The sequence below is a fragment of the Anguilla rostrata genome, chromosome 6, assembly GCF_018555375.3.
Source record: "Anguilla rostrata isolate EN2019 chromosome 6, ASM1855537v3, whole genome shotgun sequence".
In the NCBI taxonomy this organism is placed as follows: Eukaryota; Metazoa; Chordata; class Actinopteri; order Anguilliformes; family Anguillidae; genus Anguilla; species Anguilla rostrata.
The window spans coordinates 13037963-13326320 of NC_057938.1; the positions used below are offsets into that span (position 1 = coordinate 13037963).

Consider the following 288358-nt stretch of genomic DNA (forward strand, 5'->3'; position numbering starts at 1 on the left):
TTTGCTGTATTTCAAAGAGGATATAAACTTTTGGTGTCTTTGGTAACATTACCACCATACCAAAGTCAAGCAGATGTTGGCTTGGTTAGTACTCGGATGGGAGACCTCCTGGGAAAACTGCTGGAAGTGGTGTTGGTGGACCAGTAGGGATTGATCTACCCTCTGGTCAAATAAACCGCAAAGCGGACAGTGTGCTGTTTGAGATGGCGTTCGGATGAGACATTAAACCGAGGTCCTGACTCACTGTGGTAATTAAAGATCCCATGGCACTCAGTGCAAAGAGTAGGGGGGTTCCCGGTGTCCTGGCCGAATTCCCAACCTGGCTCCCTCAACCTGCCACCTAATCGTCGCTTAGTTTCATTGGCTCAGAAATCGTTCTCACTCTCTCCACCTGAACGGATGTGCAGTGCAAATTCTGGTGCAAAATGGCTTCCATGCATCACCTAGGTGAGTGCTACACATTGGTGGTGGTTGAGGAGAGTTTCCCCCTCATCACTGTAAAGTGCTTTGAGTGTGAGAAAAGAGCTATGCAAGGCATTATTATTATTATTATTGTTGTTTTTATAAAAAGTTCATCACTATTACTTCTGTCATTAATGTTCTAGTATATCAAACAGCTTTCCTTGTCGGCTTTGTTTGTGAAGACATTGATAGAATGTGCAAAGGAAGCACAGACTTTTGGCCACCGTGCCTTTTTCCTGCCTGTTGTCACTCTCCCATGGCCTTGCTGTCAGCCAACGGAGATACAGATCGGTCAGAAATGCTAAGCTTCCGAAGTATGGATGATAACTGGCTGTTAAGCATGGCAGCCGCACCAAGGGACGTGCCTGAAACGGGGTTGTATGTTGCTAAGCAGGCTTAGAAATAAGCATACAGTTAAATTATGGGATGCCCCTTAGCTCCGTTCCATACAATATCAATAAGAATGAAAACAAAAATAGTAAGACTGAATTTGTTTTGCATCATAATTTTAAGCCTAGCCTTTTTTCAATTAGGGAACAAAGCCAAGGGAGATCCCATAATTTCTTTGCATGCTATTTATACAAAGTGATTTTTGTCAGTTATTCTCTTGTTATATTTCTATATTGCAGATAAAACCATTTTGCTTTTTTATTTATAAGAAAATGTTTCATTTAAAGAAACCCTCAAGGGGCGAGGGGTAAGGACAATTTCCATTAAAACAATTTCCATTAAAACATACAAATATTTTGTACAACATTTTTCGATGCCAGTACATGTAAGTCTTGCTGATAGTCTTCCTGCAGGTGTCCCTTTTCAGCAGACAGTATGATATTGTCTCCTGTGACTGGAATAGCAATGGGTTTTACATTCACTGTCCATGTCCCTTGAATAGTCAGAATCATTACTTAGATATGCTGTAATAATGCCTATATTTGCCTTCTAGATGTCAAAATAATTTTCCCTTTTGTGACAGATTGAAACCAACGTGCTCAGCTTGGAGAGCCACCATTTATGAAGGTAAGATGACCAGAATGCTATGACCATTTTGCATTTTAATATGACCTTGCTGTCCCCAAAGTATACCTCACCTGAGAACAATCACATACAAATTATCACTGGCCAACAAGAACATAAAAAATCTTAGCCCAAGGCAACTGAATAAGACTCAGCAGTGAGGCTAATAAAAAGACTGTAAGACTACAACTCTTCTGTTTGTTCAGTTCAATGAAGTGAACTCTGCGATGTGCATGAAGTGACACAGGGCAGTTTTTTCCACCATGGTTGAGACTTTCCAGTTCTAAGAGATTGGAAAAGTTTGTTATAGAAACACGGCGAGGTTATGTGAACTATGGGATGCTGACGTCAAAGCCACGGTTAGGAGCCCAAATTAAAACCATCCCTGGAATGGAAATGTGTAAACCATAAATGCACGGGTTCTGGATCACACCAACATGGGGGCAGCCAGAGCTGTCCTGTCTCTTCCTCCTGAAATGTATTCACCAACCACAAATTTGATCATGGCTTGGCATGTAAATGCTGAAGTGAGCCAGATGTGCAAATGATAATTACATTAAAAATGTATCCAAGGAATAAAGGGATGTCATTTGGCATACCTCAGGACTGAGTGAGGGCTGTATGAGCCTTGTAATTTTAAGCAGTAAATCAAATCACATGATCCTGAGACAGGCCTAGGTTTTGCCCCTGGTCTATTTGACAGTAGTTTAGAGAGGTTGCTGATGGCCTGAGGTTCATTTAATGGTTGATGCAAGGGTGCTTCCTATTATTTTATATTTATGGCTGCAGGGCTATGCTGTGGACACATTCTGTTCAATTCAACCATATTTGTGTAATGTTTTTTCACAGAGACGTTGTCACAAAGGAAAAATCAGAAAGACTTAAGACCTGACACGCTCAATACTGATACTCCTCAATGGGAAGAAACAAACGCTTAAACAGTGGCAAAAAAAAAATGCAGTGGGAGGTAATCTCAGAAGGACTCTGCATTAGAGAGAGAACAGGTTTACTGTAGTGTCAATGACTAAGCTTGATCTAAACCCCAGCATTATTCAATTTAAAACACCATAACTTGCTCATACGCTGTGTTGATAAACAGTAACTCTCAAAATTCCCAGAAATGATTGCTTCTTGGAAATGACTGCTATTATCAGCTACTGTAACTAATGTTAACTAATGGAATTTTTGGAAACCAGTTATTTGAGTGCTTAGAATGGTCTGATAGAACCGATGAAGGACAGCTCCGGTGTCCCAGTTCTCAGAAAGGGACATTTGAGCACCTTGTCAGCCCTGACAGCTTCTGAGTGGGTTTAATTCAGGTCATGGCATTGCTACAAAGCATGGCTGCGACAGAATGTTTTTTGCTGATGTAATGCCACTGTCAACCTGCATCAGAACCTGCTAACACATGCAGTCTTTCTTGGACAATATTCCTGAGAGTGGCTGTTTTTGTCATGCACATGGAGTCTCCTTTGATTTTGTAACAAATGGCTAAATTTTCAGTGAAAGAAATTTGCTCCAACCGACTAAACTGTCAGCAAAGACAAGGACCGTGAATGCTCTTGCAGGGGGAATCGGCTGCCTTCTGTGAGTTTGCCTTAAATAGTGAAATGCACGATGATGTAGGCTACAGTACAATGTACGATGCCACCAAATAAAGATAATTGAGAGCATTAAGTGGGAGGAGTCATAAAGGTTGTTTGTGGGCGCACAATTTATGGATATTTGTGATTTATAAATGAAATGTGCTTATGTGTGATTTTCATTCGTACGCACATTTTATTAATTGTGTATGCACAATTTTTAAGTGGTCTTGCCATAAAATGTAGGATGAAATCCATGCTAATTCTATGAATGAGGCCCCTGGTTCCTTCATGGATCATTCCTCAATGCTGCCACCACTTTCATTTCTCTTTTCAACTCTTTTAGTAACTTGCTTTCGATCACTCAGATGGGAGGTCCTTGGAGGGCATGCCCAAGTGGATCAATGCTGTAGTTGGCTCATGGCTACTACAGGGCCCAGTGCTGAAAATGGTTAAATAGGAGTATCTGCAGCAGCTTCAGGTAAGTTCACAACTTACTGAGAGCTGAACCAAATGAATGAATCGCTACATGGAGGTGAGTCAGTTCCTTTCAAAAAGATTTGTTCAAAAAGAATGAATCGTTCACGAACGATCAAGTCATTTTGAAACTGAATTTCAACAAAATTTTTACAAGATGAATTTTGTTTTGATTGAATTTGACGGATTGGAAAAATTAATTGAATTCACAGTTTAAAATTCTATATATATATATAAATTCTAATATATAAAAAATTTAAATCCGCTAAATTCAGTGTAATTTAAATTCTTCTTGAACGTTATTTCCTTCCAAGTTCTGTCATCTTCCTGTCAATTTTTACGATCACATAACGTGTGAGTTGAGACGTTGCTTGCATGTTGACTGTTGCTGATCTCAAGATCTTTGTTTGTCCGTCGACGTGGAAGACAAAATTGGACTGCTAAAACGGACCCTCTACTGGTAGACTTTGTAACATTAGTTTGGGGTAAGTATTACCTCGTCTACTGCTCGAAATCGAGCTGTTTGCAAAATAAGTTAATGTTAGCACACAAAACCCAAACTACAGCTAAAATAGTTAACCAGCTAACTAGTAGCAACCTGCTAACGTTTACCTCTCTCCAATAAATCTGTCAGCACTATTAGTAGCGCTAGCTATAAGCTACATTAGGCTACATTACATGCCATCTAGATACAGCTACTGCTGCAATAACAAACGGACAGCATAAACTAATGTTTGGCGTGTAGTTATAAATAAACAGAAAGAGAGAGAGAGGGGAGAGACTGTAGTCTAGCTGTACCTATTGTGTTTGCTTACATTTCACTTGTTACCTAACTAACTTTCTAAAATTCGTGATAATGATAGCAGGTATAATCTAGTGCTCAGCAGGTGCAAAGGTAGGTGTGTATGTACTGTAAGGCTGTTGTTTTTTTTTTGAGGGCACCATGGGAATAAAGATTTGGACTTTAACCAACTGGTTTAGGGAAAGCGCCTACGTGTATGACGCTTGTGTTAATTGAGTGGGTGTCAACAACAATGCAAATCTCAAAGGGTCATACAAGAAACTGAAGGAATGTTGAATGCTGTACTAACACAATACTTTTGTGTCTGATTGTGTCTCTCTGATTCCTTCATGAAACCATTTTTAGGCTTATCTTGTTGACAAAAAATGTAGAAAGAAAAATTCAACATTATGATTGTGAGTTGTGAGTTTTGTATTAGTATTTGAACTGTAAAGAAAATAGAAATGCAATGGAAACATGCTAATGAATGGTAGAAATACCTATAGAATACTCCCCTCTGCACTAAAAAAATGTTTTTTTATAATTATACATTCATCTTGGTTAGGGCCAACTGTGCTGAGGCAAGTGATTGTATTGTTTGTTGCTGTACAGACCCAGTGCAGATGTCATAGTGGCATGAGTCACGACTAAAAGAGAATCAGTGAACTGGATCCGTCACATACTTCAAAGAAGAGATTTGACGTCCTGTGAGGTGAATGACATTTTGGTCTATGATTTAGAAGATTGTTTCAGCGTCATGTTTTTGTTAACTTAATGTAGCTGAGGTGGTTAGAGTTACAGTGACGAAACGAATACTTTCAGGGCTGTGGCGAGACTTAAGCTTTGTATTGGTTCAGTTTAATAACACACGAGTGGAAGGCATGGATGAAACTATTGAAGGAGGTGAGGTATCTGACTGTCTGTTCCAGGAGAAATAAAGTTAACTTGAGATTTTGTTGCTCTCTTGCTGAGTTTAAAATAATTCATCAAATTTTCTTAAAATTGCGTGCACATTTGGAGTGCCATTATTATATTTTACTGCGCAGAGTTTAATTAAAATTTGAATAAAATTTCACAAAAATAATTGCTTTCTCGAGCATCATGGTTATGGTTCCATGTTGATCTCTAACATTTTTTTTACAGAAGACATTGCTTATTAACAGGCCTTGTTCCCCAAATGGGAGCTTGATGAATTTTCTTTCCTTGCCTTGAGCTTGTGAACTAAATGACCTCTACCTCCTGAAATAATCTTGAGAGGCAAAGGATGTACCACTGAGAAGCCTTCTACCATATCCACCACCAACTAATGCCCTCCAGGCTTTATGCTCTTATCACTGCACACACTTAACTGTTCCTTTTTTCTATATGTAATTTATGCATATACTAGTAATGAGTAGGTGTAATGAATCTAATTTCAGGAGTCTACATCTAATCCTGAAACTTTTGGTCTGAATCTTACCGATTGTTAGGAGCAATGCATGAGAGGTTTTTGTTTTTGAAAAACAGTGCACTTGTATCAGAACTTAACACTGTGCTTTTGCTTGTTCTTGTTCTCCCATTAAATAGAAACAAGTAGGCAATTTAGGGGAATTGGATTTTATTTTGAACATTGTTCTTGAAAAATCTAAATTTTGTTGCGTAGGCTAATTAGATCTAGATGTGTGGATATCGGAATAGTAATGACTCATGATGACTAGGTGATTATGAACCGTGTTCCAGGCAATGTTGCTGCCTCTGATACACAGTCAGCATGAGAAGGTGGTGGGAGTTACCATTTAAAGTTTAAACTTGATATACAAGTTGATACATCTATAAGCTGGCTTCTGCCCTATCTTTACAATGTCAGTAACTATCTGCAAATGTATTCCAATGACCTTTTGAAGGCATTACCAGGCAGAGAAGTCAGCATCTGATTCTGAGCATGCTGGAGTATTATTGCTGAGGCCCAGTTGAGTAGTCCAGAAAAAAGGCAGAAAGAAGGCTTTAAAAGGCAAGTGAAGTTCAATGAGCAAATGCACCACACACAAGATGGTGAGTAGGGAAAAACACCTGTGGGGAATTCACAGGACTGCAGTCTGATTGACTAGGCTATATGCACATGGTAAAAACATTCTCTCAAAAATTCTAGTGAAGATAGGCAATACAGGGGAGTGGTTATGTGACTGTTAAAACTATTGCCCAAGTTATTTTATGTGTAATTTACTTTTTTAAAATGAACTCAAAAATGAAAGTGTCTCTGTGTTTGAGTGTCTGCTAAGCAAATATGAAATGCACTGTGAATGCCTGTCCTGGTGTATTTAAAGTGATTTGATCATGGATGCTGGTATGTTTCAAGATGTTGGGTAGATGGTCAACCAGTAAAATTCCTTCTGGGAACACTGTCTTACTTGTTTATAGATCTCTATCCAGTTTCGAATGTTAAACCTTGGTCACATTACAAAATACCTTGAGTGCAGTTTTGGATCATTGTATTCATACAGTATCCTCTAAAACTCAGTTTGGTCTATGGTCTCTAAAAAGTTGACGTAAATCATGACCCCTTCCTCCTACATAATGTAGCACTATAATAATGTAGCTAGTAACAGCACAGATTCAGTAAAACAGTTTCATAAGAAACAGATGGTAATCTGTCTTTCGCCATCTAAAAGATTGGCTGCCTCCTTTCTGTATAGTTTAGACAGTACATACATTTCACCCCTCTTCTATCATAACAAGAGTAGAAATAATGTATTAACTAACATGTATAATGTTTGCTTGATCTCTGTGCAATGTTTGACATGTCCTTAAAGCTCATGAGTTATTTTCTTGGTTTTACTGCAAAGCGTGGTCTGGAAGAGCCTTCTTGGCGCTAGTTCTTTGGGATCTGACAGAGGGCACATGGTGCATATGTATTTTAGTTATAACAGAATAGAGAGCAACATATTGAAATTAGCCACTGTTAAATGTTGAAAAGTTTTAAAAGAACATGATTTCATCTGGACGTAAACAAAGCCATAGGATGGAAGGATATTCACTTAAACTGATTCTGTAGCTGAAGCTCATTTAGAAGGTGTATACTGTACAGTAAATTGATTTAGAAAAAGTACCGCGGGGAACCAGTTTGGTATTAAGGAGTGATTACTCTAAAGGGAAATTGATTTGTAGTATGTCTTCAAACACTTAAAAATTTTCCGCAGGGGGAAAAAACAAACATTTTGCTACACAATTAGATATGTTGATAAAATGTACAGGTAGTATCTTGGATGTTCTTGCTCCCTCGTACACATGTAGGATCATGGCTGAAATCATTAGGTTAACCTTTATCTAACATAACATACACCTCCTCAGACAGAGCCACTGCTGGCGCAGTGCTAACATGTCAGCCATAGTACATATGGCATAGCTGTGCTATGCGCAGACCAAAGGCAAAATCTCTCTGATCTCTTACTGTGGAGTTTAATCATTCATGGCTCTCTGCTGTTGACATTAACTGCCAAATGACAAGAGCATGGGAAATGGATGGTGTTGTGATATGTTGTCCCTGTCAAGCCAGACCTTTACCATTTGATAAGTTTAGCATTACATTATAGTACATTACAATCATTTGGTAGATACTCTTATCCAGAGCGACAAACAACTGTGGAAAACATCAGTGTTCAGCAATTGACGAAAAGATGCCTGGTCAGATAATATTATAAAACCATCTTGCAGATGGCTTTATGTACCCAGCTAACTGAACATCCAGGATGCATAAATGCTAAATGGAAGACGCTTGAGGGTATACTCATCCAGGGGTGTGTGAAATGCCTTTTGCCGTCATTTTAGGCATGGACTTGGGCTATTACAAAGAACTGTTGAATTAAAGGCATGCTGGCAAGCAGTGTGTGGAAAAAAATAAAGGAAAGAGAGACCGGACCAAACCGTAATATTTGTTCATCCTTTGTATGAAAAATGTGAATAAATAAATAAAAATGCATGAATCAGCTTTTTAAGATTTTACTTATTCAGTCGTCGCTTGACTCTCCAGGGCCAGGATTGAGGACCGCTGCTGTGGTAATTACGTTTAATTAGGCTACGTAATTAACTAGGGGGAAAAAAATTATGTTTTGGTGACTTGTGGAACCTGTATTAGCATAGGCGTTAGGAGTGTATTTGGAACTGGTGGTATCTAGTTCGAACAGAACCTAAGAGAGCTGGATAAAATTCTGCCACCACCCCCCAGCTGGCACACTTTCCCTTCACCCTTATTTAATGTGGCGTACTGCCTTGGGGGAGTACGCTGCCAGGTGTGCAGGCTTTGATGTGTCAATGTGTGGGAGTGCCCTACATTCATAACGACTCTTTGTGGCCCCCTTGAACATGGATGAGCTGCATTGACCCTTTCTACCTCTGTAACAGGATTATGGTTGCCTCGCATCACAGCTAGGATAGCTTTCTGAGTGGGGGACGTCCAGTTGTGTCTTGTCCTTTCATCTCCCCATCTGGCAAATAGGCATTGATTCCTCTGCCGATTTTGTACATAATCATTTGCACCACACCAATGAGCAATTTTAGTTTTGAAGCCACACAAAAATACTTAATACCAAGTTTGTTTGTCTGTCTCATAGGGTGGGATCTGAGCATTAAATGATATAGACCTGCTTTCCTTTGCACGCTGGATCATCGCAACCTAGCAGTAGCAGTCAAAGATTAGTCTCTCAACAGTTTGAGACAAATAGCCCAGATCCAAGATGAAATTAATGTGCAAAATCTCTCCAATGCAAGTTATACAGATACTATACTTTTCAAAATTCTGAAGCAGTGGTGTGCAGTCTTCTCTAAGAAAGCTTGGCAATGTGGGTGCAAGCTATTGTTCTAATCCAATATTACAACACCTGGGGATGGTACTGAAGCCTGCAGCACATAAGCCCTTCTCTGATGAGACTGAATGTCCCTGATCTAAAGAAGACCAAGTTAGTTTTTACCTGGCTTAGTTACATTACATTACATTACATTTATTTGGCAGACGCTTTGATCCAAAGTGAAGGTTGAAGGTCGTTGGAACAATTACAAAAATACAGGTCTGGTAAGGTACAATACTCATTATGCAACACTTATCCATAGCCATCCAAGTCCGGTTCACAGAGTGAGCGTAGGCTAGGTCAGAATGTATTCCTGAAGTATTGTGTGAAATCTTTGTGGGATGAAACTCAGTATTGCTAAAGCCTGCTGATACGCTTTGTTTGAGATGTCTGATTGTGGTAAATGGTCTAAACGGAATGCAAAAAGCAGGCATGGACAAGATGGATTCAGGTGAACAAGTAAAAATAGAATCTATCAATCTGCAGATGGTGCAAGGGGGAAAAAAACAGAAAACACAACAAACAACCAGGCTCCACAACCAGGCTCCAATCCAATCCGACTCAGCTATTCACAAGAAATTGTCTCAACACGCAAGAGCACATAACTGATCTCCCCAGCTCTCATCAGCCACCTGGACATCATTTACAAAAAAATAAAAAGAAAAACAAGTTCATTTTCCCTCAGCTCTTTTATAGATGTTTTTCTCTGCCCCTCCCGTGGGGACAACAAATTTAACTTTTCCCAGTGTTCTTCATGATAGTGTGTGGTATCCTTAAAATCAGTTCTCTCTTCACATATCTAATGAGCCCACATTAAGACCAATTTGCCAATAATAGTATGCACTTATGCCATTCTTTACGCAACATACGGTCACTATATTGCACCTATGTTATCCCCTCAATTTGATTGGAGCGTGTCCCATCTACAGTATATCTGTGAACGTGTGCCGTGCGATCCTGTCTTTTACCGATGGACAGATACCCCTGCACACCCATACACAATACGTTGTAAGTATTTTTTATTACATTTCACTTGTCTTAAAACATTTAACATTCTTAGTAATTAACATGATTAGTAATTAGTAAACATAATTAACATCCTTAGTATTACAAAGTATATTAATGTACATGTGCACCTGTACATAGCCATACAATAGATACCGACTTCTACAACGCCGTTAAAATGTAAAATATCAGAATTCGTTCCGGTTCCGAAAACAAGCCCCGCGTTTTTCCCCGCTGCATGAACACACGTAGCAGAATTTTAGCTCCGTCACAACGATGTTTTGGATTGTTTGAAAGCTTGAAGTGCAATGTTGTTATCTTGTCTGTTAATCTGTTTTTAACATACACACAGGTGAAACATAAGGGTTTCATTTTTTTTCATCAACAGCTATTTGGAATAAAGAGCAGCTTACTTCAGACAAGGCTTGGTACAAAGTTAAAGTTACATGAAACAAAGTTGAACATTTTTCTTCAATTATAAAATTGCAATGGTATATAAAATTGTATAGTTAAAATATTTTTTTGTCTATTTGGGATTCAAACTGAACATGACACATGCAAAGGTTTCAGCACCCTGTGAGGTGGGGAGTGATGCTTCCTTTGACAGTTCCTATAGCCAACTTAGACTTTTTGTTCATGCTTTTGGGGTTTTTTGCCCTCTCTTCCCTGCAGACATTTTCCACCTCAGTAATATTCATAGGTAATTGATGAGAGTGGAGTAAACCTTGTACCCAGGAGTAACTGCTTTGTCCACTGCTCTGCAGGGCCCTTTATCAAATAGATTAGGAGATACATTTCTGCTTGTGCTTCCACTCCGTGTCCTCACGATCCATTAACAGGCAGCCCCTCCCTCTTCTTTCACCCGGGCTATCTTCCCCCGGCCCCACCCTGTGAAGTGTACGCTTACTTTGAGGTGGGGGAGCCAATCAGATGGCAGCGTCTGCAAAGCCCCGGCCGATGAAGGATGATGATTGCAGTGTTTATTGTGATTTGGCATTCTGGAGCAAAAACCAAATTCCTCTCTGTACGATGGCGGGTGATAAGCGTCCCGTACGCAGCAGCAGGGCCTACGTGCCGTTTGGAGAGTAAAGACGGTGCTCGTGCTGGGTGGGGTGAGGAGGGGAGTGTCGGGGACTGGGGTGTGCATTATTTTCTGTCTGTTTGGCCGGTTATTTATAGAGGCTTTTACGGTAATAACAGGCTACACCCCAGAGGGCTTCTGGTCAGGTTCAGCCGTGTCCAGTGGCCTCGTTTTTAGTTGCCAACAAACGGTCCACGGCAGGCTTCAGTGCCCGCCGTGGCTAGGCCTCAGTGCGGTGATGGCGGATTGGAAAAGGCAGGAAATCTCTCCCTGCAGAGTTAAAAGTGCGCTCATTACACGCAATCTCACTGATGTGGGGAGGATTTTACAAGAGGGTACGTGGGTGAGGGGGGGAGTGGGTGGTGGTTTGTGGATGGAATTTCACATGTAATAAAGACTCCAAATTAGAACTGGGTCTTTGATCATTGGAATGAGTTAAGAGTTCCACGTTTTCAGCTCCACTTGGACTGCATTATAATTCCTAATAATTGTGTAGGTTAAAGAAATCTCCGCACTGTGGCTTTTGGAGACCATTTGGCTATATATATATATATGTAAATATGGCTTTGTCCCAAACGTTATGGAGCTTACTGTATATTGTATGCCTATTGAATGCTGATATGTCACATTAACATTCACCTATAGCCAGTTGGCTATTAAACCAGAACTGTGAACAAAGCTAATCAATGGATTAGTTTGGAGAAAGAGTTTATTACACAATATGATACTTTCTTTGCAAATAAATGTTCCAGAAAATCACCACTCATTTCTCACAGAAAAAGTCTGTTGTCAAATATTGATTAAGACCTGGGAAAACAGTTACCTTCAAGGTATAAATCCAAAGTAGTTCGGATGTAGATTATTCTTTCACCTTATCTAACATATTTTTATTGAATAATTTTGAAATTCCAAATAGTTTAGTACCTCCGGATTACCCTGAATTTTACATAATTATTCACATACATATACTGTTCTTTTAACAATCCATTTCTACCCTCTTTATAGAAGCAACCATAGCAGAATTATAACCAGCAGACAATGTAAGGTCAGCTACAATTATTGACTGTGTTTCCTTCCAAAGAGCACATTTTTGTAGTAGCCACAGAAGCTGAATTTAGAAGTCTCAACTCATCATTTGTCACTCTTTTGTGTAAACCTTTTGGCCTGATTGTTCTTGTAAGTGTGGAATTTCAAATTAAGTAACTGTAAAACAAATGCTAATGTGTTTTAATGTGAAAGAACGGCAGTGGCAACTTTGGCAATACTCGCAGTTCGTGGCATAATAATAAAACCCAACTGCTTGCAGTATTTCCACAGTATGTTGTATGATAAAAATTTGGCATTTCCTGTTTAACAACTGCAATGTACCCACATCCATGCAAGCTCAATTACAGTATGTGCCTGTGCATGTAAATCAAATCCAATTGCACCCTCTGTTGGGCAAAATGGAGGAATTCCAGTGGGAATCACAAAAATCCTAGATACGGTACTGAATATATCCATTAACAGTGTATCCAATTTTCCGGCCTCTTCTATGCTGAACGGCAAATGAGGTAAATTAAAACAATTGTACAAACAAATGTACTGAAAAGCTATGCCTGTTCTTTTTATGACCTGCCAGCACAATTCATTATTTTGAAAAGGAATCATTTGTATAGCTGACAATACTCATGTTTAAGCATTGAGCACAGTTATTTGATTTTAACATTGTTTATATTTTCCAGGATTTTTTAGTTTGGCTTTACCCTTGAAAGTTTGAAATAATGGATTAAGATTTAGACAAAGACCTAAAAGAACTACTTTGATATCAATAAAGGCCTGTCACTGTAGTATAAAGCTTATATGTGTTGCTAATGCAATCACTTCACCAGTATATTGGGAAATTATTTTTTTCTTCTGTTCTTTATCCAGTATCTTTTGTTTTTTTTTTAAGACCAACGCAGATAAATGGATTCCAGACACGCAAATACTAATTTTTAATACAAAAAATACCCAAGATATACAGTATAAGGCAAGCATATGATACAACCAGTTGTACAAAGGTTGTCGCAACGTGAACCTTTCTGCTACATTTGGAGGGTGCCTAAGACTGGACAGAGGAAATGGCTCTTGCATTTCTGTGCATGTTTGCCATATACAATATGACCACTGTGTCATGTAACTTTCCCAGGTAGAAAGCTGCCATTGTACCCTTGAGCAAGGGACTTCGGCTGAATTGCATCAGTATATATCCAGCTGTGTAAATTGATACTATATGAAAATGCTAAATGTGCACGTTGTTCTGTATAAGATCACCTGCTAAATGTCTGTAATGTATTTGTGATGTTTGTCAGATTGGAAGGTTGTAGGAGCAATACCCCTTACACACTGGCAAGAGATCTACACTGATGTCCTTAGGTTTAAGTATGTCTTGGTTCTCTGGCTTGGTTGAGTGGCTCATCACTAACCACCTGGTCTACCGAGGATTTGATATGTTGAAAGTTTGCGAGTAATCATTTAGGATGTCTTAAAGATGGCTTAAAGAATCTATGGCTCCCTAAGGCTCGGTGGAACAAAACTTCCCAGATTGACCAGAGATTTCTTTGGTGCATTAGTGTACAAAACTTCTTAGCTAAGTTTTCTTTTTGCAAAAATTGTACACAAATTGAAAAGTTATTATATTAAACATACTTGCTTGTATTATGTGATTATTGGTCTGCACATATTTGCCACACTTAGTATTCAATTTCCTTAATTTTGAATTATTAATTTGAAAAACAAGCCTCAAAGTTAAATGTTTTCTGTTTATTTGCTTGACTAAACAAAATAAGCTTCATAAAAGAGCAAAGTTCATATGGTGCATTTCCAATGGTGGTGTATTGCTATTCTGGAGGTAATCTCAACTGCAATGTCTGCGTGGTATTATTACATTTGGCCACAAGGGGTCAATCTTGTTGCAACAAATGTGACTACTCTTTACGTGTACTTCATGATTCACCATAGTCAAAGGTACATTACCAGGCCATTTTTCTTCTTCCTGCAAAATATCCAAAAGCCAAAATCACTGTAGCATTTGTCAATAACATTTGTAGCAAATAGAACTGCCGTTGGCTGCTCAAATCAGTCAGCAGTTGATCACAATACACAAGCCAGAGTGCTAAATGCAACAACCTTAGGGTTTAATATTTACGCTATTACCTCAGAATGAGCGAGGGAAAGGATGTTTCAGCCTAGCTTCAGTCAACCTCTGTCTAAGGGGTTCTCAAACTTTGCCTCCCCAACCACGTTGCAAAAAAATATTATCTGAATTTCTAAAATATTTCTAGATGTAATAAATTGCACATTTTTAGCTTTAATAGAAAAAAAAAAAATTCAAAATCCACTTGGCCTTGGAAGTGTGATCACTATAATGTATTACATATGTTGTACTAAACCCATCTCATTTAGATGGTACATGATGGTCTACACTTTGTACATTGCAGCCTGCCGTCTTGATTGAGATGGGGGTCCTCAACCACTCGGTGGTCATTTTGGGACCACTTGCTCTTGCCCACAGAATCATTTACAGATGGTTTTAGCTGTTTAAGCTCTAACACACTGCAGTGTTTGATTGGCGTGAAATTGAGGTTTAAACCCCTGCTACAGTTACTGCATTTCATCCACGAAGGCTGGCTGTGTAGTCAGTCCAAAAGCATCGCTGCTGTTTTACTCTTTTAACAGCTTTCTATTTTTTTTTTTAGTTTCTGCTCATATTTCAAGCATCAGGATGCCTGTCTCTGCAGCACATTTCTAGCTGTGTTTACGCTGTCACATGCATTAAAGGGATTCATCTTTCAGCAAGGCTACACTGCATGCAATGCGGCTGTGTGTGAACAGCACGTGTTATGCCTGTTTCAGGTGTCGTGAAAGTACTCACATAAAATGGAAATAGATGAGGTCATGTACACCAGAAGTGCAGTACTTGCAGTGCAGACGAAGCACTTAGTGCAGTACTGCAGTGTAGTTTTACCCCCCCGGGGTCTGTTTTGTTTTGGCTTGCCGTGTGTAAAACTTAAGTGGTTATACACATACCTTTTTCTCTAAAATGTTGAGTATGTCTAATGTAGCGTAACACATTTGTGCCGTTTTATCACTCTGTGTGCCCCTTTTCCCTCCTGCACTAGTGGAGAACTTACAACAGCAGCTATTTGAAAGCAGCTGAATGAGAAGCCTTTTCATTTTAATGTTGTCCTGGCAGAAAACAAGGATACAACTCAGGCCATCGTAAAAAAAATCCATTTAGATATCTGGTGTTATGGAGGGGGTGGGGTGATTTTGAAAATGAACACAACAAATCCAAGAAGTGAATGAATCAGCCATAGCTTGTGAACTTGAAATATAGTAGGCTGAACTCACTGTTTATTATTATTATTATTATTATTATTATTATTATTATTATTATTATGTGTGCATGTATGCACTACAATATCACAAAATAGAAATATAAGAAAATAAGTAAATGAAGTACATGTACTGTATAATGATGAAAAATACAAAAAAATACATTGGAATTAAATATGAGATAATGAAGTAATACAAAGAATAACTAAAGAATCTTTAACTCACCTTTGATATTGTGCCAAGGCTCTCCCATCACATCTTTTTATGGACTATCGATTAAAGCTTTAATCAGTAATCAATTAAAGCTATTTAATTAATTTAAAAACATTATTTAACCAAGTTGTAACTTGATATCACTGGCATCCAATACGAGAAAGCAGAATCAATAATCAATGTTTACACACTATGCAGGAAGGTACATGACAATAAATCTATAAACTATAAATAATGATGAATACAATCTTAAGCAGTAAAATTCCATGCTGCAAAGAGTGAGTATAGTGTCTTGGTTCTCTCTGTGAATTCTAATCCTCCATCTCAAATGAATAGTGTTCATCATTAATTAATTATGATTTTCTCTCCATATCTGAATTTGTATTCTGAGCCAAGATGCAGCATTACTGTAAAACATATCTCATTGATCATTTTATTGATGAGTGCATTAGGCTAATCACATTCGAAATTTTCATATTTAAATTTAGAAAAATTCTCTGTCACCTTCATTTAGGTATGTTCTTTCTCTCCCTCATTGTCTTCAATAATTTCTCTCTACTGTCTCTCTTGCTCCCCTCCCTCTCTTCCTCCCTCCTGTAATCCCTCTCTTTCTGTCATTTTTGCAGCAGACGCGCAATGAAATCCTCTCCCCCTTGATATGTTAGGTTTTTGTGGAATTTCCCACCATGGCTCGAGTGCAACTGATTTTTACCCCAAGGGCAGGCAGAGAGAGGTACTGGAATATGGGCTGTCAGTTGAGCTCCACACTCATGACACGCATGCAAACACATATATAAACACAAAGAAGAACATACACACAGATACAGTCCACACATACTTGTACGTAGACAGGAAGACACAGGCATACACATGCACACGCACACACGCACGCACACATGCACGCACTCACGCACTCACGCACTCACGCACGCACGCACGCACGCACACACACACAGTAGAGCACTGGCCAGTCAGCCTGCAGTTCACAGGTCATTGCCAGTGTTGGAGTGAATGAAGGACCCAGGGAGGCTTCAGTATAAAACGGTCTAATAATATGTAGGACTGGAGCAGCAGCAGCAGCAGCACGGTACAGGGGGGAAACACACCCACTCTCTGCCCCCATCCCTGTGCATCTCTGTCCCCTTTCCTGTACCAGCCACCACCCCTCCTCCCACTTCATCCCATATGGACTGGGCTACACCCACCTTTTTTGGCTGCGCAGTTATCCAGGCGGTGAGGCAATAGATAATCTCATTCATCCCCTCTCCCATCGGGGGCCAAAGCACCACTGGGCTGCAAACAGCAGATGCTCTCCAGGTTACGTGATCTATCAGAGCACGGAGGGGAGGGGCCTGTGTGTATCAGCGTGTGTCAGCTTGTGTTTGTGGGTGAACGGGGAGGGGGGCAGTTGTCTAGTACTCTGGAGGGCTGTGGTGTTAGGAGATACAGGCTGAAATCAGAAGTCATGTGACGAAGCAGGGAGTCTCTGCGATTGGCTCAGGCGGGGTATGACATCTGCATGCATCCCCTCCCTCCTCTTTCTTGCTCTCATCTCTCTCTCTCGCTCTCGCTCTCTTTCACTCTCCATCTCTCTCCCTCTCTCTCTCTCTTTCTCTCCTCTTTGCTTCTTTCCCCCTCGCAGCATCCTTCAGTCATGGTGGAGGTTATCATTGTGCTTGCCTTCCTGGACTAAAACTACAGCTCGGCCTCATTCGCGCTGTCGCGCAGCCTTCTCCTACCTCTGCTAGCAGCAGCACCGGACGTGTGTGTGTGTGTGAGTGAGGGCGTGCGTGCCTGCGTACGTTTGTGTGCCTCGGTGTTTTGGGGAGGGCCAAGGTCGATGTTCAGTGCCTGCGAGACGCATGCCGAGCTCCATCTCAGCAGCACCTCGTTGCTAGGGTCTTTCGTTACCCCCGGCTACTGTTTCCAGGCTCCTTGGAGATTGAGGAATGCAAATCTGCAACCATGATGGAAGGTAAGCTGTTCTCTCCTCCCTCCCCCCTTCTCTCTCTCTCTCTCTCTCTCTCTCTTCTTTCTCCCTCCCATCTCACTGGTTTCCCATGCTATCAGCGACACACCTATTAGGAGCACAAGAATTCCTGTGACTTGCATGTCATCCTCTGGAAACAGGCAGTGCTCCTAAATAGCCTGTGTATGTAAACACAATTGCGCAGCTAATTTGTTCTCTATTGCCCCCAACCCCCCCTCACCCATCCACCCACCCCATCTTGGAGGATTATCTCAATTTACTGTGCGGCTACGCCGATGTCCAAGCTGGATGAGTTTCCACGGCGATGGGGCGTGGGTGAGGAGGCAGCCGTGTGGCGGTGGCGGCCGCTGTTGCCGGGGCCATTTTCCAGAGGTGCTTGTGTGCGTGTCTGGCGGGGGGATCAGACGGCCGCTCTGGCGGAAATGGACGGCGCACGCCGCTCTGTGCCGCGGCCCTCTCCGAGCGGCAGGGAGGAGAGGCAGCCTGTCAGATGCAAATGAGCAGCATTTCATTCGGTGAAACAGAGCTGCAGCTCGAGTCCAGCGTGCTGCCAGCGCTGAAGGGGAGGGCTTGCATGTCTTCTGCATGTGGGAACGTTCAGCTCACTGGTCTTACTCAGTTTTCCGTGATTTCATAATGGCTGACATCACCGGTTTATAGTTTTCTTTGTAATATCCTGGTTGTGGTATGCTAGGGTTATGTTTAGTAAAGCATATCGTGACTCTGTGATCAATGGCCGGGTTGTATGAATAATGCACTTACTCATCTGTACTGGGTACAGTCAAGGGTGTCACTGACTACACTGATTTAATGATTTTTTGACTCTAGTCTTTTTTTTTACTGTCAAAACAAATGCTACCATTTGTCATCTCTGCCATTGGATCTGAAATAAAAAGCTGTGTGATTGTGTTTAGAATTCCCTGTATCATTGAAGTATAAGGAAAAAGGGAAATTCATACTGTGTGGATATGTATAGCAGATAACATGATTGCACTGACAGTAACAGTGTATAGTTTATCTAGTAAAAGAAGTTGAAGGTGGCAAAATCCTTGTGCTGAATCAGACAGAGTGAGGCCTTGGTCTCTGTTCTTCTGACTGACTTCATGCTCATGTGGAGTATATTACTGGAAGGTCCTAGGTCACTGGCTGTAGGGAAAGGGTCTTAAATTGAGCGGAGCTTCAAGGATGAGCATTGGCGGGCGAACCAGCAGAGAATTGCTGTGTTTCAAGTTTCGGGTGGTGTGTGGGTCCCCGTCGGCTGGCTTCTTCCCCAAGTCTCCTCGCGTTGGGCGCTGTGGGAAGGAGTTCGGGAAACAGCCTGGTGGCCACCCGCCAAACTCCCTCTACTGTCTGACAGGCTGGGCCACGCCCTGGAGGGTATAACTGACTGATAGACAGAAGGAGTTATTGAGAGATACAGTCGTAGTGCCAGGGAACTTCACAGACGGACAGACGAACATACAGAGTGATGGCAGAGATGCTAGTGTGAACAGTGATCATTACATAGTCAATCAGAGGGCCATGTAGGTCCTGTCTGTTTGAAGGACAGTAGCAAGACAAAGGGATTTGGTTGGAGGGTCCAGGCTGTGAGCTGGCCTCTTAGTGGCTGCTGGTTTTCTGCAATTATCTCCTCTAGGACACCTCCCGTGTTATTTACAGAGGCCTCTAATGCAGGGGTTCCAAGATTTTTCAGGCTGTGACCCACTTAAATGAAAGAATACATTTTCTTTGACCCACCCAACTTTAGCTTGATGTATTTGCTGATATGTCAGCTGCATTTGCACTGTTACAACTGCAGTGCTTTGGTGGTGTGAATGGTGTATTTGGAAAGTATACTCAGTAAATCATTTTGACCATGTATAGCGTAATGTGGCAGCTCACCTATATCCGTACCATGATGAGCAGAGTCGCTACTCTACAGTGCTTATCAGGAGGCACAGTTACAGATCAAACTATACGCAGGTTACACAGAAAGCCACATGTTTGCATTATTGTTACTCATACATTAAAAGGTCTGCTTAGAGGGTACTTGGTGGATACAAACAATATTATTTACTGATGGTCCTTTTTCATTTCCCCAGTTATGCATCGTTTAGTATGTTTTTTTCCTCAAAATTCACAATTGGCAAGGAAGCATTAACTGACATTATAAAATGGATAGTTCTGGTCCTGGAATTTGATTGGCCAATACAGTGATATATTACACAATATAGTAACAGCTATGATTCGACACACCTGTTCATCTTACTGTGTGTAATATCACTGGGCACATTTAACGAGAGATTGGACTATTGACAGTAGCTAACATTAATAGCTCGACAAGTTTTAACATTAAGTGAGCCACATTTGGGAAAACCCGCATTAAAATATATGGTGCAACAAACCAGGACAATAATATGGACAGTTACTTCACTTTTAATACAAAAACACAGTTATACAGCTGTCCGCAGATGACATCAAAATGTAGCATTACTTCCAAAACTTATGGTCTGTTGTTTGTGCCAAAAAAGTCCTCTGCTTTGTACATTCACCACTTATGTAAATTAATACATCCAGATCAATATACCCTATGCAAAAGTGAAGTTAGCTAGTTAGCTGTTTCTTTTTTAACAGCAAAGTGATTGATGAGTTAGAAAGTTGTAGGCTTCTTGTCAAGTTGGCATAACCAGGTATGTGAGTGTGTAATGTAATGTTGCTACTGTATAATTTAGGAGAAGTGACGTTAGTATGCAAAAATGAGTAAGCAAGCATTTTAGCTAGCTATCATTAGTTAATATTATCTTCCCTCTGCTTTCAATCGCCACTCAAAAGATAGATGATAATGTTAGGCTTCATGTCCAGGGAGTGATCTGAAAATGTTTCCTATAAGCTTATGTTAACTCTATGTAGAAAGCAGTCACTAACGTAGCTTAGTGTTAGCTAGATAGCTACTGTAAACACCCACTGAAACGCACAGTGAATGCTAGCATTGTTGTGTTGCTTGGCAACCATTCAGTGATGTTGTTATAGAACAATATTGCTTGGAGGAAGAATGTTATTGTATTTTTTATTAATAAATGATGAATAAATAGAATTGAACATTGGTGTCTTTTTTATTTGGCTATAATGTTAATGATATTACCACCATTTAAAAAAAAAACAAAACAATAAGGCACTTTATGCCATGCTACATTGTGAATATATTCACCGCTTAAAGGGGTTCCTAACATGACTTTTAGCCATGACTGTCTATATTCACAATTTAGCATGGCTTCTTGTGCCTTATTGCTTAATTAGATATCATTACAGAGACACTGTCACAGTGTCTTCTTGACAGTGTCTCCATAAAAAGCGCTATACAAATAAAGTTTAATTATTTTTCAGATTAACATTAGCAAATGTCAGTGAATTTGTCATTCAGGAGGGAAGGCTAGGGTTTCCAGACTGAGAAATCCTGTACATGTTTACAGTGTGCACTGTGCAATGGTATGGTGTCATCTCTAACATTTGTTTCTGCGCATATGTTATGCAATATTAATAACTTGCTAAGCATGAATATTGCATAAAAACCTAGGGTTACCCACCTATGGTAGCCAGTGAGATATGCCTGCTCCTGATCACAGAGTAGACATTAGACTTCTGCTTACTGCGTGACAACAGCATGTGGTAGCATAATGAAAGGTTTACAGCACAGTATGCACCATGTCTGATGATCTGATCAGTGGTCATGTGATCCAGACTCTAAAGAGGACGTCAATTGTGATTGCTACCACAGGCAATAATTCCAGTTTGGCCACAGCACTGAATGACAGTTTTGCATTTAATCTGGTTGACAATCTGGTTTCTGCATTGAGTATGGGTTTGGTTGCCGTGGCAACATGCAGTGCAGAGGATCTATAGCACGAAATGGGGTAGTGACTGTGCTGGCTCAGCAGTGGGCACGGCTGGGGGCGAGTCTCTGCTGGCACGGTCAGGACAGATCTGAGCCCAAATGCTATTGGCTCCAGGCCCTCTGGTCAAACGGGGGTGGGGGGGAGGGGGGTGATTTAATCTCAGACCCTGCAGGGAGTCTGGGGCCTTGAGGCGTGTTGTCTCATCCCAGGATGATCATTTTTCAAGCTGCCCAAAATCAACCCCGCCCCCTGACCCCTGTGATGACGAAACTATGTCAGCCTCTCGCCCATATCTCCCTGGGCCGATCAGCACACTGCTTGGAACTATACGTTGGTTAGGCTCAGTGTCTGTGTGAATGGTCCCATCTGGTGTTTTCAAACTGAGTCTTTCTACTTACTTTGTCCAAACTAATCCTGACAGTGTCCTGTTTGTGGTAACATGAAGCATCTCAGGTGCCTGTTTTTTTGGCCTTCTGTTTAATTAATGCTTTGACTTTATCTGTTTCTCATCCACACTGTTTGTTGGTAGTTGGGGCTAGCTGTGGTCTAGGAGTCTGGGTGCTTTTTCATTCTGTGGTGCAGATCTATTATCCTCTGTGGATGGCTTGTTAACCTTATGGTCTCCTGATAGATCAACCGATAAAGTGTACACAGTTTAGCTGTCACCCTGGTACTAAAGAGAGTCAATGGCAGGGGGGCAGGCAAATAATACCTCTTACCACGAGTTTAATACAACAGCTGAGATGGAGAAGAAGAGACTGTTTCACCAGTTAAACTGGGGAATGATTAAGTGTCCTAACGCATAGAACGGGGGTACCAGGGAACCTTCTGCCCACCTAATCTTTGTGGTAAGTGCTATTGAATGTTAAATGACCTCAGCCAGTTAAAATCTTGATTTAACCACTGATTCCGTTGACTAACCAGATGGTTAGCTCTCATGTTCCTTCTGTCCTGCATATCTTTTTATGACAGGAGGTTCTGCTTGGTAACAAATCTTTAACATCCTATGTTACAATACAGAACATCATTTTTCACAGTATTGCTCTTGTTTACACTGCTTCAAGTGTGTTCATAGGATTTGAAAATTTGGCTTCAACTGTTCAGTGTTAAGAATAGCAAGCTGACTTTGTAGAATCTGTAGTTTAATGTCTCAACCAAGATATGGCATCTACTGCAGTAGTGTCCTCATAATTGTACAGGGACATAGGTTTTTCTGACTGGCCTTGAGAGAAGGATGTCCCTTAACAATTAAATAATTTAACTATTATTAGCTTATCAACATGGCTTGATGTAGCAATTTAGTTTTTCCAGAAGATCTCATTTCTGAGAGGTAAACAAACCCAGCCCTACTTAGCTTCAATTATCAGGAAGAAGAATATCACAGGGTGGTGTAGCTACAAGCATGCTGAAAGGGTATGCGGTGTTTGTAGATCACTCGCAACCAAGGGCACTGGGATGTTTAAAAAAATAGTATTGTCTTGTGAGAGGGAACTATTGGTATGGAGGTGAGGAGGGTGGTTGGGCATGGCCACTCATTTTACCCCAGGAGTGATGATCAGGCTCACATCAGCCCCAGAGAGAGCAGGTGCAGCCAGCAGCGGCATGTGGCTCTAGGAACGCATGAGTCAGCCAAGCTGTGGGTGGTATCAGCTTCAAGGTGCATCATGGGGAGGAAAACAGAGACGGTAGTGTAGTTCTGTGATCCCCGTTGAATGATCAATCCAGTAGCTGACCCGTATCTTATGTCTTTCCAATTATAGCTCACATGCTGGTTAACTCGTCTCTCCATTGTGAATGAGCAAGTGGCATTCATGTCAGGCTAACCGTTATTGTAGTAGATTTATACAATTTTTGCATTTGAGACATATTTGTTTTCTGAATAGTCTGTACAGTCTCAGTATCAGAACAGCTCTAAGCCTTCCGGGTGGTTAAATCAAACTAAAGTGCTGGTCTGTAACACAGGTCAAATCCTGACTGTGCCTGACTGCCACTGCTAACTAATGTTGAGAGTCCCATGGAGCAAGACACAATTACTGGGAGGGAAGTAAAATACAAATTAGGGATAAAAATTATCGTGTGATGTGTATAGCTTTGGCAGGGTATATTTTAAACAGAATTTAATGATAGATTATGGCAATAATGTGTCGTAGACTGTACTCAATATTTGGGATGTAGGCTCCACGGAATCTTTGGAGTATCCTGCAGCAGCTTCGTTTGCTAAGATATTCCGGACTGTGAAACCAGCTTTTAATTCTAATGCCGTCAGAATTAGAGGTTGGGATCACTGAGGGCTTTAGCAACGGCTAAATCACAGGTCTCTCACAAAGGCTTAGCATCTGGAGCTTTGCTGTTCACGCTTCCTGTCTGATCTGTAACTCATAAACACATTTCACTGGTATACGGTGAATCTTATACCAGTTCCTGATATATCCAGTTTCTTATACCTTGTAAAACTCAAGGAGATTATGACCAGACTACTGCTAATATTGCATGTCCCTGCCTTCATTGGGGTGGACTGTGCTTCCATTCATTTAGGGATTAGGCAACAGACAGACATGCGTGTAGATTTTTCTAATTACCGAGTACCTTAATGCAAGATATAGTTGACATCCAGGGCAGACGAGAGAAAGAGAGAGAGAGAGAGAGAGCTAGATTTTGATATTAAACGTTCCAGCCCTTCCACTTAGCTCTCCCTCCAATGCCCTGCCATTTAAACTCATGCATGTGTGCTGCCTGTTACCTATTGCTGGTTGAATTCAGAAAAGTGCCTTCCCCCCCAGTGCAGAAGATTGGCAGTTTTTACAAACACCTTGCTCATGGGAACAGCTCACAGCCTGTGGTCACAGCAGCCTTTTCAAAAAGGCCACACGTGACAGACACCTAGGCTCCACAGGAAATAGTGACCAGCCCTCCTGGGTTTCCCTGCACATGTCTGCCAGGCACTGTTTCCAAGGAAGTATTGATCATGAGATGAAGAATCTTGAAAAACCTGCGTGTCTCACTCTCTCCATTCCACGAATGCCCTCCTCCCATCTCAGTATCAGTGGTCACATTCTTTGAGCTAATTTTCTTTTGGTGTCTGACATTTGTGTTGTTTGTTGATAGTAATATTTACACAGCCAGTGGTAGCATTGCGAGATTCAAAGAGAGAGCACTTAATTTGAATGAAAAGATGAAAATGAGATGCCATGCTCTAGCTAGCTTGTGCAACATGAGTAAATTAAAACTGAAATCACTCATAGGTTTTTAAAATATTTCCTATAGTCTGTGTGGCAAAAAATTGTTTTGATCAGAATGCCAAAACACTATTTGTATCTTATTTCATCCTGCTAATCTGTTACGTGTCATAATAAAATTATGATCATTTATTGCGTTATTACTGAGTAAGCATATCATGGAAAAATAGTTATTTTTTATCAGAAGGCAATTGAAGTAGTGGAAAATGCAGATTTTGAAATGTCCTGCGTTCCAAAGACATTCCATGAGCTAGTGTGACCACTGGATGTGTTGTTAAAACAGGGATGCACATATCCCTTGTGATACCTGTACACCATGCAGCATATGCTCATGATGGGGCCATTGCAGATGATTCAGTTGTTGATACAGGCAGGCACTGTTAACGAATGTTTGAAGGCTGCTTGGAGAATGTTCTTGTCATAATGTTACCTTGTAACCAAATGCAAATTTAATCATAAACTGGGTTCCTAATTATGACAAACAAATGGTTTGTGCATATTGCTCACAGTAGGCTAAGCTCGCATCAGCTTGCATGGTTGATTTTTACTACTTGAAATGGGTAATACATACAACACCATGGCAGCTCTCTTGCTGAAGCAGGCAGTGGCGCATGAGCTTGCAATAATGGGATTTTCCAATCTCACCATGCAGCAGAAGGCTACAGTTGCTGCTCTGAAACCAGTCATACCCACACGGAGGTCAAAATGAGGTGTATGTCTATAACGTAATCACCAGAGACGTGTCAGGGAATAGGGCCCTGGTGATGACGTAAACTACTAGCTGTTGCCGACCATATATAGGATGTGAAATAATCCCCCGCCCCAGTTCTAATTTGTTTGGAGGCATGGACAAATATACGTGTTCTGCTTTGTTTTACTCTGATTTGTAGAAACACAGCAGAGTGCAAAGCACTGTTAACCTGAATTGTTTCAGGTAACATCAGATGGGCAATATGTCAGATGTAAGCACTGCAAGCTGCTCTTTATAATGCAGTGTGATTCAGCTTTGCAAGGAGTGCTTTAGCCTTTTGCTGTACAACTGAGACCACCGAAATGGGAAAAACTGAGCCTTAATTAATGCTAAATTAGCAATGTAATCATCTGTTTTGCAAACTAGTACGCTCACACAAACAACTAAACAATTAAATGTATTACAGTTGTTGCATGTGCATGTGCGAGTGAACCACCCATGGAAATGAAAGCCATTATAATCTGTGTTGTGTTAAAGCTGCTGATTGTGTGCCTTGACTTGTGCAGCTACAGTAGCCCGTGAGGATCATAATACTCTGTGGTTTCAGGCTAAGGATGGAGGGACACTGGATCAGCTCCAGTTCTGCTCGAGAAAATTGGCAGGGACGAAAGTGTTTCATATTGCTTGCATCAGCACTAGGGAGCAAAATCATGGATGGCAGATTATGACTTTGCTTCTGGCAGTAATATGAGATGAGCACCAGTCTGACATGTATCTGGAATGCTCATCCTCCATGGATAATGTATAAATATAATATACAATGGACTTGAATGCCAACATGGTGCCTTCTTGCGTCCTTCTTATATAATTGACTTGTAGTGAAATGGCGCAGGAAAACCACACTGAAGAAAGGACGTCAAACTGTTGGCCATTACAGGTTCAGAATCTTATTCATACAACTGAATCAGCATTACAAGGCCCCAGAGCCCTGCCTGCAGAAATCTGTCTAGAAGGATATGGGTCTTGTCCTTATAGTAAGTACAGAATTTAGTCAATGGTTTATATGAGGTTTGTGTTATTGTGATGATCAGTGGTCATGTGTCTAGTCTTTGATCGTCTTAATTAGTTGTCAGTTTTAGTTCTGTGCCTGCAGGATGTTTGGGGGGAGGGGGGGTTGTTTCAGTGATCTTTCCTGATTGATTACTTATTGATTACTTGCAGATTAATTATTTCCTTCTGTCACTGATGAATGCCATCTTTTTATTCTATGATGGCTCTATCAGACTCATCTGAGATACATGAACACTGTTCTAATGTATAGCTGGAACCTTCTGCAATATGCCCTGCTAGAAAAGTGCCTGTTTTCATGTGAGCATAGCCAAGGCCATTGACCTAAGGTAAAGATCAGAGGCTCGAGAGGAGTGCTTGGGTTGACAGAAGAAAGTGGAAATGCAATAATGCAGTAGTACTCTGCTCTTCTATGGGAATGTTGTAATGCAAGGAGAGTCAGCACTGTTTCTTTAAAACCTGGAGGCGTGTCTAAATTGATTTGCTTTCCACAATGATTATCTGAATCAGATTGGTAAGGACCTGACAGGAAATAAAGCTTGCAGGCAGTGTTACTGTGCTGCAGGACCAGTGTTGAGTAGCCTAGTAATCTCTGGCCCACCAGGATCAGGTTTGGGAGGCCCTGCAGTTAAGTATTTAACATAACCTGTATCGAATGTATGTTCACTGCTGTACGGAACGTGTATTCTATACCAGTGCAAAAGAAAAATTCATGTTATTTAACAATAATGGAATGTTTTAAGGAGTGTGTATTTGAAAGATTTTTATTGGCTTTGGAATACAGAAGCAGAAACCCTGAGTCATAGTCGCATGACCGGTGAGTGCATCGTGGATAACAGCAGCATCGAAGTGCTGACGTTAATGAGCACAGAGTTCAGCCCGGGGAGGGGGGTGGGGGGGGGGGGGGGGGTTCGTGCATATTGGAGTGCAGCCTTGCCATCCAGTGCTCTGGGTCTTTGTAATGTTAATGCAGCACTTGCACTGGGCACTGTGCCGGGTATCAGGAGTGGATCATTGAGTCCACACACAGGGACCACTCAAAGTACCATCTGCTGGCTCCTTTTAATATGAATTCCTCTCGCTCTAATTAGACCAGAGTCTGAATACGCATGTGGAATCCCATCCCCTTCCTCTCTGACAGATGCAAAAATTAAATAAATAAATTGCACAGCCTGTTCAGCCCTAGTGAATAAAAAAAATAAAACAAATACAGTAAATATAGCGATCGCGTCCATGAATCACATTCAGTGTGATGTGCTGTGTGGATATAAAGGAATTTGTTTGCTTGTGGTTTTTAATAAGGCAATAATTTGCCAGAGTGCACTGATTCCAGCGTGTGCATGATATTTTGTGCTCAGAAAATTGAATTGGTTTCGAACCAGACAGCACACGCATTGGTTTTCCGTGGATCATTTCCACATTATTCTGTCGTAATCTTCTTCGGAGGCAGTCCAGGGATTTCAGAGGCAGTTCAGGGGTTCTGAACTAATGTAGGAAAGTTAAACTGCCAACTGAAAATGTTAAATTTCTAAAGCCTCACAAATCTGCACCAGTGGAAACATAGCTTGGACTACTGTCAAATGAAGGCGTCTGTCATACACACTCTTTTTGTTTCATTTCTTCCCCACGGTCCCCTATTGACAAAAATTAAGCCTAATTTGGCTTTTGGTTATAATATGCTATGTGACTTGTAATTCACCAGTCACACTTATATAAGCTGAATTAATATGACTTTTAATTGTCATATATATTGTTACCCTGCACTAAGTCACTGTCCTCTCTTACATGAGCAAAATATCTCATTTTGTAGTCTGATTTGTCATAAAAATGTGGGAAATACTTAATTTATTCATAGGAGACAAAATGGCTCATGAATTGTAATAAAGAATGGAATGCAATTATTACAATGCTCCCAATAGTTTTGCTTGTCTAATGAATGGAGCTTTAATTAAACACCTCCTCTTTTAGAATTATAATGTTGTGTGTGGGCATCCAAATCTCTTTACAGTGGACCCTGGAGCGTCAGTGAACTCCCAATCATTAACCCATACACGGCTGTTCTTTCTGCTGTTCTTTCTACAGTAACTCTGGCCCAGCAAACCGGGCAGCTGACTCTCAAACCCAGATATGAATCCCCTCATGCGGCCATGGGTTTGATTCTTGGCTGTGACATTTTCTGTATTGTGATCCCATTTCTATCTGTGACTACTCTGCCCCTGTCTAAAAAAAAAGGGGGGGGAGGGGTGTCTTCCCATTGTCCTGTTTATATTTTGGAAAGGCAAATTAAGACATAAAATCTATTTGCAGCATGCACAATTTTTTATGCATAAAAACATTTGGGCCACTTGAAAAAAATTGGTCTACTGGTAAGAAATGGTGTGGAAGTCAGTGGGGCATGCTGTAAGGTGCAGATCAATTCTGAACCTCACCAGTGCTTCAGAGTCTTGCAGTGTGACACGTAACTGACCGTTGTGTTACCCAGGGAGCAATGGAGGTACCTCAGCTAGGAGTGCAAACTGTGCCTCACTGTTATCTTGCAACTCATCTGGTTGAGATGTCTGCAGTCTGTCTGAGCCAGCTGTGCAGTTCTCCAGTAACGAAAGTGGAGCAGCATAGCTGGCAGACTGCAGTGTGGAAAACCAGCAGACGGCTGAAATCGCATATTTCAGCGCATGCGTGCTGCTGTGTGGTCCACCCTAGATCTAATTGGCCATGGACAATGCTTTTCCAGTGCCCATCCCAAATAATGATGAAAATTAGAAGGAAATAAAAATAAATGACGCAGCACTTAATGCACAGACGGTAAATGTTTATATACTGAAATTAATTTCTTAATGTTTAGATTTTATATTGGGACTTAATGCTTTCTGTAAACGGTGTGCTTCTGCTCTTGTCAAAGCAGCTGGTAGTGGACCTTTTGCAAATGTTCGCGCAACTGTGATTTTGGTTGAAAACATGAGTTTGTGTTGGAGAGAGTGAACCTCATGTCACATGGAAGAAAGAGCAGAAGGAAGAGAACCCATGATGGAGTTTGGCGGTGTTGTTTATGCTGTTTATGTGAATGTCTCAGACCAGGGTTGTCTATTTTCCTCAGTCTCAGCAATGCCTGGAGAAACTCAGTTGAATGGGTTGCTGTTTATCATTTTTCGCTGCAGTTAAATAACATACAGGTTCCTTCCTGCAGTCAGTTCTGTTTAAATAAGAACATGGGTAGGTGTGTCAGTTCTACAACCAAAGGAATAAAGAAAAGTCACATTCCCTGAACTACTGCCAGCTAAAGAAATCGAAAACACAGCTTCTCAACTCATGTATTTGGGCTGCTGATCGATTTGTGCAGCCAAAAGAATGCACGTGTCTCTTTTCAAAAAAGTCTTTAGAAACTCACATGGATTTTCATTTTTACACATGGTTTTAGTTGATTAAATGTATTGCTGTTTTAGTTACATGAAACAGAACCTAGGCTTTGCAAGTTTATTGGGTCCTCAGAAAATGAAAACAAAATGTATCTTTTAAAATGCATATTTAAACTGTATGGTAAATAAGCCATGTCATCACAAATTCTTGGTAATATTGTGATCACTATAATGATAAATCTTTTATATTGCACAATATAAATCCATAATATAATGGCATCACAGTTTAGACATGCTTGTACATTTTAGCGTTTTAATGGTGTGCAATCGCTTTTTTCTTTCTTTCAAAGGGTTCATTAAACCATAAGAAAAAGATGTATACTTGCCTTTTCCAAATATGTAAAGGGGAAATCACTGAATTTCCTTCTGGTATGAAGCAATATATTTCTTTACAGGAGAGCCGAAGGACTGAAGGGACATGTTTCTTCTGTAATGAATATTCACAAGTTCAATTTTGATAGACAGCCCACTAAATTAACTCACTGGTATCTAGTTAGATACCTGGCACATCATTGAAAACTAGATGGAAAATGACACCAAGTCTCAGATTGACACCATCACCAAGCAAATCAGCAGTAGGATCAGAGTGATTCAGTTCTACCACCGGGGAAGTCAGATGGTCCAGTCAGAATGGCAATTTACTAGTACAAACCGTGATGCCCATATCTTGTTAATGCTGTCAACTATCAATACCAAATCCTCCAACAATGGGTGGTGTAAGAACCTTGCTGTTTTCAGGAAAAAAAGCAACTAATTCAAAATCTCAACAGTACAACAAGTGCTTATTATCACAGGGCCGAATCCAGACCAGCACTTAAGTGTATTTTCCATGTAATTCATCTCTTTGAGAGTGAGAGTATTACACAGAAAATGCACTAAAGCACGGGTCTGAATTCTGCCCATTGTATTTGTTTTCTTTTTGTTGTTTATTTATATTTTTACTATTTAAAAAGATAATGTTTGTGATTACATTGTATCCTGTGGCAGGTGTTGGGTGAAGGGAAATGAGCCACGCACTTGAAATGTTTGGTCAGGAGACTTTTGCTGCGTTAGTATTTGATTCCTTAATGCCGTTTATCCTATTAAGTTTCCAAATGCCTTCAAAACAGTGCCATGTCATCACTGATCCACCAGCATACTTCACAGTGGAGATTAGATTATTTTCTGCATGGCCATTCCTCTTTTAAGCCTAACCCACCTCTGGTGTTTGTTGCCAAATAGCACTGTTTTTGTCTCTTCTGACCATGGAACCCAGTTATAATCGAAGTTCCAGTATTGTCTAACAAGCTCCAGGCGCTTACATTTTTGGTTTGATGAGGCTTTTTTCTTGCAACCCTGGCAAATAGCTTGTTGGCTTGGTGGTGGTGTCTAATTGTAGTTTTTGGGACTTTGTGACCCAACTTATGCAATTCTCAAACTGTTAACCTTGGAGAATCTGTTGCCCCATGAACCATCACTGTATGTGGGGACAAAATACACTTGCAAACTTTTCCAGTAAGGTCTGTCACGACTCGAACCTTCTTTATTATTGTCCTGACCACTTAAAAATATATGTTCTTAAAAATATGAATGGTAATATATGTCAATTAGGTTTTGCTCTTACGATTTTTTAGGTGCCAATAATTGTAGCACATATGTTTTTTGAATAGAAATAAAAAAATTTTAAACCTCATTTAAAGGTTAGATTCTTTCATATTTTGAGTGTAAGATCGAGCTGATAAACAACAAATATGTTTTTTCATAGCTTTTTTGCTCATCTTTACCATGGGTGCTAATAATTCTGGAGGGCACTCTGGCACCAATATCTGATACCAACCCTCTGAACCTCTTAAGTAAGGAAGTAGAGGGTACAAGGTCATCTGACCCAAATTCATCTTTACACTCTTTACACGTGCCAATCGCAGGCTTAAAACCCGCAAGGGAGGAGAATGGCCTTTCAGCCTGCCGGCATGAATCACGACATGGATGAGTCACACAGAGCATGCTAAATTAGCATTCCAGCATTACACGCCACTCCAGAAATGGTCTATAAGAAATTGCATGTTAATACAGGGAGCAGGGCCTTTCTGTCTGGCTGGAAACTAGATATTGAAGGTTGACTTGTCATTATGCTTTTTCTTGCCATCGTTTGAGGGTTTTTCTCCTCACTGGGAGTTGTTTTTTTTTTTTCCCCTCACGTCTTTGCTATTTGGGGGTTCATGCTTGGTTTTTGCTCTTTCGCTCTGTGTCTTACTCATTTTCTGCTACTCTGCAAAGTTTCTTTGTGACAGTTATCTGGAAAATGTGAACTGTCACAAGGAAACTATTTTTTTAAAATTGATTTGATTTGATTGAAAGCCAAACAACGCTGGTAGAAGAGGTGTCAGGATTGATTGTACAGGAAATGAATGTGATATTTCATTAAGATAATGTTATTTTTTATACAATGTTCAGAAAGTTCCTTGGCAGATGAATGTAATTATAGAGAACCTTTTAGTGGATTTCTAACATTTCACATCTTATATTACTTTTATACTCAGTGATGTTTCAGAAGAGACCACAGGTTGATGACTCACAAGCACAAGAACAGTCAACGCATGTATGTGCATGCGTGGGTGTGTGTGTGTGTGTGTGTGTTAGTGTGTGGATGTGGATGAGTGGATGACATGAGAATGGACCCTCATTCAGTTTCTCTGCTTTTCTCCCATAGGACTGAAAAAACGAACCAGGAAGGCCTTTGGTATCCGGAAGAAAGAAAAGGACACTGACTCCACGTAGGTTTGCAGTAGGAATGTAGTGGGGAGGCATGGGTAATGTAGAAATGCCAGGCAATGTTCTTAGGACTGTCAAGTCATGCTAAGGCCCTCATCTGTTTGCAACATACGGTGCAAGGAGGCTTTAGTGGCACAATAGAAAATGCACACAGTAACATAATACTTTGGTGAGAACCAAAAGTCTTTTCAGCCCTGTAGGTTAGACATCTCTGTACACTACTGTAATAATGCACAGTTGAGATGTTCCTTTTGTCAAAAAGAGAAGCAAAAACATCTTACACAGTTTCAAAATAACTATTGGCCATGCTGAATAAAATGTGTGTGTTTTTTTTTTTTAACAGACTGGTTCAAAGTTTATTTTGGACCAAATTCAAGAATACTTTGAGCAATTCAGGAGACATCTCTATAATAATAACTAGGGAAAGCCACAAGCTCTGTGATGCAAACTGACATAATTTTCTATTCTTTGGCAAGTACTGTATTTTGGGTGCTGACATCTGACAACAACTGTTTTTCTTTTTTAAATCTATTCATTAGCTATTGTTTCTCCTATGAGTGCATAGGGGCCAAGTTGACTTACTAGGAGTGACTGGCTGTAATGGGATTCAGATTGAATCTGTGTGTAGGTGCCGTTGTAGTTACAGAGAGACTTAATGACCGAGTTGCTCTAAACCTCAGTGCCAGATTGCATCACATCATAGTCCACTGTTGTTTAAAAATCTCTCTTGCTCTCTCTCTCCTCTCCTTCTCTCCCTCTTTCTCCTCTCCCTCTCTCTCTCTCTATTTGTACTTCAGAGGTTCTCCAGACAAAGATGGTGGTGTAAGTATGAGCATGGGAAAGTCTGCTTATTGTGTTCCCTACAGACATTTTTAAAAATTAAATTTCCACAGTTGTTCTGCCATTTCATAAGGATGTTGAATGTAGCCATGGTAATTACTAAGTGGTCCTGTGATTCAGATTTTGTTTAACTTTCCCCAAAAAAGCTGATTCACAAGATATTTGTTAAAAACATAATAACAGTATAAAAACAGCTTATTGAAGAGAATGGGCAGTATCACTTCTGATAGAAGTAGAGAAAACAGTTTCTGCGTTGTTGTGCGTGTGTTACTGCTCACTTTGGTGTAATTGCTCGTTTAATGAAACCTAGAAAAAGGCTAATGGGGCACCGAATGGATTCTATGGAGAAATTGACTGGGATCGATATGTAAGTAAACCTGCAGCCATTTATTACTATATAACAGTTTAAACTCTGCCTCCTTATCAGTTTTCATTCCAGCCTCAGATTCTCAGATTATATAATAGTAAATGTATTTGCTGAATTAGATAGTTGTCACAATGGTGCCGAGTTAATGTACCTGCATTGTCTAATAAATTTTCTAATTTGTGCTTCAAATAGTTAAAACATATGCGATAAACGCTAATTAAGAGCATTATTCTGAATGAATGATAACAGGCCTGCTGGATTGGTTTTGCCACTGTATATAAATGTAAAATAATGCCGATATTCTAGTGAAATTATTGATATATAAGTATACTATTATTTGCATAAGGAGTTAATCACGCACTATAAAACACTCTGAATTTGTTCTGTAGTAAAAATTCAAACCAGAATAATTTTCTGCATGTTTAAAGCTGTATATTGTTGTCCTTTAAATTTAAATAAGTGTGAACTGAAGTGAAATATGGAGTTATAATATACTCATTATGGATACAGATGTAATTCCCTTTTACACACCAGAACTGTAGGAGTTAAAGTACAGTAAATTTAAACAGATGCACGCTGGGTGTGAACCAGTAGCAGTTGTGTGGGTTTGTGGCTGTGGTTCTTTCCTCATACCTTTGCTGTCTGTGGAATGTGGCCTGACCTTGTGTTTAATGCGATGTGATTGCTGACATTTTATTTTTTACAGAACTCGCCTGAGGTGGACGATGAAGGCTACAGTATTAGACCAGAGGATGAAGGGGAAAATATCCTTTCATTCCAAAATGCTTCTCAGTGGTCTTTGTTTCTTTTATGTTTTTTAAATTCCTTCCTATACTTTCTACTATAATTTATGGTTGTATTCCGTTTTTATGCTTCCAGTGGGCATCTCTTTGCTGTGTGTGTTTCTAATGTGAAATTTTATGCTGTTCTCACATTACAAGAGAATACAATTTTTGTGCTCTATCACTCATATACTGTAATATAATGAAATGTTGTCATATGGGAATTCAGAATTCTAAAACTTGGTATCTCAAAACTATGATGTCTACAGATGGCACTGTAAATCTAAGCCCTTGAGTTGGTTTGAACATTGTGTGTGGGACGCTGGCTTAAGACTAATTTTTCTAAGAATGAGATATTGGCTGTTATAGCCAGAGAAGATATGTTGGCATGTTCCATTTTTTTTCTTTAACCATTATGCACCTGTCCCAAAAAGCAAGCACTTTTACTCATCCAGTGAGTCTGAAGAGGAGGAGGACCACAAGAAGAAGTTCAAAATCAAGATTAAACCATTGACTGCAGACAGTGGTAGCTTCACAGTCCCCTCAGTGGATGAGCTGAAAGCCTCTATAGGAAACATTGCCCTGTCCCCCTCACCACTGGTTAGTGCCTTCCATTATGGAAATTTATGCATACACACACATATATTCCTCACTACTGGTGAGTGCCCTCTATCATACAAATATGTGCACATATACATTCTCCTTGCTACAGGTGTGTAGCGTTTGTCATACAAATATAAATTTGTCTGTTCCCCACTGCTGGTATTTGTTTTGACTATTTTACGTAAGCCAGACACTCGTTTGTCTGAGTTTTCAAATTGCGGAAGATATTTGAAAACTAGCTGAAAATAAGCCATTTTAGAGGTTTGGCATGAATAGGGAAAGCCCTGTTCATTTGGTTGTTCAGCCATGCAGTCTTGGCTTAGAATTGTAGCATGGAAGTGGTTTATGAGCTGAAGAGCCTGAGGGTATGGCAGAATAAGACTGTAAACCTCAAATACAGAAAGTGAAATGGGGAAAATCATATAATCCGAATCCAAAATATGTACCTTTAAGCCAGTCTATAGGACCCACATTTGTCTGTTATGTCTTAAATTGAGTCAGGTACTGTCTGTGTTCTTCTGTACCTGACAAGGGCTACTGTTTGTTCAGTCCCACAACGTAATCTCCTTAGTGTGATCCCAGAGCAGTTTACTCAAAGGGGCAGTGTTTGTATGTGTGTGTGTGTGTGTGGGGGGGGCGGGGGGGAGGGGGGGTACAGAAAGTCAGGAGGGCATTGTTAGAGCAGTACATATCTCCTCAAGCATGGCAGTTGCTTGTAGTTCTTGTCACTAGCATTAGCAACCTTTCAGTCATAATTACTAGAGAGGTAAGATAGTGGGGCGCAGCCTGGCACTGTGATGTTGACGAGCCTGGACAATAGTTGTATGACCCCTGAAGACTTTAATGGGGGTCGGATTGTTGACTCCAGATAATCTGCATGCCAGTCACCACTGCTCTCGACCCAATTGCTCAATACTGTCACTGGAATGTTTCATTTTCTGGCGTCTGGAACTTTAATCACATACATGGCCATTTCTGCTTGAGCCTGCTGAATGGTAAATGTTGTCATGGCAATGTGTCCTTGGAAAAGGTAGTCATGGAAATAGAAAGGCAGTGAAATCCTTAACAGGAGAAGAAAGAGAGGTGAAAAGACCCCTAGAATGAAAAACAGTGAGACCCACACGGTCTCCTGGCACAGTGGAGCAGTCTGGAGAACACAGTGTATCTCATTCACGAAACATGTGCACGATCACATTTGATCATAAACTACATGTAAGAACATTTCCAAGAACATTTTGGCATAACGTTTTTTTCTTGTCTGTATTTGTTCATGGCTGTTTCCTTATGCTAATCACATGAACAGAATTCAGTCAAAAAAATAAAAAGAATTGTGCATAAAATTTAAAAACAGCATTCAACATCTCATGCACCTGGGATACGCAGAAAAACAAAGGTCTGCACATGTGTCATAAACCCCATATTGGTTTTTTGTAGGAACAAAGATAATTCTTACGTTTGTTTTCAATGGAATATCAACATTTTCAAAAGCAGTGACATTATTTGCATTGTGTGTCTGTTATTCACCATTTAGTGCTCTGTAAATGTGTAGGGCTGGTAGTCTTTACTGTGTAAAATGTTTAGTGTATTTTGCTATGAATACTGAACCATCAAGTGTTGTTTAATAAATCCATGTTTCACATGGCTCCTCAGTTAACACCCTTTCCCATGAATTGACACTTTCGTTTAAATTGATCATTTTTATACAGATTAACTTTCACACATCTGTGATCCCTTTTTCCATTTCTGCACCTTGTTTATCATAACACCTTAAATGCTTATTAGACTTATGCCTGTGTATGTGAATATCATTTGTCACAGTTGGTTTCCCCTCATTTTTTCTCCCATGGTACTATAGTTGTCCGCCAGCTAGTGGTTGCAATAGCGTCTTTGTCAAGCCCCTTCTCCAACAATTATCCCATTTGCGCCACTTCAGTAATCTAAAGCTGATAAAGTAATTGCCACTAATTAAGCACCAATGGTAATTGACAGTGATGTTTACAAGTGACACCGCACATGTTAAATTCAGTTTGATTACTTACTTCTGTGGACATGCTGTGATATTTTTAAATGTTGTACATTGTTCATTAACATCTCAGGTAGAAGCTCAGTTGTATGAATACTCACTTAACTGTGCAGTTCGAGTGCCTTCAGGAAACCCCTTGAGGATAACCATTGAAATACAAATTTAAATCCCTGCAGGTCACATGGTGGAGACAAACTGGTGGTCATAGTGAATAATTTGTGTTTGCAATGCTCATGCTATCTGTTTTGAGTACATGTTTTTATACATGTTTTTTCAGTATATGGCTTACTATTTGTATTAGGCTCATTTTGTTTATACAGCACTGTGCATTAAAATGGGCGTAAATTGTATGCGATGTAAATTGTAGTTATAGTATGATTATGTATTTTAGACTGTGGTAAGAATCTTTGTATGTCGTGTTGTTCTTTTGAAGCCTGATATTATCTTGCTATGGCTGATGGAACATCAAGGACCACGATGAAAATAAGTCCAGGACTTCTTCGTGTTATCCTTGACAATTTCTTTACATGCAAGTCTTTTGATACATGTGTTTTCATTTTGTCAAATAAACTAAACTAAATTATTGTAGTCTGAATGAATTGTAGTTCTCAATGTATTAAATAGGCATAGGTGTTTTATTATACACTCATGCCTTGTTCCTGTGGTTTTACCAGAGGGATTATGTATGTGTCTGAAGAGCTTGGGAGAAAATGCAGACACAGCATATTCGGCTCTGTTCCGGAAATAGATATTGGATCACTATCTCATTCTTTAATGACAAATAGGCCTATATCTAAACTAACATAGCATGTATTCTCTCCCTCTCTCTTCCTCTCTTGGATACTGGCTTTTGCAGAGAATAAGTCCGGTAAGCCTATACATTCTTATCTTCTTCTTCGTGTGAAGGTCTGCATGGTCACTTCCTTGTGATTTCACCTCCATGTCTGTGGCCAGAATTAAGGCTGATCCTCAGTCTGTGTGTTTCAGAACCCATTTTGGGTTCTGCAGTGACAGGAATAGGCAAATTGCAAAGCTGTCTTGTCACTAAATTAATAGAAGATTAGCAGATGGAATCACTTTAACTGAATCCTGTCCTAGAAAAGCAATATGCTGCAAGTATAGCTCTGTTAGATGTTGTTTCTGTTCTTGGAACCTGAATTCACACCAGGCCTAACGGCATGCTGCACAAGATATGTGCAAAGCTGTGAAACAATTATTTCCTGCACAAATCTGTAGCCTTTTTCATATATCAAAGCCCTCATAATGCAAATGAGCACAAAAGCACTCGCCACAGGGAATTATGTGTACTTAATCAATTAATTATATTTAAAACATTACATTAAGTTTCTGTTTATTTTATAGAAGCATATGTCATGGCTCTCAATATTCACAGGTGGAAGATATCTCTGTTGAAAAGAAGTGTGACCCACATAATTAACATTTTTTCTCATATTCGCAAGAAACCACTTACCAAAAGTTGTGCATACCATTCTTTTGTATTTGCATATCATTTTGAGATGGAAGAAGGTGCTCATTTTGTGAAATATAGAGTTTGAGAGCTATCTCCCGAGCTGAAGTTTAAAATGTGTACTGACTTGTCACTCTCTGACCAGGTCTCTGTTCTCTCTTCCTTTTTGCTGGTCACAGAAACGTAGCCCGGTAAGTTGTGGCCATGGTGGATAATGCAACAGTGTTTGAATATTTAGTTTAGTTTGAATACTTAGTTTTTAACTAGGAGGGGAAAATGTTGGATGAAAAACAAAAGATATATACAGTAATAGATCATTGCCAAATAGTGGCTGCAAACAGTAAAATGTTCGGTGTTAAATCAACTCTTACAGAGTACATATGGCCCCTATTGGACTTGCATGTACTCCATTAGAGTGGAATTAACACTGGACATTTTACTGGGCAGGATGAATGTCTCCCAGTTGTTTTGCTGTGAGTGCCTTTGATCTCTCAGTCGCTGACAGAACTAGTACTGTACCTTTCTTTCCCAGAGTCACACACACACACTGAGCAAGAATGCGTCTGTGGTCTCAGAATATGGAAGCAAGAATATGCTGTGTGTTTTCTGTAACTGGTTTCACACACCAGGCTGCTAGGATAAAGTCTTGTGAGCCAGTGCACAAGTCTCAACGAGGCACAGTGCTGAGGCAGAACCTGTGAAATCTGTTCAGCGCAGCAAACGCTGTGTTGAGTCATTTACTGACACTGCTAAACGCAATAGCTGTGTTTTTCACAGGAGAAATATCGACCCTTCCAAAACCCCCCACTCCCCATCAGCCCGCATGCTACAGTACCTACTGTACTGTAAATGCTAAAAGGTGAAGAAGCAATATAACATGGTGTTTCCTATACCTCCGTTAGATATATCAGTGTTTGTACAGTTATCCTCCATGTATGTCCTCTTCTGCCAAAATTGTTAGGCCTTTATTATTTCATATTTGTTGTCATTTGTCATACAGGATTTAATGAAGGAATAGCTATTCTCCAAACAAATGTATGGGAAAATATTTTTATTACAGGGATGATGTTGTGTCTATTAGGTACTGTTTTAGTAATGAGAAGGATGGTTTGTAGTTGTACAGCTGCTTGGAATATTTCTGTTCCACTGCACTAATTGCTAATGTTGATTGGGGGGGTGCTGGGTCATGCATAACCGTTTGACCTTGTTTTTGGGCACACTGGTATTCCAACTCAAATTTGAGAATTGTGTTGGGATCTGATATAAGCACTGTACTGTAGAGATTTTCAGAACTGTGGCTTTTACCCTGTTTGTATTTTTATATTAATCACGTATTTTCTGAATTCATGTTTTTTTGTCCCTTAGATTGTCTTCTGTGTGTGTGTACGTGTTTTTAATTACTGTCTTTCTAAATTATAGGGCCAGATCAAAAGGAATTTATCAAGTAAGTACTGCATGTTGTAAGCAGTGATGTAAGCTGGCTTGCCTACGCGTCAGTCTGTTGGCTTACGTTAGGGGGGTCGATGGGATTGCCAGTTTCACAGATATTTTCTGAATGCTTCAGACCCAAATGTCTCTTTCTGCCCCCCCCCCAGGTGAGAAGATTGCCAGACCTAGACGCTCTGTGCGTGTGCCAGCTGCAGCCCCTGCCCCTGCGGCTGTGGCCACACTCCCTGAGTTAGTGTCCCTGTCTTGGGTGTTTGCATTGTAGCGTGGCTCTATTACCAAAATGAGCAAGCCCTCAGAGGAAATGCGATGAGTGAGCTAACAACAAGCAATGTGGATAGTGTGCTAAACACATTGCAGACATAACTGTGCCTTATATAGCCTGTGGATAGTGTGGTACACTCATTGCAGGTATTGCAGTGTGTTTCTAACCCTGAAACGTAATTGTTGTCCGTCTTGCAGAGAGGGAATCCCAGAGGATGCTACTGCCTTGTTTGGGCCTCCCCTCGAGACAGCCTTCAATGTAGATCATTCAGGAGGTATCATTCTCAAATCTGTAATGTGTGTCTGTGTTCGTAGATTTGAGTATTTCGGTGTGTGTGTGTGTGTGTGTGTGTGTGTGTATGTGTGTCTTTCAGCTCATGTAATTTTGATTCATAGTAAACTGTCAAAGAAACAACTGAAACTGAATTAATTGAATTTTATTTACAGTTGATTCATGTTACCTTTGATACATTTAATCTGGTGATTGGAATTTGTGGTTAACCTGTTTTAACAGGCTGAGAAGTAGAAGAAAAAATCCCCAAATATTTACTTAAGTCTCCAGTCAAAACAATGGAAGTGACTTGGTGACAAAATATGAAAGGTGATTGCCTGATCATTTAAAGGGTCAAAAGGTCAAACTGCATTTATTTATTAACTCTAAAGGTCATTTGCTCTGCCTCTCTGGGTTTTTGCAGCCTCACATAAAAATGTTTAGGTTGTGTTTACAAGCACTGATGAATCAGATTCATGTACTAGAACAGGCCAGCTGAACCATCACAATGCTGTTCTAACTGTGCTCAGGTAAATCAAGCAACATTATTTACATTTCTGCATTCTTGTGCTATTGAAACAGGGCAGCCAGTGAACTTTTGTCCTTGCTCAATTATATTTGATATCTCATAATGCTGTATTAAAAGCTGTGATGCTCACCTGTGACCTTTTGTCACGGGAATATGGCATTGGCTGCAGGTCTGATACTTAGAGTCACTCTCTCTGTCACGACATTTGCCCTTTATTGCACCTTTGCAGACTGTTACCTTTTTAGCTAAATCATTTCAGGAATTGAAATGAAAAAATAACGATATATAATTAGGAGGAAACCTGGTATCTCTAAAAATAGTGAGAAAACTATACTAAAAATAAGAAATGTTGCATCCTGCCACATGTATATATATCTGTGTGTGTGTGTGTGTGTGTGTGTGTGAGAGAGAGAGAGACAGAGGGAGAGAAACCAGTTCAGTCCTGCATCAGGCAAGATGCTAGATGCATGTAAGGACTGCTTGCAGTAAATCCCAGATTAAGTGTTAATCAGTGGCTGTGTGACTGCTGGATCTGATCAGGCAGCCGTTGTGTCAGGGAACAGAATTTTGGAAAATGCCACACGTCTCTATACGTCAAGACAGTGCCTTAAGTAGGCCAAATCATGCTGCTTCAGATAATGGTATTAATTATAGTATCTTGCTGCCTGCCCCAAAGACATGCCCCACCCGTGTTTGGGCCTTGAAAGACAAGGACAATTAAGTGCTATGTGGTCCACTGAGACGTTAACAGAGCTCTTGTTTTCTCCTCCTAGATGTGGCGACTATTGCTGAGCCTGAGGTCTGGGGTGCACCCAAGCCAGGCTCACGCCCTGGCTCCCCTCCAACTAGACCCTGTCCCACAGGAAGTAAGCCTACAATCGCTTCCATAGAGATGGGCAAAGGCATAGTCAATGATTCCTTCCCTGAGTATCTGTGCTACGTTTGTGAGCAGATGTACAGCAATACAAAAGTCACTTGCTTATATAACTTGTCGGCAGTGTTTTTTTTAGTTTCCTTATCTTTTTTCTCCTCTGAAACACATGCTGCCAGCCACTGCTTCATTTCATTCCACACTCCAGAAGATGAGCTCCATTGTCATTGTGTCAGAGGAATGCATTGTACAGTAACAGAATGCTGGTGCCTGTTCAACCAGATTAGTCATCCTTGCATGGCCAGCCCAACTAAAATCCTCCCTTGGCAATTCTATGGCTAATTATCCACCAACCAGCCATAACTGTATTGGCTCCAATATTTAATTGCCAAAAACCGAGGCAATTAATTGAAAACCCGTATCTTGTATTATTTTAATTGCTGGTTGATATACTTAGCTGTGCATCATCTACAGTTTTTGTGTCAAATTTATCCATTTGGCATAACCAACATTAACATTTGGTACCTCTGGTTAGATATTTGCTTAATTTAAAGGGACACCATCTTTAGCATTAACTAGCTTTCACCCCTCTCACCACAGCTCCACCCCCTCTCCCACCCAAGAATGTCCCCGCCTTGCCCCCTGACAGCAGCCCTACCACGGGTAAGAGGCGCACCACCTTTTCAGACATGGTCCCAGTTAGTGATGGATGAGTTGAGGCTTCAAAAACAAGCAGAGCCACCATGTGCTATTGGTGGCCCACTGATTCAAACATATTATTGTCCTACTGTGGAGAGCAAAACCTTTTTGTTTATCCTTATTTGTTCAGAAAAGTCCTCAAGTGATGGCTCATTGTATCTCTGCCTATTATGGGGTTAACTTCATACTCCCATCACTAGTCCCATGTCTGTTGTTCGGTAATGGTTAGGTAGGCAGGTACTCAGGTGTGGTTTATCAAGCTTTGCTCCCGTGTCCCATTTCTCCTTGGACAGTTACTGACGTGAGTAAAGCCGAACAGGACGAGGCGCAGAGATCAGGCTCCAGCTCCTCAGATTCCATTTCAAGGGAGGCCGTCAGGAAGCCCTCCATTGCTGACATGGACCACATCTTTGGCCCCGTTGAGGACCTCAGGGCTGGCGAGGAAACCACAGAGAGCAAGTGGATCAGCTTCTGTGACGAGTCCCCCGAGAGCCTGCCCCCACCGCAGCAGCCGGCTCCTCCCCTTCCGATTGTCCCACCCCCACATTCACCCCCACCACAGACCCCGCCTCCTCCACTTCCTGTTGCCTTACCCATAGACTCACCCCCACCACAGACCCCGCCTCCTCCCCTACCTATTGTCCCAGCCCCAGAGTCACCCCCACCACAGACCCCGCCTCCTCCACTTCCTGTTGCGCCTCCCATAGACTCACCCCCACCACAGACCCCGCCTCCTCCCCTTCCTGCTGCTCCACCCCCAGAGTCATCCCCACCACAGACCCGCCTCCCCCCCTTCCTGTTACTCTGCCTGCATCACAAGCCCAAGTTCCTCCCCGTCCTGTTACCTCACCCCCTTTGCAGGCCCCATCTCCTCCCCTTTCTGGTGCCTCGCCCGTGCCACAGACCTCGGCTCCTCCTCTCCCTGATGCTTTGCCCCGAGTTTCTCCCCCACCACAGATCCCACCTCCTGCCCTTCCTGTGGCCTCAACTCCACCGCAGGCTCCTGCTCCTCCCCTCCCCACAAGCCCGCCCCTAGAGACAACCTGTGAGGTTGCTCCCGGCACTCCACCCATGCAGTCCCCGGATTCCCCTTGCAGTCTCTCTTCTCCAGCAGTGATGCTTGCCCGCACTATCCCCCCGCCCCTCATCCTGACCAAGGAGGACCGCAGGAGCCCAGAGGCCTCAGCTTTGGCACAGGCCGAATCCATGGCCTCACCAAAAGATCTGACCCTGGGCCCTCGTGCCACACCCCCCCCTCCTCCCCCTCCCACCTACAGGGCGGTAGTGTCCTCCCCAGGGCCCTGCTCTGCACCAGCCACCAGCAGCGGTGAGTCTTGCCCTAGCCATGCCCACTGTTACTTATTACTCGCACAGTTCACTGCTATACTTTATTACTACCTGGCACTACCACATGGTCCCACTAATGCTAATTAGCCCTGTATTCAGTCTGTATATTGATGCACTTTGTTTTTTTGAGTCACAGGATCCTCCTCCCCAGCTCGTCCTGCAACTCCGTTGTCTGTTAGCAGCCCAACTCCACCAATCCCTCCCCCGCGACCTCCCTCACGACCCAAATTGCCCCCTGGGAAACCCAGTGTAGGGGATGTGGTATGTACCCATTTATGTTATGAGAAATCTTTCTCCCACATGATAAAGTGTGAATGCAGTTGTTTTGGATATTGGCTAAATTGAGTCTCATAAAATGTATTTGTTTACTTAAGATAAAAGTGGGCCATGAGCTCAGAATGTTTGGGTCCCACTATTTTAAGCAGTCATAGCAAGGCCAGTGTGTAGGTGAAGAGAGTGTGAGAGGGATACATGCAGGTTCACAGGGGAGAGAGGCGCAAAGCGGAGGCACATTTGACTTTTATATTGAAATTTGTTTATCTCTCAGGCTCGGCCATTCAGCCCACCCATCAACTCCTCCAGCCCGCCGCCGTTCGCTCCTCTGGCCAGGGCAGAGAGCACTTCCTCCATCTCCTCCACCAACTCTCTGAGCGCTGCCACAACACCCACCGTTGGTAAAGAGCTCTCCATCTCTGTGTCAGGTGTGCGCCCACTTGCATCATCCTCACCACGTTCTTGTCTGCCGTCTTCCCCCGTCAGCCAGATTGGTCGCACCAAGCCAGTTAGAAAAAAATCAGTCTTGTGAGAATCATTGGCTTGGCATGTGCTTTGAGTATTCAACAAAATATTGAAAATGTTCAATGATCATTGTAAAGGACAATGTCACAAGAGACCTGTCACCCATAGCAATGCTCTGTGTTGGCTAAGAATGATTTTACATGTTTTGGAAGTTCCTGCCATTGTCCATTGTTAGAATTAAACTTCATTAAGTGATTTTAGAATTCCGGTGGTACGAATTTCACAATTATTTTGTTAAATGCACTGTAGTTTTTACTTCTAGTGCAGTTTTTCAGTACATGGACAAAGGGGACTCTTTCCAACATACCCGATGCTTCTGCAGACATCGTTTTCCCCATTTGTGTTCTGTCTGCATCATCAGTTTGCTTATTATATATTTCTTACCGTGTGCTAGCAGCTCCATTTGTTGCGTTTTTGATTTTGGTGTTACGCTTGTTCTTAATTTTCAGTTTTTTTCACGTTTGTTTTCTTTTCCTTTGCGTCTTGCATGTTTTTTTTTTTGTTTCTACCATCAGATGATGATTCTTTTATAGACAAACTGCCCAGCTTTGAGAGGTCACCTGCAGAGCCAGCTGGTACAGTATGGGCCGCCTGGACAGATTGGGTGGGTGGGGGGGACAGTGAGATTTCACACAAGCCAATTCTTCCTGCGCAATAATTGTCATTACCCACAATGCATTTTGCTCTCTGCGCATATATTTCAGCTTTTTTTCCCCCTTCCCACCCATCCTGGATTCAGTGTGTGGAGAACGGCAGCCTTTCACATGGCAGAGGGAATTGAGTGATTGAAATTCCAGGGAGATTTTTTTCCATGTGCAGTTACGTTACAACCCAAACCCACGACCCTTATTTGCGTGTTTTGTTCTTTCTCACATCTCACAAGCGCAATAACATACAGGAAATTTAACCATGGCCACAATGCGATCATCCATTGGTAAAATGCATTCTGAGGGCTGAGCGCTCATGCATATACAAAACTGTTGCACTTTCCAAACATTGGGGATGAATACATATGTTTTGCTTTGCCAACACTCAGCGTGATTCACACATTCCTCGTTATGCACAAAACACTTTAGTTACTGTCATTTAATATGATTTAGGATGTCATCCACAAGGACTAGATTTTGGTTACTAGATCCACCTAAATTTACATAAATTTACATAAACATAAACATAAATTTCTCTGCTGCACATTTTGTAACTACAAATACTACTACTTAGATTTCTACTTAGACCTCTGCTTCTCCACATTTTAAGTGCAGCTGACAGTTTTGCTGACAGTCTTCAATTTGCACAACCCCTTCCACTTGAATTTGTGTTCCTCCTATACCCATCTCTCCCACTGTAAGCTTGTCATGCTGGAGCGCCCAGCTGCTCCCTCACTCGTTTGCCAGCACCTCCCTGCTCCTCCCATCAGCCCCGCCTGTCAGCTCCGCACCACGGAGGTGAACTCTGTCCTCCATCTCCTCATCCCATCTGGTTGTCCTCCTTTCAGCGTGACCTCCCTCCTTCCTTCCTTCCTTCTATTTCTCCCTCTTTCTCCTGCCTCCCCAGTGCTCCACAGAATGAGGCCAGCCCCTCCCTTCCTATGCTCATGCCTGCCCACTGCTGGCTAGATTTGCTCACTGCAGTCAATCACTCAACCATGCTTGAGCAGGTGACTGCAAACTTAGCGGGGGCTAGCACACTATTACAGCTCTAGCACGTACTTATATACAAAAAGCTCCTTCAAGCCAAAAGCCAACTTTTTGCACAAACCACATACTGGCTGCTGCTCATTAATGGCTTGCAGTGCTTCCTGTGTCCCTGCCCACTGTCATGTGATCGAGCTGCCGTGTGACTCACGCTACTGTCCTTCTCTCTCCCCGCCCCCTGGCACCCCACTTCACTTACCCCTCCCCCCCACACAGAGAATGACCAGCCTTCCCTGGTTTGGTTTGACAGAGGAAAATTTTATTTAACCTTCGAAGGTAAGTTGTGTGAAGAAATGCAGTGGGCCTTCACTCCCCCCTCCCCCTTCCTTCCTTTGCTCCTCCCCTTCTAACATCCTGCCTGAGATAATTAAACCTCTTATCATGGCCCCTTGCGCTGGCATAGCCCCTTTCTTCTCACTACCAATCATGTGTTGCCATTCGTCATGTATCTGCAGCCATATCCATCCATACAGTTATAACTGTACATTTCAGAATTCATCATTCCACTTATTTTGGGTTCATTTTATTTTGAACTTTTCCTTTTTTTCTTTCAGCTTTAGATATTCCTGGAGTGTTTTAAAACTGCATGCAAAAAATTCTGTTCTATTTTTTTAAAAATCTGAATTATTTCAGTTTTTGGATTCAGCTCAGGTTTACCTACATTGGCATGAAAACAACACACCCTCTAATCTGCCTATCCTGGTTGAATTTTAGCCTTGAAAAACAAGCTATTATCCCTCATCAAAAAAAAAGAAAAGTGTGGAATGTTCCCAGAGATCTTTACCTATTCCAAGGACACTCAAATCTGGGCATCAAGGCCAGTAGTTTTTCTTTTCTTTTCAACCTAATAGTTAATTGATTGATTAATGCCACTGATTGGCCAGAGATTTAACTCACCTGCCCCAGGCTTATATCTGTCCTGATTAGTGGGGTAGAATGAAAACCAGTAGTACTGCTGGCCTCGAGGGCCATATCAGTATCCTTGGTCTACTATACCTTTCTCTCAGACCAGATTTTTATAATTAAAATTAGTGTTCAAAACACTGCTTTCAAGAGCAAACCCTTCAGGTTATTGACGTCATTGTCAATTAATAATTGCAATCATAACAGCAGCAAGAATAATAATGGGTAATGATATCAGTTATACTCATTGTATCATTGCATTATTATCATGCCATCATTATTTTTCTACTTTATTTCTAATCACCATCTCCATCTGCAAGATAAAGGAAGTGCATTTTGCAGAACAGGAGATGGGCGATGAAGTAAAGTATGGTATGGGTATGGAGGGGCAGTACTGAGAGAACAGACACTGTGCTAGCAGGAGAAAGAAAGGTGATGTATATCAGTATAGAAGTTTGCAGTGCTTTTAGGGAGAGCCTGTTCCCCATGCGTCGGACTGAGGGGGCTAGTGGCACTGTGACAGGTGTGTGCGTGTTCCAGCCGTTGAGCTATGCTGTTCTATGCAGCTAGTTTCAGGCTGCTAGCGATGCTTAGCTATGCTTTTCTGTGTTTCAGGCTGCTCTCGGGGACCCAGCCCACTCACCATGGGGGCCCAGGACTCCCTCCCGGTGGCGGCTGCCTTCACCGAAACTGTGAACGCCTACTTCAAAGGAGCCGACCCTAGCAAGTACGCCCTCCACGGTCACTCACTGCCCCACCCTTTCCCACAGTGCAACATTCTCTACCAACAGTAGAATGCAACATGAAGTCAAAAGTCCCAGCTTCTACCTACAGTTCAAAACTGCCCACATTTCAACATGGAAATACCTTACTTCTGCCTTCCATACTGAATGGCTGAGTGCCAGCCATGATTAAAATCTGATGATAAAAAACTGCTGTGTCATTTAAATCCATGTTTAAGCTAGTATCCCTCGTAGCAATTTTAGACAACCTTTTCCAGGAAAACAAAAACGTGCTGTACAAAGAAAATTTGAATCACCTTCAAGCAGATGTTATCTCACAGAACACAGATGCAGTATATTTTCATTGCCATTACTGTCTGCTTGCAGACTCGTTTAAAGCATACTACTGTAATTCTGGTGGATTGTTTGTGATTCTATACTGTACGAGAATCAGCGGGACTATGCTGCTTTTCATTTTACTAAATTTATGAGTTTTGCTTATTGCTCAGAGAAGTGCATTCTAAACTTTGTTTAGTTCATATGACACGAACATTATTATCCATTAACATTCAGCACAGAATAGTCCCACTGAGTCAGTTCACATTGATCATTGCAGCACTATATAGCACAGTCATAAAGACTGCTAATGAGCCTGGAGTTGGTGAGTCTGGCCTGAGGGCTTCTTGCCTGAGCTCCCTGTGCATATGTGTCAGATTCAAGAAGGGTTTCAAACCAATGGGTACCTTTGCATCACTTTTCTTCAGCTGCAAGCTCGTAGACCTGATTCTATACCAACAAATCAGCAGACCAACATAGACTTTTAATGCAGAATGTGCACAGGCTGGCCTTTCCAGGGTGTATTCCTGCCTCTCGCCCAATGCGTGCTGGGATAGGCTCCAGCACCCCACATGAACCTGCCCAGGATAAGTGGGTATAGATAATGGATGGATGGATGTGCACAGGCCTTGTTCATTCACTGTGTTGGTCATCACCATGGTCATGTGATGGGGAGATAGGAAGTGATGTTAACTGATGTGTTTATCCTCCCCGTTTAAGGTGTGTGGTGAAGATCACAGGGGAGATGGTCCTGTCTTTTCCTGCTGGGATCACCAGACACTTTGCCAACAATCCTGCTCCAGCCATCCTAACATTCAGCATAACCAACTACAGTCGACTGGAGCACGTCCTACCTAACCCCCAGCTGCTGTGCTGGTAAATATCAACCATCAGTTCTCCAATACCTTGCCTAAACCCATGCCAGCATCAACCCCCTCTGCAAGCTGAATGGGCCTATTGTCTATGAACCGCAAGGGATCAGTGTACTCCATATCAAACCCAATCAAACAATGCTCCATACACAGATTTATTATTAATAGCGGTGCTTCTGCTGTTTGTTAGTCCAAACAACAAAATATCATAGGCTACATTGCAGTGCATTATATTGATTTGCATTATTAGTGAGGTCTGGATGTTGCACAATTTTTCCCTCCACATTTTTTACACCTAAAATAACAAACAGTATAAATGCTTTGCAAAGGTTGCCATTTAAGCTGTCATCCTTGGGGCTTTTTAATGCATAATGTCTGTTTAGCTTTTTTGGATAAAACACAGCAGTGTTCCTATGTTTCCTGTGTTAATTTTGATTATTTGTAACTACGTCTGATTCTTGTTTACCAGTGACACCACACAACCCACAGCAGCCTCCAACTCGAAAGAATTCTGGGTAAATATGCCAAACCTGATGACCCATTTAAAGAAAGTGTCAGATCAGAAGCCTCAGGCAACATACTACAATGTGGACATGTTGAAATATCAGGTGAGGGCTGTGATTCATACAATTATCCTCAACAAATTTCCTTTCCATTACTTCCTTTTAATATAACTAATTATTGCTAATTATGCTCTTATAATATAATAATTAGTTCATAGGTCAGTGGGCGTGAGTGTACTGTCCATCATGTTGTCAAAGGTCAGACATAGACAAAGACCATGTGCTGTGTTTCTGAGGGAGTAGTTTTTATGTCTCTAGGTATCTGCACAGGGCATCCAGGCCACACCCCTCAACTTGGCTGTCAGCTGGAAGTGTGATCCTACCAGTACTGACCTCAGAATAGACTATAAGTACAATGGGGAGGCTATGACTACACCCACTGCCCTCAACAATGTACAGTTCCTAGTTCCAGTCGACGGAGGGGTGTCCAAGCTCCAAGCCATGCTTCCCACTGCCGCCTGGTAAGAGCATTGCTATTGTTTGGGGGCCAGAGCACACATTTCATCCACGTGTTTTGAGCCATTTTATAGAAATTCATTTTCAGATGCCTGCTCCTTCAGCAATAATCTAACTGAAATTCTGTCCTAAGTGTTAGCTATAAATAGTAGCTGTATTTTATGATGGGTTAAATGGAAATACTATGCTGGGTTTCTTAGCCTTGCTGTTTCATTAGAAACTACCGGTAAATTTCTCCCATCAATTACTTGGATCGGACATTACTATTCATTGTCTGGTTGGGAGTCAGGACTACGAACTGGACATGTACAAATACTTTGAAAACTGTACATTATGGTCAAAAACTGGATGTCTGGCAAACCTTGCTGGATAGCCGGAGGTAATGTGGCTTACACTTCCACCGAGAAAAATCAATTTGAAGGTTAACTCTAGTTCTTGAATGAGCCCAGCTATCTTCTCTTTTTGCTTTGCTGTATCTGTAATGCATCTGTCTGCTGTATTTCTGTAATGTTTGCTATGTAAAAATACTGCATAGTATGCCTTTAAAATAGTAATTTTTAAATATGTCCTAGACATTTTGAAATGGCATACATAAGAGCACCAGCCAATCGTATGTCATATTGTGTTTCTGTCACTACCTATATCAAGGAATGCGGAGCAGCAGAGAATCCTGTGGAAGATTCCAGATATTTCACACAAATCCGAAAATGGAGGTAAACTGTGTTCAGGATTGTACCTTGGGTGGCTAACAGATTTTTTATCTCAGGAGCTACAGAGCAAACTAGACATTTACAAACACCTGTAAAGAGAACCTCCGTGTCTGTCATGTAATTTAACTAATATCTTAACCTTTGGTTTTAGATTCATGTCAATGTGCATTGCTTTTTTCACAGATAACAATAGATCTGATAACAACAGGTCTTTAGTGCAAAAATGAACGTCGAGTTGAAAATGGTCCTCCATAACCTCAATAAAAGTTTTTAAAAATTATCCAAACAAGTCTGCACATAGTTGAAGCCCTGAGGTAGCAGTGATTGTCATGAGTATGGTGTCCCTCTCCTTCTCTCCCCCTCCCACCAGGGGTGGGGTCCCTGCTTGGCAGGTTCACTCTGACGGAGGGGCCCAGTAACCCCGCCCCCGTGGCAGTGCAGTTCACCAGTGAGGGCAGCACTCTTTCTGGCTGCGGCATTGAGCTGGTTGGTGCTGGTTATCGCTTCTCCCTCATCAAGAAGAGGTTTGCTGCAGGTGAGTCGAGTTCTGTCAAGGCAGGGGTCGATAGCCTTTGATTGGCCTAAATGCACCATGTGATGTGTCTGGTACTGTATAGTCATACAGGTGGATACACACATTGGAAGAGACTGCTAAACTACTACAACTGCCTACTTGACAAAAAGGGGGAGGTAGCATGGTGGTGCAGTAGATAGCACCGTCGCCTCACAGCATGAAGGTCCTGGGTTCGGATCCCAGGCCTGGGCCTCTCTGTGTGGATGTTCTCCCTGTGTCTGTTTGTTACCTCCGAGTACTCTGGTTTCTTCCCACATGCAGGTAGGCTAATTGGAGAATCTAAATTGCCCATAGGTATGAGTCTGTGAGTGAATGTTGTGTGTGCCCTGCGATAGATTGCTGACCTGTCCAGGGTGTATTTCTGCCTCTCGCTGGACCAGGAATAAGCTGGTATAGATAATGGATGGGTGGATGATCAAATGGGAAGCTGGTTCTCTTTTCTGTTCTGCGTCATCTGTTTTAATGAAACTGCTCGGATCGCAACCTACAATATGTATTTGCTTTTCACAGATAAGTGGCCTTTTGGAATACATTTGCCTAGGAAATGGGATGACATTTGTCCACAAACAACAACATGAATATGATTTGAGTGCAAAATGAGCATTGCACATAGAAATGTATTCAAATTCTGAGCTACAATGATATTGCCCTCCCCTCGGCTTGTTAGTTATTCATTTAAATTATGTATTCAATCTGTCTAATTTCTTGAATAAATGCTATAAATTCCAACTGGCCCACTTCCTTCTTGGGCTGCTAGTTTCTTGGCCTGTTCTTGATAGGGAACTGGGAGGTAACTGGTCCCTTGCTGTCAGTTTATTGCCTGGTAGGCACACTTAATTTTATTATCAATAGCACTGTGGAATGGGGTCTTTCAAAGGGTGGGGGGGCAAAACACATTTTGCATTCACGTTAGGATACATGACTGGAAGATTCCCAGGACATTTAACAGGGTGCAAATTGGGTATATTGACTTTCAAGTATATTTTCTGTGTATTTAAATTAGACTTTTTACCTGTCATTTTTGGATTGCCATTAATGATTATGTATGGACGTATATTTTCTGGTAACTGCTCATAATCTTGTGAGTAATGCTGTCCCCAGTAGTTTACCCTCATTGCGAGCTGATGTTTAATTAAATGTCCTCCTCCACCCCATACATATATTAAATCTGCAAGATTTAAATGGTTTAATTATATGATTTTCTGTTGCACTTTTCAGGAAAATACTTGGCTGAAAATTAGCCTCTTCTGAAGAACACAGTGAAAACAGTATCATTGGGTCAGATGGGAACTAAACAGATAAGACATTTGATACAAAATGAGCCAACAGTTACACAAAGATCTTTTAGCCCTTTCTATTGAGAAAGGAATAGAAGACGACCCATCCAACAGTGTTATGTAACTTGGTTTACAGAATTGTCAACAGTAGGTGTAAATTTGGTGTGCCTGTAATATGCATTACTTTTGGAAATGTCTTGTGTTGAGGTGATTAGACATCTTTTGGGGTTGGTGCTTCCTTAAAGTGTGCATAATTGCACACCATTATTCCTGCAGCTGGTGGATGGTTGTTCCTAAAATTATAGATCCAGTAGAGGATATCTAGCTCTTAGAAACAGAAATAAAAAACATGAGACCATGAAGACTGATAGTATACTTCAAACCTGAAAAAACTCTTTTTGTCTTTGGATTGAAACAAATGTACCCAACCCCTAAAGGATTGTCTTCAAAAATGCTATGCTGTCTTGCTTTGTAATCAACAGTTACATCTATTATTTTTTTTAAAGTAGAGGAAAATTCCAATCATATGGGTTATATAGAGGCTGCCGCTAGTGCACGTAGGTTTGATTGATGTGCGTGGTGATACTACTGTGTGGAGCCTGAAAGATGTGATGAGAACAAGATGAGGTCTCCATTTGAATGGAATACTTCAGTAGTCTAATTCCGTGCAAGTTTATTCATCCCCCCCTCCCCCCGAGTGAATAATATTATATTTCAACAATTCATTGTTTTCTAGTTGCAATATTGGAAAAAAATATTTTCCCCTAAAAAAAATGTAAAAAGTGTAATTTAAAATTGTTACTGTATATGCTAAAGGGCATTTGGTGTTTCTGCGTATTGTCACATAGCGTTTTTGTTGTTTTTCCGACAACAATCGTAGACTACAAAGTACATTACAGCACTATATTTTTTATTTATTGATAATACTGATTGTTGTAAAAAAAAGTGACTGTATATGACTAGAATTTGAATGGTACAGTTTATCAGAATCCCTAGAGTTATATTTTAATTCTTTTTTTGTTATGTGTATGTTTGTAACCTCTGTACAGTGTAATGCTAAGGTATACTTTTAAAATTTATTTCTGATATAATTTTTTTATTCTGTGGAGCTATATATGGTGTGAGTGATGGGTGAGAATCCTGGATGCATTGTCCTTGAAATAGCAAAGTTGTATCAATGGTACTAACATGGATTTGTCAGCTTTTAACATTGTAACTTCGATGTGACCTCAATGTGTTGTGTTCTAGAATTCTCAACAGCATATTGTTTGACATCTCCAGCATGAGTCAGAATAAAGCAAATGCTTGAATCCATGTCTTTTATTTTTGCATAGAGTAAGTCTCTGTGAGATGGGGAAAAGGAATAGTACTGAAGAGATTGCCAAATTGATTTAAGTTCTGTGTTAATTCCAGACAAAGTATTGTGTTAACGCAATTCTTTTTTGTTTGTTTGTTTGTTTGTTTGGCATTGAAAATGAAAGACATTGATTTACATACTCTGTACATTTTGAGATTATACAAAAAATAACAAATTATATTAGCAAGAATGGTATATCTTAATTGTTTGATATTTAAGTGTCTCAAGTGTTTAGCTTTTTTGTTCCTACATACTTTTTGGGCTGGATGCAATCATCATTTGTCCTTGAATTTAACTGACAACTAATGATGTTTGTGACAAATAAATGGCTGACCTTACCAAATTGTGTTTGCAAATAAACAGAAAAAACATTCTGGATCAAATGCAGCATGCTTAGCTGGAATTTAGACTTCAGATTTAAACCCCTAGACCACATAACTACATTACAGCTGGAAGAGCTATCCAAATCTTTGAAATAAGGATTAGCTGTTCCAGTTGTAATGCAGCTTTATGGTCGAGGGGTTTAAAACTGAGGTTTAAACGTCAGTTAAGTTCAGTTCAGTTAAACTGCAGTTGACCCTCAAAGTTTAGAACAAATGTTGTTCTGAATCTATCCAGGTCCATATGTTGTTTTTCTTTCAAAATGAGCTGTATGCACAAATATGGAAAATAATGTTTTAAGGAAAAATGCAATCACAAAAATATACAACCATGCAAAAATGGCCTATTACTTGTCAAGAAAACAAATAATGGTTTTCCCCTCAAGGAACTTTTGGAGTTATGTCATTTTGTTTTCTCTTTGTAATGCAAGAAAAATTATTAAAATGACAAAATGCCCAGTATATATTAATTTCACAATGCATCTGATGTTTCTGTAATTGACTGTTTATCAGTTACATATCTTCAGAAATTATGAGGTTGTCTTGAGATGTAAAATATTTATTTTTCTAATGCCGTATGATCTGCACTGAGAAGCCTGGTTCTGGTTTCATGTGCTGCTGAGCTTGTTCACTGTGAACAAATGTCAGCCTATCGACACAAAATGGCATGAGACAGGTTGCTTCTTGCAGATTTAAAGGTTTATTCACTGACAACATTTACATACTGGGGAGTATCCCCCCAGACCCCCCCTAGAACATTGAGAAATTGAGAAAAACTGGACCTTAAAGGTCAGCTTTGACACAAAACTGTCACTTTTGAAGTCTGTTGGTTAGCTGTATTATCAACCTGGTCTCATGCCCTTTGCTTTGATAGGTTGAGGTCTGATCATGTTGATGTGAATCAACAGGACCAGGTTGAACTGAGATATATGAACTGGAAATAGGAGTTGTGGTCAAATATGCATCTAAATCATTAAAAAATAAATATCTACATCGATTACAAGATTATATACATAACTTAACGTGGAACACACTTGCTTAGTTGGCTTGCATAAAATTATTTTTCTTGAACAATCTTATTTGATTGTTTCCATGACAAGTTTTTTCTTCATTCTTCTCAGCTGTATGGCACAAAGTCTTTGCCACAATCTGTTATCTGAACAGTATCAGTTGAAACAATTTAGAAAAGGCAAAAAGAAGCATTCAGCATCCAGATACTGTACGTTTCAGTGTTAAGTTTTGATTCTCTTAGAAAATAAAAGCTTTCCTTTTAGGCCAAAGATGGGCTATACTGGACATTGAGCATTCTGTACATGTAACATTGACAGCCTTTACCTCACATCTCAAACAGCTTCTCAATTGTTAACAGGATTTTTTTTTTGTTTTGTTTTAGTTTACATTTTAACACATAATGTGGGATTTAATTTTGTTCAGGAGGTTTTGGAAATATTTCCCTTTAGTGAATGCGACACTTTATTTTGTTTGACCTGTTGCTCATCAAGTTTTAAGTCCAAACTTTATTTACCACTTAATACACAGGTATTCTTTGTCACAATCTCTCATCTAAAATAGTAATTGAATAAAAATAGAGATACAATCAACATGGGGGTATACAAAACTTATAATGAAATGAATTAAAGGACAAATAAAAGTGCAATCAGATAAAGGCACACATTTGGATAAATCAGTTTCTGAACCTGGGTTTTAAGGCTCTGATAACATCTCCCAAACAAAAGGGGTGAAAATGTCTTAAACCTGGGTGCCTGTAGTCTTGGACTTTTTTTGCTTTATTATTCAGTAAACATAAATCTGTACTACCTGAAATAGTGCATCATTTCCTAAATTTTATAGATGTAAAGTTGGCCTCGATGTGTTGTCTTTCTGTACCAAACAAACAGATGTATATGTGTAGACATGGTTTTAGTGTTGTGATTTGCACCTTCCCCATAATTATTGGTTTAATGAGAAAATATACTTTTAAATATATTATTTTGAATCTGATAGTTTTAAAGGCTAGAAATTCTTCTTATATCTGCAAGACTTCAGCTGCCCTTGAAATGGTCTGTTTGTTGTAATAGCCCATCTGGTAACTCGTGTCTTCTTTGCTTAGTTTTAAAGCCTTACTGGTAAGTGACAATTTTGTAAATTACGCAAATTAGAGTAATTGTTCAAGATTTGCACCACTTCTGTAATTTGGCTGCTGTTTAAGAATGTGTGAAGGATCTAAAGAGGTATTCTCTGGATGAAAATGTTTTGCCTTATGGTTTACTCTGTGGTACCATTATCATGTACAGTCATCATACCCTCTCTGTAAATATATTTGTTGCCTTCCTTTTTATATAAATGTTATATTTAGTTGTGTCTTCATCATATCCATTGCACAACATACTGAATATGCAATCATTTAATGTAAAAGTACCATGAAAAAAAATTCTAATGACATCTAAAATATATGAACTTATATACTTCGTATATAAGACTGACTATGATGTAATACCTGTTTAAAATGTCCATTCATGTAAGTTTTCTTGGAAATAAAGTGAGGAAAAGCAACATGTGCTCAGTAAATTAAATCTTTTCTCCAGACTATAAATTCGTAACACACTTTGTGTGTTTTGTGGTGGGTTTGGAACAGTAAACTTGGAACTTCCAAGATGAGTAGGATGAAAGAAATTGTACAAGATAAAGATTATATAAGTAGTCATTTAACACTAACATTTAGTGTAATGTCATTAATTACGCTGACAAGTTCAGGTGTTTAATGTGTGTGTGTGTGTGTGCATAAGTTCACATAAGTTCTCCATATTTTCAGCGTGAGGCCCAGGAAAACAAAAACTTTTTATTTTTTTATTTTATTATAACTTGCGACAACCGCTAGTTTCCATATAGCAACTGATAGCAACTTCTTTTTAAAAGCATAAACTGTAACGGCTTAGAAATTCACGTTTGAGATATTAATTGGTTGAATTTATGTTGTAGAAGAAAACCTCAGTCTCTCTTAACCTTATGTTAACCACAGTCCTTATTTTCTGCAGAAATTGAAATACATATGGGCCCCAATGCAGATGAAACTTCCGGGTTGTCCGCCAAAAATATGTAATCACTGTGGCACTCTATATTGTATAATTATCCCTTATAATATTTTATATTTATTTAAAATATTTATATAAATAGCTACAATAACCTTTAATACTTATACTATTTATCATGTATGGCTGCATACAAACTATATTCTAACATTGTGTTACCATGTACCATTTCCATAGCACATTTTATGTAACTGTACAGCAATTTTTATATTATCATCTCCAGTTTACCACTCACCTCTTGTCAGTGCTACAGTGAAATAGAGTAAACAGGAAAGATGTCCTCCACCATGACCAACCTGACAGATCATACAGTTAACAATAAATTCTGAATAATGTGGTTACAAGAGTGATGAGTGATGAAGGGGTGTGGGAGCGTTCCAGGGCCAATGTGTGGGCCGGAACAAGGAGGGGTGGGGGACTATTCAGACGTCTGAGTGCTGCAGCATACTGGGGGAGGTGCCCCAGTGGTGAGACAAGGAGATGGAAAAAGCTGGCAATTAAGGAAGAGCAATGGGAAGCAAGGAGGAACACAGATGAGACATTTAGCAACAGGTGTCCCCATAAAATGTCCCTGTCACACATTGCCACATGCTGTCAGTTCACTACTAGGTCATATTCTGAGCTGATTAATGCAAAAAATTTTAAATTGGTCGCAATTTAAAATGTTTGCATTATATCTGTCTATGTGTATCTATACACATCCTTAATTAATGCTATTAATTATAAACACCAAATGTTTCATCATATCCATGAAAAAATAAATAAATAAAACATTTTTCATTCAAAATCTCTGATATCACCTGTGCTTCTGCCACGATTTGAGCTCGCGTCCAGTTTCCCGGTCCCTGTGGCTTTGCTGCTCTCACTGATTGGTTATGAGCTACTTTTCCCCTGATTAACTGTGGACACTTTAATTTTGATTGGTGTATACACGTGTAGTTTTTTTTCATACGCGGAGAAATAGTGCCTAAATGATTTGTATTTTTGTGGATCCACGACATGAGTTCTGTAGTCTGTCATTTGTAAAAATTGTTAAATGTATACTAATCCTGTAAAACAGAAAAATAAGACCCAAAAAAAAAAAAAGAACAAGCAGATTTGGAAGCACTGTAGGGCGCGCACAGTGCAGAATGCAGGCTTTTCATTGGTGTTGAAGAAAAGGATCCTCTTGTTGGGACAGAGGTCACGCCGGTGTTGTCAGGACAACTGAACGCTCCGGCTGACCCACATATTTCCGGGTCTGCTATTTACACTGGTAAGAGTGCACGATTCTAAAAATTTCGAAAAAGTAATGAGGCAAAGTTAGGCAAAGCTGCATTTCAGTTACTTCTGTAAATTATTTCTTTTTAACATTAACTTACGTCTCTCCGTCGTCTGCTGTCAGATTTTAATATTTACTAAAATACTTTGAAAGACATCTTGCCAGCTATCTAGTTATACTACCTAGTCTAGATCGATCATTTGGATTTTATAGAATTAATCAATGAGACAGAGTGGAGAAAATAGAACAGTGTTGTAGCCTACCGGTTGCTTTGTAATAGGTTTTCTATGCGTGAAACGCGATAGTTTTTTTTAAATTGGTGAGATGCTAGGTTAGTAGCTATGTGGATTCACTAAATTGCCTAGAGAGGTTGAACCTCCATAGCTCAATTACGTTATAGCTGGATACTAATTGTATTTCTTCGTGATATCTATGCGCTAAAGATCTTGGATTATAATTAGCCAGGAGCATTTCTGGCTATCCTGACTATCTGTAAAATTATTGTTTTTGTGCGTTTAAAATTCTGATGGCTAATTGTCCGATATACTAAAGTGCTATCTTAGGTTATTGTAGTCAGTAGTCAGTAGTTAAGTGATTAATAGTAACCTGGTAACAGGAAGTGACAGTGAACATGTTTGGTATGATGTTTATGCTTTTTCGTCTCCTGTTGAAGATTGAAGAAGGATGTCAGACGTGGCGAAAGAGAAGGCGGCACGTCTTTTGAAGAAAAGAACCAGTGTGTCTTCACTCAGCAGCCATGAAGTCAGAGCCATTGGCAAGACCAAGGAGTAGGTGTTTTTGCATCCCCCCCACTTGCTTAATCTATGTTAAAAAAAACATAAATGCATTGCTCTGAATTACCCCATTCAATGCATTGTTGTATTTCTGAAAGGAACTCGTTGAAAACCTTTGGTTGAGTATTACGGAACAATCCATACCCAGGAAGTAGAAGTAAGCCGTAATGAAGGGGTATGCCTTCCTTACAGACTGTTCACAGCTGTCCATGGCCTTAATCATTAATGAAAGTAAAGGGGAGGCCACGGGAAGGCCCCCAAGGAGGCTTTAAAGGAACACAGCTTCTCACCACACATGATATCCTTAACCCTCTCTTTATCTCCTGCCTCCTCTTCCTGCAGCTCCATTAGCACAGTGTCCTACATCGATGAGCCAGGTCACCATGATGACAACCCCCGGCCCACCGTACAGATGGAGAACACCTACCAGCTTGGTGAGGCCCTGTTCTCCCAATGAATGTGTGCCCCCTTCCCCTACTCTGTGAGGGCAGGAATTCTGAAGATGTTTGTGCTACACTGTCAGGTAGATCTTCAGGGTGTGATCTCACATATATTTGAGAAGTGACATCAATCTGTAAGTGACAATAAATCTTACTGCTGTGGGACTGATAAAAAAAAAAAAACAATAAAAAAAAAACAGTACCATTCACTAGTCTAGAGACATCAATAGGCACAATCCTTTCAACTAATTAATCACACTTGTTTGTTCATTTTCACCCGTATATGTAAATAATTAATCTGGAGCCTCTGGTTTTGTGGTCAGGTTATGAAAGGTGTGAATGACAGAACCACATTTGGTAATGATTCGGCGTATTTAACAGGCTGGCATGTCCAGCATGTCCATGTTGTCATTGTTTCTGCCTGCTGTCCCAACTAAGGTCCAGTGAAACGCTTCCCGGTGCTCACTGTCAACAATATTCTGAAGGATGTGCTCACAAGTTATCTACAGGAGGAGAAGTATGAGGCTGAACTGTGTAGGCAGATGACAAAGACGATATCTGAGGTGAGACAGACATAAATACAGTGTGTAATATACATGCACACATGCATGCATACATACATACATACATTCATATGTACATGTATATTCGTATGTACTGTACATTCACTCATTTGTTTAGTCCTATAGCAGATGGGCAAAGTGTGACAGAGACTTACTAGGACACTATGATGAACAACACAGAATCTACACTACTGAATAAAATGAGATATTAGTTGCGCAAATGCTTTACTTGATCTTAGACCTAATCAGTATTGCAAAACAGAATTTAAGTAGCGCAATGATAACAAGTAATTAGCAATATAGTTGTTGCTGCAATTGTAAACTGTGAAATTGAAAATCGCTTCAAACTAAGAAACAACTTTCCAGGAAGTAGCAAGGGAACAATGAAGAGAATTCTTATACTACAGTTTGGTAAAGGTTAAATCTGTCATGTGGTCAAGGGAATGATTCTGGAGCTCAGACTGTCCCCAACACCATTTGGCTAATGTGACTGCACTTTTAAGGTAATGCTCCTCTGTTCACCGTCGTTCAGGATGAACTGAAATGCATTATTTATATGGCTCCAGGTTATAAAAGCCAGAGTGAAAGACCTGATGATTCCACGCTACAAGATCATCGTGCAGATCAACATCGGGCAGCTGAGCAACCAGAACATGCGCATCGGCAGCCGGTGCCTGTGGGACCCTGGCAATGACACATTCTCCTCGTACGCCTTCAAGAACAGCTCCTTGTTCGCCGTCGCTAGCGTTTACGCTGTGTACTTTGAGTGACTTGGGCCACCTCTTGTGGAGGCCTTCTCATCGCCTATTGTCATGTTTTTCAGGCTGAAAGGTATCAGGGTGTTCCATTCATACCACTTATACATAGGGTTCACCCAGGTGACTTTTCAATAACACTCCATTTTCATAATGCCAAGTACAGCTAATCCGGGCCCCAAGTGCAAGTCAATTAGATTAGATGGCATATAGCTATAAATCACTATAAGACCAACACGTGGGTGTACAACAAAACAGCTTTCTTGTGCACATTCTCAGCATATGAAACAATGTTTATTATACCATAATAGCAAAATACAATACATGTAAAGCATATGCACTGTCTTTATATTTTTCTAAATGCTGAAAAATATTGAATGTACTCAAAAGGTAATGCTTTTTACATTTCATAGTGGAACAATGAGGGGAGGGTGCATACTGTACATATACTGTATGAGAACCTCCAGCCAATTCCTCGTTTAATTAGATGCTTCTGTATGCAGAATGGCTGTTGTGACAGGAAGGCCACAAGCCATCTTTTACACTGAGACAGAGGACTAATCTTTAGAATTTATAATCTCATAATGCATGGCACAGTGCTTAAAAATGTGAATTGGACAGGGACATTCAATCTAACTGCTATACCAATTTATACTTAATTTTGAGTTATGAATTTTTAGAAATGTAAGATTTAGCAATTCAACATTTAATTCATGCATCATAACTTTTGGTGATCAATATAGTATATAGAAATGATCAAGCATCAAAAATAATATCATATTTGTTTAAAATCATTATTTTTTGGAAGAGCATAGCAAATAGACTGAATGTCCTCTTGCACATTTTATTCTTAGATATTCCTTTTTCTTGCAAACTGAATAATTTTATTCTTGTACAGTGCAAATAAAATAAGCATTTTCTTTCGCAAAACAGTGAATTGGTTTCTATTTTTAACAATTCATAATCAAAGTTGGCGATATATTTTAGCACGCTTACATTGCAGTCAGAGAAAAGAGTGTCTGTGTTGGATCAGGTGCGTGCCAGAGCTGTCCTCAGCACAGGAAGGCCAGGTCGCTCTTTCGGCAGCCCATCTGGCAGCACACGGTGGTCAGCATCTGGTTCAGGTCCCGCTGTGCACGGTCCATCCCAAGGCTGTCTCCAAAGAGCCCCAGGGAATTCTGGTCCTCTGTGTCCTCAACTCCTGCACCGCCACGATACACAGAGATGGCTCGTGTTAACGAGGAGACAATGAGACAACACAAAGCTAAAAAATGGGCAAAGCTACCACATGCTATTTGTAACAATCTTTTTGACAAATCGCCGATTGACAGCACATAGCTCTACCCATTACTGGGTCGTGAAACCTCACTCTTGAATCAGGAAATAACGTCTTACAATCTCAACAGACTGTATCACAGATGCTTTATACAAGACTCATTGAGTCAAGGCAAATAATACCTACATTGTATTTGGCATAATTAACTAGGCTCACTATCATACTGTTCAGTCACATCTTGGTAAGTGTGTTTCCACAGAGAATAAATGTATGGAATATAAAACGTGCAGACAATTTTTAAGCTTTTCATTTGTTTTTGCAGCTCTGTACTCATCTCTGTGGTAGAGACTTGCTCTCGTGTGTCAGAAGGGGACTTGCCTTTCAGCTCTCGCTCTTCAACGATCCTCCTCCACCGGGAACCACCACAGGTGTAGACCACAGCGCGGATGAACTCCCGGCCGCACAGTTTGACAGCTGTCACCTCGCCCTGCGCCTGTGCCACCGACCATAGCACCCACAACAGCACCACAGGTAACAACAGTGCCTTCATGTTGGCCTTCGGAGTCACTGAACTGGTAACACTGAAATACACACCCCTCTTGCTCGAGACCAACTCCTCAAGCTGATACGTACCTCTGAGCAGTGCCATCTGCTACATATATACCCGGCTCCATCCCTACGCCTATCAGTACCTGAGTCCACCTCTGAACTTTTCCAGTAACCATCCCACCCACTTACTGATCTGCTTTATTTTTCCGCCTGGCATCCCTTAACGATGCAATTTGTGGCTCAAGAAAGTGACTCCTGTCCGGTAATCATCACTTTACAGCCCTAGCACCTTAACGAGGAATTAAATGACATCCTTTTTGAATGCTCTTTCAAGGCCTGGCTTAACGGCTTGATTGCTTCGGTCTTAACTCAATGCAGGATCATTAAAATGGTGAGAGACATAGGTCTCCAGTAATGTATGTCTCAGTGATATTATGATCGTCATTTTTTCCAAGAGCTCAAAATCCCTACAAAGGTTAAAGATGTGAGACTACATTACCAACTTTATGTGTAGTCTGCATAAACACATAATATTTGGTATGACGTAATAAATATACGGTTATGGGAGGGAATAGGCTATTTATAGGTTTGACGTGATTAAAATCACATGGCACCTTTTTAAGGCTTTGTTTGATCCCGGTTGTTTGCAGGTGCATTTGTACATTAAAGCCTTTTAGAGTAGAAACATAAGTAGAATTATTCTCTGAAATGGCGAGAAAAGGGAAAACAATACTGATTTCAATTTTTAAACCCTATTTGTTCACCAGTATGGTTATCATGCTGAACAGGTCAGTAAAGAGGCTATTATCTATCAAGGGTTGAAGGTGAGGGATTACCTATTGCAACCACATACACCTATACATATATAGTGTACAGGTGTCAAGTTGCATTGAGTTCTTCCTGTAGTTATGGCACAGTTTTACAACTGTTCTTCTTGCTAGACAACACTAGATATTTGCCTACTGCTTCTTTGTCTTCCTGGTCTGCTCCTGTTAACATTACTGCCCATCAGCTGGAACCTTACTGGACACTGCACTTGGAAATCTTAGCAATTTCTCACTGTGAATGACCTTCTTGCCACAATGATTACTTGCACTACAGGCTAAAGGTATTAGGCTATCTGGGGTTTGAAAAAACTTAAGGTAGATAAGATTTCACTCAGTAAATAAACAGCAGTAAAATGCATTTGGGAGCATTAAACTGCAAAAAAACAAACATTTTTGCTGTAATTCACTGCTTGTCAAGCACCAGGACTTACATTTGGTTATGCATATTACATTTGTGATGCAATCATTTGCACGTACAATTGATTCAAGTGTAACCTATGTTTTTATTTTTGGGGGATTGGCAAAAATAATTTCTGTGAAAGCCTTATTGTTTCTGATTTGCTAGGGCACATATTGTGATGTTTACCTGCAGGAAGACACAGAAATGGCTTCTTCCTTATTTACTTATGAGGTAGGCAAATAGAGTTCTCCTCACTCCTCATACAAAAGTAATTGCCTTGAGACAATTGACTGAAAAGGGGAAATGACAATTTAATCTGGCAAAATGACTGCATTAGTCAAGGGACCATGAGGTGGAAATGATTTCAACATGTTTACAATGCATGGGTCTCCATGCCTGTGTATAATGTGATGCAAGATTTTTGATATGGCAGCACTTAGGTCATCAGAATGAATCTCTAAACAGCACTCATAATGTTGGACAAATCTACACTTTACATCTGAGATATGCACCCATATTTTTAACACTCCACGTCTGAAGATCTATAAACTATACTGTTCTACCAGGATAAATATTTACAGGATAAAGAATAACATACAAATAAGTATAAAAATATAAAATATGCTACAGTTTGTAGTACAATAATAACTTTCTGTTAATTATTTGTTAAAAGAAATACAATTTCCAGTATAATCAGAAAGAGCAAGGTGAGCCTTTCATACTGCTGAATAGAAAATTTTATTTTCAATTTTTTTTTTACTTGGTTGTAGTCAAACATCCCAAATATGAAAAGGTTTGCAGTAATCATTTCCCTTGTTGCTAAACATAACCATAATCTTTCCACAAACCTAATGCCATTTTCATAACTCTTAACTCTAAACCTAAACCGTATATTTAGGCCTATGATAAATCTTTAAAATGTGGTATATCTACTGATAGTAATTAAACTGAGTCCGCATTTTAAAAAATGGTGATTTTAAATGTATTAGCGATCTTGCACAACCCTAATTTCAGCCCCAACCCTTTCCATAGCTCCAAAACATCACTGAATTCTTGCCTCACCCTAATCCTTCCTGTTTTCTTCGCCCTAACCCTAATTCCAGCCCTAAACCCTAATTCTTGCCCCAGGATTTTTCTAATAAGGTGCATGAATGAGAAAGAGAGAAATGTAGATCAATGACGTCACGTAAATGGAGGGAAAGGGAGGGAGTCAATCCGGGACCCAAAATGACCCGCAACATAACCCGAAGCATAGCAAACATGGCGGAGGTAAGGATGAAACAGACTGAAGTGTATTCCAAACATATAGCCTTGACTGAAACCATTGTGGTTTCAGTTAAGTATCGCTTTAAACTAAATTTCTGTTAGCTTACTCGCAATAAAGGTAACTGGCTTGTTAGGTATAAAGTCTATATAAAAGGATGAAAGTGTGCCTCTTCTCAAAGTGTAAAACAGTTAGCTGTTTGGCTAAACGACATTTTTGCAAAGTTCTGTCTATAGGGAAGCTAATTAGTACTAGCTAGCTCGTTCGACCTTACATCATTTACTGGAGCCATCAAACAGTAGGTAAAAAGAAACTGTTTACCTTGCATAGCCTGCTTGAGAACAGGCGCGTTCCTTCCAATCTAACAACAACCATTAACTCCGATGCTAGCTAGCTAGCTAATGTTGCTCTTATGACGTTAGTCTAAATGTTTGCTTATTGCTGCCTAGCCAGCGAATTGAATATTTTTGCTAATTCAATATTTCTGCAAACTTTTCCAGAATCCTTAAGTTGTTATAAACATTTGTTATCATTTTTCTGATGTGACACTGAATTTAACAATATTGTGTAGCCAGACTAGCTAGCCGACGGCCGTGGGCTAACGTTAGCTAACTGTAGTGTTGGCTAACTATCCAACTCGCAAGTTCAGGCGCGCTTTTTAATTTTCAAAATAAACTTTCCGTTTCGTGTGGACCCACTGCTTTGCTGTTGCTGGTTTCCCGTCAATTATTTTAGCTACATCTAACTTCTGAAATAGGAAAATTATTTGCAAATTGTCTCGAAACCCCAACGTTCACTGGGTAGCTAACGTTAAAGTGATTGAAATGCCATTGTTTGCTTGACGTTTTGCTAGCTAGCGCTAAGCGAGTTGCTAGTAGGTATTTAACTAGATTGCTTGGTTAATTGCTAGCCTAGCTCTTATACAATTGTCGGACCTTTGACCTTGAAAAATAAAGGACATTTCTGTGATTTATTGTTTGAGGCTAGGTAGCTATAATTAACTACATTAGACCAGAGTTGTTTCCCTTTTGTCACCCTTACGTGATGTTTCATTATTATCATAGTGTTCAGCAGCCTACCTTCCTTATAAATAAGCTTTGTGGATTGTGCCCTCCCACAAATACATCTGATATACACTCACAGGCTAACTTAGATAAATTTACCGCATTAAGTGAAAATTTTTGAGGCACAACATCGCTGGCTATTCCTGCTTCTTTCAGTAGATAGGCTATTTGATAAATAAGCCTGAATACGGTAGATATATTTAGTTGAGTGCCATAGATGCAGGTTTTGATGCATATATTTTTTTTCATTTTCAGCCCTCCTTTGGGAGTTTGAGCCCAGGTAAGTTAAATGATTAATTAAATAAATTAAAGCCGCCATAATCGTCAATTATGTCTTTATATTTTGTTTTTACAATTAGCCTACATCTGAGAAATGCATATGTTGCACATTAGTGCACATAAGCTACACTACACAACACCTGTTGTGTTGTGTACCTTATGCTTCGATTTGGCCATATGGATTTGTAGTCTGGGTTGCGTACATCTTTGGTGGCGATGTGATGACTTGTGCTCCCTGTGCACACTGCTGTCAGGAGGCTCAGCTGGCTCAGATGATCAGGAGTTTAACCCTTCCGCTGAGATGCTGGTTCACGACTACGATGATGAGCGAACTCTGGATGAAGAAGAGATGCTAGAAGAAGAGACGAGCTTTGGCAATGAGATTGATGACCTTGCCCGAGTGAGTTGCAAGTAACCTTGTTATTGACCGTCAACCCAGGCGGTTTGCATTGCTAAAACCGATTAACTAACAAAGACAAAGGCTTATGGATTGCAGTTTGGAAGTGTAGCATTTGTAGCCACAGTTCTTTCACTGAAGAGAAACCGTGTTTGAGCATAGCAGTGAGACAGTTCTAACTTGGTGTGTAACAGGAAGGTAAAATGCAGAAAACATGTTGAATAGTCAGGGTCTCCATCTGTATGTGGGGAAGAGCTTATTGGTCAAAATGTTTTCCTTGTTTCCTTGATTTGGGGCACAGTGCGTGGGTGTGGGTATTTGTTCTTTTTGACTGTATTTCCCACTGCCCCCATGTATGACTATTGACATGCCTGTGTTGCTTGCATTTATTCAGGAGGGTGAAATGCCCATTGAAGAGCTGCTAAACCTCTATGGTTATGGCAATGCGGGGTCTCCTGAGGAGGAAGATGATGAAGAGGAGGACGAGGATGATGATTGTGATGAAGATGAGGGGGAAGACATTGAGTATTTGGATAATGACCACAGCAGAAGTACCGAGGAATTGAAGAGGAATAAGGTTTGTTTTGTCCCACGTCTTAAGTTTGTTTTGACTTTAACTTGACCAGAATTTAACATGGTTGTTGGAAAATGTACTTTGAGAAAGGGCATACATTCTGGGTTAGCTTTTTTCTGCTGAATCGCATGTTTTGCCTAGTTCGATATAGAGCCTCATTTAAATACATGTAGAAATTTCTGCTCAGTCTGGTCTTTTTATTTTCTCAGCTTAATTTGTGACATGCAAAAAAAATAAAATTTTTCAATCAAATAATTACTATGGGTGCATAGTAGAAATAATTCTTTCAGTTTTGTCTAAGAACGTGTGACCAGGCATTTGATTAAAATTTTTGGTTAAAGCTTGTGATGTGACTAAATCTGAAGCCCATTTGATTTTCCCTTAAACTGTTTCTGCCTTTTTCCTTCAGTCCCTGCCTCTAGCTCACGACAGGAGAGCGAAGCATTCTGGTGAACTGGAGGACGAGGCGCCGTATCCTAGCGACGAGCGCCGCCGGTCTCACAGCACTGCTGAGCTCATCAGGCCTCGGAAGTGCAAGTACTTCGAAAGTATGTGGCTTTGTCACCGTCAGCATTGAATTAAATTCAGGCATACGGACTTGTAACGGTGACACCAAAGGCTGTCAACTGACTAATTTCTCTTTGCTTTGAACAGTGAAATCAATTTTGTTGCATGGCAAACCAAATAGTGGTTTGCGTATCATGTACACATGATATTACTTAAATGCACAATGCTGTCCTGTGTGAGTGATCAAACTTCGCTTGGTCTGGGTTTATCGCAGTAAGGTTACTGGAATACACACAGGCTTCATTTTTCTTGAACCGTTTCATTTCAGGTAATAATGGCGAAGAAGAATCGGAGGAGGATGAAGACTACGTTCCGTCTGAAGACTGGAAAAAGGTATGGAAGTGCTGTGTGGTGGCATTCAGGGTAATTTTCTTCAGTGCTTTGTCACTGATTGCTGATTGGTTATTTTTTTGTGAGGTAAAGAGATGTTTGCTTTGTACCTTCAGGAGATCATGGTGGGCTCCATGTATCAGGCTGAAACGCCATCTGGGCTCTGCAAATACAAAGACAATGAGAAAGGTAACACGGATCGTTTTCAGTTGTTTGGCTTATGTGACATTTTCTTTTCAAATGGCTGGATAATATAGAATTTTCCATGCTAACATTGCGACAAACAGCAAATTATGTAGATATTTAGTGGTTGACATTGTACATTATTACACGTAAATTGCAAGGACAATGATGTTTTGTGGTTTGAAATACCTTTGCTGTCACGCTTTCTACAGTCCATAGATTTCTTCACACACTGTGCAGTTGAAACATGGAGATTGCTTGTGATATATGACTGACATTTAAGTGAATATACTGGAAGCACTTATTGTTATTTATCAAGAAATGATCTCTAGTTGTGTCAACTGTGTTGGGGCCACCTTGTCTTTTAAACAGTCCATATCCACATCTCATTCTGTAAGTGCCTTGCCAGGTCCACCTTTACGAAAGAAATGACTGCTCGTCTTTGTTGGCTTAAGTCCCGGAAATGGTGTTGCAGTGAAATTGTCTGTCATTGTTCCCGAGCGCAGTGTACGAAAATGACGACCAGTTATTGTGGGATCCCGAGTTACTTCCGGAAAACGAAGTGGTGCAGTTTCTTACTGAAGCCTCGAAGCGCACAGGAGAGGAAAAGGGTGTGGATGCCATTCCTGAGGGATCTCACATCAAAGATAATGAGCAGGTACCACCTGCAGCAGGCCTACACACACACACACACACACGCACACACGCACGCATGATTTCAAAGGTTTGTATGCATGTACACAGCCAGTATTCTTTTCTTTGTTCAAGGAAGTGTCCCCTCCCCACAACGGTCTGTCTCTTTCAGGCGCTCTATGAATTGGTGAAGTGCAATTTTGATACAGAGGAAGCCTTAAGGAGACTGAAATTCAATGTTAAAGCAGCCAGAGGTAAGGGCTTTTAGTGTACGATACGATCTTCTATTGTACAAGTATTGAGTGCAGAAAAACATTTTATGAATTGTCTATCGGGGAAACATTACCTTTGGTAGGGGTCTCTCCCGATTTGGAATGCCCATATCATATTTTATAATACTGTCCCATTGCTGCAGACATCTTGTGTTAATTTGTTAGAGAGCTAAGTGCTTGCTCTTCTCTGCAAAATTTGGCCAGCTGCCTCTATTTTCATCGCAGCCTCCTTTGTTGATTAGGGAGAGCGCAGACAAGCATGTGCTCTCCAAAGCATGTGATGTCAGCGGCCACACCACTGTTCACACATTGGGCTTGTACAGAATTATTTGGAGGAAGACACTGAATGTGCAGCTCAATAGGCGAACTTGCAGGTGTCTGATTGGCCAGTGGGGCCTGCTGGTGCACAATGCTACAGCCAGTTGTGCTCTAGCAGTCCGTTCTGTGCCCGACCGCGGGGCTCATCAATGCAGTAGAACGGCGCCATAACAGGACGTACTATCTGGCAACCCAGATGGGCCAGACTTACACAGTGAGATAGGATGAAAGGGTATACCCTGTTGGCTGTACATTTTCCATGGGGCTACTGGCCACAGTTATGATTTGATACTGGGCTGGGTGATGTTGGTGTAACAGTCCCAGAACGTTAAATATTTTAAAAGTTGACCTGTACTTTTGTGCTAGCAGCATTTGCATTTAGTTAATGATGACAATAACAATAGTCAAACATCTGTCACAGAAGAATTATCAATATGGACAGAAGAAGAATGTAGAAATTTTGAACAAGGACTGAAAGCTTATGGAAAGGATTTTCATTTAATTCAAGGAAACAAGGTAAGGCAGACCAGCATTTTGTGAATTCAAATGTTCAGTTGCTTCAGTAAATTGAATTATTACAATTATAATGCACTTTCTTAGGATTGCCAAATAAAATCTAATTGAAATTTGCAGGGAAAGCTACTGCTAACACTGCTGTTATTATGTGTGTATTCAATTTTAAAATGCCTTTAATGTAAAGATCCTAAATTATTTTTACTGTCTTTGAATTATTTAATGTCTTGAATTATTGAGTGCTTAAATTAAATTAATTATTGTCATTGAATAATTGATTCCATGAAGGTAAATATGTAAATATATTAATTTATAATATGTATACTTATAACTGTATTTTTAAAAACATGTTTATGACAAAGTGATGTTAACTGTTGCAGTAAATTGAAATCTATGAATAAATATGGAAATATGATGTTTTGTTTGATCATGTGTATTTATTTAACACTGGTTTTTCCCCCTAGGTATTTCATGTCTGCTAAATTAAATTTTTTCAGGTGAGAACTAGATCAGTAGGAGAATGTGTGGCCTTTTATTACATGTGGAAGAAATCTGAGCGTTATGATTTCTTTGCACAGCAAACCAGGCTTGGGAAAAGGAAATACAACCTTCACCCAGGTGTGACGTAAGTAACCGCTCGATTGACGCAAAGCCCTGAAATTCAGAAGCCCTCTTTGGCTTTTCACGGGTTCAACTGATGGCTATGTTAGAAGAAACACGAACATTTTTTAATGGTGCTGTTCCGATTAACATATTAATTGATGTGATGAACTAATGCTTTGATCAGAAAGTAATTTTATATAAAAAGTCTTCTTTTGTGATATTATAATTTAAAAAATGCAATACAGTTGTTGTTAACCCAGCAAAATTAAAATAGTACAAAATCATTAACATCCAAAGTTTTTTGTCTGCATTGTAGTCAGTGCTTTTTATATAAGGGTGTGTGGCAAGTTCAAAGTATCAACTGCAAGAACAGCATTCTTTCATGGCTACTGTTAGACAGCTAAATGAAAATGTGATGTTATGGATTTCCAACAACCTATTTATCTCAACTAGACATAATGTTAAGCAAACAAATATAGGTTTCAAGTTAACATCACTGAATGTTCATTGAATGGTTTAGCCCAAATGCTAGAAACCTATGTTTAAAATATGATATGTACGTGACAATAGGTAATGTAGTGGGAGGTCATGTCATAGATTAAGCAGAGGAGACCCTCACTGTATTGCATTTGGCTCTTCTCAGGGATTATATGGACCGGCTATTGGACGAGACGGAGAGCACTGCCTCTAGTCGGGCTGCCTCCCCACCTCCCACCACCTCCAATAGCAGCACCAGCCACTCAGAAAAAGATGAGAGCAGCAACCACAATGGTGAGCACAACTGCTTTTCAGAATGCAAAAATACCAACACGTTCTTAGTGCCTTTAAAGTGTAAAGACCTTTATAACACATAGCTCATAGCTCACTCTCAGCTCCAGTGCAGTGTGTGGGTGCAAGTCACACAGCGGTAACTGAAGACACAACTGCCAATTCCATATTGTGGAGAAAAAAATAGGAGAGTCAAATGAAAATTAATGTTGTGATTATATAACCGTATGTGTATTGAGTCTCACTGCATATGTTTGTATAACCCATACTGTAAGTCACCGTGCTCTGCTCTGTGTGTATGACAGGTACAGTAATTCATGGTGCTGTGGAGGCAATGTCCAATGAAGACAAATTAAAGCCGGAGGCAATTCAAACCAATGGCCCTCCCCACTCCTTGGACCACCCCGCTTCCAGAGATGCTAACGGGTGTGATGGGGTGGACCCTCGCAGCAATGGCCAGAACGGGCGCTCCCAGGACGACAGCGTCCATGAGAGGACGCCTAAGAGACACAGGGCAGAGGGTGGAGAGGCAGAACCTTCCAGAACCAGCACACCCAGCACTGAAGGCGACTGACCCTGTACTAAAGGAAGGACCCTAAGGCCTGGGCCATAATAGACTGGGCCTCCAAGAACCCTGTGGGCTCACCAGCAAGGAGTGGGGGGAAGCAGTCTGTATGGGGAGCATACCCCACACTCTCCAATCCAGTTTATATCCCAAAGCTCCAAAAATGTTTGGGTTAAAAAAAAAAAAAACATTGTGAATGTGAGAGAGAACACATCCAAATTTAAGAAATATTCCCTTTATTTGTATGAGATCACCTGTAATATTTTTGTAAGCAAGCTATATTTTTGAATTACACATACTGATGATGGTTATTGCTGTTAAGCCACCTTTTTTGATGAGAGGTGGAGCCTGTTGGCCACTGAGCGATGAAAAGGGTTGCTGGAGATTTACAGGCACAAGACGTTGCACTTTGGGTTCCGTTCAGGAAGGCGGTGCCACAGCTCCTTCAGTCCCACCCATGGACAGTAGACTCCGCCGCCAGGAGGTCTGTGGCGCACTCTGGTTTTTAGGAAAATGAGCTGGCGGTTAGCCTACCCTGCTTGTTTATGTTGAGGTTGACATCAGTGATGTCCTGTATATTTGTGATTATGGAAAAGAAATTAGTTCAAACTATTTTTTTCAGAACCTCTGTTGAATTTGACTCGTTTTCTTTTTTTTTTTAAATAACAGTACTTATTGAGAGATATAAAAGTTTGTAAAAATTTCTTATTCTGTACAGTTCTTACAGTTTTGATAAACAATATTGGCAATTACTTGTGATATGAATGTATTTTTTTGTTTTTTTTACTTGCTGTCCTGGGGGCCAAGAATACCATGAAAGCCCATCAGTCTAACTTGCATTCCTTACTTGTTAGCAGCATTGGGCCACAACACTTCAGGCATGTATATATGCCCTGTGCACATTAGGCACTAATGAGAATGGAACTCTGAGAATAGAAGGGGCCCAGTCCTTTTTTCCCTAAAGCAGTGTTTTGTGGCTTGGTGCTAAGGTGGGAGGCAGTGCAGGCTAGAACAATGCTGTAAGTTCCTGCTAGTTCCAAGGTCTGAGAAGCCTTGCATTTTAAAAGCACCAAAACCTTGTTTTCGTGTTCGTTCGTTTTTGAAAAACCACTGACTGAAATGGTGCCGATGAGGTTCTAGGCGCTTACCATCACAAAATAATGTTGCTCATCTTAAAGCTTTACTTTCTGAAATACAGAATTTTTTCCCCTTTTTTTTTAAACCAAATGTAATATTTTCTTGTCATTAAACAACATAATTGTGAAGTACATATTAATAAAGTGTTTTTTTTTGTCAATTGGTTGTATTTAGCTTTGTAAAATGGGGCCTGGCACTGCAGGTGCATGGAATGGGCAATGCCTTGTTTTGTCATCATGGTCTAGGGACATGGAATGTGTCTTAATACCTTCCCTCCCAAATAATAATTTTGGCATTAGAGCCCATGAGAAATCCATATTTAATTCTCCATTTTAAGTTTTGGGAAAAAAAACATTTGGAAAAGCCGTTCTGATATCTTGACAAGAGGTACTGCTACCGTTCTTTTCTAAACTGAGATTCTACTTGAGACACAGCCACGGTAAACTAATGAATTTTCAGTGGGGGTGACTCATAGGGTGCTACATTAAAACTCAATTTCAAAACCAGATAAGTTTTAATGCACTAGGATGACATCCAGCAGCACAATGACTTTGGGATCGCTTCGTAATATTGGGGAACTGTAGACTCAAAAATAATTGTGGCTAACAAATGCATGGTCCTCTAATAGTTGACTACAATATTTTGCTGATTTTCACACCATAAAAAGAAATTAGGGGAAAACTTAATTCAGATGTAAAGACCTTGTTCCAAAAAAGAAAATATCTAAAGGCAAAGTTCTAAATGCATAGGTATCAGGCATATAGCCACAAAACAGCAGCACCTATTCATTGGTACAATATGTAGCACTAATCCCACAAATTAATTTGTAAAGCTGTGTTTTCTCCTATCCACCGGAGGGGGCTATTGCAGTGTCAGAAGCTTTGTAGCACAAATTTAACTCGTAGCCAAAATTGTCCTGCTGTGGCCAACATGCTGCATTTGTGCTGCTGAGCATTAGACAGCATGAAGGTGAAATTAAAGACATTTGCCTCTCTTGCCCAGTTTACTCGTGCAGGGTTATGATGCATTACATTAATGTGTGTATTTGGACCATGTTTTTATTCTTGTAAGGCTCTGTGCTCGCTTGATCTTGCATACTTTTATGATCGTTTGATGTTAGTCAAGTCTTAGTTATGTCTGGTGTGTTTATGCTAAAAGACCAAATAGTTACACAGGTTTCAAATAGCCTTAGGAGGTTAAGCTTTCAAACACTTTTAGGACCACTTTATTTTAATATCGTTAAACTCAGTTCCGACAGTTCCAACTGACCACTCAATAAAATGACATTAAATCCAAATTTGATTAATGAAATGTAGGCACTTTAATTTTGCACATTATGCAGTCACAAGAAGAACCTTCCATACTATAGTATACAAACTGGACAGATGTCCACTTGTTCACTTGGTGCTCATTGGAACCTGGAAAGCTCAAAATACATAAATATTTCCTGCCAAAACGCATGTTAAATTGGTATGACTTAACATAGAAAAATTGATGAAAAAATTCATTTCACATTTTCCAAAATGGTGACTATAAAATGAAGACATCGGAATATGAGCCATCATAATTATGAATTTGCCATCTTGTGACAGAATTTGTAACAAGTCAAGCACACACATACAGTAAGGATCTTAAACTCAAATCCTAGAAGTCCACAGTTTGCTTCCTTTCCAGCACTTGGCTATAGTCCACACACCTTGTTTCCAAAGCCTAAATTGGCAGGTGACTAAAAGGAAACCACAAACACTGTCTCTCCAGGACTGGACTTTGTGATTCCCATAATTCAGAATAAAGAACAATACTCAATCGTCACAAAATGCTTGTGCAATGGAGTCACTTCTGAGGACAAAGATTCAAATAAAAAAAGTTGTTTTTGGACAAACAGCTTGGAAAGAAAAGAACAAACAAAATTTATAATACTTATGTTCTGATGGAATAGTTCAAGAATATAACCACATTGTGACATGATTTGTATTTACTGACCTGTTTACCTTCTAGCAAACGATGCTTTAGTCTTCAGAATTTAAAAAATGCATTTTGTGTACAGTTATAATAAAAAAACAATTAAACAAAAATAAACTTGATAAGTTCCTTTCCCATAAAATCCATGAAGTGGATTTCACATTACCTTCTCTCCTTTATCACGGATTTACAATGACCCGTTTTAACAAATGACCAGTCAACGAATACGTAGGAGGTCTTATTTCAATTTCAACTGCCAGCTGGCGTTCTCCCCCTTAAGGCATTTCTGTTGAAATAAAAAGGTAAACATTTGAAAATACACCCTCATTTCACCACATCTCCACAATATACATAAGAAAACACCCACATGGTTGTAAACTGTTAAAAGTGCATTCACTAGCTATGTTATTAGTCTTTTGTCAAATACAAACCACATTAGGTTACAAATACAAATGATACAAATCTTACTACATGTGGCTCCAGCATTTTAAAGCAATGGTGTCATAAAACGCCATTTTTTTGCTTTCTACCATATATTCCATACAATAGTGTAAACACTGAGGAATAAATATAAAAATTCTGGTTCTTTCTGAATAGATATCATTTTCAATGCCTTTTAAATTGAACTCTACAGTCTATGAACACACACAGCCTCGCAGATTCCTTCTGACCGTTCTGCTATACTGTGCTCCATACAGATTCGTCACAAAGGTGTGTAACACTAAATTAATATTCTCATCCCAAACTGGACTTAAAAATCTGTCCAATGTGTTTTTTGCCACATTTTCACATCTGCATGTGACCCAAGACATCCCTTTATTAAAAAAAAGAAAAAAAAGATAAACATTCAAACACAAATATAAACACTGCTAAAATATTTTTTAAATCTGAGCCATTTGACCGCATCTGACTGGTCCAAGAGCAGTCGTTTACATGACTGGCTGAAATTATTGCAATGGTAAACAAAACCAGGAATGACAAAACACATTCCTTAACACTGATTAAAAAAAAAAAAAGAAACAAACAAAAAAAAAAAACTCCCCCCTCGCCACACACACAGGTGTGAGGGCAAGACACTTTCCTGTTATTGTCGCTTCACACTCAACCCCCCCCCCCATCCCCCCACAAACTTAGCAGTCTTTTGGTTTGGCTTATCTTCAGCTCCTGGGCATACAAAGCAATAAATAAAACCAGTTTTTGTGGAGCCAAACAATTGGGGGGAGGGGGGAGGGACCCTTTACGTTACAGTCATACAGCTATCTTCCCTTTCAACTCCAGCTTGTTGTTGCTTTCGCTCTGCTTACTTGACTGTTCTTCTGTGAAGGTGATGTAGGAGTACACCAGGCTTCCAGCAATACTGTGGGGGAAGGGGAGGGGGACACACACAAAAACATTAACAGTTAACACAGTGATTGCTTGACGGTTGTCAATAACATCAATCAAAGCATTGCAGATCAAAGACCATCTGCTCTCAATTACTGATCGGAGATGAGCAAACCGATCCACGATGCTGTGTTTGGGGCAGAGAGCATCTTCACCATAAAAAGGAGATTCAAGCAGAGAGGCAGTCGTTCTAAATCTGCCCCAAGCCTCATTTTAAGTCAGAGGTCACTGGGTTTATGGGGGTCGCAAGCTGCCCCGCCGTTCCCCCAGCGCTAATGATGGGTCTCGCAGAAGTCTGAAGCCCAGCTGTTGCAGGCCCAGCTCACGATGGCAAGCCCCGACTGGTTCCAGCCTCACTCACCGCAACTGCAACCAAAGCTGTACCTACAGCACTTTTTCAATAACTACGGCCCAGCTGCCCCACCAAAATCCAACCCTTATAGTCTCTGCATTGCACTATTGCATTAGGGCTATCAACACTGGCCAAAAATGATGTTCGAATATTCCATAAAAAAAATAAAAACAAATAACAAAACATTTAAGTTCAAATATATATTGCAATTTAAAATGTTTAATTACGTACCTGATATTTAAACCAATAAAGTTGGTCCAGGTGAATATGTAGTCCCCACCAAACACCATCCCAATATAGGTCACCAAAATGTTCTGGAGAAAAGATAATGGAAGGCAAAAAAAACTATAAAAAACACTGGGTGACAGAAAGAAAATTGCACACACATCTTCAGCCTACAACTGACGACAAAGGGGTGATGTCCCATCCGACCGGACTACCTTTGCACCATTCTTTAGGACGGCTCACCTTGATGCAGCCCACGATGGTTGTCGTCAATGCGGAGTTGTACTGCGTGCACAGCACTGTTGAGTACATCAGAATGAACCTGGCCGAAAGAGAGGAACACCATCAGGTCCCGCAGCGCTGCTTCAGCCACAGCCACAGGAGGACAGACAGACACAGGGGACCTCCATCCCTGCTGCTGTACCCAACAGGGAGGGACGTGGCACCAAACCTTTTTAATATGATATAATACCCTCCAAAATGCCAAGGAATGGGTGCGTCACTGTCACAAATGTGTACTTTTCTTTTCACGTATTTTTCATTCAGTGGTTTTATTTGTACATCAAATCATCAGTAGCTTCACCTTAAAGACATCCAACAAGAAACGTGTGGATACAACTAATTTATAGGCAAAAATGTCTAAATGAAAATTGAAATGGCACCCAAAACCCTATTTGAACCCTTATCCTTCATCCTTTCCAACGTCCCCAAGTCTCGACCCGTCTAGAACCCCCATCACCCCAACCAGAGTTTCCTTTGATGGAACATCCGCTTAAAGCTCCTTGCCGTTGGCAAAGGGGGAATGACATCGTAAAATCAATGAAATATCTCTCTAACACAGTCCATTCTTAATCAGCAGTTGGGAGATATCTGGGATGCTCAGCACACTCCTGAATACAGGACTGTAAATGAACCTAAAGAATTCAAAACGCACAAAGCATATCACTTACCCCATGACACACGACAGCACAAACTGGCTGGCGAAGAGCATGTCTGACCACCCCTCAAACTCCATAGCCTAGGACAAGACATGAACAGCAGCATTACAACAAAGGGCTGAAAAATGTGAAGATCCACATCTGTGTTCTACGTTTTCGAACGAGAATCCAGCTTCGATGCCACAGCGCATTCCTACTCCAAAAACATTCTCATACAAGTGCCGTCCTTGGCTTCATGTTGAATGTGCATAATACTGAAATGATTAAGACAAGACATTGCCACAAAAATCCCACCCCACACCCAGAAATCCCTCTGTGTATAGATGTCTGGTATAGATTAAGTACTTTTCTGTATTAGTTTGTCAAATTGGGGATTGACAAAGCAGGTCCTGAGCTCCCCTCTGCAGAGATGAGGGGGGAAGGATGAGGGGGGGGAGAAAAAAAAAAAAAAAAAGTCCTAGAGCTTCTAAGATTCTCTGCCAATAAAAATATGCAAGTTGTGACTTTTGCAGCCTCTCACAAAAGCTTCCTTTCTTTCCAGCACACATTACAAATTTTCTAAATAAACACTGTGGGAGGAACCGAAGAACAAAGTTCCTCACAGAACACCGCACTCGTGTGAAAAGGCCATTGATCAGGTTGTGACGGGGAAAGACATCCAATATTTATACATGTACCATCGTGTGAATCGTTTTTCCATAGATGATGCAATAGGATTCGAACTAAAGGAACCCTCTCAAGTTACATCAAGCTCTCCATCTGAGATAGGCCACATTGATATGGTACTACGTGTCACACCAAGAGCTTTGTCCCCATGACTGGCACTTCAGATAAAATTGGAAGAATCTAGCTGGACAGGGTTTGCGGCTTCTTGTGGCTCAGTCTCTGGAGAGCAATGCTATGAAGAAACGAAGTCTTCAAGGTAGACTTCACCAGTTTCAGTGGTGGGTATAATGGCCTCTTTGTGCTCTCTGCTCTCCTCCTGAGCATGCCCCGGCACGGCATGTCCTGCAGAACTGCCATGTGAATGAAGAAAGCAGACTGGGCTGCCAAAGGAATTCTCACTCCTCTCTTAGAGTCCAAGAAACACCCAAACTTTCAGTTGCCACTTCAGGAAAGGTATCACAGTAAAACACAAACACTGACCAGAAAAACACACTAGAAAACGTCTGGCGCTAAGTAACAAGTCTTTCAAAACATTACCTCGGTAAATGGCCATGTCATTTAATAAGTATTTTATGAGAACAGGGCTTTACTTGAAAATATTATAATATACGCTGTTAATCGCCTTCATTATTCAATCTCCTTTTTGCAAATACTATTCATGTGAGAAACCCAAGATGACGGAAGAGCAAAGACAAATCCAATAATAACATTCTAACTGGACCAATTTCCCTGGGGCTTCAAAAAAACAAAATAAAATGAAGTTTAAGCAAGGCCGACTAGTGCACGAGAACTAAACTGTTCTCAGCTTACATGATAAGTATGACCTGGACGAAACAAGTGGATGTGTCACAGCCTGTTCTGACACAATTATATTAAGCTATTTGTTTTAAAAATTATTTTCAGAGTATAATTGCAGCTTCCTGCGCCAAGACAATATTTGCACGCTCATACCCACACAGCACACAGCCCCTTACCTTCTGTATGTCTCCGGTGAAATGGGCCAGCAGCAGCGTGGGGACAATCATAAACAGTGCATTGTAGTACAGCAGCCCGTACTTCCCGAGCTCCTGTGGAAGCAGACACACAGCGAGGGCAACTGAGGCAGGCAGTACAGAATACGGCGGGGGTCACGTGCCTTCCCAAAACCCCCGCATACCCTGCTCAGCCACCTGCGCAACAACGACCTTGCATTCGCCCCCCTCGTATTCGCAAGAGGCCGCACGGCTCACAGGAAAGCAGGGGTACACAAAACTGTCCAAAAAATTCAAACGCTATGCTCTTGAGGAGATAAATTCACTCCGGTGAATTACCCCAGAGGGCTCGGAAGCAACTTCCTATCAATGAAGGGCCCTGATGACACGTGCTTTGCATCTGGCCCTAGGGCTCTCCCGCTTCAAAGCAGGAACAGGTTTATTGCCTGTGACGGGTTGCCTCGGGTGAATTCCCGTGCCAATCTGGCAGCGGCAAAGCACTGAAGTAACCTTGGACCTACAGCGAGCAAAAGGATGCGTGTCACACGTTTATAACTCTGATGAAACGCACTGCTCTACACACCTCAGGGTTCCAGGGAAACAGAAACTGGCATCAACTTTTATATTCATTCATTTCATATTTTATATTCATTATGAAAGAGAATCTTCAGATGTCGCAAGCATGTTCTAAGGAAGGCGAACCCAAAACGCATTACATGACAGTAGTTATAGTCATGATCGGACATTCAAGCATTGCAATGCCTAGGCTGTAACTCAAGTACAATTACAAGTGTCTGCTGCCTGCATCCTTTGTAAGAAGGGGTCTTCAAAGGCAGCAATGAAACTGAAAATACACTTCAAAGTGAAATGCATTAATTTCCTTAAATTTTTCCACCAATCCCTTATCTGGATAGCCACTTTGCTACTTTCAAACTAGAACCCAATTAATTCGACTTAAAGTAGCACAAAGTGAAGACATTACCCTAAGAGTTGAAGGACAGATTGTTACTCCTTCATAGCCAACTGCATGGTGAACCAGACTTTCACAATCACCCTGCCATAACCATTTATCAAACTTCCTCAAGTATTCATCTTGCAATACTTCCTGCTAAGTATGTTGTGAAAATATTTTTTGACTGCAAACATTCCTACAAAAATTTGATATGATCTATGGTGACTTTGGTATTCACGGACTATAGTTAAACACGTTTCAGCAGTCACCATATAAGACCCAGGCACTTTGATCATAATGACCATCACTACCATGATTTTAGCAGTGAAGACCAAACTAGCATCTGCTTTTTTATTAAGATAACCAGCCAAACAGAAATAACTGGAAGGTGGAAAGATCAATTTACAAACCTGACCACTGTTTCAGATCAAATATACTGCAGTAAACTAATCCTGTTCATCCTGAGGGGTTGTATCATTTCTTAAAACCACATATCACAGCATATTTTGAGCTTTAAAAAAAATGTAGCATTTAGGATATGACCTACCAAAAATAAAACAGATTACATTCTGGCGATACCAAGTTGATGCATCAACACATAAAACAAGCAAATAGGAACCCGGGTGCATGTGAATGCACAAACATAGGGAACACAGTTGGCAAACGCCACTAGTAAAATGCACTAATGTTTTAGGCTTGTTTGCGGTCTTTGCTCGCACTCTTTTCAAACGCAGCATTCCTCCACTTACCTTGGAGTCCAATTTCTGCTTGACGTATGCCCCATTGGCAGCGGTCAGGACATCGTTGAGCAGAATGAACACATAGCCTTGTAAGTCAAAGGCTAAATCAGTGCTGTGAAAACAAATAATAAATCAAACTGACTATCCAGGTTCCTAGAGTATATATTTGTATTTAGGGGCACCAGTTTGTCACCTCGCATTGTACTTCAGTACTCGTACTTTTCTCGATTGTACCTATTTTCTCTATATGAACTGTAGCACCTATATTTTCAATGTGGCAGAAACGCCATGCCAACTGATCAAGGCCTACCAGCCAATATTAGTTTGTCCTTGACACACATTAATTATTGAAAAAACAGTCAATTACAAAATTATAAAAAATAAGTCTTTTTGACCGTGTACTCCTTTTGAAATTCATATTCTGACTGTGGTTTTACACACATGAAGCATTCATTTCAACCTTTTTGCATGTGTTCAACTGATTCCAAGAATCATGCCATTGCTTTCAATTTCATCATCTCAACTCAGATTTGAAATTAATTTCATCACTATATTTGTTGACTGTAACAAGCCAGACACAGCTGTGAAAAAATACTCAGTTGAAATGCTGAAATTCTTTCAGTTAGCAGCCAATATGCTGACAGACGGCTGAAGACCTCTTTACCTAGAAATAACAAACAGCAACAATGCTGTATAATATACATAGCTTCACACTTGTTACCAAAAGCCTGTTGTCCTAAGAGGACTCTGTAGTTCATATGATTAATCCTATGAAAAACTCAAACTTACCTGGCAGCCACAAAAGCTCCTAAAATCATTGCAAATACTGTCAGCTGGACAGGACGGGAGAATTTCTTTCTGAAAAACAAAAGGAAAGCAAATTCACAGGTATCAATTATCACATACTAACTCTGGACTTTCTTTGCACTTTTGTCAACTTGATCAAGGTGAAATAAAATTATTATTACTGTTATTAAGCCAGCATAACTACAACATTAGCACAAATTATACAGACAAAACACTGTCCATAGAGCATTGGTGGAAATGACAAAACAAAAAGAATAACAGACGCCATACACCTATACAAATCATGTTAATTTTGTCCTACTTGAACAAGTACTGACACCTGTAATAACCATGACTAAGTATACCAAAACCAACCCAGTGTCAAAGGTACTAAAGAACAAGAGCAGCCACATTGGACATATATATTATTAAGATAGGTCTGATCTTGGATTGATCAAAAGTCTAAGGACTTTGGGTTGTGAGGTCACAGGCTGAATTTGTGCGTCTTCACAGCTTACTTCAACAGGATTCCCTCTGCCAGCATAGTGAAGAGTATGGAGAATCTCCTCAGGACTGTGAACATGGGCAAACTTGGAGACAAGAAAGGGTTTCAGACACAATGAAAACATGCTGCATTACGAAATCACTCAGAATTCACCCCTCAGTGCACTGACAACTAAGCCGTATCATATTCATCTGACATTGCGCTACAAAGTTGGCATCAGCCTGCCCTGAGCTAACAAATCAGGCTCAATATATTCATCCTTCACTGGCTGGTATGCAATTTAACCTTCAGATAAATACACAGTTAAAAACAGATAGAAATGACATTCCATAGTTCAGTGCCATATAATACAGATAAACTCAAACAAGGAAATGCATACTTAAGCCTCTTTGTTCCAAACAATCCTGTAATTTGATTCCCCACATAAAGAAGAGGTAGTGGAAATGTCTGCAATGACAGGTAAAAAGGACAATATTGAGACATCTTCAAAAAAGCATGTTACTTCCATTCAGCTAAAATAATAGCCACCGATGATTGGCTCATTCATTTGATTACAAAAACAAACGTGTTAACCTCACATAACCACTATCACTGTCCGTTGATAAAACTTGATAAGTCTCTTAGGTTTCTCAGAAATTAGTACTTTTTAGATAGTATCAGAACATAGTCGAGTTTGTCTGGATTCTCATGCTGCACTTCCCTGTACCATACATTCTGCCAATGATAGAGCAGATTCCATGCAACAAAGCCGCCTTTTTATTCCTATAACGCCTGGTGGCATACATCCAATGCACCTTGGTTCGTTGTGGGAGAGCAGCCGGCATAACAGGGCATTTAATTCATCCTGAGAAAACTGAACCTTCTTTATTCCATATTCACCAGTGACATTGTACTATCGATAAAAAGGAAGGAGTTTTATTAACAATACTAGTAAAAGTTCATTTCCGACGCCTTTGTAGAAAAACACGTCAAAAACCATTAGCAAAACTCAAGTGGACACAGGAAAAAGGACAGCCCCACAGATAATCTTATAAAATATAGAAGAGAATGACGGGATTGACACGTTCGCAAAGCGTTTCTAGGTCGGGGTCCTAGATCGGGTTCAAAAACACTTAAGAATAATTACAATTCAATAGATATAAGCCACAACTCACCTTGCGAGGTATGTTTTTATCAAAATCGGGAAAGTTTATCACCCTGAGCGCCTTTCCCACCCACAGAACGATGACTGTGGCCAGCATCTGCACAAAGAACATTGGACGTGTGTGAACAAGCAAGCCTTTGATTTCGGTGGTTTCAAATACGAAGAGCAAGATTCAGACTTACCTGACCGATTCCGACACATATTGATGATGGGAACCTGTGAACAAATACGCATCAGAATTATCGAACAAATACATCAAGGCCACAAACCTCAGTCGTGGTTTTTCACAAATTTGTCCAATAAAGCTACCAGGTTGCTACTGTACCAAATAATTTACCTAAGTCCGACTTGCTGTACACAACTAGCTAACGTTACCTCACGTGAAGTAACGTTACAGTGCCAATAAACCAACTTTGCTTTCCCATTCATCACGTAAACAACTTGTAGTTAGCTAGCGGACTCGTGTTGTTATGAGAGAAAAATATGATCTCAAATATTGGCATATCAAATCGGCATAGTCTGGCTTTAGCTAGACACATTCCAGTGCATCACAAAACAAAACTTGTATCCAGCCACACAAATGTGTAGCGTTACTTAAAAAAACTCTAAGTCACTTCAATCCAACCCGATATGTAATACTACAAAAGCTATTTTACTTACAATGTTTTCCATATTATTAGGTAACATTTGCTATCCTTAACTTTTACTCAGCATTGTAAAGGCTCCCTAACTCGCTAGCAAGCTAACGGATAAGTGATCCACCCCCTTCTGCATGAGAGTCAACCGGAGTCATACTGACTGATGAAATGGCACGGACAATAACGGTGGCACAAGCCATCCAGTTCCAGCAAATAATATGCAGCGTTTCATGACAAAATTATAGCTATAGCTAGCGAGATCTGGAAATGTTGGTAACGGAACAACCTAAGTTTAGGTTTAAGATTCTTCCGAGCACATGAACAAGTGCAATGTCGCCAACCCACCGTCCCCTAGCTAGCTAGCGAACATTACTTAATACAATGTGTCGAGTCCAGCCAACGGTTCAAAGTCCAACAATAACGGTCTGTCAGCACACAACAGCTAGCTACCTGTAGTTCGTCAGGACGCTTTTGTTCACAACAACGATTAGAAACGAACTAAGTCCATAAAATCCTGCTGCAAAAAGCTTTAAAAATACTGTCAGCGTTTCGGCCGCCATCCCAGTCCCTTCATCACTGTGTGTAGCGCTTTTATAATCAGCTTTTCCTTTAATTCGACCATGCTGACGTTTCTGAACTTCCGCCATACTTGCTAAATTTACGCAGGTAGTGACGCCATACACAAGGCTGGTCTCCTTCCGTGCCTCGGCCCGCCCCTTAGCGCAAAGCGATTGCCTTTGCCAGCCACCTTGTGGAGACACTCCGTACTGCCTTAAAGCAAATGTACTGAACGCTTAGCGAACAGAAACATTGGATGACATGGTTAAATACAATTCGCTTTCATATAGAATTAGCTATATATTAGCTTTAATCCTTATATACAGCATCTTAGAAAAGTTAAAAATAAAGATAATGCGTCACATGGAAAGTAACCTAATCACAACACACTGAAATCAAACCTATTAGGTTCTACAAGTTTTAAATACACCGAAATACCTATAATTTCTCAACTTCATAATGATGTGCCACGTCGGCCCGAAAAAAATACATGCAGTACCTTATTTGGCGGCAGCAGGGAAAAAGGAATTGGTTGGACACGGATATTAAAGTAGGTGGATTACAACTGTAATTGAAATGTTAAAGGTGGGAAATAGAGTAAATATGATTTAAAAATTCAAGGGGAAAATATACTTAATTACTTCTAAAGTCTAACAGATTTTTCTAAGTGATTCAAATATTAGTAATTACAGATTAGTAATCTGTTCGTGTGCGTGAAGCAGTTACGCACGACATTACTGTGCGCACCTCTGAATGTTACCAAAGATGAAATTTCACCATTAAACACCACTATCCGAAGCATCCATTCATTTTCAGTATTCCGCAGGTAAATCTATGCATAATACAGGGCCAATTACAGGCAGCCAAGTTCTAAAATTACTAGCGTAATTGAAGTAAAGGGCCTATATGGTCAGTTTTCATGGATTCTGTTCAAGGAATTTCAAAGCCCCACTATGCCAAATTCAAGCACCCATAAAATCTAGTTAGTCATATCAATGGTGTTGCTGACCAATAACATCATGTACAACTGGCCTGAATAGCCCTGAAAATTTTATGTCATCCCAGGATCAACCTCAATTTAAGCTCCCCCCCCCCCCAACCATTTTGAGAACAGATTCTAAACGAGGACCAGATTCTACAGACATTCTTTTCAAGATGATCACCAAAATCCCATGGAGAAAAACGAAGTATTTCAATGCACCAACCAGAATCTAATTATATTTCTCAAGGAACTTCGAAAACGTAGTATTTGATTGAAACCATACCCCGTTAATGTTTGACTCTTTTTGGATATTCCATCAAAAAGCAAGGCCTGAAAAAAAAAAACTCATTCAAATTGGTTTCAGACACCAGGGTTGTGGATTTGAATCACAGGAGGGGAAACAGCCATGGTGCCCTCGTATTGAGAAAGGGGCGTAAAAACTATTTTTAAAAACGTACCAACAAAAATGGCTGCCGGTTTAGCTCATTTTGAACTCAGAACACAAGATGAGTGACACCTGAAAACACAAACCACACTGAATTTAGAATTTTGAAAACGAAAAGGAGTTTACATAGTGGAGAGAAAAGAAAAAAAAAAAAAAAAAAAAAAACATTCATGGCTGTCAAATGTAACCTGACACCAAATTAAACAGTATATTTAAATAAATAAAATCAAGCAAACCAAAGTGCTCGCACCCTTTTTTACAAGTCATTTTAACCAAATGAAGATTATTCATGAACTGTCAAACAAGACACAAGTATTAACACCAATAGACACAAACCAGCCCCTTCACCTGTACCATTCCCATTCGAGCTGTAACCAAAACCAGTTTTGGTGGGTGAGGTTTAACTACTGAATTATAGATGACACAAATCATCCAACAGTCAAAGTTCTTAATTTTAAAAGAAGTACTGGTCATCTCATGTATTACAGGAAGAGGCAGAAAATGGGATAAAACCTACCATCGCCTCCCACCCTGACATTAAAGCCATACATTTCACAGCTAGTCAAATTACAAACCATTACTTACCTGTCTGCATAATGCATTTCCTCATAAATATAAAACAAGAGACTAATGTATAACTTTTTTTTTTTAAAACCATGAATGAAACAGCAAGCATTTCACGCAACTCACTGCCGTGGGGCAGTACACATGTAACACCTCTAAGCAATTTATTAGAACAGGGATGTTCGCAGTAGGGGGGAGGGGGGTGTTAAGTCAAGAGGGCCAACTGCATCTAGACCCAACAGTTCAACAGATATTCTGCCTAAACCACCTGTGTCTGTATGCTTCCAGAAAATTGTTCCAACATCCAATACTGCTTCCTTTAGCTGACAGTAGTGTTCTCCCTCCCTGCCCTTCGCCAATGTAAAACTGGCCGCAGCAGCCCGATCAAATCCCCATTTCACACACAGACACAGTGGTCTCCTGGCATGGTTAGCATTCATACACTTCATAGCACTTGACTTATTTTACATGAAAAATAAGCATTTCTTTCAGAAAAATTATGCAGTAGTGCTGCTGTAAACTAAGAAAAGGAGAAAAATAAAAAGGTAAATCAACAAATCAACAAAAAGTTAAAAAAAAAAATCTCACGGTGTGGAGAGTGATAAAACTGGCAAGTTCATACTAGTCTCATACAACCAAGTGCAAGATATGTAGACATAAAAAAAAAAAAAATCATCCATTGGGTTTTCACACGAAACCTTTAATCTGGGTAAAATTAAAGACGTTAAAGCTGCAGTCTAACTTTAGAACAAAAAAATATCGGGGGGAGGGTACTTCAATTTTAAGTGGTCATCACGCAAACTACATTCTATTAGTGGTCCGAAGGTCCTTGCTCTATTTAAGAAGAAAAGAAAAAAAAAAAAAAAAAAAACTTACCTATGTGAACCAAGGACTGGCTCAGAACTAGCTCGGGCTTCACGTCGACTGAAATCATGGTAGAGTTCTCCAGCGGAACTAGGTTCACAGACAAGGACCGATAGTCCACCAGAATAAAAGCTCAAACGGCAGAGGCAATTAAACTTAGACTGCACGACTAGCAGAAAAAAAAAGTTTTAGAAATATCTTCATAAATGTGGAGTTACTAGACTTTAGGTCTTTCACTTAAACATTTAAAAATATATATATATGTATATATATACGAAAACCAAAGCACTTAAAGTCCTGTACATCTCACTTAGAATAATGCAGTAACTTTTCCCCTCCCAACATACTCCTTTTGGTAGACCTAGATGGCTCAAAGATGATCCCTAAAAGCTCGTCAGAAGTTGTAATTCTTAAGGGCAAAAAAGCAAGCCATGGAACACAGTGAGCTAACCGATACACTCTTCACACCTATATTTGGAAATGCATATTTTCAAGCAGCAATACAAAACGTATTCATGAAGAATGCATAATCTCTGAAAAAAATACTGTATGAAAACATCCCTGCTACCATGTTTCTAAATACAAAACCTCTACCAATATTCTGCTTCAGTGTAGCAGGAGTGTCCTTTTTCCACTTTTTTTTGTCTTTTTTTTTAAAAACAATTGGTATTCTGTCCTTGGGTGCGAATGGTATGGATGAGTCTTTTTTTCATGTTTTTTTTTTTGTTACAGTTGAAGGACCTGTAAGCATGCAAGCCTCGTGGAGGATGACCCAGAAGGGCTTTTCAGGGAAGGCAGGGGAGGGGAGAAGGGGGGGGGGGCGGTCAGCTGGCCACCAATTCTTTCAGGCCAGAGCTGGGAACGCCTCTGGGTCATCCACGTTGGGGACGGACACTCCACTGGGCTGTGGACAGGGAGGCACAACGAGAAAATTGAGTAAATCATGGCAACAGTTTCCTCAAGACATGACTAGAGGAATATTACAGTTAATCTGACTTCAAAAACCATTTTAGTTACATTTCCAGTATGGAGTACTTTGGGCTGCAAGTCGTATGAAAAATGCTACACAAGCACATTATTAAGAGGAACGTGTGACCGCTCACCTTGTCGACTCTGCCCCCACGTGCCGGCCTGGTCCCGCCACTTCCGCCAGGGCCACCTCGCCCACCTCTCCCACCACGGGGACCCCCACGCCCACGGCCTGGGCGGCCCAGGTCCCCAAAGTTGATCTCCAGCTGGGATGTGATGTCATTGGCTGGCTTGCGGAAATGGTGGTCGCCAGAGGCTTCGTCAGCATTGGCCTGTGACATCCAGAGACAAGGAGGGGTGCTCAACATAAAGGAGACTTCCAAAAGAACATGATCGCCATCAGTAACTTTTTCATTTGAATGTCATTGTTAACTTATCTTCAGCCCCATGTGATCAGTATCAACTTGCTTTTTCAAATTGTAGCAAAGATGCAATGTATGTTTACAAGTTTCCAGCCTTAAGATGTATTTTGATCATTCAGAATTTTTTTTCTAAACTGCACAGTTCACAGCCAAGAGTGTTTTATTAAATCCGCAAGATTAATATTCATGTGCACAATGCTCATTTCCATAAAATACAAATTCAAATTCTGTAATGGAATCGCAGCTAATTAGATGTTCGCAATGTTTTCAGGCATTCGAAAGATACTGGTAGATGTTGGAAGAAACTCATGGAATTTATTTGTCAGTGTGCACACATATTAAGTCTTGCAATTCAACTCCTGCATGCAGCCTTCCTGGGCTAAGAGGACCAGGGTTCTCCAACATTGCACACCGGGGCAAGCCTCGAACACAAGCAGTGCTGTGAATCAGACAAGCTGGTGCTTTAGTATGTGGAGTAAAATCATGGGGCTTCCCATGTCAGATTATGCCTAGCATGGGCAATTTCTTATTCAAATGAGTCAATCCAGCGTTGCACTTTTAAAAAATGCCACAAATTTGAATTTTAACTTTGAGAGTACTAGTGATGTGTGAATGACGGTACACATTGAGGGAAAAGCAAGATTATCTTAGGTACAGCTGGCAACCAGAAATGATATTTCTGCAAATCAACATGAATACTGTGATTACAATACCAAGTTAACCTTTACTGTTCATTGGACAGTGTCCTTGTACTGAGCTTCATGTGATGCAAATAATACTTTTATGGCGTTTTCCCAACATTCCATCAATAATTGGAACAGAACCCAAATGGCAGAGAAGTATTGCTAAGAACAAGAATTCCATCATTTAGATTTCTCTGGTTCTGAAACATTAGTATTAGATGCTCATTTCTGACAGGCAGATCAAACTCTACATCTGATTACTTACCGACAGGCATGGCAACATGCATTTGCCAAACATTTAGAAATTAAGAAGTTAATGGTTAATGGTTTAAACATTTTCTGAAAACTAACACTTCAGGCTCCCATAATGTAAATACTGACCCATGATTCCTCTTATTTTAGGCAGCGTCTAACAATACCAATCTCTCCTGATGTAATGTTTGTATAAACAAGGTATTCATGTACAAGTAGTATGGACAGCAGCCTCCATAATTGACTTCCACCAAATCAAAGTAAAATATTGGGCATCTACATTGAAAAAACTGAAGTATGTTGAGAAGGCTACCGTCTCGCTCAGTGTTGTCTACACTCTCAACCTCCATTCTGAATTTCCTATCTTTGGGAATTATAAATGCAACACAGGAATCTGCAGGACGAGAGCAAGAAAGAAAGATCATTATGAGGACAAAGAGAGGAAACCAGAAACTGGAAGGCATAACAAGATGATGCCTTGGAAAATAATCACCCACAGCTCAGCTGTGATTACACCATTAATTAATTAGGAGTCAAAGCCTTAAGAGCGAAGCCGTGTATGTGGTGAGGGGGTGGGGGTTACGGCTGGAGTAATAGAGGCACCTTTGGGTAGAGGCCGGGTGATTCAGGTTCCATCTCAGCAGGTTCGATTAAAGCACCAGGAGGTCTCTGTGTGTTTGTTAAGAGAGAAAGGCTGTGAAACAAGACTTGGTTTTTCAACTGCCAACCACTCCCATAGACACATTTCAAAGTTTGCATCAAGCATTACAAAAATCAGCAGCACTAACTTAGTAGTCGAACACCCTTAAACTCAATCTCGGGACAGCACCTCTCTATGAAGCCCTGAAACGCCTTCTTAACTGGATGATCATAGTTAACATTCCTGTCATTCACATTCAACATATAAATGTTGGAGAACCCTGTGCCAGTGTAAACCAACAAGGCTTGTATAATGTAGAAGCCTAAATGCTAATCTAATCAACTGAGGTGTGTCATTCCAAACAGAAACAAATAGCTTCAAGTTTAAGGTTTAACATATTGCCCTGGAAGAATAATTCTACGGCTGTCTGACAAAGCAGTGAGAGTCTAGCCTTGGCTTTCAGACTTACATCTTCGCTTTTGGACTTGTGCAATACATAGCCCTTCTTCCATTGTCCATCGGTGCCCTCATTGGCCTTCCGGATGTTGAACTCCACCTTGGCGCGCTCCTTGTCCTGCATAGCTTTCCACTCATCCAGGGTCATCTCTTTAGGCCCCTCCTCTTTCACCTCCTCCACCTCGTTCTCCCTGGAACCAAGGCCGCGAGAGAGAAGGTCAGGTCCTGTGTGCTGATCTCGGCTGTAAGGTCACATATGGTGAGGAACGATCGCAAGACATGCATTCCCCCAAGGACTTGTCTGCCCAAACGGGGCATGTGAACCAATGTCATAGGAAGATATCAGCTCTCATCAGTGTGAGGTGATACCAGGGTACGTGTTTGTACACGTTCTGGGGGTAATGTTCATGAGGGTCACCGGTTACACATTCATCAGGGAAACCATTGTAAGAATTAAGTATTATAGGGTTATTGGGAAACTCACTTGTTCTCAGAGTCAGCAGGAGGGTGTTCCTCTCCTTCTGGGGTTTCCTCAGTTACATTGGACTGATCCAGTTCGGTGCTGCAAAACAAAATCAGACCACAGTCTGTCACAAAGCATCCAGTGACTGCAGGCTAAACGCTGTACCTTTGGGAGGGAAACGACTGAAAAATCTCCCACGCAACTTAGCAGATGCCATTATCTGCACATAGCTCCAAAGTTATGTGAAATATCTGCGCACTTCAGCAAAACAAAGATTTCAGCTGACAAACATAACGTTATATGGATATAGCTGGTATTAACCTTGTTAGAACAGTCATATTTATTTATTGAATCCAATTGGCTACTGGAGAATTAACTGCAAATGTCATTAAAAAGTTCTGTTATAGAAGGTCGTCATACACTGCTATTGTGGATGGTCTGTTCAAAATACTGTAAATTAATAAGAAGCCCCAGAATGCACACTGAAGGGCTAGTTTGATAGCTTGTCAAAATGTGATAAACCAGGAAATATCAATTCAGTACTTCGTACACATTTACATTCAGACATTTTAACATTGGTAACTTTCTAATAATTTGTCAGCTAAGGACGAAAGGTTCCGCTCATTGCACGCATATAGAATCCTGGATTTGTAGGAGCAATATTCCATGTCATCTGGTGACATGACATCCTTGCCGGGTGCATTAAAAAATGCTCACGTGTTCTCTTATAGGGATAAGGTTGGTTTCTTAGAAAATACGGAGATCATTATTCTCACTCATCCATATTTACCGAAAGATGCTCAAATGCTGTGAATATGAAGCTGAAGTTCTCATTAGAATTGACAATCATTGCTACGACATGCCCAATGAACATGCAACAGGGTTCTCGTGCTTACCAATAACACCATTTGCCAAAAATAAGGACACTTTTTAGAACATTAGGTTGTATCATGACACTTATTACAACATTAGGTTTTATCATGAATACTGCACCTCAATCACTTAAAAAAAATGAATGCTGAGATCTTTTAACTATAATCCAGAACCAAACCAACTTTAGCAGCAACTTTAACACTGATCCAAGATCCGAATCCAATCTTTCTAAACCTAAAGATTCAGATATTTTCAGGGAGCATGAGAACCCTGGTGTAAAATCCTTGGCTGTGACCTCATCTCATCCTTCACAGTGCCCCAGTTGTGAGATCCACTCCCTCCACGCTTTTCTTCGGGTTTCAGGCTGCTGAAACAAAATTGAAAACTTGCTTAGCATTAAGTGACACATCAGGAGACACACAAGGAAAACTGCAGCGTTAGACATGCAGGATCTCTCCCCTACCCCGCCGCGCTGTTTTGAGCGGCACTCGTGGCGAATGACTTACGATTTGTCGCTTCCGCTGTGCCGGTCGAATTCACGCTTTCCGCGAGAGTCAAAGCCGTCGCTCCGTCCCATGCCACGCCCTCGGCCGCCGCGCCCCCCTCGGCCACCGCCGCGTCCCCGCAGAGGCCTGTCGCTCACAGACCTGTCAGAGAGAGAATGGTACTTAGAACTGCCAAAAACAACCCAAAAACAAACAGGAAGCGTACTGGGGGAAAAAAAATAGTGCTTGAGATTGCGTTCATGTGGAAAAAGGCCGCATGTGACACTCTTAATCCTGAAATCAAAATTATTTTGGGTCTCATATTTACGTCAGCCATATAACCATATAAACCACAACAACAAAGCTGGAGATAGGGTATCCACCAGCAGGGCAGTTTTTTGGTTTTTAGGGTTTTGTTTTTTGTTCAAACTCCCCGACTGTGACAAAACAGAACTTCATAAATTCCCCTATAAGAACAATCTTGTTAAGAAGAAATTGTACTAGCACACTGCTGTGGCTCGCTAAAAACTGTTATTCTACAGTACACCGACTGCACAATAAAAGCATCATATTTGGAACTAACAGCAGTGTGCTGGTGCAATTTACTCGTTGATTTAGGATGGGCACCGAGGAAGTAAGTCCGTCTAAATGCACAGAACCAAGAAATGGTCAGGAATGGAACTGTCACTCCCAATGCGTAGCAGTCTGATCTGAACCACGATTTACAAGGTGCAAGTGAGTAGCCCCTACTGGTGGATTCCAATAAGTGCACTAGCCTGATTCTACCAAGAGCTGGTACATCAAAATGTCATGCTTTTGAAGTTCCAACAGTCAATCACTGGGACACATTGTGCATTGTGGTTTTCGTCTCATCCTAACTACGAGACACTTCTGATGTCTACTGAGGAACCATCTCAAGCCACACTGAACAATAAACGGGCGGAGGTGTAGTATAATGGTCAGGGAATGTAACTAAAAGCTGTACCATTGAGCAAGGAACTAAACCCGAATTGCTGTAATATACATCCCACAGTATAAATGGATACAATAATTTTTTAAAAAGCTAAATAAATCGCTCTGAAAATTGGCATCCGCTAAATGCCTGTAATGCAAAAGTCCCATATGTACAGGGCAGGACTTTTAACCATACAGATTTACTAATGTGCTAATCAGCAGTCCTAACTGCTGTGAAATTAAGTCACTGATTGGCTGGAGCCCACATTCCTTGTTTCCAAGGCCTAAATAGACCACCGATTGCAAAACAACCACAAAAACTTTGACACTATGGCCTTCCTTGACTAGACCTACAGTACAGCGTCCAGTGGCCTGGCCCCCTATATGCACTGTGGTGTCATTCCCAAACACTCACTTTTCCACAGAGAACTCCCCTCCCTCGGGTTTGTCCTCAGCCGGTTTGTCGAAGCGCCGTTCACGGGGGGGCCTCCGTTCAGGCCTCCTGTCCCCAGGCCGACCCTCGCCCTGCCCCCCCTGCTGCTGGCCGCCCCCCTGGCCCGGCTGCCGGGCCTCCTGGTCAGGCCGTCGGCCCACTCTCCGGATACCTGAAACCAAAAGGGAAAAAAATTCACAATTTACAAACCTTCACCGGAAACAATTCAGAGACAGGAAGTCAGTCTGTTTAAATAATATACAATGCCATTTTGTTAAAGCCACTTGAGACTGTTTACGGAAAAGGTTTTTTATTAATGAAAAAAAAAACAACTCTGTCACAGCAGCATTATCTAAACCAGTGGCTCCCAAACATCTCCTCGGTTGCCCCACAGCCAGAACCAGGTATTTGATGTGTTCCATCTCAAACACACCTGATACAACTAATCTAAATGGTCGAGTTCTTGTGAGGACAGGTTTTGACATGCTAAACCATGTGAAAATTAACCTGGGCTGGGAAAGTCAGCAACATACAACTCCGAATGAAAGGAACAATTTCCCTGCTAGCCAAATAGATTTACATCACGCTACGTTTGTGCGTAATGGGGTGCTCTAAAGAATCATTTTTTGGATGAAATAATTTAACTGTTCGCTAACGTTGACTGCATGATGGCAGACGCATCCATGTTGCACAAAAGACAGCAAGCTGGTTGGCTGTATACCATTCTATTGTTTCACACTGCAAAGTTCGGTTGCAAATCCCTCTACCCCCACTAGAACACATAACGTTAGTAGTCAACAATAGCTGGCTAGCTAACGTTACGCCAAATAACTACCGAACAGCTGCTTATACACATTTTAACCAAGTGCACCTGTTTAGCCATCGTTCCCAAGTGCTCACGTTACTATTTTGGTAGTCTCATCCAAATTTTCTACATCGCTAATTGGAATGGAGTATTCAGCCATCAGTATACATCGTTGCATTTCTGAGGTAAAGTTAGCATACAAACCCGTTCCAACAAAACCATTTACTCGCATAACAGTTATGACAAGCAATCTATGACGCAGCAAACTTGACTTAAGCTAATGAGCCAGAAACCACCGATTCAGAAAATAATTGAAAGAGCTTTTATCGTGATGAAGTCAATGGAGCTAGCAATGAGGATTAGCGTTAACTTAACGTACATTTGATCTGATGTATATCAAAAGGTAGATCAGCAGATATTTAGTCGATTACCGCTTCAAACTTATTTTAACGCTCGCTAGGACTACACATCAAGCTAGGTACAAATGGTTTTGCTTTCTATTTAAAAATAACAATAAACTACAAGGTGGTTGGATTTACAGCGCATGTGTTAATAGCCAAGGTTAATATTGGAACCTAGTTAAGTATTATGACAGCTCGCCCGCCCGCCCTTCCTAAACCACCACGAGGTTGTGCAAAGCAAGGGCCTCTCATTGGACAGTCTGCACTCCATCTTCAGCAGCGTGTTTTGGGCACAGCGCTGGACCACTTCGAACCAAACAGCAATATAGGGGGGGAAACTGCGCAACGGCACTGACGCTAGCTGGCTAACAGTTAGCCAGAAAATATATAATTATCGATCTTGCCAGTAAACAGACCGTCGTTTAGCGAGCGTTAAACGCCTCGCTTGAACTTTCACAAAGGAGACGGTCGGGTCGGCACTTGTTTTGCAAGCCAGTCAAAATGCGATAACGTTAGGGATCAAGGCTGATGTTTACTAGCGAGCAGACACGAAGCATCACGTTGCCCTCTAAGTGGCTCAGAATAGCAACCATGTTGACCTCATGGGGGGTTTACACAGCTATAGCAAGTGAATTACAATAACCTGCATGCTAGTTTGCACCCGTTTGCAGATGCCTTTAAAGCTGTGTTGTGCATTACCTTCTTTCTTAAGAGGCACTGGTGCCTGCGATTCCTCCTTCTTGTCAAGAAGGGGATTCTTCCTGTCTTTTTGGGACTCCTTTTTCGGTTGCTTAGCTGCCTGGGCTGCAGTCTTGGCGGCACCAGCAACAGCCCCCTCCTTCTTCTTGTTCTCCGCCGCCTTTAACACCTCGAAAGGGTCGGACTCGTCATCCAATAATTGGTCGAACCGATTTGTTACAACGCAGCCGAAACCTTCTTGCAGATGTCCGGGCATGATGGCGCCCCTTCAGCGGGATTCTCCTCCGATTCTACGGGGCTTGAGGCGAACAGTTCGCTAGATATTGCCACAAGATGGCCGGGAAAGAGACCTTCTTCTCTTCCGGCGCGATTGGACATCCGGGACTTTTACTCGGGTGCCGTATGGGGGTTGTAGTCCCATTAAGAGGTAGAGTTGCACTATACAATTTATGGATGTACAGAGAAAAAACTACAGGATCCAAGAGGCTTGGTACATAAAGGGTTTATTTCTTTTCTTGTGCGTTAGATAGAAGCGATCAGATTTGTCGTAGAAGCGTAGAACAGTTTGTTTATAAACTGAAACAAAATTATGTAGCACGCATGGGACAAGCTGTCAACAAATCAGCAACTGTGTTTTCTGGTTGAACGTGCACACATAGCATTCCGCTGTCACCGCACAATTATGGTGTCCTCCATCGAAGGCAGTTTGGAATTTGTAGATATTATAAAATGTTGCCGCAAATTAATTTAATAGCTTGCCTACACTATGGGTTTGGCTGGACGCTCTTCCGTTTCATGCTGCAGGCCAAACCACGGCCTGTCAGCTAAATTTGTGCTGAGTTGGGTCCTCTTTGTCTATGCCAGCTGTAGCGAGGTTTCCTGCTTTGATCAGCGAGTTAGTACCTGAAAAGCACCCCTTCAACATCCCCAAATATCCCGGCAGCTCTTTACGTGTAGCTTGTGACAATAAACATTTATTTATTGATTGATTGTGCTGCACTACTCCAATCTGAGTGGTGCCTTGTGGAGACATCACCAAATGTGCATTTCTATCCCCCAGCATGACTGAGGTAATGGTGTACTTGGCGACCACAAAATTAAAGGCATGTCTGTCTTCTAGAGCTCAGTACATCAACATTCATGTTGATTAGCCAGTCATTTATGTGGATTTTAAATCACTATAGTGATTGACAGGTGTTTCATTGGCCTCTGTTAACACCTAAACTGAATGTAGCCCAGAAGTTTCAGGAGTAATGACAGCTCAATAGCTTTTCCTTTGTCATGGTCTTCACCCTCATTTTCAAAAGTTTTTTTTTTTTTTTAAATCCAAATCAGGTTTTTTTTTTTTTTTTTTAAATCAAAGCCCCAGAAAACTGCTCATCTTAGCTGGAAATTCGGAAAAGTACATGCTAAGAAAATATTTTCGGTGTACCCAAACACTGAGTGATTCTATTTTCACCTTGATATCCCAGTTTCTTTGATTTTAAATTGTGCTTTAACACCACCAACTTACTCAAAGCATGCTGTACTTCTTTAATGTACTGCACATTTCAAAGATGTCCAAATCTGCAGTAATATTGCAGATTTCATGAGATCACATTACTTCTCATTTGGGCAACACCACAGCACTTTCAAGCACTTTGAGATCCTGAAAGGTGCGATATTAATGCATTATCACTGTGGTCTTGTAGCACATCATTAACATAATTATTTTGGTATACACACCATTGTAACAAAACTCTAGAAAGACACTTGGAATCAAAAAGGAATTATCTTAAAGTACAGGAAAGTACATGGTCCCAATACATTTGCAATTGGAAACAGTCGAAATGAGTTATACTGGTCTCGTTTCATATTTTGTCTTGGCTGTCACTTCATAACTGGATACTGATACTGATACCATTATAAGCACTCAGTAGCTGAGTAAGTATTGCTATACACATTATATATGAAACAGAAGCAGTTTTTACAGAACATAAAATGGGTGGTCTATAATGAGTGTGGCTATTAATAACATGGTGTGTGCCACGATTGTTATAGTTCTTTGTAAAATGAGGTATGCCTGGTGTCTGTCATGTAGTTCTCTGTGTTCTAAGTAATGTTTTTCAGTGCACACCGAGATGACAGCTGACTGTGGATATTCCTCTGCTGTTTGTCTTTCAGATTTGCTTTAACAGTTTTGCGTGACATCACCTGCATGGCCTGTCAGATTGCAGGGACCCTGTGGGTCTTACCATTGGAGGAGGGGGGGAGGGTCATGGGCAGGTGGTTGCTTCCGAGGTGTTTGTCAGCAAATAAACCATGAACTACTCTTGAAGCTGAGTCATGAAAATCCCCATGTTGTGCTCACAGCCTTCAGATGTGCCTTGGTCCGACTCAAACTGGAATGAAGACGCCAGAGTGATTTTCTTCTGTTCTTAATCTACTGAAGCAAGGGAACCATTTAGATCTTTTTTCTTTCACACCGAAGCAACGACCTAATGTGCCGTTAATGTGAATACGTCATCAAGCTCAGTATGAAAGGGGGGACACAAGTTACTCTAAGTAGGTTTCGATCAAGGAACCTCATTGGTTACGATCAATGGCGCTCTAGTACTACAGTAGCCACTGAGGACAACAGAACGGCTCTTCTTCTCTGTAGATATTGGCAATGACTTCTAGCCCTCTTAGCCATAAATTCCGTTCTTCTCGATCACAAAGATGCTTGAACATGATTGCACCCCATATGTAGTTGCATTAAGCCTTCATTAGGTAACTTAGTAAAGAAAATAAATCCTATAAAGTCTACGACTGCCTGACCAAACACCAGAGTGTTCGTAACATCCACCATGTTGAATATCCAGTGTAAACAAACTTTGAAATGTACGCTTTTAATGATGTTGAAATGTGACAATCCTGTTCAGCGGTGATGTCTGTGGAAGTAAGCTTGCTGACCCGGGTCTTGTGTGAACGGCCAGGACCTGGTACTTACTCAAGACTATAGTGTGGTGTGAATGAGTCAAACATGTTTTGAATCCATGTTCAAAAGCCTGTGTCAAGCCTGAGTTTTGTGTGTGAATGAGGTATTAGAGAGAATGTAAAATCATTCATTAAGGTCACGGAGTGAGAAAACGAGTGGTGGCGTCCTCCCACGTTACTCAGTCTGGTTTAGGTACTGTCCATGGGCACGTGTGTCCTGCTCTTCCTCTTCTATCTTCTTCCTCACATTGCTCTCCAGCTCCAGCAGCTGTTTGTAGAGGGCCTCTGACATGTCTTCATCCATGTCCATCTGAAAGAAAACAAGAAAAGTGGAAGTTTATGAAATTTAGGGAGTTACCCACAGTCAAGATTCTTTGACTTTCCATGATTTAAATACTAAGCCCTGAGAGGTTTTGAGAATGAGAACAGGCCAATCAAGGCCAGTCATTCTGGCCAAGGACTACATAACATCTAGCACCCCATTTTCATAAGAGGCATCCTCGTTTTGTCCAAGATCTCGACCCAATGCAATCGGGTGAGACGGCCCTTTCTCAGGGAAGGGGAGGAATGAGAAGCGTTAAAGACAGGCGGCAGTTTCGTATGTGCACACCTTACGGGGCTGTGTGTAGTTGTTTCCAAACCCAGATGTCAGGCTGTGGTACTTGGCAAGTGGGTCCAATGACTCCGGTTTCTGAAGAAACAACCAGCTCTGTGAAACAAAAATAGAGCATGGACATTTTAAAAGCAATAATCATAATCAAAATAAGCATTTTTACTTTCAACATTGCTGCTATTATTGCCTTTTGCTTTTCATATTCTGTTGCTCCTGTTACTTGTCATGCTGCTGCTGACAAACCTATTTCCCCATGGGATTAATAAAGATGTCTGTCAGTCCATTTCTTTTTGTCTGTATGTGAGTCAGTGAGTAACAGGGCAGAGTGAATGAGCGAATGTGAATGAGAGAGCCAAGAGAGTGAAACATTGACGGAATCAGCAGGGACCATTACGAGCCCAAGAGATTTCAAATTACATCGAATTCTGTTATGCGGTAATCCTGAAATAAAAGGCAACTGTTAGAAAGTTTAAAAAACAGCTCTTAAAGAAGCACCTTTAAAGAGGTTTAATACATGTTAAACCCTTAAACTCACAGCTCAACCAACCAGTTAAGGTTGCTTTCACATTCAAATGTAGTTTTGTGTTCACATTTGTATATAAATAAACTACATTTTCATTTGAAAAGACTTTTAATCGCTTGTTAAAGCTGCTATTTAAAGGAGGGAAACCATTTTGTTAGTAACACAGCAAACATTAATAACCGAGCCTTGTGAAGCAAGTGCTTCACCACAAGTCATTGCTCAACCCTGGACCTGCACAAAGAGAGCTGAACAATCCAAAAGGATCAGACCTTTATAAATAGCTCCCTGGCCAGTTCATGCCTCCAACCAAATATGGGCACACCAAAAGCAGGGGTTAGAGATACAACCGCCCCCTCCTGATAACCCTGAAGATAAGCCATCTCTCTTATCTGTCCCCTTGTTTTATTTTAAAGGAGAGCAGACAGGTCCATCCTCTTTTCATATTTAAAAAGTAAAAAATGTTTTTGCTGAGACATGGGAATGAGATCACCTACCAATGCTTCTGCTCCGTTATAAGGTGTCAGGGTGAATGTGTTGGTGAAGACCCGGATCTGTTAAGGCACAGACAATCTCAGTTTACAGTGTTGCGATAGATAAGTGCCATATTACCCTATCATCAATGACACAAGCAAAATGCAACCAAGGAAACATCATTGCACTTTGCTCAACAGCTCAAATATCACTTATTTTCAGAGTCATTACACATTTTTATTTCTGTATAACAACCCACACACTCTGTAGGAAGTCTGGGTAACTGCAAATGAACGTTGAGACGTTAACACATTTGTTCAATGTTTTGCCTCTTTATCCTGTGTTGGTACTGACAACATTGTGTGAAGTGGCTCAGACAAAAACTTTACTTGCTGAACATTACAGCGGTCTGTAAACAAATTTGTGTAATTAAATATGTAAGCACCACTTAAGTATAATGTTCTACGGTCAAGAACATACGTAAACGTAACACCTAAGTGCAATTATAAGAGCAGCTTGCAGAATCCTTATCCTTCCACACTAGCATTTGCATAGTACTTTAATAAGTAATAAGTGCACTGTGCAAATCCGCTGGAGTGTATACTGCAGCACAACTTTATAAACTTTTTCATCCCAAGGCCCCCTATTATGACTGCCCTATTGATTTCTACCCCAATAAAATAGTTCAAATTTGACGCCTTTATAGCACACTAAAAGCATGTCTATCTCATGATGTCATGAAGTGTATGGACCTATGACATGAAGCTTTTCAGTACAGTGACTGTATTTAATCATGACCGAAGGGCAGGCATTGTTCACTCACCAGCCACATGACAGGCATGATCAGGGTCCAGAAGAAGGAAGGTAGAATGCCATAGGTCAGATTGGTCATCACTAATCCAGGGCAAATCACAGACGAGAAAACTCCCTGTCATCACAATAGGAGGTTAGCACTGAAGCTTTTAAAACTACAGCCCTTATTAAACCATACTTGGCCAAGAATATTTTCATAAATAATTGGATATATTTTTATATTTTAAATTTCATTTATAATATTGTATATCTAGGTGTGTATTCTGTAATATTGCAATATTGCAGTAAGCAGTAATGACATCCTTACTGTAGGTGTGTACGGCTATGCACAATATGGTGTACATGTGTATGCACTAAAGCAAATATTTTGCTTTGCCCGGGGCTAACCGGAGACTCTTGTTCCCATCATTAAACAAAATCACATTATATACACAACTGACAGTCAGGAGGGCAATGCTAAATATTTGCCTTAGTACATACACATGCACACCATATTGCGCACAGCCTTAGTATACACCTAAGGATGTCATTACTGCTTACCGCAATATTGCAATATAACACATTATGCCCCCCCCCCCCCCCCCCCCGTGACCTTACCTGGCTGTTGTAGTGCCTGTTGAGGGCCAGGCTCAGCAGGTCCGAGGCGTACTTGGAGGAACTGTAAGGCTCCACCCCCTTGTGGTGTTGAATGTCATCTAGACTGAAGGCGGACCTCCTGGCATTGCTGGACGACGTCCAGATCAGCTGGGCTGTGTGACCCGGCTGGCACAGGAGCGGCTCAAGCTCTCTCACCTGGATCAGGTGACACAGAGCAGGGGTGTTTGCGAGATGTGGGCAGGAAACAGGAAACATGCCCTATCAGGGTGCCCCTTCCCATCAATGAACACAAGTGTGCCCCTTCCCAGCAATGAAGCAGACAGTTTCCACTCTCAATGAAACAAATTCTGCACACCGCTGTCAGGAGACATTATTTTAAAAGTGCCCAGTTATCTTGAATGGCATTGAACAGTTTGAAGTCTAAGAGAATGCACATGATGATTTTGAATTGTGGTATGGCGAATGGTTAATACACACCAACAGAGAAGGCAGCGAAGGCTGGCATTCAATAATGACATGCACAGTATTTTGCCTGTCTGGAAGTATGAAAGCTACACAATTCAGAGAGCATTATGATCTCTATGGGCTTTGAGGTTCAATTAGGAAGAAAAGCAGAACTGAGATCAGTGGAGTACACATGTGTCACGTGCACTTAACACAGGCCAGCTCAGTGTGAAGCTGATCTCAGATCAGTGGAGAGAATGCAGCTCAGCTGGTGGACCGCAGAGTTTAATTAAATGGCTACATGCACTTTGGAGAAGACACATCCATTCCCAATTTGACAGAGGATGTCACAGTGGTTGGGAGTGTCTAAAATGCACATTCCAATTATACTTCAGCATTTTTCCCAACTAGGGCAAAAGCAAAAACAGGAGCTACAAACAGGTTATATAACCTACAGCACAGTACATTGACATAGCAATCTGTATATTCATTTGACAGGTGGGACCATTAATGAAGGTTGATGCCTGGCCAGGAAAGCAACTGAATATTCAGTCTGACAGTGAGCAGTGTCAGCAGGTGTTCCTGCTTAATTCATGTATATTTCACAGTGGTGCTCAGGTTTCCCAGCTGCACAGTGACACACAGTTTACACACTGCAGACTAAGTTACATGGCACACTTCAGCAGCAGACAACATGCAACGACAATCAATCAAAAATCAACCCTGTGTCATTTATAAAGGCGAGTTTATAAGCTACCGACAATCAGTGGTCCATACCTTCTGAACAAAGTGTAAGTGGTCTGAGGTATAACTCACCAACAGGAAGTGTCCGAAGAGGTTTGTGGCAAACACTTCCTGCAGTCCGTCGGGGTTCACGCGGTCCTGCTGCGTCAGCAGACCCTCTGCGGTGGCAAACATGTGAATGACGTTTCTGCAAAACAAAACGTCATTTTTCAGGTAAACTGAAAAAATTGATTTATGCTGGTCCTAAGAATTTGTTGAATTTTTCTGGACAGGGGTACGGCATGGCACCAATGGTAAATTTCCCTGGGTAAGCAAACTAAAAAATATATGATAATTAAGTAATACAGCACAAAACACAAAATAAATGAAATAATAATTCATGCTCTAAGAAAGTAGGAAGCCACAATTTCTGAAAACCCGTGATGATGCCCTGTATGATCTGGAATGGGAGAAGATTTCCTTTCCGTTTGCCCACCCAGGAACATGGCTGGATCAAAGTAATCAGCTAAAGGAGGTGACCACATGATCAAGGGTGCTCAGTGCTTTACTATTTACAGGCATCAGCGGAATCTGTGGGATCTAGCGGCTCTTGAGGGAAATATGGCTTTGAGACCTAAATCTAGAGTAAAGGAGGCTATACCTGGAGAAAAGACCCTTAAAAAGGGCTTTGAAGTCCACCTGAGGGTTGGGCATAATTCCAGCGTTGAGGTACAGGTAGTCCAGTCTGTTATATCTGGGAGAGATATTGAGACATCCTATTTATAGATGGGAAGAAATACCCACACACAGATATAAAGCTTGTGTACTTTTTGCACACATAAACACACTTACTGTACACACACTCATCATAAAAATGATTAAACCTTATTTTGTGTAGTATTTATTTCACCATGCACCTGATGAAATTGATGATATATGAAAATTGATGATATATGACCGTATTACACTGCTTATTTCCACACCATCCAAACCATTATGATTGAGATAGCAAGTGTGCCATTCACTAAGTTACGGGTTTGTAAAGCAAAATAAAAACCTACACAGAAGAGACCTTGTAGTTCAATCAATTTTGCAGTAAACATGATGCAGAACAAGTTCGTTATTTTTGTTATTTATATTTTGTTTTTTTATCAGTAACCTTTTTATTTGACTTTGTTTTATTCAAAGAAAGATGCATCACAAAATGCTTCTTTCAAAAAGTTTTCACACAATTACACAATTGGTTTAAACTGATTTATTTGTTTTACTTTTATGTTCCGTGAAGCACTTTGTAATGCTTCCTATGCATAATAAGAAGAATAACAATTATTATTATTATTATTATTATTATTATTATTAATATTATTATTATTATTATTATTATTATAGTAGTAGTAGTAGTAGTAGCAGCAGCAGTAACAGTAGTAGTAGTAGTAGTAGCAGTAGCAGCAGTAGTAGTAGCAGTAGCAGTAGCACTAGCAGTAGTAGCAGTAGGAGAAGCAGAAGCAGCAGTATTACCTCTGCTTGACCTCTCTGGCCGCTTTCAGTACGGATTGGGTGCTGCCGACGTCGAGGCGCAGGATGGAGATTTGGGCATCACTATGGGAGACCAGCAAGGCGGAGCGGGCCGCCTCGGCCCTCTGCATGTTGCGACAGGCCAGACACAGCTGGATCTGCCTGTCCTGGCATAGCAGCCGTTCACACAGGGCCAGTCCAATGCCGCTGTGCAGCAACAGACACAAATACACAGACACGTTCACACATTGCACCAACCCGCCAAAATGCATTCTGCAATTAACTCATTTATTTGGCAGATGCTTTTGCACAAAGAGGCTTCCTTCCAAGGTCATTACTCCAAACAATACCAATTTAAATACCCAGGATAACTCTAAGCACCAAAACAATGCACAGTAACACTGATATAGACATTTAATATAAGGCTGATCAGGCTCAGCCATTCCACAATCCACATAAATAGATTAATTATTTTGTACATTAAAACATAGGCAGAATGAATCACACCAAGTAATACAGAGCTGTTGCATAAACACAAAATCTGCTTCAGCGCTGCATCTGTCCAAACGGCCATGCGCATCATCAGTAGAATAACCTTTCAAGTGTTGCTGATGTAAACAGCCCATTCCCTACAAGAACACAAAAGTGCTTTCTTTTATCTCCATCTCGCTTGGTGAGATTTTTTTTAAATAGTAAAAAACAATTCCTTAAGCAAACAATTTCCATTGTAATATATTCACACATTTGCAATAAAATAATATAGAATAGATTTATCAAAATAAATTATAATACATTGTACATGGTCCTTATTTCACAATAAATTAGCTACGTCTTGCTGTCTGGTATGCGTATTAAATAGGTAATAATGAAAATATCACACCAGCCTCCCATTATCAAAAAACAACTCAAGAATAAAAAATGGATTTATATATATGGAAAAATATTTTGTCGTAAACAACAGGAAAAAATCTAAAATATATCTTTATAAATGAATGAAATCTGAATGCATTTCTGGGACTTAGTATCAAATTTGGATTAGATCAGTAGATAGTTAGCTACCCACTCATACACACTTCGAGAAGTTTTTAAAAAAAATATCTGAAGATAACTTTGCGATGTTCATGCAAATTTTAGGCTACATAAAAGAAAATACCAGATAAAACTGTTTTTTGTACATTTCGAAGGTCGAATGGCTAGCTAATCACCTGATACCTGCCGAAATACCATCAGCCATGGTATTATATTGTCAAATATGTAAATAGGAAATATGAAAACAGCAAACCGAACGATACAGAATAACTAATTGCTCACCTGTTCGCACCAGTCACTAAAATTACTTTATTCATTCTGGGTAGTGAATTCGGTGGTAGCCTGTATAAATATATATATATCATTAACTATCAACAGATCTATGAACGCTCCAGTATCAATCCACCCAACTTTCCGATCGCCTGTTAAAAGTGTAGCCTATGCTCAGTGTTTTACGTGTCCCATTCCCATGGTGTGATTGGATGTCATAGCGCTTAACCAATAACATTTTACCTACAGACAGCCAAGAGGGTCAAAATACTCAAACAGCGCTAAACTTAAAGTCACGGCTTTTGTGCTTTTAAACTACCAGCCGGTTCCAAAAATACCCTAAATAATTCTGTGTAGATGGTGTAAACAGCTCAGTGCCGTTCGAAACAATTTTCTAGATGGTGTAAACAGTTCAGTGCCATTCTGATAAAATTCAGTATGCTTAATAACAGGAATGTACGATGCATTAAAACTGAGTATTTCAGTAAAGTATCAAAGCTTTTCATAAAATGAAGGTAACCTCCATCAGAACTGCATTCTTGTGCGTGCATCTTTTGGAAACATTTAGCAATGCTTACTACGCCCCCAAGAAGACAAAGAAAAAAAGACACAGGAGAGCACTGAGTTTTCTTGAATCAGACTTCTTTTCATCTTCAGTCTTCCAATGTTTTTACTCAAGACATTTTATATTCATATTCAAAAGAATAAAATTCCCTCTCTTTCTGTAAACAATCAATTTCACATGCTATACAAACAACTATAGACTTTCCGTTTCCAACAAAACTTGTAGTGCTTCTTCACAGTCCAGTTTCTGAGTAATCTTTTCTCCCTGGCCCACAGAACATTCTCATACTATACAATATAGAAATTGGATCCACACTATATAATTGAAAGTGAAGGCCATCCAATTAGGATGGATACTTAACAAAAAATAACAACATAATTATACAGAAAAATGAAAAAACATACAATACCTACAAATATTAATAACATGTTTTGATACTGCAACTTATTTAACAAGATCTACATCCCTACAGGATGGGATAAGCAAAAAACAGTCTAAAGGAGCTGTTGGCCCCAGAACTGTGATATTTGATATTTGGGTATTACTTGCCTTATTTACATTTGTTCTATTTGTATATCTTTGGTTAAATTACATCATCTTACATTCAAGAAATTCTCAAAATAAAGACTGAGAACAAAAACAACACATTCCATAGCTACTATTTTACATTTCCTCCATGTATAGTTCCTACAAAATTCTTCTTATGCTGAACTATGTATACAGAAACATGAGAACAAGCTTAATAAACAATATGTACAGTGTAGTCACACTACTCTCATTTCTAAAAAACAAAACCAACAAAACATTTTTTTCCTACAATAGTACATACGATAGAAATTTACGAATGTGTGTTGCAGGTGTGTGTGAGTGTGTACATATGTAACTTAGTGTGTGTGTGTGTGTGTGTGTGTGCGTGTGTGTGTGTATGTGTGTGAGCGACCAAGTCCTTGGTGCTTGCATACCAGGCAGCTAAGGGGTCAGCACCAGGGTACATTCAGAGGATCATCAGACCCTACACACCAGCCAGACCTCTCCGTTCTGCCACCTCTGGACGCTTGGCACCTCCCCCTCTTCGCGTCTGCACTTCCCGCTCCCGTCTGCTGTCTGTCCTGGCCCCTCGCTGGTGGAATGACCTCCCCGTGATGGTCAGAACAGCAGAGAATCTCACCACTTTCAAACGCAGACTGAAGACTCATCTCTTCAGGCTGCACCTCTCCCCACCCCTCCCTAGCCTATAGTTCAGCTCATTGTACCTAGCTAGGATAATTTGATTATGTTAGTGTATCTGGTAGGATTGTTTTTGTATGATTAGGTGTGATTCCAGTGCTAGTTTGTACTTTGTACTTGGTAGGATTCTTGCTGCTGAACAAGCTTACTCTACAGGGTTGGAGTCCTGATCGATGTGGTCACTTCTGGCACTACGATCCTTACTTCACTCTAGTGTTTCTTTTGCGCCTCTACATCTTGAAACCTATGCACTTGTTGTACGTCGCTCTGGATAAGAGCGTCTGCTAAATGCCTATAATGTAATGTAATGTAATGTAATGAGCGTGCATGTGAGTGTGGGTATGTGTTTGTGTGCATGCCTGTGTTTGCCTATGTGTAAGCCTATCCTTGTGAGTGTGCGTGTGTAAATGTATGTGTGTGTGTGTGTGTGGGACTATGGAGTCCAGTAGACACATTGGATTTCTACACAGGGCACTCCAGTAGGGTGCGGTGGATCTCCTGGAAGGATGGCCGCTCCTTTACGCTGCGGTGCCAGCAACTCAACATCAGTCTGTACACTGAGTCAGGACAAATTGCTGGCTGCGGCAGGTAGATCTGGAAGGACACGTTAGACACACACTGGTTGGACTACTGTGATTAGTCGCTACAGCCAATACAACCTCAAGACCAGGAATTACTTTCCAGGGAATCCAATTTTACAGAATAATTTTTCTGCATACCTGCCGACTCTGGTCGCGGAAGAACTCGCCGGTATTCTCAATGACCTGCTCATCAGAGAGCTGGGAATATGGCTGCTCCTTGCAGAAGGTCAGGGTCTCCCACAGAGTCACACCGAATGCCCACACATCACTGGCTGTGGTGAACTTTCCCTGTGACATGAAGCCAACAGACCCCTGTTATCACTATAGTCACATAGTCTCAGACCTGAACACCCGAACCTGCCATAACCGTAACAGGTAAACCAAATATATAACTAACAATGCTGTGTATGTGCAGTGCTCAATCTGACTGATATGAATGTCAATGGAAACTGTTAAATACAGCAACGATTATACACAGCACATTGTGTTAATTTTGAGTGTGTTTCTTGCAACCCACCTCAGCTTTTTTCATTGACCCTCCAGTGGGTCCCAATCCAGAGGACACAAAGTGAACAAAATATTATTGATTTGGAACATGGATGACAGGCAAGTGCAATGTCACTGAGTACAGTTCTCTTCCAGAAATGCCTCACTATCAAATGCATAATGTATAAAAATATATCCTATATGCTTAATGCCTGAAAGCAAGAAGAAAATAATTTGGAACAATTTAACCCCTTTTTGGTCCCCCAAATTGGTACAATTGGTACTCTTAAGTAACCACAGTGCCAGCTGCACCCATGCATAGTCCTCAAGCTAATTCACTTATCCATAAGACAATCTACAAGTAGAATAAAAAAAAAGCCTTTGGTTGGTTGGTTGGTTGGTTGGTACAGAAGCTTGTGTTTGTTGGTGTGAATGCATATCCATCAATCCTCTTTGAAAGCCCTGGATAAAGGCTTTAAAGGCTTTAAATAATGTTAGTGTAACATGGCAACATAACGCTAAGTTTGGTCAAGATGGTGTCTCGGCAGTGAATATGTCTGGAGCACATGCACCCTAGATGCTGGTTTGTGGTGGGGCTGAGTGTGGGACGGGGGCAGAGCCTCCGTGGCTCCTCACCAGCAGGATGCTTTCCCAGGACATCCACCGAATGGGCAGGACAGCTCGGCCCTGGATGCGGTAGTAGTCGCTGCTGTACAGGTTGCGGCTCATGCCGAAGTCAGCGATCTTGATAGTGTAGTTCTTCCCCACCAGGCAGTTGCGTGTGGCCAGGTCACGGTGCACAAAGTTGAGGGAGGACAGGTACTTCATTCCGGAGGCAATCTGTGTAGCCATGTACTGCAAGTTACTGTAGCTGGATCACAGAAAAGACACAAGCACACAGACAGACAGACACACAGACACACACACACACAAACAGAGAGGAATAATAAGGTTTAAACAACTTTGGAATGTTTCAATTTCATATGTAGGCATCACTAATGGGGGTAATACTTAACCCCCTCAAGAGGTTTTTAACCAGTAATACCTATCAATGGACCAGCCAGCATGTATATATTATGGAAAGGAAAGCACTTTGAGTGTTGACATAATATGCAAATCTATGTAAAAACAATTCTGCATAGTTTCACTCTCATTATCTCTTAACAGCATTTTTACCTGTCAGTGCATACATGTCAGTAAGAATTCAGAAAGCAGAGTTAGTGGAATACCTGACAGTGGGCGTGTCACCCGACAGGGCTGCCTGGTCACCTGGCCCATGGCGGGACAGGAACTGGTTGAGGTCGCCATTCTCCATGTATTCTGTGATCATGCAAAGCGGGTCGCTGTTCATGCACACCGCCAACAGACGGATAATGTTGGGGTCCTTCAGCCGAGACATGATCTTAATCTCCTTCAGGAAATCGTTCCTGGAGATGAAGGTGGGGAAGGAGATGAAGAAGGAAAGGAAGAGTGGGAGGAAGGAGTTCACAAAAAAGCCACAGGTTGAACAATATTGCTTAGAGGAACCATAATGCTCAGTGAGTGTGTGATAAAACTTATATTAGGACTCCGTCAGCACTGCTTGTTGGCTCCTTCACCTTGCGCTCTTGTTGGCGTCTTCTCTCAGCATCTTCACAGCCACAAGGATGGGCAGGTCCTCGCTGATGTCAAAAGAGAAATCTTTGTCCATGAAGTCCTGCATCCCCTCAGCCTCACACAGGTGCACCTACAGTAACACAGCAAAAAAAAATGTTAGGAAAAATTACCCTCTTGCTACATTTATTAATTATAACCAAGCAAGTGTATATGAAAATGTATGGCATACTGGGCCTTTGTGGACAAGTCACAAGGTCTGAAAGCAATATTTTCTGAAGCAAACTTTATGTGAGTGTGCATGTTTGACCTCTGTATTATTGAGGGAAGATTATGTTGCACTAGTTTAAAAAAAAAAAAAGAAAAGTTTTATTTGAAGGCCGGCAGGAGGCAATGAGCTCCTGGGAATGTTAAACCCTGAGAACAGGTTATTTGCTCTACTCCAGGTGTATTTTAAATTATGAATTCCTCTCATATTCTTTCCATCTCTATGGTTACAGGGGTCAAGAGTGACTAGGCCACTGACCTCTCCAAACTGGCCTTCCCCCAGTTTCTCCTTGAACATGAGCAGTTTCCGTGGGAACTCTCCCACGGCGACGTCTTTGCCGGACAGCAGGTCCATGGTGAGGGCGGGGACAGAGTAAGTGTTGCTTCCTGTCACGCCCTGTAGATTAACAATGTCTGCCTCAGCGTAGTGAGGGACTCCGTCCTGACTGGTGGCTTGAGCTGTTTTAGATACCCCGCTCGCCCCTGCTGCAGTACACACACACACACACACACAAATACAATGTCACACACAAACATAGACACACATGCACACACAAGCAGCAATACATTTATTGTTTTCATTATACATATAGAAACAACAGACAATTGCACACTTATTAGTACTTGATAAATTTTATAATTGCATTTACAATAAATTATTTGTGTTTAGTCCAACATTAATAAATAAGTAAATGTGTTATTAAGAAGCAATCCAGACATCTGGAGTTTTCTGGAGACATCACAAAATTACAGTGATGTATATTGGTCTGGAGTTAAAATGCATGAACGTGATTGAATCCAGACCTTTCCTTTTCAACTGCTCTAAATTAGGATACTGTCTGACACCCTCAGACCTTGGAATCCTGGTCTTTAGCTCAGCAAGCCAATCATATCTCTCATTGTGACATATGGACAAAAATTGCTGTGCACTTTGAAACCCACAGCAGACCTACCCCTGTCACACATGTTCCAGACATCCTAGCCAATTCTGGAGGTCTGCTATAATTTCATCTCTCCCAATTAGATGCCACCTGAGCCTCTCTCAGCCCACTCACCAGCTTCCTCCATGGACTGGGAGAGCTCTGGGAGTTTGCGGATGAGGCGGGATGGCTCCTGGTAGTCGGGCCCCAGGGGGAAGATCCTCTCGTAGGTGGAACTGGACTCCTGCTCACTGGGGGATGTGGAGGAATTTTGGTGGCTGTAGAGAAACGTCTCACTCTGCATGGACAGGCTGGTGGTCAGCTCATCATCAAGCATCCGCCGAGAGGCCTGGGGGAAAGAATGGTCAATGAACAGGTACACATGCAGCGGGACTCCTCAAGACAATGTGCTGCTCTTGCACACCATATTAGGGCAAACCAGAGCAATGACACTGCTGACACCACACACAATCTATACAAAACAGATGCATTCCTTCCATCATCTGTACCACCATATTCTAGAAGCTTCTAGTCAGATATTTTAGTACTGCTTGTGTTGCTATACAAGCTCTGGGTTTTCTGTCTTTAATCATACCATTTTCATGATTATACTTTCAGAACTTTCAGTTTCAAGAATATGTAGTTGATCATCTGTCTAGTATGGAATCAATCCATACTATTACAGTAGAATTGGGAGTTTGCATTTGTAAAGTCAATATTCCCTGAAATGGTTTTAATTCACAGTGTAGTGAGGAAAAAAGTACTACCGCAGGCCATTAGCCTCAGCCATTCAGCTTTACAGGACACATACTGTACCCTAGTAAGTACAAATCCTCACCTTCTCAAGCATCTTTTGCCAGACCTGCCGCCACAACATGATGACTATTATCGCCATGAGGATGGCAATGATGGCCACCAAGCAGCCAACAAGAATCCGGGTATTACTATCATCCACTTTGTGGGTTGGGTCATCCGCTGAAGAAAAAGTTGAGAGAAAGAAAGTAGCTTGGATGTGCTTGGAGGAAGATATCCACCCAGAGACGAAAGTATGTGATGAAGCTAAATGAGATAATGGACAAACCTGGTTGGATAATGCCGGGAAGCGCAGTTTTTCGTGGTACCAGTGTGGTGTTGTACATTGCAGTGTCTGAAAGAGTCACAAGTTTGGGGGACACATAAGAGAGAAGGTAAATGCAAGAGAGTCCACAAGACCAAGGGTAAACAAAGCCCATTTTAAGATGTCTTGTACATTACAGCAAGGGTTTCCAAAATGGGGCCTGGGGCCCACTGGGGATCAAATGACCATATAGCTTGAGGGTTCTCAGCAAAATGTAAAAGATTTGTGCTCATAGTGATAGCACACAACAGATTCAAACCGGCTAGAATACTTGTGACATCACATCCATTTATCTAGCATAACTTACAAAGAAAAGTACATAAGTTCCTTCAATTAAAAGCTAGTGAGAGTGCATGTACCAGAATCAGCTTCACTCTTAGCATAGTCAACTACCTAAGTGACTTTGAGCGTGTTTTGTTGTGGGAAACATAAGGTAACCACGCAAATGTGGAGAACCCTCAGACCTGATTGGAAGGTGATCTCGCTGAACATCATCCAGGCGTCAGCAAAGAAGTACTGGCACTTGATGGCGCTGGCCATGCGGTTGTGGAGGGGGACAGTGATGAAGCGGGCACTCGGGTTGACGTCGTCCATCACCGGGCTGAAGAGCACGGGGTTGGGCTCCCAGTCTGACATTGAGCGGAAGTAGCAGACCACCTGGCGGAATGTCTTCACCCTCTTTGTGAACATATTGTTGCAGTGCACCTGTGCAGCAGCATCGCAATGGGAAATGAAAGATATCTCAAGGCCTCGCTTGTTATAAGAACAATTACTAAACTCATTTCTATGCCGAGTGATCGGCAAATACATAACTTTTAAAAATCATGCTTAAAATCAACTATTTCCATTCTAAATGCTAAATGTCAACAGCAGTAAAGCAATAATTATTTTGATGTAACGTTTAATTTGGGAAACAGTGAATATCAGTGCTGCAAAGTTATTATTTCATACATGCAAAAATAATATTGACATGTTTCTGACGTAAATAAGATTATCAAGTATACCTTGAACAAAAACTTCTACTGGTTTAATGATTTTCTACTGTCTGTATGCCCTGCTGCACACACACAAAAAAAAAAACACAAGCATCCAAGCTTGTGTACCTTCATGGTGGTGAAGTTGCGGACTCGGTCAAACTCAAACACCATCTCTACGTGTTGGAAGCTCTCGTTGTTCCAGCCCACGTAGTCATAACCGGGCCAGACGTTGTAAATATGGCTGTGGCTGAAGTCGTCCAGGCCGCTCATGCCATCCGTAAGCTGACCCAGGCCCTCTGTCATCCTGCTGTGTTAGGGTTAGGGTTAGGGTGTTAAATACAAGGACCAGCAGACCAGCACTGAATGCTCTCTTGATGTAAAATTTCTGTACAGTACATGTGACAAAAGCTGCAAGAAATGGGGTTACTGACATGCTGTCAGTTCATGTGGAGGAATAATAGAATCTGACAATTAATTAAGCCTTTAATTAGGTAAAAGAAAATAATGCAATTTGATAATACTTTCAGAATATTAATTTGGAGAAAATTTAGTTAATTAGAAACATTACAAACATATTAATAGTAGAAGCAATAGCTGTAATTCTTTCATAACTTATACAGGCACAGACCAAGGACAGATGATATATGCAGACAGGTGATCCTAAACTTGAAATTGGGTAGTCATTTTTATTTGAAAAATGTTTTTCTGTCAGGATGTTCAGTGACCACTAGATGGCAGTGCTCTCTTTTGGCATCATCCTTTTGGCACTCACTTTTGTTGGCAAGGCAGACTTCCTGTTCACCTTCTCATGAACTTGATATTTTGGGTTTGGTTTTAAAGTACATGCTATTTTCTGAGGTTTTGCATTTTTTTTTTGCATGAAGCTAAACATATTGTTAGGAGCACAATGTTTTTATTTTCATGTGCTGAGCAGGCTTATGATAGAGGTTCATGAAACCCTAAGCAGCTTGTGACTGTCTATTTGTTTATTTGTTTGTCATAGATCCGAAGGCAGTTGTGACACCTTTATCTTAAGACAAAATTTAAAAAAAAAACAATTTTCCAAATAAGTGCATTATTCTTATAGAATAGACTATTGGTATCCTTTGTAAAACGTTACCCTGATTAATTACATTTCTCCTGCCTTCAAATTTAGGAGATAGTTGTGTTGCAATTTGCTTGTGAAGTTTTCCAAAATCCACTGCCTATAAGCGACTTACCAGCAGATTTACCTATAACCTATTAAAACCCTCAATTTAAAACCCTCAGTTGGCTCCCATCCATTATCCCTCCATATCCTGCGCAGTTAATATTCCAGAAACCAAAAATCTTGCAATCCGGAAACCTTGGTAAATGATATAGACCCCCCCCCCCCCAGTACCCATAGCCTACACATTTGAAGGTGTAGCTCGAGGTGAGGAGGCGTGACGCACCTGTAGCCCACGGCCCCGTCGTACACCGAGTCGTTCAGGTGAAAAGCCAAGCCATGAAGGGTCAGATGCTCCCCTACTGGCGCATTGTAAGACACCAGGCCATCTAAGAGAAACAGAAGGGCGGTGAGATGTACGCACATCAAGCATAGTTAAGTTAGCATACTGCTGTTGCTCCACAAATGTGAAGATTTTATAGCAAGGGAAAATAAGAGAACCTTTCGGCCATGTTAATCTTTGTCAAACATGGTAGGAAATGTCCTGTTTGCTTCGCCAATACTCCTGGCCCAGTTGGCAGGGGCACAGTCCGGATTCGGTAGTGGGCTCTGTGACACAGACTAGTGCCTTAGCTGGATGTGTCACCCAAGGAGTCTGGTTTTAGGTGTTTACACAAGACCCCCTTCGCAGATAAAATGGATTGTTTTCAAAGATTGTCCTCCGACCGTTTTGGGAGGCAGCACAGTGCGCCATCTCACCTAGCCACTCGCAGCCGTAGAGCTCCACCCTCATGCAGACATTGGAAGAGTGGTCCGTCACGGGCATGAAGCGGACAAAGCGGGCGATGATGGGCGGCTCCAGGTCTTTCAGCACGATGTCATAGGCATTCTTATTTCCCTCTATAACCTGTGGGCAGGGAGGCGGTGCCACCTGTGAATCACTAGACATTCAGCAATAAATCAGTGGTACACGCTAAAAGAGCTGGGTGGGAACTCTGTCTTTGTGAAAGTGCTTTTGATGAATTCATTTAGATTCGTTAATTTTTGTTTCTATGTCACCATGGCTCACCTGGCAGAAGTCCATTGCTTACAGTTTAAATTAAGTGGATCTTCATAATGGTACATATTTTAGGAAAAACATAATAAAAAAAAATATCTGAATGTGAATGCGGGGGGAAAACAATGGGAAGCAACATACACACTCCAAGTCAAGGCTGTTGCCAGGCAGGCGTCCAAATGCTTTAATTAAGACAGGGCCAGGGTGTCACGCCCGACTCCCGCTCACCTCCCTGCTGTAGCGGTTCCTCCAGGAAACCCAGCGGCTGCCGTCGCGGCTGTACTTGATCTTGTACATCCTGGCGAACTCCTTGCCGATGCCCCCGGCGTGCCGGCCCTGGGTGCCCACCAGCGTGATGAAGTGCAGCGAGCGCAGGTCCACCTGCAGGAACTCCTTGGCGCTGTCGGGCTCCACCGACGAGTTCGGACACCACGCCCCGTCCCCGTCTTCCGACTCCAGCCTGGAGAGAGAGGGGGAGGGAGGGGGCAAGGCGGGGCAAGAAGGGACTGTGTGTGACTGCTTCGACATTGAGACGTGTTCCTCTGCAGAGCGACGTGGGGAAGGGAAGCCTAAACTTAAGTAAACCTTCCTGGTGGCCTCCTTGTGCTAAACAACATCAAAAAGGGCCACGGTACGTGTGGTTTTGGCGCAAGTGTGTGATCGTGCTCGTGTGTTTCACGCAGGTTTGTGTGGAAGTGTATATGTGTGTGTGTGTATTGTGAATGTGAATGAACATACCTGCCGTATCTCCCTGCAGTAGACTCAGACCACTGACTGGAAGCATAGATGTCCTCATCCTCAATCTGCCCACCGGTCATTCCCAGGGGGTAGCGACACACACCTGTGACGCCACACACATCGTGTCAAGCTGAATCAAATAGGTGAATTTGTTCACTAAGTGTGACGGAAAAGGTAAAAATTCAAAATAATTTAAGGGATAAGATTCTGCTTTTCAAAAATCTATAATGAGGCTGCTAGTGACTCATACTGCTAAGACACTATGTTCCAGTGCGTGGGTGGGCCCCACGGTCTGGTACTGAAACCTGATAGTGGTTAAGCTGAATGGGCCTGGCAGCAGGGTGGTACATAATTCCCCATAGTGTCACCCAGGGAAGGATGGTTTCGGTTAGCGGGACTTTCTGGGTCCCAAGCCAACAACCTTCTCTGACTTCCATGAAACGTTTGCCTGAGATGCAATGACTGGGCAGCTTTGCTGGAAGACTGCAGAGTGAAAAGAAAAGGGAGCTGACAGCACACTTTTAGGAACAGTTTACATGAGCTTGCCTGCCTGTGGCCTCCTGAATTTACAGAGAATGTTGCTGTGGAATTATGAAATAAGCCATCAAAATCACAAAACTGGGGTTGAAAATTGAATCCAAAAATCTCTCAACCCTTTGTGTGCAATTTATTCATTGCAAGATGGTTTTCGTGACTTGCTTACCCAATAAGTGCCAGTACATAAACCGCTCAAAAGTCCAAACAAAGATTTAAATTATTTTTATCTTTTAAACATTCACTGAACTGGCAAATCCCATTAAGATATAGAATCTCTTTTGCGGGGAAGATCTGGCACAGAGGGCGGCACAATAAATCAATGCAATACTTATACAAAAACAGAGATTGATGATACATGCTTAAAAAAAGTTAAAACATATGATACACTTCCAATATTGCTTCCTGAATTCTTGATATAAAGACATTCAATGCATTAAGCTCTCAGGGTGTTTTTGAAGGTTATTCGAGGACCAATCCTTCCTAGTCAGTTCTTGCTCTTAGTACATGAAATGTAAACAAGGAGATGAAGAAAGTGGAGATTATGAGAACCATTATTTAAAGCTTTTAGTATACGAATATATGAAGGTTGAGTACAGAGTACAGCTTTGTAAATTCTAAAAGATGGCAGTCTAGTAACCCATTTCACGTAAGAGGAGAACATAGCATTTACAGTTTTAAATGCGGGGGTTGGGGGAGCTGTCAACAGTTCTCTCTGTTGTCAGAACGTGGTTTGCTCTCTGACAGAGGGCCAGGGGGCACTGTTTCTCTGTCACTGCCAGTCCAAACACCACTTGAGCTGCCAGACAAGGAGGGCAATAAATATTGGTCAGAGAATATAAGAAACTTGTGTGTGGTCTGCTAATGGTTCAGATTATGCAGAGCCCCGCCCCCACTCGAGTCCAGGCAAGCCTCTGCAGGGTGTGGTACCAGTCAAGGACTTCACTACTAAATCATACAATTTACAAATGCCATATTAGATTTACACCATGGATAAAAGTATTTCAGGGCATAAATATAAAAAAATCGGTGCCCAATTCCAATGTGAAGATCAATGTGCTGTACTCAGTATGTGCTGCATGTCACAACTGTGACTGGTAATTTCCACTGTTTACATGTGCAAAACATCTGAAAGGAGCCAGGCAGCAAGGAGGCACGAAATGGCAGCCCACACAAAATTCCCTCCCTTTGGAAATGTATGAATAACCTGTTTAAGTTTAAAATCCAAATGACAGGGAGTGTACTTTAAGCCAAAAAACAAAAAAATCCTGCAGAGATTACATAGCATATCATTTAAACTTTCATAAATATGATGGAACGCATGTGTTATAAGACATATTCTAAAATAACACAGGAAGCACTACGTTATAAGACATTCTAAAATAACACACTCTATGCTGTTTATTGCAGATACTGAATGAGAAAAAATCATAAAGGACAGCAATGTATACGCTATATAGACAAAACATTTCTCACATTTGAAATGAAATATTTGACAATTTTAGAAATATACCCACTAATAAATTGGGGGTGAATGTTATGTTGGTACACTTGCACACACACACACATACATACACACACACGCACACGAGTGGCACAGCAAAGAGCCTCAGGTCAGCAGGCAGAGCTGCCTTATTGCACAATAGGCACAATATGAACATTCTATTATTCATGGCATGCATAGATGCATAGCTATGTCTGATAAACTATAATGTGGTTTATGAGGGTAAATAATCATTCAAAGTATGAAAAGCATGTAATTAAGAAAAATTAACAGCTTGTAAAAATTCTGGGATCACAATTGTGATTGGAACGGAATCCAACAAACACAGGGGGGCCCCAGGACTGAGTTTGGGCATCGCTGTTCTAGCAATGGTAACGAAGATGGCAGCGGACTTTTTCCCAGTCATTTTTTCTGTGCTTTTTTTCTTCTCTTTTCAACATTCGCATAAAAAGTCAAGATGGGAAAACCACTGCAGGTTCCTCTTAGCAGTCATGACCCGAACAACCGCACATGTTCTGTCAACAGAATATCCATATTCTGTCAACAAAATAAATAAATAAATAAATAAGTGTATGCTTAGTCAACCGTAAAGCAAAGGCATTGTGGTTTGGCATGGCTTTTTGTGTTTTGTTGATGTTTCTGGGAACTAATAGGACAGCAATTGCTGAGATCAGTAATATTACAGTTTTTTTAACACTGTGAATCAGAAAATTGGACAACTTCCATTTGGCTGGTGTATTTTGTATTTTATAATATCTGGTGCTTACCTTTTAACCATTTAGAAAAAACCTCATTAAAAAATAGAAAAGGGAGTCTGGAAAATAAAAATGGCAGTTGGAAAAAAGTCATTCGGAAAATTATGAAATGAAAAAAGCCATTCGGAAATGCAACGTTATTTTACATTGTACAAATATACCCTACATGAGTGGTGTGAACTATTTAGCCTAATTATTTCAAAATAAAATAAAGTATTTATCTAATTATTTACCTATTTTTTTTAATACATACACACACACACTTGCAGTCATGCGTGTGCGTGCACACACATGCATAATTTCATATTTATTTATATATTTATTTCATTTTGGCACATTTAGTCCTCCATAGCTTGCATACAGAACTCTAACATCCAACAAAGTAAAACTGATGGCAAAATTCCAGCTTCAGTCACATTTATAAGGAGACAGAAATGGAAACCGATCTAAAATAACCATAATCATACAAGGCAATACAAAGTGTATTTTATATAGCCTATTCAGTGAACTTCAGTTTGACAAGGTACTGGATCATATGTCGCCCACACACGATAGCTGGGATAAGGAAACTGTGAGTTTAACAGACTGGATTTTGTGAAAATAAATGATTCGGCAGAGCCAATATGGCTGCTTCTGACCACTTCCTGCACAGCCCACGGGCAAAAATACATCCAGATGTTTTCCTTCCATCTTTCTCTCCTTGGAAATAACACAGCAAGACTTTCTGGTTTATTAAAACAACTATCAATTTTGCATTCTGTCAACAATCTAAAAATATAACAAAAAAAAGGGCGGGCAAATCTCAGGTTTGTACAATGTAGCGGTGGCTAAATTAACCCCTTCTCCTAAGAGGCTTGTGCACATGCTGACGGAGTGGTGGGAACCCTAAGTCCCTGCTCTTTCTCATTTTCCAACGTCTCTTTTTCCATGCCTCTTGCCTGTGAAAGGATTGGTTGTCCCGTGGCACTTCCTGTCTAACCAATGCCTCCAACCCTCGCACATCTTGATGTCAGTCACTCAATATAATCACTCAATGCGCTGGATTCAAATGGTAGCTCGTCTTGGTTCTGCTCGCTGCACTTTGTATTATAATCATTTTCAAAAGAAACGGAGACATTTGGATCAGCACAGTAACGGGGAACTTTAATCGAGTAATAAGTTGGCTTGCAGGAGGCGAAGGATCCTGTCTGCTTAATCCAGCCCTGCATATTTTCCTGTCACTGGAAAAAGTGATGGCGAGACTGCCCTGTTATGAAACTACGTGCGATGTACACCCTTGCAGTTACAGGGATTGGAACATACATCCCTGCAGTAATGTTTATGAACTTGAACCATGCTTAAATGGACAAACACAATGGATTGTGAATTGTGTCTAGTGGGAAAATGAAATACAGTAGGCCCAGCCTGGATGACCATATACACAGTCAGAAAGTTTGACACACCTTAACCACATACTCCCAGGCACTCAGACTGTACAATCAACGGTGAGCATCTGGTTTGGAGGATATACTCACAAGTTCAAAAAACCTCACATTGTATGCAAAAGTGATGATATTTACTGAGGGCGTCAAACAATACAATTATGCTTTTCCAGGTTATGACTGGATTTGAGGGTTTTCTGCAGCCAAAAATATAATCTATTATGATAAATTGATAAGTTGTGAGTTTTTGACAAGCGACAGTAACATCTGTAGACCAGGCAGACATTGACAGACCAAGGGTTACACATTAATTTGTGAATATGACTGTAGTATATATAAATTCATGACAGAAATTTCTTCTTGGAAAACAGAAGACTTTACAACAAAATCTGATATTGTTAAACCAAAGTTTGTCATTTTGTGCGTGAGTAAAGACATGTTACAATGAAATGTATGTATGTAGAGGAGCTCAGAAGGTGACATCATCCCCTTGAGATTTTCTATTTAGCTGACCAAGCTAACCATGCCTGCCTTAAAATCAACAGCAGTTCAGTCAATGAGAAGACGTGGGAGATGAATGTGAGTTTGAATTTTAGGAGTTTAATGAATATTTATCTAAGGAGCACAGAGTGAATACAGGGTTCTTGTCAGGAAAATCTTTTGTTTTCAAAGTGTAATTACAGTGTGTGTACCAGTTTAAAACACTGAGCAGGCCCAAACAAACCGAGAGCTAGTAGATTTGCTGTCTTTAGCATGCAGTAGCAAACTGGTATGAGTTGCAAACTTCTTTGCTAAGGACGTAATTCATACTTTCACATATGGGAATGAAACACTTGCACACATTCATGAAACACTTTCACTATTCTTAACTGTCAGAAATGCTTACACGTGTGTGCGAGGTGCCACTAGGGACTTAATTCATACTGTATCTTGCATGAACTACTTAGAAAAACACATAGTACTGTGAAAGCTTTTCATAGCAGTGGCAGGTAAAGTATGGATTAAGTCCCAAGTGGGCCTGTTAAATGTGTGTGTGTGTGTGTGTGTGTGTGTGTGTGCTTGTATATGTATGTGAGTTCTGAATAATATGTACACGTATTTCAAATGATCGTGTGGGGGATTTTAAGGTAGTATGTATGTAAAGCATAAATCAAGTTCCTTGTGGTTCATCATTAGCCAGCGCCTCAGTCCAAAACCATGGTGACATGCTAATGAAATGCTAATTGCCTAACTATAAAACTTTTATGGCTGGAAGAAGAGTGTGCATCCTCCTGTGTTCCACCATATCTGGCTCCCCAAATCCCTCATAATGCTGTGTTCTCATTATGTCAGCCCTGTAACTTGTGTTTAAAATCACCTGAGGGAAATCATCAAGCAATGTAAGATTGTAGCCCCGGCCTTCAAAAAGTCAGGATTGTTACAGGGTTAAATATAGTCCCCAACGACTGTGAAATCTGACATGAAATTTCTTAAGAAAACCTGTGGGTTATTTCCCTAGGGTGCTAGACCAGGGCTATAACTGAAATGCCACGTTAATCTGGAAGCCATAGTTTAAAATTACGCTCCGCACAGCTGCTATAAAATGCCAGAGCTGTAAAAAAGGATCTTAAAAACACTTCACTTCATATACTGCCTGCTCTACCTCCTTTCCTTATTTTGTTAAATTTAGCAGCTCTGTAGCAATATCAGAAGTATTGAATTTTCTATGGTTAGCAAGGATGCTTTAAAGAAATAAATGAAAACTCAGAGCACCATTATAGATACAGTATTTTGGCACCTTTATTGGTGTGACGTGGTGCAAGACTGTAAAGCTTGCGGCTGTGTAGTGTTAAAAATGTGGTGCTAAACTTGGTTGCGCTTTCCAAACAGAAAGAGTGAGATTTTGATCTTGTCTGCTAACAACAGCACAAATTCTTAATGCAGAAGTAAATGATTGCAACACTTTTGCGAATTCATGTTTGGATTTTATGATTTTACAAAGAGGTATAAATATGTCTTTGTCATTTGTGCACACTACGAAGTGTGTGCAGAATGACCATGCCCTCTAATAATAATTGGGAAAACATTTTGCTGGTCAAATCATTATCTTAGTGCAAGGGCTCAACTGGGGACATGTCATGTGTCACTTACTTGGATTGACCTGTGACATCACTGCTCCAGTCAGGAAGAGCAAAGTCGTCAGGAGGAAGCAGATCTTCTGCAGACGTGCCATCTCCAGAGGAGACAGAATCTTCAGTCCTATGACATAAAAGCATCAACTCATTGAGACATTGCAACACAACCTGCCCAAAGGCCAGGTTAACAAAACATTTATTTGAAGCTTTAATATGAGCAAAACAATTATTTTATGAAATAAAGAGCATATTTATTCCACTAACCTTGCTTAGTGGCCTTTATATGGTTTAAAAATGAGAGAGCCATTGCTTTTGAGAAGCCGGTAAATAGAGCTGTCAATGCATTTGTATTTTTGGGGGGTTCTGACCTGAGACCACTGAAAACTATGTGAAAACTAAACTCGTATTTGCATGCATAAAAGATAATTAGATATATTTAGTTTGGCCCTCATGATAGTATGTTCTCATGTTATACCATGTTATGTTGACCCTGTAACTTACTGAACACAGAAACGTAAAATACTTTCATGTACATGCTATGATTCACCTGTTGTGGGTGTAGAGTTACACTGTACCTTCACTCACACATAAACTGAGGCATGTGCACTTCACTGATAAGCATTCTTTCCTGAAACCTGCTGCTATTTTATACCCAACAGTCCACATAGTACTACCGGAGAGCTACTGCTAATTGGTGGTGATATTTACTGTATATCCCACTGACAGCAAATGCCTGTGGGTGGCTGCTATACTAATTTACTGAATGCCACAAAAGCACATTCAGTCTATAAACATGCTGGTTGTGTGTTTGATTCCAAAAGAGCTATAACAATGGTTGTGTTCTTTCATACACATTTTCTTCAACTTTATTTTCATTGGCTTAGAAGAAAGCCCGAAACTATAGAAACGGCTGGCTATTAGGTATGAAATAATTTTGTTTCATTTTTGAATGGTGACCATACCTACCGCTTATACCCTCAGATACAGACACCTGTTCAGATCCTTGTTGCACCACAAACAAGCTGTCGGTACCCAGTTGTGAAATCAAAATCTGTAGTATGTGACCATTTTAATTAACTTAATTGCTTTTGTAAATAATGCATTAAATTCAGAACATAAGCACACACATGTTCTCGGAACACACACGCAAATTTGCAGCTGCTAATGTATAATGTAGCTGACCTACATGAAATAGCATGCAGTAGAATCATATAGTAGAAACAGAGACCCTTGGTGTGTTTAAGATCAGCTTTGGCATGCATCTGCAGAACTGCAGCCCTCTAGGGAGATCCGATCAAAAGTAACAAAAGAGGACAGTCTGCTGCCGGCCAGACATTACCTCAGTGAGGAGGACAGTGTGGCCTCTGCATGAACATGCTGCCTAAAACAGAACAACCACTGTAACAGCCAATAGTATTCCCTCAAATTACTGGCCTCAGCCGCAATGGCAGAAATACAGAAATTATGCTGAAAGTGTCCAACAGGTCTGTGAGAAAAAACCTTATGGAAAACTGCAAAACAAATGAGGATAAATCACGAATGTATTCAATGCATCCGCATAATTCACAATACAACAGCCTTGTTCAATTTTATTTTACCACATAGCGTTAGCTGTTTTTAAAAAATCATCTGAATCAGAACAAGTTAGAAACTTACCAAGGGTCTGTTTGTAAACAGTGTAATAGGTATCCATAGCAATTTGGAATCAAAAAGATGTTTCGAGTTGAATGGAATTCCATCTGCTTAATGATAGTACTCATACATCAGCGGAGTACTGACTGATTTCTCCCAGTGTTTGACAATGATTCATGAAAGCTTGCTCCCTTTCAAGTGAAAATAAATACTGGAGCATGGTTCCAAGACGGAACAGAGGTCTTGCATTTGCTAGAAAACTCTGTTGGATAGCTTTGCAGGTGTGGGAGGGGTTTTGTCTTGATCCCCAGCCAAACACAACTTCCTTTCCACAGTTCTTGCTGGAAGGAGTTTACAGATCCACATGTCCAACAATTTCATCTACAGTTACACAAATACACAGGTCTAAAATTAGTACAATCTAGTAAAAAACTGTAAAGCAGCCATTCATATGTGTATTAAACCTATATTGCCTTCAGATAATTGATTTGTGAGTTTGGGTAAATAAAAGTATCTGTTGTTTTTATTTTTCAATTGGCTGGAAGTTATATTTTTATTTCCACCATCTTACACCTTATTCCCCTCTCACCCTCACATTTCAAGTTAGAGTTCTATGTTTTGTCACTATGGAAAGAGTTTAGCTTTCATGAATCATGCTGAATCACGTGATTTACCAGGTGACACCATCTCAGGCCTTTTCAATTACAGTGCTTTGAGGTCAGTTAATCTAGTGCAGGTGTTCATAAACTAGTGTCCAGGGACTTCTGTAAAATTTGAAATGTCTTCCACTTTAGGATTATTTTGCTTACATCTCCAGTTTTTACTATTTACATATTTTAGACTTCCATATTAAAATGGCTTCTCTGGTCGACACACACTCGATAATAATTTGAACAGCAGAAGAACTTGGGTGAGATCATCCATAAATTGGGGGCACCTTGACCATCACTGACCTCACTCACATTTATTACCATCTGTGCTCTTGCAAGGAAACACATCCAAATGATATAAATGTGTGAAGTCTATTGGGAGCTGGCATGTTTTAAGGCAGATTGGCAATGAAATGTTAATGCAAATTTAATTCTCCTACTTCATAAAAAGAAATTGGACTATAGGTGGTGGTCAATTGAATTTTTTTTTTGTTTAAATGATTTATTGATGGTAAATGGTAAATGGACTGCATTTATATAGCGCTTTACAATTGATGCCTCTCATTCGCCAGAGCAGTTAGGGGTTAGGTGTCTTGCTCAAGGATACTTCAACATGCCCAGGGCGGGGTTTGAACCAGCAACCCTCCAACTGCCAGACAATCGGTCTTACCTCCTGAGCTATATCGCCCCATGAATTGCCCCCTTGATGAATTGACCTCTCACAGTTCAATGTCTTGCAACAGTAAAATTTAGATAGTTAAATAAAATTTAGCTTAGTTCTAATATAAAAACACATTTATTATATTGGTAGAATGATGGTGTAATGTGTTACTTATTTAATATCAACAGATTAAATGTGTTCAGTCTACAGTGCACCTGTTTGGTTCAGGCTAAAAATTTTTAACCACTGAACACTGTTCCAGCATGTTTTGGATATTGCCGTTATCTGCTTTAAATTCTGTTCTAAAGAGATACTGTGCGATAGCCATTTCCCCGTCACAGACTCCTACATTTCCTCATGAGCAAGAGGCAGAGTGAAGCACCTTCCTGCCTACCCTTGACAACCTCTGCTTCCCTGGAAGCCTTCTTTGTCCGGCAGTAGTGGAACCCTAATTCCTTCCATAAATGTGCACTGCTGGTCTGGGCTTCGGTCAGAAACCAGCTGCTTGCTATTGGTCCTCAGCAAATCTCCCATTATATAACACAAAAAAACATGGTGCAACATTTATGTTGAAAATTTACAATGGGGTATGATAGCTGAAAGGTTGGACTTAAAGCATTACCCAACCAGATGCTTAACGAACAAGGTAATCTCTTTCCACTTAAATATGCACATGGCTGTATTGTATGGGTCTGACTTACTAGAGAGATTTTTATATGTTGACTACATATTGTTGGCTGCTACTAATAAAATTTCTCTGGAAGTAATAATTATATTTAGTTGGTTCTTCAAAATCCTGTATCCACAGTTTCTCCCCTATACTCCAAAACCAAGATAAACTAGCGCTTTTGGAGAGTGGGACTAAACTCACCCTCCTGCAGGTTGGGGAAAAAAACATTTTGACTGGTGGCAAGGGGCCAAAAGAAATTACCTGCAACATTGGATTGGGCGGTAAAATCAATTCAGTTCAAATGATTAAAATGAACCGCAATGCACTTTGACCATGACTGTGCTTGTACAGTGTACACAAATATTAGGTTCTTTCTTTTGCACACAATGCCTTTGATGATTTTCAGTGACTTTAAATGCTCTTTAAGATGAAAAAGAAACTTGATTAAATTTGTTTCCAGATGTATCTTTAATTATTTTCCAAAAATGTGTAATGTCCAGTATTTCAGTACAGGCACACCATGCTGCCCTGGGCCATTCAGATATATTGCCTCTGCTCTTGCCTGTGGATGTAAATCAGATTCATCTCCCTATGCTGTTGTCCTTTAGATTTCATAGTTGGTGACTGTAGCATGGCCATCTGTTGGTTAAAAACTCCCAGGTGGGTTTTCGCTCTAAATTAGTCACAGCTGCTTCTGAAACCCCCTTTAGTTTCAGGAAGGCTGTGGTTTTTTCTTTACACCTCACAGTAATGGAATCTTAACTCTGGACAGGTGCGCCCATGAGTTTTCATTTATGCAGTCAATTACTGTGCACCCCATAACTTTCTCGCATCTCAGACTGTTTCTCATGGCAAGATCGTAGAAGGTGATTTATCTAGTTTTTAATTGAGCCTGGAGTATGTGTGCCTCTGGGAAGTTCTCTACCAACCATCTACCTGCTGACAGAGGATCAACCCTGAAGCACAGACAAGCTTACATTCACTTAAAATTCCAATCTGTTTAGGGAATGTGAGCTTGCCCTCCCCCCCCCAACATGGCGTACCCTCCATATAGGCAGCACCCTATATCGCATATGCCACCTATGCCTGAATTTGGCCCTGATTACACAGGCATTCACTGACTATTTCTGCACATGTTTGTGCAGACTTTAACAGGTACTACTTATAATAGTTAGCAGTAATCAGTTTGCATGGCAGACAAGTAACATTTTGCTAAACAAAACAAACACTGAAAACAGGCACTAAGAATCATTTGCTGGGACTGATGCTTTGCTACAGTATATATATGCATCAAATCGCTGTTCAGGAAAAAACACATGCTTATTCTAAAGCTCTTTGCTTCTTTCTTTTGAGTAGATGAGATTCTACTCTTGAACCTTTGAGGCCTTTCTTTCGAGGAACAACATAGATTAATGCCTCATCCACTAGCACCACTGCTACAAACTGATTGAATCCTCCCCCATCGCCGAGGTCCAGACCAGACTAGACCTGAGCCCTCAACCAGCAGTACAGGTGTTCCCAGGGGTGTATATAAGCATTGTAGAGGGTACATGACATCAGTGAAAACATATCTAAAGAGGCAGGGAAATGAGAGTACTGGAGTTCGAGCCAAGGTCTCAAAATCATACCAATGCAGAATACCCTTTGGACTTTGCCAAACAATGTGTCTGTATGCAACAATCTGAATGTCTGATTGCATACTACAATTTCAGTTTAGCAGTGAAAGCCATACTGGCTTCATCCCTCTCACTTAGGTCAATTGTATGGCCAGTTTTGCAGATCCCTGCAGAAGTGCCAGCCACAGTCCACACAGGTATGGTCAGGTTTCAATACCATGTGGCTAGTGCAATGCTTTAGCAGGATAAGCCGTGTGGCAGCCCACATCATTGCGCACGTGAATGATGGTTGGCTTAACATGTACAGTACCACACTGCTGCTGTTTACTGCCTCCAGCATTGAAAAGGTTTTTACAGGGCACATATGAAAAGTACCTTGACACTGATTTGAGTAGACTCACAAACGTCTTGGTTCTAAACGGATGCTAACCATTTGCAAACTGTTCTCTTCCCCCCCTTTTAGATTAATATTAATAGTCTTATCACTGGAATATCTTATTCTAATAGAGTGTCAGTTTTCCCCTATTTATGCCATAATACCAAATGTTGCTAAGCAACACAACGTTCTTCTTGTTTATGCTGCTGTTTCAATTAATAAAACCACAGAGCAAAGGCCTTTGATTAATTTCAAAGTTCCCACATTTTGATTTAAAGTGCAGGTCCATTTTTTTTATTCCTCCACTGTAGCATGTAATAGCTGTAATCCTCATGTTTTTGCTGGGGTGCACAGGCCAATAAAGATGGTTTGTTGATTGAAATGACATGGGGCATAAATAAGACAAGCAACAACAGTGCAGAAATCTGTTTCCATTCACTTTCCTGCCACTGGTAGCTACAACGGGTCCATGCTGGACACCTTAAAACTCTGTGTTAAACTTTCTTTATGAACTGAAGTGCAAGGTGCTTATTTTCCATCTCTGAAAGGAGTTTCTGTAATTCTAGACACACCAGATACACTGGTCTTTGCTTTTTAACATTAACCGTCCAATTTCCCTTTTGTTGACACCAAAACGTTCATACTTGATGCATCTTAAATTACGGGGCATAGCCAAGGACAATACAGCTGCACCGGATGTTCAGGAGCATGAGGAAGCCTGTTTTTAACTGGACACTACTGTAGTCAAGGTACAGGGAGGATGGAAGTAACAACGGTGCTGACCATATAAACTTATCTGGTTATTCTATATATTCTGCCAGCAACGGTTATGCTTAAACTCAACAGAAAACTTGCATCTGTTCATATTAAAAGAAAGGGAAATGCACCGAGCTATTAACAGAGATCTCTATTCATCCAGAATCATGAACTGAACATATAGAAGCAGGACTTAGAAAGTAAATATAAAAAATAGAATTTGGTTTTAGTCATTTTTAATGGAGTCTAATTTGTCAATGCTTAAGACTGCAAGCATATCTTTATAAACATCGTAAATCTAGAGAGCAGTTTCCCTAAAAATAAACAGTTATTTTGACATTATAGTTGTAACAGTAAAGTTATGTTATTAGTAAATGATGGATGTATATGATGCTGTATTACGTAGAAATGGGTAGTGTAGGCCTTGGAAAAAGACACACTGTCAATACAAGGAGCATTACTGTTTTTCGACATTCATTTAGTCAACGATACAAAAACGTGGGAAGCACATGTTTCCAGAATAATATGTGAGATTTAAACTTAAATAAAAATTCCACTTCTCCGATAGGTTCCTTAAAATTTTTGGATGCAAGTATTTTTGTTATTCAAAATATAAAAATCTTCATTTGGTTTCCATCACATATGTATGTATTTGTTTTCCATTTTCTCAGATATCCAAAAATAATTTTCATAATTTGGTACCCCCTTTCTCTTTCTCTCACACATATCATAAGGGAAAAAATTATATTGGACATTTTCTTCCCCCTTGACCACACAGATTACTATTGCATGCTTCAATAAGGAACATTCAATTGTAATTATTTTTAAGTGTGTTTCCTATAAAGTTTTTAACATGTAGCAGGTGATTAAACAGGAAAGTACATGTTAAAAAATGCATAAGATTTTAAAGGCAGTATGTTTAATATCCAGTTCCATTAATAACTGCAACTTTACTTGGAAGGATATTTTTCTTTGGTAGGATTGTATTTTCAGATTTTCTTTGAATTTTTGAATTGTAGTGATTATACAGCATCAATTATCCACATTGAGATTAGAAGCCCAGTGATATACAGTGGACTGTTTTTTCTTAATCACTTGTTGTTTTTAGTTACATAATATACCTTCAAAAAGGAAACCACAAGAGATTGTGTTGTACAACTATATTCTCCACTTCGTATATAAAGATATACATCTATAATTTTTTGTTTTATTTTAAAAACACATATAGCGAGGCCAACTGCTGAAACAAATTGTTCATGAACCAATCCAGGAAAAAGCGAAAACCATTCTTTACAGTTAAACTATGAGGAATTTCAAAATATATAGTTTCAATTTTTTGTTGTGAAGCACAGACCTGCGACAATTTGCACTAATGTGCTCACTATGCACATCTGCATCTGCAGCTAAAGCCTCTAATCATGTCTCAAGGTTCTCAGTTATCCTTTACTCTGGCCTGCCATGCAAACAGGGAAAAACAGAGGGAAAAATTAAAGACAGGGAGCTTCACAAAAAGACTGAAGCTAATAAAACCATTACCAACAAAAAAAGAATAAAAATTCTGTGCCACCTTTTTTGACTGAAAAACAAAAACAGTTTAGCGTTTTGTTTTTTCCAGGAAGAAAAGATAAAGCAAAATGCCACCTCACCAGCACTTTTTATGAGTTATGAGTACATAGCAAAGAATAATGATGTTAATAAAGCTTACCTTTCAAGTGCTGCTGTCCCTCAAACCATTTGCCCGGGTTAGATCGTAATCCGTGAGGTTGTGTCAGTGTGAGTGAGCTGGGTGATAAAGCCCCAAGCTTTTTCCTTCTGCTCTCTGTGGAAGAGAGGGCTGATGTAATACACTCCTGAAAAAGAAGGAGGAAAAAAGAACCCTTTACATTCTGAGGATTCCTGGGACGAGGCCAAAAGTTCCCAGAGTTCCACATGGCACAACATAAGGTTTCAATTAGGACAGGCTGAAGTGACCAATCGCAGTGGTTTTTCACTGGAGACTTTGTTTTCATTTTATTTGAAGACCTTCTTTAAAGACCATAATTCACAAGCAAAGGTGCTTATTGTGAAAATGAATGTTTAAGTCTTTTTGCTTTGGACCTTTTGCAATATGAATTTCTCTGTGCTTAAGGCGTCCACGTCCAAGTATTTGTTTGTTTCCTTTCTTAGTAAATGATAAATTCAAACACAATAAAGTTCACTCAGTCAGCACTGAAGCATTCATCTGTTATTGCCTTTACTCAGACAGGCCTTGAGCTTTTTAGTGTGTATATGGTAAGAATGCGATGTGAAATGTTTTGAGGAAGAAAAGGTCCATCAGAATCTTTATGGAAATAGAAGACACCAGGTCCTGACCCATGTGCTGACATCCATGGCTCCTCCTAGAAAAACACACCTGGATCCACAGCCACAGGAGGAAGAGTGCTACAGAAAGCTATTGTGCAATGTACGCAGACCTTTTTCATTTAAAGTACTGTAAAAACCTCTAAAATGATAACCCCTACATCAGCTGCCCAGTGGCTGAGAACAGTTAACTTCTATTCAACACACGCTACAGGCTGCAATACAGTGGATTATTTACACTAATAACTGGAAGCTTGTCTAACACATTATCACATATGTGATTATCTAAACTATATAACCAAAAGTTATACACTACACTTTATAACCTTAGTTCCAGTGAAGGCATATCTTAATGCAATGATATTCTAGATGATTTTGTGCTTCCAACATTGTGGCAATAAAACTATAAGGATGTCATTTAATATGCAGCAGTTACCCTCTCCCACTTTAAAAAGTGTATTCCACTGGAAAAACAGTAATTGCATATTTAATACAATTTCAATTGTTTATGTGTCTATGTGTGTGTTAGTTACCCAAGGTAAACGGTGTTCAACGCGTGGCATAATATGACATATATTCGCAAGGCATGTTTGGTTTAAATACTGCAGACTAAAAACACCTGGCCTGCCTGGTCTGCTCACAGCGTATTTGCTGGAAGGAGAGGCAACAGGCAGTCACATGTGCTAATTGCCCTTTATGCGCTGCGGTTGTGCACTCACTCACTCAGATAATTATATAGCCGCCTTCCCAGATGCACTGAGGCCCTCCTCAAACCAGCAGTGCACTGCACATGAATATTTATGTTCTCTAAAATGTTTGTCTGAAAGAGTTCAAATGCAAGGCTTTCTCACACAAAAGTCTACATTCTAACATAACAACTGTAAAATAGCAAAAAGGCATTACTGTGGTACAATATCCAAGACTTCAGCCAGCAGTGTTGCCTATGATGGCTAGCCAGGGGCGTAGCTAGGAATTCTGATCCCCCTGAAAGAATATTGCTCTGGGCTCTCTTTTGAATTAATTCATACATCCTACTGAAATCTTTGTGGACCCTCTCCAGTTCTGGGCCCCCCTGAAGCTGTTGGCCTCTAATGACAGCCCTGCAGTTAGCTAAACTAAACCTGCATTTTATGTTCACAAAAGATCATTTAAAACTGGCTAAACTAAGAGTGAATGGAAGTCATGTTAAACAGGATACTTACTTTATCCCGCCAGGAGCCTTTAGCTGAAGGACTTTTTTTGTGCTGTGGTCATAATCTATTTTACAGTAAATCATCAATAAACAGTATGCAAAATAAGGTGTTCTCACTCCATTACACATTCAATTATTTGTGACATAGCTGAAAACATAACATATAAATGGACTGATGAAAGGTTGAATCTGATGTTTTTGTCCCCTTGTATTCTTAGGACTGTTTCATTTTAGAAATTTCTTTGTTAGTTATTAACCGACAGAGATCTTGCCAGCCGTAGCTTATTTTCACCCCACAGCCCCATAGCTCAAATGTCATTTCTTCTGAGGAGTACCATTCATGGGTCATTGGAGGAGGATAATGACATGAGGAATATTCTGACAACTGATACTCCCCCTCCCTGGGTGATGCAACAGCATTCACTGCCTTGCCTGGCTGCTGACCAAAGACAGGATTAGGGTGGGCAAGATTTGATACCAGACCACTGGGTGGTCCACTGTCAAAAAAGGCACCTGAAATCAAGTCCCCATCATTAAAGAAAGCACTCAACATGCATCCAGGTCATTCAACAGAATCAATTAATACATTTTTTCTTTTTTTTTGCTACATACATTTTCAATACCCTCATTCCATTAACCCAAATATTTAATTTATCCTCTTTACCAGAATATGATTAGACAAATTAGATATTTTACATTTAGCACTGAAGATTGTCCGGAACACTCCAGAAAGAAGCTTAATGCATTTTAACTGTGAAAGATGTATGTTTTGACAGTGAGGAGCAAAGCTACATTAAGAAATGAGTGAGCTATATTTCCTGAAAGGCCTAGGCCATTTAACACAATCCAGCTGAACTTAAACTCCCACATAAGCCATGTGCTGGAAACTACTGATTTCAGAGGTCTGGAATCTCCCATGCAGTTCTGCTCCTATCAACACATAGTTACAGAGCTGAGAAAAGTTAAAGGCAGCATTCTCCTTAATCAAATACTGCTTGTTTGTCATCAATAAAAATCACAGCAAGGATAAGAAAGATACATAGCACATAGAGCCCTAAAACATTTCTGTGTAAATAAAATACATTAAAAAGAATCTCATTTGCATAAAATGTATTAGTGATTATTGGCGGTATGTGCAAGAGGTTCATTTTAACACAGAAGACTTTATTCATATAAAAGTAGGTCTTTGCATGGGTCATTCCAGCTGCTGTAGAACATTGTTTCCCTGCAGTTTAGGGCATAAGAACTTCTTTGGTAGATATCCTTAAAAGATTTGCCACATATAGCACGTTTATTTGGTCTTCCACCAGCCTCTTGACATACTGTACATTATTCACCCAACGCTGGTTGATGAACGCCAGCTTCATCAATAACCAAGGGAGAGCAGAACTTTTTGCCATTAACCATTCTCTCCAAGCCCTGCAAAAAAGGAATGAGTAGGAATGTTAATTTGGTAAAGGACGAATTTCATGATGTTAGCAGATCTAAAGCTCTGTGACATTAAAATTAGTTTTCAAACTCACCTCTCCTCCATAGGAGACCAGTGGAGAGATTTCACATATGATTGGCTGATCTGCTGCACCATTACTGAAACATTGGATGAAAGGGATGGATAGTGTCAACATCTTCAGTTGACTTCCAAAAACACTTCACACAGAGATCATAAATGATCTAAACAGCATGGTTCACTGTAATTCTTTAGTCAAATATTTCCAATGACTTACTGTAACCTTAGAGTGATGAAAAAACAATTAACAGAGATATAAGAATTGAATTTAAAAAAAATTGATTAGTACAACCATACAGAATGTCTTCAATTATAAACCTACGATTTAAAAACAACATTATGTGAAAACAAAATAGTTCTGGGAGGATTCTGGGATAGGTGACACAAGGAGGAGCTCACCTGTGGACAGCAGGGAGCTGGGTGCCAGTCTTGCTGATGAAATGGCCGCCGGCATTTAGGACCCAGCGCTGGTGCAGTGCCATCAGGGCTTGGCGGGCGGTGGTGGGGCTATCCTTCCCATTTTGGCTATCGGCATTTTTCAGGGCTGAGAACTCATCATCCCTCACAACCTCATACACTACAAATGTCCTGTTAGCCACCCAAAAACAGGACAGATTTTTTTCAGGGGCATCCATGAATACGCTCCAGAAAACACACAAGCTTCTTATGCACCGGTTAGGGATTAGTCAAGATCTGCCTTTGGAAACACTGTCGGAATGTAGATATTGGCCTGAATTCAATAAACCTTTGTCATTAAATTTGATGAATGCAAAACATACTTTTCAGTGTTACAATAGAACAGACCACCACGATAAAGATAAAAAGCTGAAAATTAAACATTAAATTAGATAGCTCTAAATCACCTAACATTCATCAACAATAGCTTGTTCATATGTTAGCACATCCTTATATTAATCCATTATCTATATTTGGATTTCCATATCCAAAAAAGGTGAATATAATCAATATAGATATAATATATTACATAATAAAATAGACAATACAATATTCCCAAGTCTGATTTCAAAGAAGCGGAATTATTTTTACACACAAAAATTGACTGAAATCCCAACCAACAGCTGGTATTTCTACATTTTCTTTGGTCTCAAAGGTCTAAGTTATGCCATGTGAATGTTAACTACACAGACCAAGAATTCCAGCAGTCCCACAGTCTGCCTTTATGGCTCTTTTGGGCTAAAGAACACTGAGCCAGCCTGGAAAATTACTGCACTCACTTGGCAAACTGGAAGATGTCAAAGATGAATTTCTCCATTTTGATCCCGTTCGGACTATCCGGTTTGATTAGCTGTCCTTTTGCATTCACGAATGGGATTTTCTTCCGTGCCACGTGGTGTCGTAACCTGGGCTCATGAAGGCTGACATAGACAGACAGACACCTTCATGTAATACACATTACAAATGTATCTGCGACAATATTGGCAAAATCTGAATTGATTATTTTCAGCCACATACCTGTCAAGTAGGAATAAATCAAAACGAAATGGATTAAACCTCTCATTTAAAAAGTCAAATAAACTTCATTTAAGTTCTTAATTCAAGCAGGAGGAAAGTCAAAGCTGGGAATTTGTAAGCACTTTGTCGGTAACCCTCAGGTCCTTCATGTGGCACTCAAACGACAATGCCTGACGTACTTTACCACGTCCTTGAGGAAGGACAGGGTGAAGAAATGGTTGGTGATGTTTCCAGCGTTGAACACTAGGTGCGTGTCTGGGCCACGCTTCTCGGCAGTCTCTGAGGTGATTTCGCTGTACTCCACCACCTGGTAGCGCCCGTCCACCTTGCAGAGCACTCCCACCGGCTCTGCGGGGTCGGTCTTCTCTACCACCTGGAGACAACACAGGCGCACATTATGTCAGCACAAATTTCACAGTCTCTACATGGTTGTTCCATGTTTTTCCTCAGTGACAATTCCAGGATGCCATAGAAAACTGCGCAGCAGATACAAAATCTGCAGAGTCTGCAGCCATAGGTGATCCCACCAAGGGAAGCCAGGTTCACCATTTAATGATGCCTTAATTCGAAAGGACAACATGTGCTCCAGCTGAAGTGCACTGTACGAGGTAGGAATGGGCACAGCAGTTACTCAAGTGGTGGTGGTGAAGTTCTTAAAAACGAAACAACAAAAAATTTGAAAAACTTGTCCTGTTATATTTGAAAAAAAAAAAGAAAAACTTGTACTTTTATATTTATTATAAATTATATATTATATAGATGAAATGTTCATCAAAATTCAGATTTTCAATTATTATATGAAATATTTAAATGAATATGCATTTTATCAGCCAGATGTAACCTGGTAACCTCTTTTCCTGGAGAGCCAAGGAATCTGCTTTTTTGTTGTAATGAAGCACTTCATTTATCAATTAAATCACCTCACCTGCCTCCTTGGGTTTGGTTCCTTATTTCACAGGGTGAACAAGACCCAACAAACCCTTGCCTCATTCTTGTGATTTTGGAGTGTTCACCAACACTGTATAGTTTCCAACCATTTCTAGGCCTATATTTCCCTCTAGTGTTAAAATAACAAAACTACAGCCTACGGCCTATTATTTTTCAACAAAAGGATCACCATTGCGTTCTGTTTTTATTAAGATCTTTGGTGTTAGTAGATAACACCACTCATTTTCTTAATTGTGCTTAATACCACTTCGCCCACAACCAAAATCTGTATTGCCTCAAGCCTATTCGCCAATATTACACAGAAAAATTAACAATACTGTATGTGGCACTAATAATCAAAATGCCTAATCCAGGACAACCAAACTACTACTCCGTATATGTTATTTTTTGTTCCAGTAAATCTTATGTAGGTGACAAACCTGGTCATAACTTGTTCAACTGGAAAACCTTTAATGGTCAATGTGAAGGATTCTGCAATACAGATCAGAAAATACTGACACAATTATGTTCAATGTGTGATGCAATCCACGGATCACAGAACCTTCCAATGGGTATCTGAGCTAGTAAAACTGCACTTGCACTCATAAATTTGACCTGTTCTTTGAAAATATGCTGTCACTATCTCCTGTCACAAAACCTAGTTTTGTAGAGCACTGCCCAATGGTTTAACAGAGGGGAAAAAAAGGAAGGCTGCTCTTTGATTTAGCATTATTTGTGTTTTCATGAACTTTCAGCCCGCCCATCTTGTCTACCATTAAATAAATCAGTCTGAGGGTCCCTGCATCCCATAATAATCTCTTGTGTTGTTATTAACATTGGTTTACTCCAGAACTGACCTTGGCACCACAGTCCGCACCCTTCTCTATGCAGAAGCCAATGAAGGAAGGGTCTGCCACCTTCACCAGGATGTTATCCACACCATACACATGGACACACTCGATCCCCCTTTGCTCCATGTCTCCCACAATCCCCTGGGTCCCCAGGGCCCGGTACAGCCCTCCGTTCCCATCTGAAACGGAAAAGTGGTCGTAAATACAAATCTTTCAGTGTAAGCAAAAAAATCTCATGGAAATCTTTTGTAAAAAGTCTCCTTTTTCCCTCAGAGTGCCTGCTGAGATTGGTTATGTAAGTCTCGCAAACTTACCTGGTGCCATGGAGATCTTGCCTTTGGCTTCCAGAATGATCTTTCCAGAGTAATCCATGGCTGGCAGCATGCCTTGTTGGAAGAGAATGACATTTTCTTTACGCAGGCCAAAAAAGTTGTGGCGGGAAAGGAACTCTCTGGTGGCAGCCATGGTTCGTGCGCTGGTCATTATGTACCTGATGGGAACAAAGTGGCATCACTTCTTCTCCTTTGAATTCAGATTTAGAAAACATGTGCAGTCACTCTACCACTAAACCATAGGGCCACCTGATAGTTAGGTCTTACTCATTGCTGAACCTCTAAGTGCTCATTTATAAATTCTTTATTAATATTCATAAGAGGACATGGTATAAGACTGAAAAAGAAAATGACATTAATTTTGCCCATAGTGACAGTAATAAGGAAATAAGTGCAAGGGGTTTTCCTTGTGAGATCTGACTAATAGTGCTTTTTGGAAGCAGGTCAGATGTGAAAACTCAGGTCCTCTTGTAGCAGGACTCTCACAGGCACGGTGAAGCCTAGGGGTCCGAACCTGTTCCTGAACACCCACAGGGCAGGACTCGCCGTCCCTGCCAAATTCTCAAAGCCGAATCCAACAGATTTATTTGCTCTAATTACACTGAGTGGCTGGACGCACTCAAAAAGCCCCCGGAGTGCTGCTATGAGGATATATAGCTGGGCACAAGCGCTCGGCTCTAAATTCAACCTCACGGTGGAAATCAATTTGGGACAGCCAGCTAAACACTTTCTCTGGGGTTCATTTTAAGGTTCTGCTGAAGTCTAAGCTGGCAAAATTAATTTTTGCTCGTGGTCTGTTCAGATGTCAACACTGGTTGACTTCCACATGGTTTCAAAATAAAGTACAGTACAAATACATATTCAGTTACAATAATATGGTCCAACTGCATATACATAAAAGTATTATAAGGTCAAATTTTGTCAGTTTTAGTCTGCAATATGAATTTGCCTGTCAGTGACGTGTACATAATATAAACCACATAACAGAATGCAGTCCTCAAAAAACAAACAAACAAAAAAAAAAACACTTTTTAGCTAAAAAAAAAAAGCTGGCAGGAGTTCCCAGGACAGTTTGGTAAACTGCTCTACAGGCCCTTGTTATACAGGCCCTTGCTAACATGCTTCATCTGAAGGCAGGGGAAGCTCTTACCAGGGAATGCAACACTTTGTCTGGTGTGTCTGTTCTGCAAGCTGCTCCAGCCTCAGTATCCGCTCCGCCTGGAGCTGGAAGAGGGACTTTCGGGACGGCAGCCCCACATCGTACATTCCTTTGGGGTACGGGACTCCCAGCCTGGTTCCCTGACCACCTGCCAGCAGGAGGACTGCCACTTTGTTCTGGGAAATGTGACGTAGTCCTGGGAGATTAGAGAACAGTAAATGAGATGAACACAGAAATATGGCCATTTATTTTCCTTTAGCTCTGGATAGCACTACTCGCCTTCATTACATTCAAATTTATTAATGTTGCAGACACTTTTGTCCAGAGCAACTTACTGTAAAAGGTCACTGTGAAAAACGCGAAGTAATCAATGTGAACTATGTTACTTATTAACCATTTATTGAATGATTTAATCATTTAAAAAATGAAAAAATCTTAAGTCTAGACAGCTTTGCAAATAACTCTAAATTGCAAGACTTAAGTTTTGCCAAACAGCTAAATCTAATCAGTGCAAAGAGAATAATGAAGCACTCTAATTAGAGTATTACACTTCACAAGATGTGGCCAAGGTCTGACAAGGTGAGAGATAAAATATCCCAGTGCCAGTGAGCAAAAATCCAAAAACAAAAACACCTAAATGTGTATCCTCTACAATAAGAGAACAGCAAGGTGTAGCACTAGTAACCCTTGTGTAACATCTTTAGGAATCGTAGCAATAGACCTGCTTCAGGAAAAGCTCTTGATATTAGCACAGATATAATTATAGATTGTCATATCACTATATACCAAGATTTTTAGTGACCTCCTGGACATCCATTGAAATTTTATTGTCTTCGGCAATGTCCCTTAATGAATTTTCAGGTGATGTATCAAATTGGACTGTTTTGGTGTCAACAGAAGAGAGACAGAACCACAGATATGATTACAAACTAGCCCGGTGGACGTGTCTATATTTCTTCTGTCCTCTCCTTTTCTTATCTACAGGAGGTTACAAATAGAAACTGGAGTTTCCAATGGTTCTTACCATCCATTGAAACAAATTGTCAGAAGATGCATCAAAAAGGAATATTTCAGTGTCTACAGAAGGTTGAAAGAGTATCAATCTTAAGAGTATGGTTAATGAATGGTTAATGATGGATTAACCATTACTTGGTTAATCTATAATAATACCTGTACTATAGGGGTACACTATAAGTACCCTATAAGGGACCTTACCGATTCCCTTCCAGGTCTCCAGCCTTTCTCGGTCACGTGTGACGCTGCCCAGTGCTTCCCTGGGCACAGGCTCCATCCTGCTATCCAGCTTCTCCTTCTCGCCGCCACTGGAACTTTCCATGGCACAGCGAAAGAACCGATTGATCTCCTGGAAGTCCAGGCTTCCCAGGTCCTGGAGTAGTTGGGCTTGTTCCTCTGGACCCAGCTCCAGCCATAAATGCAGCAGGTGAGACTGGCCAGCCTCTTTCAGTCTCTGTTCTACACCACTAATGTCCATGATAGCGTCTCAGTCTTCTCACAATCAACAGCTGCATTGGCATCAGGAAGAAACACCGGACTCAGTGTCTACCACAAAATAATTGCACCCCACATACAATGACCTGTGCATGCTTCTAATTTTGTGTAGGGCGGGAATGATGGGATGTCACGTTTTACAGAAAAATCACAATGGAAGATTCTGTCAATAGATTGAAATTACAAAATATTGTTCAGCAAGAACTCATATTAAATGATTTGTGCTACAATGCATTCCAGCCACACCTGTAAAAATGAATCTGACGAAGAGCTGGTCAGACAGGTTTGGCATAATAACCAGATGTCCTATTTACCTGACTGGTTATACAATGAAAAAGTTAGCTATAATGTCAAAACCTATATATCCAAACAGTGTACACAACTATGAAAATACCCATCCATAGGTAAATGGGATGTCCCAGCAAGCTAGCAAGCAAAATGTAATACCCGTAACACCTCTGTCTCACATTTCTCGTATGACAGGGGTTTCATTTGGCGAAAATGATAGTACCTAAAGCGCTATAGGGTCAAGGGACACTGTTTCAGATGTCCAAGGAAATTGCATCTTGTGGCATCCGAATTTAAAATACACTGTTGTTTCTTTCAAAATATGACTGAACGCAGCCGTAAAGTATACATTTTTCAACTTACCGAAAACGTTCCTCGCTACCGATTGCTTCCACTAACTTTAAGGTTAGTAGTGTAGCAATACCGACTCGTTTCACATCCTAACTCATTTCCACGCCTACGTATTTCAATTACTCACCCGTGAACTGACGTGACGCCGAGAACGCAGTTATTAAAAGCTATTCGCAATTAAAATATGGAATGGGCATGGAAAAAAAAATAAAAATAAAATAAAATAAAAAACCACGTGGTTGTTCCCTGCACTTGGAATGGTACTTCTCTAGGGTTTTCGACATTCTTGTTCCTGGTTATGGTTATACACGTTGTTGTACGTCGCTCTGGATAAGAGCGTCTGCCAAATGCCTGTAATGTAATGTAATGACTTGACATGGTAAGCAAACACCATTACAGAATTCGCATGAGCTGATACTTGTACAGGAGGTCGTACAGATCTGGTTCAAAGTTTTATTTTATTTTTCAGTAAAACTTTGAACAAATCCAAACATGGGGAGACACCATAACCAACATATTTCTGAGAGCAGCCTATCAAATATGTGACCACATTTACCCAATCAGAAGCAGGTGGCTTAAATATCGAAACCGATATCCCGTACGCATTTAGTGCTTCCGCACCACGTAATAATTCCTACTCTCTATGTGAGCGACTTACATTGTATCCAATTATACAGCTGAATATATACTGGAGCAATGCAGGTTAAGTACCTTGCTCAAGGATACGGCGGCAGTGTCCTACTGGGGAATCGAACCTACGACCTGTAGGTTACAAGACCAACTACTTAGCCATTATAACACCGCCGTCCCAGTTATAACAATGTTTGGTGGTTACAATTAGGTAGCTTCAAAGTATATATAACTACATTTTCTGCTGTGAAGGCAGGGCATAAAGTAAGAATAAAACTATGGGCTCATTAAATGCTATGTACCAGATACAGTAGGTTGATAATCATGAATGAGACAGGAATTCAAAAGAGTGCCCACCAAATACATTTCTCCCTTTGTAAAAAGAGCATCATTTGGTGGTTTTACATTTAACTTTTTTTCAATCATCCAGTAGACATTCAAGCCAATGCAATAACTCCCACACCACGTTGGTGCACAAACCATGTGGGAAGAATTGCAAGGTGTTGGGGGTGTGAAAGAGCAAAAGTTAGTTCTGGAGTTGTTGAGCTCAACATGGCTCTAGCATTGTGTCTAATGTAGCTTTTATATTACTTCTTGCGGCGTTGACACTAACAGTCAATTGCAAAGATCACATCTTGATTAATAATGGCTATTTGTATCGTTGAAAAGTGTTCTGGATGGCATTAGTCAGTGTAATATGACCACCTTATTTTCTTGTTTAAAAATCTGAATTAACTTCACGTTATTTGCCCATCACACATGCATAATCATAGTTTAACACGTCTGCCTGAGCTCCTCACAGAAAAAAATCCGGTAAGCTGGATGAAAAAGGTTTATCATACAAGAAATATAGGCCTAGGCCTAGAGTGGGCAGATGTGGGCATTGTTAGTGGGTGTGTGTCCTCGCGCCCCGCCCCCCCACCCTTGGTGTTCATGTTCAGGATAGTTCAGTACATACAAATGCTTCAAATGTCATTCTATCCCACCAGGGGGCGGTGATGATACATGTTACAGAAAGGACGTTTTGATGATCATGCGTAGCATTTTGCTGAATAGCCCTGTTCAATTCAATAACATCCCTATCCTTACGTTTTAAAAATTGAGTGTCATAGTATTTGCAATTGTAATGGTGGTTATTATTATTACCAAAAGTAGTAATATTGAAGTTTTGAGCTCATACTAGGTCTCTAAGCGATTTTTTAATGTAATGCTTTTAATGAATATTTTGGGCGATTGGCATACTCATTTGAAGAATCCATCTGTAGATAATAATGGTATTTGGTACTTGAAAGTAGTGTTTGTGCATGTGTGTAGATATGACAGCCTTATGTTGTATTTTGTTTTACAAAATCTGTTACTTGCAGGTTGATTGCATCACAAATGATAGATCATGTTAACACTGTTCTCTGATGTTCCCATCACAGAAAAACAAGTGACGGTAAGCGGATGAAAAGGTTTATCTAGAAATATGCTAGGCTAGTGCAGATGTTGGCATTTGTTAGTTACTGTTCTCCCTTAACTTTGTGTCCGTCAAGTGAGTAGTCATAATTTTGATCTTGTGTTTTACTATGACAAATTAACATAGTTTTGCTTGTATTTTACCATGAAAATTTATTTTGCATGCCCTTAATTTTAAGAAAAACAAACAGAACTGAACTGGAAATGCTCATACTGACTGTTACTGCTCAGCTAGGGCGATCATGTCTTACTGTCTTTGGGGAATAAGCTTCTGATATGTAACATGTGGGATGAATGCTTTTAGTTAATAATGCAATTTAATACGAAGGTTTGATGGAATCATCAAATCCACCATAATTTAGAATCTGTCTCATGAAACAACAAGGAACTTCTGAGATGATTCTGACCATAAACACATTTCATTAATCTCTAGCAGAAAATATCCAATCATTGATCAAACTAAAATGCATTGCATTATGTATGGGTTAAAATGGTAATTAGCACATGTAATTCCCTTGCATATCTTACAACACAGAGTAAACAGAAACAGTATATGGATTTATTTACTCCACTGGCTTTACTTCTCTGATTAAATATTGAACATATATAATTTATTCATAAAAACGAAATCTGTCATATTTGGGGATGAAAAAAGTAAATAAAGAATGTTTTGAATTTAGGATTTTGTTCAAAGGCTAACTGCTGATCTTTGGTTCTTGAAGGCACCATCCTGTGATCTTCCTCTCGGGAAACAAAGACTCATACTATGTGAAAACCTTTGTGTAGTGCCACAGATTAAGTGCCCATAACAACTTTGACATGGAAAGTACTTACATAAATAAAAGGGTTATTATATACAATTGTTACATTACTAATTTCTATTCACCTTAAAATGTAGACAGTTTTTAACATTCACACAAATATGCAATTTGGAAGAGGTCTATGGTGAGGGGTTTGGTAGCATAACACACAGTAGATAATTTTATGTTAGATCGCATAAGACGAAGTACAATATTAATGCAAATTTAGACAGAATTTTCATGTTTTAATTACCAACCTACTTCCGCAAATGTGATTATTCCCCACATACTGTTGACCCACTTTCTTGCACTATTGTCAGCCACTGGAAATATGTTTGAATACACATCAAAGGAACAGAAAAGCTACATAAGTCATTTATAAAGTGGATTTAAGAAGCTCTAAAAAAGTACAGAGAAATTATCATATTTTTTCCAGAAGAGATCTTTGACGGTACTCAAAAGCAAGTGAAATCTTAAACTATTCAGATTAGAAATAATTGCCATTTGAATATGTCATACCTTACTGCTGTATTCTGTCAAAGGAAACAATTAAAATAACCGCAAATATAAGGCTAAATGATCTTTTTAAAATTATTTTTTCGGAAATTGGCTTGACATTGTTACAAGAGGATGTGAAATGGTAAACGATATGGCATATGGTAATTTTGTTGTCTATCTGATAGCTGTGGAAGACTGAGCTGGAAAAACAATCTCAAATATAATGATGATTCTTTGAGTTAGGTCCTCTGTATTGATTCTAGATTATAAAGCATATTACACTCTAATGTCAACTGTGGGGGTTCAGCCAACCTGTTCTTACAAAGCACGATGCCGTTTCCACACAAATTTGCACAATCAATGCAGGCTAATGACTAAGTCTGTCTCCATTAACTAGATTCATTAGCTTCTTGATTAATAGACCATCCTTCTCTGGAAAGTGGTATTAAAATTACTTCTGCAAACTCAATTCTCAGTTGAATGTTTGTATTTAGACTTTATAAAACGTTTAAGTGAAATAAAACATCTGGTGAAGACCAAATCCCATTTAATTGGTCTGCTTTATTTATTGAGTATTTTAACCACAAAAATGGAGTGAGACTGGAGAGGAGAGTGAACTGGATTTAGAGTTCAGCTACACCTTAAAAAAACAAACAGCGAGACCCACATGGTCAATCCCTCGCACATTATTTGTCAAACATAAAAATCAAAAGGCATTATTTTATTCTTTTTTTCCAGAAGATATTCAGAGCATCTTCTGTATACATCGATTGAACATTCCATGTGGCCCTGATAGCACACCTTTTTCACTGGAAGCAGACTGTAGCCAGGCTGACTGCAAGCTCCAGCTTAATGCTCTTTGGTCAGACTGTATATGAATACATCACATTTATAAACATAAGTTACCACAAACTGTTTCGACAAGGCATGCTCTGGATCAACTTGGATTTGCACCAAACACGATTCCCTTTCTCTGCTCGCCTATCAGCTTTAGAGCGAGAATATCTCTTAGGTTCTCATCCCTTCCTGCAGTTGGTCTAATCCCAATGTGTTACGAGGACATTTCTGTCTGATTTTATTTCCTTCTTCTACCTCTACTAAATGTATAAACAGTATACAGTAAATGCAGCAAAAACATAATGGCAAGCATAACAAGAACTAACAAATGAGTTAGACATATAAAATCCCATGTGAAAAAATAGCATGCTGAAGTATACCTGACGTATACTACTTTATACTGAAGAATGCTTAAAGTATGCTTAGTACACTATTTTTTCCCATGGGATGGCTAATTGTATATATTGATTTATATATTTGATAAAGGCTATTTTTAACAGGATGTTCCTGATTGTGGTTCTTCCTGCCAATTTGGGCGATGGTTCTCAGTAATATTATTGCAGAATTTAAAATATTTTAAACACAAGTGCACATTGTTTAGTTCAACATTTGTGGAGCAGCCAGGAAAAAGTGTTGAATTGTGCCTTATCAAACTACTCACTCTGTTGAAAATGAAGAGGGCAAAACTGACTTCCACAGGAACAGAGCTGGAAAATAGTCTCAGCATGTTCACCGGAGAGTAGGCAGCTCTTTACACTCAGCACTAGTATGGTAAAAAAGTTCAGTTGTAGATATACCTGTGAGTGTGGATAGTTTTAATGAAACAGAGCTCAATAACAGTGGCACTGAAATTGTACTAACTACTAACTAATTCATGTTGTACATCAGTGTCCCCCTGACTATACTTAAACTCAGTTTGCTATACCTATAGTCCGGAAGCTCCCTTACGTTCCTATGTGATGTTCATATGTAGACCAAATGGTTATCTGTAAACCACACATCCAATTGAGGTGCAAATGAGACCTTCCTGAGACATCAAGTACAATTGTCTAGGGTATAGATCAGAAATAAAATGAAACTCGGCAAATCACATATGGCATATGGTCAGTATTCAAACCCCTAAATAAACTACTGTTATGTTAGTTTCACTAGAGGGCAGCAAACACCTGCAGCACTTCAGTGTCCTTTAGAATTACTTTGCATGGTGTCTTTTTTATTAATTCTACAATTCTGCATGCAATTTGTTATCACTTTCCTACTGCTGAGAGGGTTGGTTTTTTAATCAGCTGAAAATAATTTTAAGAAGAATAATCTTTTAATAAGATCATGTAATAACAGGATTATTATTTCATGGTGGATGAAAGTAAATTGTGTTTGATACATTTTTGGGAAAGAACTCACATGGATTCTATAACCAGCTCCTTCCTTCCTTATTTTAGGCTGGGATACTAAAATAAGGACGGACAAAATATGGCAGACTTGTCCATGAATTGGACCAAAGCAGCTGCATTTCTTTATATGACCAATTTCCTTTTGTTTCAACAATGTGTGGGTACATTTTGATCTGTCTTAACTCAATTTGTGGATTTTAGGTGGTTCCAGGACTGTATGTGTTCACACATATAGATTCATGCATGTTCATAGTGAACCAGCAAATCAGAACACATTTTTTGCTTCAACCAGCAAATCCAGCAAAGCTCTCATGGTGTCTGGCCTCCCGATGCAGGAAGATGTGAAACTGTGGAGGGGAAATTGAGGAGGAGAGAAGACCAATGAGGCTCCTTTTCAGTTTTTCTGACAGAAGATTGAAGGCAGTGTTGCAAAGGCAGGTAGTTTGAGGGGCAGAGGGCACCCCGTTTCTGAAAACACAGCTCGTTTTCCATCCCTGCCCATTGTTCTGCCCCAGTAAAACTGGAAAAGTCTGCTTCCCTTCCTCGACACAATGGCCACAATTTACAACCTGGCCTGTAATATAACATTTTGTTCCATTTGGGCCCGTCCTGATGATGCATGTGTTGGTTAATGACTGAGAAGTAAAAACATTGATCTATCATATCAAGTTTAAAAGCAATGAGTGTTCAAACACTGTATTATGAGCTGCACAGAAGTTTAACCTCATGTTCCGTCTCAATAAAATTAATTTACAATGCTCCTATCAGAAAAAAATATACAGATAAAAAGAATGAGGCTTTAAAAAAGGATAGTTATAAGCACATTGTCTATTGCCAATCTGATAAAATTTCAAAAGGTTAAATTAACTACAATTAATAAATGCAATTAGAAATATTTGATTTAGTAATTATTGAATTAACATTTAATTCAAGCCTGCTGCCTAGAGGTATTGTATTTCACCTACCCTGTAATATTTAAGTTTTGCCTTTATGCTTTAGAGTATGGTATGTGTGTTTAAATATGTATTTCTAGAAAACAAAGTACTCTTCAGATTTTTATGAAATGATTTAGTGCTGACAGCGTGCGCGTTTCTGCTAGCGTTGAGCTTTTACAGAAAGAAAATCAAAATGATACAAAATTCTCCCTTACAGATGGGAGGTTTGGAGCCTCAGATCTCCAGCCTCCCACCATAATGAAGCATTACCAAACGGACTATTCTGACATTACTCACCGGCATAGCGGCGTAATCGGGAAGCTGGGATCTGAATCAGCGCGTGGGAGAACACAACCTTCAACAGACTCAGCCCATAGCTATGCCCGCCTCCCTCCCCCATTCCCACCGCTGTGGTGTGATCTGCCGCCACTTGACCCGGCAAACCTGTCCTGGGGAGACGATTGGCCCTTGTGCCCACTGCTCCCGTTTCCCTCCATCACAAGCATCGATGGAGAGCCGTGGGCTGACTTGGTTCGAGTCCCACGCAGCTCTGGAGATCACTAGCTGAGCTGGAGACGGAGTTGGTGGTGTCCGCAGGACAGAGAACAACTACCTGCCTATTGCTCTGCCACAGCTCTTCCTCACAACAGCGTGCAACCTGATAAAAGAAAAACAATATTAAAAGAAATTCTTGGATTTTCGCTTTAACATCATTCATAATGATGATATTTCCAACAACTTTGTTTCCAGGTAGAACATATTGATTGATTGTAAGAACATATCTGTTTGCACAATGGATTTACATAAGTTAATGAGAGGTGGGTGTTATAACTACAATACTATAGATAGAAGAATACAGCTATTATCAGCTCCCAAAAAATAACCAAATCTAGCTCCCACCATTGCATAGTTTAAATTAGGCCAGGAGTGGGAGCTCTCTTATTGGTATAACATACTCTAATGAGACAGATCCTTTTAGTGTAAGTAATTGGTTCACAGTTCACTTCTACCGTAATGCGGTTCCACATAATAGGAGTCTGACTGGCTAAATGTTGCTAATTGGGTTGCTGGGTTTCTTGTTACATTTATTCATAAGTTTCAGTGAACTTAAGTAACTTGCTCATTCTGAACTCATTCCCACTCTGAAATTGGTTGAACTATGCTCAGCATTTTAGGGGAACATGCTGACTGAATCTCTCCCTCCAGTTTATGCACTTCCTTGTGGGACTGCCACAGCCAGCTCAAGGCAGGGTTTGATACCAGACCCATGGACACATTAGTACACTGGTGTAGACTCAGCACACTGAGTACCAGTACCTTTAACAGGACATGCCACATGATGATCAGAATAAATTGGTTATTATAAAAGAAATCTATTCACTGATGATGCAAATGAGAAATATGTTGGGATGACTCTGTCAAGGGCTGCCCTGGCCAGTACTCATGGGTTCTAATCCATGCCATTAGCCTGGTGTGGAAATGGTGGCATGGATTCACATGGGAGCAGAAAATCCAGCCCTAGGATTTTAGTGGCCCTAAGCAAATCTGTCCGAGTGGGGGGTGGGGGCGGTGGCGGTGGCAGTGCTGTTCGATTCTGTCGAGCAAGGGGGGTTGTGTTGGACTCTCTCGAGCAGAGGGTGGGGGTGGGGGGGGGGGGGGGGGTTGGGGGGGCTTCGCTTGGTAAAATCCTTCTTGCACTACATTGTTATGCAATGTTCGGTTGCCATTCCGTTTCAAATTTATACCGCTAGTTCCGCGATAGGGGATGAATAACATAATTGCGAAAATAACGTTATTTACCTTAGATAAATATTGCATCGTGTGGCCCCCCTAGTGGTTGTGGCCCTAAACAACCGCATAGACCGTTTATGCCACGGGCCGCCCCAGCATGGGAGGGTGGACTGGATGAATGGACCATCTCCAGACATATTTCTTAATTTACTTAATTTTTTAACAGTTACCAAGCACATCTTACTGTTGGATCCCATTCCTGAATATTTTACACTTTCCCCTGATCCAAAACATGCAAGACAAAACTCCCCCAAAAAAACGTAGACATCCATAGAATTACCTTGTTGGCTATGCAAAGTAATAATAGCCCACAATACTGTTCGCAGATAATAGCTCAGTGTTAACCTGCAAACAGAACTGACTACTTTCACATATATTTGGATTTTCCTAAACATGAAAAATGTTCATATCCAAGAGGCGCTCACATTTTGGAAATGGCAAACTGGTGTTGCTGAATCGCTCAAATGTGATAACAGCCATAACAGATGCCATGGCTTGTGTTCACTGATTAAATATACATTAAAGTGATCCCAGCAGCTTTGCAACTTTTTCTTAGCACAACTTCTGCCACAGAATCATAGCCCAGCTCGTGTGCTTTTAGCTTTATCCTGCTTATTAAAGAATGACGAAATTCGCACAAAGGCACAGGGAAAGAGTAGCTGCACAGCTGCACTCTGGTCCTCTCTAAATTCAAAAGGTTTTTTCAGTTCGAGGCAAATCTATTTTTACTGCAGCTAGAACCCAATAAGTCCAGGTTTTATTTTATGCATTGTAAAATATATTATTCAACTCCTAATCTGTACATCAGCATATCATAATGCATGTGAAAGTGACCATAACTTACATTTCTTTCCCCCATTTGATATTCTTTTTGACAAATCCTTATGGATTCTTATATTGTTACGAATCAATTATTTGCCGGGCTAGCTTCATTACCTTGGAGATTCTGCACTATCAATCTCAGACTTCTTATCTAGCAGAAAATATCGGAAATTGGCTGCCCAACCTTCACGAGACAAATTCAGAGAGCTCAGTTGATGTGCAAGAATAAATCTCACCGGATAGGAGTAAGCATCGGGGATATGCAGTTGCACTGGAAATGAGACGCAGGCATCATTCAAAATGATCAGTGATGATGATTAAATATAAGAAGGACAGATAAATTGTTAAAATTAATGATAGTTTCAAACATCTCAAAGTGAAGGGAGGGGGAGTGAGGATCAACTTACCTGAATCACCGCCAATGTACAGTACCCACCTGGGGGATGAATGGAAGCCATTTTCTGTCAAAATGCTCATCAGTGTATCACCTAAGGTTTAGTGGGAAGAATTTGGTTTGATTGTCACAAAACTGCACACAAGGTAACCAATGGATATTCTACACATTTATTCACATTAGTTTGTCGTTTAATGTTGGATGGAGGGAGGTTAACATTTCCCCCCCTAGGAAAACATAAAACTGGCAGTACTCCTTGTACATCATTTAGTATTAAGCCGAGATTTTCTTTTTGGAACTACCCTGAGAGTCTGTGGATCCATTTCATAACCATTAACCAAAAATGGACTAGTCACATTCACCCACTCAACCTATAGTCAGTTGTAGTCAATCAATAAACAAACCAATCATGTTTATCTGTTCATGCTTTGACAATAAATGCCAACAATCAGCAGACAATTCTCCTGTAGAAGGTGTCATTAAGACCTCACTGAGGTGATGAAAGGGAAGATCATTAAGACATTTTTTCCTGTGACAACTGAAAAGAACACAGACAACATGAATACAACCATTGGAATCCATTCTGACAAATTGTAAACAATACCTGTTCCCCTGACTTACAGTAAGAGTACAAACTGCGTGACCTTCCCCTGCCCCCATTATGTCCCTCCATGAAGGTCCCAGTAAAAAAAGAGATATAATTGATTTCAGAAAAGAGAATCAAGGCAATACAAAGGAGTACTCTGTGAATATTCAACTTGTCGCACAGAAAGCCTTCTAGTCCATTCTTTCGCAAACCAGTCCAAACCATTTTCTCAAAAAGCACAAGAGTTGTTAGGAAAGCACAGAACCAGTTCTGACATGGTTCGCATTTATAATGTCCCCACCCGTTTATATTGACCAAAAATGGAAAAAAAAAGGCTAATCTTGTTTTATAAATTAATTTTGCTGAAGAGAAAAATGAAAGACCATATCTGGTAATTCATGACGGCTTTAGTCCTATTATCAGGATTAGAGATCCCTTGGTGGCTGATGATGGCCGATGAAACATTAGTTGCCATGGTTTTGTTTGAGCTGAAAAATATAATAAAACGGAAGACACGCCTTCCCTGATACAGAGGCTGTCAGTTTCAAGAAGGTACATTGGAACATTTAAAATACAACAGTCATCGTTTATAGCAAGAACCTGTTTATATTTTAGTAGAGTGTAAATGGAAGATTTGTTATTAAGGCAAAATCTAAACTATGGGACTCACAAACTCACACATTTCAGTCATAAGCAACACTGGAAGAGTAAACGTTTTCTGTAATTTTATTCTCAAGCAAATGGAAACACAGATTTATTGTGTGACTTTACGAGGTCATGTTGCAACAGTTGCAATTTCTCTCATCTAGCAAATGTAAAAAAAAAAAAACTGCATTTAGTTAAATAAAAAAACAAGACCAGGTCAAAACCTAGTATATGGCTGGACCGGCCGACCAATGGTGTAACTTCATAACTCGGCTGACCAATGGGGTAACTTCATCACTCAGTCACAGACATTTGCATTTGTAGGGCTGGCCCCGCTGTTGCGGTCCAGCCAAAAATCTATATGCACACTCATTTTCAATAAAAGAGACCTGCACTTTCAAAAAATCTGCAGGTGCACTAATGTGTGATATAAATTGGAATAACACACATAAGACACATATGTTTCACTTTTAGACAGTACATTAGAAACATCAGTACAGCCCTATGCAAAAAAAAAAAAAAAAAAGTAAAAAAAAGAGAGAGGAAAAAAAGCAGTAAATTCCAATCAATCATGAACCAGGCACCACAGGGGCAGTGATCCAAGAGGAAAATGACAAATCTGTTCAGTGTTTCACAGGATATATTTGTCATAAGATATATTGAATTGCAGGTAAAAAAACGATTGTTTTAGTTAACACTTTTGGCCAACTTTTGTTCTGCAAGGAACTTTTTATCTGAGAAACATCTTATTCTGAAACAGGCTTTGCAAAAATGACAATCATATCTAGAAAAACAAAATAATCTAGGATTAAACAAAAACAACTAAAAATACTACGTTTTTAGATTTTGTTCCCTCCATTAACCATTTTAACCAAAATGTTTCGGACCAGTTCTCACAATAAACTGGGCATGGGCAACAGTTTTAGCTTAGTTGGCCCAGACAAAATTTCAGCTATTTCAGCACAGACCAAAATATAAAAATTACCAGATACAAAGGTAAGTATAACGTTTACAACAGTAGTCATGTCTCAATGTTTAAGGCATAAAAAGACAGTATGGCCAATTATGCTTATGTGAACATGGCTTCAGTCAGGACTGCATTACTGGTGCATAGAGATGGTGATGAGTTACATTAATTTACTTTATTTATATATATATCACTTATTAAACAATGTTTTTAATCAACCATAGTATTGAACTATTAGCATTTAAGGGTTAAGGCTTAGTATTTTAGTGACCTTCTTTCTCCATTTGTGTTGCTTAAGATGCTTAATTTTTTTGCGGTCTACAGGTCAAACCTAAAGATCATGGAGGGATACAATTAGGCAAACAAATACTACTGGCAATATGAACACTGCTACTGCTACTAAACACTGACCAAATGTAAATCCTTCACTCGCCCTTACATGTAAATATATTCAATAGTAAACATACAGCAATTTCATGTTTATCTCACTTTCTGGCCAAAATACAAACCACAAAACAAAAAAAACCCATATTTTTCAAAAACCTAAAATGTGCTCTAAAATATATCTCATTACATAAGGGGAAAAACATGTCACTTCTGTATTAGATTGGTATCAGTAAATCACTAGATCACAGATCTTTTGATATTTAAAGAACCCCTATGTGTCTAGTTATCTGCATAGAATTTATATATCATTGCAAAGCTTATTTGGATTATTGTATCCAACTTTTTAAATACTGATTTCAAAATATGACACTTTAAATGAATAGTTACCATATACTTGAAGATGCACCTGTCATCATATGAAATATATAAACTGCATAAATAGTTTTTTTTTCTTAGAAAACAACCGTTTCTATCCAAACATACTAAAATGCATTACTAAATCAGTCAGTTTTTCAGAAAATTCTGAAATCAGACGATACAATTGACATGAAAATTATTATAACAAACAGTGGGTTAAAAGACTACTCTAAAAGTTATTCTGTCATGTCATGCTTTGTCCATTTCTTAGCATATGTCCTTTTGAACAAAGAAATACAAGCTTGATACAAACACACACAAACACAAAAGGAGTGGAGGGGGTCCTACAGCTCAGTGTAGTCAGAAGTTGCTTCATTACCTGGCCAGTGCTGTTCAGTAACCGCATTCCAAGAATTTTCCAGGAAAAGACTAATTGCAAGCTGATGACAGAGTGACTATTACATTTGTTCCACAGAGCTCTGTCCTCTGGCCGGCCCGGATGCCAGCAGTATCACATAAGCGACCATCTTGACAAACAGAATCTGACCACATCTGAATCTCATCATTAAGCATGAGTATTTCAAACCCGAGCAAACATAATTGTCTTGCTTCTTTACATCCTTTAGGGTTTTTTTCTTATCATCTACAGCAATGACACATGCAAACAAGCCAATATTACTACCTCCAGGCAGCAATAACTACAACTACACCTAAGGATTGGACTGCGCTCTGTATGTGACTCAAATGTTACTTTGTTAATATCATTATGGAACACTGGGGAAGGGAATACGCACCATTCTGTGTGCTATATTAAGGTTTGGTCATGCATAAAATTTGTGTCTAAGTGCAACGCCAAGGTACTGATTTACCTTGTAAAGTCCAAGCTTTCAAACTCACAAACAGCAAACTTCAATGTGATCGGAGCGACGGACACCACTTCCTTATCAGAGTCACAGTGTCATTACTGGTTATTGGAGGAGAACTGGTGGAGGCTGGGACTTCCAGCTAAGGAGGCAGAGCTCAGAATTCAAAAGGTAAACCGCCTTCTGTTTGCTTTGCTTCCGTTTTACCATCGGCTGTATGAGCCGCATGTAAAACATTCCCCCAGCTCTGTTTCACAGCTGCCTGCACCTGTGATGCAAAGGCAAGACTGACAGCCCCATGTAACATCTGCATGCAGAGGCGCGCTGCGGCAGTTTCAACAGTTTCAAATAAAACGGGCTCCGAGAAACAGAGGGGCCACGAACGGCCACAAGAATTTTTGAAAAAATTTGTTGGTACGATTCAGATTTTTCTTTTAAGGGTGTTCAAAAAAACAGCCATGATTTGCCATTCACGGCTACATCACGGCACATCCGGGTACATTCCTGTGCTCACCTTTCCAACAACATCCTTGACAACCAATACAATTTCACACTTACGGTTAACTTCTGTCGTTCTTATACAGTTCTGTGGTTCACATCCATATAAACGCCATATAAATGCAGTTCCTTTCAGTGGAAAAAAATCTGTAGAAACTGCCACGGATCTATTTTCAACAAGCAACCATCCTATAAAACAGCAAATACACACCACTACGTAGCTTTACCCTTTAAAAATTTTAAGGGGATAGGTTCATCCATTATCAAAGTGATGCAACACTTCCTGCAGTTCTCGGGCTAAGCAAAATAATAATTTCTCTTACAGCTGACCTTGTAATTTCAATGAGATGTGAAAAACAACATTGTTATTTTTCCAAGCCAGCAGCCCAGGACTGGAAGGAACCCCTTTACTCTGTGCATTTCTATTACGCAGGCCTGAACTAAGCCTTTCCCTGTATTCAGTCTGACAATGCACCCCTGCTGTCTCTGTCCATTGGGTTATAACACTGGTAAATGGAAAAAGAAAAAGAACAAAAAAACCATAGGAGGAGCCCTGGCGTGGCAGCGGTTTTTAAGAAAAGGCTTTGTCCCTGGAAGGGGCTGATAGGGATTAGGTGTAATGACTGTCGATGGAGCCGTGAAACAAACAAACGTCTTAACAATCGGCGGTCTTACCGCATGAATAAGCAGCACCGGGCAGTGACGAAAGGAACAAATAATAAAAATACCCAGGTGAAAACAAATGCTTCCTAAAATAGTACAGGCTCTGTAATCCGTTCCTGTCGGTCAGAGAATTATGTTAACGGACGACATGGGGTACAGATTTGAGGTTTTATCCAGATTCACATGAAAACTTAATTATTATTGAATACAGAGATTTACGTTTTTCACTGCTGCTTCGTGCTCAAAGAAGGTATATTTCATGTTATGTTTTTATATGGGTTTGCATTATTTTAGTTAATACCCTAGGATAAAAATCGGATTATTACAGAAAAGAAGTTTCAGGCACCACATTTTTTGAACACGATTCACAATCTTAAATTCTTCACTCAAAAAAAGGCCACTGAACACATGGACACTACTTTTCTGGACACAATGGTTTTAGGTGTTACAGTAGATCAAGGAATTTGTACTTTCCTTTGAGCTTTGATAAAAGTGACTTTGGTCTGTCTATAGCATCCCCACTCCATTTTGCAGAAGTGGAATCTAACGAGTGCAATCGTTTTTATCAAGGCAAACTGGTGTTATCGAGTTACAGTAACTCCATTTAAGGCAACCCCCTCACTCTACTCTACCACTGCAGAGCTTACAGGAAGTCAGGAACAGCAAATAAAGCAGGAAATCATAAACAGGAAGTGAAGCAGGAAGTCATAAACAGCAGCTAATAAAGAGGAAGTCATAAAAAGGAGGTCAAACAGGAAGCAGAAAGTCATGTGAGGACATGGATACATGAAATTCTCTCCCAGTTCTACCAGCCACGGCAGTTACTCTACTCGAAGGACAGCAGGTCTGGGTGAGGGTCCTCCTTGTCAGCACTGAGAGGCGTCAATCTGGACACCCCTGAGTCCAGGGACCCATCCCCCAGGAAATTGTCATCATTCAGGGTGATGCAGAAGCCTGCATTCTCTGGGTGGGGTATGGAGGCTCCCCATGACTCTGGGCTTCCAGGATTTTGCTTTGGGTCCAGTATGTCCTTGTGGATAAGGTCTGGCACTGAGAGCAGGAGCTGGGATAGGTCATCCTCTTCCTCCTCTTCCACCTTCTGCTCCCCTGGTCCCTCTAGGCTAAGAGATGTGTCATTGGAGGGAGGTCCATCTTCTGCTGTAACCTTGCAATCCATAGCAAAAAGTGCAGGATCTTTCTCTGGTCCCTCCCCCGCCTCCTCTCCGTCATTCTCCAGCTGTTCAGTGGACCCTGCCCTCCGGATGAGGGGCATTTTTTTAGGCGATGCCATATAGGAGGACTCAGAGACGCAGGGTGTGGCCACCACAGGCGAGGAAGAGATCATCATGTCCTGGGTGGTAGTCAGAGCACGAGGGAGGCGTTTCTTACTGGTGGAAGGGGGCGGGTCCAGGCGGGGGAAGGAGTCCATTGTCACATGACTGCAAGGAAAGCACAGCAGAACATGGGATTTTTTTTAGGAAATTAAGAACTTTACTGTTCACACACCTCTCATAAAATCTGAATGAATAGAAATTTTTCAGACAGATAGTTAAGAGTTCTAGATATAAATGAAATGGCTTCAGCTTCAGTCTCTCTACAAACCTAACAAGAATCATTCAAACAGAACCATCCTTCACCATCAGTTTAACATTCTTCTCCGACTTTTCTAAAGACTACTCTTTACAAATACAAACAACCTTGGAACGTCCAGCATAATGTATCACCGGAAGGTCCATGAAGCAATGCATTCTAATTGTGGCCCAAAGTATTCTGGGCAAGAAGCGGATGGAAAAACTAACAATGGGGAGGTGCTGCTATTTGTAGAAGCTTTCAAATTAATCAGTTTTCAGGAAGATACTGAGAGGGGAAAATGTACTGAGACTGACTGTATGAAACCGTGGCCAACTTACAAAACAACCAAACGATGTGTGATTCATGGCGGAAGAGCATACTGTTTATTACTGAATGCGATTTCACAAAAGCCTGGGTAAAGTGATTTGTTCTGCTGATAGCAGCAATCCTGCATATCTCAATAGTATATTAATAATTATGACAACATTCACATGTGCAGGCAGTATACAACCAGGACATTTGATTGCAACAAGACAGTTAATCAGAAAATGTCTGGCTTCATGTTGGGTGCCAAATTAATTTTTTTTAAATGCTTGAACGTGACCATAATTTATTAATCAAGCTGCAATTCAGAATCACTGCAGTCGCACATATTATGTAATTCACACAACAATGGGGCTAATTTATTATGGTACTTCATACCCACAGGCCAAAAGCAATGAAAACCTGAAATAATAACCAAAAATAATCTGCAAGGGAAAATTCAAGAATAATTTTGTTACAAGCTGTGAAAAGCATTAAAAAAAAACCTTAAATCATTCTTCCAATTCACACAAAGCATTACAACGGGTGTGGTCACAAAATACTGATGACGTGTTTCAGAGCAGTTTTCAAGACTTGAGTGTAGTAGGATCTGTGCCACATGGTCTCCCCTTCTTCTCCTGTTCAACCAATTTTTTCCTCTTTTTACATTTTCCCATCACTTTGGAAACACAAATTGTGCCTCTCGTGTTTCCACGACGTTAGCAGGATCGACACACAAGCGACAGGTTACCCGTTACTTGAGGGAGGTTACCTGTTTCCCACAATGCCCTGGGTGCCGCTCTCGATGCAGGACCACACGGCCTCCGCGCTCCTGTTCACCTCCGTCACCCCGACGACGCCCAGGTTCCCTGTGTCTCTGCGGCGGAGCAGGTCGTTCACCTTGGCGCCCATGACCTTCCCTAGATTGAGGGCGTTCTTCAGATGCTGGCTGCCCCCCGTTTTAAGGCCGGTGCCGCCATCTGCCACCCCGCCTGCAGGGACAGGCGCGCCAGCCTGCTGGTGCGGGGATGAGGCGCCGTTCTGAAGCTTTGCTGGTCGGGCGGCGATGGAATTCTCGAACACGCTTTGGTCATCTGCAGGAGCAGGAGACGAGAAAAATACTAGTTTTTAATATAAAATGCAAAGGAGAATTACGAGGATCTAGGATACGCAACTTTTACTGCACATCTTGTGAACAAGCAGGCTTCAACAGAAGGGGAATTTTCTTTCTTATGTTTTCTTTTTTTTACTAAAAAACTATCACCGTGTTATCACAAATGTTTCAAGAGCAAAAACAAAGCAAAACAACAACAACCACAACAAAAACGAACCAAAACAACACAATGATCACAAACTCACATGAGATACAACACAAACTTTAGAAAAACCATGACATAGGCTGAAATTATATCAAAACCTCACCCTTGCTTAGTTGCAGGTGCAAAACACAACAGGGTCAATTCACAATGATTTGCAATTTTAAAATATACTGGAAGGTCAAAGTTCCAGTCCACAGTAAAATGTCATCAAAGCAATCTTACCTTTTTGAGAAAATTGTTTCTCGGAAAGCATTTGGGGCAAGACATGAAATAGTTAATGGAAAAAAGTCAATGACAATAAGTGACACATCTCCGGATATCAGAATAAATAGAACTGGGTAAATGTCAGCGCCTGACTAATTTGCTTCACTGTTCTGTATGCAGTTTCTAGATCAATCATATTTAATTGAAAAAGGTGAAATGGTAACTTTGATTTCACTTGAGCCACTGAAAGACTGCAAAACATCTTGTCAAGACATCATTAGGTCTGGCACATCACAGCATACACCCAGAAAGTTTGATGCCAGACTTTCATGCACCTTCTGGAGACAAAGCTGGCCAGAACGGACTTGCAAACAATGTCCAAACACTGACGGAGTTGCGGATGTAGATTGAATTAAATGTGAAGAACATGGAAGAAGCAATACACATTTGACCGCACAAATGTTCAGTCATTCCGACATCTGTCCAAAATATATGGAAGACTCCCTGTCCTTAGTTTTGAAGAATTGAAGTCTTTCTTTTTTGTACACAATGTCTTCCATTAACTTTTTGTAACCGAGAAACTTTGCAATATTAACGACATGAACAAACCTGTTACAATTCATTAGTCAAATGGTAAACCACTTTGTGGAGACAGAGTGCTCTTAACTACAGGAAAAAATGTCAAAATTTTCACTGTTGAGGTTCCAGTGAGACAAACATTTAAACACATGCACCTAGAGGTATGATTTAACTGACATGCCGGCATATCTTGTCATTACATATTCTGAAATGGATGGACATTTTCTGTACCCAGGGACCATCATTCCTAACAGTAACAGAGATTGATGTGTTTCGTATGAATCATTAAGGTGTGCATTATTTCAAAGGGGGGGCTCGGCAAAACTGACACAATCCCTGCTTGACTTCACCTTAAAATGAAAGCTGTCCTCCCTTCTCTTTCTCTGGTGAATTTCTTTCCTGCTCTGAAAGGTGTTTCAAATACAGTAGCTGCTGCCTGAGTGTTGTCATGGTAATTCTGTTACCGAGAACAGGACAGGTCATGATGCATTTCCTTATATTGTATGAGCTACATGACAAAGGGCACACATGAGTCAAAGCTGCAGTTTGATGCTCTAGTCACGTACAGTACATTGACAGTGTGGTCCACCACTAGTGTATCCATCAACTACAACTCAACTCCCCCACCCCCGAAACAAACAAACAAACACAAGCACATGCACGTACACACACACGCACACACATGAACTGTTTTCATTACTGACGAATGCATGGTTAGCTCCCATTCAGGAAATACCCATTATTGCCAATAATGAGAGGTGGGAATGACGCTTGGTACTTTCTGTCCAGCAGTTCCCTCAATAAGAGCACTCGCACCTCCAGCCTGACCTGTGCGCAGTGCATACGTCAGGCAGCGCCCTTCACTGCCACTGCACATTAGCACCCCCCCCTCGATGCTCAGTCTGGGCAGCGCGTGGTGTTAGCATTGATTTAGCACCCTGCCATGTACGCCCTGCAAACAAATACAGCTCAACCATTCTGCACCAACCTCAACATCTCTAATTCTATCCTTCCATTTTCAGCTTTCAGTGCATGCTTGGAATGCATACTATGAGGCAGGCATTTTTCATAAAGTACTCTAGAACAGAGCAATGGAAAAAAGTATCTGTTGACAGTTGTTTAAATACTCAAATCTTGTTTGTACACATACAAATCACTGTGATGGGAGAGATCTGAGAAAGGACTATTATTTTTCATGTTGTTTCTCATCAATAAAGGATTTAACAGGAAAAATCAGTACGGGTGCTAAAGAAAACAACCTTAATTATTTACCAGATTGACTGGAACAAATCCCTGCAAAAACACAGGTCCCTAGGATAGTGATTTAGAGTGAACTGTTGCATCTCACTAAGCTCAGGAAATGAAAATTATTGAAGTTTCTGTGTTCTTCAGACAGAAATGCCCACATTTACATACATTTTGCACATCACTGATGTTCAAAGTGTCTGGGTTTGTTCTCACATAATCCTGTCAAATAAAATAATACATCAGAAATGCAATTTAGCACTGGAATAGTTCCAGACGTAATAAGTACACAGGGTGAAAGAGTTCTCCCTTGGTTTGTACAAAGCTTCGCAAGGCTGACTGCTAAATATTTACATGTGCTGATAGAATAGGCGTGGGTATCCTTAAAACAAAAAGAAAACAAGAACCAGAAAATATTCAGCAATAGTAGGGATGCATTTCAATGATTTAAAAAGTAACAACAAAGGACATTTAGTAAGAGATACATTTCAGTTCCGCGAAAAACAAAGGAAAGGTCAGCACCAGGCCTGGGAGCGAGAGTCGACCCACGGCTATTTTGTACATAATTACTATCAAATTAATGTATTTTTCTTATATTTGATGTGAAAAGATGGCAGGCCTCATCTGCACAAGTACTTGGAAGAAAATAAACTGATATGTGAAGGAACTATTCAAGTCTTCAAAGGAAACATGTGTTAAATGTGAATGCCGAAAGGAATCACGGTACACTGCCAACCTGGAGCTACATAAAAGAAAACTGTCAGAACTTTTACAGTTTCTCTGGTACTACGTTTGAGTTTTTCCCCCCCCCAAGGATGAACATATATGAAAAATACCCTACAATAACAAAATGCTCTCGCTTCTTTTCTTTCCTAATCTTGAAAGTTCCAGCTGATAAGCGGTTTCTCGTGCCATTATGAATATACATGGAGGCAACATTCCTAAGGACATAACATCTGTTGCCATGGTATCGCCCTTGGTCATGTCCCCTCATAAGTATTCACAAGATGCATGTTGGAATGTTTCAGGAAATTGATTACATAGGTTAAATGAGACCACGTTTTGGTCACATTGCATCTTGGGGGCTCAGAAACATTGAAAAGTAATAAGAGCTGAGCAATCAATATTGAAAAAAGGAATGATACATTCAATACTAGAGAGCTGGAGGTAATAATCTCTGATAAGCCATCTATTATCTCAGGTCACAGCTTAAACAACAGAGACACATAAACTTAAACGTTAAGAATCCAGCGCTGACCGTCTAGATCATCTTTTGAACCTGCGGCTACCACCACTTAACATGTGAAACAGAATCTAGTGACAATAATCCATTCGCTTCAGTAACTGGACAGTTAAAAAAAAACCAATGGGAGACAACTCCGACCAGAGTTTGGACCAAATAAGTACAGATGTAGACGGAGAAACATACACCTGTGTACATCCCATTCCCCATGATATACTGTAAGAGTGTTCAATATTATGCCACAGATGTTACCAAGTGCTCTAAAAGGGATGAACTGCATTGGCAAAGACTTCAAATTAAGACAGCACTTCTCTTCTTCACCGCATGTTTCCATCTTCAGAGACCAGTAAGACCATTCAGCCATGTAAATGGTGTCGCCTTATGTTTTATTAACTCAACCAGAGTCAGTGCGAGGCTTAAACAAAAGAGATAAACAATCCCAACCCCCACGCCAAGAAAATCTACCTTCTGTTTCACCGTGACGGCACAAGGGAGGAAAGAAGAGAAACATCCACACCCTTTCTTTGGGTAAACGCTTAGCGCTTAATGTCAACTCATCTGAAAAACAACGGCCTCAAAACTCCTGCTTGTATATCAGGAAGGGGCACGAGGCCGTCTGGCATTTAAATAAAACAAATAAATAAATGAACAAAAAGGTCTGAATTTTGAACGAGCATTGGGAATATTGGTTTCTGAATTTTGAATGAGCATTTTGAATGAGCACCAGAAAAATGGTTTCAACCGAAACACTCCAACACACCCAAGCGTGAGCAATTATATACAAGGACAAATGCTGAAATGAAGTTAATAAATGAACAAATAAAAAGTCAGTCTTAATTCGAATGAGCCTGCCCTTTGTTAATTAACTGCTTCTGTCATATCTAGAGACCTGTGATGGAATTATGGGTGCTGTTATGACCAAAGGGCTGACACGAATCAGAATGTTATTATAGTTATTACAGGGGCGCAATAATGTACACCTTGTACCTCAGAGTACCTGCCATCACCAAACAGACATAATGAAATCCAAGTAGCGTTTTCAAAACAAAAGCCCCCTCTTCAACTTTGTGATTACAGAGGTTACCAGGACAACCCAGGTACAGATTTATGGGTCTAACCCCCTGAGGAATAAATACTTCACAATAACTTCTGCTCACATTTACACCATTAATGAACAGGGCAGCAGGGTTGGAGGGAGGGGGTAAATGTGGTAGGAACCTTTTTTCCAAAACTCAGCCAAAACTCCAAAACTGTCTTGCTGGTCAACAAACTTGTGATTACAGCTACTCACAGCCTGGATGCCATTAGCTGCTGCAGTGGGACTAAGAACACTACTCCTCCTTCTGTTGAGCTTTGGGGAGCAGTCCTTGTCCTTGGTTCCCTGATAAAGTGCCTCTCAATGACATGACATCACACTGGCGGGAGACGAGTGGGCAGAGAGGCCTCAGACACGTTAAACATCCCCACCATGGATGATTCACAGCCCCAAGGACATGCTGTGGAGCACCAGCACCTTCTGTAAATCTAAACCTTATGGTCTGAAAGTGCAAGTGAGCTGAGGGGAATGGGAAATAGGTTTATTAAATGAAATTACACCCCTTTAAATGTTCATGCTGTCCCTTTAAAAGTTCTAGTCATTTAAGGGTCAAACATCCAGTTCAGTATCATTGGCATAGTCCAGTTCCATGCCTATGTGAGATCTCATTCATCTTACTCATATTTTGTATATTATCTATCTATCTATCTATCTATCTATCTATCTATCTATCAAACTTTGTGTACAAAAAAGAGCTGAATATTGTGCTCGAACACGTACACGCAAGCATAAACTCATTACTAGACAGTCGTTCGGCCTAGATCATTGCTCGCTTCCATGCCACAGTGATAGCTGCTTATAAATGCAGATCAATACTATTCCTTCTCTTTGAAGAATTAACCTTGGGCTTGCCCCCTTAAGTCATTATGAAAATGTTTTAATTTTCTTCCTGGCCATAGAAGGAACAGAACATTTATCATCTTGCTAAATGCACCTCCTCATTTCCAAATTTCACAGTGAACATCCTGGATGGACTTGATAACAGAACATCAGCATAAAGAAATTTAGCATGAATTTGAGGCTGCTTAGTCAGTCCACTTCTGATCTGTCTGAAACACATTTAGTAACCTGCCACTGCCAATATATCCACCTTGCATTCTATCAACTAATGTTAAGTAAGTTGTGCCTGTATTGGAATTTTTTACAGATGTCACCGCACCCAATTTGTAACTTTAATTATGTAAATATGGGGTATAATACAATTTCAGGTGTCCAAAGTAAAACAAGTTATTAAATACATCCTCAAGCTTCATAAATATTTGTGACAATCTCTAATATTTACTGCAATAAGTATACGCTTTTTAAAAGCAAAATCAAATCTTTAAAAATGTTATCCTCACATAAAAAGAATCTAAATATAAATAATCCCATAAATGATCTACATCTACCATCTGGCTGACAGAAGCAGGATTATTGAATTGAATAATTTAAATTGCATAGATGATTTAATTTGGAATGTCAAACAAAAAATGACAAAAAACAAAAAGCAAAATGAAAAAAAAAGACTGAATTTTAAAATGTTTGCTCCAAACCAGTTAATGGGAACACTCATAATTCACATTTTCTTTTTTTTCCTTTTTTGCGATATTTCAAAAGTTCGCTTAAAATTCGCTTGGCAATTTAATGGAAACGTGGCTAGTGACCATATGGCGTGACCACATTACAGAAAAGACACCAACCACGCAGTGAGAGCACACAGTGACCACTGTCCACACTACTGTCCAAATGGACTGTCCATACTTTGTGACCACAAAGCGAAAGGAATCTAGACCACTCGGCAACCGCAGAAGGAACGCAGTGACCACACAGCCATGAACAGCAACTGCACAGTGAACAAGCAGTGGAAGCAACTGCACAACATCATACCATATCACATATCTAAATTAAACATCTGATTAGTAGAGCCATATTCTTGTCTTCTATTGCAGTCGTAGACTATGGAAACTGTCAGTACAACCTGCTCAAAGCACATGGCTCTTCACGGGAATGAAAAGCAAGCAGCTGATTGACTAGGAATGAATCCAGCTGCAACACAGCCACTGATAATATATTAAGTATAATCCAGCCCATTTTCCACCGGAAAAGCTGTGCACCCCTCATCACTGGTCATAAAAATTCCAACTTATACTAGGCACGCCCAGTGCGCCCATGCGCCACGCCATTGATTGTGCCCATATGCCACGCAACACTGATTCCAGAAAATAGAGCCCAAAGAGTGAGAGAGACAGAGAGAGCTTGAAGAAAATTTTGTGACAGTTCTTGAGAATCTGGGCAACACTGACCATCCTGTTACCAATGACCTCTGCACCTTTCCTGCCTTGCACAAGTAAGCAGGAAATGAAGAACGGAAATGTTACCATGAATACTCAAGAAAAAGGGAGAATGGGATTGTTAGACAATGACAAAGATTCTTCAAAATGAATTAGACTTTACATTGTTCACACACACATTATATACAGAATATACAGTATTTATATATATATATATATATAGACACACACACACACACACAACACACTTAAATGAAAAGGTATTGGAACAGTAACAAGTTATATCTGATATGGATGTAAATACAATCAAATTAAAGTTGACAGAATTCACAAAAATGTGAAATTCTTTTTAAACCTTTAAATGTTTGACTGGAAAGAATTAAAAGGACAATTCTGTATCAAATACAGGAACAGATACATTTTTTGGCATTGTGTGCAAAAATGATTCATAGCCATGCGCACTATGTGCCAGTAGTGTAATTAAAATACATGTATGGCTGCTAAACCTGGTTAGTTATGACACAGTTAGGAAGTAGTCAGCAATACCGGAAAAAGGTAATAAGTCAGAAAACCCACCCTCAACAACTTCAGAGATCAACCATCATTCTTCAAGATGTCACTAGCACATGCGCAAAGATAAGTTTTCAGAAGAACTAGACATTGGCTTTGAAGAAGGCCACTAATCAGATCTACACCTAACACCTAACAGCATTCGCTGAGCTCTCTTCCACTAAAATGATTACCCGAGGATATATGCAGGATATTCCAGCACATCTAGTTCTTTCCTGCACACAACCATGACTGGTTTCCAGAAATGATCTTTAGCTAAACTGGAAAAACTAACGGCGTTAAACACATTCAAATGCAACATGCAGTAAGATTCAGGCTAAAAATAGAAACTCAAAAAAGCAGCTGTACATTAAGGTAATTAGAATAAGCTTTATTTCTTTTAGTCCAAGTTTAAATAAACATCGTCACTCCATAGCGAGGCAGTGAAAATGACAGTAATCCAGCCGCTGTCTCATTACAGGGGTTGTTACCCACACAGCTGTGCGTTTCAAAAGCAGAGCACCAGAAAACAAAGTGGCTGATGGGAGACCAACTCCTAAGAACCCAGGTGTGAACTAAATGGCCCTTTCAAAGTGGAAAGAAATTAAGAAGGGTACCCAAGAAGGGTTTACTAGTATGTTTAAACACCTGTTTAAAATGGTTTGTGGTTACCAGAAAAATGATGCACCAAGTGAAGGTTTAACCATTCAGGTTAAACATTTTTGACGCTTGAAATGGTTACATACTTTTTTTTTTCATTTTTTGCTCTTTTGCAACATTTTTCTTTTTTTAAACTCAGTGGTGAACACAGTAAACATACACGTACTGGGCACAGTGTCACACCTTCATTCCTCCAAATCATAGCTCTTGGTTTCTCCAGGTCAACCGTGTAGATAAACGGGGGTTGTGGATGTGAGGAATGGACGGCCTGGCTGGTCTTGCTCCCATCAGTTCATTAGCTTATTAACAGTTCAGACTCATTTCTCTATATACATTTTTTGCACAACTGACATAAGATCATCCTACCATTAGCCTAGCCAGTGGTCCCATCAACCAGCACTAAGCTCTGACCCACAAAATCCCCCAAAACCGAGCTTTAGACAGTGATTATAACACACCACGACCTCGAGGAGCTCCCCGCCGATTCCTTATTTTTGTCACAAAGTACAGGTGAGTTAGAGGGCCATGGCCAAGAGGCAGAAGGACAGCTTGGGCAGGATTACGACCAGTTGCTTGGAATGGACAAGAGCTGGAACATGATTGGGCATGGTGAGAGAGGGTGCATGATGTGGGGGGGGGGGTTAGACGGCGATCTCGTCACCCAGGCAGTCGGGCGGCGCCTGCTTGTCGAGAACGTTGAAGAGCCGCAGGCCGCTGCTGTCGCCCCAGCTATCGCGGTCGTCGCTCTCGTCCGTGTTGGATTCGTACTCCGAGGCGATGCCCGACTCCCTGAACTTCAGGAGCTCCAGGCTGCCCAAGACCTCATCTTGGGACGGCAGGGGGTCGTCGCCGTGACTCCGGGCCTGCCCCAGCCCCTCCTGCCCCTCCTCCTCCTCTTCGGGGGGCGGCAGGGGCGGGAGGAACCGGAAACACTCGAACTTCACAAAGCAGCCGTCCCTACCTATCGGGCTGCCCAGAGGCAGGTGGAGCTGGGTCCCGTTGGAAAAGGGTGGCAGTCCGGTGTCCTCCGGATGAGGAGTGTTGGGGTCACACAGCACTGGCGGTACGTTGGCACGAAACGTGATCTCAAGCAGGCTGTCTTGGGAACCCACTGCAGGACCATGCCAGAAAAATAGGTGGGCGTGGGGGGAGAGACAGAGAATGTCGTAAACCTCAACTTCACCAATGAAACTCCATGTGTTTGTAAATGCTGCAATAGTCTTTTTTTTTAGCAACATGCCCAAAAATCAAATACTCCGTACTATATACTTGTAAACCAAGGAAGTTTGAAGGAGCTCAGAAAAGAAGTTACTTCATGAATTTTCTATGTGTGCACTCTGCACCTGTTACCATGTATTACAGGTACACTGCAGGTGGAATGTTTTATTATCAGCTGCCCCAGCTTTAGTGATTACAGCTCCTAGAAGTTATGGCGAAAACTCATGAAATTTAAGCAAGAAAATGAATATCACAATCACACTGCTAAGCTGATATGACATAAACAGTTAAAGGCTTCACTTCAAATGTATTTGTTTTAGAGCATGCCGGAGAGTGATTCAAGAGAATCTCACTGGAGAAAGCAAACTCAAAATGCGGATAAGGATAGGAACGCCATCAATAATTATTTCATCCGTTTATTATTATTTGCAAATGCTGGGGCCCGTGGTTATCACTGCATTATGGGATTGCTGGCTGTCTGGCTCCAAAGTTTCCCTTAAGGGACACTGACTGTAATCGGCATCTATTTAGTTTTAATGGTCATTGATTTATTTGAGGTGAAGCCGCTGACGTAAATGAATAACCACTGAAACCATAACAGTGTAGAAGCTGTCCTGTGCAGCTACCTTCTGCTGAGAAAGGCAAGGCAGGGTTAGGTCAAACAGGGGGCTTACTGGAGCTGTGTCCACAGAGCTTGAGCTCTAGGTCCTGGACCTGTTTGACCAGGAGGGAGATGTGCTGCAGGAGGTCCTTATTTTGCAGGAGGAGCTGGTGGACCCGAGCCTGAGCCTCCAACCGCGCTGCCGCCTCTGCCGAGAGCTGGTCTTTCAACAGCTGAACCTGTGTACAAACACAAACACATACTTTCAACAGCTGAACCTGTGTACAAACACAAACACATTCAACAGCTGAACCTGTGTACAAACACAAACACATACTTTCAACAGCTGAACCTGTGTACAAACACACACACACACACACACACACACACACACACACACACACACACACTTTCAACAGCTGAACCTGTGTACAAACACAAACACATACTTTCAACAGCTGAACCTGTGTACAAACACAAACACATACTTTCAACAGCTGAACCTGTGTACAAACACAAACACACACTTTCAACAGCTGAACCTGGGTACAAACACAAACACATACTTTCAACAGCTGAACCTGGGTACAAACACAAACACATACTTTCAACAGCTGAACCTGTGTACAAACACACACACACACACACACACACACACACACACACAACACACACACACACAAACTTTCAACAGCTGAACCTGTGTACAAACACAAACACATACTTTCAACAGCTGAACCTGTGTACAAACACACACACACACACACACTTTCAACAGCTGAACCTGTGTACAAACACACATACACACACACACACCCACCCACTTTAAACAGCTGAACCTGGGTACACACACACACTTTCAACAGCTGGACCTGGGTAAACACACACGCACACACACACACACACTTTTAACAGCTGAACCTGGGTACACACACACACTTTCAACAGCTGGACCTGGGTAAACACACAGGCACACACACACACACACTTTCAACAGCAGAACCTGTGTATACACACTCACACGCAAACGCGGGCACATTCGATGGGGGAACTAGCATACACACATACATGCCTTCAACAGTTGAACATGCACACACATACACACCTTCAATTTGTATTCTGCAGTATAAACAATGTGCTGACAGAAAAACATATTCATACACATGAGACAACGCATTCTATCTTACTTTGACATCTGTTCTTTGTACACACTAAGCAACCTGCATTATTGATAATACTCCTGCTGTATAAAATATTTCCCCAGTCAACAAGAGCTGCAAGGATAAAGACTAGAATGTATGTATGTTCAGCCCATATGTAAAACAAACTGAGAAAAAAATGAAGTCCACTCTAGGTGCAGGCTCCTTGGTAGCAGGTCAATGCTGTCATTTTTTGACGAATTAATTTAAATTAGCATCGTAGATTAAAATGTGTGACTATTTCTATCACTGTGAACTTTTCGTTTGTGAGGTTTAGTAGTGTGGGCTGCATGGTAGCCTCTTTTGCCCCCTTATTTTTCCTTTTTTCAGCCGCACTGTATCTTTTTTTGTTTTTTTGCTTAGATTTGTAGATATTGAGGGTGTCTGCATTCCCCCGTTTTATTGTCTTTGCTATATTGCGTTAAAAAAAGATCATGGCATGAGATGCAGATGACACAAAAACTCTCCCCGGCTACAGAATGCAGTGATGACACAGCGCAGGTTTAGACCTATTATGCCTGTAGGTGATATACTGGCAACATAAGCCTGAGCTGTCATTAAAGAAAAATGAAAATATGAACAACACACCATTATATGAATATTAAACATTTAAAGAGAAACTGGCTCCTTACATCCTTATATTTGACACTGTGCTACATAGTGTTACTTTGGCATACAGCAGTCCTATGGCTACTGAATTGCGTTGTCATTAAAAGCAGTTGCCATAAAGTACAGGCTGGGCTCGACAGCAGAGACATTACAGGCTTAAACCTGTACCATGTCATTATCTGTCTGGGACCAGGAACCCACAGCACTGGGACCCAATTGCCCTTGTCCTGCCAGGCGAAGGATGAATTTAGGTCATCTAAGGATCCTCATATTTACTGTTGAATAAACAGAGCGACACAGTGTTGACCCAAGAGGCACAATTGCCATTGCTTAGCAAGAAGAAAAATCTATGAATGTCACTGGTCAGACACAATACCAGGAACTTAAAAATCAGGGCTTGCAATTTTCAGTTGTTAACTATTGATCCGTTAGAAAGACTTAGTTTCTTTTAAAAAAAGAAAGCAGCAGAGATGAAAATGGAGACAAAAAATAAAGTGAAATTCAATTAACCAAGAATATATGAATCATTAAATCATAAAAAAACTGAGCTCTGAAGGAGTTATTGTTTTTTTGAACAGCTATCGTTCAAGCCTTTGCTCAAAGTACATATTTATCGAGTCACTGACTCGAAATGAGAACAAAGACAGCTGGTTAAACTAGTGCCACTCTTCTAATAAATTCTTCAGAGAGCTCAATTTTACATAAAAAAGTGAAGAATTCCTCCAGGCCACAGTCTGTTTTGCTCTAGCCCGAAACATCCATTTTTATAATTATTCGAATCCTGAGTGCGCTATGGATTTTCAACAAGTTTTCACTTTGAAAAAGTTGCTCGCGAAACAAGGCATGGAGCCAGCCAGCCTGCAAGTGAGACCGATGCTCATTTTCCTGGAGGAATGACTTTACGCTGTGACAAAGCGCTGCTCACTTTGATCAACGCCCACCATCCGCGGGCGTCATGGCTTATGAACACGGGCAGCGACAAATCGTCCTCGGATTCAGATCTCTGCCTGCAGGGTATCCGAGTGAAGTGAGAGACCTTTTCTCTTTATGAGAGAGAAATAATCAGAAAGCCACGTTGAGTTCAACTTCTCCAGATTCCCTGGATTTTGAGCTCTTGCTAATACATGTAGAAGCAACAAACAGTACCATTTGTTAATAATCCTTACACAATATGTGTGCCTTGTGATAAATTAACTTTCCTTAATTTTACGGGATAAGAAGAGCCTCTAGCCCTGAAAGAACTGGGCTCATAATTTCATGGTAAAATTCCAGGTGAAGCATTACCACTTTTCCCTTGGGCAGGTCACTTGCTGCATTAACTATTAAGCCGTACAAATTGGCAATATATAAGACAATAGCATTTATGGATAATACTGTAATCAGTGCAAGCTGCTCTGTACAAGGGCATTGGCTAAGCAATATGTAGATAATAACAGCATCCTATTATAGTGCTGTTATTATGCACACGTGTCTTCAGTGATGTTATGATTACCTTTGAATGTGCTATATGTCTACAGTGGTTTGAGATGTTACGAATTGTGCAAAATAGAGTTTTTTTTAGCTTTTAATATTATTATCATTGTTAGCCGAAAGCTGCCATCATTACAAGTGTGCACCTCGGCCTAAAACGCCTCTGCTTCTGTACCCTCATTGCCATGTCCAGAGCTCAGTCCCACATTGTTGCAGACTCAGTTTTAGGATTAAAAAACAGGATTAAAAGTATAGATGAAGCACCCAGGTCTCTCCTGGAGCAAACTACCTAACTACGGCCTGACTGCACGGGGCGTGGTCTCAGCAGAACCTGAGGTCCCAGCAGAATCTCTGCAGGATCTACATTTAAATGGGGTGACAACACAAAAACAGCTGTAAAATGGTAAAATACACCATACACGCATGTAAATATCATGAAATAAAATCTGAGATTTAAGTATACAGCGAAAATAACAAAGTTCACTCTACTGTTACCGTACTTTTGGAGGGCACTGCAAATATATATGTTTGGTCGGGGCAGCTTGGTCTGATGGATGGAGTTCATGTGTACGATACTTGAAAGGACAGGGAATAAAAGAGGAGAACACAGACCACATTCATTTGTGCCATTCTCCAGCTCAGACACTTAATCCCACATGGCTCCTGTGCAAAAGCTCTTGCAGTGAATCACAATGAAGCAATACTACATTACCGCTCAGAATTATTCCCTGTCTCTCATTACACACACACACAGCAAATAGAAGGAAAAAACATGAGGTTATTGTCTAGTGCCATGACAAAAGAAAATTATGTAGCCTTATTTTCCACACAGTTTATTCCAAGCAGTCTTTACTGCACTGCATAGGCTGATGCATAACAGGCACAAGCTTCTCCCAGGGCTGAGAGGATTCCATTTGACTGGGATGACGTCTCATCGTGCACTGTCGACCCCTACTGGTTGATCGGGTGTCTGCGGGTCTGCCTGCTGAGCTACGAATGAAGCACCTTCCTCAGACTCATGATCGTGTGAGCCTGACTTGTGAGATGTGGCTGGCATCACATGACTTGGGGGACAGCACATCTCTTTATTTGCACTCTCCTGAGCCAATAGCAGAAGTTGCAGCAATGAGCGCTGATGCATATAATTAGGCATTCCAAATTGAGAGAAAAAAGCATTTATGAAAGAAACTTAAGGAAAAGGCTTTCAGAAGGGAAATACAAAGGAGAATGGTGGCTCCAAATATCTGTATCAGTTCAGCATCATAAGAGAAAATAAAAAAACGATGGTAAATAAAATAGTCAAATTTTGTGAATGTGATTTTTGTCCTCAATTTTCACTTACAAAAAACAGACTGTCAAATTCATTTTGATGACCGCTGACTTAAAAAACTTTGTGAAGAAGGCCAGATTTTAACTGTGAGTCAAAGCTGACGACCGTAAATACTGAGTGACTGCGTGAGAGCGCAGTAAGACTGAACCAATGGAACACCCACACACTGTTATTTTATCAAAGCTTCAGATGAAATCAGTGGTAAAAAAAAAATATGTACAAGCAAAACAAGTATTGAAAGTAACTGGGACTCAGGGAGGTTTGCGATGTTCTCACCTGGGAACTTATCAAAAAAATTGCACTTCAACTCGGGAACAAGGATTCAAATAAATAAATAGAAAAAAAAGAGCAGAAAAGTCACATCAAGCTTTTGTTCTCCGTGTCCCAGTAATGCTAGCATATTCTCCATCTGCAGCTTGAGTATCAGAAGAGACTTAGCTTTTTTGTGTGCTGCAAACTCATTAAATACAAATGACACTGTCAAGTGCCCCTTCAAATATTAGATGCTCCCCCAGTGTAAACCAGGCCTCAGGCTCTTGGTTGAATTATCGCAGGCAAGGCCTTTAGAGGATATTTTTACATGCTAAAGAGGCTTCTTCTTATACTGATATAAAACAGCTGCAGGCCACTGACTTAAAACACTGACAGGATTTGCAGCTTGACTTTAAATCCCAGCCTTCCAAACATGGGCCACTAATTGTGAAGATATTAATATTCAGTGGTTTATTGGCCCTGGACGATCAATCACACAGTCTGCTTGACCAAGAAACCCTAAATCAGGTGTTCATGGAAGACTGGAGCAGCCTGTTAAATACTAACAATTTTGCACCTATTTGTTTCACAGCATGATTATGTCTAAATGGTAATTCAAGTGTTCTAACTGAAACGTATTGAAGGATTTTTATTATATTTTATTTTTAATTTTTTTTCTCTAAAAAAGTCCAAAATGGATTGACCTAAAATGACCTTTTTATTATTAATATTCCATGCTGAAATAAAGTGAAAAATTTCTGAGGAATGTATTCAGTGTACAAATTTAAACAGCATTTAAAAATAGCATTTCAAACATGTGAATATAAGTTCCTGAACACTATCGGTAATAGCCATTCTAAAGAGGGCGGTTTACACTATACTGATGACAACAAGGAAATTGGCCCAGAATGAGATAGAAGCTATTTGTGGTTGTGCACATTCTGAATATAGCCTAGATCCCTTTCTCCCAGTCTGAATAAGGAATTATAAATTTTACATGTGACCCACTATGTCTTGGCAGTATCAGCCTGGTAGCAGGCTGGCTATGCTCTTCAAAATACATCTAGCAAACAAGCTTGCAGAAATGACATTTTTATTGCATATTTATTTGTGGAAAGAATTAGATATTTTGAAACTAGGATCGAAACATTATTGATTTCAACAGAGCAACTACCATAACTCGACTGGGAGACCAAATCCTCCATCCATCCATTATCTATACCCGCTTATCATGGGCAGGGTCATGGGGGGGGAGGGTGCTGAAGCCCATCCCAGGCCTGCACACACACCATTCACTCACACACTCATACCCATGTCACTGGACTGTGGGTGGAAACTGGAGTACCCGAAGGAAACCCACACAGACACGGGGACAACATGCATACTCCACACAGAAAGGCCCATGCCGAATTTGAACCCAAAACCCTCAGTTCATTCTGATACAAATCCCAGGTTTAAGTTTGTCCACTGCCAGGAGATACAGTTTTGTGTTGTTTACCAGTTGATTCCAATGATCATTGATTCCAATGATCAAAGACTGGAATAAATCATATGATCATCGTTCCCCTCTGTTCAGGAGCTGCTGCGGTTACGTCTCCCCCGCCCTCCCCCGACCCCCCCACCCCCCCACGGGAGGAAGGTGAGATAAGGACTCCGGGAAAACGACTCACGTTATCACCGTGGTAGAACAAATCAGACCCACAGAGATCTGAGGGTCTCAGGGTACATGGGAAAGGCTGAGTCACAAATCAGCACATTATGTGTCATCCTCTTTCTGTCACACTACACACAAGCACGTACTCTCTGTGGTAAAAGAAAAAAGCACTACATATTGAAAATATAATATGCATAAAAGGGGTCATGTACCCTGAATTAGAGAACTGTAAGAAATAAAGCAGAGACTGGATAATTAGAGACTTGGCCTTTGTGTTGAACTCCTTCCTAACAAGCTAACTTGAGCCACAGAGATTGCTTTGATCCAGAGAGGTGTGGGGGAGGGATGTAGCCAAGATTCAATATGTCACTGAGGACAGTTTATAATCCTGGTGCTTCTGGGAGGGCTCCCATCGGCCCTGTCATCCACCCCCTTAGCAGCCCTGCGCCTCAATCTAGTACACAACCTTTCCTTTTTTGGTTTTCCTTCCTCAGGACATTAAGAAAACAGGTACAACTACCTGTTTTCTTAAAGTTATGGACCAGTCTGAATAGTATGTGTCTTTATAATAGGCTAATTCCCCCAAATAAGTTTCTTGGTAAAGACGTGTGCAGGAATGACAATAAAATGGTTCTCATGCTCATTGGTGGGATATGAGGAAATGGGTGGTGCTTACCTGGGCTACGGCCACCTGCGTCTGCTGTTGCTGCTGCTGAAGTTGCTGCTGGAGGAGCTGGATCTGGTGGTGGAGGGACAGCGGGGTGCCCGTGAGCAGCTGGCTGGAGGAAGGTAGGAGCATTTTGGGGGACCCCACCAGGATAACACCACCCGAAACCTACAAGGACAGGAAACACAGTAAATGCCGCTGACCCAGCCAAGGTGGTGATAAGCATGCACATCCACAATGGGGGGAGTCAGTATTCCCACTCTTATCTCCACCAAAGCGATTATCTCCTCCAAACCCCCCATTTACAATACCTCTCATCCACATTCTGTTAGACTACTCCTCTACACATAGAATTTCCCATCTACCATTGACTACCTTACAACCCACAATTATCCTTAAGCATTCAAAATCTCCAAAATTTGACACATGAGTGACTCATATGTGCGTGTCATTTGTGCATGACACAAAACTCTGGCAAGCCTAATGACAGCGCTGGCAGATCAGACACTGTGAGAACAAACATTCTTTCAAGGCAAATTCTCTTTCCCTGGTGCTGCACCATCACCTAACAACATAATCCGTTTTGGAAAATGAACAGTTTTATTTACTAGTATAAAATGACTACATTAACAAATGTGTTGTCTGCTAATGTGTTGGTCATTTCTCTGTAAAGCATCTTTGTGACAGGTCTCTATTGAAAGCACCATACAAATAAAATTGATTTGATATATTTGATTCATTAATTAATTGATGCACATGGTCTAAAATATGAACACTGCTGGACAACAAGCAGAGAGCTCAGCCACAGAGAACATTAAAATAAAAAAAAGTTACCGAAGGACTGTAGTAAAAAAAAAAAAAAAAAAGACAGAATATTTCATCAGTCCGACTGCATCCAACCAGAGCAGGGGCTGTAATTAGCAAGACTTAAACTCTTAGGTAGAAGTGGGTCAGCCCTCATTAATAAGCAACTTCTGACACACGGTGACCCCGCACCTTCATCAGTAAACACAAGAATCTGCAGGGGAACATGATTCCGGAGGCCAGGAATAGTGGTGGCGAATTGGTAATATTATTCAGCAGGGGGGACAAAGGGTCGTTTCATTGGTACAAAATGAAAATATTCTGAGGCGTCTGGCCTGTGTGCTGACCCTCCGAGTGGCTGGCATGCAGGAAGGCTCCGGCAGAGGCGGCTAGAGCTTTACGGTGCCAACTCTGTTTACTCCGGGTCTGGTGCCAGGTGTGACAAATAAGCTTCGACTTCCAGACCACAACTATTAGGGCTAATGAATTGCAAATAATTCTCAATGAACCACCATTTCCGCAATGCTACATTGCTTATTTGCTCTGTGTTTTTTGTCCAATCCATGGTCACTGCTGATTTACTGCATCAATGTAGGTGAAGTGCCAATGTCATAAGCTTAGTTTACATATTTACAGCTGGATACTGATGCAATTTTGTTCCCAAGTGTACAACAGTGGCACCCCAGCTGCAAATCAAACCCTCAACCTTTGAGTTACAAGCCCAATTTCCTGACCACAGTGTCATCTTCAAACACTGTCAAACTCAGCCCTGGAGTCCCCCTGTGAATGCAAGTCAGCCGTTGATCATTTGGTCGTTTCTTAAATTTTTGAAATCACACCTTCCATAATTTTGGCCTCAGTATGGCTCATTTTCATTTAGTCTTTAACCTCATTTCACAGATGTTTTCCATTCACTAATGAGGTGTGGAAACCTTCAGCTGGGAGGACTCCACTGAGATTTCACCTGTAACTCTATGAAGTAAACAACTCAAAACATATATTCTTTGAAAATAATAATAATTTGATGCATTACAGAAAATGAAAGCATTCACTGCATAAGAACTGGCCCTAACAGATTAGAATGCCCTTACATGAACATGAGATATCCATTCATGCATATCCACTTCTGACAGTGAGTGGTCTTAAGGGGGTAAGTCATCCCACATTAAACAAGCATAATGTCTAATTAAGAACAATTAACCCCTTGGTACACTTCAGGAATGGCAATTACACTCAGGACGAAAACCAACATACATGGCAGGGGCAGGATTCTGAGAGTCCCTGATTTAGAGGACGTCCCGACACATGCGGATTTGTGCAGAAGAACGAGACATATTTTTAAATTAATTTATACAACCTGTAAATGCATTTGCTTCTCACCAATGGCTTATCATCTGAAGTGGGGGAGAATGGCATGAGGTGTGGGATGACAATTAATGTTTCCAAGCTTGTCTAATATATTTGCCCTCAATGTATTTGGTTGACAGAAATGGAATCTTTTGGGCCTGCCATGTTTCCCATGCGGTTTATGGAGTTGCCACCCGGCCTCAAATGGCATCAATAAGGAACAGGTGTTTGCTTGGGAAGCATGGCGGAACACTCTCCTTGTAAACACTACATAAACTGGCTTACACTTTCCTGGATTTCCACAACAATTGTTCAACAATATTTTCTGTCTGAGCAGATGCCATCGATAGCAGAGACCCCCCCCTCCCTCCCCGTCCCCCGCCCCCGACACACACACCAACCCATTTGGCGCTGCACTTTGATCACCTGATATTTTTGAAAAATAAATCAAAGAACTGTGTAAATTGGGGTGTCTGACCCCAGCCAGGTAGTTTTCTTTTCTGGAGCAAAGTATGACAAAGGCCTTGATCCAATCAAGCCAAGTAAGTGAAAATGTTTGTTTTCTTCCCTCTGAAAAGATAGTTTGGCAAGTTCATTTTGGTGATAGCTGAACCCTAACCATTTTTGAAGAAAGGCTTAAGGATAAAGGTTGGTGGGTCTTTTTTGTAATCCCACCACTGGGTATACATGCGACAGTAGGCACTTAACTATTTCCTATTTATTGGGTTGTTTCTTTACTCCTTGTTTGTAAGGATGAGAATTATATCACCCCTGTGTTCACAAGCATAACTCTTAGTGATACATTTGCTTTGACACTTTGACACAAATCTTTCCATCTCATTTATGCAGAGACAGTTGCATCAGATTTACTCTCTCCTGCCATCACACTAGGGCTTAAGCAAAAGGATTAATATAAGGACAGGAGCAGCAAGGGAATCAAACCAAAGCCACTGATGTGAATGTAGAAACTGAAACGATTCTGTTCTGAAGCTCCTGATGCTGCATATGGGTTTGTGATCCCAACAAACATGCTCAAACCTGGAGGGCTGACTGGTGTTAATGAGTCACCTGCATTTGCAAATGCTTTTCGTGCACGCCAAATTGGATCGGATGCCCACGTCACACAGATGTTGAAACTAATGGATCATCTAACTGTCTTCACCGAGTTTGACATTTCTGAAATGGATTCGCTCTAAAAGGAATTCCTAATATTTTTTTTTCCAGAAGATGAGGCGGGTTGGGATTTGTGGGGGGGGGGGGGTAAGTGGGAGTAGATGACAGATGAGGCTGTCATTTGCAGCTATGGGTTAATGAGGTGTAATTTTCCGCTGTGTGACAGGCTGTTCACATGTCTCACTAGCCACCTTTTCTCCAGTCCGGAGGAGTATTAAGCTACCCGACCATGATGTGCTCTACTAAAGTGACCAGTGCCCTTCCATTCTCAATATTGGTTCAGTTACACTTAATGTTTAATGTGAGTGTGTGCATGTGCATGAGTGTGTGTGTGTGTGTGTGTGTGTGTGTGTGTGTGTGTGTGTGTATATCTGCAGATATTTTTTTGTCGGGGGGAGGGGGAGGGGGCACCTTTCAATGACAGGACCAGAATACTATTCTGAGGGATGTGGGTAAATAACTGTTGCCGTCTACACAGGTATCACATTACAATGAAACAGCAATAGTTTTGTGTGTATAACTGCAGTATTATGGTAATATATTGTGGAAGAATAAACAAGCAGAAGAGAATATAAAACAAGGCTATGACAGAGGTCCATATCCGGAAAATGTAAACGAAGATGAATTACGTTGGTAACCCTCCACTGACCAATCATTAACAGGTTTCATAACAGCTGGATCAAACTGTGTTGGTTTAATCAATCAAACCTGTCAGACGCCACTTAGCAAACAATTTCGGCAATATCACCTCAATACAAAAAGAAAAAGAAAAGAAAACAACATTCCATACTACATTTTTGGGAAATTTACTTGTCAGCTAAGATCACGGTACCAGTAAATTGATATCGATGTGGCAACAGAACGGGCCTCCACAGCAACTTACGTTGTCTGGCTGATTTCCTGTTATGTTCACTTGACGGATGCAGTGATCCACAGCGGAAGAAGCTAAAGAAGGAAGGGACTCTTTTCCAAATGTGCGTTATCTGCTTCAGCGGCTCAAAGCCACCCAAAGACCCGTGCGGCTGAAATATTTGTCTCTGGAATAATTCATCATGTTACACGAGCCAACTGGCAGATTTATTTTCTTTTTTGTTGAGGAAATGATCACGCTGGGCTTGTTGGAGCCCTGCCACTAGAACTGATTTCTATTATTTTGGACAGGTCCTCTCTGAGCAGTGAGCAAGGTTTTTAATTTGAGATCTGAAAAACCTCACTAACTCATTTACAGCTGTGTATTTTCCTGAAGTACCACACAGTGCTGTATAATATGCCCAATACACTGGCAAAGGACCCCTTCCAGCCGTGATTCATCACTTAAAATCTATAAAAATAACGCATTGCACATGACTGTATGAATTAATGGCTGAATAAGCTCATTGGGAACAGAAGAAAATGACAGTGTTCACAGCCATTCAGCAAACGAGTTCAGCATTTTTAATGAACAATAATTAAGGGTTCCTGAACTGAGACGGTGTAGTTCCACTACAATCAAGCAGAACAGAAATCCATACATGTTTTTTTTGCTTACATTACTGATAAGCTAAATTTTTCTGAAGTATTTTTCAATAGCCCATGAGATACATGAGCAGCCGATTTTTGATCTGCTGGAAACTGAATGGGTTCTTTCTTCTCATGGGCTACCAAAGATTGGGCTACCACTCAAATTGCCCTGTAACAAAGGAAAACCTAGCAAGACACTAAAGAAAGGCTTAGATATTTCCAGGGTCTGTTAACCAAGTTTGGTTTGCGACATTTGACAGAAAGGAAAAATTGAAATGTGAAAATATCATCACGAGAATAAGGCTGAGAACAAGGCGTTTCCCAGTCAAGCTTCGGTATTTGCCATGTTATCACAGCTTGGTGACACGCTCAGCGAGGTTACACCCTTCTGTACAAACACAGCCCAAAATCATCAAATTGCAGGGCTCTCCCACTGGACTGCCTCCGAGCCCCGCCCTTCCCCGCTGTGATTCTGCCCTGTGCCTACAGCTGCCCCCCCCCCCCGCTACCCCGAGCCTATCCCCGGCTTATTTATTTGAGGGACCGTTCCCACCCCCGCCCCCACAGGATGTCCTTGGCGGCGTTAATCGCAGCGATCCATCTCTCTGGCAGGACGTCCGAGCGGCCGCGCGCGCGGGGGATTAAGACGAGATGGCCTCCTCCGATAGCGGAGGCGGATCGCGTGTCCCTCGGCTGTGATTACAGCGCGCCACGCCATCTTTCAGCCAACAGCCCGCCACTGTAACCACACAGCTGAAGAGCTGCAGAAAACACAATGGCCTCCTATGGCTTTTTTTAACGATCACACCAACCGATTATATACCGAATACAGTTGCATTATGACATATCATTAAGCACTTTGAGTTCGATCAGGAAGTACCCTTTCTGTGAAGTTAATTTTGCATAACCCATTTAAAAATTGAATTGGCAAAGTTAGTTGTCAAAACAATGACATTGATCAAATATGTTTGCAAACTTTTTGGTTAAAAAGGTAAAAGTATGGCTAAAAACAGGACAGTGTGCTCTTTTAGATCCCAATCCTGTGAAAGCAGAACAGGTAGCTTGCAGGTCTGAGCATCTTTAAATATGGCAATCTACGTATGTTGCAAACAGCTGACAACCACAAAATACGCCATTATCTTTCTAGTACTGGATAACAGATAGGAAATGCATTTAATATTATCAGGAACTGCCACAAAGGACCACAATTGTACAGGAAATTTTTTTAACACATATGAAGTGTTAGCAAACAACATCACCTTAACAAATTGCCTAAATCACAATGGCCAAGCATACCAAGCACAAAATTATGGTCCCTCAATGCATACGCAATTGATACCCAAACAAAAAGCTCTATTTTTAAAGTTTATGGAATTGACTTCTGGAAAAAGTCATCTGAAATTGAATCAATTTTTTACCCAGACTAATTGAGTTAAAAACACCACCTGTTCTTTCGGTCTGATGCTTAATATCTGAAATCTTCAGAGAAGTCTGAATTAAGGACCTGTCATGGAGACAATTTAGTCACCAGGCAGGGTTATAAGGGGGCTTCCAGCTAATACACTGTGTTCCAGTGTAGTTACGAAGCTGGTTTTGAAACTTAACCATGACTACACCCACTGTGGCCAACACCCACAGGATGGCACACCACTGTTTGTAGCCTAACTTAAGAGGAGGGTTTCAGTCAGCAGAATTGCCCTCATCTCAATGCTGACCATCAATGACTCTTACACTGAATCAAAGATGTGCATATTTTGGCCTTTTGTGTGACACATCCTGTAAAAATGTAAGTCAGTGACGTTGTGATAGACTGTGGCCATGATCTATAGCAATACTGCCCAAATTTGGGCCTGGAGATCTGGCTTGCTAGTTTTTGTTCCAGACAAAAATAAAACGCAGTTCCCCAAAAGAAGAACAGTCATTTCAACCATTTCAGTCGTAGAGACTTTACATCCAAAGCCACATAACAAGCTATATGTAATATGTAGCATGTATATTCAGACTTTCAAATCAACTGGGTTGCCTGGTAATGGCTTCAACCGCAAAGTAATTAAACATTTGGGACAGAGTTAAAAAACGAGGCCTTTTAATGGCATCCAACCATGGATCGAGAGCAATAATTGTGTGAGGAGGAAAATGCCCAGACTTCCCGCAGCACTGCGAAAGGTCTCATAGTCCTTCCTCAGGTTGGGGATTAGACTGCAGGCTGTGGACTGCTTCGCCCTCTCTCTCACGTCATTGGCTGGCGCGGTGGAGCTTCAAAGTTGCGGCGCTAACAATGCACTGAAAGATTTGAACTTTGATGTAGTGTATCATGTCCTGGGGGGTTCAGCGACATCTCTCCCCCTTTCTAGCTTGCGCTTGCGGCCGTCTCTGACCACCTCTGTGCCAAGGTAATTTGGGGCCAGACAATGTTGGGGGAGAAATTGTATTATCCTGTTCGAATCACGGTGCTGTTGTCCAGGGGCTCTGTTGCTCACCATGACAACAGCGGACTGAAGCCCTGCGGGAGGGCATTTTCAATTTTGTAGGGCTAGAAAATAAATACTTGGCACCAAAAACTGACCAGCTGCCTTCACCCCTCAGCACGTGTCACACACAAAAACAAAAGCCTGTGTGTAAATCCTGCAAATCTACTCTAAGAATTACTGGGACACACCTTTTGTTTTCTCTTGCCCGTAAATCTTTACACCTGAGAAAAGCTGGGGAAAATGGCATACCTTCCCGTCTTTGTCAATATCCTCCTCCTCCTCCTCCTCTTTGGCTGCGTCCAGGTCAGTGACTCCCCGGTTGCACTCATCCACCATACTGTCTGACAGAGGCGCTTCCTCTGCATCAATATCAGTCTCCTCGGCCGCCTTTTTCTCTGCACCTGTTAACTGCCGAGCTGAGGGATGAAGATGCACCATCAATAAAATGTCACACATACTCCGCGAAACAAAAGTGAAATATAAGTGAAATGACACCTGCGATTCAGTCAGAGAGAAGAAAAACAGGGGTTCAAAGATGAGCAGACTACTAATTTGCAGTTCATGACAGGTAAGTCACAGGTGCATCACAGAAACCAAAATGTCTCTCAGAGCACTTGTAAAATCCAACAGTGCCCTTCTTCAAGGAAGTTCCCTGACAGAGTGCCAGGTGTTTCAGAGGAACATCAATACCCTTCAAATGAGATGTTTACCTGGGTACATTGTAGAATCAGAAGCAACAAATGTTCTGCCCATAACAAACAGCAGGACTATCACATAGCTGGGTGAAAGAGATTACTCTGTTTCTATGTCCAAGTGTGTGGAGGGTTCAGAGGGATCTGCGTTTGAAAACAAAGCTATGCCAGCTGGCTGACAGATGTGACCACCGGGAAGGGAAGTTCTTAATAGTGGTTCACTTTCCCCCTTTTCATTGGAGCGTATGTTAACAGTGTTTGTATGTACAGTGATTAAACAGGTGTTGTTATAAGCATGTGAGACATGTTCCTAGTGATGGTCCCAAATTAAGAGCAGTCCAGGGACTCCATGAGGTGGGTGCACACTGGAGCAGGTGTCGAACACCTGTGATGCCACGTGGGTCACCTGGTGTAGAGTTGCTGCTGGCCTTCTGGCTGTCTTCGTCCTCCTGTCCATCAGCATTCTGCTGAGTATGCTGAAGGCTCAGTTTATGACACACCTCGAACGCCTGGCCCACTGTCCGTACAATCCGCATGGCCTGGCTCTGGGGGAGTGGTGAGGCAACACGGTGTTACAAGGGAGGTGGGGCTGGGGGAGGGAGGGTCATTAGCCCCATCCTGGCACAGTGTATGAAACATTAAGTGCTGCTGCCAGCCAAATGTGCAGCCATTTTGATGTGTTTTATACAGGACTATACAATGGAGTAAACGGCTATAGCATCCCAGGACTAGTTTTTCATAAGGAAGGAGAACAAGGCAATCTATATTCATAGTTGAATGTCTGTGACATCTGCATTCTGGAATTTCAACTTTTGACTTTGTTGCACTTGGAAATATGCCACCTCCTTTGAGCCAACAGTTAAAGTTAAATACGATCATCTGACCAAATCAAATGTTTGAGAGTAAAAGCTTTCCACCTGGCTACACATAAATTAAGCAGATTTGATGAATGAATGCTCTGAACTTCAAAGTGGATCTAGAGGAAGTTGGGGGTCATTTTTACTAGTGAATGCTGGGATACAATGCCACTGCAGTGACATGATGCAAACAAAATTACACCAAGGATAAGCAAGACCTCTAGCAAATGTGAAATGCCACCACCTATTAAAAATGAAAGCATAAGCCTCAGAATCATTTAAGAGAATAGCACCCATCTTAATTCTACACCCTAGAAGAATTAAGATGGGTGCTAATATCCATTTGTATGTTTCTTTTTCACTGCAAGTGCAAGAAATTGATCGGTTACTAATGTGAAACAAAACCATACATTTACTGAAATTAGTCTCAAAAGGAACATTGAAAACAACACGTGGACAAAGCAAAATCAATAATATTGTTACTGCTCCATTGCCTAATCTCCAAAAGACTACAGGTTGTCAATACAAGGTTATTGATACAGTTATGTATTGGTTATCAAATGACAATTAGCCTGGTCATTTTATAATTACTTTGAATGATTTCTGGAGCTTGAGACCGTCACGAATATTGACGCTGCTCAGTTTAATGAACCGGAGAAGCTCCCCAAACTCAGGAGACTTATTGCATCTCTGAAGTCTTGGAACAAAAGGAAACCTTTCCCCAATAGACTGCCCTGTCCTACAGATGCATTTTCACACAGAGAAATCAATACAACCCTCTGCAATTAAATGAGGGAAAACAAAGCCGAAGTGACACCTCAGTTGTGTACGGCGCACTTCCTTTTTCATCCTCTAGTTTTATGCCCTTTTATGCAGGCCCAAGGTGTACCACGTAAGTGCATTTATTATGCTTGTCAATTATGAACCCATATGCCCTTCCCTACATAGCGGTTATGTGTATATTGTCTTGCCTTCTGCAATGATATATTATGATATTGATCTACATCCTCTTTCACAGACTGTGGATACGGGCAGTTTTTTTGTAATTGAATATAGAATCAAAGTATACACCCTTTACACTCTTTTGGATTCAGTTCCAATCATTAGCAGGTGCCAGTAATATGCACAGCCTTTGAATAGAAATCACATGAATATTATGCCTTTGAAGCCAGAGTTTGTTTGTGAGAAAATTATCATTTTAATGGCTGCTATGTGTGTCATGATCTCTGCGACCACAATTATGATCATGCTGCAACTCCAACAACCATAATTATACTTTTATTTGATTAATTAAATTAGAAACAGGGCAAATCCTTCCATACTCTGCAATCACTCAGCAGCCATTCTTAAACTATACAAAAAAAGCATATTTTAGCAAAAGGATAAAAATATTTTGCCTAATTGCATAATGTCTGGCCTTGGTCTCCATGACAAAAAAAATCCATGAATCACAGTGTACATCTATAGCTACAGCTTTAAACCAGAGACAAAAGTTAATCAGTATCTAATTATCCTATATTATTCAAATTAATCTACTAATATATCAATTGGATAGCTACTCCCACAGTACATGCCACTGTTCCTGACACCCCCAGCCGAAAAGGTTACAGATTGCTAATGAGAGCCTCTCTCTTCATGCCAACTGTTTCAAGTAGCCTGTAATGCCAACCATTGCACTTTGTATTTGACGGGTGCCACAGTTTCTCTGCCACTGTAAACCCCCACAGAGCATTGTGGGACACCATGGTGCCATTAATGACTGGGAATCTGTCCTGACACCAAGAGCTGGTTCCCAGAGATCCCATTACTTAACAGTCTCCTGGTGGAACTACTGGGAGGATCCGCCAGGCTTTTTCAAAGGCGTTTTAGCCCTAGTTAATTTGAGCCAATTGCTTAACTTTGGAGCCGGGCGGAAGACGTGCGTTCAGTGCGAGGTGCACAGAGGAGAAAGCTGGCAAACGGCTCAAACGCACATCCAAACTTTAAGTTAGCTCAAAAAGAACAAAGAAATTAAACCCGCACATACTGCTGAAGCCTCGGTGTAATTAATCCAATTTAAAGCCTGAAAAGCCTCCGTGTGGGATTTAAACATCAAACATTTCTTGAGCGCCCAAGTACGTTTAATTCCCCAGGAGCGAACCTGACTTCTTTCTTCCGTGTCAAATACGCACCTGATGCCAGAAGAACAAAGGCAGTTTTGCCAGCTGTGCCACATCCTGTCTCATTGACCACGCCTCGCACTGCAGAACGCTCTGGCACAGGATCAGAGCGCAGCGCCACAGCATGGGGTTTGTACCCTGACTCAGATAAACAACACTGAAGCAGTGCGCTGAATGTGTCTGCGCCTTTCAATTACTTTAAGCAGCCCACAGCCTTGGCGTTGGAGAGCCACAAAAAGGCAGCTGTTTTTTTTCTTTTCGTTTTCACCTTAACAGAACCCAATTTAAAAAAAACAAAACACAAAAACAGATGAGTCCAATGATGAGTTCAACTGATCAATTAAGCAATGAAAGAGAAGAGTAATCACCAGGACCAGGACCACCGGAGATAAGGATAACGGTTTTATTAATATATTCGTTTGACTGTGATGCGTACGGCTTTATTTCCTGGAAAGCAGTCTCCTTTGTTGCCGTGTAACAGCAGTGCACCGGGGGTCAGCGGCAACACTGTCAAAGGGGGACGGGCTGGACATACTGAGAAAATCATAAAGTGAGGGTGGGGGCAGTGGGGTCATACCTTCTTTTTCGATTTGAAGACATTGCAGCGGAATACGTTGCTCTGCCCATCTCTCGCTATATAACTGAAGATTTTCAAATCCTGGGAGTCGTGCGAAACGTAGAATATCCTGCAGACAGAAATAAAGGTCGTTATTCAATGATGTAACCTTCCATAATTGCTCAAGAAATCCACTGCATCTCAGAGAATAATCCTTAAGTGAGGATTATTCCTCAGTGAGGTTTGACATCAACAAGCATGTTATATGCTTTTTCTTTATTGACAAATTACTGAATTCTGGTATAATTCTGACAATAAATCCATGGCTTCAGGCAGAAGACTAGTATTGGGTCACTGTGCAGAGAAGATGGGAGCAAGTTGCATTACAGAAGGTGATCCGTGAGCTGCCTATGACTGGAGAGTCTACAGAGAAATCTTTAAGCACTTCGAATAAACTGCAAGCTTGCAACAGGGTGGAGAAATACATCTGAAATCCAGGTGGAAAATCTTTTCATTTTTTACCATGATACCCATCTACACAAGCACAAAGAAATTCCCACAGGGGAAGAGCTAAATTAGGATGCCATTGACAGGGCTGTGTGTGACTCTGCAGTGACAGAGACCCAGACAGACCAAATAACAGGAAAGGAAGGCTTTCGCGAAAGTGCTGGGAGGGAAGGGGCAGGAAGATGATTAGCTTGCCAGTCAGAGAGCATCATCTACTCTGCAGAACGGCTAAGCGTTACAGCTTTTGTCTGGAGAACTCAAGACGTTTCACTGGCTTCAATCAAGCGATCCGAATGGCATATTTGCATTCCACGGAAATCCAATTCACTGAGATCCAAGCCTTTTTTTTCTCTTTTCATTAAATCCAAAAGCACTCAAGGCGATTTCAACTTGCAAATTATAGCAAGCTTGAAATTGCATCTCAGACATGTCTGTTATGAAAGCTGGAGGAAAACAATGGGGTCAATTACCGCTGCCATGGTTTACCAGAACTGATGAAAAGCTATCTGGTATCCACGGTACGCCAAGGCTGGAGCCGTTTTTACCATTCAATTTGAATAATGGGTGCTTAATCATACTCTGATGGGTTTTGAAAAATGACTGTTATATGCTGGATATTTCAACTGAAGCGGTGGTAACATTTGCCCAATAATGTCCTGATACTCCCTGTTTCAATAACAGGGATGTATAAAAGGATAAAAATGGCACGCTGCAGTTATAAAAAATGTAGTCTGCACAGCTACTGAGCCAATATACAGTATAATCTTCAGGGAAGGAAAATGAGACCACAAATGCCACTCTGGAGTGAATTAATTTAATATGGACATGCTGCCGTCTCCCCAAAACTGGATCAACTGACGTTCGATTATCTCTGCAAAAAAAAAAAAACAAAAAAAAAAAAAATAAAAAACCTGACATTTGGAAAAACTGTGGTCTGCAGCCAGAGCGAAGCCGAGCTCTGAAAAGGCTCCTATAATACATGGTCACTGCTCATACTGCACGAACCCACAAACTGCCCGTGGGCATTAACAGTCAGCCCATGCTTAAGAAAAGGGCTCTAGGCACTTGAAAACAGAAAGAACTTCCTCATTACCAGCATAAGATTCAAAGGCTAAAAGCTTATGTTTTTCCACTCCTGTGCATCCACACAGGCTGCAACGTTAAGTGATGACACTTGTGAAGGTAAGTCCTTGCCTCCAGACACTGCTTAGGGAGAGGATAGTCAATTTTCAACTAAAAGTACTGGTCTGATAGCATGAGCTGGAAGGGACTGAATTGGCAAGGTTGGGCAGTCCAATTTCAATAAAGTTAGCAGCCATAGCAAACGAGTAACAGCAGGCCCTCTAATTAGCTGTTGCATGTTGGCGCATTACTTCCCCCTCATTCTCACTACCCATCATCAAAGGTTAAGTGGATTTCACTGGCCACTACTTCTAAAGGGTGCTGCTAGTAACATGGTTATTAATTTGCCAATTAATTATTCCGCACAACAGCGACATGATTGAGGACTTCCTGTCTGATTCACCCCTCAGTACTTTACATCGAAGATGCAAATGGTCAATTGTCTGTCAGTGTGCAGCATCCACGAACATTTCAAGTAATTTTGATGCTGTTTGGGTAGGGATCTAATGCTTATCTATCATACCAATTCAAGTAATATAAAATGGCCACCAGCAAAGAAAACCGTATTGTGAAAGCTGATATGTCTTAAACATTGTACCCGACCCAAACACGATGACACAGGGGACACCATCACCATGTGATCACACATAATGAGTTTTCTTTACATCACCCGCTGGAGATTTTATACATTCAAACTGCTGTATATTTACTGATTTAAGGTAACACACTTTTGGCTTGTGGGCAAAATAGTGGAGTCCAATCTTTTGGTTCATTTGTTGCCATCACACTTAGCCCACCCAGATCTGTGTCAGAGAGAACCACAGCAGTACTGCTTACTGCTGCAAATGCTGAATATGCGCATGCAGAAGTTAAGCAAGGGTGGCTGAAAGTATGCATATGGACACGCATTCATGCATGCATGTGCAAACACACACACACACAAACGTGTAACGTGCACACGGGCAGAAACACACATATGCATGCACATACAGAAACACACAAACATGCCAACACAATCAGAGAACATGTGCCAACACTGCTCATATCACACATACTGTAGTCAACCTAATATAGCCTTGATTCTTTTTTTGCCATTTCCAGAGCTTAGCCAGTCAACACTGAGAATTAATCCCTGTGGACCAAGTTTCCTAATCTCCCTGTAATTACACAGTTTACACCCAGATCAAAGCATTCGTCCCCCCATTAGGGCCCACATGGCCTGCCAGACCTTCATCTTGGGCCACAAATCCAAAAGCTATTTGCTCTGCATGGTCCTTCTGGTTCCTTCTGTCAGTGCCAATTTGGCTGTGATATTCTGGGTGAAAATACCATGGAAACATGCATTGGACATTAATTGGACAGTATCGTATGTTGTGACATGTATGCCCAACATATAACTGTACTCAGTGCACATAATGTCTGTATCAGGAAAAAGTCTTGTATGTACATATTCATTGTAACGAAAAATAAAAGATTTTTTCTGTCATTTGCCAACAGAACTTTGTTAAATCACACAACGCTTTGAAACTCCTGTTAAGCCCTATTCGATCTGGATTAGTTTCACAGTGGGTTGGCTGTAATAAGGTTTTCAAGATGTATTGTTTGGTCTTTTCGTAGGGGATTAACAATTTCTATAATTCCTCTGAAATTACTACAGATGGTCCGCTTGTATACTTCACAAACTGCACTTCCGCGGTTAAGAAATAACAAGACTGCAAGTGGCTAGTTCAAATCTGATTCCCGGTGGCCAAAAACCAAGGCAAACACTTTCCATGCACAATAACATTACTGCAGGGTCCATCAGAACTGGATTGCTATTACTGAAAAAGCACAGATTTTGGGTAAACAGAAGAAAATCTGCTTTGCTGTTTTTACATTCCGAATTTACGACAGACATTGCAGATTTGTGCTGGAAGTCTTCCATCCTGTCCATAATCACTTACATCACATAACCTCCCTCACTGAAAATAATCAAGCACAAATAGGTCTTTAGTTCCTGAGTTATGAGGTCATTATGCGAAAATTAGATGAGATTAAATTTCAATATGTCAATAAATCTATGTAAATCTAAATAATTCAATAAATTAACTTTTTAATTTTGCACAACACTGACAGTATATTGGACGAAATTCAACAAAAACTAATTTTATTAGTTCATACAAAAAATGGAAGGTGCAGCCTAAAAAAATGTGATAAACATGTCTTTGTTGTTGTCAAATAGACCAGCTTGTATTCAATCACTCATGCTAAGCTATTTTGAATGTATTCAGGTATATATTCATATAGATTCATGTATTCAAAACCAGATAGCTCATCATCAATTGTAAATATGTATTGTGGAGGGAAAAAAGTGCAGAGGAAGACATTTTGGCCCCTTGACACAATTTCTCAAGCGTAACAATGAGGATTATTTCTATGGTGATACTGATGCACTGAATCATTGGAACTGTCAGCAGGTAATCAGGCGGTGGTATGAGGAAAATTTAAATGAGGCTCCCAATGTCCTCTGCCTCAGGAAGAAGTGTTACACTTGGTCTCACTGCAAAGAATGCCGCCTTGATCAGGCACCTACTGTATGGTCCGCCTGCGTGAACTGCACAAGAAGAGCAGTCGCCCAGCACAAAAGCTGTGCAGCACAGTTGGTGGGCTGCAGGCTAAAAACATGTTTGGAGTAAGTATATGCTAGTCTGTACTCTCTCCAACTGATGGAGGATGGTAGATTGATGAAATGGGTTTATTACATTTTAAAAAAGCAGGAAAGAAAAAAGGAAAATGGGGAAAAAAAGGTTAATTTCCCAAATCGCCATTTCAGATGATGTGGATTGAAAAATTGGAGATTTATACAGTATGTGACATGTTAGTAAAATGAAGCACCGAATGCAATCAATCTAGCAAATTCTACCGTAGACTATAAAGGCAGATAACTGAAACTTATTACCTGTGGTTTAAAGCTGTCAGATGCTGCAAGCATATTCTCCTTTCTCTGAAAATATAGGTATGGCCAAGTGTACAAAGATGAATACACTTCTAATTGGTTTTCCATAATGGCACAAATTCTCAGAATGCCTTGTGGGAAGCACTTCATTCTTGTGACAGAAATCATTTTGTTAGAATGGTATGAGAACAAGACTGCTTACCACGCATATCAAGACGGATGGTGATTTAAAATGAGTGGAACAGCCACTCATTATAAAGGTTTTAATTCAAAACAAAATCTTTATAGATAACAGTCCTTACAAATCTAGAAACCTGTCAGTCGTTCAGGCATTCTGACAACAAAGCATAACAACAATAATTATAAATAAATAAATCTCCACAATGAGGATTTGCTGACCAGGCAGCTTTTGGACAAGGGCACCTTTTCATATTTTAATGGGGCAGATGGAAGCTGGGCATATCTTCAGGGCTTACTTTTTTTGTTCTTATTTGATGGTGCTGATGTACTTATTGGCCTGGTTTTCTGGACTGAGATCAAATACAAGATCTAGCCAGAATTCTTAGCCTGTAAACACCAAACCCCAGGGGCTGCAGGAAAGAACAGCTTATATGGACAGATCCCTTCTAGACTTTCTCTGGGTTCTTTGTACAATACGAAACATTCCAAAATTAACGTTAAAGTTAGATATAAATGTAACTTTTGTTTTTGCATGGACAGCCATTCCTCCCACAATACTGGAAGTCTGAATATTGGAAACGAGATGCAGTGCTCGTACTTACTATTTGTACTTTACATTTGTCATATTATAAATAAGTAATGCAGAAATACATAGGAGATTCTGGAGACAAAGAAAAAACCTAAATATGCTCCTGACATCTGGAGACATCGGACCCAGTGTTTCCTATCAATGAGTGTTTCTCAATATCATCAGATCATAAAGCACATACAACAAGGCAATATAATTCAGTTTAATATGGTTTTGAATGCTAATGGCTACTTTGTAGAACGGTTAAGTCAGAGATGGTTGCGCTGCAGCCCACTGATTGCTGCCATACTTGATGTGGCAAAGAAAGACACTTAAGGAATTCAAGATTCTGCAGTCAAAACACCGATCAGTGGTTAATGCAACTGGGACATCCTGCTTACCAATCTAATCAAGGTTTGCTAGTACACATAAGTAACTAGCAATCTCATCCAATCAGATTTCAGTTTTTTTTTCTTCCTCTGCAAACTGTATCCTTCCTTGACCAAAAACACAACCGAGCAGACTGACTCATCCAATTCTGAATTCTAAGAGCACAAGACCAGCTAAGATCGCTTCTGGGCCTGCATGGTCCTAGGTTGCCAGCTGAGGACCTTGTTTTTCTTTGTGTAGGCTTCTGACAAATGATAAAAGGCAGAGACATGACCAGACTGAGCCAGTGGGCAGTGGAGACACCTGCCTGTCTGGCTTTATCTCAGGCCTAACACCCAGGTCTCTGTTTCACAGGTTCACAGAAACACAGAAGGACACGTCTTGAGAGGAACAGCTCCTCAAAATGAAAAGTTGCTATGTTTTGATATATTATATCTGGGTGAGTCTGATAACTCGGGAAAGTATAAAATAAGAAATGGGGTGAGGGGGAGGGTAGGAAAAACGATGCGCGTTTCAAGCAGAAATCTCGTGATTCGTCTCTCAACGCGGACCCCTGGGGATCCCTCACTCGCAGAAGGGGGATGAGAGGGAGCCTGTTCTCCTTCCCCTGCCGTTTGACTTCATTAATAAATACATAAGCGCTACTCTCATTCAATTCTCCTACAGATAGATTTCAAGCTGTACTGTTTGGCCCATTGTCATGTTCTGTGTCTTGCATGCTCTGAATGCATCCTGTTACATCCTATTGCATTCCGACAAATACAGTGTTTTGCAGAAAAAGATTTTGTAGAGAGAAACTATCCTCACAACTGAGCAGTGCAGATTCACATTGGGTGGTGGTTGAACGTAAAGAGCCCTTGTAATTGCACTGCTGGGCGGGTGAAATCAGCCTATTGCTTACTTAAAACCATAAAGGAGCAGGTAGGCCTCATGGGAGATTTAGCTTTCACCTGGTAGAATTTTAACAGACTGCATTGTAATGGATAGGTAAAGAATGCACATCCATGTTTTATAAGCTGTGCAAATAAAAGGAAAGGAAAAAGAAAAGCTAAGTAGAGTCCCACACTGCTCAAGTTAACGGTACGTTTCCTCAAATAATTGCCATCACTGACGTTTTGACTTTACAACCTTTACCATGGTAATTTGTTAAATTGACTATCATGATTGGCCAGACATGATTGATGAGGCGGAAGGCTAGTGAAGCTAGTGAACCGCTATTTTGCTTGTTGCCGGTGGGTGCACACTGGAAGACATGCAATTGTGTACTCATTTATCAACCAGGTGGATGGTATGGGTTGTGGCAGTATGGTGTCCAAATCACCAGAATAGTACAAGTAGAGAATATCACACGTCTAAACATTTTGTACCTCACATTATAGAAGCTTGTGGAGTGTGGGCAGTGGCTAAGGAACATTACTTAGAATCAGGCTTCTTAAAAAGGTTAAAAAAGGCAGGTTAAAAAAATACCAATAAAAGAGCTCCGTGTTCTTAGCAAGTTCTGTCTCTGCCATTTTTGAAGCTCAAAGTGTCTGATTAGATTTTCCTGTCTACTAATGAAAAAGAGGGAAAAAAAAGCTGTGTAAAATGTACAAATGTTTAAAACTGTGCTCATCCCTGTACTTACCTGTAAATAGGGTCCTGCATCACCATCATTTTACTCTCGTCCCAAGTCCACTCCTTTTTCTGTCAACAATCAGATAAAATATTTCATTAAAGCCAGGCCTGTAAAATACAAGATGCATTCAATGATGTCCATTTCCATTTTTAAATCAAGCTAATTTCACTTTAGGCATACTTGAACTTTTAAGGATTTTACTCCTCCAGTTAAACAGAAATAAACAGTTCATTTAAAAAAACACCAAAAACAGGCTAAGATGCCCAGACTGACAACAAAAAAAAAATCTTCAGGTGATAATCTATATTGAGAATCGAAATGTGCTGCAGGTGTTCAGATAAGGCTGGTGATTGTTTTCTGATGGCTGCGGATGCAAGGTGCAAGAGAAACTCTGTCCAAGAGCTTGAGTCGGATTACTCAACCCGCAAAATCAATAGGACGTGGCCAGCCTGTTTAAGTGAGAGGCAGGAGCCCCATCCCCCACAAATGACATAAAAAATCAAGCCACCATCATCCACACGGGTCCAAGACCCGCACAGGTCCAGTTCTGCCCCCCCCCCACCAGCACCCGATTCTGAGCGGCCCCAAAGCACAGAGGAATTCCATCACGTGTGGCTAAATGTGTCGACCACATGGGATCGTAAATGCAAACTCACCATGGGGGGGGGGGGGGGGGTATGTTCTCTCAGTCACTGCCGCTGACACAAACTATAATATAGATTACAAAACGCTATGAAGAAGATTTCATTTTACTTGGCCTCTGAATGCAATAAGCTGAATCTTAAGTGTTAGGTAAGAGTGTTAAGTTAGCAGAGGAAAGTTATATATGGTTTGATTAGAGATTGATAGCACAGTTGTTCAGTCGAGGCGAGTCGGGCAGGCTTTGAAGATGTTCATGTTGTGCACACTAAGGTTGTGCTCGAACAGGAGGTCCTGGGGTTTGGGATGAGCTCAGGCTTCATTTTCAAACCCAACCAAAACTCTCACGACCCCTTCATTGGACGGAGGCCAAACCTGGGATTCCTCTACTTTTCATGGGAGAAACGGATGGCTGGAAAAAACTCATTAGTGCTACAAGATAGAGTGCAGATAAAAAGGGGACAGTGGCCATATAAAAGCCACACAACAAAAAGTGTGAGGCCCATGGAGTCTACATAAATGATCTCTGTGCCTTTTAGTTCCCCCTTCTTTAGCAATTACTGTAAATTTCATTTGGCTTTAAGAAGCCCTCTTTCGTGGCCAGTGCCATTTTTAAGAAGGCCAGTTACACAGACAAAGAATCACTGTGTTTTAGGTGCTTCTATTCATTTCAAAAGGGAAGCTTTTTGAAACACTTGCTATTCTCCTGTAGAGAGGCATGGGTGTGTGCATTGTGGATGTTTGTACAGTGTGGCACATTGCAGCCACTGTTTAAGAGATCTATAACTCATTAAACTTTTTGAGAAACCATACAACCAAGATTTCCTCTTTTACAATTAAAAAGTAACATCCTACATACATCATACCAGAAAGGTATCACAACACCAGCCAACTGATAAATAGGTAGGTATGATTCGGTAGGTCAATTCTGGAAGTTCAAGTGGAATTATTTTAACTTTCGGCAAATAAATTTCAACTTCCAAATTTGTTTTCACTTCCAAATAGGATGATTAGAAAGCAGGACTTGTCTGATGGAAACTGAACCTGTTTCTTGATATGCCCCATAGACGCTTTTCTTAAGCAACTGACATAAAGAAAATAAAAACTGTAAAAAACGAAGAACCTTGACAATCAGAACCCATAGGAATGAAGGAAAATACTATAAAAATAAGACCCAGGTTGTAAAGTAAACAGAATTACCCTTTAAGTACACTTTAATCTTGCATTTGCCATGAGGAATCGGCTTTTCCTTGTGGCAAATAAATTGCATTCATTAATCTCCTGCTCTCTCCTTCTAATTTGGGGCATACTTTCTAGACATAAACATCAGTGTGCTTTAAGGGGGCTAGAGGTGCAACCAGTGGTCAATCACCTAAGTATCAGCATCAGAAGCCAAAGACTGGTGAAGCTGCCTTTGCTCCTGCAACATAGTCCTCTGCCTCCTATGCATCAGAACGCAAATGGACTCACTTTTTTCCTCTTCCGCATGGCCACCTTGACGCCATCCACAGAGACAATTATGTTGACTTTCTTCTTCTTGATGTTCTTCACTTTGAATTCATACTGGGGAAAACACAAGGCAAACAATATGTTCATTAGCATAGACATAATACGAGATACGATAAGATATATTTACAAGAGGACGCCAAGAAACTAAATACTCTAAAATAAGAAAAAGAAAACTCAGTAATCAACAATTTCCACAAATTAGAGCATATTTGGCAAGTAAATACTACTCAAAAGATCTGAAAATATTTTATTTAAATGAAGAATTCCAAATGTATACCTTTGCAGGAGTGACACCCCTCTGAAGGTACATATTTACAGCAAGTGCCTCTAATTTGTGAAAATTGCTAGATTGCTAATTACTAGACTTTCTTTTTCTTACTATCATACTTTAAACTTAACCATCAACCGGCTCTGATGGAAGAAATGAACTACAGTCAACCTTTGCATGATAGATAACAATGGCTATTTGTAGGGATGCAAGAATATATAGGGGTCATACAGAAATTGGCCAATGGTAGCTTAAAAATAACTTATTGGTATCCATGCAATGCTAAGATTATGGCCGATACAATGGACCGATATAATGGCGCAAATTACATATGTCAGACAGGAAATGCATTTGAAGTGCTGTTGATGCTGTAAATTAAATGAGAATTTAAAGCGCAAAAAGTAGCCTAATCTTAGTCATCTATGATTCTTTAGTCAACATAAAATTTGTTTTTAATTTATCATATTTAACAGACAAACTTATAAGCAAAGCTATATAGAGATTCAGTAGCTCTCCAGATAGATAGATCCGGCATACACTTTCCATTTTCCACTTTGCACTTCCGAATGTGGAAACTTGGTTGCTGTTTGTATTTGTGCAATAAATGGAAATAAGAGTGGCATTGTTATCAGAATCAGTATTGGCCAATATTGCTAGAAAAATATTGGTTACTGATATCAGCCTCAGAATCTCCATATTCCTGCTGCCATTTATGAAACAATGACCGTGCAGTGGCATGAAAGCAAAATGAGCAATAATAAAGGGGAGATACATGTGGAGTCTTCGAGTGGTTTCCGACGATCTACTTTCTTTAATCCTGTATCAGTCTGATGAGAGATTAAATACTCAGGAAACTTAAAACAGGGTTAAGAGGAGACTGCCATGGGCAACATGCTTTAAGGAACTGTCGTGATGATATGACATTAGCCGCTATAGGTGCTGTTTAGCAGTAGAATTGAAATGTGCGCACATGAGAATTCCGGGCACATGTGAGGGGACTGCGTATGAAAAAATATGAAGTTACACACAACTCCACACTTTCTGTTTTTCTGATTAAACTGTGGTCCCCCTGGGTGCCTAATCTAACAGCTGAATCCAGAAATGTATAATTTTACACTTTAAAAACCGGTTTGTGGTTGACTGAGGAAGCAGACTCTGGGCTTGGCTGAAATAAACATGTTTTTTTCCCACCCCCTGGGAAGAATACAAAATCAGATGTTTAATCCGTTGTATCACGTTCTTCTCCATGCTGTGGGGAGCTCTCGACGCCGTGAATGCAGCAGCACTTCCAAACGTCATTGGTTTTCAGCCTTTCCCACAGGCCCCAATGATAATAAGGCTACTTCCTGTTTTTGTTGGCCCTAATTGAGTTTCCCTTTGGAGACCTGCACTGTGCCATGCTGTGTCACAACATGAATCAGGGCTGGAGCAAAGCTTCCTGTGCTTCGACCTGGATCCTAATGCAGCCTTTCCATGGTTGCACCAGAAGCAGTCAAGGTACCTCTGTACCCCCATTTTTCACCATTGTGTATTTGCAGAATAAAGGGATAACTGGCTTTGTGTCTTATCTGCCACTGGCCTTTTGAACTGTACTACTGCTCAAAGTTTTTGGTCACTATACACTATTTTGACTAAATATAGCCAGTAAGATTTGTTTCATCAAATATTTAGGACTAATCTTGCCTTCGTTTCAGAAAAAAACACCCAGAGGAGAATTTGCAATGTAAATATTTTTATTTATTTATTAACTTCTGTGATGTGTTGTGAGATTCCGCAGCTTCTGCTAAGTGTGCCATAGTTGAACAAAAAAAGTTGGGGAATTGTATAGTCAGACGTTTTAAGATGACACCAATCTCCCCTTAGTACCAGGTCCATAAATAGAAATAGACCCAAAAGATTGACATTCAGGCCCAGATTCCCCGTGGAACAGTTCAAATGATATATAGAGGACTGTTCATCACCACTGATGCAGCCATGGAAACAGACAGGAGATTGTGACTGTTTTTTCATCAGCTTGGAGTTATATTATGTTTCACATGGTTAAGGCACTGTCAGAGCATAAATGACAAGGTGGTAGGAGGGCAACTACAGCAAGGAGAATTTAATTAACTCCCATCCTAAAAAATGGGATGAGATGAGCTCTCCTCCCCCACGACATCTCAAATACAGTACTGGAGCACGCTGAGATAGGCTTGCACACTTAAGAAAGTATTAACATTCCAAAATATACACGATGCAGTCAGGAAACTCTACACTACAGTTACTTCTGAGTGGTAATGGTAGGCTAAATGAATGTACACTGTGTCTATGTCAAGAGTAGATCTAGGCATTTCTCAATGCAGTGCTTATGGAGATCTGTTGCTTCTTACCAAGCAATCGTGAAAAAATGAGCAACAAAGAATTTCTTGTTTGGACAAGATATAGCCTACATCATTTGCATCTAATGTGGTGAAGTGGATTCAGTCGCGATTGTAAACCGATTCCATATCAAAAATGTAGATTAAAAGAGACTTGCATTATTGTGTGGTTAAATGCACAGTTCCAAATATTCAGTCCCCTCTCTTTTACGAATGGTTTTAAGCACGTTACTTTTTTTGTTGCCTCACTCTAAAAGCATTTGTTGAGATACGATTAATTGTTACACTTAACATTTATTGGTTAACTTTCCAGAAACCCAGAAAGTGTGAGGGCTGAATAGTTCTCTTTGTTCAGCCGAGTTTATTATTTTTTTATAGATCGCTTCTTAAAGGCCCTCTTTTCACGTAACAATATGCCATAGGAGAGAGCCATTGTGCAACACAAGATGATGTCAGAACAATTGATTTTAGTGAATGGAACAGACAACTGAATATGAGTTCATTGTTTGGCTTTTGTGATTCAAGTTATTCTACAAGGCACTTCGGACTTTCGATGGAAAAATTAAATGTTTGGTTCTTTTCTACTGAGCTGCGTTCAGAGACAACAGCCGTTGTGAGATTGGCCCTTAACCAGGGCAACAGGTCTCCAAAGGTTATCTGTGGGAGGGCATGGTCAACCTCAACACCACTGTCTCCTTATCTCCACTGGTTTCTTTTTCTAACCTCAATTCCATGTTCGGAGGAACAATAATAAAGGGCAAACACACACTCCAAACCAGCACAAAAAACTGGCACAAATTCAGGCAAACAGACACGTACACACTCTAGCACATACAGGCATACACCTATGCAGATACATACTTGCATATGGACACACAAACACAGCAGAGTCTTGTGAAATTTCACAATAAATAAATAAATAAAGAATAAATAAAAAGATAAAATTTAAAGCCATTAAAAAGTGTTAAAAGCATTAATTCAACAGGTAAAACAACTTAATCGATCTACACTACATGAGTATCAAGTAAACAAGAGCTACCCATTAAAGTTGTATTGTGCAAAGTCATTATAAAAAAAGTACTTCATTTCAACATCCCGGTGATGGACCGGCAATTATTATTAAAAACAGCAGCAGCAACAACATCAGCAACAACATGAAATCTAGTAAAAGATAAACACGATCACATCCTTTAACAAAGACACGTAGTAAATCTGCTAGGCTGCATGTAAAGAAAGAACTATGCACCGGCCTGTGACATAAACACCATCCCCACATCCTGGGGAGTGGGGGGTAAATCCAGGCCACTCAAGGCCTCTGTGCATCAGAGCCTACTCTGCCTGTCTGGAAAGGGTTTGAAATGACACCAAACCCAGCTAATTGAGTCATAACAAGTGATTTTAAGCCTGCGTTATTGACCCCCTGCTGTCAGGAATGATAATCAATCACACTAAAGAGCATTTCTCATGATCAGAGAGGCTGGATAACTGAAGATAGAGAGAAAACAATGCTGTGAAATCAGGAGGTTTCACTTAAATGTACTGAAATGGCCTTGAAACCCAGCAAAATCAGTATTTTCAAATACACTTAATATTCTGTGTAGGATGTTTTAAGATGCCACAATATTTTAAGCATTATCTATTGAGACTGCTATATTTGCTGAAAAATCCCATCTGGGATTTGAACAACCTTCTACTTTGACTACAATCTCAGTCAGCTGTCTCCACACGCAATGCCATGCTGCTGTACTTGAGATATTCATGTACGCACACACACACACACACACACTTTACTTAATCAATTAAGGTCATCATCAGGCATCTATGACCAGAAGTCAGCCGGAATTGGACCTGACTGATTTAATCAGGATAGGGTGGGTTTAAGTGGACAAGAGTTAGTTGGATTACTAAGCACTTAAATTGAGGCTACAGAAGCAGGTCTCCCTGAACAGTACCAACAACCTTCTGACTGCTATCCCAATTTCAATTGGATTTTTGTTCCATTGTTTATCCTGTGGACTCTTCTTCAGTATGATATCTCAAGTCACACATCTGTTCTTAATTTTTGTGTTGAATTAAACTGTAGCAGACTGCTATTTTTATTACAGTTTAAATGACATTCTTCTGTTCCTTCTTCTGTTCTGAGCATCTCAAGTGACAAATGTAGCCATCTTAGAATTCCCTCCCTCAAAGACTGTTGAATTAGTTCCTACTGTGTGTAGCTTTCAGTGGCGTGAATGGTTTTCTATTTTTATACAAGAAGTCTTCAACAGAAAACCCTTAAAGTATCGTTCAGCTTTGGTCGGCAGCTTTTGTATGATATAGACAGGAGTTTCCATAGCGACCTAGAAGGCTTCGCTCACCACTATTTATATACTACAGCAGTTAGAGGCAATAAATATGCCGACATCAGGTTCCTGTACTAAAGCTTCTCCTATTCTGACCAATCCCCCATGTCTATCAGATTAAAAGGAGAATGTGCCTTTGTACTACTAGTACAAAGTCATATAAAGCTACCAAATAGCTTTTAAGGGCCAAAAGTTATCAATCTTTGAGGTGAAATATTTAGCAGCCATTGATTAGTCACACAGACTTGTGTGAAAGTGGTCAAAAGCAAGTCGAAATGAAATTGAAATATTTTCACATCTTTGTATTCGTGCAGATTAAAGAAAAGCCTAGTCGGGATCAAATTGTGACTGTGGCAGGTAATCTCCCACAGTACCCTGCAATAGTGATGCCTATAGCCTGCTAGCATCAGCTGTGCGAGTTATGCGGTCCTCCAGCACAATGGCGGCACAGCTCAGGTGAAATTAAAAGCTGCTGCTGTCCCTCAGTACCATCCAGTAGCAATACAACGGCTACCCATACAAACCTGATCACATTTTCAGTATGCTCATCTGCAAGCCACTATGAAGTTTTTTCTAAATGGAACAAACACAGCCTGGCCCGATTGTCAATTTCTCACATGCTGAAAACACAGGCCAATAAACAATTTGCATGATAAACATTTTTAATGCATACTTACTGGACTAATGATTAGCAATGCAAAATGACAATGCTGTCTTGTATAAACCTTTGAAGGCACAATACGAATGGAGGCTTGAGTAACCAGGACACTGACAAGGGGAGTTGGAAGATTAAAAGGACATAATAACAGGAAGAGATGAGAGATTGCAGAGTCTATCATACAATTTTGATGGTCTCAGCAGTGCATATGTATTTATATGTGTGTGTGCACACGCATGTTTGTACATGTGCTTGTGTGTAGGGGGGGTAAGTTCTTTATATCTGTAGGCAGTTATCCTTATATAAGCACCATCAATCTATTTCCAATGGCTACATACTGCCCTTTTCTTAAGGTTTTCTCTACATGCTTCCCATTGTAAGCGTGACTTATGTGACCATGCTTATTGAGAGGGAGTTAAGTTATAGTGAAGGGCATTCCTTGCCTGCATTGTAGGCCAGTGCCTGCCTGAAAGCACTTTCTGAAGGTGAGCCTGCAGCATAGACACACAGGGGCCTTCAGCTGTGTTCAAAGTGAAGCAAGCTCTGCTGCTTCCCCACCACATTAGAAGATCTGCCTCTCGACAGATGACTGCTGGAGACCAGCCTCACAAATATATTAATAATTCAATGAGAATGTCATCTTTTAAGAACTTCAGTCATTAAAAATTTCCAGAATAATCAATGAGCGGCCAGAATCTAGCTTTACATGCATCATTCTCCGACGGGATTGTGCAGTACTTAGACACAGCTGGGTTTCCTCCACTGGGGTATTGTGGCCTGTAGTCAGCCAGGGTTTCTGCAGGTTTCTGCTGTTGCAGTGACTGCTAGATGCAAATACTTGCTGGACGTTACCAGCTGTCATCAGTGAAAGATGCATCTCTGTCCCTGCTATCTGTATCGTGTGGCTTTTAGTGTGGAAGATATTCACTGGTTTGAGGGCAAGCGTGTGAAAGCTATGCATACATTTCAGCTGGAGCCTTCCCTGTGTGGGTAGCACAGCAATAATGTGCTTAGTAAAATGGTGATTCCAAATGCAAGAAGGTAAAAATGGGAGCATAAGAATTGAGATTCAAAGCGGGTGTGTGTTTGTTAATTAGTCTTCTTGAGAAAAATCAATTCTCAGAAGTGAAATATTGCATCCATAAACTGCTGCGCAGATGTGTTTAAACATTATGACATGAAATGATATCCACAACTGCCATTTCTGGCATTTGAGCTGTTGAGCTCTAGACTTCGACAGCTAAATCATATCTGATTGATTGAAAGGGAAATTAAAACTAAAATCCAAAATTCCAAAAACGTAGACAACTGGTCCCTAAATCAGTGTTTCCCCGACACAGAGGCAGCAGCGGTGCAGCACCACAGCTTAATTTTGGGCAACGCTGGTAGAATTTTAAATTATTTTTTAACCTAATATGCTTAGAGCCAAACGGGCCCATTGACCCAGAATAACTTTGTTGAAACAAACAAGCAGAGCTGTGGCCTATACTAGAGTGTGTTGCAAAACTTTTTTCCTCAACATTGCTATCAGCAGAACATGCATCTTTTGCCACATTGCTCATAATCAGGCATGAAACTTGTGTAAATGGTTGTGCTCATTTACTTTTGCTTTTAACCCGACTTGTAATATGTGACATCTTTGGTCATTGTCAGTTGATTCATGGGGCATTATGGGAGTCTCGTGTGATGTTCGCTACCCCAACTCATCCGCAATTGGTAAACACATACAGTATGAGTGATGGATGATGTCACTAGTGGACTTTTAATCCTAAACTGTTGCAATTAAAGAGTAACTAGCTCACTAATGAAGCAGCAGCAGTCTGACTTGTTAACCAATAAAGTTACATGAAGTCAGTATTTGCATATACTCACTTATTGTAACTAGTCCACCAGTTACATACAATTCTCTTTAGCTTTCTTGTAAAGCTATCATGTTCACTATTTCACTAGTTAAGTCATTAGCACATCTACTAGTAAACTAGTTGTAGAAAAATTCTAATTAGGAGGTGGTTATTGGTTGTGTAATGAAGATTCCGATTGGCTTTCCAGCCCAAATTTGAAACATTAACCAATCAGGGCTCAGGTCTTCCTCCTTGAGTGCCCATTTCATTTGCATACAATCCACTAGTTCACATGCTCAGCTGAGAATTGTTGACCTGTTCCCTAGTTCCTGCATGCTGTGCCCCACATGTAAACTTAGTCATTTTAAAGAGTCCACTAGTTCACTAATTAAGAGCAAACTATTATGTTTTCCTGACGCATTAACTAGTTCAAGGCAGTTTTTATAATTATTTCCATTTTGTTTGGAACATTGTAACTATGATGTTTTCCTGACACATTAACTGACGCATTAACTAGTTCAAGGCAGTTTTTTTAATTAGTTCCACTTCATTCGGAACATTGTGTGACTTCTACAAGCATGTTTTGCATTTTTGACACTTGTACTGGATTTGATTCCAGTACAGAATATTGGTGGGGCTCTCTCAATCACAAGCAAAAACATACAATAGACAGCGCAAGTTGCATATTCCATATAAAGTGCAGACAGTTAACGAGCCAAGTGCAAAGACAGTTCACGGATGCAATGCTTGGCAAGAAGAGACTGAGGGGCTATTGGAGTGAGTTCAGAGACTCGATGGGGGAAAAGGCTGTCATTCAGCCAGTCAGTCCACCCAAGGATTTAAACCGATTGCCCGAGGACAGGGATCTGAAGAGATGGTGAGGCTGAGCTGGTTGGGATGGGTCAGATGAGATATTTTTGGCCCGTTTGGAGATGCATCTGTGGTAAAGGGAGTCTAATAAGTGTAAGTCACACAGCTATTTTGCTGCTTTGGAGATGATCCGGTCCAGTTTACCAGTTTTTGTGTTTGCTTGCGTTTCCATACCATATGAATTTTGAAGATGTTATTATACTTTCTATTCTGGCTGAGTGGAATTGAATAAGCAGTCGTAGATTCACCCTATACTTCCTCAGCCGTCTTAGAAAGAACAGCCTTTGCTGGGCCTTCGTGTGTAGGTGGTTGATATTTGTCACATTTCAGGTCATCACTGATACATGGGCTGAGAAATTTGAAGGAACTGATTATGCTGTTGGTTGATTGTCTCCATAATCAATTCCATCAAATTTCTCTTCAAATTACAGGACGGGCTGGAACAAAAAGACACAGGTTCCACAGGTCTGTGCATTGGTAGCCAGACACTAGTGCTATTACAGAAGGCAGACAAAGGAAAACACCTCTGAAAGACAGTGAGGTTGCCCTAACTCATTGTCCTTCACTTTTGGCCTGACTCCACAATGAAACTGAAAAATACGGAACACTGCAAGATCTCTATAAAAGCTTTATTCATTCAAACCGTGACAACTCCATTCTGAGAAGGTGTCATATTTTACTGCCACAGGCATTTATATCTCACATAAAATTATATGAGTACAACTGGAGCTATCTATCACAACTTTTCTCCACATAATACAAGGATTAATGGGGCACTGTGAAAAGATAGGGAGGAATGAACCATCTTGTATTTATGCACATTTTAAAAAATCCCCAATGTCAAATGTCCAGGTTCATTTCTAAAAGGGCACTTTCAAAATGAAAACTATTCCAAAGGAGAATTTTATTTTTCAAGTATTTAACCACAAATAAGTGTTCTTATGCCAGACTTTAATATAAAAAAGAAACAAATGGTCTGACTATAACCAGTTTTACAGGTTGAAATCATCTACACTACACTTATCACTATAGTCATCACCAATTTACATTTGAACTTATTATCCTTATTGCATAGATATAACTCTGCAATGATTTTCATAAAGAAGCATTTTAAACTCCCCAGCCTGTTACAATCATACATGATGCCATTCATAATAATGATTTAATAGATATAACCCATAGATTTGAACAATAAACATGAATATTCCATACAACATGTAGCTCTTCCACCTGAAATAATGGTTATTCAGAGAATAACTTGAAACCAATGCATTTAGAGAGACAAGCCAGCCAGGATCTTAAAATAAAATTCACGAAGCATAATTGCATATGGGCCGAAGGAACTTCAGCTTCAGTGACAGGTCATTTCTAACAGCACAATGCAATACGCAGAGGGCAATGAGAGCAGCCATCAAAGTGCTCTTTCCTTGCTACAAAAGATTGCCAAGTTAATTAGGTAAGATATTGGCAGGATTTTCTTACAAACAGCCAACACATTAGACCAGAAGCCACGCCTTAATCCAATGCAGAGTTCTGCTTATAAGCACGATCATGTTACTGAGCATGCTGGGAATGGACTATTGTCACATTATCACATTTCCCATAAATTGATTTTAGGATTCTACAGGAAGTCAGCGGGGACCTGCATTGCAGCTGGCCCAAAATTGCAATGCGCATCTCAGAACACATTTGCGTGGTCCCCCTTGGGTAGTGAACCCAACTGAAGAAGCGACTTGTGCTTTATGCAGCAGTGTGCCCTATGGTTCGGATCAGCTCCAGTTCATTCAAATGTGGCAGGAAGTCTCAGTGGGAGGCACATTATTTGCTTATAGTGAGTGTTGAGAGCAGGGCTGGCCAATATACCGTAACCAATAATTATCACATATTTTTTGAGTGCAATAGCAGCCTCTGCCACCATGTGGTGTATTACCTTTCTTCTCACTTTTTCAATCTTTAATTATACCTGATGCGGTAGTGAACCTCCACCTGAAGACCACGTGAAATTCTTCCAGAAAAAAACGAAACAAAACACTACTACTTATATCTATTAGCTAGGTGTTGATATGACAAAGAGTAGCACGGGCATGCAGCTAGGGAAAAAGTGGTGACTTTAATTCCTGAAAGAATTTCAACTAAAATTGCTTATGCCATCCACAAAAATGAAAAAAAAAAACCATCCAGCAAATGGTTAATGGTCAACTGTTGGCTGTTTTTGGCTGTGTTCAGATTCCACAATTCTGTGACCCTGAAACAAGACAAGCAGACAACACTGGAATCTTTGATGATAAATTACATAATTGGTACCAAATTAAGAGACTAGCAGCTCACATTCATTACTGAGACAGAGAGTATAGTATTACAGATACTCCTGCAAGTGACACATAACTTTTTTTTTTACCCACCTGCCACATTTTTAAATCAATTCAAAAGCCAAATAATTACAACCACTGGTAGGCAGAATGCATATAATAGAATTTTGAAACCTAAATGTCAAGATTACACTGATTGATACACAAAGGAAAAGGCCTTGACTAAAGCAGCCTTTGAATTATTTACTTATTTTTGAGTAGACTCAGCGGTTACAGTACAGTGATTCACACAAGATGTTACTATAGCAACTCCCCACATTTCCATTGTCATCGCCCTCAAAATCAGAAACCTTCTAGTCTCCATTTGCATAATTTAAAAAAATGGGAAGCATTCCAGCTCCATGACAGAATGTTTTTCATGCATTCTCATAAAACTGCTTGACTGAGGAATTCTGCACCAAAAGCAATAAGCCTGGTGACTGAATGATTTTTGCAGGACAGAACCACACAAATTAAATATATTTATTGGAAAACTAAATATAAACTTTCAGGGTATGACGTTAGCTATGAATAGGTGATTGAAAGGCACCCTCGATGGTCTCAAAACAATAAAACCGAGAGAGGATATTTTGCTGACAGTTCCAAGGCTTTTGCCATGAGCAGGCTGGCCCTGTATCCTAGAAATCAGCAACCGATTTGAGTTAAGGCTATGTGCTGGCCAGCTATATCCATAACTCCGCTACAGTCAATATAATTTGCTTAGTCCTGCCAGGGCTAGGGAGGGTTGAAGTCTGTCAGGGTTTCTTCAGGTTACCACAGCATTAGTTCCACACAATGATGTGCCCAAGTGCTCACAGACGACACAATTCTGTCAGTGAGAGATGTGCCTGTTCCCTGACAGCCGCTGGCCCTGCTGTAGTACTATGCGGCTGATAATGTATAAGTCACAGACTTGCAGGCATGTGCACAGAACCAAATGTCCTTCAGCTGCAGTGAGAGGCACACTTCATGATTCAAATCAGGGAAGAAGAACAGCAAAATTGTTTAAAAAAAAACAAAAAAACAAAAAAAAAACAGCTTCACAAAGTGCAAAGAATTTATACAGTGGTTGCTTTAAACATACTCAACAACCTGAATCACTTGGGTTCATTTGCATGAATAGATAAACATATACACTACATGAACAAATGTATCTGGACACCTCTTGGTCTGGGGCTGTTCTTCATGGTTTGGGCTAGGCCCCTTAGTTCCAGTGAAAACAAATCTTAATCTAGACAATTCTGTGCTTCTCCAACAGCTTTGGGAAGGCTCTTTCCTGTTTCAGTATGACAATGCCACCGGGCACACAGTGATGTCCATATAGAAATGGTTTTGCTGAGAATGGTGTGGAAGAACTTGACTGGCCTACAGAGCCCTGACCTCAACCCCACCCAACACCTTTGAGATCAATAGAAAAGCCAACTGCGAGCCAGGCCTAATCGCCAAATCAGTGCCTAACCTCACTAATGCTCTTCTGGCTGAATGGAAGCAAATCCCTGCAGCAATGCTCCAACATCTATTATAAAGCCTTCACAGAAGAGTGGTTGTTATAGCAGTGGAAAAACAGCGAGAAAACTCCATGTTAATGTCCATAATTTTGGAGACGTTGGATGTGCCATGTAGTGTGCATATACATGTACACATACAGTGCAGTGCACAAGTATTTGGACTGTGACACATTTTTTGTTGTTTTCGCTCAGTACTCCCACACACTGGATTTGAAATGAAAAAATGAATATGAGGTGCAGACTGTCCTTTAATTTGAGGGTATTTACAACCACATCTAGTGATTAGGGTAGGAATTACAGAATGTTTTTTATACATAAGCCCCCCCACCCCGCTCCTCACACACACATTTTGTATTACACAATAGCTGGCTTGCTTTATTTATACACCTGTGTAGTTCTGTTTGTAGATGCTGTTCTTAAAAGCACAAAAGCCTATAAAACGAGCCAAACTGCTCTACATAATCAGCTTTGACGCTCAGGTTTAGACAGGCATGCATAATTGATGGCAGAGTTCTGCCAGACTGACTGATAAACCTAAAGTTCCTTGTGCTTTATCAGATTGCCTGTGCTCTCAGCTGGAATGACAGATGAGGTGTGTGTGAAACAGAGATATTGCGTTAAGCCTCTGTCTCTTTCTCTCCATCTAATATCCTGCACCTTCAGCTGAACAGCAGCTAGTTCCTCACCTGTTGATACCTCCTACATCAGTTTCCAAAAACTTTTAATCTTACGGCCCTGTAACATGACCACCTTCGGGCCGAGGACCCCCACCACAATAAATGTTGACTTCTGGTATTTTTATCCAACACAGGTTCAAATGCCAGAAAGGATGTTTAACTAACAATGTTATTATGTCATATGCTATACATACAGCATGTGGCTATTTAGAACAACAAGAATATTACAATGACCACAATATTCCCAAGAGTTAGAGTGAACCATATATAGGTTAGGATTAAGGTTAGTGTTGGAGTGGGACGGCATAATGCCGCAGAGTCATTTTCGCAAGTGACCCCAGTTGTTCTGTTCGTTTCCATCAATATGCATTACTGTATTGATTGCCTGCTGAAACGGCCAGCCTCAATCCCCACTTCTTTCAGGGTTCCATCACCGAAAAAAGGGTCTTTGAAAATACTTGAAAAGTACCAATCTGTTGCTGTCTAGATAACAATCTTTGCTTAGACAAGTTTTACAATTCATTAAGACAGGGAGTCTGTTCTTCCCAACACAGTTCAGTATGATCTACATGGTTCTGAAACATATTTGCAGCCTGCAATACACACTTCCCTCTGATTGTACATATGTCGTAAAAAGTCTGACTGACCTGATTTCAATTCAATAAGAGCATAATTCACCAGAAACTCTGAAGAGGAGGTACTCTATTGCACCCCGTATCTTTAATTTTGTGGCCAGAGCTCTAACAATGGCTTCCATATGACTCCACAGGATACAGCTGCTCTCGATCCCGCGACTCCTTTGTCTCTCAGTCTTGTGCCACAAATGGCTGTCCCATTGACAAATCAACCCTGTTCAAAAGGAGCCCTACAAATCAACAGCTAACAAATAGAGGTCCACGGATCACTACGCCCCATGCAATTACAGTGTCATTATTCACAATAAACAGTAAGAACAGTGATGGATGGCTGTAATTCTCACAAAAGGAACAGGAAGACACTGAATTACTGCAGAAAATGTCTTCATGAGATAACAGATATAGGATGTTAGCTAATTAAAAAGAGCTCAGAAAGAGGTTATTGGAACCAAGGTCTAAGCTATGAGGTTCATGCTAACTGGATGCAGGTGTTTTCCCCGGAATCTTATATAGCCTATACTGCATGCATGAAAGAAGAGCAAAATTGAGATTATCGAGTAAACGTATAGAAAGGAGGGTACGCTGTCTCTTTATCATTACACCAGTTATCATTGGAATACCTTATTATGATGAATATTCCTCCCATCCTTTGGGTCTTGACATTTTACCAAAGTTCATCCTGAAGGTGCCTCTTGACCCACTGACCCCATGTGGACGGCTCACTTCATCTTCTCCACCTCCTCTAAATCAACCCAACTAATATACTGCGGATAAACATAGGTACTGCATAGAGGAAAGATATGAATAAAAAAAATAAATAAAATCAATGCTAATATGAGGGTCCCTACTCAAATCTAATTAATGCTTCAGATGGCTTTTCAAAGATATTTGGAGTATTAATGGTTTTTAATGTATGGATGGTTTTTCAAAGATTTTCAAAAATAGATTTCAGCCATACCTTTGGATGACAGAACTGCAGGGATAGGTTAGTTTTCAGAACAATATATTTTTGCCATAGCCATGCACTTCGTGGAGAATGCCAGGCAGTTACCAGCAACTGGTGGCGTGATTTCATACTGGCCTACAAACCAGTGCACTAGCCACATTTTTAGCAATATTAGCACACAGACAATGCTAGACATGGCTGTAAATCACATCAAGCGAGTAGGCACTGTAGGAAGCACTGAAACAGCATCTGATCACCTTACAAGAAGAAAGTAAAAAATGTATTATTTCAACAATTTTCCATGCATTTTTAGACAAATTTGTATATCCTCTCTCCAAGACTTGGAAAATACTTTTCCACGATTATCCAAGATAATACAAGATATATACTGTTCCTCCATATGGATCAGCTCCATAGTCCTGATTCAGAATCAGTCCTTGAAGACAAGCGGCAAAAGACACCAGTTCCAAGCAATAACAACATTAAAACAGGTATGAATGCAAGTGTGTTTAAGGAAAGTGTGTGTCTGCCTGTCTTTGGGCATATGGAAGTAAGGAAAATGAGTGAGTGGTAGGTAGATGTAGACAGAGTGTTATGTTATTTAACACCCACCTACACACACTGCATGCTGCATTCAGTCATCCTAAGAACAACCGCTCTCCACTTCAAAGATGTCAATGACAAATGTAAGAACACCTTCAAAAGGGGCAGAATATAAAGCAGTTCACGTATTTTGCCACTTTTTCTTTAAGGCTGATTCTGAATCAGCACTGTTGAGTTGCCTCCATAGCTTCAATATAGAACAGCTCCATGCTGCGGATTAATAATCAGTCCTTAAAGACAAGTGGGAAAAAAAACACGTGCTCCAAAGAATGACATTAAAATATATACAGCATTTATATGCGAATACATGTATAGAAAATGTGTGAGCACGTGTGTGGGTTTTTTTGTGCGTGCTTATAAGATACGCTTATTCACATGACGCAGTAGGAGCCTTTCAAAATTTGCATCAGAAAGATGGTTTCTCTGCAGTCGGAAAATGTATTTTCCTTCAAAAGAGTCGTTCCCCAGCAGCATTAGCAGGCTCCAGTGTTGAACTCAGCAAATATCTTCTTCCTCATTGAAAAAATTTAGACTAACCACCCTTTTTAACAGCTCTGTGTAGATGTGATTGCAGCATGCATGCAAGCTACTTAATACATGTCACCAGGTTTAATGCTTTGGCTAGGTAGCTAATGTTAGCTAGTTAGTGCTGATTTAACCAAAGTGTGCCTAGGAGAGGAGTGGGTGGAAAAATACAGCGAGATGTCGCTGTACCTTCCTAGAAAATTCTCAATTAAATCTGTTAATGGGAACATTACTGAGTTAATATAGGCTAATTTACAAAAACTAGTTACTTATAAACATTAGCAGGTTCGGGGTGGAGCCATCATTTATAGCTAATATAATTTGCAGACTAATATTAATAGCTAGCTAGCTGTGATGACTAGCTTAGTGGGCACTTGCTTGAATAATGTGTTCTTAAATTTGTGTTGGATGCCACTGAAGTTGAGAGCATCTTCTTCAGATTGCAGAGTAAGCACCTAAACAAATACGTGCTTTCTGCTGTTTCAATTACAGTCATAAATTTGGAAAGGTATGGCCATGGTGACTCCTGCTTCAACACAGAAACCCCAAACAGGTTTGCTACTAACAAGTTATTTGATATGGAAAACAGTGATACTACCACCACACTGTACATGTAGTTAAACTAGTATTAGCAATGCTAATGCAAACACTGGGAACCACTGCAACCTTTTTACATTTAAGAAACAACATACTGAATTACATTTTCTGTTTAAAAATCAACAGTAAAAATCAACAATAAAGATCAACAGTAAGGATTTAAGAATCAACGTGACGTTTCCATAGCGTCGACACCTACTTCAGAAATTAGGACACGAGGATTTTAAAACAAACAAAAAAACAAACCCCGTAAAACTGTGAGTTGTGTACTTCTGCATTATTCAGTGCCTACAGAGTAGATGTGCAAATCACTGTCAAAGGTACTACATTCCGTGATTTATTACCTAGCAAGATATAAACATGTGTACAGTGGAAGGTTGCATGAAATTTAATTGAATTTTGGAAAAGAGGTCTTGTGAATTCTTTTTGGCTAATCACATTTGAAAAGTACACCACAGAGCTGTCATTGCTGGGTCAAAATACATTTTTTGAGGTAAGAAAAATTTATAATGAAGTTGAGAGACTGGTTTGAGAGACTGGTTTGTACAGGGTCTGTTTAAAAGCAACAGATTACTTTTTACAGATTAAATACGGTCTCTACTGACCCTTCCATTGTCACTTATAAACTGAACAAGGCCTAATAAGCACATGAGAAGTGGAAAGTGAGAAATGGCAAGTGGAGTTACTAAAATGGACTATAGAACCCCCCCCCCCCCCTGCCAGCTTGCAGAATACCACACCCCACCATCTTTCTGCAGCTAAAGACTTTGATTAACTGGAGTTCGTAAGCCTTTAAAAACATTACTCAGCATTAACAAGATTAGTCCTTGTCTTGATAAAAACAAAGATCATTTTTCTGTATAAATTCCCACCTTCTTGTTGCTGTTAGATTGATAAATATCTCTTGATTATATCAACGCTGCCAAATCAATAATGGCTTACTTATGTACCCTGAGACTACATGTGTCTCTGTACTCCGAGAATGATGTGCCGAGACAGACTTAAAAAAGGACAACAGATTTGAAAAAATCACTGCTTGAAGGCAATCAAGTGGCAGATATCTTATAGTGGATCAATGTGGCAGATCAGATAGACTGCTGATTTAAATTGAAGTAACGACAAACTGGCAAGTCCTACTGCAAAAGTGAGGATTCAGGAATTCTGTGCTGAAAATGAAAGGCGAAAAAGATTTCACATGGATTATTCAAATTTTGACATTTATTTGAAATGTGATTCAATCAAAAGATTTATATTTTATATTCTAGTCACATTACAGGATGACTGCAATATGCAAGTGCCTTGCGTGTAGAAACCTGATGCACATTATTTAGCCATGGACCATTTTTTTTCCAGGGCAATCGATGTAAACCAGAAAAATTAGAATTTGCAATAATAATATCTAAAATATGGACAGTTGCGGACGTAAATGGTTAAAAGTGAACACTGTGCTCTGACACAGATTTGCAGCAAGCACAAAACTATGCAGTAATATTGCACACTTTCAGAACCCAAATAACCACAAGGGAAATTAGATGGGAGTTGCACTTCTCTCCAGTACTTCATCAAGGGGCATTACAGTTTCTTAAATAATGACTAGAAAGCAAATTTTGGTGGTAATTAGAAATGTGCCGTTGCCATCCAACTGACATTTTTTCAAGCTAAACGTTTGACAGTTGAAATTCCCAGCTTAGATTTAAGACTCAAATTAAGTGGCCAGTAGCTGAATTAAGCTCTCCAGGGCATTTGCAATATACACAACAAAGAAAAAGACCAATTGCGCTCACCAATCATGTGTAAACTGAACTCTCTCTTTCCTTTGATATTAAAAATTCAGTTATGATCACTTCACATGGGCTTGAAATCTACAGAATGAACACAATAACAGCAGATGCATGGGTGGGTGTGAACTACATATCAGGGTGCAGTACCTAAAAACCCATTAGTATTCCCTCCCAGGCTTAGGAAAATTGTGAATGATTATATCCATAAATGCAGCTATCAGAGCAGAAAGCAGATAGCCATGAGAGCAGATTAAAGCATTAATCATGCATGGAGCATAAGCTCTACAATAGGGTCTGGTTTCCTTCCAGTGTACCCAAAGTCTTTCCTATTTGGCTGGACTGGGGAATGCTGTCTCGTGGTACTACCAAAAATTATTTTTCACCAAACCCCCAGAAAATCCCTTTTATCTATTAGTGGATCATAACCGCTAACTTGAGCACATGGCTCATTAGCCCGTATTGTACAAGAACTGCTTCAGACAACCCACAGCTTTGCAATGCCAGCAGGTTCCTATGCCTTTTTAATAGACCTCATTAAATAGAGTTTCCTGACATGGATGGGTGGAATGATGGTTCTCCTTTCATACTATAGGGGAGAGGATTAATCCCGAAAATCCTATGGGAAGATGGAGGCTTGGGGACATCACTGTTTCAATAAGCTGTCTAGTACTGATTAGTATTTTGCTACTGTGGCTCACCTATTGGTAAGCTAAAGATGCTTTTTCATGACGTAACAAAGAAGGACTCTCATTTTGGCTGAAAAACAAGTCGGAAGGCAGGATATGTGAGTGACTATGCGAAGCAAGTAAACTTCCATGATCAAGAAAGAAAGTTATCGAGTAAGTTTTTCCTACAAAGCAAACAGCAAGCAATATGTATCAGTCTGTGGTATAAATGCAGTTTCCTTGATACTTTTAACACAGTGTCAAACTTGCTTAAATCTTAAATCAGTCCATCACACACAGACTATCCTCCTTATTCCCATTCTGGCTTAGCTGTTCTCCCACTTCCTCTCTCTAACAGCCCTTCCTGAGGCACATTCCCTCCCTAAAAACCCTGCTCTCAAAACACGGCACAGCAGGATAAGGGTTTCATTCCACCTCCATTGTTTACATTTCACATCCTGATGGTCTCCGGCCGTGTCATACCCAGCCTTCCTGTATGTCTGAAAGAACACAGCCTTCCAGAGTGCACATGCAATGATTACCAACCTTACTGCTTCTCTGATCAAATGCTGCACATTCCATAAGTGTGCTGGACTATGGTTGCTATTGCTAGACTTTAGTTATTGCACTCGTGCCTACTTAATTATTGCTTGTATTATTTGCATAGACTGCTTTGTTGCTGCTTTTGTTTGTGTTGATCAGATTAACCTACAGGGTCCAAGTTAAACTACGCGGTCGCTCCCTGCACTTGGAACTGTACTTCCCTCTAGGGTTTTCAACACACTTGTTCCTGGTTATGGTTATACACTTTGTTGTACGTCGCTCTGGATAAGAGCGTCTGCCAAATGCCTGTAATGTAATGTAGACTACTTTATGGGTTTGAGAAGCATGACCCTAATTTGGCTGCATTTGGGGGCAGGGGTATCTCTAAGCAGGCCATCTGGAAGCTGGTACTTGTGCTCAGAAGGAGAGTTTTGGTGGTATAAAATGAGGAATCACCTCAGGGATTATAATTTTTTAAATTACAGATAATCTGTGATAATCAATCAATTATACTGGCTTGAATTCTGACTGCACTAATTGCTATTCTTGTATGGCATATACTTAATATAGTGTTATATTTTAGTTCCTTAAGTCCTTAAGTTTGGATAACTTCATCTTTTTCCCTTTCTGCCAAATGGGATAATTATTGGCATCATGCACATGATGGAAAGGTATAACCATCATAAAATGCATGACACATTATTTACATGTTTTATTCTACATCTTCACTGTAATCATTTATCTTCTATTTATTTGCTTAATACTATTTTTGAGTAAACATCCTTAATTTTTTGCACCTGGATGGAACACACTAAACAGCTGTCAGATTTTTATGAAGTAGGCCTACATCTTAATTTCCAACTGTAATCGGATTTAGTCACTTCAGTGAACCCTTTCTGTAATAAAAAAAAACTGACAATTTTGAAATCTGTTGATTTGAAAGGTTCCAATGTTGATTTTAATTGCCATGACAACCCTCAGGCATCAGCAGAATTTTGGTATTCCTTTAACTACAACACAAACAAAACTAACCAGAATACCCCCCACCACAAAAGCAAACATGTTCCCCCTACAGCCATTTGTTTGCCACTCGCTAGCATTCCATTTGGTATTCCATTTACTTTGGCATTCCATTCTACCTCTTCACTCACTTCGATTCCTTCTACTTATTTTCTTAAGAGATGCTTTTGTTCTGCCAGACTGACGATGCTTACAGTACAGTTTTGAACATGTGACCCTAATATAGGACGGTAGATTGACAGAGGAACCGAGCTAAAATGCCTCATATAACAGCATACCATGGACTGCTGACAGGGATTCAAAGTGAGTTGCCACAGGCTCAGAGCCTGCTCGGCCCAGTGCTGTAACACCACACTACGTGTACCATTTCTGAGTAAATGGTTCTGTAAGGGTAATGTGCAAACAAACCAAGATGCCACACCTTCAGAAAATATATGGTGTTGGTAGCAGAATCCAAGACTCCAGGCTCTTTAAAAGAACCCACAGTAAATGTTTTGTCCAAAAGATTTCCTTATACAGCTATTTAATTGTGATTACAGAGAACTGGTATTTACACTATTTTCCAAGAATAAGGCTGTATCCAGAGAAACTTACAAAGCTAGACAACTATACAGCTGGATAACTTACTGAAGAAAGTAAGTGCCTTACTCAAGGGAACAAAGGCAGTAACCCATGTAGGATTTAATCCTGCAATGTGCGTGTGTGTGTGTGTGTGTGTGCGCGTGTGTGTCTGTGTGACTGAGATAACTTCCTGAGATAAGTTTGTGATTGCCATACCTCCAGCATTCTGAAAGTGTCTAAGGCCAGAACAGTAGAATTCTGATTGATGTCATTCTTAACCTAAATGTGAAGACAGTCTACATTGATCTCTCATCATGAACAGGTCAATTTCCCTTCATGTCAGATGATGTGAAGAGAATACAAGAAGGCTGTAATGACTGAACACCACAATAATTTATATGATATACATCAAATCAAAATTCTTTTCAACTGCTGCCCTTCACATATAACCTTATTTGTAGAGGTTATATGCACTTTTCTTTCATCCCTTTCCACCATTTTGATTCTGATTCCATTTTAAAATAAGGGCTGAAATAAGAATGGCCTTGTTTCAGCCCAGTCAATAAAAGCTTTTTAAACGTTTTTTCACTCGAAAACAGAGTGCCTTGGCGCCACACTTTTTCAAAGTTTATTCACTTTCCAGAGGTTTTTTATTTTTCCTCAAGGGCTATTGTTCAGCATGAATTTAATCTATTTTTGTTTAAAATGTAGATTTGCATTTGCAGGCCACAATTACATTACGCAATTGTAGCAAAGTTGAAGCAGAACTGACTGGTGACACCTCTAAACCAAAACTTTTGCATCTTTAGCCACATCATATTGTACAATAAATAAAATAGCCTGAATATGGATCTTTAATGAACTGCTGAATGTAGCTATCTGTTCAATTATTTTGATCTATGCAGCACTCACACATTTAAGCAAATGGGACCAGTTGGCTTGCTTACTGACTGGGGGAGATGTATAAAGTATTTCTGCCTAAACCCCTACCAGCTCCATACTGGCTGTGTCCAGGCAGGGCATTCTAGAATGATCCCTGCCTGAACTTGTGGCTGAAAACAAACCAAAGTAATTTTTTGACAGTCCTCAATTGAATTACATATACAGCGAGAGGAGCCATGGTTGAGAGATGGAGACAGAGAGACAAAGAGAGAGAGCTTTCAAACAGTAAAATACATTACAAAGAATAGTGTGGCCACAAACAATATGTATTAGGCCGGCAGAAGCACTGAAAGACTTCATGGGTCTTTTCAATGGGGGAGACATTTCATTTCCCTTCCCTTCAATCTCCCTTACACCGGTTTATTAGAACACAAATCTTGCAGAAATTTTGCACCAGAAATCACACCACATATGAGGCAGGGTAGAGAGGGAGGAAATTGTTGCACAAATTAAACTGAGGGGTGACTAGGTATAAGTTAAGAGCCAGGTTATACTGCTACAGTATCAAAACAAACCTTTCTAGCTGGTTAAAGTTAGATGTCACAACATCACACATCTAACTTACTAACCATGCATTAGCTAAGATGTTCATATACTGTAAGGCTTTCTCATTTGTGAAAAATGTCACATTTCTCAGACTGACTTTGGCAACGTTATATTATATTTCTCTGGTGGTTACACCACAGCCCATAAACTGCTGGCACGCTTGCAGCAGTAAAAAAAAGGAACAGCAGGCTCTGCTCTGCATTAAAATACAAAGTTAATTCCTGCCTACCAATCATATCAAGTGAGACCCCTACAGAAACACCCAATACAATTACATTATGTTTTTCTCCCATTCTCTCCAAACCATACTCATCCACAAAAAACCTGGAGAATTTATTTGTAGTTTCCACATCCGCCCCTCAATTATTCACTGGTTTTTAGGTTTTAAGTTAACCTTCTCTAAACTGAGTTATAGAATGTATGACTTTTAAATGTTTTAAGTTCAGGCTATTCAATACGTTCAGTAAAACATTTTTTTTTTTTTTGAATTTTACAGTGCAGGGGCTGTTTATGGGCTGTGACCACCACAATTTGGTAGTCTTGGAAAAAATAATGGTTGTCTTGGGCATCTGGGCAATTAATTCTACTGTAGTATCCTGACAATTCCCAAGAATAAACGTGCTGAGGGTCATAACGCTGTGTACATAGGTCTAAAGAAATTGCTCTTTAAATATAATGCTATATTGATTTACCCAGGTAATGCTTCATACAGAAAGTGGCCATAAGACCTTGTATGTTTGTTGACACAGAGCACTTACTTGAGGATGGCCACAGGATTGATAAACCAAAACTTTGCCTGTGGAATACAAAGAGCTTCAAACCAAAATAATTATAAGGACCCAAACCAATACAATGAAAAAAAAAAACACAGTTACAGGAAATTGTGCCCTAAGCTATTCAGGGCATATCACCCTAACTGATGAAGAGATTGTCAGGAGCAAAATCAGGTGCAAAAGAGGAGCCTGTTCTAAAGGACACAAATGGACAAATTCTCTAGCCCTTGTAGCTTCCTATTGACTGACACGCATAGAGCTGTCAGCTGGTCCCAAATCCCGGTTAAACCACCCACTCCACTCCAGCAGAGCGAAACGGCTTTCACGCACGAGTCTTCAGAACCTGTCATCGCGCAGAACACCCCCACCCGCCCGCCCCCGTGAAGGCTAGGTATCTCTTGGCAACTGATGAGCCAGCAGAGAAGCGTCAAGGCCACAAAGCAAACAAAGCGACTCGGCACTATTTTTCGTGGGTGGGAGCCTTTTGAAGCACCCGGCAGGTTGGTGGACGGCCGCTGGGCCTGTTGTTTGTTTTCCGCGCGTACATCTGTCGGCGGGAGCGGGGGGAAGTGTCGGGCGGGAGAGGGGGCTGTTCAATCATAAACACGTCTCCTTTTGCACAGGCTCAAAGCATCAGCAGGCTACCCACGTCCCTCACTCGTACTACATCTGAAGCTCAAGCTTTTAAGTCCGGTCCAGTTTTTCTTTTCTTCCCAATTAAACACTGTTCCAACAAACGAAAACTCATTCATGGGAAGCAAGAGAATTACTATGGTTTAATTTCATCTATACATACTGTCATTTACATACATACATTTCATGCATGAATAATATTGCACTGGTTTGTAAAACTAACAAAAAATAAAAATAAATAATAGCAATAACAATTCAAATGGCAACAGGCCAGATAAGGGCTCCAATTTAGTTGTAACTAAACAAATAAGGGAAATGTGGTTATACAGTTGTACACAATGGCCGATGAAATCACTAGCCACTGTTTACACAACAAGACATGAGGTTTTAGAGAGAGTGAATGGCAACTGCATATTCCATCTAGTCAAACTCAACCCGCCCCACACTGCCACAGGTCACACCTTCAATTCTAACAATATTCCCATAGCAAGGGGTTTTTGATTAGGCTATTTGCCTGAATTTTAGACTGTGACAAGGTTTAAGAAGCTAAATCACTGGTCCTCAACCCTGGTCCTGAACAGTAACAGGGAGTGTTAGTTCTGTTTTCGCTTTAAAAATCTTTAACAAATTCAGACCCAAGAAACCAGGTCAGCTGAATTAACAAATCAATTCATTCCTGCGTAAGAACAAGACCCAGCAGACCCTGTAGCTCTCTGTGGGATACGGTTGAGAACCAACGGGATAGATCAACGCGCAGGATAGATTGATCAATCATCTGCTGATGTGAATGACTGACTACTAACCTTTAACATGTAATCACTGTTACAAAATGATGGTTAAATCTGGAAGCATTCAGAAGTGGTTTTAATAATGCAGTGCAGATACTTTCCATAACCAAACAATAAATAAACATAAAAATGGCACCGCTCTGTGGGTAAATGCCAGCAAATATACCCTTCGGGCTTAGAGTAAATGCCAGAGGATAGCAAGGATAGCCTCTAAGCCACATTCGTACTGGACAGTGTGACTGAATTTGCTGTGGACTTTCAGTAATCAGCTTGGAAGAGTCCCACAGAACGTTTCCCATCTGAGGTCTTACTGCTGGCTCATTCTTTAGCATCCGACACTTTCCTGGCATTTCATTCAAGCACTCCGCAGCATCTCTCTACTGACGCTGCTAAGATTAAGTATACCATTTAGATTTTCAGCAGTGAGGCTAAATCCTTCAAAACAGCAACCATGCCATAATCAACGCAGAAGACACATTTTTACCCATTTCTCTGCTCAAGTGTAAAATATTATCAGAGCTTGCTGATACCAACCTAATTCTTACACGCAACCTAACCATGGGCCCCACACCAAGTTTATTATGTCTAATGCGCAGATTGCAGACTTAATTCAGAGTATTTCTCAAGCTTGATCAAAGCAACAGATGAACACTTGCTTTGGAGAGCCACACTAAATTTAAGATTTATGTTCGTTGAGTAACCACACAATTGAAAAAAATCTTAAAAAGAGGAACCCATTTTTCCAGCTTTTAATTTATAAAGTGATTTCTTGGCTGGGTTTTAATATTCATCATCAGGTACAGGACCTACAGGGCTCTACAGTACTTCCATTTTAGGAGCACTTGCTCCTGAAGACTGATGTGTGCTAACTGGAAAATATAATTTAGTAGCACAACACACCAACTAAATGGGATGCAATTTTTTTTCAACTAAGGAGCACATGTGCTCCTCGAAAAACATGTTAGCACACAGCCCTCAACCTACACATTCATCTCAGGGTTACGCAAGGAAACTGATTTCATTGTTGCCAGGGACAGTGAATTTAAGGAATGGCTCACATTGGAGGGACACATTTGTTACAGCATGGCTGTCACCAGTAGGTTTCCTAAGGTGGCACTGAATAAGCCTGAAAATTCACATCAGCCATCTATGAAGGGTTAGTTGCCCAGTCCGGAAAGGGATGTCTTGGATCTTGATTAAGCGTGCCTGTGAATGGGAGAATATCTGCACCAGAGAGACTCCTGCAGAACACCCATGCCGTACAGCATGCAACTGGATTGACTCCATTGAAATCCATTATTTAGGATCCATTTTGCAGCATGCGAAGAACCTTGTCTGTAGGGCCCCTCAGACATCTTGAGTTACTATGGTGAAGCTGGAATCGGGGCAAGCCATGCTCAGATTTCAGGAAGGGGCTGGCAGCAGCCGAGGAGATCGCCCGTTACTGAGAATGCTCATCTTTCTCATGGACTCGAAAGGAGGCCCTTTGCTATGGAGACAGATGGCACTATGGCACAGGCTGGTTTCCTGGAGCCACTTTGTCCGAGAGCGCCCTTGCCAGCTTTTTACAGGAAGGTGATGGACCGACTCAGGGAAAAGGGGCAGGGAACAATCACTGGAGCATGGGCATGCCTACATTCAGGCACAAAAGGCAACCTGTCCGTGTGAACCGATCTAAGATTAGCGTAGCTGAGACACGCCGATGCCGATAAAGTTCCACAGTGAAACAAAACCGGCTCATATGAACTGTTCTCAGATCAGTGTATTTGAGGTCCACTCTGCTGACTGACAATACAGCAGCACTGGCCTGGTCTGAGTGAATGAATGCACTTAAGCAGACGCTATCTGACGTTTATCATAACTCTAATTTCGAAATAACTAAAGATCATTTCTTAAAAAAACATCTACATATGTTATGAATTTAATTACACATTTAAGGGATCATATACTGGTCTATAGACTGCTGGAGCACAGCTCATGGTGCACACAAGGATTTGACATTTAGGTTAATGCCTTAATGCTTGAATGAAATTAGGCGTGTGTGTTTGTGTGTGTGTGCGCTTGTGTTTGTGTGTGCGTATGCATGTAGGAAATGTAAATGTGGTTAAATTTACAATTCAGTGGAGACTGATTCTGATGGATAGTTTTGTTTGTTTTATTTTTAACTGCCTGAGTTGTGATGTGTTTGTCATTCAGCCTAACGTGGGTACTCACAGCCTCAATCACTCCCTTTGGTATTCAATAATACAGGCAATAACTTCTCCACATTCCTGTGTGGTGTGTCCTAATGCCAAATAAAGGAATCCCACATTCCATTAATTGCATTAAATGGTGAACCCAGTTTATGATCTGGGGACAGGGATAAAGAAAAGTGAACAATTGCTGGCAAATGTTCAGTATAAATAAAATCACTCGATTACCTCCAAAATGTTTTTTAGATAGATGTTAGTTACGGGTAAGGCTGAAGGAGTGTTTATCCTTTCTGTCCTTTATATCACTCAGAAAAACACATGACATTCACTTTAGACTTTTTTTTTTTTTAACTTTATAAAGACTTAATTAATGAGGACATTCTCAATGTGGACATTATCATGACACGGTAAATGTCTCCAAATGTGTAGGCAGAAACTGGCAAAGATACCATCACCCCGCCTACCAGCTCCACCTCTGCTGTTGACTCACGTTAACAGCAGAGCAATCTGGGGAGACAAAGAGGCTTCACCCAAAGCCCCCACAACACGGCAATACAGACGGATAACAAGAAAATGATGCCTGAGCACGCATGGATGAGGCCTCGCAACATCAATCATATAAAACCGTCAATTCCGAGGCCAATATTTTACCTCCTGCACTATAAACAGTGGAGGGATGCATCTGTCCCCGTCTCATAAGAAAAGGCCAGACCAGAGCAAAAGGCACATTCTCACTGTTATTTTTAAAGTCATCATCATTGCAGTTAAGTTCATTAGCATGTAACTTGATTACAAGAAGATGGCATCATAGCAAAATATTTTTTACTTTGTTGACTGATATGCAACTCAGAAAAGAAATACAAGATAGCAATCCCCAGTGGGCTTAAAGGATTTAAAAGTAGTATACGTTACACACAGGTGTACAATAAAAATATAGATTAAAGGGTTATAAGCTTAGCTTTATGGACAAAAAAACAAAGGCATCAAATAATTAACTGTTTTTTTTTTTAATTACAATGAGTGTGCAGAATGATAAAATGAAATCAGTTCCACAGGAAGTATTGCCGAAGGAATTAATTCAGGAGATGAAAGATGGAATAAAAGACAGCACACATCCATCATAGACAGGCAGTTAGGGCCAAAAAATGGATTTAAAACAGAAACAGGACAGATAAGATGGAAAGAATGATCACAGGCTGAACAGAGTGGGGAATGGATATCACAAGCATAAGAGGAACAGAACGATTAACTTGATGGTAATCATGAAAGGGGGCCGGGGGTATGTGTGTGTGAGAGGGATTGTGAACAATCACAACTTTTCACAGTCACTTAAATCATCAATAGTTTTACTGCGCAGCACAAAGCTCATAACTTCAGAATTACTCTTGCCAATCTGAACACAAAACTTCAAATGAAACTTTTGGATTGTGTCTCAAAAGATTGCCAGATGTTTTTACTCAAGTTGACTTTAAATATAAGCTTTTCCGTGTAGTAGGCTATATCACATACTTGATATGTTTCCAAAGGCTTCATGTTAATTAAAGAAAGAAAGCTGATTATTAAAAAGAATTCAGTTCAAATAGAGCCAGGCAATTAAAATCACTTGCAACTAACCATTTTGAAGTCAGTGGTTTTTCTTTTCAAACACAAGGAACCAAAACTCCATGATGTTAATTAAAGTAAACGTAATCAGCAAAAATGGCTAGTAAACATAAATTCTATCCTTCACTGGAAAAGTGCATGGTGAGGGAGGTTTCTGTCTTGAATCTTCACTTTAAATCCAAGTAAACTGAAATTGCACTTTTGTTTTTTCCTCAAGAGAGCACAACATCCGGCTTTCCTGAATAAACTGTCCCACTTAAGCTGAACACTACTTGAGCAGCTAAGGGGACCTATATACTTACATGTTCCACCACAAGATTTAGACATACATTGATTAAGGTCAACATTATAGGAAGGGGATTATACATTAATTAGTACTAAATATTTAGGCAAACTATAAACTTGCATACTGTAGGCTACTTGCATTTAACATTGCTCACCAAGTGAGGGAGCAGCCAGTAATTTACTTTCATAAGGAACTCCGACAATAACCTCATGCTGAAGGAAATGTTTGTCTCTTGGCCAAAAGGCAGCTGTTCTCCCTACTAGAGGCTGGATCTGTATGTTTAATAAGGTTAATGGTATCGTTACTACCTAGGGGGTACTGGCTAGACGAGATGAGCGTCTGAAAAAAACAAAACAGGGTTGGTAACACTATGACAATGAAATGGCAACAGTTTTACCTTATTTCCCAGACCAGAATGCAGTCATAAACATGTTGCGCAAATGTATGAACGAGTCAGAATGACACGCAGGGCAATACACAATATTACAACCATATACTGAATAAATGTGCAGCCTCGGTTAAACCACAAACTTAAAAGGTGTTCCCACACCGCCACGACCAATGACTTCTCAAACCCAAAAGCAGTTATGGCAATCACGTCAATTTTTCAAACATACCATTAACAACATCTGGGATTTACAGTAGGTCGCGGAGTGTCATTGTGTTAGTCTATTCTGTTTTCGGAATGGAAATACGCAGTGAAACCCCGTATTAGCTATAAACAAACAAAGATAATATAGGGTAAATTCAAGCAAAAAGAGAAACGAGACCGGCAGAAAATACAGTTGCTTTTGAAACGTATTTATAAACATAACGCCATTCAACTTACCCTTATCCTCCTCATTGCAGCCACAATCTCAACTCGGCTATTCGGTCGCGCCACATCCAGACTACCAATGTACTACAAATAAGAACATTAACGCATTAAAATGTATCTGTTCCTAATGCATGCATGAGACTGCACGTTTGGCAGCCTAAAACGTACAATGAAAAACTTGACCTGACGATTTGCAAGCGACGCTTACCGTCGATGTACAGGTTACAATTCACACGTGGGACAATACTGCACAGTAATAATTAAACAAATTGAAATGTAAAGCAAGACGTCCAAGTAGTAGGCTACAGTAATATACTTTTGCGTCGAACTCTATAAATGTTATCGTTATTTTGATACCCGTCGTACCGCTTGCCCCAAGGAAAAGTTGTAATTAATGCTCTCACCTTAGCTTCGAAATTGACCCCATGTTGAAAAGCTTCCTCGTTGTGCATAGGAATCCTTAAATCGTGATCATCATCGACTAAATTGTACTTGGTTTTCCCAGGCATGGTCGCCGAGTTACATCAGAGTTCAAACTGGCAAGATAATTAAATCAGTTCAACCAGATCAATCCCACGATGTCAGGTTCCCTACTTCGAAACTCCACATTGCACCGTCCTCCTTAGTCTCTCCAAAACGCGCCGTTATAATAAAACACACCGTCCACAAACGTAACTTTACAACAACTACTACGTAGCGCACCAATCCTCTCGTTTTTTTCCTCAATATAATAACATGCTAGAAGTAGCCTGCACTTCGACCCCGGTCTCGGCGAAAGCACGCATTCCCATTCGATAATCTCGTGCTTTCTCCCTTTTCCTCAGCTAAAATACTTCAACGTCCCTATGTTTACGCTTGTCTTCTCATAGCAGCGCCATGACTGGGACACATACAGACATCTCGGACGCGGATAAATCGGGCGCAGACCTTGATTGGGTGGATCTGGGAATTCCGCCTGTTTTGATTGGAATAGAGTTACATTACGAATTCGTAGGAGGGGTTATAGCATCGCTTTCCTCATTCATTTAAACCTATTACAACGAGGTACTGCGTGGCACCTAGTGGTACCTTGGTGAAGAAAAAAGTAGAAAAGAAGAAAATTATTCCTCCTCCACCAAACTTTACAGTTAGCAGAATTTTAGCCAATATAGTTGGCACTATGCTGACTGCCAAACCCAGATTCGTCCGTCAGACTGCCAGATAGTGAAGTGTGATTCATCACCCCAGAGAACACATTTCCACTGCTGCAGAATCCAATGCCGGTGTGCTTCACACCACTCCAACTGACATTTGGTATTGTGTAGGGTGATCTTAGGCTTGTGTGCAGCTGCTTGGCTATGGAAACTCATTTCATGAAGCTCCTGATGAACAGTTCTTTTGCTGACATTGCTTTCAGAGGCAGTCTTGAGTGTTCCAACTGAGGACAGATGATTGTTTTACATGCTAACTGTACTATCCCAAATAATGCCAACTGCATAGTGCATATATAAAACGTATATATTCCATTAAATGCATTTAATTGGGTATTGGGACAGTGACACATTTTTTTTTGTTGAAATGGCACTGCCTCCAGCACATAAAATTTGAAATAAAACAATGACTATGTTAATAGGTCAAAATGCAGACTGCCAGCTTTAATTTGAGGGTGTTTATATCCATTCATCTACATCAGGTGATCCATGTAGAAATTATAGGCCTTTTAAAATGTCCCTTGAAAAAGTACTTGCCCCTTCCTGATTTCCTTTATTATTGCATATTTTCACACTGAATGATTTCAGATCTTTAGACAAAATGCAAAAAAAGGAACCTGAATAAACACAAAACACATTTTTAAAAATAAATTATTTAATTTATTTAATGACAAAAAGTTGTCAAACACATAAAACTTAAAATCGGGGTTTTTGCCTTTGTTATTTGTTCAGCCCACCACAACAACTTTTTTCAGCGTTTAACAATCTTGATAATCCACTGACTGCTAATACTATCTCCATAGAGCCCAACAGATTGTTTTCCCCACTGTGGGGGCGTGGCCTATTTATGCACTTTCTCTATTGTATTTGTTGGAGTTATTCTATCTGTGATGTTTCGCTAATTTCTGGAAACTGTGTCAAATAATTTTAAATGAAACTTTGCACAGTAGTCGAAAGTTGTGTGCATCACAGAAGGAGTTATTTTGCCGCTGATTGAATACTTGGTGTTACTATAGCACCCAATTGAAAATATGACATTTGAAAGGGCATACCTCCTGCCCTATCTGGCCTAGAGACATAAAAGTAAAGTCAATCCATGCCTCTCTCATAATAAACAACTTTGCTACTTTGACTGAAAAGGTGTGATTGGCAGATTGGTTGACACTTAAAAGACATCTCCTTCCAGAAAGTTTGACCAATTGTCAAGAAACTTTCACTGATGCGTTTTTTGGATGCTGCTATTTAATGGTTATTCAAATTTTGTTTGCAAAAAATACTGCCACAGTAAGCCAATGACCGCATGAGGGGTGTTTTTTCTTTTCTTTTTTTTTTTACAAAAAAAAGCTAATAAATCCCAAATGGTTTGATGTAAAGAGATGAAGCTTGGTGTGTCTATTGATAGCTTCATCCTGACAGACACAAAGTAATGAAAGTTAAGTCTATTTACAACTCCATCCTGGGGACAGACCTAAAGAATTATCCTGATAAAACCACCAGGCACTATGACACTATGGAGCTCAACAAATTTTAAAAATGGAAACATTCACAAAAAGTCTGTTTCCTTGACATTTGAAACTTGCTTGGCTGACTAAGCACCTCATTAAGAAAATGCGTCTGCAAGTTTTTTGCATTTGCATATGTATTCGTGAATTAATTGCTACTTGCAGCTATATTTATTTCTGTTTTTCTTGATGAGCACAATCTGTCAATCAACTTTCTTTGGTCTACCCACTAAGTTTACTTTCCAACCTTCCATGTGTTCAGAGCTACAGACTGCATTTCTCAATGTGAGCAAGTACGTTAATGGAGAAGTCACTTTCTCAAATGCATTGAGAGAAATGGCAGACCAATTGTATGGTGTGCCCCCGCCTCATCTATCTTGTGGCCATGACATATCAAACCGAACTGCTCCATGTCACCTCTCCTCTTCTGTAATGCAATATTTGCTCATTTAAAACAGAAAGCTACCCATCTAGCTAAATTAGGTACAAGATAGCTAAATTGCGCAATTCTTTTTTAGTATTTTTGTGAATATTATTTACAGCTACCATCTAGTAGGTGGTGGCAGAGTGGCAACGGCATTCAACCTGTCCTCCGTTTCTTTGAATATTTGAGAAATTGGCTTCATTAAAGTACTCGCTCACATTGAGAAACATTTTAGACAGAACAACGCTTTTTTGCCAATAGAAAACCATCTGTAGCAGACCAGCAACAGGTTGTTTATTCAGTTGCCGATTTCTGGAGGAACAATGCATTGGATTGTCTGGAGATGTAAAGATGGTTAAAAAGGTAAAAACTCACAACCGGCCTGTTGCGCAAATTTAGATGGCTAACCATCTGTCAAATGATGGCTGTGCCATTTCTGTGTTTTTCACAAAACAAAATATGCTAAGAAACAAAGCAACAACAAATATAAAAAATGTATAAAGAAATCCCAAACACCATTAACAGTTTAAAGCTTTAATACATATATGCACATGATTGAAATGAAACCAAATTGAATTAAACTGGTGGTTTAATACCTGTAGGACAGTTATCATTTATGCTACCAGACAGCACACACACACACACACACACACACACACTTGGTAAATGTATATTTTCTACTGCTAGTGCAATGGCATTATGCTGTTTGACATAAGGGGAAAACCTTTGCATAAGGTTTTGCATCTGAGATCTGTGCAAATACATTTGCTCATGAGTATCAGAGCAGCACAAACACCAGTTTTTTACCCATCCACAGTACTAATCCAGACAACATTGCTGACAGTCAACAGCCATTGTGGAGGCTGGAGAGTGGAGGGGGGGGGCAAACAGCGAGTTATATTCTCAAGAGACTACAGTTCAGTCCAGTTTCATACAGTACATTTTCTTTACCCCGTCACCTCAAATCAAAGTTACAATCACTGAACCATTTCTAGGGAGAAAAGGTAAATTACAAGGCCCAGGTAAACATGATAATGCACAGTAATGCAAATATCTTGCCGAGTAGACACACAGATGCATTACTCATCATTAAGCACACAGTTCTGTTTGGCTCATTATAAATGATGTGTGACGACCATACTTAACAGATATTTGACAATATCTGAACTTTATTCCAACCAAGAAAATGCACACAACATGCGCTGCAGTGACTCATCAAACATATATAGCGAGTATGACAGAGCTTTTAAACATATTTTCCCCCAGAGTTAGCAAATAAAAAGGAAAAATGTGTAAGAAATCGATTAAGCCTGTCACCGTTCTTGCTGTACAGCCGGCTGAACACAGCAGTTCCATGGGTCAGCAGTCTTGTCCAGGCGACAACATAACATCTTTCATAATCTTTCAATGTATTACTGTACGTACATTTTTCAGAGAGGCATTGCACCCCCACAGCCTGCAGGTCGTAATATAAACCATTCATCTGTCAACTGGAACTACAGAGTTTTTTATTTATTTATTTTTTAGATCCAAGACCAATTTAAAGTGCAGTCATGTAATAATTCCAGGGCTGGCCTATAAAGTGATGACTGCTCTGTATGATTGGTGTGAATTTCTGTCATACTCCGTATCATGCCAGCTCTCCTTTAGAACCTACCACAGTGTGTTTATTCCTAGAAATGACAATTTATTAAAATATTTAATTTTCTGAATTACAGCAATGATCGGGCTAAGTACTAATTGCTTAAAGATGTAAGGTTTAAAAATTTTGGGCTCTTAATCTTTATGGTATCATTATGGTATTATGGCATTATGGTATCACAGATTCTACACAGGTTAAACCTAGCACAAATCAATGTATGACTGACCACTGTAGCTAATAAGTACAAATGTACAATAAATTCAATTTAAGCTTAATACTGCATGTGCAGTACTTCAAAAGCTCACTAGAGGGGACCATTCCTCTACATAAACAGGCATGCAACTCACGCAGTTAAAACCAATAAAACCCCAGCTTAAATTGCTGAATTGGAATGGAATATAACTATGAATCAAAATGATTTATATGCCTTTTCACCAAATAATGCTTAAACTACACACCATGGAATAATAATTATTTCAATTCACCTGCTTCCTGCCATACTATTCATACAGTATTCATACAGTATATCAAATATTTCTGAATGTAACTATCTGATACATGATAATTATCTGGCTAAAATTTACTTGCAGGGCAAACAAAATCTGCAAAAGCTAAATGACTATTGGAGAGATGAATTATGCATTAATGCTCATTCAGTGATTTCTTTCAACTGAAAAAAATATTGACTCATTCTTTCAGCTGGTTAGTCCCTTAGCAATGCCCTTGATCATACAATTCAATTTGCAATTAAACTTTTACACAACTTACAAAAGACATTGGCAGAATTAGTTTAAACTGTTGTGCTCGTGCAAGTGCTCTAAAAACAAAAATAAAAACAAAAAACAAATAGAAAAATCCACTGCAATGATTTTTTATATACCATGGAGGATGTAGATGTGTCAGGGTTATCCATACCCTGACACATCTTGCTTTACATTGCTGTAGCTGAGGTTCTTGTGCTTGTGTTCATTCCTTATATTTTTCCTATTTTTGCTGCAGTTTGAATCACCAGTTGTGCCTCTCCCACACCCTGAGCATTACACATGCCAGCTGCCATATATGCACTGCAAGCACTCGCTAGTTAGTCAGTGACCTTTTATCCACCTTGTTCCACACAACACTACAGCCGAGCAGGAGGAGGGGCATGTCTATCACCGACAACTGGTGGCTGGTGGATATCAGTTTTGTCGCTGGGAGAAACTAATTCGGCTGAAACTTGCCAGTTTAAACCCACCCTACACCTGGAGGGACAAGACCAATTATGACTCGTTCAAAACTCAGACCGGCAACTACCCAACCTGACCTGAATGAGCCACATGGGAGTTTGCTCTGGGTGTTTTTGAATGACTGTGTTTCTTGACCTTACTGGCCTACTCTGCTAAAAGCCTGTCTGATATCTGCCAATAATTCCTTTTGCCAAACCCTCTCCGCAGCAGCTGACATGTTAGTTTGGGGAGAGGCTAACACACCGTACATATTCAGCCATTTTACTGAGAAAGTAAAAAAAAAAAAACAGGTGTCAACTAAAGTGTCAACATTTGTCAACATTATATTTTTTCCTACATATAAAAGCATTTAATGTAGTGAGAACATTTACAGAAAATGTATTATGGTACTAACTGTATTCTACAACTCAGTAAATTCTCTGAAACGCTTTTTGTGCAGTAACTAGATCGCTGAGACATGCTCTAGGACAGGGGTGTCCAACACCAGAGCTGCAGTGCTTGCAGTGTGTATCAGCACACGTAATTAATTTAAGTCATTGATTGGCTAGTGTCCACAAACCTTGTTCTCAAGGTCTTAATTGGTTGTTGATTGAAATGAAGCCACAAATACCTGCAGACATTGCAGCCCTCCATGATTGAAGTTTGACACTCCTCCGGGATCAAAAGTTAATCTGGTCAAGGTAAAAATTAGCCTTTGCTAAGTTTACAGGAATACAGATACTTTGCCTCTGGCTTCATTAAATGTTGGTCATGTAAGCAGCTGTTTTCACAACTTACTAATTAAATGAGAAACACCACACAGAATTGTCTAAAGCGTAGCATTTGTTGCTTCAGGTAGCATAGTCATGCCAATAGTATAATGGTTTTGTGGCTACTCTACACTTGAACATTGCTGTAGTCCAGCACCATGTAGCTTGGACTATTAACACACACGCACACAGACACTCACACACACACACAAATGGTCACTTGATATTGTGTTTTTGCATCTAGGTTGTAACTCATTGGTTCCCCATGAAATAGGGATATGATAGGTTGCCTAGCAACAGTTACCTGGATTACAGATGTTTAGAGGTCTACAGGGCAGGCATAAAGAGAACAACAGCATAGAAACAAAGAATTTCCCTGTTGCCTAATAACTATATTTCACAGAGAAATAAAAGGATATGAAATTCAACACACATGCACAGTGAACCATACATAAACACAAAATTGTAAAATTAGAAAAACTATGGACAGGGATTATTCAATATTTCATTTTATTGATTTGTCACATACTGTATGTACAAACCATACACCTTCTCTGTGGGCTGCAAGGCTATGATCATGTATGATCACAAACAGGAAGATAACTGTGCTACTATATGTACTTTAATGTAGCACAGTTATCTCTCTGTTTGTGATCATACATGATCATATTAATAGCAAAAAAGGAAAGCTTAAAAACTAGAAATGTGCCTTTGAAAATTTGTTATATGGTATGTTGTATGGTTATATAATGTAGTAAATGTATGGCAATACTTTCACCAACTTCTATTGATAAAAGTCGACTGTACAATGATGTAAGCTCTTAAGCCAAAATTAACAGAGATCACCTCCTTGGTCAAGTTGTGTTTTTTGTTGTTGTTGTTTTAAAAAAAAATTGATTCAGTTGAGTTGAGTCAGTCAGGAAGTGAGCACAAAGAAAAGCAGGCTGTCCACATTCAGAACTTTTTGACAGCTTTCTGCTTTTTAGCTTACTTTTTAGCCTTCAACCGCCTTTCAAGCACATGGTGTCAAGACAGCATAATGACACTGGACTCTATTGTGCGTCAACACCAGTGCCTAGCGGCTAGCCACACTGCTGTACAGATCCCTGGGGTAGCAGTTTACACTATACTGTACATGTGGGTGTTAGACAAACAAGTACCTAAAGCTAAAAACTTACATGAAATCTTAAAGAAATCTTTTGTCAAGAAAGAGAATTTTGTGGAGCTAATGATTTGCCAGGAAAGCCACAGGATTTATGGTATCACATAAAAAAAGTTAAAGCAGGTAAAGGAAATAACTTTCAGTGTTCACAGAAGGCACTAAATCACAGTCCAATCAAAATCCCCTTTATTTGGATTTGCCAAGTGCTTGGACAACAGTTATCCGGGATTGGCCTAATTTATGGTTTTTTAAAATGGATTCATACTAAAAAAATGACCAGAAAAAGATGAAAAACTGAAAAATGTTTCAACACCATCTATTTCTCATTCATTGGCCGATACAGTGAACAGCAGGCGGCAGTGAAAAACCCAGTATGCCTTCCTTGCAACATGTTACAGTAGGTATTTGGTACAAAATTCAGTGCAGTTCACACTTTGCTTACGACTATTTGGTGAATCTTCCAGCACACTACATTACAATCATTACATTCATTTATCAGATGCTCTTATCCAGTGTGACTTACAGGAGAAACATATAGGAGACAATATAGAAGAAACATAAGTACATTCACCTTATTGGGATGGCAGGTATGCCATCCCGCCAAGTTACGCCTTGGCGGGGGCATGCCCCCATACCTATACAGCACCGAGAGTTTGGCACTTTTCAGGGTTCCCCACAGAAATAACCACAACAGCCACAGACACTCAGCCCTTAAAAACATTAAATTCTGTACATTCTGACCCCATTTCAACAGACAGAATTCATAAACAACTTCACATGTCCACACAATAAAGCCCCAAACTAAGGGGATTTTGCGTTTTCTCCTTCTTCTTCTTCTCTTTCTTCTTCTTCTTCTCATTCTTATTTTTCCTGCCGCCTATCCCACTAACAACATGTCTCCCCATTGGACATTTCACTGACACCGGCCAAATCTGCCCTACACAACCCAATCAAAAACGCGCATACACACGCAAAATACCAATACATTTTTATTCTGAAACATTTCCCGTTCAAACAGTTAGTCCGCCTGTGGCCTAGTGGGTAAGGTTACAGTCTTGGGAACATGGGGTCGTATGTTCAAGCCCAGCTTGGAACACGTTTCTTTAACCTGCTTCAACCCTCACTAATAATTGTCTACTACCCTACTTATCAATTATTGCTTTTGCACCATATTTACCCGCCGTTCACCGTTCAGTTATTAACCGGCTACAATATTGCTAAGCCACATGGATTCAACGGGAGCTCTTCTGTGCTTACTGGCCTGTGTTCTTTAAAACCACCGGCAGGTTTGCTAATGATATTTCACGCATTGCATAGCTATGGCATTAGCTAACGAAGTTACGGCAAATGTATTCCTTTCATTAAAAAGTTACACCAGTTCACCACTGTGCCATTTCTATTAACTATATTTCTTCACTTGGCTACCGTACAAAACTTTCATATCAGCAAACGCCACGTTTCTATTTCTACATTCCTGTTACCTCGCTCTGTTCTCTATCTAGCCACATACGCTACAAACAATTACTACTTATTTACATTCTGCAACTCCGCAGGTTGAACAGCTAATCCATCCGTGGCCTAGTGGGTAAGGTTACAGGCTTGGGAACACTGGGTCGTATGTTCAAGCCCAGCTTGGAACACGTTTCTTTAACTTGCTTCGACCCTCACTAATAATTGTCTACTACTTCTTAATTATTGCTTTTGCACCATATCTACCCGCCGTTCACCGTTCAGTTATTAACCGGCTACAATATTGCTAAGATATATGCATTATGACTTACCGTCTGTACGTTCAGTTATTGACCGGCTACAATATTGCTAAGCCATATGGATTCAACGGAAGCTCTTCTGTGCTTACTGGCTTGTGTTCTTCTTTAAAACCACCGGCAGGTTCGCTAATGATATTTCACGCATTGCATAGCTATGGCATTAGCTAACGAAGTCACAGACTGGTAAACCTCACTCACTCACGGCCACCCATATGCATTTCATGACGCAAATGTATTCCTTTTATTTAAAAGTTACACCGGTTCACCACTGTGCCATTTCTATTAACTATATTTCTTCACTTGGCTACCGTACAAAACTTTCATATCAGCAAACGCCACGTTTCTATTTCTACATTCCTGTTACCTCGCTCTGTTCTCTATCTAGCCACATACGCTACAAACAATTACTACTTATTTACATTCTGCAACTCCGCAGTTTGTACAGCTAATACATCCGTGGCCTAGTGGGTAAGGTTACAGGCTTGGGAACACTGGGTCGTATGTTCAAGCCCAGCTTGGAACACGTTTCTTTAACTTGCTTCGACCCTCACTAATAATTGTCTACTACTTCTTAATTATTGCTTTTGCACCATATCTACCCGCCGTTCACCGTTCAGTTATTAACCGGCTACAATATTGCTAAGATATATGCATTATGACTTACCGTCTGTACGTTCAGTTATTGACCGGCTACAATATTGCTAAGCCATATGGATTCAACGGAAGCTCTTCTGTGCTTACTGGCTTGTGTTCTTCTTTAAAACCACCGGCAGGTTCGCTAATGATATTTCACGCATTGCATAGCTATGGCATTAGCTAACGAAGTCACAGACTGGTAAACCTCACTCACTCACGGCCACCCATATGCATTTCATGACGCAAATGTATTCCTTTTATTTAAAAGTTACACCGGTTCACCACTGTGCCATTTCTACTAACTATATTTCTTCACTTGTCTACCGTACAAAACCTTAATATCAGCAAACGCCACGTTTCTACATTCATGTTACCTTGCCCTGTTCTCTATCTAGCCACATAGGCTACACACAATTACTACGTATGTACGTTCTGCAACTCCGCATTAAAACATTACATTTAAAATTATGATTCACTCATAAGTATAACTACTAGCACTGAACATGAGAAAAACACATTCGTGCAATAGATTGCATTACAGGAAATAATGTGTGCAATGTTATTTGACCCTCCACTTCAACAACCAACGTTCAATACCGACTGTTATATATACAATTTGATAAGGAATATATGCTCGCTCATGGTCACTCCATTTACTTCGCACTATACTCCGTGATCATGTCAACCTTCACCTACATGCCATTCTGCTAAAAACATATTGTTTCAACTACGGAATTTCGTAATTTCATTTGAATTTCTCTCACACTGTTGTTATTCTCTCATATGCAAAGCCTGCTGGGACATATGCGTCTGCTCCTATTCTCCACTATCATGTTTTCCGGTTCTAGTTTAGCAAAACGGCGAAGAGGATTCCTACCTGCAGATTAGCCTATCAAAATGCCTTACAAACCTTACAAACACTAAAAGTGCATCTCCACGAAATAACAGACAATGGAGCAGGACAGAAGGATAAACCTTACAAACACTAATAGTGCATCTCCACGAAATAACACACAACGGAGCAGGACAGAAGGCTACCCAAGTTGCGACCTAGGGAGTTAGAATTCTACGGGCGTGTTGATTACTTTGTCAGTCAAGGCTCGTTGGATGGACGTCAAATCCGTGAGTACATACCATATTCCATCTGCGTTCCTGATGCGTTTACGCTTACGCCACTGCATCCTTTCTCACAGCCACTGTTTTACATATATAGCAAACCGAAACTGTTGAACGGTACACGCTCATGAGACTGTACAGATTCACACAACGATAGCCATAATCCACAACCGTTTCTTGCAGGGTCGCATTTCTCACTCTCGTAATAAAACGCTTTGCAAAAAGAACTGATATCTCATAAAAAACACGTTTTCAACGTACAAAAATGCCAAGTTACTAAAAAGTATTGATATCAAAATGACGCCAAGTTACGATACTACAAACAATATAGGCTATCTTGCCTCACCGAAATGACATAAGATGTATCTCAAAGCAATGCTACCCAATATTTCCTCAGTTCTTTCAAGTCACTTGGCCCTGTGTTTTCTAATCTTACCATTTCACAATGTCATGCAAACTTTCTGTCAGATCAAAGAGACAAATATTTCGAATTTCCTCATGGAACACATTGAACATTGTACATTGAAATTAATGTATAAATTCATTAATGTACAGAACTGCTGCTGAGCAACGACAGGAAGCACATTTCTCCAGAAAACATGTTTATACTTGCTTCTGAACTGAATTTGAGTACATGTGCAAGTTATTGTATATTTGCTACGTACAATAAATACTGCATGTAAAACACATATTGTACATACATACATATAGAACTTCTTTATCCGCATGGGGACATTTCCCTGGCAGCATCTTACAATCACATTCACGAACACACTTGTACCAAGAAACATACTATCATTCACGCAACAGAAAGCCTGGGCAGCGAAATACATAGGCCTACATACCAATACAAATTGGACATACACACACCTATTCAATCAATCTTGACTGTGAGAGAGCCATCCACACATATATTTGGCCTGTTCATGTAGTGCATGCTTATACACAGGGCCAAGTGACTTGAAAGAACTGAGGAAATATTGGGTAGCATTGCTTTGAGATACATCTTATGTCATTTCGGTGAGGCAAGATAGCCTATATTGTTTGTAGTATCGTAACTTGGCGTCATTTTGATATCAATACTTTTTAGTAACTTGGCATTTTTGTACGTTGAAAACGTGTTTTTTATGAGATTAATATGTACAATAGTGCCAGACTTGACTAACAACATTCCCAGACCAGCAGCTAATGATGCAACATCACTAAAACACTTGTGCAAGTAAACCAAAATAAAAATGCTAAATACATTGACTACTTCCATAACAAGCCCTAAGAAGAGAAGCATGAAACCATAAAGATATAACCATAAAAATACCATAAGCTGAAATATTACAAGTGGTTACAGGAGTGGGGATGGGAGGGGAACCAAAATGCAATATTAAGAGGTGGGTCAAGAAGCAAATATTTCAAGTTCTCATTCATTGAAAATTGAACCATTTAATTTTCTGTCCCATATGTTTGCAGATAAAAACATTGCTTAAACTCCACAATGACTTTCACACCATTAAAACTTCACATTATGTATGTTTCACATTACCATTTCCCCAATTACAGTAGGCAAGTGGCATTCAGAAAGCTCTATACAACATAAAAACACACATGGCAAAATTGAAAGACACGTTTGGGGGAAATGGGAGGGTGTGTAGCACCACTGCCCACACAAAACAAGCCAAAAACAGCTCCAAAGATTAAATGATTTCAGGTCATTGTTGTACCAAGTTTCAACTGTGTTCACCGCTTGCTATTTTTAGAGATTCTGCTTACAGTCAAGCTGACCGGACAAACACACCAGGGTGATTCCGTGACAGCCAGAGGAGCTGTGGTCAACCAGCATTATTCTTGTCAGTGCCCACTTGGGGAAAAAAAATAGTTCAGCTATGAGGGATAGTGTGGAGTAATCTGTACACGCAGCCAAAAAAATAATGTATCATCAAGGTACATTTAAATTTAGAGCATTTGCTGCACAGTACAGATGGCAGCATGGTCCACAGTCTGGAAATAAATCCTGCCCTCTATCAACTTTTTTTTAAACATTTGCATTTTTATTAAAGCAGCCTCATTGCTCAGTTTACTTTTTCTCCACATTTGAAGACCCCCTTTGTAGGCCCCTCCCATCGCTGCCTTGTCCTTTGTAAGTCTGTGGCACAGATAGGCATACGTGACCTCAGGAGTTAGGGTCATCAACCGCTGCTTCACTTCATTCAGCAGACCACAAACTGAGCTGCACAGTCATTGCACTGGAGGGCTACATTTAATTTGTGAAAGACAACCGATCGACCAGAGAAGTGGCTCTCGTGTAAGATCAAACCATATTTCTCAAGTGGAGCTGAACAGACTTCTCTTAGAGGAACACTTCATGCACAGCTCAACAGGCGTATTTTGTGCTCCCACCGCCCCCATCCCATTTCCCCTATCAGTTATTTATTTGTTAGTCCTGTTTTACTGAAAATTCTAAATTTCCCTCCCTTCATTTCCACTTCTGAACATTGTATCCATCCATCCATGATCTCTACCTGCTTATCCGGCTCAGGATCGCGTGCATTAGACGAGAGGTAGGAAAACACCCTGGACGGGTCACCAATCTATCGCAGGGGATCTGAACGTTATATTCATTGCTAAATTCAAACTAAAAAGGGTTTTATGCTCTGAAAATCTTGATAGGCATATTTTTATGAGCAAAAGCCTGGGTTTTTTAGTTCCCTTTTCCAAGACTTGTGCTAACCCCATCTAAAAAGAAGAGTAAATCAACGTTCAACCTGCGTCACAATGGTTGCTTTTCCCAAACATCTGTTTTTATCATTCAGCCACCAGAGGGAAGCATTGCCCTACACTAGTTTTCCCACAGACAAAACACTCACATCAAGACAAATCCATATTCATTATTAATAATCGATGTCCCCCCCCCCCCAAAAAAAAGGCTGTATTAATGATAATTTAGGATTTTTATTTTTGCCATCATTTTATGTAGAATTAATGCCAAAAGCAGGTGTAGCTGCGATTACAGCAATACACGGCACTCACTGTCAGTTGACGTGAGAATGTATTGTTGCGTAGCAATTTACTGAATAGTAATCACCGGGCTAAGGATTGAAATTACTTATAGCGTATATACGTTGTTGCTAAAATATAAATTTTCACTGAGGAAGGCAAGCAGATCAAAGTAAGTGAAAAAACAAAGCAGAGTGCATCTATGTAAACAATTGAAATATTAAACATTGTGCGAGGGGAAAGCATCTGATTCACTAGTATAGCCATTACGGGGCGGAAGGAGAGCGGTAAACCAGGGCTTTTACTTGCGTAGTACGCTCAAAGTGACGTGGGCACTGTAAATGAGGCAGAAACCGATTGCTCCATGTTTACTGTAAATGGGGCGTGGTCTTTCATCCAGTCACAACGTCTTCCCAGAGCTTTGTCACTGAGCCATGACCGTAAAGCTGTATCCCGTTGGGGCTAAGTTTGTGATTCACGGAGGCAAATCTCAAAACAGACGTGGTGCGTAACTTCTGAAGCATTGAAAGCTACGTTTGACCTAAAAGTGAATTATATTTCAGAGTTTTTGTCTGCATCAGTTCCGTGCCAATTCTTAATGTTTCGCTGAATATAACAATTTCTAGAAGCTACAATTTCAACACACTAAACAGTCACATACCTAAACTTTTGTGACTCAGCATTCAATTTATTATAACAATTAAACACCCAGTGGATTACTGCCCACTATTAAAGAATTAAAAATAACTTCTGGAAAAATAATTCTGCCACAGACACTGGCCCTGGGTTCAGCTGTTTGCTTGTAGGGGAAACCCATACACGTAAGTTACCAAATACACGTGGACACCAGCCTGCTGCCCTAGGCTATGTTTATACTCAGGCAAATGCATGCTGACTGGCTTGTCAAGGTCATTTAAAGTGGTGGAGGACATGACAACAAAGTGGATGTTTGCCGGGGACAGAACCATCACAGGCTAAACTGGGTTTACCCAGGACCGGCCCTAGGAACTTGGTGGCCCTGAACAAGTCTGTTGAGCGACTGTTGCCCTTCCATTTTCAATTTATACCGCTAGTTCCGCGATAGTTCCGGAGTTCCGGTGAATAAAGTAAATACGAAAATACCATTATTTACCTTAGATAAACATTGGATCGTGTTGCTCCCCCTAGAGGTTGTGGCCCTAAACAACCGCATAGAGCGTTTATGCCACAGGCCAGCCCTAGGTTTACCTTTACTGATCCCGGCTATTGGGTCATTCTATCCCAAAAGAGAGGTGGATAGCATTCCTTTTTAAACCTATGTGCTGAGAACATTAGAAAACCCCTTTGTCCCATTAATTTGCAATGGTGGAAGAGAAGAAGAAGAAAAAAAACCACCGGTCCAGATGTGATTAACTATATATCTGTCTTTCAGCAGGTCTTTTCAGTTTTTTTCAATATTAGGAACAGATCATGTTAAGTGAATTTAAAGACAGGATTTTGCTTTATGGTAAAGAAATTAAAAACATACCAAAAAGTTACTTTGTTGGGGCTGCTGGGTAACGAACATGGCAAAAGGCAGCTTGCAGCGCATGAGAGAGCATCACAGTCTCAGGTCGAATCCCATCCATGCCAACGCTGACTGTGGCCGAATGTGGTTTCGTGTCGTCCGAGGGATGTATGGGAGAGATTCTGTTGGTGGGGATAGCAGTGTTCATTGCTTGAGTGACGCCTGTTGGCTGTCCACACTCCCATGGCTTGCTGTCTGCGCATGCGTATGATAGGCGTGCAAAGAAGCAGCTGGCTGATACCTTGTGTTTTGGAGAACCGCAGATTGTCTTCACTCTTCTGAGCTGGCAGCAGAGGGCGTATGTGAGCATGCTTGTACATGGTTTGCAAATTAGAGGTTTCAAACTCAGGTGGGATTGAAGATGCCAAATTAAACGAGAGTTACTTTGTCGAGAGCTTCACCAAACGAGCGACCACCAATAAGGGCCAAATAGCCTGTTCTCATTATCAAACACCAAATCATACTATACACTTTTCATATGCTGTTAATGAGTGTGCATCCATGAAAAATGCCCTTCATGTTTTCAGATGTATTTTGTGGTTTATGAGCTAAGAATACAAAGCTTCCCTTCCTCGGTGCTATGTGTTTGTTTATTCTGTTTGTGTGCACATGTCGATGGCTTTGTCAAAATATGGGTCTTCACAAAGCTCTTCACTCTTGCTGACCCTGATTCGACCAGACTGGCAGCATGCTTTGGGTGCACTATATTTAGAATGTCAACAGTATTTTTCCTCTGAAATATGACGTATGTACAGTCCAGAGATAAGGACATTTTGATTCTTCTGCACCCCTGTTGAAATGTGTTATTTTACTTGCCTTTTTTTCAGACACAATTTAAAGCATCTGACTCAGAGGAGAGAACTGGGGTATCGCATCTGTAGAGCTTGGATATGAAAAGTGTTTTTCAGGGCAGGAGAGATTAAAATAGCCTGCATTTGTATGCACTTGAAATGTCATGCTCTTTATCAAAACTTTGCAGACATGCCGGCTATCAGCCAGCCTTCAGGTATCAAAAAATAAGGAATCAAAATATGAGGCATGTATTTCAAAAAAATGCATTTCATAAGAATTTATAGGAATACATATGCACAGTCATGCATGTATTTACGTTTAAATCCAATATATTTTGCATTTAAATAAAACATAACATAGTCCTCACCTTTTATATTCATATATATATATATATATATTCGGGGCGACATAGCTCAGGAGGTAAGACCGATTGTCTAGCAGTCGGAGGGTTGCCGGTTCAAACCCCGCCCTGGGCATGTCGAAGTGTCCTTGAGCAAGACACCTAACTGCTCTGGCGAATGAGAGGCATCAATTGTAAAAGCGCTTTGGATAAAAGCTCTATATAAATGCAGTCCATTTACAAATATGGGTTTTCACATGACTATGACTTGAATTTCATCCAATGTTTCTATCCATGACTAAATAAATAAATAATATAAATGAATAGCTCTTGCTTTTATTGCCAAGCAAAGGTTAAGGACAAATGTAAATTGAATCCAGGCCTAAAAGTCATAAGAAAAATATGAAGCTAATACTTAGCAGCAATTTATCTATTGAGTGAAAGGCTTAGAAGACAGAAACAATATTCAACTGTCCCCTAGTGTTTGTTTCTATCAATCAATCAATCAATCAACCAAACGTTATTATTATGCACTTTTCATACAATCAAATGCAACACAAAGCGCTTCCCATAATAAACATGAGATAAACACAAATAAAATACAACATTAAATAAAACAATAGAAAGATGTGTCCAAGCAGAGAGAAACACTAGAGATTCAGCCAAGAGACTAATCACTAATCACTGAAAGATAAAGAACGTTATGATATAGATACAAATCATTGCTGCGGATGTTGCATAATATAACATGGCCATGTGGAGGAGAGAGAGATACACTTTAAGCACCAGTAATCCAGGCTGATTTTCTCTGAGCCAAGTCTTGAGGATTATCCATCTCTCCATGTGCTGCACAACACGTAGCCCTTTCGTGTTTATTGTACCTCCACACATCATGACTGCTCAAACTATGGAGACATATGCAAACAAATTCCATGGGTTCAAGACCTCTTGATGCAGTTTATTTATTGCACATATCCAGATGGCTAATTTGTGGTGTGACCTAGGTCAATGTGACCTGGAGGTTTCTTTAATTCAACAATTCTCATTTCTCTCTTGATAGCCTAAGGGAATACGTTCTGAAAATCACTGGCATGTACAATAAACAATGGAAGGCTTTACATTCTCATGAATACAGTCGAGTGCCAATAGATGATATGCACTTGCCTGCATGCTAGGTCATTTCTTTGATGATTGATACACATTTCGGATAACAGTACAAAAGAAGAAGAAATACTCTTCTCATTATTCCTTGTGTCCATCAATGGAAAGGCAAGAAAGTAACCAAGATCATGTGGTTGATTCCTTACACTTGTACAACACTTGCCCGACCACAGTAGTGGTACCGACTAGCATTGTTTAAATGGAAATGAACAGTTTAAGGGTTGTTGAAAAAAAGAAAATCAGTTACCATAATGAATTACTTATTTAATTTGGACTAATTTTATTCATTAAAAAGAGTCACTTGACAATGAAAAGGCAAATGTATCAGGGTTTTAATATTCAAATGCAGCAATGTTTAACTAGGACTTTCACTTCAACTAAATGCAGCCAGGTTTTCACCTGAATGCTTAGAAGGGGTTTCACCTACTTTTCACAGATTTTTCGCTTCAAAAAATTTCACCGGTGATACAAGAATCACAATGGTTACAGTGCAACAACAAAAAAAAATCTTATATTTTTAGAGAGTGTGACACACTGAAACCTACTGACATTCTTACCTCCTTGTGTGGATTATGCAAATGAATTCTTTCTCAGGGTCTAATATTAGACATTCACAGAAGTGAATTGAAATTCTCTCACCTCTGGGATATCCTGTGATCTCTCAGCTATGACAAATTAGGTCTGAATAGCTGTGTTAAAATAATTTGTTTAGCAGTTAACCTCAACACAGACTTTCAAGGGTCAGAGAACATGTGCACACTGTGTACTCAATGTTAACAAGGGCAGTGTCATCCATATTCTCAAAGGATATGAATTATTCCAGCACATTTAGTTACAATGTTTTCTTGCAACTATATATAACACTGTTTGAATCTACTGTGCTTAATTTTCTTCAAGAACTCAATGATCCTTAGCTGTCCTGAAATCAGAGGACATTTTATTTAGCTTCTCATAGTGTGGACTGGTAGTGTATTTTGGTAAAACTCAGTTGTAACGAAAACTGATCTGAGCTAAAAATTGCAATCCGTCATCCATTCATTTTCCAAACTAAATAACTTACTTCTGGTCTGGGTGAGGGGGTCGGAACACTCAGCACAGAGCAAACATATCTGTGAAGAAGTCATTTATCATCATTTCTATGTGCCAGAAAATGTCAAATGTAACATTACTTTCCCTCAACCACATGTTCTTTGTGAAAAAAAAATACATTTTTGTGTGCCATAAAATGTCAAATGTAATTTCCACAATCCCATATTTTTCATGAGGAAAAAACAATGATAAAAACTTAATAATGTTCCAGGAAGCAAAATTTGTAGGTTGAGAAGTTGTTGTTTCATCCAACACAGAAGAGCCAGACATGTTCTAAGCATCAGGAGAGAACAGTGATATTTGCTATTAAAATTCTTCTTGCTTACGAAAATGAATAAACATATTGTGCCCTTTCCAAAAAACAGCTTGTTGCAATAAACACAAGGATGAGTTGAGACTGGGCCAACAAGCAGAAATGACTGTGCAGCTACTAGCAGCATGCAGGGCATATTCCAGAAATTTGTTTACATTCCTTGGCAAATCCATATTTTATTGAGGTAATGCATTTCTGGGGCTTACAATTACCAGTAATACGCTTGTGCTCTTGGGTTAAGACCTCTAGGTTGGAGTGTCGTTCTATGCAGTTAGATCTTACATCACAAGCATTCTAATAATAGACCAGATCATCTTTGATAAAGCTGCAATATTTGTATGTGTGCCATTTGTATGTGTGGGTGCTTCAAGTATACACATGAAGCACCCACCTTGACAAAAAAGGACATTCAAATTTGCTTGAGGCTTCTGGTCAGTCCGCTTCAAACTGCTTCAAACAGAAATCTGTCTGTAAGGCTTAAACATGGAATTTTGTTCTTTCTTCACCCTAAATTGAATGGCCAGTGTAATCGTGGACAAGTTCCATTAGGGCAATACTTCATGAGTTTGGACTGAAGAAATCAGTTAGAACTGGTTTCACTGTTTTCATTTGGTGTTGGAAGAATACCACAGCACTCTCCTTAACTGGCAAATGCTGCTTATGTTCATTCTATCAGATATTCTGCCAGTGGACTAGATGGACTAGTTCCAGTTCTTAAATCAAACCATATGTGAGCTGCAAGTAAGTTTCCGTGTAATAATTTGTTGCCATGATGATGCTTATGTGTAATACATTTAAATGAATCATGAAGAATTTTGATTTGATCTGAAAGGAAAGTAAAGGTGAAAAAACATCTTGTTACCGTGTGTTGGAGTTCAGGCCAAAAGCAAGCCCATGATTGGCTGGCATCAAAGAATGAAACCCATTTGCTTCTATTTCATCTGCTCAAGCAGACTATCGACCATCATCGCCGTAGGCTGGTCACGTAGCACAGTGCACCTGCGAGCAAGCGTTGCTCACTTAAAAAAAAAACAGGTTTTTAAAGTAAGACTGGATGACAGGATTAATACCGCTCTTATAAAGAGGCAATCAGTGGTCAGGCATTCATATTTTACAAATTTATTTATGATTACATGAATCTGGGCAGCATAAGAGTGATGTGCCATTTTAAGTAAGCTGTATCAATTTAAGTAAGCTGTTTCAGACACCTGAGTGATGACGATTGTGATGTGCACCTATGCAGTGAAGTGTGACATTAAAAATCCCCTTGAATTCCAATCTGACAGTTCTCACAGCAGACGCATGACCACAGATATCAGTATTCAATAAATATTGCTTAATTCAAATCGTGAATTGTCTGACTGAAATATGATAATTTATAGTGGCAACATAAATTGTAGTAACACCTAGATATGCTACAAACGGTAAAGACCCTGAAAGCGTCCAGTAAAGTAATATGCTATTTGAAAGGTAGCAAGGGATTCTCTTTATCTTTTCTTTCACCAGGGCCCTAGAGAGATTTTGTCCTCACCTTTAAATCACAATATACTCAAATGTTATGTTATTTTTTTGTATTTTCATATGCAATGTTGCATAAAGAAGACTGGCCTGTTAAACGCCTCATTTAATTGGTACTCTGTAAAATTACATTTAGCTTTTTTCATTCTTCGCATACTGCTCAATGTAAGCAGTCTGCACCATGATGTTTTAAAAGGTTCTGTGAAAACAGGTGCACTCACTCTAACAGTGTTTAGACAATGCCAAATCAACTGATCGGGAGATTAGCTGCAGAGTAATCGCAAACAAAGGTGGACAGGGTTTCAGAGTAAAACAAAAACGCATTAATGAAAAGCTAATTTGCAGAAGCTGAGCTGAGTGTGTTTTTCCACAGCTATTTAAAAATTAAAAGGACAGCACTCACATTATTCTAAAGATTTTTTTGATTACTTGATTAGCACACATTTTTCTACAGATACTGTACCCTGGATGGATTGATTTTTGATGCTATGTGCTTCAGGAGACTTGATGAAAAACAGAAACACAAGAAGGCAGCTGCAAGCTGTCCCATTTCTCCTACTGATTTGTCTATAAACCATCTCTTTGAACCTACATAATCTTCATCAGTCAAGAGTCGATACTTAAAACCTACTGCAGATCATGTAAAACCAGATCAAGGATGATGCAAGGGCCATGACCGTGGGTCAAATATAAGGCAAAGGTAATGCTCAAAGGGCACAGTTGCAGGTTTTAGCCCCATGTTAAATGACACTGGGAAAGACAGGGGGTCATTTTAAGTGTGCACCTAATCATGTTGCACTCCACCAGGTTTACTGAAAACAGTGATTTGTGTTTACATTGCAAGGCGGAGAAATTTTTTGTAAACAGATAAACATCTACTCTCAGGTTACACAGGACTTTGGAGCATGTTTACAATGTTTACTAATTAAAACGCAAAAGACAAAATAAAGACTGCTAAATTTGCACAAACTCTTCAAGATGGCACACCTGCAACCAAGTAATGTCACCCCTTGCCTATCCAAATCTAAAACGTTATGAGAATAAAATTATGAATAGGAAGCTTATGAAAAAATGAAATGTACAATTTTTTTGTGTAAATGTGTATATTACATATGTACTGTATGCACAACAACAACCAAAACAAGTTTTCTGTACTACGCAGGGCTTCTTTTCGAACAGAATGTGCTCATTGCTCAACAGGTCAGTGGAGTAAGTTTTTGAGGATTAGTTTTCTCTCACATGGTTTAAAATAATAAGCGCTGTCTTCAGAACATATGTATATATATATATATATATAACAAGTTAACATATACATAAAACAAGTCTGTGTCTGTCGTCTGTCTATGGTACATGGCACTGTCCTTACAGTACTGTGTGTGAATTTCCATACTCCCAGTAGTTTTCCTGGCTTGGAGCAATGGCGTATGTGCGTGTTGGTCTGTGACATCATTGGCCGGCTGACTGTTGTGCTTGGAGCGCTCCTGTTCAATAAAGCCGCGGGAGGAAGAGGGAAGGGCGATGAGCTCGCAGCCACACTGAACTCAACTCTAGAGCAGACGGGACTCACACAGACTTTCTCTCCGCTGGAACTGAACCTAGACAGGCAACATGTGTAAGGGATTAGCAGCTTTGCCGGCAACATGCTTGAAAAGGTATGGAGAATATTTTTCTTTAATTGTCTGAAGTTGTAAAAGTAACCTTAAACAAATACATACATTTAATGTACAATATGAAATACAGTGTCAAGCACAGATTATTATAATATGAATTATTATTGGAAATTATTTATTATTGGCCGCTTGATATTATAGCTAAATATTTATCATAGCACTATTACAATTAATGGTATCAGTTATTCACCCTGATGTTATATTTTCACAATGGTAATATGCCATTAATTTTTTAGAGCAGCTCTTCACTAGTATAAAACATATAATTTAGGTCAAAATGTGTGACACGTATTTTGACACGTAAATGCATAACTGATACTGGACATTGTACACTTGTTTAATAATCATAATGGAGACACAGCGATGGTAGGTGTTGTAACGTGCTAATGTGCCTTCTCTATCTCAGTGCCAAAGACATGAAACACTGGATTGGAAACCGGTTACAAAAGCCAGACAAGGGTGGCCTCAATACCAAGAACAGGGCACAGACAATGGCCCCCGAAGCAAAGAGGTGAACGCACTGCGGAAATAAAAATAACCTGCGTTATATGTTTCTACTTTAAACCCAACACATTCTGCTTGCGCTCCCTTTGGGAAATGAGATTATACTTAATTAAATACTGGGTCAATCATCAAATTATGAGAAGGGTTGAACTGCCTGTTCTCATCACCATACATTCTTATGCTCTTATGTCTTATTTTTTCAGATGCATGTACAATCTCCTATTTCAATTCCCAGTGTTTGAATGCACCACACATGTACACAAATGAATATTTGTTCGATTTGTTCTCTAAATAATGTATGAATAATGTTTTGTGTTGACAGTGCTGACATGGTCGAGATCTATAAGTGGGGTGAATCTCTGGACATGCTGATTAATGATGAAGGTGGGTACATATAGGAATGACCAACTAAGGTGGCTATTATCACTGTTTATTTACTTTGTTAGGTACCTTTATTCATAGAACACCCTGTACCTAGTCAGGTAGAAAAAAAGTCCTTGTTATCCTCTGGATGCTGTTTAATTCAGTACTTTTACATTCAGTACCCATCTAGTTGACCTACCAAGGGTATTGCACATGCACACATCACATGCACGGCATTGTTCTCGTGTTTAGCAGCATGGTCATAAATTCATGCTACCTGGTTTTTGGACAGCTTTTGAATCTTTGAATCTTGAATCTTTTCCGTTATTAGTGTGATTTAATTTTTTAGTGTTAATTCAACCTTACTTCAAGCATATTATATGAAACCAGCATTGTTATCAGTTATTGTTATCCATATATTGGCCTTATTCATGTATACCTATTTCAAGCAATAGGGCAGCACAATCTTGCTGTTTTTTGCACTTTATGGAGGTAATTTGTTTGAATTGATATTTTCGATAAAACACCAATGATAGGATATCCTGATAGGCTAATTACATCACAACATGCTGCTTATTGTTCCAGGGGAAATGTGTCACTATTAATAATATTTGTATAGAACATGAATGGTAGTTTTCTGTTGGCAGCGTTGTACTTACCTTGTGGTCAAGAGAGTTGCAATTACAGGAAAGGAATATATTTGGCTAGGAAGTCGCTGGGAAACCAAAATGTTTTTGAGACTGTTGTCAGATGAATTAATAATAATAATGTAATTAGCTAAGAAGCATTTTTTGTAAAGCGCCAAGGCCTACTGACTTATTTGGCTACTAAAGTTGCACAGTTTACTTGTGGTAGCATTTCAGATAGGGTAGCAAAGATGAGTAGACATGACGGGTAGGCTATGGTAGGACATTTTGACAGAAGTCCAGAAAATATGTTGTAAGCCGCCCAGCTATAGCATTAGCCGCTAAGGGGACATGTATCCACCACCCAGGGAATGTATATTAGCCACCATAGAGATTAGTGCCTTGGTTTTCTCTTTTCTCTATTTTGCTACAAGCGGGGCCACTCTAAGCTATAAAGCTACCATTTGTTCAACTCAGTGGTATTTTAGCTTCCAAAAAATAGGTCAATGATCCCACTTACTTACCAGTTAATTATGTAGTACAGCATCTTCACCTTTGCCTTGTGGGAACACCAGAAGCTGACTACACATAGAGTAGACATGGCAAAATATTAACAAGAACACTCAGTCTTGTTTCACCTCATCCACCATAATTAATAAAATAACAGACAAGCTAAAATACATTGAAATGTAATTCAATCAGTGCACTGATTTCACAATTTCACAAGTGAATTTAACATTTTCACATGTAAATGCAAACTAAAAAATAGGTCACATTCAGTCATTTGCATCTTCACATTTTCACGTCATTTACTCTTTAAAACGTGAACCAAAATGTTATAAACATCATGCTTACATTTTTCCTTTGATAACTTAAAATTTTTACTCAATTTAAAACGTGATTTTAAAACTGATACTTTAATTAATAATTCAATTGTTAACATCATTAATTTAAAAAATTAAAAAGTAAACTTTTAAAATTAAAAATAAACTATTTTTAAGATGCAAATTTTGTACACTCAGTTAAGACCTGACCTCAGTGCATCTGCTGTCCTTAGCGACTGAGTCCCTTTGGAGACTTGTCTTGTGACGCTCATGATAAATCTCAAAGGGGACCGGACGTGCGGGACGTGTCCACATGCATCACTGGGTGGCCCAGGAGCACCCCTTCCCCCGATCCCAAAGCCCAGATTTGATCTGGCAGCTGCTCGAGCGTCATCCATGTGGGGATGCTGTTCGAGTGCAATGACCCTCCTTGAAAGTCCAGCAAATTCCACGGCTCCCTGCCACTGTTCCTAGCACTCACTCCCGTTCCTGACAACAGAAAATCATGTATAACGCTCTCTCGACCAAAACCCTTCCTTTCCATTTGTCATTCAGCTTTTCTTCACCGGCAGAGGGGCTGGGAATGCAGAGATGATTTATTAAACATCAGATTCAAGCAAAATAACCTCAGTAGAAACATATCAGAGTATTATGACAGTCAAGATGTTTCATTTAGCTAGAGCATATTAATGTAGACATGTGCTCATTTTCTACCAGGGGAGCTAACCTAAGTTTCACCCCTTTCAGCTGGATTAAAGACTTTTTCAAGTTTCTTGAAGTCTGAATTCAGCCAAGAGAACATCGAGTTCTGGATGGAATGTGAGGAGTACAGGAGAATGACTTCCAAGAAAAAGCTGGCCAACAAAGCAAAGGAGATCTACTCTGTGTATGTGGATGCTGAGTCCCCCAAACAGGTATAATATAACAATGACAACAACAACAACAACAACAAATTTAAACTTCTTCATTCACATGTATTTAATCAAGTATATGAAATGTAAATCCTTTGAGGAGCCATTTGATTCAGTCAGATTAAAGCTTTAACTTTGCCTTCCTCATGACACCTTTAGGTAAATCTGGACTCTGCTACAAGGGAGAAGACTGGAAAGAACATGGTGGATGTCAGCATGTCCTGCTTTGAGGAGGCCCAGAGGATGATCTTCCGGCTGATGGAGAAAGACTCCTACAGACGCTTCCTCAAATCAAGGCTGTTCCTGGACCTTGTCCAAGACTCCCACTGCATCATGGCAGAGAGCACCAAGCAAAGCATCTCCATCTTGCTCACTGCGTAGACACCCTCTGTATCCCCACGGGCCACCAACCACCAATGCCGCAGACATAGGGTCACTACACCGTCAGGCAACTTAATAAAGGGCATGCCAATTAATGAGACCAGTCTGGATGAGGAGTTCATTAATCGCAGTGACAGGGAATCCCATGACAGACAATGGGAGGATCTGAACTTTGCAGAGGGGTTGCGGTTTGAGGGAAATTCCTACACCGTTGCCGGAGTGACCAGTAATTTTCTGTGAGGGCTGCACCACACAGATCTGCTATTGAGAGTGTTTTTACACAACTTCAACTTGCATTTAATGAATGGACAGGGACTGTTCTGTTCCTGTACCTTACCATTTTGGCCCCAAACAAAGGGCTCAAAGTACTCAGAATTTCAACCTTCAAAGGAACCATCTGCACAAAAGAGGTTCAGAATCTAACTTGCATAAAACTAAACAAGCAGTTGGAAATGGATGTTTAGTTGTATTTGTCATGTGTTTGTGTTTCTAAGAGGACAGCTTGGACAGCTTAGTTTACTTTGTATTGTTCCCTGTGTGCTTACAAGCCACAGCTCAGGTACCAGATTGTATAGCATCAATGATGGGTATAATCAGTAGCAGTTTTTACATGTATACCTTCGAATGTTTTACATGGTTACCTTTTACATGCATGTTTGGTTGTGCACCTCAAAACAATACTCAATTATCTTTTGCACTCCTCTATTTCTGTAATTCTAACAATGAAACAATGTAATTATGACATACTGTACTTTCTTTGAATTATGTGCACATGGCACTTTCGTGGTCCACGCCATTGACAATGCTTCTTATTTAAAGTAGGCTTATCTGTATAGCATTTTAGGCAGTATGACATGTATGCTGTATGTTACAAATTTATCAAGGTTTCTTTCTTCACATGAAAGAGATTATGACAGTTGTTCTTTCTCTCTTAACTGTGTTGGCTGTCAGTTGTGATACTAAACTGATATATTGTAAATACACTTGGTGACCTTGGTAAGAGACCCTAGAATGTGGAGCGCAGGTGCTATGGGCCATCTCCCATTAAAAATAAACTATCTAGAAACGACCACGACTCTGTATTTTTCCATTAAGCTGTTTCAAAGCATGGAGGAATTTCATGCACATGAAATGCAATGTGAATGTTTTGTACCCTTGTTTAACACCAGGAACATTTGGGAAATGGTGTTTAATGTTTACTTTCTCTTGAGCACGTTAGCAGGTTAAAGAGTGCATTTGGATTGATGTAGGTTTTGCCTGAAAATGACTTCTGTCATTGTGATTTCTGATCAGTTCATTGTGGTTTAACAGGTCATCCATAGGTGGGTGTTTAAATTGCTACAGTCATTTGGTTTGCTTTTGCGAAGTCCCATGAACATCCTAAGCGAATTCAGTGCTGCAAATATAAGACAGAGAAAGCTGTGTAATTTTGCTATTGCTAAATGATATAGTGTGGAAAAGTCAAAAGTATGCAATTTAAACAAGCGCCAGAACAAAACCAAATTAATCAAAAAGAGACCAAAGATTGTGGGTTACTGAAAGGCATAGGGGAAATGAATTAATGAAGAGAACCTGATTACCGCTGTTTTGATTAATGGTTAGTTACAAGTTAGTAATGACAGAAAAAGAGTAACCTACTTCAATAAGAAAGCTGCACAGTAATGTAAGCAATAAAAAGTTCCAGATCATATATTTGATATATTTTATATATGTTCGCTTTCAAAGTTATGCACATTATCCTTTAGCTATACATTCATGTCTTTGAGGTTCTACCATACAAAGAGCTATCAACTCCATCAGCTGGGTTACACAAGTCAAATCCATGGATCAGTGTGCTGGCATGTAAACCACTACAAGGTACACATATTTTCAGATGACCCATTGTGTTTTGAAACAAAATGAAAAAAATTGAAACAAAATGCTTTGTTTCAATTTTAGCACAGACATAATGGTCTCTCTTTTGTTAATTGACTGAATAAAAGCTTTGGTAGACCTCTCTGGATGTCTGTGGTTTCAACTGGTAACTATTTTAGTCTGCAGTTCTGGCTCTGCCTTGCAACTTGAGAAACTTGTAAAATGGTTGATTGAAGTAGAATAAACATCCCAAAACGCTTCACATTTAACAGCACGAACATTCCCAGGATCTCTTGTTCCTCTTTACTGTTTTAAATGCGCATCACTCAGGCTTGTTCCACAGGCGCTTTTAGGGTAGTCCATGCATGCAACACCTCCAAGCTAATGATGACATTAGAGGTCTGCAACCTGAGCCCAACAGGACCCAGCAAAGTATCTGGTTTCAGGCTGGGTTCGGGTGGTGTTTTTCACATACAATGTTGGGCTTGGTTCGGGTTTGAGATTGTTTTCTATTAAGTGAAAATGAATTATTATTTTATGTTTTAAATGAATTTTATTTGAAGAAATAAACTTCTTTTAACTTGTTTTGCACATGATTTTTTATTTATTTATTTTTTCACATGATTTTTATTTTATAGAATACATTTGTTAGACCACACTTGGAGTATTGTGTACAGTTCTGGGGGTCGTACTGCAAGAAAGATATAGAGGCTATGAAAAGAAAAGCAACCAAATTAATTTCTGGTATGAAAGATAAAAGCTATGAGAAAAGACTTGAGCTGCTTAATCTCTTCAAGCCTGGTAAAAGGGGCGATTTGATTGAGGCTTTTAAATTCATAAAGGGGATTAACAAAGTGAACTACAAGAAGTTCTTCAGGCTGAGTTCTGTTAGTAGAACGAGGAGACATAAATGAAAATTAGCAAAAGTTACATTTTGTACAGGCATTAAGAATAATTTTTTCATGCAGTGATTTGACAATGTGGGGAATAGCCTGCTAGGTCACATATTAGAGGCAGAAACAATGGGGATTTTCAAGACCAGATTTGATATGGCATTTAGCAGACGCTCTTATCCAGAGCGACGTACAACAAGTGCAACAGTTCAAGGTGCAGAGGTGCAAAAGAAACACACTAGAGTGAAGTAAATATCGTAGTGCCAGAAGTGACCACATAGATCAGGACTCCAACCCTGTAGGGTAACCTGTTCAGCAGACAAACAAACAATCCTGCCAAGTACAAACTAGAACTGAAATCACATTTGCCTAATCAGAATCAGACAAAACAATCCTGCCAAATACAAAACTAACGTGATCGCATTAGCCTAACTAGGTACATTGAGCTAAACTATAGGCTAGGGAGGGGTGGGGAGAGGTGTAGCCTGAAGAGAGGCTAGCTCGTAGGTAATCAGAGCCCTAGGTACAATTTAGTCAGGAATTGGCAAGCATTGTAGGGCTGATTGGCCTGGTCTCATCATTATGTTATGCTATGCAATGTTATGTTATATGTGTATTTACTAAAGTGTAAAAATGCAAATGTGATTGTAAATGCTGTATCCTCATGAGACCAACAGACAAACCAAAAAAAAAATGCAGTACCCATGAGGGAAAGGCAATTATGCATGTTTTGGGCCTTGCAACTTAGGCTGTTTCCGAAAGACAGAGAAATTTATTTAGGAACATGTTTGTTTTGACTTTTTCTTGGGTCTGAGTTGGTTGCTGATATTTAAGCGAAAAACAAAAACTAGCAGGACTATGTAAACGCAGGGGAACTGGGAGTTCACGTCACACCATGGAGCTCTCTTTAATGCTCATTCCAGTAACTTCGTCTGCACAGGACAAAGGCAACTTCTCCTATTACAGGCAGCTAAGGGAAAGTGAAATAAAAACCTAATGACCTGGTATAATGGCTATTTTTATATCATGGAACTTATCTGGACATGTGTGAACCTTGGCATATCATGATGGGATATGCTTTGTAAACATAGGATCTCGGCAATTGAGGTGATTTAAGGAGAAAATAGCTGTAATGGTTCCGGTATTGATGCAATAAAACTGCTAAATGGTAAGGTATATATGCGTTTAATTAATGATTAACCCTGGTTTACTGGGAGCAAGCATGAGGAGCTGCTGTTTTTTATATATATAGTGCAGTCATTTTAAGTACTTTAAGTATTTTGAGAGGTACATTTTATGTTGTTTTGGGTCTCCAATGTAAGCCACTAAATTGGATTTGAAATGAAGGAATAGGAGGTTAAAGTGTAGACTGGCAGCACAAAAAGTGACAATATTTCTATTACAATTATTTTGCTTCAGCTTAAATTGTTAGGATGAATTTTACCCCAAACATAAAAGGCATTTCAAAATTTCAACATAATTTGAGGGCTAGCTAAAGTGGTCATGTTTACTACTTGGTTGCAAATCCTTTGTATTCGATGACTGCCTGAAGTCTGCCACCCATAGACATCAACAAAAAGTGATCATCTTCCTGACTGATGCTTTGTCAGGCTAGTACTGCAGCCATCTTCAGTTCCTGTATTTTTCATGGACATTTTGCCTTCAGCCTGGTATTAGCAAGTGAAACTCATGTTTAATGGCCAGTCAAGAATATTCTGCATGATCTCCTTGGTTGCTTTAGCCTTACAGGTATGTTAGGAGTCATTGTCCTGTTGCAAGGTGAAGTTCTTTCCAATGTGCCAAAAGGCATATGGTTGCGTCTGAGCAGATGTTTCTGTACACTTCATTCATCCTGTTACTGTCATCAGACACATCATTAGTGAGACATTTCCAATGACACCCATACAAGGCCAAGCCACAACACTATCTCCACCCTGTATCACAGATGAGGGGGGTGCTTTGGATCATGAACAGGTCCTCTTTATGGCCTTTTACGAGTCTATGTTTACATCCCGGAGAATGTTTTAAATCTATTTGACTGTTTAAAAGTGGTTTTTATTCACAATTATTAAGTATTTGTTAGTCATCCACTATAGTGGTCATCCAAGGTTTGCTATTGTTGACTGTACTCTTGCTTCTTAACAATTTACCAAACAGTTGCCTTTGACATTTGCAATGTTTTGGCCCAATGTTGCTGATGCTAATTCCCAATTTCATATCGCCTCCCAATCACAGTCGGCAGTGGCACGATTCAGATTTGATCTGAGATTTAGGCGCTCATCCAAACAAAATATATTTAAAAGGTATTTTTCCTCATTTTGCAGAGGACCCCCCTGGGACTCATTCGCACACAGCAGTGTGGGAACCGCTGATCTAAAAGGCTTGCAAGACGATTAAAGGCTGATTATTGTTTATTTGTGTTTGTTTACACAATCATAATGCACGTTTCTGGTAAAAGAAACCATGGAACAATTTGTACCAAAGTTTGACTGTGGCTAGTTCAGTGCCACAAATGATAGGATATTCAGGATATTAGTTGCCATGTAGAACTTTATAGCCTAGTGTGGGAAATATTCACTAGTGTGAGTAGAGCGTTCAGCTGCAGCAGTCCTTGTGTGAGTGTTATGACTAAAGCCATCCCTCAAGAACAGCTGATGTGCAATGAACATCCTGGTACAAAATGACAGATCTGCACCCGGCTGTGCCTCATGCATTAGTGGCTGCTGAGTTGAAAATTTTAAATTATCTACACATATTACATTGAGCATGGTAGTGTATGTTTGCGTTGGTCAGCTCTTCCTTTCAAAACCAATTTGAATGCTATTTTGCAGACGGACTACAATCGCCACAGGATCACCAAATACTGATTTTGATATAGCTACGTTATGCCATTACGGTGTTTTGTATACCCCCTAAACATTTCATTTAAAAAATTGTGTTACCAATGTGTTTCATTCATTTTTTGCCTAAGAACATGGCTGGCATAAGAAAGTGAGTTTCATTGAAAATGAGATATTCCAAATGAACGTCTTTGGAAAGAAACAGTCCTGGATCAGGAAACTGAATCTTGCGTGACATGTAACTCGATGTGCAGGAAGTAACTCTTTGTGCCTCTTTGAGTCCTTAGCCGAGGAGTCAGGGGAGCATTTACCCAGCACGACCACCCGGTAGGAACAGACGCCGTCTCTAAGTAGTTTATTACTCGCTTCGTTTCATGTCATCTCAGGTCTGTCTCCACTTGAGGTGAAAAATGAAGTCAAGCCGAAGTCACATAATCCTTCAATTTTTGAAAGGTTTAACAGACATTTCTAGAGCATTCACAAACAATGCAAAAATATTAGTTGTGAAAATTGGGGTGGTTCTATAAGTATTTTTTTCCAAACTGTTGGTGGGGACCCATTGTGTTGAGTTGAATCCTAAGATACACATATACCTCCAACGAGATTCTGATTTGAATAAGTGCTGTAGGTGATATATTTATATGCGGTTGGTCACAGAAAAAATATTTGCTAATTAAGTGGGTCATGAGCTCAGAAGTTTGAGGACCACTGTTATAAGGCACAGCTAAAATATGGCTGATGAGTTGTAGCCTTATTAGGTGTTTGCTTTTTGCAAGGATTAAGAATGTCACCTGAGCGATAAAACTAATCCTTAATCTTCAGCTTGCCAAGCATCTGCAAATCTGTCCACTGTGAATGACGAACTTCACATGTGATTCACTGCTTTCTTTCTCTTCATTCTGCTTTCCCCCCATTTGTAACGTCACATTTAGCTGCGGTCCTGATTAATTGAATAAACAAGGAGGGAATGTTTAGTTTGGCAGTAGCGAGATGCTAAGAAAGCTGACCTCTGTGACCCGTGTATGATGTCAAAGCAACTTTTCCTCTCACAGCTTTTTGACATTCTCATCCCCTTGCACTTCCTTGCTAGTATATTTATGCCGGCTCAGAAAAGTAATAGAATACGAAACAACATATCAAAACAGCTCTGTGCATGTTGAAGACTTTGCACTTGGACTCTTATGTTTAAAATATAGTGTGTGCAATATATCTCAAGAAAGAAAGCTCTCAATATCTGAATAAAAAGGTGGTAAAATCTCATTTTGTCTGCTCTGTGTCTGATGAATAACCTTTAACTTGGATAAATTAGGTGTCCAAAGATAAAGTCAATCATTCTACCAAGAAAATGGGACAAGCAGAAAAGAAGGTTTTTCTTTGGATGCTGCTGTAAGCCTTCACTCTTTGTGATCACATGCATTTGAAGGCAGCCAGACAGCCTCACTGATTTCTGGCGCCGATTTGGCTGCCATGACATGTACCATAACTTGGGTTCCATTCATCAAAGGTAAAAACGAATCTAGACTACAAAAGGGCATGAAAGGTTTTCATAAAATTCTAGGAATAAGGTAATTGTCCGTTTCCTGTCAGAAATTATAATTGTACTTCTAATGTGATGTATGCTCACCCCAACAATATTTTTGTTGGCAAAAATCTTGCTGTTTGTTTTTACTTTTCCCTTTCCTCTTTGAACTTTGACATTCGCTCCAGGTCTTCCAGCTTGTCTTTCTTGTTTGACTCTCATGTGGGAAAAAAGAGATGAGTGACAGTTCCATGTGGGGGTGGAGGCGGTTCCATTAGAGAGCAGTACATTTGTGATTCACAGTAGGTATTTGTGTTACTGTGTTGTCAATAATGATGCCAGCCATGGAGAATACAATGATGCATGTCAGACGCATTGCTGGCAACAAAAAGAAAATGACAAAATAACTGGTACAGTTTTATGGCAGCCAAAGATAAGCACTGCCTATCTCTTTATTCCCGTACCATCAGAAACAATTCTAAATCAAACTGTGAATAACTTAACACAGACACTCGTAATAATAAAGTATTTACATATAAAAAATAAATACATCTTGAGGAAAGTAATGTATCAATTCATCTTTATATTGTTGACTACAAGAAATACATGCACATAAGTGGTAAAATATACTGCTTAGCACTGGCTCTACAAGTCCAATACACAGTATTATGAAACATAATTGATTGCACATTTTTACTGGTATGACTTGTGAAAACATATGTCATTTACTTTGTATTTGACAGCATTTTTAGCCATAGACATGTCAAAATACCACAGAACAATTTAGCCGTGCATGGGGATTATTGTTTTGTCACTATTTTCTCCTCAGGGTAATTAAGATGAGCATTAATTTGATTGATTCCTCATTACTTTGATTTCTGACCGGCAGAATTCTTTTTAGAAATTCTTTCAATGGGACAACAGTTAGGACTGAGGACAGTGCTGAATACATTTGTGTATATAATGATTTTTATGGTTAGAACATAATAAAACATAATAAAAAGTGTTTTATTGAAAATGAATACATATGAAAACTTGTGTAGTGAATAGAATAGAGAATACTCATGTATAGTGCTATAGCATTAAGGTGGTAAGATCTAGAGGAAAGGCAAAAATGTTATTTTGCTGTGAAGAGATTTCAGCATTATGTATATAATTTCAATGTTTCAGTTAGATCAATATTATTACTGTAATAATAATAATAATAATGATTTAGTGATAAATGATAAAGTTTGAGTTATTTGAAAATGTCTGTGCATTCAGTCAGATCCTGTGTGTTGTATGTGCAAAAGAAATTAATGACAGGAGCTGTATTAGAAAGGTGAACAATAATCAGGGTCAGACAACACATTTCAAATTGTATTCACTGTACTGCCAAAATCCTTCCTTTTGAAAGACTAAAAATGACTTTTCTATATTGGGGCAGTTACAAGCAAAATATTTGCTTTAATCGTAGTATGAGTAAAAAAAACCTTCCTCTCAGAAACACTGTCTACATTTATATTAAGTTCCACTTGTTGTAATTCTTTCCTTTGCACTTACTCCACAATGGCAACCACTATAACAAACCATTACTGCAAACCTCAGCTATTCCCAATGATTTAATCTCAGCAGGGTTTACTTTCGCTGTGAACTATTTTGTCTTTCCTTCCAGTTTGTGTGCTGATTGCTTAACTGTGTAGAATCACTGGCATCATGCCCAACAAGGTGGTGCAAGGGTCATGGGATTAAAGTTAACAGGCTTGTTAACAGGCCATCTTTTGATATCTTGCAAATATTTGGTGGCCCCCCCCCCCCTCAATTTGGGTCTGCAATAACTTATGTAAGTCATAATTTGGGGTTAGTTCAACACAAGGTTGGCAATCGGAATAAACTACCATTTAAGTGCATTTTAGAAAGCATGTGATAACGCTGAAGAAGAAAATGAGCAGGTACTGTTTAAAAAATCCTGTGTAAAGAATGTGATTATTCTTTCAAATATTGAACAACAGACCGCTAACAAAACCTACATGCTTAGAAGGTACTAAATTCTAAGGAATTTGCTTGAGGCAATTTTTATCATTGTTAAACTTCTGACAAATATGTTCAGCCAAATTAATATTCTTATAAACTAAAGAAGGGAAATGTTCTCATATCGTTAAAATTGCACTTAATTCTTAACTGAGACTTTAGTACATCTCATATAATTTCTTTAAAATGTAGCCAGTTATGTGAACTCTTTTTGGTTTATTTTATCAGTTTTACGTGTATTTGTAAATTGACAAAATCCTCCTGCAATGATTTTTTAAATTAAACTCTTTGAGTGTTACTTTTGGTATGCCAATGAAGGTAAATTAATTCATTCATTTAGGGTTTCTCTCTCTAAGAAATCTCAGAGGGCCTTTACTTGTCACAACATCTTCTGTTAGGCTTTGCAGTTACTTGACCAGTTCTTGGTACAGATCAGATCTCAGGAACCGGCCGAAGGAATCCTTTTCCATGAGGGCATAGACACGTTTCTGGGCCAAGTCAAAAGTCGTAGGTGAGCCTGAAATCAGGTTCCTCAGAGTCACATCCTTGGTGAAATGATCAATGTTCACCTGTCAGTGGGAAAGAAGTGGTTATAACAGACAGAACCAAATATCATCTTTTAAAAGTTTTAAAAGAGAATGTCATTGCTTTTGAATACTGCAAAACCTATTGTGGTGAATTAACACAATTCCTCAAAGACTGCTCATGTGGCCCATTCCCACTGAGCAAGTTTTTTTGCTGTTTTCCATCGAAGCATGACTGGTGTGTTTTCCTAATCTCTCACCCCCAGTATATGTGCACAAAGCTGTAAATAATATTGTGCAAATATTTACTGTGCTCACAAATAGCTCACTTCCGAGCAATCAAACTCCCTTAAAGGAAAATCCACATTTTCCATATAAGCTATGAGATACCCTACTTGGCCCATTCCTTGGAACATGAAGATTAGCCTGATGGTCTTTGACAGGTTAATGATGACATAAATCAGCTCTTGTGATTATATAATGGACAATGTTTGACAAACAAATGCAGGCGCAGTAATTCAGCCCTCCTTTAAAAAGCATACATCCAATATGTATCAGGACGCGTATTAGGAATTCTAGCCTGCACAGATGCGTGACCATACAAGAATTCAGTTTTCTAACCAATTATTTAAGGTTATTTGTGAGAACATTTCAGTCCTGAGGAACACACCTCCCTTATCTACAGGATACAGAACATATTTTGTCTAAAATTACACCACATGCCATGCAATTTTTTAAATGAGTATATTTGGAGAGCACTATCATAACATAAATTAAGTAAAACTGCCATGGTGCACTTCTTCGGTTTATGTGCTGTCAGGTCTATTTTAACTCCTACAATCACGTGAAACATAGATCATTATCTGGAATAAAAGACTAGGCTGATGTTGTCTGACCGGCACATCCACCTTGTTCTTGAATTTGTCCCCACTTGCCCTGAAATACACATTGCTTTATCTGGTGGTGGACAGCCACCATGTAAAACCTACCCACGCAGTATGGTAAACTATTAGGTCTGCAAAATCTATATATATTTTTAAAAAGCTTTGCAATTTTGGAATTGTATATTTTCCAGACATACTGCAGGTGCTGATTCAACAGAAAAGGCTACTGCTGCACATTGAAAATGTAGACAACTATGCTAACTGGAACCTTCCTTCCCTGAGAATTCACATGGCCACTCTTGAACTGCTCTGTGGGCCGTAGGTCACAGATGTTCCACTGGCACACCAACAAATTGATCCTAGACCATGGGCTGCAACACTATACTGAGGACTAATGCTTTAGCTGGAGCGCCTATGTGTGAGGCTCATGTAAAGTCAGCCTTGAGCACAAACCTCTTTGGGAGCCTCCGTCTGGATGAAGTCCTCATAGATCTTTTTAGCTTTGGCAGCCATTTTCACTGGGGACTTGGTCTTCTTGAGGTCCTCACAAGCCATCCAGAACTCGATGTTCTCCTCGCTGTACTCAGACCTAAGGAAGCTTCGGAATGCAGCCAAGCCGTCTGAAAAGCATAGCACAAGTGATTCATTAGTCATCGCTTGAGTAGAAAATAATGGCATATACTTATTGACATCTGTTTCCTGTGCAACTAAGAAAACATTTGTCATGTTTTATTAATTCATGTTTTGTAGGAAAACTCCAAGAGTTGATACAAACTTCAACAACCAGGTAAATGACTAATATTAAGATGGATATTATAAAAGAGGTTTCCTATAGTCTATGGTCTTTCTTTCTTTGTAATACATCATGAAATATCATTTACTTTGATTTCGTGTCATTATCACTGTTGAGGCATAGTGTGTGCAATCATGCCTATAAATCTTTTTGATTGGAATAAACACGGCAAAAGCCTTCATCCAGGTCTATTAATCAAAGACAGAGATAAACATACTCTTGTAATGAGTTGAGGGAAATGGGGACTTTGTTGTCTACAATATCGTTAATATCTCTTTTGGTTTCCATTTGAGAGATTTCTCTCTAGACTTGAGTTTAATGTCTTGAAGTCTTTAGTGGTTAGTCACATGTCAAGGTCAGAGCAGGGTGATTAATGACATTAGGGAAACAAAAGTTTCGCGATTCTAACTGCTAAGATAAGGCCATGTGGTTCTACTTCCATAAATTAAAAACAGTCAGTCTGCAAACCAAAAAACACAGACATGTATATACGCACACGTGTACACATGTGCTTACAAGTATAGGAGAGCATGACTTACAGCTGTTCGTGAGCACCTTGTCCAAGGATTCACGCCACCTCAGAGCTTCATCGGGGGATGGCCTTTAAAAGAAGTCACAGCCGTCAGTTCAGCTCTGTGAATTATCATGTGGAAGGAGATGTGGGGGGTATTCTGATCTCCAACAGAGATAGATTAGGTTGACACAATAGCATGTACCCAAATTAACATTTGTCCCTAACTATGCAAACGAAATAAATTAAAGGGCTGTTGTTTTTGTACACTGCAATTTATCTAACACTGTAAATTTAAACTGGAAACAACCCCGTTTCCCTTTAGGGATCAATAAAGTGCTTATCTATCTATTTATCAAGGTCAAAAGGAGGATGCTAGGAAGGAAGTAACTCTTTTTTTATATATAACTATGTGATTTATGAGGAAACACAAATGAAAATACCATTTTCAATACCATTGATTTTATGCCTTATTATACCAAAGTTCTTGCAAAGTTTTGTATTCCCTGTCAGGTATACTTCTTTGGACTGGAGGTTGTGAAGAATTGTAATTCACTTCTTATTCAGGTCAAAGCCATTCTGTTATTTAATTGATCATTGTAAGCTGCTGTGTCTTGTTTTTTCTTTGTCATTAATAAATGAGTGATAAAACAACATAATTCTATTGCTGCTGACACATATTTTCCTTGTGCTGCATACACAGGTTCAAGTCATTAGAATTGACATGCTGTGTCAATTTTCTCCGACACTGACAAGGTCTTGGCCTTTTATTGATGTTCAAATTATGTTTAGCAGGAAAATAGCTTACATAGACTTATTATGTAAGCCATTGCGCAAGTTGATGTAATGCAGAGCATTAGGCCATACGTTTAGGGTCAGCCTGATTATGTTATTTTTATGGGAGAATTAACCAGCCAGCCAGAACTGTCAAAACAGTGCTAAACTTCTCAGACAAACAAACCATGCAGCCTGCCTTTACTGACTGATGCTCAAACTGTCTTTGAACTTGTGAATGTGAGCAAGAGCCAGACTATTGAACACACATGTGAGCTATTAAGGATTACCATCTGGCTTACTCTACCACAATTCAGTTAAAAAATAAAATAAAAACATATCCTGAAACATGATATGACATAAATCAAAATCGCTCATGTTGTTACAGTTGTGTTTTCACTTCATTTTGACAAAAAAATTTTCTGAGTGACAAAAAAAACACATACAAAACTTGGCTAACTTTTTAATCTACTGAAGTCTGTCACTGCATTTGGGCAGTGATACATTTTTTGTTGTTTTTGGTCTATACTCCAGAACATTAGATTTTAAAAGAAACAATGAAAAAGTGCAGACTGTCATATCAGGCGATCCATGTAGGAATTACGGCCTGTTTTATACAGTTCCCCCATTTTAGCGGACCAAAGGTAATTGGATAAAATTACATAATCTTATAGAAAAGTCGTCTTCAAGCTGGATAAGTTTCACAGTGGAGTGTGCTGTAATAAGGGATGGTCTATTTGTACTGGATTAACAATTTTGGTGTTTTTACGTTTTGAACACAAATCTGCATTTACATTTTGAAAACTACAGACAATGCAGATTCCTACTGGATTAAAATTACGCATCCTGTTGGTACTCACGTAAATCACAAAATCTCCCTTGGTGAAATCCAGCTCGAATAGGGCTTTAACCATAAAATTTTCAGTTAATGACTGCCTGAAGGTTGCCACCCATACACATCAACAGACACTGGATAGCTTCCCTGCTGGTGCTTTGCCAGGCCAGTACTTCAGCCATCTTCGGTTTCTTTCCGGGGCATTTCACCTTTAGTCTCATCTTCAGCAAGTGAAACACATCAATTGGATTCAGATCGGGTGATTGACCAGACCAGTCAAGAATATTCCGTTTTTTGGCCCTGAAAAACTCCTTGGTTGCTTCTGCAGTATGTTTGGGGTCATTGCCCTGCTTAAGCACCATTCAATGAGTTTTGAGGTATTTAGTTGGATCTGAGCAGATAAGATGTTTCTGAACACTTCAGAATTCATCCTGCTGCTGCCGACGGCAGTCACATCATCAGTGAAGACATGTAAGCCAGTTCCAGTGGCAGCCATCCATGCCTAAGCCATAACACTACCTGCAACATGTTTCACAATTTTTTCCCCCGCACTTTCTCCTTTCTATCACTTTTGTTCCAGTTAATACTCATCTTAATTGTCCATAACACTTTGTTCCAGAACTCTATAGTTTTCAATGTACTTTTTTAGCAAACTCTAACCTAGCTTACTAACCTGTTTTTAAGGCTTACTAGTAGTTTGCATATTGCAGTGAACCCTCTGAGGTTATGCAGTTTTTAATATTTAGTATCCAAGTATTCTTTGGTCATCCACTGTAGTGGACTTCCAGGGTTAGCTAGGTTATTTGCTATTGCTGAACTCCTGAGCACACTCTTGCTTCTTGAAATGTATGAAATGTAACAGTTTATCAAACAGTTAATTTTGATTTTTGTGTATGTCTATGATTGATGTCTGATTTTCGTCTGCATTTGTTGTCTGCATTACTGGCATTGACACTTCTTTGGTCCTCATGTTGAGAGACTCCAAACACAAATACCAGACCTTGAATCAACTTTTGACCTTTTGTTGGCTTTCTTGTGAATGAACTAATTATGCAATTACACACAGCTACATTGACATGTAGCTATGTACAAATACAGGTTGGAATTCCTATAGTGTTCACCCAATGTGGATACAAATACCATAAAATTAAAGCAGACAGTCTGCATTTTAACTTCATACTCATTGTTTCATTTCAAATGCACTGTACTGGAGTTGTGTCAGTGTCCAAATACTTATGGATTGTGCTGTATTTGACTGGATAAATGTAATTAGCAATCCGAAGAACTCACTCAAAATAAAATGCATCGGTTTGCATAACATGCCTCATGTATTCATGTAATTCTGATTATTGTCCATAGCAAAGTTATAAGCTCTCAATTTTCTTATTTAATCAGTTGTCTTATTGTAGACAGTATTAAAATAATTAACTTTCAATCTGCTAAGATACCTCTGCATAAATGAGGCAAATTGAGAGCTTTTTATAAGCTGACATTGTAATAGAAATTAACTGTTGTCTACCAGGTTAACATTCAATGTTGGTGCATGCTCAGAAATCTAATTAGCACTTGCTTTATTTACCAGGCTTGCTTTTAAGTAAAGTGAGCAACTACAGGTTTATAGGGTCAGATTTACTCTGCCTTAAATATCTGTATATTCAGTGCACTGGCACCCTCTCATGAAAAACTAAATAGATTCTACTTCTTAGTTTGGGGGTTGTTGAAATGAATTTAAAATTGCGCTGGGGGACAAAACATTGCTTGTTCAAAGAGGGATACAAAGTGTGGTTAGACTGTGTCTCTGCCTCATGTTAATAAAGAGGGAACACACTGTGATTAGATTGTATCTGGCCTTGCTTTGGGCTGTTTCTTACTTCTGTAACTTCTCGGGTTTCTTTTCCGGTTTGTCAGGGTAGGGGATGATGAGGTCAATGGCATTCTCCGGCTTCTGGAGAAGAGTTCCTAATTTTGTCTTGATCTCTTTAGCCCTGTAAGAGAAATTGAGGCGTGGGGACAAGAACACAATGATGCTGATTTTGGTCACACAAAGCATAAGCAGAGCATAAAAGCAATTACCTGACATGTTCAGATGTTCTGGCCTCTTATAATTTTCTGACCTAGTATAATTATTTTATTTCTGTGTCATTTATGGTCCTCATTTGTAGTTCTACAGTCTAAATGCGCAATGAAAATGTATGAAAAAAGTGGGAAATTGCTTTCTATTGAGCATCGGAGAGGACCCATACATTAAACAAGAATTAACACCATTCTAATTTTGATAACAGAATGGCTGCATCAAGGACATTCACAAAGCATACGCAATAAACATATTATATACAGTAATATTATACTATAAAACACTATCTTGTATTTCTTGTCAATATAATTAGCAAAATATTAATATATTGCATAAAATAGTCATTATCATTGATCACAGATTAGGCTGCACAGAAAATAGCGTAACGACCTTTTTCAAAAACAAAACAAACATATTCACTGAGCCATAATTCCATGTTAGACCCTGTTTGGTAACCAAATTGATTCCAGATAATAGACTGTCCTGCTTTCATCACCCGGGATACCATTTAGTAAATTGCTGAGGCACTACTGGTGCACATGGTCATACCATGAGAAAACACTTTAAACCAGAACATCGCTGTCTACCACAACCGCTCTTTTCTCTCCATGCCACCCGAAAAATTCCATGATATCTGTAATTTTGCTGGGCCGGTATCGGGGGTGTTCTTTATGTAATTTCAATGCAGCTGACCCCAATGCCCTGGACCGATAGAATTTCTTGTTCCAGTTTTCACACATTCTGGGTTGAGAGTCTTGCTTTCTTCCGGTGCTTTCTCATGATATAGCCACTGACATACAGTCTAAAGGAAACTGAAATATTGATTTCATGGAATGTAAAATGTTCTGATAATTGCACTGTATAGTGCTGTGCGTAAAGTAATTCAAACATGCCTTTAGCCCACTGCACAATTAATAATATATGCTACCAGGGATAAGTCATTAAAAATAGACCTTGGTGAGTTGGTCACTATAAAGTACCATAAAAAAAATGAATTAATAATTAAATACATAAATAAAATAAAAATTTAAAAAGCTGATTGAATTGAATTAGTACTACACAGTAAAACGTTCTGTGTTAATTCAACACTAACAGTGTTAATTCAACTCCTAAAGATCTGTTACAGTTGAATTAACACTGTTAGTTTAATGACACTATTGGTATAATGACATATGTTTGAATGAGAAAACGTGTGTGCATGAGAGTGTGTGTGTGTTTGAACAAATCAGTCATGTACCAGAACACCGGAATGTCATAGTAACGCGGGAAGAGTCGATTAACACATTTACCGGTATTGTCTCCAGGTCAAGCTCAGGGCAAGTTCATCACTCACACCAACTCATAAACAGGAATCATCAAAAAATAAACAGCATAATGGACCGTGCTCTCTGCATGCAGCGGGGTGGACGGGCGAGAGGACAAACCGTCACGGCGGACTAGCACTACAGGTGTGTGGTTCCTTTCGATTCATTTACCCTGCTGACTGACGGACGGAGTATAAGAAGAACCGCTGTGTGCGCTCGCGATGTCGACTCTCCCAGAAAGCGTCTCTTCAGAGCACTGCTTTCCTCTTGGAATGTGCCGCACTCCACTGCTTTGTTTCAAAAAGCGGTTTTCAAAGACAGTGCCTCAGCTACGAGAGCCAGAAAGCACACCTGTCAGGTGTTTTGCTTTACGTTTTTGTTCTGCTACGTGCGATGCGTATCAAACTGAATCAATGACACACTAATTAAAGCTCTACACCCATGATGGCTTGAAGCAAATAAATGTGTAACTCAAGAAGGACAGTTTCTTTTCTGGATTTAGGAAACAAGCTGTCCTTCTTGAGTGCAAACATGCTTAGCCCATTTATTGTACAAAAAAGTCAAAAAAGACAACTAAACAATATATTTTGTACTATTTTATACAAAAATAGTAATGTTTTTCTAAAAATGGCTATATTTAATAAAACATTTTTTCACATGCTATGCCCAGCAGCAGACAATGTACAACACCAGGAGAACAACATCAGTGAAGAGGGAGAATTAGGGACTGTGAGAGGAGGCTATTTCAGTCAAAACTCCTTTGCAAACTAAAAGCCTTCTCAGAGAAGAGCAAAAAAGAAATATCTCTCACCTTTCCAGACATGTCTGGGGCAAGGCAGCCAATCCTTTGCACATTTTCTGTAGCCTTCACTCTTTGATATTTCAACCTTTACTCCCCAACAAGCAGAATGTAATGTGTAACTTTTATGTATTGCGTTTTGCTCTGGGCAAACTTGCTGTTATATAGAGATCTGTGTCTGGCTTGGGGCCAGGAGCTCAGCCAATCAGAAGTAGAACTGCAACTACAGGCAGGGGAGTGCGTAGACACTTTTGGAGAGATGTGGTCTGTGCATAATATTTCTGACATCACCGTGTAGCTCACATTTTTGGATAAATCCCACATGTAGTCCCAGAGAGAGAGCATGACCAGTTTTCACTGGAGTTAAACTGAATATACTTACGCAATGGGAAATTATGGCAGTAGAACTTGTTTAAACCACAGAGAAGCAATTGATCTAAAAGGGTTGCTTGTTCAACATAAAGTACTTGACACGACAAAACAGAACTAAAAAAAAACGAATTCTGTTTTAAAAGTATCTTTAAATGTTTCATACAGTTGTGCATAGCATCAATGAAGACCGATTTGCACAATTCAAAATTGGCTCAAAAGGATCCAGTGCCTAAGAATGCCTTTTTGCCACCGGTTACCAGCCACAGTTAACTGATATCTGTCGGTCTGATCTCTCTTATATCGACATTATTCATGTCACACAGGACACCCAGGGCCTTTGCTGTGCTGTTTCTCACTGAAGCAGAAGTACTCCAAAGAATGAAAAGATAAGTTAGACCAGATGGATGCCGTTGAATACCTGGGGGCAGAATGAATTTTTATTTGCTAATTGCTTGCAGAAAGGGGGTGGGGATTGAATAACAACAGTAAAGTGTACCGCGCATTTTTTACCAGCACAGCTACATAATAAATACCAGGTAAACTGAATATTATTTTCAGTAATATTGGCAAACCTATGTTTATTGTCTCAGGTCCACATTCACTGAATGCATTTTTGTTTATTTATTAAGGCATGGTAGATTTCACACAGTACATGAAATACTGCAGATTTTCAGGGAGTCCTGGGTCCGTAAAAACAATAAACAACAATACATTATTCAAGGCATTTGATGAACATGCAGTACTGGCATGATGGGGAATACATGCTATGGGAAACAAATGATCCGCCTGAATAGAGTCCTTTCCACATTTGTAAAATGGTCTGTCTCTCATAAAGGTTGCTTTGAAGTACAGTTAAAATTCTTCCAAAGAGCAGAGAAGCTATAAAAACATCAGCTTTTATTGTCCTCACTTAAGGAAACTCTTGCTGAACCTGATTACACCCCATATTTTATTTATCCATACCCCAAATATGGAAAACCAAGTTTTGGCCAGCTTAGTAATGAAAAATGATGATATAGTAATATTGTTGACAAAGTATTTAGGTGGCATAAATTCTAAGTGCTAGATCATCAGACTTATTAGCCAAGAAGTTATTATAGGTGGGCATTGTTTGTCTTTGTCAGTGCTAGAGTATAGGGAAGGTCATAGAGATTTGAGTGTTGGATGATGAAGGTAAAAACAAAGGAACTCCCGCGCAACAGACTAGCAGAGGGAGAAAAAAAAAAACTCCTCTGTTCACAGATTGTTCTAGGAAAAGGACATGGAAGACTGTTGGGGCACACAAGATGTAATCATTTTCATAGCTTAGTCAACAGTAGGATGCTAAATGTAGTTACCAAACATGGTGGTAATTTGTTATTTGTTCTCCACTGGAGGACAAACAAAGCAGAAAAATAGTATTGCACAATGGCTGACACTGGTACATCTGCTCCGCAGGTGTGCAAATGGTACCTATTAGATGCAATCGGCATTACAACAATGAGGGGTCAAGCTGAGCTTCTGAGTCACCTCATGCCTTCACTTCAGCTCATGCTTCACAACCAACATAAAATGAGCATTTTTTATTGTAAACTGAATGAACATACTACTTGGGATTACACTTTCTTAATAGATGCAGGGTCATAATCCCAATAATTCTGTTTTATTTTATGAATTATTAACTATTTTTGAAACGTTTTTCATGCGAATGGAAGTACTGATCATGGTTTTCTTAATCCGCGTTGAAAATGTCTTACTCAATGTGAATGCTAATACACTACTGATGTTAGTGCATGAGCACTTTTAAATTTTTTAAATTTTTTTTAACAAATATGAATTGCTAATGTGATTTATTTTAGGATTTCCTTTTCCCATTTAGGTGCCAAAATAAGGCCTTTATCATGCCTGTGATAATGGCATGTAGTGACATTGCAGAATAGATTTTGTCTCCCTTTTTTCTTGGTTTGGCTTCCCAAGCTAAAATGATACAATCTGTCTGCAGTGCTGCCAAAGAAGTCAATAACTACTCACAGGCAAAAAACAAAAAACAAAAACAAAAAACAAACAAAAATCTCACATTACAACAAAATAGTTATGAAGGGAACATCATTTTTTCATTTTAATACAATTTTTAAACTAAACACAAGCACACAAGCATTCAAATGCATACATTTCAAAGCATGAAATTTCCCCTGAACCAAATGGAATCTTACACAGACTTGTATACAGATATTTGATGTCAAAATGACCTTTTCTGAGGATATGGACATCATTCCGCCACATCCTCTTGAATGGATATTATAAAAGACATATCTCAAGGAGGAAGCTAGGAATATAGCTGAATACATGTGCAGACATTTATTTATTCATTGCTTTCTTAGTTGTGACTAAACATCCATGGAGACAGTGTAGTCCTTCACTGACTTCAGATATTGACTGAGAGAGTCTATCAAAATTATTTCTGGCTCAGTCCAGCGCTGGTCCTTTTTGGTCTTTTGCCTTGTTCAATCTTGTTCCAAACTTGATTAAGATCGATGCCTTTCCTGATTTCCCAAAATTGTTACTTCCCCTTGATTCCAATCCAGCACCATGAATTTGGCAACCACTCAAGTGGTGATGATAATTTTCGGAACTGGAAATGCTAGAGATGCGATCTGTGGTTCCTACTCAGGAAAATCAGTGCTGCATATTATTACTGAGTATTTACAGCCAAATACCACTCAATGACCTGTCCCCTTAAAATGACTCCTGGGAAATGTCCAGCCTTTCAGACGTCACAAGAGATTGCTATCACGAGTTAAATTTTATTGCCTTGCATGTTGTGTGTTCTAGATGAACAGCTTAAATAATTCACTGGAAATTAATGCATGACTGCTGGCACTGGCAGGCAGGGAGGCTGGGTTACTGTAGACCTAGACAGAACAATGAACAGGATGTAGAACAACAGTAAAGAAACAAGAGTTGATCTGTTTGTACAGGTGATGGGGAATCAAGTTGATGAGAGGTAGTGTATTTTCAGGATCAGATGACAGATGAGAGAGATAAAGAACTGAACACTTAAAGCAACTTACAGTATATCATGTGCTGCTTAAAGCTCTTTATCCATATCATGGTTCTGGATACTGCAGCCAATTTCATAGACATTTGGTAATGATTATCAGCATGTGCAGTTGAATAGTTTGAGCATTATATTTTGTCTTATATGACCATGGTGTATGCGTGTGTGTGTGTGTGGGTGTGTATGTGAGTAAAGTACAATCTAACAAAGAATTGAAATCTGTTATTAATCAATGTTTCATTTTCCTTTTCATATGTACAATATTTCAGTCTGTTAAGAGCTAGCTGTCTGTTTTTTCATACTCCACCAGATTAACCACCAATGCATTGGAGGCCTGAACAGATGACACAAATAGATCACGCATAGCCATCAACAAAGAGGAGGGGGTACTGGGTGGGGCTGTAGTGTTCTGCAACACCTGGTAGGTCATGCTGCCACAGTTAGCACTGGCTAGGACTGACGGATCATTTAATGGCATTTATAAGCACATGACACACCAAACCAAAGCATAGCAAACTAGGAATGTCTGAAAAAAAAAAACAATAGCCTGGCTGAACACTTTATTAATACACAAAGTAATGAAAACAAGACCAGGTCAAAACCTAGTATATGGCTGGACCGGCCGACTAATGGTGTGACATCATAACTTGGCTGACCAACGGTGTAACTTCATCACTCGCTCAGTCAGTCACTCAGTCAGTCACAGACATTCGCATTTGTAGGGCTGGCCCCGCTGTTGCGGTCCAGCCAAAAATAATCAGCAAAAACATGCATCATTTGCGGCTTCTACTTATTAAGCCAACTAAGACAAAGGGAAAAAAATGTAAGCACTCATATCATCCAGGCTTGGTGTAGTGACAATATTTCAACTGGGCATAAAATTGCAAACCACATCTCAGTGGAGTTTGAACTTTTTAGTCCAAGAATGTTCTTTGCTTTATGCAAGACTCTCATTATGGTACTAATTTGTTCATGTGTTTTTCCCAAAACTGCTCAGCTTCCAATTTCCTAAAATCACAGTGATGAAAAGTCAAAGGAAATCCGCTTTGGAATATAATGATAACACATGTCCCATGCAGATTTGGTGGCTGTTGCTAGCCTGTAAAACAATGTGATACATACTATCAATACTTGACACATGGTTGTAGATAAAAGCACTACTGATGGATGAGGAACATGACCTCACAACCTAGGCATGAAAATAATGTATAATTCCACCAAATTACATCTGTTTCCATTTGGAATTTAAACATGCTTGTGTCGTCAATAGCCCTGAAACACAATAAATACCAGTTGTTAGGGTCCATTTAATTAATTTCCCTTTGGTCCATTGAAATAAGATCAAACGTAATCACCTTGTATTTAGAGTGGGGGTTAAAGTACCATCAAAATAGCAATTGCTTTTTAACTGACGGGGCAGCCGTTTTGCAATATGCGTGACCACAGAACACAAGAAGAACTAGGCACGCATTGAAACAGAGGTTATAAAGATGTCAACTGACACCAAAAAATGCTTTTAAGTTCCATTTATAGTTCAGAGGTTTCCACATACCGAGGGTTGCAGGTAAGGGATTTAACAGTCAATCATTGACAATCAAAATTCATACATTTTTGCTAGACAGATATATGTGTTATTCTCAACACCACCAAAATAGTCCCTTTTTTTAAAGGTGGCTAATCAACAAAAATGCAGCACTAGCAACCAGATACTCCAAACGCTGATAATGGATGTGAGAAAGCTGTGATGGAAGAAGCCAGTGGGAAATTAATTTGACTTTCCCACAGTGTTGAAATTCGCTTACATAAATCAGTTTATTTATAGAGGCCATCTGCAAGGCTCTCGTTCAATAACAGAAGAATGCATTACATGGACAACTGTTTGCTTTAATTAAGATTTTGCTTCATTATGCAACATTTTTTTATATTTATTTTTTATTGAAAATAAATGGGCCAAAGTATGATGTTCTTCTAAAGAGACAAGATTGTCCTTGTAAAAAACTGAGCACTATACAATAAAAGCAATCAGAACTCAATCAGAACTCAATCAATCAGCACTGTTTAAGAATTTAGGGCAAGTCCAATCTTAATACAGTATGCTGATGGAAAAACAAAGATTAGGACAGTCTCATATGTAATAATAATAATACATATTATTTATAAAGTGCTTTTCCCATGCTCAAAGCATTGTGCAGCACTAAATACAGTAAAATAACCTGCATGCATATTTAGTTTCACCTTAAAGCTATGTAGAGAGTCAGCAGACCTAATCTCCACAGGAAGGGTATGCCAGTGCCTGGGGGCCACAGGGCAAAAGGCCTGGTTACCCATTGAGCGGAGGTTGGCAGAAGGGACAGTGAGTTTGTCAGAACCAGAAAAGAGGGTGGGCTGGGGGATATAGCGATGGAGGAGTTGGCGGATATAGTCTGGGGCAAGATTGTGGAGGGCTGTGTAGGTCAAAAGGAGAACCAATCCTGGCTTTAATGGGGAGCCAGTGAAGGGTGTACAGAACAGTATGTGCTCTTTACTGAATGTACGCGAGAGGACTCTGGCTGCAGCATTTTGGATTAGCTGTAACTGTGAGAGGAGGTTGGAAGGAAAACCAGTGACAGGTGAGTTGCAGTAGACGAGGCGTGATATGATGAATGCATGAACTAACTTTTCAGCATCAGAAATGGAGTGTTTGTCTGTCAGTGTTTGATCATTAAATCATTTGTGCCTCAGGAACTGGGCCATGCACATGACAGATCCTTGTTTGACCAGTGAAAACTGCCCTTTGACACCTGTTTGACATGTGAGCGCAGAACACCTTTGGCTATCGTGACCAAAACCACTGCCTGCAAATAGTGACCAATAATCAGTTTAAAGTTTTTTTTCAAAACTGATTTTTGTCCAATCTAGCAATGGTTCGCTATGTGCAGGAGCCCTCAGATTGGTGATTCAGCCAGTCAATCAAAAAGCAAACAAAGGGTCAGTTGATATAATTTATTTTGGAACACCGGTATTTACAGAACTTTACAAAATACAAAAAGTGCCAATAAAAGGGCACTTAATTTAGTTTCTCAAAGTTAACGGCCGCAATCACGTTCTTTTAGAGCCATAAGTAAATAATGTATAGTTTTAAAATAATTTTAAAAACAATAATATAAAATTTATATAACAGGAAACTAAGAAGATTTTCATGGAAAATATGTCAGAACAGGAGAGTTTGCGGATTGAGGGGGCATGTCAGGCACAAGGAGGAAATATCAAAAATATTTAAACAAACAGAGCCGGCTGTTGGCATAAACAATACCATAAACATAAACATAAATGCAGTTGTTCAAGACCAGAACCATCCCCGGGCCACACAATTCAAGTCTGCTTCCGCCAACACCACCCCTCCACGGTCCACAATCGCTTCCTCCCCAAACATTCTTGTTTAGGGCCACCAAAGTCCTAGAGCCGGCTCTGTAAACAAAATGTACAGGAAAGGGTCTGGCTTCCGTGTGACTCATACAGTTTGTGTCTTATAAGGCAAAGAAAAACACTTTACACCAGTGAAAAGAGGCAGAGATATCTTCTCTGTTCCCATACCTAATAAAATGTGACTCACAATCTTTTTGGCATGTAAATTGAGCTGCTGAATTCCTGATAATTGTCCTCAAAGGGGTTTCATTACGAGAAAAACCGCAAATTCCTCTGCTCAAGGAGAATGGTGAAAATAAGGCACTGGCCCTGCTGATTAAAGGGATACATAAGGAACTTAATCAAGGGGAAAAGGGGGAGAGCAGCCAGACTATGTTGTGTTAATTTTTGTTCCTTAAAACATAAGTAGGTATCAGATCTGTGTATGTGTGCCAAACACTTTTAAACCCGGAGTACATTTTGTCCTTAACTTTGGCTTAGATGCAGTGTTTATTTTCCTCTGGCAAACACAGTGCCAACATCTGTGAGGTCTTTAACAGGTAGCTTGATTGTTACAACATGAGCCTAAAATAAATACATGAGTAATACTGTAAAAAAAAAAACGATTGAGGCTGCTACCATATTTTCCACCAAATTACACTAAAATATTTTGGCAGAAAATTATTCTGATAGTTTTAAATTAAATTCAGTTTGACTTGTGGAAGCGAAGTGACCTCATGTCAGTAGTATATGTTTGTGTGAAGAGTGCGCAATCCGTGTGCGTGCAGATTGTTACTCCAGTTTCAAGTCAAAAGTGTATGAACAAAGTGTAACTGAGGCTCCTCCCACAAGGAAGGCAGGTGTGGTCTCCTTTTATGTCCACTTGATGAACATATGATCCAGGTGCGCTCAACAAGAGGTCTGCAAATGATCCATTAACCAAGAGTGTTTAATTATTAAATCATTTATGCCTCAGAAAATGGGCCATGCGCACGATAGAGCCTTGTTTGACCAGTGAACACTACCCTTTGACACCTGTTTGACATGTGAAAGCAGAACACCCTTGGCCTCCATGACCAAAACCACTGCCTGAAATTAGGTCACTCAAAATCAGTGGCATAGTTCTGACATAGTACCAGATGATGACGCACAGTGTCCAGGTTATAAGGATGCTAATGTATCATTTCCCCAAGGGTAATTGTAAACCTAGGACCCTTGTGTTCTGATTGGCAGGGGTAATGGCCTTGCCTAATAATGATTGGTGTTACAGAACTAATTGGAAGCATTGTGTACTGTGGTTTCAGCTTGTTCACAACAAAAATAAAACTTTGATGGAGAGAGTTTAAAATGACTGATAAAAAATGTAATACATTACAATCCATATTAAATAAAAAAAACCTTTGAGAGTTTAGAACACCACTCATTTACAAAAAAAGAAAAGACTTCTCATTAATGTATCGCAGATTTTAATATGATTTACCTTCACAAAAAAAGTTAAAGTTCAAAGAACTGAGAGGAAAATTTGATTATATGTTGAAAAATACATATTCCTCACTTTTTGGGATAAGTGCCAATTCTGCTAATAAACGTGAGTGTTGAAATAAAAACAACTCAAAACTAGATTTTGGCAGTGCATGCTATTTATTTCAAAATAAGTTCCTTGATATCAATGTGAAATAAATTTAACCTACCAAGACAAGGCTGCTTGCCAATCCTCTCGGCTACACAGCTGCTTGTATATCTGAAGGCAGAGATATTGCCAGAACCCGTCATCCATTTTAAGCTGCCATTTACATCACAACCCATGTGAATTGGGAAATTTCTGGGTTACAGTGCTTGCGCTACAAGCAGACATATTTACATCACTGCCAAGCAGTGACCGGAAATTATACTCATATTATCTTCTCATCATTGTTTCTGATTTTTGTTTAAATTAATGTATCAGCTATAAAAAAAACCTTACTTTTAATGATACTCCGAATAAATAGGTACTTGCTTACAATATGCCATGATGGTTTAGGTCAATACTTCATTGAGATTGCGTTCTTTAACTTCTGCTAATAACATAATTTAGCAAGCTGTTAACTTGTTAACTTGTTTGGACAGTAATAACGAAAACAGCTGACAAGTTAGCTAGTGTTAGCTAAAGTGGCTTGTGAGGTTGCACTACCCATTCATTGTCTATCCCCTCAGCTCACGCAACGCTATGATGTGGTAACTTGCAAATTTTGCCAGCTCACTTAAGCCGCGTTTCCACCGCAGGAACTAGGGTCTAAATTTAGTTCTGGGGGCTTTGTTTTACCCCCCAAAACGTTCCTGCTCGGGGGGTAGTACTTTCCGAAAGTACAGGAACCTTTTGGGTGGAGCTTGCAGCGCTGAACATTTCTGATTGGTCGAGTACTCGTAGCATTTGTGTTGTATTTATTTTCCGCCATTACCCGCCATGTTTGAAAATATGCAGCGGCAATTTATTTTCATAATAACTTCAAATCAAACTTGTATGTTATGCGGCGCAGTAGCCTACTTTTGGTTATAACCCGTCAACGTCTTGGAATTATAACGTGTGCTCTTCTGTTCTTTTCTTGCTTTAGTATTCGTTTTATAAAATGCTAAGCATTCGTGCTGGGACAGCATATTACGTAGGCTACCAAAACATTCAAACGGATTAATTCGGTTGCTGAATATTTTCTTCCGGATTTTCTTTGTTAGCCCGTTGTAATTGACTCAAAACGTTTGATACAGTTATGTGAGGTATGCGGTAGTTCTGCATAATTAACATTGGTGATACAGTACAAGCAAACTGGAAATCACCTTCCGCACTTTTTATCCGGGTAAAATAACAGGTTAATTCTAGTAATCTTCGCTTTAGCTTTTTCAGACTGCCGTAATTTTACTCAATTTTACTGCCATTTTTCAATTCCACGAAAAGACCAGGAAGACTATGGACTCATTTATGGTGCATGGTTCGCATCTGGAGGGCACACTTCGCTGCTCGGCTAGCAGTAACTTCGAAGGAAAGCAAACGGTGGCTGTACCACTACTAATTTACATTTTCACGCAAGTCCGAGTTTTCGTTCTATTCTTGTCATTTTGCGATTAGCCTATATGGAATTGACGACGAGAAAGTAATAAAACAGCAAATTGTTTACAACGTGTGCATGTTTTCTGCTGTTAATGAATGTGTTTGAGAGAATATATGAAAATCAATAAATACAAAAGTAACCATATATAGTCATTGTTGGTAACCCGTTGTATATAAGTGGAATAAACCCCTCCGGGCTGTCCCGGTTATTAGAAAATAATGTAGGCTACTTCGGTGGTAGTATGGGGTTACAGAAGAAATCATATGACAAATGGACCGACGACAACGTCAGTGGGCTAATTTGCCTAATCTTCGCGGTACTTTAGACCTCGGTGGAAACGCAGACAACCATTGGCTGAAGGAACCTTTTAGTTCCTGGTAAAGTAGTTCCTGGGACTGAAAGTTCCGGGTAATTTTGGTGGAAACGCGGCTTTACTTAGATAATTAATGTAAATAGCTAACAGTATTTCCTAAATATATTTTTATCTTGTCCTTGATTTCTATTTTTACCTGGACATAAGCTTGGAAATATATACTTTTATAAAACTTACTCAGTGGTGAGAACAGCCATAAAACATTTAGCAACCAGTCACAGGCTGAAACTGGCTAGAACCAGACTGAAAGTACTGCTAAGATTGTTTGCTGCCTTTCTCTTTGTAGTTCACTTTCTTGAAAATGGTTAATTATATTTTTGATGTAATGATCACTGTTCGTTCCGAAACCTAAATGCACCAGGTGGAAATGCTTATGAAAATGAAAGAGCGCAGTGTCTGAACAGTAATTTGTTTTGGGACATTTTAGCTGTTTCTCATAGATAAACAACAGCTCAGCCAAGAAATGTCATTTTTGAAACATTTGACATTTAATTTATTGCATATACCTGGATTGTACAGTGTGGCCCTGCCCTTTGAAGTACCCAGCATATCCACCCAGTGCTGGCAAAGACAAAATGATGCGGTTAGCCTACTCCAAAAGACCTGGAGAACTGGTTATAGTGGGGAATGGGATGGACAAACTTATACATCCTGATAGAGTTTAGAGATGCCTTTTGCACCAAACTATAGGGACTTTTACATTCAACATTCAACTTTTACCCAAAAACCAAACATAATTTAAAACTATAAAGAGTGTCGCTCAAATGATGTATTTGTGTCTTTGCTGCACAAGGTCACAGACTCACAGTTTTCCCCTTCCGCAAAGGGCAAGTGGCGGGAAGGTTCCCACGCTTCCAGCGTCAGTCGCGGTCTTCTTCTTCCCGTCTCAGATGGATGGAACCAGCATGACACAAGAACTAACAAATTCTGAGGACTCATGACCCCCCACCCCCTACTGGGACCTCCTGAGCTTGTTGTGGTAACATACTGCCGGCCGTTATACAGCTGAAGTTAATGGAAACTATTTTCTAGGAAAAAAAGAAATGGAGGAGGACGTCGTCTTCCATATCAAATGTGCGTGGAAAAAAAAAAACAGATGAAATGATGACTCCCAACTATTCTCTCAGCATTCTTCACGAACATGACTCCTGGGAGTGTAGGAATACTGCAAAAAGTATGTTCTGAGAACATCATAAATCCGTAATAAACCCTCATTAGAAGAATATTAGAAACCTTCACCTTCCAAAAAATAATAGGGAAACAAATGATGGGAAGAAATTGCATTTGGAAGAAATTCAGACCATCAGGGAGGAAATTTATACCAAAAAACTATTGTAGCCAATGTTTCAAATATCTAGACGGAAGAGGGATTGATGTTCAAAGGCTCTGAGGCAAATATTTCAGTCTCATCTGAGACAATATGTCAGGGTTCATGTGTATGTGAGTGAGTGTGCCTGCATGTGTGGGACTCTTGTCTTTGCCCCTCTTACATATTCAGATTAAAATGTTTGAAAAATAATTTAAATAAATAACGAATGAATAATCATATATATATATATATATATATATACATATATATATAATCATAATCATCAAATCATAATGAACATTCATTACTAAATGACGAAAACCCCCCCAGGCCTGAAATTATAGGTAAGTATTAAAAATCTAGGGGACATACGCACTTTGTGTCTTAGAAGTGGGCCTTTCAGTGGGGAAACAATCTTGGCAGGCATTTAATTCCACTGAGGAAAGAAACTAAAAAAACTGAAATTTTGAAAATGAAGATATGTGTGTGTGCAGACACAGCTTTAACAGGGTAATTACTCAGGCTAAACCTCCCCCCCGCCCCCACCCCACCGCCCCCCCCCCACAAAGTAGTTTTTATTTCAATAAAATATTTTGCATCAACCTTAATTACTGAAGACAGTGGCAGTAATGGAGATGTGCATACAGGGCGCCCCAGCACAGAATTTTTGCACCATTGTATTTAATTCAACACATCATTTTGGAAGAAGTTCATATGATAGGATTCAGTTGGATTCAGTCACAACCATTAAAACTATGCCAGGAACAGTCATTGCCCCTTCGAAAATGAGGCTTTGTAGCTTGAAAGCCAGCAATCAATCCCATAGTGCAGCATTTCATTGTGTTTGTACACAAAGTCCTCATCCTTTCAAAAACGGAATAACAAAGAACATATTCAATTGGAAGCAGGAAAAAAAACTATTTATCCATCCGTTTTCTAAACCACTTACTCCTGGTCAGGGTCGTGGAGGGGCTAGATCCTATCCCCGCAGACACTGGGTGAAAGGCAGGAATACACCCTGGACAGGTCATCAATCCATCACAGGGCACGCACACTATTCACTCATTCTCACCCCAAGGAGAATATAGACTCTGTAATTGATCTAACCTGCAAGTCTGTGGGCTGTGGAAGGAAACTGGAGTATTCGGAGAACATCCACGCAGAAAGGCCCTGGGCCATGTTTGAAACTCCTTACCTTCTTGCTCTGAGGTGACAGTGCTACTTTCTCTGAATTATGAGTGAGTTGATGTCTCTTCCTTTGGAGATTCTATTTTTTAAATAAAATAGACTATTTTGATTATTTCTCACTTTTGAAAAATGAGAACAAACTGGCATTGGATAAAATCCAGGCATTAATGTCATCAACACTAAAAATTAGAACCCAAATTTTTGTTGATCATTGGTGGGTGAATGAAGTTCTCTCTTGGCCAGCTTGCATATAATATTTTCTGAGAGCATGGTCCACTTACAGGGCGTTTGTGAGAAACAGAAGACAAACACAACCGCCACCTAACTCTGAAGACCATAAACAGCCTGTCTTGGTTTTGGGAAAGACCTAGAATGCTCTCTGCTGACCAGTTTTGGAAGCTGCACTTTTCTGTCGGCTTGTACGCATGTTCAAGGGTCCCAAGAGCATTCTCAGGAAACACTTAAGTAGTTCAGTTGACAGTGACATTTTGTGAACCTCATGGTGGGTGGGACTAGCATGGCATGCCAATCATTGGCTTTTTAAAAAGTAAAATGAAGAAAAATGAGTCTTCACAATACAACTCTGTCTGATTCTTGTCAGTTTGTCACCAACAACACTTGATATCCCCAATTTAATTTGATACTAATGGGAAGTTATATATATATTTTTACATTTAAAAATGATTTCAAGATAACTTTGTGATGTTTGGAAATACAAATCAGGGAAAGCATTTAACAAGCTATGCCATTTTATTAGAAAAACACAAAAGCAAATATCAACAGATTCCTGCAGCCTAAAACTGTTCTAAATAATTTTAGCCCAGGCCTATCATTATTTTTATCATTGTGTGAAGGTAATTAACCCCTGTGACTCATAATCTGATGTAACTACTACTAGACCCCCCCCCCCATAAATTACTATACCTTTATCCAGGTTTAATAAAATAAAAGTAAAATGAGCAGTAAGCCCTTTTGCTGTTGATGCTCGTTCAGGAGGTCAGATGCATGCATGCATAAAATTGCAGTACTGCAAACAAATTTGATGTCCTTAAAATTGAGAGGCTATTTCTGCTATTTCTATTATTATTACAGCGTGATACAGTTCCCATGTTCTGTCCTGCAAATCTGCAAATCAACATTTCAATATCCAGCAATAGAGTGACTGAACAGTTACTTCATTATATAGGCATGACATAATGCACATCTTACTATATCACTGTTAAATTGAATTAAAATATATATAATAAATAATTACAAAAGCTTCAAAACACTTACATAGATGACTCCCTTATTTCCCTCTTTAATGCACTTGATCTATCATGTACTGTACTGGAATGATTTCAGTGAAGGTACAATGATATTGAATGTCAATATCAACATTATACACTCACTGGCCACTTCATTAGGTGACAGGAGTGGCACCCGGTGTGGTCTTCTGCTGCTGTAACCCATCTGCTTCAAGGTTTGATGTGGTGTGCGTTCAGAGATGCTCTTCTGCATACCTCTGTGGCAACGAGTGGTTATTTGAGTTACTGTTGCCTTTCTACCAGCTCAAACCAGTCTGGCCATTCTCCTCTGACCTCTGCCATCAACAAGGCATTTTCGCTCAGAGAACTGCCGCTCACTGGATATTTTCTCTTTTTCGGACCATTCTCTGTAAACCCTAGTGATGATTGTGTGTGAAAATCCCAGTAGATCAGCAGTTTCTGAAATTCTCAAATCAGCCGGTCTGGCACCAACAACCATGCCACGTTCAAAGTCACTTAAATCACCCTTCTTCCCCATTCTGATGCTTGGTTTGAACTTCAGCAGATCGTCTTGACCATGTCTACATGCCTAAATGCATTTAGTTGCTGCCACGTGATTGGCTGATTAGATATTTGCGTTAACAGGTGCAGTTTGCAGTTGAACAGGTGGACCTAATGAAGTGGCCGGTGTGTGTATATATATATATATATATATATATATATATATATATATATATATATACACATAATGATTAAATCTATTCTAGCATGAACACCAATTTGTATTGAAATTATATGTTTTATGAATCGAATACTTAAAATGAGGAATGAGCCATGAAGTATCTTATAAATCATTAAAAAAACTAAAACTAATCATAGGTTTCCAACAGACAAAAGTGCAGAAATGTAATGACAGATAATGTTGATGTTTCTTTACATACAGTATAGGACTTACAGGTGCACTCTGAATTACCGGTTTCATCATTTACAAGTCAACCACATTGAATTTTGACTCATGCTGTTCATTAAATGACAGGTGTGAAATATATGTAAGCAACAAGGGAAATTACTGGACAAGATAAGCCCGCAGCACAATGCAGTGTCAAAACCAGCCAGTGTCCTTCACGCTACAATAACACAAACATTGATTCCCGCAAACACGCGTTCCTGTAATCGCGGCCCCTCCCCTGCATCTTTGCCGGGGCGTAAGATAAATAAATAAAAGCGCGGTGCTCGAGGCGTCGCGCTCAGGCTAGGTGCGTTAAGGCTGTGTGGGAGGCGAGCGCGCTCAAATGAGTCATTCAAGCCCCTGTCCTTGCCCGCGAACAGCTGCTGTTGTCTTTGGAGGTGAGATGGGAGAGAGCGAGAGAGAGAGGGGTGATTAGTGGTCCCCATGGAGATGGCTCACCACTGCGCTACTTTCCCTTTCCTCCGCAATGTCCCTTTTTTTCTGGGAAAACACCCCGCTTGACTGAATATTTTACAGAAATGTATTTCGCCACAGCTGCTGTCTAAATGCTGAAGCTGTTATGTGTACCCCTAAAAAAAACAACAAAAAAAAATGCTGTTGATCCGTAAAGTACATTGCTTATTTTCAGTTAGGCTATTGTCTGCTGTGTTGACCAGCATGAAACTGGGGAAAGAAGAGTTGTGGTGGAATAAATGCTTTTTTTTTGTGTGTGTGCACGTGTATGTTTCATTCAGCAAATTACATGTATAGGTAATTCTCAGTAGTCAATGGGCCTCTCACTTCAAATAACTAACGACTTAACCACTCCGCTAATTAACATTTTTTTTCATTAATTCTTTATTCTTTTTGAAGGATTGAAGGATTTGAAGGATTTGACCAAACATACTATATTTATGTCTTAAACGGAGATCAGTCTGTGCAGACAGAGGCTAAACATGCAGAGGACTGAGTTAAAAGAAGTTCTAATATTTGCAGAATGAGTTCATAAACACTCCATTATGAATTAAATTCAGTTGAGCTTACAAATGCTCCTTTATGAATTTAAATCAGTTGAGCTTACAAAAGCTTCATTATGAATTCAAAACAGTTTTTTTCATTCACAGTATGATTTATTAATTTTACCATAGCTTTATAATTTTTAAAATAACTTAAATTTCAAGGCACACCTAGAGGGATCTCATGGCACGCAAGGGTGCTGTAGCACCCACTTTGAAAAAGGCTGCTCCATACTGACTTCAAGCCATGGATGGTTTAACATTTTTTTTGAAGAATGGCTCATCATTATGTTGAATTGACGAACTGTGATATGACAGTGACTTCACAGATGAAAGAATAATTTTACAGTACATTCAGCTTATATTCTCAAATCTAAAAATATATATTCCACAAACAGAACTGAAGAAAGAACAACATTAAAAATTATGCAAAAGAGGGCCATATGTTGATTTTTAGTAATTATTTTATTTAAATACAATTCTTTCACTTTCATATAAAAATAAAAAAATATACATCAACATAACATTTTTGTCAACAATAAGTTGATATCAACGCAGTTTGAAAACAAAAAACAATAAATAA

General features: G+C 40.1%; 13 protein-coding genes and 1 long non-coding RNA gene across 30 annotated transcripts in view; 5 read left to right on the forward strand and 9 right to left on the reverse strand.

Annotated features, from left to right (window-relative positions):
• The first annotated feature begins 17203 nt into the window (after nucleotides 1-17203).
• On the forward strand, nucleotides 17204-57521 carry LOC135257906 (SH3-containing GRB2-like protein 3-interacting protein 1). Its single transcript, XM_064341120.1, is given in 25 exon segments — nucleotides 17204-17770; nucleotides 32755-32818; nucleotides 33614-33638; nucleotides 33967-34023; nucleotides 34730-34787; nucleotides 35227-35521; nucleotides 39009-39090; nucleotides 40319-40343; nucleotides 40495-40576; nucleotides 40808-40884; nucleotides 42183-42275; nucleotides 42881-42943; nucleotides 43273-44017; nucleotides 44020-44306; nucleotides 44463-44587; nucleotides 44874-45027; nucleotides 45640-45699; nucleotides 47035-47094; nucleotides 48337-48448; nucleotides 49500-49655; nucleotides 50121-50259; nucleotides 50473-50675; nucleotides 51319-51383; nucleotides 51751-51915; nucleotides 53173-57521. Coding segments are annotated over 25 exon segments (3225 nt in total). The 5' UTR covers nucleotides 17204-17760; the 3' UTR covers nucleotides 53196-57521.
• A 1637-nt stretch (nucleotides 57522-59158) lies between these two features.
• Nucleotides 59159-62800, forward strand: dynlt5 (dynein light chain Tctex-type family member 5). Of its 3 annotated transcripts, none has more exons than XM_064338501.1 (5): nucleotides 59159-59318; nucleotides 60002-60106; nucleotides 60455-60546; nucleotides 60991-61115; nucleotides 61682-62800. In XM_064338501.1, exons 2-5 carry the CDS (start codon nucleotides 60003-60005, stop codon nucleotides 61883-61885), a joined length of 525 nt encoding a protein of 174 aa, XP_064194571.1. In that variant the 5' UTR covers nucleotides 59159-59318; nucleotide 60002; the 3' UTR covers nucleotides 61886-62800. The 3 variants fall into 3 exon arrangements, with proteins under 3 accessions (XP_064194571.1, XP_064194569.1, XP_064194570.1); XM_064338499.1 differs by having other exon boundaries at nucleotides 59162-59312; nucleotides 59992-60106; XM_064338500.1 differs by lacking the exon at nucleotides 59159-59318 and adding an exon at nucleotides 59626-59649 and having other exon boundaries at nucleotides 59992-60106.
• On the reverse strand, nucleotides 62143-67112 carry LOC135256582 (relaxin-3-like). Of its 2 annotated transcripts, XM_064338503.1 has the most exons (3): nucleotides 66508-67112; nucleotides 63525-63639; nucleotides 62143-63071 (listed from the first exon to the last, which is right to left on the reverse strand). In XM_064338503.1, the coding sequence occupies exons 1-3, from the start codon at nucleotides 66559-66561 to the stop codon at nucleotides 62923-62925; spliced, it is 318 nt and encodes a 105-aa protein (XP_064194573.1). In that variant the 5' UTR covers nucleotides 66562-67112; the 3' UTR covers nucleotides 62143-62922. The 2 variants fall into 2 exon arrangements, with proteins under 2 accessions (XP_064194573.1, XP_064194572.1); XM_064338502.1 differs by lacking the exon at nucleotides 66508-67112 and having other exon boundaries at nucleotides 63525-65453.
• LOC135256577 (mesoderm induction early response protein 1-like) lies at nucleotides 66086-74520 on the forward strand. 6 transcript variants are annotated; one of them, XM_064338487.1, is made up of 13 exons: nucleotides 66086-66191; nucleotides 67506-67530; nucleotides 67784-67929; nucleotides 68321-68503; nucleotides 68910-69048; nucleotides 69336-69400; nucleotides 69514-69586; nucleotides 70087-70238; nucleotides 70386-70467; nucleotides 71225-71319; nucleotides 71814-71941; nucleotides 72563-72690; nucleotides 72993-74520. In XM_064338487.1, exons 1-13 carry the CDS (start codon nucleotides 66099-66101, stop codon nucleotides 73259-73261), a joined length of 1578 nt encoding a protein of 525 aa, XP_064194557.1. In that variant the 5' UTR covers nucleotides 66086-66098; the 3' UTR covers nucleotides 73262-74520. The 6 variants fall into 6 exon arrangements, with proteins under 6 accessions (XP_064194557.1, XP_064194559.1, XP_064194558.1 ...); XM_064338489.1 differs by having other exon boundaries at nucleotides 71895-71941; XM_064338488.1 differs by having other exon boundaries at nucleotides 71228-71319.
• Nucleotides 74521-75686: 1166 nt separating this feature from the next.
• On the reverse strand, nucleotides 75687-88188 carry LOC135256580 (nucleotide sugar transporter SLC35D2). Of its 3 annotated transcripts, XM_064338497.1 has the most exons (13): nucleotides 86102-87643; nucleotides 85196-85229; nucleotides 85024-85110; nucleotides 84249-84316; nucleotides 83883-83954; nucleotides 83368-83436; nucleotides 82588-82690; nucleotides 80890-80982; nucleotides 79262-79329; nucleotides 78555-78633; nucleotides 78318-78400; nucleotides 77656-77708; nucleotides 75687-76637 (listed from the first exon to the last, which is right to left on the reverse strand). In XM_064338497.1, the coding sequence occupies exons 1-13, from the start codon at nucleotides 86296-86298 to the stop codon at nucleotides 76627-76629; spliced, it is 1017 nt and encodes a 338-aa protein (XP_064194567.1). In that variant the 5' UTR covers nucleotides 86299-87643; the 3' UTR covers nucleotides 75687-76626. The 3 variants fall into 3 exon arrangements, with proteins under 3 accessions (XP_064194567.1, XP_064194568.1, XP_064194566.1); XM_064338498.1 differs by lacking the exon at nucleotides 86102-87643 and adding an exon at nucleotides 87650-88188 and having other exon boundaries at nucleotides 75687-77708; XM_064338496.1 differs by having other exon boundaries at nucleotides 75687-77708.
• Nucleotides 88189-88347: 159 nt separating this feature from the next.
• LOC135256578 (SERPINE1 mRNA-binding protein 1-like) lies at nucleotides 88348-97973 on the reverse strand. Of its 2 annotated transcripts, none has more exons than XM_064338493.1 (9): nucleotides 97600-97973; nucleotides 95677-95866; nucleotides 94329-94469; nucleotides 94118-94189; nucleotides 92971-93048; nucleotides 92500-92677; nucleotides 91994-92059; nucleotides 90168-90365; nucleotides 88348-89968 (listed from the first exon to the last, which is right to left on the reverse strand). In XM_064338493.1, the coding sequence occupies exons 1-9, from the start codon at nucleotides 97853-97855 to the stop codon at nucleotides 89909-89911; spliced, it is 1239 nt and encodes a 412-aa protein (XP_064194563.1). In that variant the 5' UTR covers nucleotides 97856-97973; the 3' UTR covers nucleotides 88348-89908. The 2 variants fall into 2 exon arrangements, with proteins under 2 accessions (XP_064194563.1, XP_064194564.1); XM_064338494.1 differs by having other exon boundaries at nucleotides 94118-94186; nucleotides 97600-97972.
• LOC135256583 (uncharacterized) lies at nucleotides 97889-101453 on the forward strand. The gene is made up of 2 exons (XR_010330471.1): nucleotides 97889-98026; nucleotides 99763-101453. It is a non-coding gene; the product is annotated as an uncharacterized LOC135256583 (long non-coding RNA).
• hsd17b7 (hydroxysteroid (17-beta) dehydrogenase 7) lies at nucleotides 98787-107731 on the reverse strand. The gene is made up of 9 exons (XM_064338495.1): nucleotides 107568-107731; nucleotides 106260-106463; nucleotides 105403-105495; nucleotides 104835-104949; nucleotides 103575-103769; nucleotides 102988-103092; nucleotides 102188-102244; nucleotides 101168-101266; nucleotides 98787-100867 (listed from the first exon to the last, which is right to left on the reverse strand). The coding sequence occupies exons 1-9, from the start codon at nucleotides 107648-107650 to the stop codon at nucleotides 100733-100735; spliced, it is 1086 nt and encodes a 361-aa protein (XP_064194565.1). The 5' UTR covers nucleotides 107651-107731; the 3' UTR covers nucleotides 98787-100732.
• A 1370-nt stretch (nucleotides 107732-109101) lies between these two features.
• Nucleotides 109102-132757, reverse strand: LOC135256584 (discoidin domain-containing receptor 2-like). Of its 2 annotated transcripts, none has more exons than XM_064338505.1 (17): nucleotides 132625-132757; nucleotides 124575-124682; nucleotides 118231-118333; nucleotides 117721-117952; nucleotides 117195-117342; nucleotides 116722-116824; nucleotides 115415-115592; nucleotides 114776-115016; nucleotides 114276-114341; nucleotides 114033-114169; nucleotides 113330-113543; nucleotides 112534-112760; nucleotides 112013-112140; nucleotides 111644-111841; nucleotides 111051-111285; nucleotides 110067-110216; nucleotides 109102-109941 (listed from the first exon to the last, which is right to left on the reverse strand). In XM_064338505.1, the coding sequence occupies exons 2-17, from the start codon at nucleotides 124654-124656 to the stop codon at nucleotides 109810-109812; spliced, it is 2574 nt and encodes an 857-aa protein (XP_064194575.1). In that variant the 5' UTR covers nucleotides 124657-124682; nucleotides 132625-132757; the 3' UTR covers nucleotides 109102-109809. The 2 variants fall into 2 exon arrangements, with proteins under 2 accessions (XP_064194575.1, XP_064194574.1); XM_064338504.1 differs by having other exon boundaries at nucleotides 115415-115595.
• Nucleotides 132758-135544: 2787 nt separating this feature from the next.
• On the reverse strand, nucleotides 135545-143039 carry LOC135256585 (UDP-N-acetylhexosamine pyrophosphorylase-like). 2 transcript variants are annotated; one of them, XM_064338507.1, is made up of 10 exons: nucleotides 142861-143039; nucleotides 141916-142223; nucleotides 140692-140896; nucleotides 139524-139699; nucleotides 139216-139388; nucleotides 137611-137804; nucleotides 137194-137334; nucleotides 136358-136546; nucleotides 135975-136038; nucleotides 135545-135870 (listed from the first exon to the last, which is right to left on the reverse strand). In XM_064338507.1, exons 2-10 carry the CDS (start codon nucleotides 142190-142192, stop codon nucleotides 135781-135783), a joined length of 1509 nt encoding a protein of 502 aa, XP_064194577.1. In that variant the 5' UTR covers nucleotides 142193-142223; nucleotides 142861-143039; the 3' UTR covers nucleotides 135545-135780. The 2 variants fall into 2 exon arrangements, with proteins under 2 accessions (XP_064194577.1, XP_064194576.1); XM_064338506.1 differs by having other exon boundaries at nucleotides 135975-136041.
• Nucleotides 143040-153698: 10659 nt separating this feature from the next.
• On the reverse strand, nucleotides 153699-228680 carry LOC135256586 (carboxyl-terminal PDZ ligand of neuronal nitric oxide synthase protein-like). 3 transcript variants are annotated; one of them, XM_064338508.1, is made up of 12 exons: nucleotides 228166-228680; nucleotides 227774-227845; nucleotides 198396-198488; nucleotides 196296-196354; nucleotides 188991-189099; nucleotides 185804-185942; nucleotides 184955-185121; nucleotides 177420-177578; nucleotides 170303-170468; nucleotides 169372-169521; nucleotides 160018-160339; nucleotides 153699-158809 (listed from the first exon to the last, which is right to left on the reverse strand). In XM_064338508.1, the coding sequence occupies exons 1-12, from the start codon at nucleotides 228268-228270 to the stop codon at nucleotides 158197-158199; spliced, it is 2154 nt and encodes a 717-aa protein (XP_064194578.1). In that variant the 5' UTR covers nucleotides 228271-228680; the 3' UTR covers nucleotides 153699-158196. The 3 variants fall into 3 exon arrangements, with proteins under 3 accessions (XP_064194578.1, XP_064194579.1, XP_064194580.1); XM_064338509.1 differs by lacking the exon at nucleotides 228166-228680 and adding an exon at nucleotides 227562-227659 and having other exon boundaries at nucleotides 227774-227788; XM_064338510.1 differs by lacking the exon at nucleotides 228166-228680 and having other exon boundaries at nucleotides 196296-196353; nucleotides 227774-227792.
• A 21734-nt stretch (nucleotides 228681-250414) lies between these two features.
• LOC135256587 (regulator of G-protein signaling 4-like) lies at nucleotides 250415-255272 on the forward strand. Its single transcript, XM_064338511.1, has 5 exons — nucleotides 250415-250576; nucleotides 251001-251105; nucleotides 251421-251482; nucleotides 253659-253825; nucleotides 253982-255272. The coding sequence occupies exons 1-5, from the start codon at nucleotides 250533-250535 to the stop codon at nucleotides 254201-254203; spliced, it is 600 nt and encodes a 199-aa protein (XP_064194581.1). The 5' UTR covers nucleotides 250415-250532; the 3' UTR covers nucleotides 254204-255272.
• A 6448-nt stretch (nucleotides 255273-261720) lies between these two features.
• On the reverse strand, nucleotides 261721-271984 carry LOC135256588 (regulator of G-protein signaling 5-like). The gene is made up of 5 exons (XM_064338512.1): nucleotides 271830-271984; nucleotides 269512-269625; nucleotides 266060-266121; nucleotides 265181-265347; nucleotides 261721-263888 (listed from the first exon to the last, which is right to left on the reverse strand). The coding sequence occupies exons 1-5, from the start codon at nucleotides 271871-271873 to the stop codon at nucleotides 263727-263729; spliced, it is 549 nt and encodes a 182-aa protein (XP_064194582.1). The 5' UTR covers nucleotides 271874-271984; the 3' UTR covers nucleotides 261721-263726.
• A 16237-nt stretch (nucleotides 271985-288221) lies between these two features.
• Nucleotides 288222-288358, reverse strand: part of LOC135256589 (regulator of G-protein signaling 5-like) — a 2469-nt gene continuing 2332 nt past the window's right edge. For both annotated transcript variants that reach the window (XM_064338514.1, XM_064338513.1), the window contains exon 5: nucleotides 288222-288358. This exon is cut by the window's right edge and continues 581 nt beyond it. The gene's annotated coding sequence lies outside the window, so the exon portion shown is untranslated.

Excerpts from the sequence above, each read along its gene's own strand:
- LOC135256578 (XM_064338493.1), bottom strand. The coding sequence starts at position 97,855 with ATGCCCGGACATCTGCAAGAAGGTTTCGGCTGCGTTGTAACAAATCGG. Across the intron at positions 92,678-92,970 it reads CCTGCTGACTCTGAGAACAA|GGAGAACGAGGTGGAGGAGG; the intron begins GTGAGTTTCCCA and ends CCTTGGTTCCAG. Across the intron at positions 92,060-92,499 it reads ACAAGTCCAAAAGCGAAGAT|AGACCTCCTGGTGCTTTAAT; the intron begins GTAAGTCTGAAA and ends ACAAACACACAG.
- dynlt5 (XM_064338501.1), top strand. The coding sequence starts at position 60,003 with ATGTCAGACGTGGCGAAAGAGAAGGCGGCACGTCTTTTGAAGAAAAGA. Across the intron at positions 60,107-60,454 it reads GCCATTGGCAAGACCAAGGA|CTCCATTAGCACAGTGTCCT; the intron begins GTAGGTGTTTTT and ends CTCTTCCTGCAG. Across the intron at positions 61,116-61,681 it reads TGACAAAGACGATATCTGAG|GTTATAAAAGCCAGAGTGAA; the intron begins GTGAGACAGACA and ends ATATGGCTCCAG.
- LOC135256577 (XM_064338487.1), top strand. The coding sequence starts at position 66,099 with ATGACGTCACGTAAATGGAGGGAAAGGGAGGGAGTCAATCCGGGACCC. Across the intron at positions 67,930-68,320 it reads AGATTGATGACCTTGCCCGA|GAGGGTGAAATGCCCATTGA; the intron begins GTGAGTTGCAAG and ends GCATTTATTCAG. Across the intron at positions 69,587-70,086 it reads ATACAAAGACAATGAGAAAG|TGTACGAAAATGACGACCAG; the intron begins GTAACACGGATC and ends TCCCGAGCGCAG.
- LOC135256585 (XM_064338506.1), bottom strand. The coding sequence starts at position 142,192 with ATGGACATTAGTGGTGTAGAACAGAGACTGAAAGAGGCTGGCCAGTCT. Across the intron at positions 140,897-141,915 it reads GGAGACCTGGAAGGGAATCG|GACTACGTCACATTTCCCAG; the intron begins GTAAGGTCCCTT and ends CTAATCTCCCAG. Across the intron at positions 136,547-137,193 it reads GACATCTTCCAGTTTGCCAA|GACATTTGTAGTGTATGAGG; the intron begins GTGAGTGCAGTA and ends GGTGGCTAACAG.
- LOC135256580 (XM_064338496.1), bottom strand. The coding sequence starts at position 86,298 with ATGGCGGAAGTTCAGAAACGTCAGCATGGTCGAATTAAAGGAAAAGCT. Across the intron at positions 82,691-83,367 it reads GGAGCTTTTGTGGCTGCCAG|CACTGATTTAGCCTTTGACT; the intron begins GTAAGTTTGAGT and ends TTGTTTTCACAG. Across the intron at positions 78,634-79,261 it reads GTGCTGTCGTGTGTCATGGG|GTTCATTCTGATGTACTCAA; the intron begins GTAAGTGATATG and ends TCTTTCGGCCAG.
- LOC135256586 (XM_064338508.1), bottom strand. The coding sequence starts at position 228,270 with ATGCCTGGGAAAACCAAGTACAATTTAGTCGATGATGATCACGATTTA. Across the intron at positions 160,340-169,371 it reads GCCTCTGGGCAGCCCGATAG|ATGACCAAAGCGTGTTCGAG; the intron begins GTAGGGACGGCT and ends CTGCTCCTGCAG. Across the intron at positions 158,810-160,017 it reads CAGGGCATTGTGGGAAACAG|TCATGTGACAATGGACTCCT; the intron begins GTAACCTCCCTC and ends CTTTCCTTGCAG.
- LOC135256584 (XM_064338504.1), bottom strand. The coding sequence starts at position 124,656 with ATGGCACGTCTGCAGAAGATCTGCTTCCTCCTGACGACTTTGCTCTTC. Across the intron at positions 118,334-124,574 it reads GATGTCACAGGTCAATCCAA|GTGTGTGTCGCTACCCCCTG; the intron begins GTAAGTGACACA and ends GTGGCGTCACAG. Across the intron at positions 117,343-117,720 it reads GGAACCGCTACAGCAGGGAG|GTTATAGAGGGAAATAAGAA; the intron begins GTGAGCGGGAGT and ends CCCTGCCCACAG.
- LOC135256582 (XM_064338502.1), bottom strand. The coding sequence starts at position 63,795 with ATGGCACTGCTCAGAGGTACGTATCAGCTTGAGGAGTTGGTCTCGAGC. Across the intron at positions 63,072-63,524 it reads TGAAGAGCGAGAGCTGAAAG|GAGTTGAGGACACAGAGGAC; the intron begins GCAAGTCCCCTT and ends GTGGCGGTGCAG.
- LOC135256588 (XM_064338512.1), bottom strand. The coding sequence starts at position 271,873 with ATGTGCAAAGGATTGGCTGCCTTGCCCCAGACATGTCTGGAAAG. Across the intron at positions 266,122-269,511 it reads AAACCCGAGAAGTTACAGAA|GCCATCCCCCGATGAAGCTC; the intron begins GTAAGAAACAGC and ends CTTCTTTTAAAG. Across the intron at positions 263,889-265,180 it reads AGACGGAGGCTCCCAAAGAG|GTGAACATTGATCATTTCAC; the intron begins GTTTGTGCTCAA and ends TCCCACTGACAG.
- LOC135256587 (XM_064338511.1), top strand. The coding sequence starts at position 250,533 with ATGTGTAAGGGATTAGCAGCTTTGCCGGCAACATGCTTGAAAAG. Across the intron at positions 250,577-251,000 it reads CCGGCAACATGCTTGAAAAG|TGCCAAAGACATGAAACACT; the intron begins GTATGGAGAATA and ends TCTCTATCTCAG. Across the intron at positions 253,826-253,981 it reads ATGCTGAGTCCCCCAAACAG|GTAAATCTGGACTCTGCTAC; the intron begins GTATAATATAAC and ends TGACACCTTTAG.
- hsd17b7 (XM_064338495.1), bottom strand. The coding sequence starts at position 107,650 with ATGATATATATATATTTATACAGGCTACCACCGAATTCACTACCCAGA. Across the intron at positions 103,093-103,574 it reads ACAGGCACTACAACAGCCAG|GGAGTTTTCTCGTCTGTGAT; the intron begins GTAAGGTCACGG and ends TTGTGATGACAG. Across the intron at positions 101,267-102,187 it reads ATAACGGAGCAGAAGCATTG|AGCTGGTTGTTTCTTCAGAA; the intron begins GTAGGTGATCTC and ends TTTGTTTCACAG.